The 288,358-nt window shown below is 41.6% G+C and overlaps 2 protein-coding genes across 5 annotated transcripts; one reads left to right on the top strand and one right to left on the bottom strand.

Annotated features, from left to right (window-relative positions):
* The first annotated feature begins 3,763 nt into the window (after positions 1–3,763).
* On the top strand, positions 3,764–14,203 carry ky (kyphoscoliosis peptidase). Its single transcript, XM_087979807.1, has 4 exons — positions 3,764–3,865; positions 10,032–10,146; positions 11,463–11,580; positions 14,077–14,203. The coding sequence occupies exons 1-4, from the start codon at positions 3,764–3,766 to the stop codon at positions 14,201–14,203; spliced, it is 462 nt and encodes a 153-aa protein (XP_087835933.1).
* A 31,868-nt stretch (positions 14,204–46,071) lies between these two features.
* On the bottom strand, positions 46,072–263,513 carry dnaaf9 (dynein axonemal assembly factor 9). 4 transcript variants are annotated; one of them, XM_087991656.1, is made up of 38 exons: positions 262,543–263,513; positions 248,468–248,544; positions 233,849–233,968; positions 227,624–227,748; positions 226,262–226,358; positions 224,982–225,088; positions 218,734–218,811; positions 218,318–218,419; positions 217,712–217,915; positions 216,962–217,017; positions 204,985–205,120; positions 195,630–195,711; positions 195,502–195,538; positions 188,207–188,291; positions 183,549–183,625; positions 176,992–177,036; positions 174,343–174,388; positions 170,316–170,427; positions 163,016–163,086; positions 152,856–152,906; positions 144,403–144,490; positions 134,598–134,701; positions 119,172–119,318; positions 115,271–115,359; positions 111,306–111,407; positions 111,095–111,212; positions 104,490–104,578; positions 91,952–92,110; positions 82,052–82,177; positions 70,434–70,471; positions 65,052–65,187; positions 63,186–63,272; positions 62,899–63,005; positions 61,922–61,996; positions 57,002–57,204; positions 56,387–56,452; positions 55,019–55,112; positions 46,072–51,873 (listed from the first exon to the last, which is right to left on the bottom strand). In XM_087991656.1, exons 1-38 carry the CDS (start codon positions 262,635–262,637, stop codon positions 51,767–51,769), a joined length of 3,738 nt encoding a protein of 1,245 aa, XP_087847782.1. In that variant the 5' UTR covers positions 262,638–263,513; the 3' UTR covers positions 46,072–51,766. The 4 variants fall into 4 exon arrangements, with proteins under 4 accessions (XP_087847782.1, XP_087847777.1, XP_043552263.2 ...); XM_087991651.1 differs by having other exon boundaries at positions 248,468–248,547; positions 262,543–263,511; XM_043696328.2 differs by having other exon boundaries at positions 217,799–217,915; positions 248,468–248,547; positions 262,543–263,509.
* Positions 263,514–288,358: the final 24,845 nt, after the last annotated feature.

The raw sequence follows: 288,358 nt of genomic DNA, 5'->3' as shown, positions 1-288,358 counted from the left end.
CCTCCCTCTCCCCCTTCCTCTTGTAGATGAGGGTGATGATGCCTTTCCTCATGGATTCAATCATGGTTCCTGCCAGAAGCATACTGACATACACCTCCAGCAGGTCCTGGCCAATCAAGTCGCACAGAGCAGAATAGAGCTCAACTGGTAAGCCGTCACTTCCGGGAGTTTTATTCTTTTCGAAGGACTCGAGGGCCTTGGTCAGCTCGTCCATAGATAGCAGCTGGTTCAGCCTCTCCCGTCAGAAGCTAGGAATACTGTGCCAAGCAACTCACCTCCTGACTCCCCAAAGCCTGTCCACGATCTACAAGTGTTATGAAGTTGAACGCATGTATTGTACCTTTAAGAGAGAGTGAATGCTGTTCTGAACTGAGAAATTACAAGTACCTATGGTTACTGCTTTGACCACAATTCAAATTTAATCAATAAGTGTAAATTATGCCCCAGGATACCAAAACCCAATCGAGCTTGAATTTATTGTTTTGCCAACCTCGAACCATTGAGACGATCCGATGTTAGGGATATAAAAATGCAGCCATTTTGGAAATTGGAGACAGAGCAACTACCATTGAAAGGGAGCTAAGAAATTAGGAAACACTCTCTATCAAAGGTACCTTTTCATATGAAACATCTTTGGGGTGGCACAGTGGTTAGCACTGCTGCCTCACAGCGCCAGAGACCCGGGTTCAATTCCTGCCTCAGGCAACTCTCTGTGTGGAGTTTACACATTCTCCCTGTGTCTGCGTGGGTTTCCTCTGGGTGCTCCGGTTTCCTCCCACAGTCCAAAAAAAATGTGCAGGTTAGGTGAATTGGCTATGCTAAATTGCCCGTAGTGTTAGGTGCAGGGGTAAATGTAGGGGAATGGGTCTGGGTGGGTGCGCTTCGGCGGGTCGGTGTGGACTTGTTGGGCTGAAGGGCCTGTTTCCACACTGTAAGTAATCTAATCTAATCTTCACAGTAAAAAGAAAGAAGACAGCCCAGGGAAATCTCAGCCAGAAGAAGACAGACCCCAGAGATGACAGCTGCTCTGTGGTTTTGAAATTAAGTTGATGTAATTTTAATAAGTGTCTTATTGGAACAGCATATTGTTATAGAATTGGAGGCAGGTAATACACAGTTAAGAGAAAGTATGGCTTAGAGTGTGAATAGTTGTTGTTTAATGTTCACTTTTAGAGTTAAAGAATAAATTGATGTTATTTTCTTTAAATAGTGGAATTTGGGAGTTCTCTGATACCGATACTTTAACAGATTATGAGACAAGGTGAGCTTTTCAGGGTGCTTGGTTTAATTAACAGAGGGATTCACTGCTGTATAGTAACAATAATGCACAAGTCAGGAGTAGATGGAATATTCCCCACTTGCCTGGATGAGTGCAGCCTAATAACACACAAGAAGCTTGACACCATCCAGAACAAAGCAGCCCACTCGGTTGGCATCACATTCACTCCCTCCACCACTGACACTATCTACATGATGCACTGCAGAAATTCACCAAAGATCCTCAGACAGTACCTTCCAAACCCACGACCACCTCCAACTGGAAGGACAAAAGTATCAGATACACGGAAACACCACCACCTTCAAATATCCTTCCAAGACACTCATCATCCCAAATTGGAAACGTATCACCATTCCTTCACTGTTGCTGGATCAAAATCCTGGAATTCCCTCCCGAAGGTCATGTGGACTACAATGTGTTATGAAGGTGTAGAGATATGCTGTACCTTTAAGAGAGACTGGAAGCTGGCACGGACTTAGAGAGGCAAAGAGAGTTCTGAACAACGTAACAATGTAACACTTGGTCGAAACAAATAGCAGCAGATGTGTTGCCATGATACAAAAACAAATTCAAATTTGGCCCATTTAAAATGTGCCCAAGATACCAAAATCCAATCAAATCTGAATTTAGTATTTTGGTAATATTAAAACCAATGAAATGATCTGATGTTTTGGGGTATAAAACCAGACATTTTGAACAGTTAGGGGGAGAACTGCCAACAAGTATAAACTGCCAGCTCTCCGTAAGGTACCTGTATATATGAAGTTTGCGCAGCAGAACATCGAAAAGACGAAGGAGGAAAGTCTGCAGAGGAAGATACAAAGAGAAGATTCGGCATTTGACTGGTTTTGAAAGTTGTTTCTTTTTGCAAATCTTAGATCAGGATTTTTTATCAGACAAGTATTATAGAGTGGGAGGTAAAGATAGGTTTAAGAGAAATGAGTTGTAAATAGTTGTTGGTTTTAATATTCTCTGCTGACTTATTGAATAAAGTTGTTACATTTTACTTTAAATAGTGACCTCTCGAATTTTAATTGATTACAGCATGGGGTGAATATATTCTGTGTGGCTGGTTTAATTTAGCAGAAGGGTTTGCCCTGTGTCATAACAAAATGGTTCTAAACATCAGTGCACTCCAACCTTTTCAAGGGCAACTATGGACAGGTAATAAGTGTTGGTCTGGACAGCCACTCCCACAAGTGAATTTTGAAAAACAGGGAGTAAATCATTTTTGGACTGAAATGCAAAACTATTTCTTCACTCATAAGGAGATTGAATCTGTGGAATTCTCTACCACTGAAAAATGTGTAGGCCGAGTCACTGAAAGAAAGAAATGGATTAATCTTTAGATTTTAAAGGCATCAAGGGGTATGAAGAGAAATTGGGTACATGGCATTGAGATAGAAGATCAACCATGATCATATTAGAATCATAAAATCCCTAACGTACCGATAGAGGCCATTTGGCCCATTGAGTGTGCACCAACCCTCCAAAAAAACATTCCACCTTGACCCACACCCCATAACCCCACATTTTCCATGGCTAACCCACCTATCCTGGATATCCCTAAGGGGCAATCTAGCATGGCCAGTCAATCTAACCTGCACATCTTTGGACTGTGGGAAGACATAGGAGCACCCGGAGGAAACCCTTGCAGACACGGGACAATGTGCAAATAGACGGTTGGCCCAAGGGTGGAATAAAACCCTGTGCTGTGAGGCAACAGTGCCGCCCATTGAATGATAGAACAAGCTTGAAGGGCCAAAAGGCCTTCTCCAGCTCTTCGTTTCTATGTTTCCCTGCTTGTGTTTTAATAAGAATTTAGATTTCTTCCACTTTACAGAGTTCTTCCCATTTCTTTCCACAGGTTTTATGTGGGAGCAGAGGGCTCATACCGTGAGATGGTTTCTGCAAGAAGTGATCACCTGGTGTTATTTGGAGAGCTTTCTGACTACACCAGGAATAAGCATACAGACGTCACCAGGGAGAAAGGGGCATCCAGAAAAAATAAGGACAGCCTGTATTAGGCCCATTCAAACCCTTGATCAGAAACCAGAAAAAAATACAGGGCGGCAGGAATGACAAAGATTTCCATGAGGGGTCTTCTGATGATTCCTCAGTAAGATCAGAGATCAACAATGGCAAATGTCAGATTATCGTGCAGCACGGGAGCTCCTGGACCATTGGCAGTATGATTAGAAATTGTGGAAGTGCTCGAACTATCCAGAACTATCTAAGCAATTGAATTCGTTCAGAGAAATGTTTCAACTTTGGGAACTTAAACAAACCGAAACAGCAAAAAAGACCTCTGATTCTAAAGTATTCCGAAATGGCAACTTGGCTGGCAGGGTGCAACCCATTTGATTGGTCAGGAGGTCACTTAGAGAGGTCTCCTCAAATCATGTCACATGGAGGGAATTCCATTCACAAGTTGGTGGTTCCGACATTAATGAGGTTGAGATCAGTAAAGAGAAGCTGATCTGTATGAAGGCTGTGACTGCTCAGAGAAGACATAAAAAAGATCTCTATTCAGACCCAAGAGTTTTCATGCAAATAGATAAACACGTCCTATTCGTGAGTCAACAGGTGGGTCAAATCCATGCTTGAGTTTTGTTGTATGCAATTAATGACTTCTTTTTTTTTGTGTTCACTCATTGGATGTGGCCCTTGAGAAGATGGTGGTGAGCTGCCTTTTTAAACTGCTTCAGTCGAGACATTGTAAGTAGACCGACAATGCCCTTAGGGAGGGAATTCTGGATTTTGACCCAGTGACAGTGAATGAACAGCGATAGATTTCCAAGTCAGGATGGTGAGTGGCTTGGTGGGGAACTTGCAAGTTCTGGTGTTCCCATGTATCTGCTACTCTTGTCCTTCTGGGTGGAAGTGGTCATGGATTTGAAAGGTGCTATCTAAGAATTTTTGGTAAACTTCTGCCATGCTTCTTGTGGGTGGTATATATTGCTGCTACTGAGTTTATGTGGTGGAGGGAGTGGATGCTCATGGGTGCGGTACCAATCAAGTGGGCTGCTTTGTTCTGGATAGTGCCAAGTTTCTTGTATCTTGTTGGAACTGCACCAATCCAGGTAAGTGGACAGTATTCCATCACACCCCTGACCTGTGCCTTGGCAGGTGGACAGGCTCTGAAGAGTCTGTCCACTGAAGAGTCTGAAGGTAAGTTACTTGCTGCAGTATTCCTAGCCTCTGACCTGCTCTTGTAGCCACTGTGTTATATGGTGAGTCCATTGAGTTTCTGGTCAATGGTAATCCCCAGGATGTTGATAGTGGGGGATTCAATGATGGTAACACCATTGAATGCCAAGGAACGGTGAGATTGTCTTTTATTGGAGATAGTCATTTTCTGGCATTTGTGTAATGCGAATGTGACTTGCCACCTGTCAGTCCAAATCTGGATATTGTCCAGATCTTATTGTATTAGAACATGGACTGCTTCAGTAACTGAGGAGTCACAAATGGTGCTGAACACTGCTGTCGTTAGCAAACATCCCCATTTCTGATCTTATGATGGAGGGAAGGTCACTGATGAAGCAGCTGAAGACAGTTGGCCTTTGTGCACTACACTGAGGAATAACTGCAGAGATGTCCTGGAGCTGAAATGACTGACCTCCAACAACCACTACACAGGGAGATGGTGGCATGCTGGTAACTGCCTCATTAATCCAAAAGTCCAGGCTAATGCTCTGGGGTCCTATGATCAAAACTCACCACGGGCATTTGGTGAAATTTAAACTAATTTAATCATCCTGGATTGAAACTCTCAGTCTCAGTAGCAATATCCATGAAACTGCTGAAAAGACTCATCTATTTCATTAATGTCATCCAGTGAAAGAATAATAATCATGTAGAAATCTAAAGCAAAATAATTCAACCAGCTGTTACAAGAATAAGTGTTATGTGGAGAGAACAACAATTTTCTTCTTCACTCATAGAATATGGGCATCCCTGGTTGTGCCAACATTTAGTGCCCATTCCTATTTGGAATGGTGTTGAGCTGCTTCCTTGAACTGCCACAATCTATTTGGTGTAGATAAACCCGCAATGCTCTTAAGGAGGGAATTCCTGAAGTTTGACACAGTGACACTGAAGGAAAGACAAAAGATGTCCAAGTCAGAATGTTGCTTTGAGGGGAACATGCAGGGTTGTAGTTTTCCCATGTATTTGTTATCCTTCTCCTTATAGATGGAAATGTTTGTGGATTTGGAAAGTACTAACTAAGGAAACTTGATGAATTTCTACAGGGCATCTTATAGAAAGTACACATTGGTGCTACTGAGTATGAGGGAGGAAGTTGATTTTTGTGGATGTGGTGCCAATCAAGTCGGTTGCTTTGTCCTGGATGGCGTCAAGCTTCTTGAGTGTTGTTGGAACTGCACCCATTCAGGCAATTGGGGAGTATTCCATCACACTCCTGACTTGTGTCTTGTAGATGGTGGACAGACCATGGGATGTTATCGGTGAATTACTCACTGCAGGATTCCTCGCCTCTGACTTGCTCTTGTAGCTCTAATATTGGAGCCAGGTTAAGATTAGATTAGATTAGATTCCCTACAGTGTGGAAACAGGCTCTTCAGCCCAACCAGTCTACACCGACCTCTGAAGAGTAACCTACCCAGACCCATTTCCCTCTGACTAATGCACCTCACACCATGGGCAATGTAGCATGACCAATTCACCTAACCTGCACATCTTTGGACTATTGGAGGAAACCAGAGCACCCAGAGGAAACCCACGCAGATACGGGTAGAACATGCAAACTCCACACAGACAGTCACCAGAGGCTGGATTTGAACCTGGGACGCTGGTGATGTGAGGCAGCAGTGCTAACCACTGAGCCACCATGCTGCCCCATTTTAGATAAATAATCTCTGGTCAATGGCTATCCCAGAAAATTGATGGTGGAGGATTCAGCGATGGTTGTGCTATTGAATGTCAAGATCAATGGTTAAATTCTCTTTCACTGGAACTGTGATTTATAACATTGTGCTTTCACCCCTGAGATCAAAGCGATTCCTAACAGAGATTCACAACCCTTGTACATGAAATGGATTTAGATCATCTCAAACCCATGTTGCAAAACTATTTACAAAATTCCATGATTAATGCACAAACTTACTAAAAATCCCCACAAGAAAGACATTCATGTAAAATCAAAATGTCACATCCATGCAGTGATGTTGGATAGTAAAAACATCATTTAAACCGCAGACGCTGAGAATTTTCATTTTGTGCAACACAGCAGATGGCAGACACTAATAAATATTAAAACATTGCCTGCCTCCAATGTCAGGTCAAATATAAGGTCAGAAATATAAAATTCTGTTTTGAGTGAGGGGAGAAGTAATAATTGGAACTAGCATCAAGCCCTTAAATCTTATCCCAGAGCACCTCTCACCTGCACTCTCCCATATCACTTCAATCCTTCAATTAGAAATCCCAACTTTGGCCCATTGGAAAGTGTAGATGGGAAAGGACACAGAATTCGGAGGGAAGGTAATGGGCCTAATTTACATTTTGGCAACTTTCTCATGATAAATATCTTTGTAAGAGAAGGATAATGAGGAATAATGCGGAAGGAATTGAGAAAAGGATGGCCAGGAAATTTAGATTAGATTCCCTACAGTGTGGAAACTGGCCCTTTGGCCCAACATGTCCACACCGACACTCCGAAGAGTAGCCCACCCATTTCTCTCTGACAAATACACCCAACACTATAGGCAATTTAGCATGGCCACTTCACTTGATCCGCACATCTTTGGACTATGGGAGGAAACCCATGCAGACACAGGGAGAATGTGCAAACTCCATACGGACAGTTGCCTGAGACTGGAATCAAACCCTGATCCCTGGCACTATGAGGCAGCAGTGTTGACCACTGAACCACTGTGCCACCAATCATGGTTAATGGATGATTCTGAAGATAGAAAACCAGAGAAAAGAGATTGATCCAGATAGTTCCAAAGAGCAGGAGGGAGTAATAGAAGAAATTCTTGTTAGAAAAATTGCAGTGCTCTGGTCAGACTATAGGTGAGGTAGGGAATGAGAGGTCATTAAAATACAACAGAAACAAGTCAGTGAGGTTTGAGGATTCACTTTCAGAGTTTAATGTTTGAGGCACAATCTATATTAATACTGCTGTAAAAATAAGGTGTGACTTCAATCTCCCCAATGATCTGCAATGATTGACTCCTAGAGCAGGTATGATCTATATTAGCATTGAACACGACAATCCAAAGATATGCAGGTTAGGTGAATCAGCCAAGCTCAATTGCTATTGTATCCAGGGATGTGCAGAGTAGATGGATTAGCCATGGGAGATGCAGGACTACAGGGATAGGGTGGGTCAGGGTGTGATGCTCTTCGGAAGGTTGGTGTGGACTTGATGGGCTGAATGGCTGCTCCACACTGCAGGGATTCTATGATTCTATATTTCTCAAGTGGCCTGATTCAGAATCTAGGCCAGAAGTGTAATGTTGCTTGGAATGGTAAGAAAAAAAACTGATGGTGCTACCCATTTCTCAGAAAATCTGTCCCAACATTTCCCAATCGCAACAGTAAATGATTGCAGACAATTATGGGTTGAAGTAATACCCACCTTATGTTTATCAACATTTAATTTAAGACATTCTCTGGAAGACTCTTTGAATTTCAGATGTTCCATTGCATTCAATGTCTGAAATAGAGCTTGCCAACTTGCAGCAAAACCTGGGTAACACTCAGGTTTGGGCTGATCAGCAGCAAATAACATTTGTGCCATATAAAGACCAGGTAATGGCCATCTCCAACAAGAGGCAATCTCATGACCTTTCCTTGACAGTCAATGGTATCACCATCACTGAAACCTGCAATATCAACATCCCAAGGGTTATCATTGACCAGAAACTCAACTGGACTCATCATAAAAATATTGTGGCTACCAGAGCAAGTCAAAGGATGTAACCCTGCAGCAAGTAGCTCACTTCCTGAGTCCCTAAAGCCTGCTCACCATCCATAGGATAGGTTATGATGCAATATTCTCCACTTGCCTGCATATGTACTACAGAGGAGCCCATTTGATTGGCATTCCCCTCATCACCTTCAATATTCACTTCTTCTACCACTGGCACAAAGTGGCAGCAGTGTGTACCATCTGTTGAATGCGTTGTAACAACTCATCGAGTCTCCATTAACAGCACATTTCAAATCTCTGCCACATAGACAAACAAAATCAGCAGATACCCAAGAACACTACCACCTGCAGGCTTGTCCTCAAGTCACACCATCCTAAGCTAAATTGTTTCACATATATGTATCGATATGGACTGCAGTGGCTCAAGACCCTGGTTCATGGCCAAGAACCTAAGGACAATTATGGGGATGGGTGGTAAATGCCGATCTTCCAATGATGCTAATATCCCAAGATTAATTAACAAACTGCTAGCATTGTTAAACCATGCATTACTGTTTACATTTTGGTTTTGTTTTTATTGTTAATCAACCTTGCACTTAAGTTAGATTATTAGCTTTAGCCTGAACACTATGGTCCAAAAGAATAGATTTCCCATCCTCACAAGGGGAGACATAGCATACTCAAAACATCAAGGTGAAAATATAATTGTTCTTTTTCATGCTATTCCCTTCACAGTGTTATGGACAGGACCAAACCCTGTCAAAATATATTAAGCAGATAGCTAAGAACTGAACTCTTCCTTATTTTAAAGGCAAGAGCAAGGCGTTGCATTCCCGATGCAATTGGATTGGTCAAACTACCAAGTTTGAAGTAAAACACCTTTCTTCATACACTATAGTTAAATAAAACAAAAAAAATCTTGACTCTATTGGAACTGAATAGAATAAAATATTATTTAACTGCTAAACAGTAACTGTTCCAATATAATAACATCCCATAAACAGAATCTTGGCAAAGGCAAATTCACATTATATCCCCAGTCCAGGAGAAAAAAAAATCAAGAGAAAATTCTGAGAGAGAGAGAGTGTAGCAGCGAGAGAAGTACTGCAGCTTCTAAATCCAGCTTCAATACCCCAGCCGCTGCTATTGAGAAACTAAAAGCAAAAGTCCTGGTTCTGTGGTCCTGAATGGCTTGATGTCACCCATTCAGGATGCTTCTATTGTTCCAACTTTTAAAAAAACAAACAAGGCCTGCTATGCTGTTTACTTTATTGACTTTGGAATAGACTGCTGTGCACCTCTGTCTGAATCATTCTTCATTAAATAAAGGACAAAATATATCTCTTAAAGCCATAGTATTGTCACAACAGTTATAATAGAACATTGAACCAATCACAAGGAACGGTTGAAGCAAATACTATGGATGCATTTAAGCATCAGCTGGAGAAGCAAAAAGTAAGAATGGAATAGAGGGTACAGTGGGATTTAGCTGAGGAAAGTTGGGTGGAGGCTCAAGAGGAACACAAACACCAAAATGGACCAGTTGGGCCGAATGGCCAGTTTTTTTTATGTGACATACTCTTATGTGCATTTTTGATCTCTCATAATATATGTCTATCAATGGAATTCCATTTAACTATGAACACCACTTTACCAAGACAATAAGAGTCCTAATTCTATCAGTAGATTCAAGGTGATCCTTTGTCCAATTTGATTTCCTCTTTTCCAAATACTAACCTTACTTTACATCCAATACAGCATCCCAGTGTTACATCATTCAATCTGGAGCTGTGGCTTTCATTGATAGCTCATAATTATTCACATCAGCCTTTGATCTCCCTCCATTAGATTAAGTCATACGGTGAGTTGTCAGTGCAGAAGATAATCCACCAAATCTTGGACAAAGCTCAGACTGAGTCGGAGAAAATTCAAGCCATTTGGATCTGGCTGTGCAACAACATAAGTTTGTTTGACACTTATTACATCTTATATTTAATAATGCTGTGCTGATGAGCCCAGTGACAGAGTTACAGAATTACAGAATTGCTACAAACCCAAAGGAACATTCTGACTTCATGCCATTTTCCTGCCTTTTCCCAGAATCCTGTGCATTGTTCCAATTGAGATAATGACACAGTGTCCTCTTACTGGCCTCAACTGAACCTGCCTCGCGACCCTTCCAGACAGTGCATTCCAAACCTAACTGCTTGCTGTGTGAAAAAGCTTTTTGTAACCTTGTATTCACTTCCCTTGCAAATTACTTTAAATCAGTGCACTCTTATTCATGATTGTTGCACAATTAAGGTTAAATTAAGTTACATTTAACTTAACAATATGAAATTTAAGCTAATTGACACTAATGTAAACCAGCTGCCTCTCATTCTACATTAGCCAATTCCTTGCTCTTGCATGTTCCATAGAACACGTGGATCTTTCACAGGTGAGATAGGCACATCTCCATCACATAATCAATGGAGATGGAACAGAAGTGACAAAACAGACTCGAGGTGAAGATCAGCCTCGGTCTAATTGGATAGCTGTGATGTGGAGGTGCTGGTGTTGGACTGGAGTGGACAAAGTCATAAGTCACATGACAGTAGGTTATAGTCGAACAGGTTTATTTGAAATCTCAAGGTTTTGGAGCGCTGCTCCTTCATCAGGTGAAGTGTCTTGTGGCTAGTTGGATAGCAAAATAGATTTAAGGGCTGAATGGCTACTTCATATTCCGATCATTCCTACGTTTCAAGGGTGTAAATCAATATTTTGATATTGCAAGCTACAGCGGGCTTGGGACAAGTTTTGCAGTGAGGTTTCCACTAACAAATCATAATTTTCTAGACTTATTCAGCAGTGAGACAGGGATTAGAAGATGTAAATGAAATTAGAAAGTAAGCTAGTTTGTATCGAAGGGCTCGACTGCCTGGTACTCACCAGTGATAAGGGTTGGGCATGCAAGGGAGAAAACTTATCCCCAGTTTAGAACAACAGATCAGTAGGAGAATAGTGCAAGAAAGTGGATGTGAGGAACGTCAAATCAGCTATGATCCTATTGAATGGCGGAGTAGGATTGAGGGGTCGAATAACCTACTCCTGTTCCTATTTATTATGGTTTTATGGTCAGACAGGAGCTGGGAGGCAGCAAAAATGGGATTCCTCTGTGATAATTACTGCAAACATTTGGAATAGGCCTCCAGATATAACCCCTGTTAGCCCCCTCAGTGAGATTATCATGGGTGAAGTTTTTTTTTAACCAATTCTGCATGTCCTTTTCTCTCTAAGAATATGACATCAACGGCTACCTGGGTTTATCAGAGAAGATGTATACTCCTCAACAGGCCCTTCAGTCAGGGAAGGGCGTCTGCTCTGACTACTCCAGCCTGTGCCAAGAAATGTGTCAGTATGTCACCGAAAATGAACTTTTTGTTTGGGCATGAAGGCAGGAGGTTTTGCCATAGTTTCTATTCAATAAGCGGTACAGTTGATTTTGTTGGAGGAAACATCAAATAGGCACATGTTGCTTGGTACAAATGAATGCTGTGTGCTTGGCGTCACTCTCAGAGGTGTTAGGGTTCGACCTCATTATTAATCCAATCTTATTTTTCCAATACAGACTTGAGAAATGATGAAATGAGTCATGTGACCTTTTGAAGCTATACTTGCTTGAGGCATGGAAATAGCAATAGAGAGGTGCTAATGCCTATTGTCAAAGGGAATTCATTGGTGCTTTAGACAAAGGATTTCACAGGTTCAAAATTAATAAGCCTCAAGCGAACTTGGAACAAAATAGCACTTTCCTATTGAGCAGCACTTCCATGGAGTAAGTGTAATTGATGACGTGTCAAACAATCCTTTCTAAAAAAAAACAAAAGGCTGGATGGAAGGGAGACTGAAACCCAGAGGGAAACAGGGGAATGGAGGCGGATGCATAGCACCTTTCAAAAATGGAACTGGAGACATAATGGAAAAGCAATTTTTGAGAAGATTTGTAGCTCAGGTTGGTGATAAGTATGTAAGTTAGCTTGTTGAGCTTGAAGGTTGGTTTCAGACATTTACTGACATCATTTACAAGATACCATACAAGAACTGTAAAAAAAAAAAAATACTATATCGGACAAACTAGCAGGAAACTTGCCACCAGGACTCCTGAACACCGGTTGGCCATCAAAAGACTCATTAGTTTCCAAAAGCCCTTCATCAGGCCTGTATTCCTGATGAAGGGCTTTTGCTCGAAACATCGATTTTCCTGCTTCTCGGATGGTGCCTGAACTGCTTTGCTTTTCCAGCACAACTCTAATCTAGACTCTGGTTTCCAGCATCTGCAGTCATTGTTTTTACCTCACTAGTTTCCATACATGCAGACAAAGAAGGACACCACTTTAACTGGGACAACACACACATTCTAGGACAGGTGAATTCTTAGAGGCATGACATTCTAACCAGAACTCCATTAATAAACACATTGATTTAGACCCTATCTACCTTCCCTTCAAATAAAAGAACCGGAAATGACATCACCAACCTTAAGAAACCAAGATCAATAAATAGAGAGGTGGGACATACCACCAGTGCTTCATCGGAGGCTCACTGATGATGTTACCTAGTATGGTGATGAAACATCTGAAAACAAATCTGCAAACTCAGCGAGCTAATTTACATACATAATGGAAAAGATCCTCTTCGGAATTGGGGGAAGAGTAAGGAGCTGATTGTGGGCACTTCATCACCTGTCCTGGCCGTTTTCTCCTGAAATGAGACAAAGGGATGGCAAAGTGGTTGGTCCAGGTGTTGGTTCTAAGAAGGGCTTATGCCCGAAACGTCGATTCTCCTGTTCCCTGGATGCTGCCTGACCTGCTGCGCTTTTCCAGCAACACATTTCCAGGGCAAGTTGATGGGCCAAATGAAGGAGTAGGCAATGCAGAGGGCATGTAAGGTTAGTGGTGTCAGGGGGCTGTTGAGTTGGTTGAGAGCAGGAAAGGGAAGAGGATAGAGTATTGGGCCATGAGTCTTAGTAGTGGAAGTCAAGTCAGTGTCGAGGTAGGGGAGAGAAAATACCTTCATATACCTGAAGTAGCAGATATCATCATTAAGATGTTAGCAGTACCACTGGGAATGTTGGCGTACCATGGAGACATAGTGAATTGGTTGACAAGCTCAGACCCAGCGTGGCAGGGTCTACTGCCATGGGTCAGGAGCACAGTTCTCCTCTGAAGTGCCCAGTCCATCAGGACTACCCAATGCCCGTCATGAAGTGAGGCACCGATTTTCCTTTCTCTTCATCCAGGACAAATGGCATGAACCAGGACTGACCTGGGGAACAACTTCCCTTGAAATATGGCAACATCACCAAGAATCCCGGCCCACCCTGGCAGTGCTGAGTGTTTCCAGCTACAGCGAGTGGGAGAACAGAACAAACAGGGCACCATGAAGGCAGAGTGCATTATTGCTGGGACAAGCTTGGGAAGATATTGTGAGTCAAGTAATCAGGCTTTTGAGGAAGAAAGAGAGAGACCTTCATGAAACCTGCCGAAATTGATGAGATTGCTGACCTCTGGCAAATGCATTGGAGCAAAAATTTAAAAATCTCAAACATTTCCAAAAAGAAAGAGCTTTTTTATTATTCATTTGTGAAATCTGGGCATCACTGGCTAGCCAGCATTTAGTTGTCCTTGAGAAGGTGGTGCTGAGCTGCCTTCTTCAACCTCTGCAGTCCACCTGCTGTGGGTTGACCCACAAAGCCCTCAGGGAGGGATTTCCAGGATTTGGATGCTTGCATCTGGGCAGATGTTGTTGGAGTGGTTATGCCACTGGACCAGTAAGCCTGTGGCACGGCTAAAACTCTGGTGATGTGGGTTCCAATTCCCCACAGATAATTTTCAATTCCATTTTTTTGCAGAGAGGCCGAGATAACGTGCATTGAAGTTTCAGGACATGGAAAGGGAATTGGATACAATCTTGGACACAGTTACCAACACAAGAAGTCAAGCCATGTGTGGAATGCTGCGCAGTTGGACAAGCAATGATACCTCCTGGATGCTTGCTGGGCCGCAGGCATAGTGGACATAGAGAAAGGAGTCTTCATTCAGAGGTAGGAGACAGTGAGGTCTGCACATGCTGGAGATTAGAGTTGAGAGTGTATTGCTGGTAAAGTACAGCAGGTCAAGCAGCATCCAAGGAGCAGGAAAATCGACGTTTCAGGCCGGAGCCCTTATTAGCCCTTCATCAGCCCTTCACCATTCCTGATGAAGGGCTCCAGCCCAAAACGTCAATTTTCCTGCTCCTCGGATGCTGCCTGACCTGCTGTGCTTTTCCAGCACCACACTCTCAATTCAGAGGTAGGAACTGGCACTGGTCAGAGACCAAAGCAATGAATTGCATTTTGATGCAAGTTTATTGAGCTTGTCGTGAGCAGTTAGCTATGACTAAAAACCTTACAATTCATTGATTCTGTCATTATCACTGGGCATGTTTGAGATTTGGGATAATTTGGTTTCTTCATCAAAGAAAGTAAAGTGGATGCTCGACTCTAACATTAGTATTGGAGAGTGGGTGTAAAACATGGAGAAGAGGGTGAGCTGGAGTGAGGGACAGGGCAAAAGATATGAAGCGAGTCACCGAAGTCGAAACATCGACTCTGCTTTCTTCCCACTGATGTTGCCAGACCTGCTGAGTTTATCCAACAATTTCTGTCCAACATCCGCAACTCTTTGTTTTATTATAAAGAGAGCAGATTATTTTCACAATGAAATTGAGCTTTCAATCCCATGAGCCTTTTTCATCATTCATGTAGATCCCTTGATATCTGTTACCCAACAAAATCATGTTGCCTTTTGTCTTTAAAGCTCTAATACAGCCTTCTTGGAGGTGGGTTCCAAATTTCCATTACCCTTTGGTAGAAGAATGTCTCATGTTTTTATTCATGATCTTCCAATTCATTTTGGATTCATTTTGCCAAGGGACTAGTTTGTCTATCCATCCTGTTGAATCCCTTAATCACATCAGTACCTGAATTAGATTCTGCTCAACCACAAAGACTCAATGGCATTTAAACCAGGTTTATGTGATTTTAAACATTAGCTCACTTCACCACCAATGTACAGTGACAACAGTATGTACCATCTATAAGATGCACGACAGCAACTCACCAAGGACCTCACCTTTCAAACCCTTGACCTCCCCACCTAGACATTTATGGCTTGGAAAGGCTATTGGGATTTGTGGTCTCCCCAAAAGCATGTTGCCCACATCCAGTGCGAGAGGTCACTGGTTTAGAAAGTGATGTTGAAGTGGCTTGGGTGATTTGCTGCGGTGCGTCAAAGGTACAACGCTGCTGCTAACATGTGGCAGTGGTGAAGGAATGAATGCTAAGGTGGCAAATGTTTCAATGGTGGATAGAGTGCTGAACAATCAGACTCCTTCATCCCAGCTTACACTTCAGGAGTGCAATTGGAGCATCCAGACGAGCACTCCAAGACACTCCTAACTTGCTCTTTGCAGATGGTAATCAGGCATTTGGAGACAAGCGGTTGAGTATTTGCTGCAAGATTCCTAGTCTCTGGCCTGCTGTTGTAGCCACAGCATTCATATAGCCAGTTCAATTGCATTTCTGGTCAATTATGTTGATAGTGGGGGGCTTCGGTGATGGTAATACCATTGATTATCAGGAGATGGCATTTGTGAGGCATGAATGCCACTTGCCCCTTATGCTGCAAAGCCTGAATGATGCCTAGTTCGTGCTCTAGAACATAAACTGTTTCAGTACCTGAGAAATCATGAATGGTGCTGAACATTGATAATCATCAGTGAAAAAGCTTACTTCTGATCCTATGAGAAAAGGAAGGTCATTGATGAAACAACTCCTTTGTGCATGGGAAATCATACCTCACAAAGTTGATTAAGCTTTTTGAGAGTGTAACCAAAAGGATTGATGAGGACAGAGAGGTAAATGTTGTCTACATGGATTTTAGTAAACCCTTTGACAAGGTTCTGCATGGTAGATTAATTGATGCAGTTAGGTTACCTGGGATTCAGGGAGAGCTTGCCAATTGGATACAAAATTGGCTTGATGGCAGGAGACAGAGGGTGATGGCGGACGGTTGTTTTTCGGACTGGAGGGCTCTGACCAGCAGTGTTCCACAGGGATTGATATTGGATTCACTGTTGTTTGTCATTTATGTAAATGATTAGGATGAAAATTTAGGAGGTATAGTTAGTAAGTTTGTGAATGACACTAGAATTGGTGGTATAGTCAGCAGTGAAGAAGATTATCTAAGATTACAATGGGATCTTGATCAATTGGGCCAATGGATTGAGGATTTGGCAGATGGAGTATAATTTCGATAAATAGAAAGTATTGCATTTTGATTAAAAAAAGACAGTAATTATACAGTTTATGGTAGACCCCTGGGTAGTATTATCAAACAGAGAAACCTCGAGGTCAGGTACATAGTTATTTGAAAGTTGCATAACAGGTAGACAGTGGTTAAGAAGGCATTTGGTATTCTTGCCTTCATTGTTCAGAGCATTGAGTATAGGACTTGGGACATCATGTTGAGGATGTTCATGAGGCCACTCTTGGAGTACCGTGTACAGTTCTGGTCACCCTGCTATAGGAAGGATATTATTAAATTGGAGAGGGTTCAGAAAAGATTCATCAGGATGTTGCCAGGAATCGAGGGCTTGAGTTATAAGGAGAGGCTGGATAGAACATAAAACAAAGAACATAGAACATAGAACAATACAGTGCAGAACAGGCCCTTCAGCCCTCGCTGTTGCGCCGACCTGTGAACTATTCTCAGCTCCTCCCCTTCATATCCCAAAATCATCCATGTGCTTTTCTAAGGATTGTTTAAATCTCCCTAATGTGGCTGAGTTGACTACATTGGCAGGTAAGGCATTCCATGCCCTTACCACTCTCTGCGTAAAACACCCTCCTCTGACATCTGTCTTAAATCTATCACCCCTCAATTTGTAGTTGTGCCCCCTTGTACAAGCTGACGTCATCATCCTACCCTGTCTAATCCTCAGATCATCTTGTATGTCTCTATCAAATCCCCTCTTAAGCCTTCTTCTTTCCAATGACAACAGACCCAAGTCTCTCAGCCTTTCTTCATAAAACCTTCCCTCCAGACCAGGCAACATCCTGGTAAATCTCCTCTGCACCTTTTCCAATGCTTCCATATCCTTCCTGAAATATGGAGACCAGAACTGTACACAATATTCCAAGTGTGGCCGCACCAGTGTTTTGTATAGTTGCAGCATGATATTGCGGCTCCGGAACTCAATCCCTCTACGAATGAAACCTAACACACCGTATGCCTTCTTAACAACACGATCCACCTGGGTGGTAACTTTCAGGGATCTATGTACATGGACTCCAACATCCCTCTGCACATCCACACTACCAAGAATCTTTCCATTGACCCTGTACTCTGCCTTCCTGTTATTCTTCCCAAAGTGAATCATGTCACATTTAGCTGCATCGATCTCCATTTGCCACCTCTCAGCCCAATTCTGCAGTTTATCCAAGTCCCCCTGCAACCTGTAACATTCTTCCAAACTGTCCACTACTCCACTGACTTTAGTGTCATCTGCAAATTTACTAATCCATCCTCCTATGCCTGCGTCTAAGTCATTTATAAAAATGACAAACAGCAGTGGTCCCAAATCAGATCCTTATGGCACAGCACTAGTAACCGGACTCCAGGCTGAATATTTTCCATCAACCACCACTCGCTGCCTTCTTTCAGAAAGCCAGTTTCTAATCCATACTGTTAAATCATCCTCAATTCCATGCCTCTGCATTTTCTCCAACAGCCTACCATGTGGAAACTTATCAAAGGCTTTACTGAAGTAGAGGGTGGGACTTTTTCACTGGAATGTAGGAGTTTGAGGGGTGACCATATAGAGGTCTATAAAGTCAAGAGGGGCATGGATAAGGTGAACAGCGAAAGTCTTTACCCTAGCTCAAAACTAGGTGGCATATTTTTAAGACGAAAGGGGAAAGATTTAAAGGACCCAAGGTGCAACTTTTTCACACAGAGGGTGGTACATGTATGGAATGAACTGCCAGAGGAAGTGGTAGATCTGGTACAATGACATCATTTCAAAGACATTTGAATAGGTACATGAATAGGAAATGTTTAGAGATATGGGCAAATGCAGGCAAGTGGAACGAGTTTAGTTTGGGAAACTTGGTCAGCATTGCCAAGACGGACCGAAGGGTCTGTTTCCACGCTGTATGACTCTATGGTTCTATCTATAACTGAACATGACTCTGAGAAAACTGAACAATGTCCTGGGAAAAAAAAATTATAAGCCTCCAACAACAACAAGCATCCTCCTGCTCCACTAGTTAAGAGAATTACAGCTGAGCTGCTTTTAACTTTAAATCTGTTGTCTTCTAGTCAGCATGATTGGAGGAGCTTGTCTTTATAAATTATTCTGTAGCAGTCTGGGTATATTTAAAAAGTAGCCCTTTATTGACATACTAACACTGCTTACAGTCATTGATCTGTATTTGCTCAGCATGCCTCCTCCATCAGAACATTTCTATGGCTAATCCAATTCAGTTTAAGGTCAGTGATAACTCCCAGGATGGTGATAATGAAGGCTTCAGCAACTGTAATATTATTGAATGTCAAAGTATGATGGTTCGATTTTCTATGTTGAAGATGGTCATTGCTTGGTATCTGTGTGTCACGAATTTTAGCTTGCCACTTTCTGGGACAAGTCTTGATATTGTTCAGGTTACTCTGCATTTGAATATTCGAGGATTTAAGAATGTTACTGAACACTGTGCAATCATCAGCAAACATTCCCAACTCTTGACCATTTGGAAATATAAATACACTTGCATATATTGGTTTCGCATTACCCACGCTGCTTTTTACATTCTGCTTGACTGTGTTCTGATTTTATCAAACTTTTGCTAATATTCTTTAAATACAGTCCAACATTTTCCCAATAACAGCCATTCGGATAACTGGTCTATGATTTCATTCTTTCTCTTTTTCTTGAATAGAGATGTTACATTTATGTTCTGAAGAAGGGTCACTGGATCCAAAATTTCAGTCTGTTTTCTCTCCACAGATGCTGCCAGACCTGCTGAGTTTCTCCAGCAATTTCTGTTTTTGTTTCAGATTTCGAACATTCGCGGTTCTTTGTTTTTGTGTTGCATTTCTAGTTTTCCAATCTTACCAGAATCCGGGGAATTTTGGAAGAATATAACCAATGCATCCGTTATCTCTGTAGCTGATACATGGAAATACCATCACCTGCAAGTTCCCCTCCAAGCCATTCACCATCCTGACTTGGAAGTATATTGCTGCTGCTTCACTATCACTGGTGTTAAAATACTGGAATTCCCTCCTTCAGGGTATTGTGGATCCACCTAAAGATCATGGTCTACCGCAGTTCAAGAAAACAGCTCACCACCCACCTTGACAAGGGCAACTGGGGACAGGCAATAAATGCTGGCCATCCAGCAGTGCCCATGAACTACAAATGAATTTTAAAAAGGTCACTTGCATCAAAATGTTTTTGAGCTGGCTATCAGGTCTAGGGGATACATCAGCCTTTGGTCACATTAGTTTTCCTAATATGCTTTCTCTAGTGATCAGAATTCCTGATGGTCCTCTCTCCATTTTGCCCCTTGACTACCTCAGAATGGTTTTTGTGTCCTCTACTTTGGAGACAAATATAACACGTTTTTTCAAAATCTCTGCCGCTTCCTTGTTTCCCATGATTAATTCTACAGTCCTGCTCTCTTAAAGATCATCATTCACGAGTTATTCTTTTACTTCTTATGTACTTGCAGAAGCTTTTACTATCTGTTTTATTATTTCTTGCTAGCATTTTTTCTCATGTTCCAGCTATTTTATCTTACACTAGGCATCCTTTTGCAGGTTTCTATAATATTCCCAATCTTGTTTCCTACCTAGTCATTCCAGCGTTGTATGTCTTTTCTTTCAGCTTGATATCACCCTTAACATCCTAAGGTAGTGACAGATAGTCCTTGTTGATTATTTCTTTCTCTCTGTAATATAATTTTGTTAACAGTGATAAAACTGATTAGTCACCTTGTGTGTGTCTCCTTTTTGGCAGATATGATGATCACTATTTCCTGGCTGACCCGGAACAATTTATAGATTCGCACTGGCCAGATGATCCAAAATGGCAGCTAATGGATTCCATGATCTCATTGGAAGAGTTTGAACAATGGGTTTTTAAAACATCTGCATTCTACAGGCTTGGCCTTCCAGTCATCTCCCCAAAGATTTTCCTACTTCAAACAGGTAATGATAGTCATAGAGTCATCGAGATGTACAGCACAGAAACAGACCCTTCGGTCCAACTAGCCCATGCTGACCAAATATCCCAACCTAATCTCGTCCCATTTGCCAGCACTTGGCCCATATCCCTCTAAACCCTTCCTATTCATGTACCCATCTAGATGCCTTTTAAGTGCTGCAATTGTACTAGCCTCCACACTTTCCTCTTGAAGCTCAGTAGAGCACTTAGCTTAACATTTTAGGATAAAGGTCTTTTTAAAAAAGTCAAATGAATTGACACTGACCTGGCCAAGGTTTAGTCTGATAATGTTAAGGGGTTATGGGAAGAAGGCAGGAGAATGGGGTTGAGAAATATATTACGCATGATCAAATGGTAGAGCAGTCTCGATGGGCCAAACAGCCTAATTCTGCTCCGACATCTTATGGATTACAAATATAATGGGAGTACATTGTGTGAAGTGGCTGGAATCTAGTTTGTGAAAACAGTCAGGAATAGTTGACTCCAGTTTTTTTTAATTCATTCATGGGATGAGGGCTTGCCCAGCATTTATTGGGCATCTTTATTATTCAAGGAACTGAATACAAGGGCTGAGAGGTTATGGAGAAGTTAGTTAGGCCAGAGCTGGAGTACAGTCTGCAGTCTGGTCCCCCACCCTAGAGGAAGGGTGTGATTGCACTCGAAGTAGCACACAGGAGACTTATCAAAATTGGTGGCATAGTGGACAGTGAAGAAAATTGTCTAAGATTATAAAGGGATTTTAATCAAATGGGCCTGTGGGCTAAGGAGCAGCAGATGGAGTTTCATTCAGATAAAATGGGCAGCACGGTGGCATAGTGGTTAGCACTGCTGCCTCACAGCGCCAGAGACCCGGGTTCAATTTCTGCCTCCACACTGTCTGTGTGGAGTTTGCACATTCTCCCTGTGTCTGCATAGGTTTCCTCCAGTTCTCTGGTTTCTTCCCACAGTCCAAAAAATGTGCAGGTTAGGTGAACTGGCCATGCTAAATTGTCCATAGTGTTAGGTGAGGGGGTAAATGTAGGGGAATGGGTCTGGGTGGGTTGCTCTTCGGAGGGTAGGTGTGGACTTGTTGGGCCGAAGGGCCTGTTTCCACACTGTAAGTAATAAAAAGCCCCCGTATTGACTATTTAATTAGCATCTATGTCCTTTCCCTAACTTGCTGCTCCAATCTGCACAATTTGCTATGCCTCCTAATGAAATCCTTTTTCAATCTGGACATGCAGTTGTCTATTCCTTAATCACGATTATTATTCAATGAAAAGCTAAGGCCCAAGTCTGCATATTTGGGGAATAATACTCACCATGTCCCACATATCAGAGAAAAAAACCTTTATCCCAACACATTGAATCATATAGTCATAGTAATGTACATCACCAAAGGAACCCTTCAGTCCACTGTTTCTGCATTGGCTGACAGGTAGTTTGAGTTCTGATAATGAGTCACTGGACTTGAAATATTAACTCTGCTTTCTCCCCACCCAGGCCTTCTGAATTTCACCAGCAATTTCTGTTTCTGTTTTGGTCACTCAGCACTATCCTATATTGCCGCTCATCTCTGAAAGCATTGCCTCATGAGGTTACTGTGCACTTTGATTTATAAATTGTTATAAAGGGCGGCATGGTGGCTCAGTGGTTAGCACTGCTGCCTCACAGCACCAGGGTCCCAGGTTCGATTCCAACCTTGGGTAACTGTCAGTGTGGAGTTTGCACATTCTCCCACGTCTGAGTGAGTTTCCTCTGGGTGCTCTGGTTTCCTCCCACAGTCCAAAGATGTGCAGGGCAGGTGAATTAGCCATGCTAAATTGCCCATAGTGTTAGGTGCATTACTCAGAGGGGAAATGGGTCTGGTGTTCGGAGGGTCTGTGTGGACTGGTTAGGCCAAAGGGCCAGTTTCCACACTGTAGGGAATCTAATCTAATCTAATCATAAATTGTCAAAGGGACACCGCTAGTCTTGAGTAAAGTGGTATATAAATTTCAGTGCCAGTGTGATGCCAGGTACAGAGACTATAAGTGTCAATGACCAGTGGATCAGATCATAAAGCATGTTCCTTCGAATTGTAACATGTACTGAGTGTACTCAACCAGTCTATGAGAGCAACGTTTAAAACAGTGTCCAATATTGTGTGATTGTTCAGTGGGCTCTGTGCTAAGAATTGTACTAACAAACAACTTAAGTAAGCCAGGGAGGAAGGGAATGAATTCATGTTGAGTTTTAGGTCTGATCTCATCCCTTCTCTAATGCATGTTACTCGTTCATTCAGTAAATGGTGAAGCTGCGGTGTGCTTGAGAAGTGCTCGACCTGTGGAATTCAGTTACAGTATAATCCAGCTCAGTGACAGCCGGCCAAGGTACATTGATGTGTCTTGTGGAATAATGAGAGTGACACCGACTGGGATGGATCTCCGAGTCATCCCATCATCACAGGGCAAGTATGACCTGAAGATCTTTGCAAAGCCACTGGACTCTGAGGAGAGCTATACCTGGGTCTGTTCCTATCAGATCGACTGCTCAGAGTCAAAGGTTCACGACAGGCTCCCAGACAATCCATTCTCTTACTGGGGGTTGCACTGTAGCTCCAAGTATATTGGCATCGGCAGTTGTAGCTGCTCAGAAGGTTTTATTAATGCATCTGATGGGCGGGCACTGTTGTCCTTCCAAACATCAAGACCACTATCAGCTATGTACAAGTTGGTTCACGGAGACTTCAATAGTGACAAGACTGAGAGGTGCATTGTGTCTCAGATAGAGGAAGGAAATTTGGTTTGCACCATTGCATTGCCCGCGAAAGGTTACTACAGGCTCTCCATGTTCATTAAGTCCTACAGCCAAGACATTTCTTATCAGAACATTTACAACTGTCTGATCTATTGCTCGAACCATGTCAATCAAAATGAGCTGTTTCCTGCAAACCTGAGCAACTATTGTGGGTCTGGCACAAGGACAAAAGAGATTGGATTTGTCCATTTCAACTGGCGCCGGGACATTAACCGCCTCAACCTGTCTACCTCCCTCCCCCACTCCAACCTCTCACCCTCACAACGCGCAGCCCTCCAATCCCTCTGCTCCAATCCCAACCTCACCATGAAGCCAGCGGATAAAGGGGGCTCAGTGGTAGTCTGGCACACTGACCTCTACATCGCTAAAGCCAAACGTCAACTCGAGGACACCTCTTTCTACTGCCCCCTCGACCATGACCCCACCCCCCATCACCAAACCATCATCTCCCAGACCATACAGAACCTCATCACCTCAGGAGATCTCCCAGCCACAGCTTCCAACCTCATAGTCCGGGAACCCCGCACTGCCCGGTTCTACCTCCTTCCCAAGATCCACAAGCCTGACCACCCTGGCCGACCCATTGTCTCAGCATGCTCCTGCCCCACTGAACTCATCTCTACCTACCTCAACACTGTCCTATCCCCCCTAGTCCAGGAACTTCCCACATACGTTCGAGACACCACCCACGCCCTCCACCTCTCCAAGACTTCCGTTTCCCCGGCCCCCAATGCCTCATCTTCACCATGGATATCCAATCCCTCTACACCTCCATCCGCCATGACCAGGGCCTCCAAGCCCTCCGTTTTTTCCTCTCCAGATGTCTCCAACAGTACCCTTCCACCGACACTCTCATTCGTTTGGCCGAACTGGTCCTCACCCTTAACAATTTCTCCTTTGAATCCTCCCACTTCCTCCAGACCAAAGGGGTAGCCATGGGCACACGTATGGGCTCCAACTATGCCTGTCTCTTTGTTGGCTACGTAGAGCAGTTGATCTTCCGTAATTACACCGGCACCACTCCCCACCTCTTCCTCCGCTACATTGATGACTGTTTTGGCGCAACCTCGTGCTCCCGCGATGAGGTTGGGCAATTCATCAACTTCACCAACACATTCCACCCTGACCTTAAATTTACCTGGACCATCTCTGACACCTCCCACCCCTTCCTGGACCTCTCCATCTCCATTAATGATGAACGACTTGACACTGACATTTTTTACAAACCCACCGACTCCCACAGCTACCTGGATTACACCTCTTCCCACCCCATCTCTTGCAAAAATGCCATCCCGTATTTCCAATTTCTCCGCCTCCGCTGGATATGCTCCCAGGAGGACCAGTTCCACCACAGAACACACCAGATGGCCTCCTTCTTAAGAGACCACAATTTCCCTTCCCACGTGGTTAAAGATGCCCTCCAACGCATCTCGTCTACATCCCGCACCTCCGCCCTCCAACTCCTCCAACCGTAACAAGGACAGAACACCCCTTGTGCTCACCTTCCACCCTACCAACCTTCGCATAAACCAAATCATCCGCCAACATTTCCGCCACCTCCAAACAGACCCCACCACCAGGGATATATTTCCCTCCCCACCCCTTTCCGCCTTCCGCAAAGACCGTTCCCTCCGTGACAACCTGGTCAGGTCCACACCCCCCTACAACCCACCCTCCCATCCTGGCACTTTTCCCTGCCACCGCAGGAACTGTAAAACCTGCGCCCACACCTCCTCCCTCACCTCTATCCAAGGCCCTAAAGGAGCCTTCCACATCCATCAAAGTTTTACTTGCACATCCACTAATATCATTTATTGTATCCGTTGTTCCCGATGCGGTCTCCTCTACATTGGGGAGACTGGGCGCCTCCTAGCAGAGCGCTTTAGGGAACATCTCCGGGACACCCGCACCAATCAACCAAACCTCCCCGTGACCCAACATTTCAACTCCTCCTCCCACTCTGCTGAGGACATGGAGGACCTGGGCCTCCTTCACCGCCGCTCCCTCACCATCAGACGCCTGGAGGAAGAACGCCTCATCTTCTGCCTCGGAACACTTCAACCCCAGGGCATCAATGTGGACTTCAACAGTTTCCTTATTTCCCCTTCCCCCACCTCATCCTAGTTCTAAACTTCCAGCTCAGCACTGTCCCCATGACTTGTCCGGACTTGTCCTACCTGCCTATCTCCTTTTCCACCTATCCACTCCACCCTCTCCTCCCTGAGAGTGTAGGATAAATATCCCTTCTGCAGTGACCTGACAAGGAGTGAGAAGACCCATTGGCATTCCAAGAGCTCAGAGAAGGAGATGGTCAGATAAGGACTCCAGCACTACAGTCCCAGTAAACTGACAATGAGTAGTAACTGTCAGCTGTTTACTGCAATACTTCACCTGGAAACCAGTTTTAACCTATTTCCCATCAGCGTAATTTCATGGCTATTCAAATCCAGAGAAATTACCCCTCTACATTTCCAATCTTTAATATCAACATTGTTCATTCTCGTCAGCACTTTCCTGTGAATTGTGATGTCAACTTAAATGAATTACTCAGATATTTAGACATCCTCAGCTTCTAAATAACTGGTAGATTTCTACCCAAACCCTCAGTCTAGAAATTGCATGAACTAAACCTCTCCACTGATGGGATTTCACTTTCTCTGAACTGTTCTTTTATCTCAAGAAATAAATTTTATTTTACTTTAACCGCAGTCAGATCTCCTTCAAACTGCCCAAAATCTTGTCATCTCCAAAGCTAAAATCAACCCTGCATTTTCTGAATTCCTTGAGATTTCTGGAAATAGCTTTTCTTTAGCTTAAGGGAACCACCCATAGCTTAAAGTGGGAGGCATGTGAGTTTCAGTTCATATTTTGACTGGATCTATCCTGTGAAGGCTCCTGGAATAGGATGGCTATATAGACTCACATGCGATAGAGGAGTCAACCATATGATTTCATGTTAATCCCAGAACAGAAGAGTGGGCATAAAATCCTCAAGTAGTTATTTAACGTTGAATGCCTTAAAGCTCAGATGTATGTTGGTTCCTGGGAGAAGTTACCTCATTTTCAGTCTGAAAGTTGATGTCACAATTGACATAAACGTACTGATATGCCTGATACAGGTTCTTTGGTGCTAATATTGTATAAAAGATGTTTTGGGTACTAAAGCAGGCATGCGTTTGATGTACTATCCAAAAGCTGTTTTGCTTCTTTTCAATTTATAAAAGAGTGATGGAGGGTCATTGAGGATTCTACTTTATCTTCATTTCCCTTTCCTTTGTTGATAAACTGATTGTTAAAGCAAAGTCTGCAGCATTCCGTACCTAAGTTTAGTGACAGACTGCTTGAGTAAAAATAAAACAAACCAAAATATGATCAAGCCCAATTCCTGTCGGGGATTTGACTTGTCCAATAATAAATCCAGCTGAGATTCTAACCGTATTGACATTTAAAGATTGCACACATGAGGAGAAAGCGCAAATCATCAGTAACTAGCAGTATTAAGCATTGAATCAGAACTGTAGGATTGATGCAGTGCAGGAGCAGGTAGTTCAATTCATTGTGTCTGTTCTAGCCTTCTGAAAGAGCATTATGACTCAATGCTAATGTTCTGCCTTATGCCCATAGCCTCTATTTAAATAATCATCTAATGTTCTCATGAATACCACAATTGATTTGTCTCCACCTAATTTCCAAGAGGTGTACTATATATAAAGGTATGAACATTCACACAGACATACAGAGCAGGAACAGCAGTCGGCCATTCAGCCCCTCATGCCCTGCTCAGCCATTCACTTCATGGCCAATCTGATTGTAATCTCAAATTCACATTTCTGTTTGCTCCTGATAATTTTTCAACCATGAACCTATCACAGAGCATTGCCTGCTGGATAGGCTGTGACTTTTGTCCCTGGAGTGTAGGAGGTTGGGGGATGACCTTGCAGGAGTTTGTAAACTCATCATGAGTTTAGGTAGAGTTAATGGCAGTTGTCTTTCCCCTAGGATTTCAAAACTGGGGTACATTTTTAAGATGGAGGAAAAAAGATTTTAAAAAGACATGACGGACAAATTGTTTACACAGAAGGTGGTGCCCATGCGGAATGAACTTCCGGAAGAAGTAGTGGATGTGGGTACAATGACATAATTTAAAAGAGATTTTGACAGGCGCTTGATTGGGAAAGGTTTGGAAGGTTATTGGCAGGCTGGTGGGAGTAGTTTATTTTGGGGTCAAGTTCACCATGGACTGATTGAACCGTAGGGTCTGTTTCTGTGCTGTACAACTCTGTGACTCTATGACGCTGCTTCCATCAACGTTCAGGGAAATAGTTCCAAAGATTCATGATCTCTTGAGAGAAACCAAAATTATCAAATCACTGTGGAAAATGTGTGATCCCCGATTCTTAAATAGTGAACCCTCGTACTAGATTCTCCCATAAGAAGAAACTCCCTCTCCATTAAGATCATTCAGGATTTTATGTTTTAATCAAGTCACCTCTCTCTTCTCAACTCCAGCAGATACAACCCTAGCCTGTCCAACCTTTCCTCACAAGGCACCCACACTTTCCAAGGACTAGCATATTAAACCTTCTCTGAAATACCTACACATATTTACATCCTTCATTAAATGACTGACCGACACGGTACACAATATTCCAGTTGTGCTTTGAGTAATAGGAGCGTAAAACTGCAAGATGAAGCTATTGTAAAGGTGGATAAATCCCCAGGACCTGATCAGATGTACCCTATAACTCTGTGGGAAGTGAGAGAAGTGATTCCTGGGCCTCTTGCTGAGATATTTGTATCATCGATAGTTACAGGTGAGGTGCCGGAAGAATGGAGGTTGGCAAACGTGGTGCCACTGTTTAAGAAGGGTGGCAAGGACAAGCCAGGGAACCATAAACAAATGAGCCTGACCTGGGTGGTGGGCAAGTTGTTGGAGGGAATCCTGAGGGACAGGATGTACATGTATTTGGAAAGGCAAGGACTGAACCGGGATGGTCAACATGGCTTTGCGTGTGGGAAATCATGTCTCACAAACTTGATTGAGTTTTTTTGAAGAAGTAACAAAGAAGATTGATGAGGGCAGAGCAGTAGATGTGATCTATATGGACTTCAGTAAGGCGTTCGACAAGGCTCCCCATGGGAGACTGATTAGCAAGGTTACATCTCATGGAATACAGGGAGAACTAGCCACTTGGATACAGAATTGGCTCAAAGGTAGAAGACAGAGGGTGGTGGTGGAGGGTTGATTTTCAGACTGGAGGCCTGTGACCAGTGGAGTGCCACAAGGATCGGTGCTGGGCCCTCTACTTTTTATCATTTACATAAATGATTTGGATGCGAGCACAAGAGGTACAGTTAGTAAGTTTGCAGATGATACCAAAATTGGAGGTGTAGTGGACAGCGAAGAGGGTTACCTCAGATTACAACAGGATCTGGACCAGATGGGCTAATAGGCTGAGAAGTGGCAAATGGAGTTTAATTCAGATAAATGCGAGGTGCTGCATTTTGGGAAAGGAAATCTTAGCAGGACTTATACACTTAATGGTAAGGTCCTAGGGACTGTTGTGAACAAAGAGACCTTGGAGTGCAGGTTCATAGCTCCTTGAAAGTGGAGTCGCATGTAGATAGGATAGTGAAGAAGGCATTTGGTATGCTTTCCTTTATTGGTCAGAGTATTGAGTACAGGAGTTGGGAGGTCATGTTGCGGCTGTACAGGACATTGGTTAGGCCACTATTGGAATATTGCATGCAATTCTGGTCTCCTTCCTATTGGAAATATGTTGTGAAACTTGAAAGGGTTCAGAAAAAATGTTACAAGGATGTTACAGGGAACTTACAGGGTTGGAGGATTTGAGCTACAGGGAGAGGCTGAACAGGCTGGGGCTGTTTTCCCAGGAGCGTCGGAGGCTGAGGGGTGACCTTATAGAGGTTTACAAAATTATGAGGGGATGGATAGGGTAAATAGACAAAGTATTTTCCCTGGGGTCGGGGAGTCCAGAACTAGAGGGCATAGGTTTAGGGTGAGAGGGAAAAGATATAAAAGAGATATAAGGGGCAACTTTTTCACACAGAGGGTGAAACGTGTATGAAATGAGCTACCAGAGGAAGTGTGGAGGCTGGTACAATTGCAACATTTAAGAGGCATTTGGATGGGTATATGTATAGGAAGGGTTTGGAGGGAATGGGCCGGGTGCTAGCAGGTGGGACTAGATTGCAATGGGATATCTGGTCGGCATGGACCGGTTGGACCGAAGGGTCTGTTTCCATGCTGTACATCTCTATGACTCTATGACTGTATTCCCTTTTCCTGCAACAATACAGTGCACTCCTTAACCAATACTGACAGCTCCCCTCATTTTACCCTTTACTTTCTTTCCTCAACAGGAATATGTAAAACCCAGTTCTGTCCTTCCTTGGGCCACGTCTCTGTTCTAGCCTCAAAGCCAATCTGTGCCTGTAACTCCCTCTGTCTTATCAAGTGTACACTGTGCATTCACATACATGCAGTGTAGTCCTAATTTAGATCTCACTTCCTTCTTTATTTTTAAAACTAGAACTCTTCCATTCTAACGCTTCATGTCTTTCCCAGTGTCTCATGCACCCCTGTATTACGCGATAATATAACCTTTCAGTTCCCACATTCCTACTGAGTTAGTTTAAACATCCACGATCACCATTGGCACTATCGATCATACCACCACAGGTCCCAGTTCTGTTCAGGTACAATGCATCAGATTATGGAGGTGTCACCTTCCCCAGTTCCAGTCCCAGTGTCCCATAAATCTAAAACCTACCCACCCATTCATCCTTATCCTCCAATATCTGTGAGAGTTTGCTTGTGGCACTGGGACTCATTCAGAGATTATTGCTTTTGAGATCCTGCTTGTTAAATTTCTACCAAGCTGCCAAACTGATGATTGCAGGACCACATCCTCCTTCCTACTTATGTCGTTAGCATCAATGTATGTCATGACCTTGGGCTGTTCTCGCTCCCTGAAGACTATCCTGTCATCGCTCTGTGATATTCTTGGCCCTAACATCAAGCAGGCAACACCCCATCTTGGAGTCATGTCTACAGCCCCAGGAAAAAAAGCCCATGTGTTCCCCTCACTTATGAATTGATATCACTACTGCTCTGTTTGTCATCTTCTTCCCTTCCTGTACAGCTGGGCCACCCGTTGTGCCAGGGACTTGGCTATGCCACACTTCTCTAAAGAACCATTGCTTCCACTAGTGCCCCATTCAGAAAAACAATTAATTAGTAGGACCTCAGTAGACTCTTGCTCTGTAAGTTTGGATCTCATCGATTTCCTGGCAATCACCAATTCTCTTCCCCAGATAAGACTACTTCTGTGACCACGTCATCCACACAATTTTGTCATAGTCCTGCCCACGTACTTGCCTGGGTCACATGAAGTACCCACAATTCCCCACATGCTGCAGGATGGACATTATACTTGGCTCAGCTGTTCTACTATACATTAATGTTATATTTGTACAATTTACTAAATAGGTCTTAAAAAAATCATTCAGGGAATGTGCACTTCTAACCTAGTTAGGTTCCTAGGTCAATGATTACTCCAGAACATCGATGCTCAGATTCCAGCAATGGTAAAGCCATTGACTATCAAGAGGAGATGGTTAGACTTCCTCTTGTTGGAGATTGTCATTCTTACCCATCTCTTGTATGTCATGAATGTTACTTGACACTTGTCAGCCCAAGCCTGAATATTGTCCAGCTGCTTGCATTTGAACATGAACTGTTTCAGTATCTGAGGAGTCACAAATGATGCTGAACACTGTGCAATCATTGACAAACATTCACATTTCTGAGTTTCTGATGGAGGGAAGGTCATCAATGAAGCAGCTGAGAATGGTTAGGCCTTGGACACTACTCTGAGGAACCACTGAACTAGATTTTGTCTTCTCCTTGACCAGTCTGCATTGAAGTTGAAACTTTATTGCTGGAACAGCACAGCAGGTCAGGCAGCATCCAGGGAACAGGAGATTCGACGTTTCGGGCACAAAACGTCAGGAATGAGAACACAATCTCTTAGACATTGACTTAAAGCCACACAATCAGAGAAGTTGAGAGAGAGAATACGCATTCAGGGTGATGAAGGTTGATGACTTATTTCTGCAGGTAGCCTATGACCTCTATCATCGAGAATGGCAGGAGTGGTAATGTCATCAGAATATTGGCACTTCCCAGTTATTAAACTTGGTCAAATATCTCGGTTCCTTCACTTTGTCCATGTTAAAGTTGTTCAGAACATTTTGGTTTTGATTTGAGCTTTATCGTAGCATGTACTCAGGTACTGAAGTACTGCAGTACAGTAAAAAGAGTGCAATGTTGCCACTCACAGCTCATCTTAAGTACAAAAATACCTGGATACGAAACCTTAGGTATGAATAGTCACATGGAAAAACAAGGATTACAGCTATTCTTAGTGTAAGTAGAAAAATAAAGGAAATAAACTTAAAAGTTAGCAGTACAGTACTTCCTAGTATTAAGTGGTAACATAAAGGAATAATAAAGGTAAAAGTTCAACAGTCTTTCATTAGCTCAATAACATAATTGACAGGCATTCAGGCAGTTATACAGGTCAGTCCATTGTCACCTCCTCAAGGCCACAATGTCGGTGGGAAAATATAGGTTTCCCAACATTAGCCTCCTTCAACAAAATGTTCCTGAAAAGAAATAAAAAGCAAAGCATCTAAATTACCATGGCACCTTGAACTCTCTGTTCTACAAAGATGTTAGGCACGACTTGACTTTACTGAAGCCACACTGACTTGGAGATACTGACTGTAGAGTCATTAAATGGCACTTAAATGGTTTCTTTCATAATGGATAGTAATAATTTTTGCAGCATTAAGGCCAGTGCAACAACTCTACAACTTCCAAGGCTCTGTGTTTGACCTTTATAAAAAGCTGCAACGACATTAGTTATTTTCCAGTCTTCTCATGTTTCCACTGTAGTTAATGAGCAGCAAAATGTTTTAACCATGTCCTGCTTATACTTCTCATTTCCTAAAGCGCTCTTGGATGCCTGCCATTCAGATTTGACAATTTATAATCATTTAAGGCTTGCAACTTGCTTTTGACATGGCCATTGCTGACTTGTATTTTTTCCTACATTAAAGGAAGTGTGAGTGGTAGTAAGATGGGCATTGTGCCAAGCAGTTAAATTGAACTGCAGGGAATTAGCAGCTGAGAAGTGCCCAGTTGAGATGACAAAAATCTCAAAGGGGCACTATAGTTCAAGCAGATTTAATGGGCTCATGTCATAGGTGAGCATTTACATTTAAGTTTACAGAATCATAGATTTATGACAGATACCAGGTGCAGATGGATAACATTCAGCCCATCAAATCTATGTCAGCAGTGACATTCTGCCAATTTATGGAAATGGTGATACTCTCTGAGATGGTCTTCCATAGGTTATACTATGGAACACCATTTGCTGAGATATATGTCTTTCAGGCTGAAGCGTGGTAATATTTTGGCAGCTCCCTTTTGAATCCCTTTTTTATTCATTGATTTGAACAAACTCCAATTATTTCTTCCATTATTCTCATTCCTATCATGTGGTTGCTGTTAGGGTCCTGTACACCACTCTCACAAGTAATTTCTTGTCTTTATTATTTTTCACTCTAGTCTAACCACTTCTATATCCAATCATTACTTGTCTGGTCTCCATTCTTTGATTTACCACATCTTCCTAAATTTGACGTCAACTTTCAAATTTAAAATCCCATCTTTACTCACACATCTCTCAGCACTCTGTTTAAAATTGGACTTAGTGCTAAGGTGCATTGAGATATTTCTACATGCTCTGAGTTAGCTCAGCCATAAATACAGAAATACTACTTTCAACTGGTTATCTTAATTTAATAACTTCAGTTGCTGTCAACTAAAGAGCTTATACACCGTCACTAAAGAAATTTAGAATGTAAACAGTAAATTAAAGTTGTGTCAAATGTGCAACACAAAAACAAAATATTTTTTGAAAAGCAATTAAGATTTCTCTCACTCACTCAACTCCCAGGATTCCACTCAAAGTCACATTCATGGGACGCAGACATCATTGGCTGGGCCAACACCTATTGGCAATCCCTAATTGTCCTGGAGAAGGCAGTAGTGAGTTGCCATTTCTATCCTAAAAGGGAAAGAAGTCTTTGTTTGACTCTTTGACACTGTTGAATAAAGCATTTCAGCTCATGAAGGGAGAGTTGGGAATGGGAGGATTCAGGAAAGGGCAAAATCAGCAGCAATAAGAAAAATATATAAGGTTGTAAAGAAGATAGTGATTTGAGTAAAAATCAGTTGAGTGGCTCTGGAATTGGTAGACAATTTAACAAAAGGAATTGGACATTCCGGGCAGAAATGCCTTCTTAGAGATTGGAATGAGGTCAAATGATCTCCAGCATCTGCAGTCCTCACTTTCTCCTTGGAACGAGATCAGCCAAGTGTTCTTCATAGAATATGAGTTCCCTGATTGGGGTTGATAACCTGGTCCAGTCAGGGAGCCCTGGCTGACAGATATAAACAGGAGTGTGAGAGATGCTGAGAGCTGGCTCTGAGAGAGCTGGATCACTGTCAGGTACTATGCATGTGTAAATAAAGGGTGACGAGATACCAGGCCTTTGTGGAGTTATTTGACCTTCTAGATAAAACAGGATAAAACTAAAGCTTTATTCGTCGGACATGGACATTGCAGGTTGGGCCAACATTATTACCCTTGAACGGAGGATAGACAAAGCCATTTCAGAAGTTAGTTAAGAGCAACCACATTGCTGTGAGTCTGAAGCCATATGAAAGCTGGACCAAGTAAGGATGGCAGATTCCTTTCCCCAAAGACCATTGGTGAACATGTGAGTATTTAATGATAACATGATCACTATTAGGCTAGCTTTTAATTCCATACTTTTGCATAATCAAATTTCATCAGCTGCCAGGCACAAGATTTGAACCCTAAAGCCCTGATAATTCGTATTGGATCTGAATTACTAAAGCAGCAACATTACTAGTATGCCACCACCATGCATTAATGGAAGCTAGAAAAAGGTTGGCATTTATGCAGATGATAGGGGAGAGGAACAAGCAATGAGTGGAGACAGAGCCCAAAAAGAGAGAAAAACGGTTGGACAGACAAAGGGGTGGGTAAGGGTCAGTCTGGGAGAATGGTAGCTGCTAATGAGGACAATGGGTTATGTGTGATAACAAGGCCTGGCGTGTGGGGATTGGGGTAACGACATGGGCGAAGGTGCCCCAAGCCCAGAAATTATTGAACTCGATATTGAGTCCAGAAGGCAGTAGGGTTCCCAAGTGAAAAATGAGGTGCTGTTCTTCCAGTTAATGCTGAGCTTTGCTGGAGCACTGCAGCAAGCCTGAGGCAGAGATGCTGGCCAGGGAACATGATTTTTCTCTTTCATTGGGCTCCAACTTCACCTTCCACCCCATCTTCAGAACAAATACTAACCTTTTCCTCGCTACCATCAGTTCTGAAGAAGGGTCACTGGACCCAAAACATTAATTCTGACTTCTGTCTCCACAGATGCATCCAGAACTGCTGAGCTTTTCCAGCAACTTCTGTTTTTGCTTCTGATTTACAGCGAGATTTACAATTCATTCAGTTTTTCTTCTGTTTAAGGTCACTCTTAATTGTCTCTGCACTCAGGATAATATGCACGGTTTGTCTGTTATAAAATCCTTCATTCCTGATAGTATTCCAGTAAATCTGCTTTGAAGTCTCTCCAGGACTTTACCATCCTTCCTTAAATAAGGTGTCCCAGATTGAACACAATACTCCAAATATGGTCTGACCAATGATTTGTAGAGATGTAGCATCACTTCCTTGTTTTTATACTCTATGCCTCTATTTATAAAACCCAGGATTCCTCCAAGCCTCTTAACAACAGTTTCAACTTGCCTGGCCACCTTCAAACCATCATGCACATGAACACTAATGTTGGTCACTCCCCTCAAAGTTTTACCATCAAGCCTACATCGCCTCTCTGTGTTTCTTCTACCAAAATGCATCACCTAAATATATCGTTCTATATTGAAAATCTTTTTGCCAGATGTTTGCCCATTTATCCAACTTGTCAATGTTCCTTTGACGTTGCTCAGTATCCTCCTCAGAATTCACTATTCTCTCTGGCTTTGTATCATCTTCAGAGATGATTGCCTGCAACACCCATCTCCAAATTTATGTAATTCAGAAAAAGCAGGAATACCAAAACCAATCCCTTGCGGATCACTGTTTTCAGCTTATCTCCAATCTGAGAAATGCCCATCTATACCTATCTTTCGGTTTCCTATCTTTTAGCCAACTTCTAATCCATGCTGCCAAGGAGCCCTCGATCCCAAACATTACTAATTTGCTAACCAACCTGCTGTGTGGCACTGTATCAAATGCTTTCTGAAAGTCCAAACATACAACATCCACAGCACTACCCTTTTCCACTGACTGTGTCACCTCATCAAAGAACTCAATTAAATTGGTCAGACATGACCTGTCCTTAACAAAACCACATGGACTGTCTAGGATTCATTTATGTTTCTTTGAGTATATCTTTATCTTATCTTATATCATAGTAGTGCACAAACTGATGGAGACTATGTCAATAGTGATAGGTCTGTAGATTCCTGGGTTATCCTTTGTCCCTTTCTTGATCACACTTGCAATCCTCTAGTCTCTTGGAACTAATGCACTGTTCAGAGAGACCTGGAAAATTTCTGTCAATGGCTTCACAACTTACTCCTTTAACTCGCTCAGCAATTTTGGATGCATCCCAACTGGGTCTGGCGACTTCTCTATCTGGAGTGCTGCCAGCTTTTTTATCACCTTGACTGGGTTTTCAGGTGGGTTAAGTTATGCTAAACTCGGTTCTCTTTTGTTCATGTTTCATTCAATAATCTGTAAATAAATCCTGTTTTGTTTAAATCCGAGTGGTTGGGTCACCCACATTTTCAACCGGGCTATTGTCACCATCTTCTAATCTGTAAAGACAGAAGCCAAGCACCTATTTTGCCCCTCTGCCATAGTCTTTGTTTCAGTGAATAGTTTACCCTGCTTGTTCCTTATGGGCCCCTCACTATCCTTCACTAATCTTTTACAATTAATATGTTTGAAGAATACTTAACTGTTTGTTCTAGTGCACCTTGTCACCCTTTCCACCTGCTTCCTCTTAGCCTTCTTTGTTCTAGTGTTCCTTTAACAAGGCTATGTTGTCCTTGGTTTTCCTCAAAAGGGATTGTAAAGGCAGAGGTTCTGATGTGTCTGGAAATATCTACTTAATAATGCTTTTAAGTGTTTTTTTAAAAACACGTGCAATGAAAAAGGAATGGCTAGTTCAGAGTTTGGTTTGCTTTGGTTACTGACTTCTCTCCTGTCTTTGATCTTACCTTTTCTGCCAATGAGGGTGTTTAAAGAGATGTTGCAAGTATTTGGAAAGCATCATTAAGTTGCGATAGTCGATTGAATTTTCAGATATATTACATTATGCTAAATTCAGTTCTCTTTTGTTTGTGCTTCATTCAATAGTCTGTGAATAAAGCCTGTTTTGTTTAGAACTGAGTGGTTTGACCAGCTGCATTACTCCTGGAGAATCCACTCTATACCTCCTTAGAACAACTGGAAAAGTTAGGGTCTGGGCTACCTTCTTGAAATGTTCTGAGGGGGTCTGGCCTAGTCCATAACACTAGTCTCAACTTCTCTCCTGCATTTGAGATACTCTTTCTTATTTCAGTTGTATTATTATTCCAGTTTGCATCATATGCCTCCCTTTTCTCATCAATATCCTTGGAATCCCTACAGTTTAGAAACAGATCATTCAGCCCAAGTCTACACGATCCTCCGAAGAGCATGCTACCTAGACTCATCCCTTACCTTTCCCTATAACTCTACATTTCCCATGGCTAATCCACGTAGCCTACACACCTTTGGACTGTGGAAGGAAACTGGAGCACTCGCAGACTTGGGGAAAACATGCAAACTCCGCACAGACACTTGCTTGAGAGTGGAATTGAACCTGGGTCACTGGAACTGTAAGGCAGCAGTGCTAGTCATCCAGAGTTCTCTAGCTTTGGGCACTACGTATTTATTTCTCATAGACATGCACTTTATTCAGCTCTCTTTCAGATGTAAATTGGGAGACTTTCAATGTTTTATTCACCAAAATGTGTTTCCAATCAATCTGATCTGGTTTAACTTTTTGATCCCTAAAACCTGCCCTTTTCCAGACTGGGATTTGAATTTTATCCTTTTATGATCAATATTTCCTAAATGGTTTCCCCCCCCCCCCCCCCCGATGTTCTCCACTTGACCTGTCTCATGTCTTAGGACCAGATCCAGCACAGCTCCCTTCCTGGTAGGACTGGAAACGTCGTGTTCCAGAAGGTTCTCCAGCCAGACATTGAAGGAATTTCTCTCCTTCCATACCTCAACCTTTAGCTGTTTCACAGTCTATCCTAGAAATCACCAACTCTCACAACCCTAGCTGTCCTGTGGATTTCCATAGTCTGCCACAAATATTCTCTTCTGCTTCCTTCTCAGTATTTGGAGATCTATAATGAATATCCAATAGGGTCACAGCTTCCTTCCTGTTACTCCCATCCAGCCACGTAGACTCTAATTCAGGAACTGCATCTCATTCAAGGCCTATGATACTGTCTTTGATCAAGACTGCTACACCTCTTCCCTTTCACCCACCTTTTTTCACTAAAAACCTTATTATCCAAGGATGTTAAGATTAGATTAGATTAGATTACAGTGTGGAAACAGGCCCTTCGGCCCAACAAGTCCACACCAACCCGCCAAAGCGAAACCCACCCCATACCCCTACATTTACCCCTTACCTAACACTACGGGCAATTTAGCATGGCCAATTCACCTGACCCTGCACATCTTTGGACTGTGGGAGGAAACCGGAGCACCCGGAGGAAACCGGGGAGAACGTGCAAACTCCACACAGTCAGTTGCCTGAGGCGGGAATTGAACCCGGGTCTCTGGCGCTGTGAGGCAGCAGTGCTAACCACTGTGCCACCGTGCCGCCCAAGTTAAGTATCCAGTCCTATTCTGGCTTGAGCCATGTTTCTGATAACACTACAATGTCATATCCCCCAGAGCAATTTCTGTTTCCAGTTCCCTCAATTTTGTTCACTGTACACTACAATGTACGTATGTACGTATATTGATTAGTTGAATTCTAACATCTTTAATTTGATTCTGAAAAACTAGTGTAAATACCTTACCAGAAGATGTATTTTGGCCAATTGGCTGTTCATGCTTCTTTTGGCATTTCAGATGACATTGATCGTTAATGTAAATGGTCAAGAACAGAAGGAGGCCATTTGGCCTCACAACTTCTGGCTCACTGACAATGTAGCGGAATGGTACAATTCTGGAGCTAACACTTTGCCATAGACTGCACCAAACGAGGGACTCTAAACTCTTCTTAAAGGGAACTAGATAGCGACATGAAAAAGAAACAGATTGTTGGATCAAGAATAGAAAATTTCTGAAAAGATTTAACCAGTCAGACAGCATCCATGGAGAAACAGAGTTAAGGCTTTATTAATTGACCTCTCTTCTGAATAAGATAAAATGAGTAAGTTCAGAACAATATTTTCATTCTCTTGAATGGAAGGTAATTGACACTACAGCCTCTTTTTTTCTCAGATACTGTCAGGATATTATACAATAACTGATCTCCGAATTCCATTTATTCCATTAGTTGATTTAATACATGGGACATTCATGGTTGGAAAGTGTGTTTAAACAAGTGACTTAAACGTGGATTTAAAATGGCTGTAGAGATCACCTGATCCACAAAAGATGGCTGAGCTTCATAAACTCAATGTAGATTAGACTAAAACAGTCTGAACTGATATTAACATTTTCTCAAAAGCAACTAAATTAATAAATCAGCCTCCATGCTGAGCACGAAAGCATTGCCATCACAATTTGATTTTACACTATTGTGAGAATCTTCACATGTTGGAGATAAAACTCCTTTAACAAGTAGCAATGCAGAAAGAATGATCTACACAGACATGGAATATGCAAACAGCTTCTCCCTCAAGGAGAGCTTCTGCCAGACCAGGAAGATTATAATTAAGACTGAACACATGCTGATAATGTTCTTTCTCTCCATCCTGAGAAGACCATGTCCAGATTAAAGCACTGAACAGAAAAGGGCATCAGAGAATTGATTAAACAGTAACTTCAATATTCGTTACTGCTGACTGGGCCCAAGAGACCAACTACCAAAATATGGCTTCAGGTTAAAACTTGATGTCTCAAACTCTTAAATGACCCTAAATGGTATATTATTTTATCTTCCTTTGTACGAGACACTAGTCCCAATTAATGTAGTATGCATGGGTGTGTGTGTGTGTGTGTGTGTGTGTGTGTGCGCGCACGCGCGCGTGTATTGGGTGGGATGGGATGACAGGGTAAATGTTCTGTATGCTTGACATTGCATTTCTTTTTCTTGTGCTTAGCAGAGATTTGGAACTTTTTTTTCTTTAAGAAAACCTTGCAATTGGCTCCTCTATTTTATACACAGCAGGTGAGGCAGCATCTGTGGAGCAGGAGAGTCGATGATTTGGCCATAAATTCTTTATCAGGTTTATGCCCAAAATGTCAAATCTCCTGCTCCTCAGCTGCTGCCTGACCTGCTGTGCTTTTCCAGCACCACACTTTTTGGCTCTGATCGCCAGCATCTGCAGGCCTCACTTTCCCTCTCTCCTCTATTGTATGGAAACATAGAAAATGTTTTAATTCTTTCATCAGACATGGCCGGACCAGCTTTTTATTGCCCGCTCCTAGTTGCCCTTGCGAACGTGGGGATGAGCTGCCTTCTTGAACTGCTACAGTCCATGTGCTGTAAGAAGACCCATAATGCCATGAGTGAGGGAATTTCAGGATTTTGACCCAGTGACAGCGAAGGAACGTCGATATACTTCTAAGTCAGGATGGTGAGTGGCTTGGACGGGAACTTGAAGATGGTGGTGTTACCTTGTCCTTGTCCTTTCAGATGGAAGTGATCATGGGTTTGGAAGTGCACCCCCCCACCCCCTTTATTTTCTTCCACCCACCCCCAGTCCGGAAGATGAGGTATATCCGAAATACTCCTGACGTTGCCTGGCTTGCTGTGTTCTTCCAGCCTCCTGCTTGTCGACCTCCAATTCCAGCGTCCGCAGTTTTTTTTTGTCTCTAACCAAGTTTGCTCGTAACTCACTGTGATCTCCAGCATTTTTTTGTTTTCAGAGCCATCCTTACCTGGTCTGGCCTATATGTGACTCCAGACCCACATTAACGCAATAGACTCTTAACTGCCCTCTGGGCAATTAGGGCCCAGTCACTGTAAATGAAGGGAAAAAAAAGGATGCAGAGAACAAAATGAGTTGAACTACATTCTCCTTTGCTGCTTCGTTATGCCATTAGACATTAGGAAGTTGAGAAAGTCAGCGACTGTCTAATATCAGTGCGCAGCTTTACATCTGCATATGGCTGGGATTCCAAGTGCAGCATCACCATACATCAGCATCCGTTAGAGTGGGACCCCAGCTGCATGGTGGGAATATGTCAAGCATCTCCACAAATGAAGACCAATTTACAAAGGAGTGAAATTGGCCTTATTTACAGATGTAATGTCAGATTGCTGGTCAGTAGCCTTTTCCATTGACTGGGTGGAATATTGTGTCGAACAGTTCCGGGGAAAACAACCAGGTTCGTAGCTCAATGCTTCATATGGGCACTCGGGCCGTTATCCCGTTGGACTCAAAAGTTTTGGATTGATCTTCGTTGCCTTTTCTGATACCTGCTGCAAGAGGTGTGCCTCACAACACACCTCACATTCATCAACCAAATATATGAACAAATCAATGGCACCCCCATGGGCTCACCCATCTCTGGACTCATAGCAGAAGCGGTAATGCAAAGGTCAGAGCAAACAGTCTTACCGCAAATTCAACCCAAACTCTGGGTCAGATATGTAGATGATACCTTTGTAATCATTAAAAACACAGAAATAGAGAACACACACCGGATCATCAACGCCACACTCACAGGAATCCGATTCACTAGACAGGAAGAAAAGGACAACCAACTCCCATTCCTAGACGTGATGGTACAGAGAATTCACCACAAAGGTATACAGGAAAGCCACACACACAGACCAAGTCCTAAACTATGAAAGCAACCACCCCAACATACACAAAAGAAGTTGTATCAAGACACTGTTCAAAAGGGCCACAACACACTGCAGTATACCAGAACTGCAAAAAGAGGAAGAAGAACACCTATACAATGCATTCGCCAAAAACGGATACCCCCGCAATTTCATCAACAAATGCCTAAGGGAAAGACAACGGAATGAGGACATGCCACAACCCAAAGGACTAGCTACACTACCATACATCAAAATTATTTCTGAACTGACAGCCAGACTACTGCGACCACTAGGACTCATAACAGCACACAAACCAACAGCCACTCTCAGACAACTCACCAGGACAAAGGACCCGATACCCAGCATGAGCAAAACCAATGTAGTGTACAAAATCCCATGCAAGGACTGCACAAAACACTACATAGGACAAACAGGAAGACAGCGAACGATCCGCATCCATGAACACCAACTAGCCACGAAACGACATGACCAGCTATCCTTAGTAGCCACACACTCAGATGACAAGCAACATGAGTTCGACTAGGACAACACTACTATTATAGGACAAGCCAAACAGAGAACAGCCAGGAAATTTCTGAAGGCATGGCACTCATCCACTGATTCAATCAACGAGCACATCGACCTGGACCCAATATACCGGCAACTGCAGCGGACAGCTGGAACTGACAACCGGATGCGGCAGATACAAATCACCATAAATGCCGGAGGAAACATCACAGAAGCGCTTCACAGGAGGCTCCCAAGCACTGAGGAGGTCACCTAGACAGGGGACGAAACGTCTGCAACACAAATTCCCAGCTCGGTGAATACAACCACAACAATACTTCATGCGCAGCCTCACCAGTGACTTATATGACTAACATAACTTCCTAACTCCTATACTCAATAAGTCACATGACATCAAATCACACCAGAGCAGGGGAAACTCTTGCTGATTATTGTCCAACTTCACCTTGTTCAGCTGATGAATAATTAGGAGAAAGTGAGGTCTGCAGATGCTGGAGATCAAAGTTGAAACTTTATTGCTGGAACAGCACAGCAGGTCAGGCAGCATCCAGGGAACAGGAGATTCGACGTTTCGGGCACAGGCCCTTCTTCAGGAATGAGCAGAGAGTGTTCAGCAGGAGAAGATAAAAGGTAGGGAGGAGGGACTTGGAGGAGGGGAGTTGGAAATGTGATAGGTGGAAAGAGGTCAAGGTGAGGGTGATAGGTCGGAGTAGGATGGAGGCGGAGAGGTCAAGAAGAAGACTGCAGGTCAGGAAGGCGGTGCCGGGCTGGAAGGATCCGGCTGAGACAAGGTGGGGGGAGGGGGGATGAAGAAACTGGTGAAGTCCAAGTTCATCCCCTGCGGTTGGAGGGTTCCCAGTCGGAAGATAAGACGCTCCTCCTCCGACCGTCGGGTTGTTGTGGTTTGGCGGTGGATGAGTCCAATGACCTGCATATCCTCGGTGGAGTGGGAGGGGGAGTTGAAATGCTGTGCCACAGGTTGGTTGGGTTGGTTCGTCCGGGTGGCCCAGAGGTGCTCTCTGAATCGCTCCGCAAGTAGGCGGCCTGTCTCCCCAATATAGAGGAGGCCACACCGGCTGCAGCGGATGCAGTAGATGATGTGGGTGGAGGTGCAGGTGAATCTGTGGCGGATATGGAAGTTTCCCTTGGGGCCTTGGAGAGAAGTGAGGGGGGAGGTGTGGGCGCAAGTGTTGCACCTCCTGCGGTTGCAAGGGAAGGTGCCGGGAGTGGTGGTTGGGTCGGTGGGGGGTGTGGATCTGACAAGGGAGTCGCGGAGGGAGTGGTCTCTACGGAAAGCTGATAGGGGAGGGGAGGGAAATATATACTTGGTGCTGGGGTCTGTTTGGAGGTGGCGGAAGTGACGGCGGATGATGCGCTGTACATGGAGATTGGTGGGGTGGTAGGTGAGGACCAGTGGGGTTCTGTCCTGGTGGCGGTTGGAGGGGCGGGGCTCAAGGGCGGAGGAGCGGGAAGTGGAGGAGATGCGGTGGAGGGCACCGTCGACCACGTCGGGGGGGAAATTGCGGTCCTTGAAGAAGGAGGCCATCTGTGTTGTACGTATTTTGAACTGGTCCTCCTGGGAGCAGATGCGGCGGAGACGAAGGAATTGGGAGAATGGGATGGCGTTTTTACAGGGGGCAGGATGGGAGGAGGTGTAGTCCAGGTAGCTGTGGGAGTCGGTAGGTTTGTAGTAGATGTCCGTGTTGATTCGGTCGCCTGAGATAGAAACAGAAAGGTCTAGGAAGGGGAGGGAGGAGTCCGAGACTGTCCAGGTGAATTTGAGGTCGGGGTGGAAGGTGTTAGTGTAGTGGATGAACTGTTCAACCTCCTCGTGGGAGCACGAGGTAGCGCCGATACAGTCATCAATGTAGCGAAGAAAAAGATGGGGGGTGGGGCCAGTGTAGTTGCGGAAGATGGATTGTTCCACATACCCTACGAAGAGGCAGGCATAGCTGGGGCCCATGCGGGTGCCCATGGCTACTCCTTTTGTTTGGAGAAAGTGGGAGGATTGGAAAGAAAAGTTGTTCAGGGTGAGGACCAGTTCGGTCAGTCGAAGGAGGGTGTCGGTGGAAGGGTACTGGGTGGTACGGCGGGAAAGGAAGAAGCGGAGTGCTTTGAGTCCTTCGTGATGGGGGATGGAGGTGTACAGGGACTGGATGTCCATGGTGAAGATGAGGCGTTGGGGACCGGGGAAGCGGAAATCCTGGAGGAGGTGGAGGGCGTGGGTGGTGTCACGAACGTAGGTGGGGAGTTCTTGGACTAATGGGGACAGGACCGTGTCGAGGTATGCCGAGATGAGTTCGGTTGGGCAGGAGCAGGCTGATGAATAATTACCCCTGCATGGTGGAGGTTAAGTGGAAGAAACAAGGGGGGGGGGGGGGGGGGGGGGGGGGGGGCGCAAAGTCTCAGAATGTACTCTGGGTGGGGGTTCCTATCTGCATCTTGAACCTTAAATCAGGTGTCCTCTTATCCTTGTACCATCAGCTAACCAAATCTTCCTAAATTTCCCTTGATCTAAGGAGGTGACAAGAACCGAGAACAGTACTCAAAGCCTAACCAGCTTTATATAGGTGGAGATGAACTTCTATTTATGAAGCCCAAAACTCATATTTTGCTAACCATACAATCAATATGTTCAAAGGTCAATGCACATACACCCTCAAATCCCTCTATAACCAGAATCACTTCTGAATTGCGTCATTGAGTCCATATTGCATTTCTTCATCCCTTCTGTCACATTGTGAAAGTGGTGAATAAAAGATGCAGAAGGTGTTACCAGAATGTACCATGTAGGTAAAGGCAAACAGCCTTTTTTTGAAATAATGGAAAAAGAAGGCTGATGACATTACCAAAGAGATCTTCAAGATGATGAAAGATTTTGATAGAATAGACAAAGTAGAGAAAGGTTAAATAATTTGGGCATTTATCCATTAATATTTAGGGCACTATAAAATCCTGAGAGGATCTGACAGGATGGATACAGAGGAAATGCTTCCTATTGTGGCAGAAAATATAACTAGGGCACACAGTTAAAGAATGTTTCCTTTTTAAGAGAATTTGTTTCTCAGAGGGTGACCAGTGCTTGGAATTCTCTTCCCTTTAAAGTGGAAACTGGATCATTGACAGCACTGAATAGATTTTGATTTAAGAGATCTGAAGTTCTTGGTTGCAGACAAGAATGTGGAGTTGAAACCGCAATCAGGTCATACTGAATGGTCGAGGCTGCTTGAAAGGCCAAATGGCTAACTCCACTTCTAGGTGAAAGTGAGGACTGCAGATGCTGGACATCAGAGTCAAGATTAGAGTGGTGCTGGAAAAGCATAGAAGGTCAGGCAGCATCTGAGGATCAGGAAAATCGACATTTTGGGCAGGAGCCCTTCATCAGGAATGAGGGAACCCACAAGACAACTCTAATCTTACCTCCACTTCTAAGTCCAATGTTCCTAAAATAGTAGAATAGCAGAAATAAAAGAGTCCAAAACCAGAGGTTATAAATTTAAGTGAATCACTATTGAATGCAAGAGAATTCAGGAGTAATGTTTTTACCCTGTGATAATAATACAGAAATTACAAAGCGCTTTTCAGCATAGATGAATTGAAGGGAAACCAGATAAACCGATGAGGGAGGAAAAGACAGGAGAATAATAGAATGAAGTAGATGGAACAAATGTTGCCCATTGTATGTTTTCCTGTCATACACAACAAATGCTGCGTTAATATTTACTGTTCATATCAGCAGTGATTTTTAATCATAAATTGCACACATTCTCATGTCCTTTCCCTCTAAAACTATTCCTACCAATCATATTACAGTAAATTGACCAGGCCCTTGTTTTCAAATTCAAATGCCACCTCCTTGTTTTATTTAAGTTTCTTCTTTTCAACTGAAAGTTTGCAATCTTGATGCTCTAGAAAAAGTATATACCAATGTGGTAAGATTAAGTAGGACATAAAAACTCTTGTGGACAGCAATGATCAATCAACCAATGTCTTTTCTATAAGGTTCAAAATCTTCCTTGCAATTTAAAAGAAAGGGATATTTTATTTCAGAATCCAGAACTAATGATGTTGAATTAAAGACAGCCACTTTCATTGGTGAAACATATAAACTTTATTGAAGTTTAAACGCAATTGCTGAAAATTACTTATGTAAAAATTGCAAAACATCACAACTACAGGTAAAAATGTGCCAACAAATACAAAAATAAACAGTAAAACTAATAATTATTCTATACACTTTGTTGGATTAATTATATCATTTGCAGTGTAATAAATACAAGATATGCAAAAAAGCTTCAGTCACTCGCAAAACCAGTTTAACTGAAGTTACAGTAGTTTTGTGCAAATACAATTCAAACGTTTTAATTTATAGATATTCTCCCCCTTCCAAAACACAAGCTAAAGTGGTTAAAGTTAGTATCAAAACGACAAATTTGGCACGCTTTCAAGCCAAACAAATAAATTCCTGAATTCACTCTTCATTAATCTGAAGAATTTTGCTTGAAAAAATTCAGCAAGTAATTGTCTAAAAATTTATGTTATAGCTTCAATTTATGAGGTAAATTATTTTGCTAATGACCTGATGTTTAAAATTACATCATACGTTGTAGCAAATCACAGTAAAGTCATTGTTATCAAACAAATAAAATTGTTCCCTTTTTCCAATACCAATTCGTTAACTGAACTCTATGTGCAAATACTATTAGAATTCCAAATGGGAACACAAACTAGAACTTAAATTAACCCTTGAGTCAAGTAGACCAGGGAATGTAAGCTAATTCAAGCTGCTGTGTTCCTTTTCAAAGAATGTACGATCCATAACTTCAGCGACCAGCACAAAACACTCTCCCAACAATAATGATGCAAGCATACTTTGTAAAGGCCAGCTAATAGTTTAACATCAAAACAACTGCCTAGCATTCAGATTTCAGTTTTGCAATACTCCTGTTAGTTTGATACCAAACCCCTTTCACCAACACCATTCTTAACAGGGCTCAAAAGATCAACATTAACAGAAGGCCTTTAGAAACCCAAAGCATCTTAATGTGACTGCCTTACCATTTACCTGAAGAATCACTTCAGTACAGTTACTTTTAAACTTGTAGGTCCTGATCCAGTTAAATGGCAGAAACACCAAATAATCACTTATAAACCACTGTAGAATTGTTACCCAAAAGATGTGTAGGCCAAAAATTTTAATTATTATTGTGCTTTGTAAAACCATTGTATTCCATCAAAGATTCTAAATCAACACAATTTATTTTCTATTAATTTTCCCTAAAACATCAAAAAACAAAGTCCTTCAAGTTCTTAAATAAACCTAAATGGGATTTTAAATAAGCCATCACTATGATTTGTACCAAGCACCTGCTGACATTTTGGCATGAAGGCAATCATACAAATAAATTCAAAATAAGGGTTTCGCATATTCTGAGTTGAACTTGCAAATGTAACTATACCATATACTGCTATTTGATCTGATGAAACATACACAACTTGTTGCTTTTCCCAAAAGCCAGAAGTTATATTCCAGATTCTTTTGTAACTAGTGAATTAATGAGTCACCAGTTGTATAGCTTACAATTAAATAACTTGTACTTCTAGCAGTGTATGAAATTATGACTGTATAATATTCTCTAACATTTTATTTTCATTTAATCCAGGGTAATAGAGCAGCAAAATACCTGTCAAAATCAGTACAGCCCAAACTAACATCAATAAGACTGACAGAATTTTTGAGGATCCAATGGCAGAGGATTAACTGGCGAAAGGGCTAAGGCCATCTGGATGCCACACTAGATCAATTTCACAGTGAATCGATTATTTTTGATGTGCAATACAAATACAATGGCTGGCCACATCTATATTAAGCATATTCCTGGCTCTATAATCACAGAAGTTACTGATGTTAAACTAACATTTTAATGTAGCCAAAACGAACTTCATCTTACTAATATTAAATTAGCTTAACTTAATCATAGATTATGATGGACGACATTTGCAAAGCCCTGTAATACGACAGGACAATTTTCTTTGTAGCTGAATATAAAGTAGCCACATGCTTCTATGATTGCAGGGCACAAGTTTAGCTTCTCTTTACAGCATGATATCTTTGAAAGAGACTTTATTACAGTGCAGTATAACAACTTAATTTAAAGTTAACCCCCAAATAAAGGATCAGCAGCTAGCTGTAGACCAGCTCACTGTGGAGTTTAAATACAGCTTCAGTTATAAAACATTACAAAGCTGATATAATGTTTAGGCACTGTTGTTTCTATCTCAGATTATAAACAACTTATTGTAAAACAGTTCATGTCGTCCATCACAAATCTATGTTGGGACACACAAACACTATTTATTTGCTGTCCTAGAGTCTTAACATTAGTTGTGAGGTTATACTGGTAAACAAACACTCAGACCTACCAAGTTATCACACAGCATAGCTGCTTAAAAACTACTTTGAGGGGAAGGCTCCAAAGCATTTCTATAGTTTTCTACTTTTCTATTACAGATATTATTTGCTTTGTCAGCTAAACGTGTCTAACTGCCATTTACTCATTAGATTTATAAAGTTGTCAAAAAGTGTCCCTTCAACTTAGTTTTCCATTTAAATTCAATTACACTGCTCCATCTATATCTAGTGATATAGGTAAATGTTTTCCTAATCACCAAACCATGACTACAGCAAAACATGAAAAGTACCTGAGGTGTTGACTGCAAGTATTGGCGATCAGTAATGCAACCATCTCATCAGCCAAAATTTAATACTGATCACATAAGTGGAATACAAATTTTGTAACTGAAATGAAATTTTCACCCACATTAGAATTTGACCACTATTGAGTGAACTATGTCACACTGCAACTTAAGACATGAAGGAAAATTTTCTAGCAATTTTGATCTAGTATATGAAAATCATGTTCTAGATTAAAGCGAGTCAATTACAAATTTAAGGTTATGAATTTTGGAATCAAGTTACTCGTTGCACACCTCAAATCACAACTTTGACATTTATGAAACACTCAAATTGCATATTCTTGGGTCAACAAGATATTTAAGGAGCATATTAGTTTGGTTATATCAACCCCCTGTTTTTTCATCAATGTGATAAAGTGATGCTTAAAAGTCTTCACACTGGAAGAAAATCAATGGTATTTGATGACTGGTGGCCCAGTCTGAGCATTTTACATACACACCACTGGTATGTAAAAGTAAATGGCAGCATGTCAACTTACCAAAAGCTGTTCCCCTTGAATGCATCTACTGGTTAATTTACCCTTCTGTACCATACATCATTTTTCATGCATAAAGGCGAGTTACATGCATAGCTAAGTGGTAGAAGAATCCAAGAACAACTTGCAAAAGCAGGTGCACACTGAATTCTGGAAACCCTACCTTTCCTTTTATATATCCAAATGGAGTATAAAGTTACTTATTCCTTGTGTGGCTAATTTTACAGAATAAAAGAAAACTTGGTACCCAAACAGATGAGTTTTCATCTTTACAATTCTTAGGCCTTGCATTATCTTAAAATGGAAGTACATTTAACTAAATACGCTGAGTAATATCTCAGCACTGTGTTTTCTACTTCACAGAGCTGGCACTGCTTTCTTAAAGAAAACCATTTATATTTATCATATTACTTTCTCATAATAAAAGACAGCTGTTTGACTTGGGATACAAAACCAAAGGTCTGTCTTCTTGTATAGTTATAATCAAAATGTAGAACAGTACAGTTGAGCCAAGTCCTTGATGAATAAAACATTGTTGTAGGAAAAAGTACACTAAACAATCTGGTTAACATTATTTAGCTGCTGAGTAGCTTTCGTACTCAAGTGTATTATCAGGTGTTTTGCACACCGGTGCTAGAAAGTTTGTTTAGTGAAGACCCAGGTCTTATTTTTAGGAATGCCCAAACTGTAGGAACCAAGGCAATACACAAACTGTCAAACTCACTTAGACAGGCCTTAAAGTTCAAAGTGCAGCAAAATAAAGTTGTTCTTCACAATGTTCCATAAGTAGTGAAAATTTAGAACCAGTAAACAAATTTACCTGAACACAGTATTCCACTACAGAGGCTATAAGTTTGATTCTCTATACTATCACCAATATTTGTTTACACAAAGAAATCAGAAGAGCAAATGCTTCAGTTTACTTGGCAAATACTGTTATTCCACCAATCCAAATGTTCAGTAACACATTTGCTCCAAAGTTTCTAATACAGATTTCTTTTTCCGTATACAGAAGATTCAAAAGCGTTACTTCCACTGCTTTGCAGGTTAACCTAGCATTACATAAATAAAGAAAATCACTTATTGAAAAGATACCACTAAGAAAATTACAGATGGCTCCTACTTTTCTAACTGCAGAAATCTCATTAGTTAAAGACAGTTTGGAGTAATGAACAAAGGAAAAGGCTGCATATTCAAAAGAATAAGTGGGTTCCTATCCAGCACTGAAAATCTGGCAATCATTCCCTGCAAAGATCAAATAATGTTCATCCATAGTTGATGATGGACTGAACATGCTGATGGGGTGGGAGAGGTAGGAGAAATTAAGGAAGCACATTCATGCATAAATACTATATCTTGGTGTGACCAACTTTTCAAATTCACACAAACTTAACAGTCTATGTCAATATACCTTCTTTATGGGTAATTATGTTAATGTACAAACATGTTATTTGTGGTGTAGGATTTACATTTAGTACGAGAAATTAATCTACACATACACCAGCAATTGTTACACATTCATCCAGTCAGACACCACAACTATGCACCCACATAACTTCGCTAATGCTGGTACAGATCAAATTTATAGTAAAGGGTCTTTAAACAAGATTGCATAGACGAATTCGATAGCATAACAAAATGAAGCAGCAAATCATTATTCTAATTGTGAAACAATTAAAAATATATAAACTTTAGGGCTTACATGCAGATTGAAATCTTGCTGCACAAAAGAAAATGATAAATCTAGACTGTCACTGGTTTGGTAGAATGAGCTGCTTATAAAACTAAAAATCTTCTTGCATGTTGATTTGTAACAAGTTCTATCATAATTTAACAAACACAAAGTGCTGGAGGAACTCAGCTAGTTTGTCAACAGCTATTGGCAGAGATAAAAAACCCAATATGACTTCTTCAGAACTCAAGAAGAGACATACCAAACTTGAAATATTAAACACGGTTTCTCTCTCCATAGATGTTGCCAGACTTGCTCAGTTTCTCCAGCAGTGTAGATTTCAAATTTCCAGCAGAATTTTGCTTTCATTCTGACAAGGTTATCCTCTGTAGTGAACTTGTGCAGGTATATTTGCTTAACATTTCAACAAGTCACAAATGTGTCCTTTCACAAATAGCAAATACACTTACTTCCAATACATCTGGAACAGGACGCAACTACTTCAGGATCTTAGAAGATTTATAAAGTGTCAAGCTTGGAGATTTTCCATGTTACAAATTGTCCAGTTAATAAACACGAGCTGGGAATTGCATTGAAGTAGACTCAGTAAACAAATAAAATATTTTGTGTAACTACTGTTCTAACGCCCATGATTAGGAATAACTATGTCAACAGTGAGAAATGATTACAATTCCATCTGAATTGAATATAGTTAACTATTAGTAAATTCTTACATGTTTGGTACTTGATTTTTATTTTGCAAGTTCTGCATTGTTACCAGTTCTAATCCATTTCAGGCATTTGTTCATTATCTGTAATCTGTTATCCCAATCTAATTCAAAGCATGTCAGATCATGGGACTTAGGTGGTCATCAGAATTATGGCTCAAACAGATCTACACACTCTTGTTTTTCAATTTCACGGTTGTATTTCTCAATCTCTTTGTTGACTTCTGATAGATATTCTTCTATGAACGTGTCCATTACTGATTTTAGAGATTTAAGGAAAGTCAATCATTTGTCATATGATCTTCCTACAATCGGCATTGCAATTAAAACTGTTTGTCCATGGATTTCAATTATTTCCAGCTATGAAAAGTTTAATTGCAATTCATCATTTACACCTGCTAATACAATAAAGACACAGAGTGAGCTAGAGACACATGGGTGATATGCAAGGGGAGGGTGGAAAGAAATGTGCACATGCAAGGAGGGAGGGGGCGAGCGAACGTGTGTGCAGGGGAGAGACTGAGAGCAAGCGAGTGAGGCACGTTTACATGGAACAAGCAAGGTGGGCATGTGTGGAAGGAGTGAGCAAGCAAGCTGGACTGGCAGTGGGAGACAAACTAGCACAGGGAGAGAGAGAATGACATGCATTTAATATTTTGACATATACCAGATATCTCAGTGCTCTACTGACTATAAATGTATTTCTTGAAGCATAGTCATTGTTATAATGTAGAAAATGCAGCAATGTATACTCAACAAACAACAATAAGATAATAAACATTTCATTTGTTTTGCAACGATAATCACTAGCCAGGACACTGTGGATAACTTCCACATTTTGCTTCAAAATTGTACTGCAAGACTTTTTTTTTTCAAAACACCCAACCAAGGTGGTTAAATGTTGCTGGCAATATGACAACTTCTCTAGTGCAGTGCTCATGCACCAGTACAACAGAAGGTCAGCTCTTGTGCAGGACCTGAATCTAGAAACGGGAAACTATGCTACCAGCTGAGCCATCACTGGCACCTTTGTAAGCCAAAAATACACTTACTCAAAAAACCTAAATTTTAAACAGTTGCCATTAACTAACTTAAAAACAATGAAGTGAACTCACAAAGACAAGAGAATCGAATACCCTATTTTAGTACAAGTTTATCTATTAGTTAAATGTCACTTTCCTGAATAGATTGACAAATAGTAATGTATTCCACTACCCAATTATTTAACAATTAATTTTACTGACAAGAAATAAGCAACGGTTATCTTCTGTATATACTTCTGTTCTATTAGACAGCTGATATGAAGGAAACAAAAAAAAATAGAATAGGTGTGTATTCTCAGAACACAGCTTCTCACTGCCAGTTCAGTTATTTTTCCATTTGGGGTCCACAGGAAGCCACTTTTATTATTGGTTGTTTATGATTCCGAAAGGAGTTTCTATCATTTTAGTCACTAAGCCACCTACTTCTGCCTCTGTGACATGAACTGAATCCACCTTGCTAATGAAACCCATATCCATGTCTGTATCACCCCTGAACTTGACTAGTCAAGCATACCACTGACCAGCTGTCCTCCAGTTACCTTTCAAACCTGGGTCATTTAAAACTCTGCTGCCCATGTTCTAATTCTTATTAAATCCCATTTACCTATCTCCTTTGTGCTCAATGGCTCCAAATACACTGAAAACGGAGTTGAAATAATCCCAGAAACGAGGAGATCCTAAATCATAAAGCTCCCCCCAAAATTTTAAATGATTAATTATTTACAAAAAAGTTAGAAGTCCCCATTTTGTAAAGTCAAACCAAAACGATACTTTTAAAAGTCTCTCACAGGATATAGACAATGCTGGGTGGGCCAGCATTTATTTCCCATCTAGCTGCACTTGAGAAGTCAGTGAACCGCTTTCTTGAATTGCTACAGTCCAGTTTCAGTAAATATGCTTATAACACCATTGAAGGGATGAAGGACGTGTCCCAGTTTGAGGGGAAATGAAGCCTAATCATATTATGGCTGGACTTTTAATCCAGAAACTCAGGTATTGCTCTGAGGTTCTAGTTCAAGTTATAGATCATGGAATTGTTCCATGGAAACAAATCCTTTGGTCCAATTTGTCCACGCCAACCAAATAGCTTAAATTATTCTCGTCCCATTTGGCCCATATCTCTCTAAACTCTCCCTATTTATATAGCCTTTCAGGTATCTTTTAAAATGATATAATTATACCAGCCTCCACCAGCTCATCTGGCAGTTCATTCCATACGTGCAACACCCTGTGTGAAAAGGTAGCCCCTTAGTTCCCTTTTAAATCTTTCCCCTCTCACCCTAAACCTATGCCCTCTAGATTTGGACTTCACTATCTTGGGAAAAAGACCTTGATTATTCACTCTGTTCATACCCCTCATGATTTTGTAAACCTCTATAATGTCACCCCTCAGCCTCCAACACACCAAGGAAAATAGCCCCAGCCTAATCAGCCTCTCCCAATAGCTCAAGCCCTTCAATCCCAGTCACATCTTTGTAACCCTTCATTGCACCCTTTCAAGTTTCGCAACATCGTTCCTGCAGCAGGGAGATCAGAATTGAACACAGTATTCCAAAAGTAGCTGAACCAATGTCGTGTAAAGCCGCAGCATGACATCCCAACTCCTATACTCAATGCACTGACTAATAGAGGCAAGTGTACCAAATGCTTTCTTCATTATCCTGTCAACCTGAGGCTCCACCTTCAAGAAACTATGAACCTGCACTCCATGGTCTCTATGTTCAGCAACACTCCCAGGATCCTATCTTTAAGTGTATAATTCCTGCCCTGATTTGCCCTTCTAAAATACAGCACCTCACATTTACCTAAATTAAACTTCACCTGCCACTCCTTGGCCCACTGGCTCATCTGATCAAAGTTCTATCATTGTCAAAGATAACCATCTTCATTGTCCAATACACCACCAATTTTGGTGTCATCTGCGAACTTACTAACCAGATCTCATATATTCACATTAAAGTCATTTGTACAAATGACAAAAAGCAACGGACCTAGCATCGAACCTTGTGGCACACCACTAGTCACAGGACTTCAGTCCAAAAAGCAACAGTCCACCACCATCCTCTCTCTCCTATCTTCAAGCCCCACTGCAGCAAGTGGCAGAATTTGAATTCAATAAAAATTTGCAACTAAAAATCTCATGACCACCTTGAAACCAGTTTGATTGTCATTAAAAAAAAAACTGGCTCACTACTATTCTTTAGGGAAGGAAATCTGCTGTCCTTGCCTCATCTGGCCTACGTGCAATTCCACAGCCAGACTACCTTCTTAACTATTCTCTAAAATGGCTTAAGCAAGCATTCTGCTATATCAACCCCAAGACAATTACTAATTTTAAAGCACAAACTTGAAAGGATACGAGGGTGATAGTCACTCTTTTCACCGAAGAAGTTAACAAACTGATTCCCATTGTAAAACCATCCAGGTGGAGGTAACTCCAAATGTCGTTTGATCTGTAGGGTTAAAGACCAAGAATGAAACGAAAGTACCCTTCACAAAATACGTTTGATATCGCTGACGTTAAATATTGTGATTTTCAATCTACACACACTCAACTCTTCATAGAGATGGTGAAAGAATTGTTGAAATTGAAACATTACAGACAGCCTTTAACATGGGGAATACATTTTCAAAGTCTGTGGAAAAGATTTGGTGACTTAGGAAAATAGTAATCATAGTAGCAGAAGTCCTGTGCAATTAGACTCCAAAGAAAGGGAGGAAAAATGGGAGTGGACTAAATTGGACTTTGTGGCACATAGTTTCTCTACTGAAGTGGTGACAACTTTTGCCTCACACACAAAGCTCCCCAGTTCAATACTGGGGTGTAACATAATGAAACTGTCAGGATAACCAAATGGTCTGAGGGCCAAGCTTAAGGAGTGTGATTCCTTGCTTAAGCCTGGAAAATTCTGACTCCTCTATAGAGGTATGGGCTCAAATCCCACCCCAACATTCATTTTTCTCTGCGTCTGTGGAGTGAAACCAGAGTCAACATTTTGGGTTCAGTGACCGTTCTTCAGAACTGCCAGACCTGCTGAGTTTCTCTAGCAATCTGTTTTTCTTTAAGATGTCCAGCATCTAGAGTGCCTGGTTTTCTATTGATTTCTTTCCTCTCCCAGCCATTTTGTCTGCAGATTTGTTCTGGCAGGGAATGGCCATCTTCCATGACTTAAACAGGCATTATCTTGAATGTTAACACTGCACTTCAGTGCTAAAATCTGGACATTTGTACTGTGGTGTCTGGGAAGCTGTCAAAGTGCCTGATGATTGACGCACTTCTGTCCTGGTAGCCAATTGTGATTTATGTTAATGCTGATGACTATTAGTGAAGTCTGACTGAGAGATGGAAACCTCAAGAGTGCAGGCTGCAGTTGCATTGTTGTCAATGATTATAGTCAAGGAGGTTTCATAAGTAAAAATCAAAAAGCCACACAGGCCTGGCCAAATGGCCTCTTTTTGAACTGGAAGATCCTACAAGATAAAGGGAAGTTTTAGTTAGTCACAGTATTCAACAGATCACAAATTTCAGTAATTCAGTAGTAAGTCATATTCACTCAACACCTTTCTCCCATACAAATCATCCAAGTATGGTCTGCCAGTTAGCTGCCTCAATTATTTCTTTCAAGTAAAGCAATATCATATTCAACTGGCTCTGGCTTCATTACATTCTAATTTTACTTCTGTACAATGAAACACAAGCTGTAAAATCAATTGATAGAGTACTTACATGGACATTTTTTATTTCTTGTTTGGTGAGGGTGTCAAGTGTCTTGAGAGGTTTCTTCTGGAGTTTCTAGAAAACAAGATTGACAATGGTAAAATATTCACAGCATTCCAGTTAAAAAATGATTTAATAAAACATTTTATCCAATATAGCACAGGTGCAAAATGGCATAAACCTGGGGCAGCTGAAAAATGCTGTAAGGATGTTTCTGCATACGGGTGAGACTGGAACAATGGCACTCAGTGCAAAAATAAGGGTGTTCCAGTGTTTAAAAAAAAAAAAAGAGATGTGGAGAAAGCTTTTCTTTCAGAGGTCATGAATCAATGCAACTCATTTTCCAAGAGATAGAGATTTTTTTTTTTTAGATAGATAGTAGATAGATTATTGACTAACGATAGAATTAAAAGGATATCAGGAGTAGGCAGGAATTTGAAGCTGAAGCCACAATCAGATCCACGATGATCAGACTGAATAGCAGAATGGGCTTGATTGGACAAGCACATTTGCTCTAAACTTAGATGTTCACAATACAGTAATAACTATTATAAGTAAGTGTTAAAAAGATACATTCACAAGAATTGGAGATATATTTATCAGGTTTTCATTCTAAAACTCTACCTGGCTTGCACACTGTCGCAACCAATCTTTCATAGTCTCTTCTTTCAGCATGCAACCGATGAATACAACAAAGCTGTCAAGCTTGCGCCCATTGGTCTTTCCATCACCTTGTAAAGGAGGTGGTGAAGGGCTATCTTGTAAGGAGACCATGCTGAACGTATTAATCTGGGTGTTGTGATAAATTTCAAATTTTTTCTCAGAATCTGTAAGGCAGAGTTAAAAAGGAAGATAATCATTCACAAATAATGATTCTAAAATATGACCAAAGCATTCTAAAAGCTTTCAAAAAGAATGTGACCTATATGTTACAGAAAATCATCATATAGAAAAAGTATCTGTCAACAGATTGATTATCTTTCTTCTGTATTTGTTGCATACTGCAACAATGCCGACAAGGCACTGGGCATCCAAATTACTTCCAGGCTTCAAGTTCAATGGCAAACTGCAAGGATATAATGAAAAACTGTTAAGAGGACTTACAGGAACGTCTCGGCATTCAATCGCTTGATGCTAATTTTTAAAAAAAAATTAGACCTGAATTGTCTGCATCCTCCAGTTTTGTCAAAATGGCACCCGAGTCAGGAATCCATTAGTCCCACCCAGATCTCAACATTTACCATTTTTACGGACAGACGGTGGGGTGTAACTTGCATATCCTTGGCTCATGGGGGCAATCCACAGGATAAAGTGCAGTTCTGGAGAAGTAGGGTACCCTTTTGACTATGGTCCCAAGACACTTCTAGGAAATATCAGGTGTCCTTTGGATTGTTTAAGAAATGTGCATAGACTGGATAAACTCATAAGAACTATCATGATCAATGGTATTTTAAAAGGAAGCACACAAGGCAATTAAATCACTTGCCCTTCACATATGTAAAATGCTGCAGTTATTCATAATAAAGTGAATTCTTTTCTCCCATTGAATCTTTATGGTGCGGAAACAGGCCAGTCAGCCCATCAATCCTGCATTGAACTTCCAAATAGCATTCCATCCAGACACAGCCCCTACCCTATCCCTGTAATGCAGCATTTACCACGGCTAATCCACCTAACCTGCAGATGCCTGGACACTGCAAATAACTTAGCATGGCTAATCCACCTACATGCTTCTTCAATCTCAATACCGGCATATGCCAGAGGGTTACCATTCCAGGATTAGTGCTGCATGACTGATGTCACAAGTTATCACTGTCACAGTTGCAGCCTCAGACCTCTTATCTGGATTATCTGCTACTCCAATGCATCATACCTCCCTCCTCCCTGGGTTAGCTATATGTGGAGCCAAGAACTACCCCATCTTCATGCTCTTAACTAGTACATATGGTAACCCATTCGAATTGAGAAAAATGCAAAAGCCTTCAGTTTCTCAAATGTGAAATACACACACTTCTTCCAAAACTTCACACTCTACTATCTTGAAGCCAGACAGATTACACAGGGAGAATAGCAAATCTTTTAAGGTCTGCAACTTATATTGTGGATGCTTTGGTGTTGGACTGGAGTGAACAAAGTCAGAAGTCACATGATACCATGTTATAGTCCAACAGATTTACAGAGGAACCTTCATCAACCGGCATTTAATTATCCAAATATCGGATTATCTAGCAAGACTGCAAGGTCCCAATGCTTGGTAAAACTATGTTATCGATTTTTTGATGATCAGAAATTCGATCAACCGAATGAAATATTCCCTGGCTGTGTTCTTTGGATAATCGAGGTTCCTCTATTTGAAATAAAACCTTAACACCAAAGACCATAAGACATAGGGCAGAAATTAGGCCATTTAACATATATCTAGACTGACATATGAATGGCCAGGGAACAGAGGGATACAGATCCTTGGAAGATAGGTGACAGTTTGTGTAGACAAAGAATGTGGATCGGCGCAGGCTTGGAAGGCTGAAGTGCCTGCCTCCTGTGCTGTAATTTTCTTTGCTCATTGAATCCTGAGGGACTCATGCATGAAGTTGTTGAATTTGTCTGTCTGCATTTTGTAGTTTTACCTGCTTACCCCTGTATGCCAATAATTAACCAACTCATTTAATTGGATGCTCCATTCCAATGGAAATAGGTTACTATCTCACCACCTTTTAACCTCATTCCCCTGTCTCAACCCTTACCAGGACACCCATATTCGATAAGATCATAAAGTTCTAACAGCAGAAATTTGTTTTCCTCTGTAAAATTTTATTGGTATTCCAACAAATGCAGTGACTGCCCCTACTGTGAAAAGAAAATTTGATTTAATAATAGTAAATGAGTGAAACTCCATTTGTTACTCATCCAAGTTCTCCTGAGTGTCTCTGTTCTCTTCAATTGTGGAGGAACCACATTTTCCAATGATTCATATTACTTGTCCCTGTAGTTCTCTGCATCTGCTGCTGACCTAATGTTTGATCAAAGCTCTCTACTACTTTAACCAGTTCTGAAAGGAGGAAATGTGATTGAGCTGGTGCCAAATTAGGAGATAGGTATATTTCTTAGGGCTAAATGATCAAAGGGAATGGGGAGTAAACAGAGAAAAATACTGAAGTGGATGAGCAGTCACAATCATACTAAAACGGCAGAGCAGGCTTGAAGAGCCAAGTGGCCTAATCCTGCTCCAATTTTCAATGTTTCTATGTTTAAAACATAATGCCACTATTCATAAGAATGCAGGGAACCATAACCTGATATTTTAGTAAGAAGAATCCTGGAAAAAAAAATCATTTGGTAATAGGGCACTTATATGTGCAAAATTGGGAGGCAGTGGTGTTGTGGTATTGCAGTAGCAATTAGACGCAGGCTAATGACTCGGGACATGAGTTTGAATCTCAAAGTGGCAGTGGTAAAAACTGAAGTCAATAAAACCTGGAACTAAAAAAAAAATCACATCTTAAATGGTACCATGACAGCATTTTCATTTGTTGTAAAATCCCATCTGGTTGACTAATGCTCTTCAGCAAAAGGAAGTCTACCGTCCTTGCCTCATCTGGCTTATGTGTAACTCCAAACTCAACTCCGACAGTCCAAACATGTGCAGGTTAGGTGAATTGGCCATGCTAAATTGCCTGTAGTGTTGGGTGAAGGGGTAAACGTAGGGGAATGGGTCTGGGTGGGTTGCTCTTCGGAGGGTCGGTGTGGACTCGTTGGGCCGAAGGGCCTGATTCCACTCTAAGTGAGCTAATATAAAAAAAACTCAACTGCACTCTGAAATGGCATAGAAAGCAAAACCATTCAAAGGCAGCAAGGGATGGGCAACAAATGTCAACAATGCCCATAAGGTATACAAGAATAGAGATAAATCAGAGTTAACGTCATGCAACGGAAATGATGTTTGATAATATCGCAAATAGGATAAATTCTGGGGAACCAGTAGATATAACATATTCACATTTTCAAAAACATTCATCCAATAGAACCTCTCAAAAGTGCCATAACATAAATTTAGGGCTTATTTAATTGAGGATAATATAAGCATGCATGGAGGACCAATTAATAACAAAACATTTTCAGATTGGAAAACTACAACTAAAAAGATCAACCTGCCTTAGCAAGTTAAAATGCTGACCAAAGTCTTAGATGAATGGTTGGAGCATATCACATATGTCTGCAATCCTGTTGTGAAATCATGTTACCCAAAATACCAATTTATAACAGAATAGCCATATTTACTTGAAGTTTTCAAACAAAAAACTAGCTATAGATATGTTGCATTCGCAAAACACAAGGTGTTTGGATAAGTACCACACTTCAGAGAAATGTCCATAACCTAGTATCTAACTACAATAAAATGTAGATTTGAACACAATCAGGAAGATAATTTGTCACAAGCAAACCTTGGCCTCCTCTGTTTTTGCATCAACATTTGACAGTCCAGTACAAATAGAGGATTCCTAAAAAATAATCTGAAATGCATGCTAGTATGATTCCTGAAAAGAAAGGTCAGCCAGCAATAGCTGATCCAGGCAGACACTCAGGTATTACTGCCTAATGTGTAAATTGATTTTGGCTACAGACCAAAATGAGGACAAAGTGCGAATTTTTATTTTTGAACTGCAAGTGTAATCAGTGAAAGTACTTTTAAGATAACACTCTTGCCCAGATTTTAGGTTTGTGTCAGTGTATGTATTTCCTTTGTCAAAAAGACAAGTCTTTCCTTCAGTTTTTTATGAATAAATTAGTTCCTTTTTATTCAAACCTGACCATATAAGTTACCAGCAATAATCACCTCCCCTTCAAATTCAAACTTTGTTGTGCTTAAGGGAGGAATGGGACAAGAAATAAAAACAGTTTTCCCATACCAACTTGGTCATAACACACTCCATAAGCTGCTTCCCATTAGTAAGGCAAAAATCAGGAATGTGAAGAAATACTCTCCATTTGCTTGAGAAGTATAGTTCCTCACTGAAGAGGCTGAACACCATTAACTGCTTCATCAGTACACTTTGCACCAACTTAGACTTTTACTCCCCCCACCACTGTTGCAGTGGCAGCATGCATACCAGATGCAAAACGCACTGCAGCTAATCAATCGCCTTCCTTCAATATCTAGAACAAGAGGGCATATTTTTAATTGTTGCTTTAATAACTCAATGAAATCAGGAAGGCTAGCAATGGATATTTTGAAGACCCTACAAATGTGTTTTCTGGAGCAATTGAACTTTCGGTGATCAAGGCATATGGATTTTAGTCAATAAGGGATGGAAGAAAGTTGAGTCAATTGAGTTACGTGACAGATCATGAATGATTTGACAAAATGCAGAACTGGTTTTAGAAGCTTGATATCCTGTTCCAAATAGCTCTGAAAGTGTATCATACATACACTTTTTCAACTTAGTAAATTATAGACATTTTTGCAGGTTTAGAAACAAGCAGAGAGTAATATATGTAAATTCATGTTCAACAATGAATTTTACAAATATCCCAAAGTGTAAATACCTGAAAATTTCAGTTGCGCTCGTACGTGATATATATTTCCATCAAAAGGAAATGACTTCAGCGCGATTTTCAAAGCTAGATAACAAACATAACAGGATGACTTAGGTTCATTCTATAGGGATATATTAGCTTTCACATAAAAAGTCAGAATTTAAATAAGAAAGCCCCTTCAGCTCATTAAATCTTATCCTTCCAAATACCAACAATTTTTCCCCCTAAAATACCTAAATTTGTGAAATGCATTCAGTCTCTGAGCTAACCTCCCTGGTTATTGCTAAATTGCCAGGTTGGTAAATAGCTTCATGAACAAGTGCATCAGGTATTCTGCAAAATGTAGTGCATACCTTAACTGAATAATAGAAAAAGATTGAAAGCACGTGGGAAATTTCAGTTGCAACATGTTTATGCAAGGGGAACTACACTGGATTAGAAAAGCTAAAAGGAATTAGGTGCATTACTTTAAAAAAAGGTCAACTTTGAATAAAGCTCAAGTAAGCAGATTTAGACCTGGAGATATCGGATTGGGGTAGTTTGGCTCTAATGCTCTTCAGTCTGTTGAAAGGTAGGTGAACATGGAATGGAAAGGGAAGGAGGAAAAAAAATCTCAACTTACAAGACGCCAGAGAAATATTAAAGAATCTTTTAAAAAGTTTACATTTCAAGAGTTCAGTTTCCTAATATTTTAGGTACAAGCATAGTAAACATGCCATTTATGAATTTATCATTTCCAATGCAACATCCAAGTCAATGCCAAAAATCTCAACAGCAGCTGTTTGTGCATGAAGTTAACCAGGGATATGCATCTTCCAGATATGAAATCAAAATATTACCTATTCAGGCCAGTGCTGTTTCTTATCCAAAGAGAATATATTGATAGTTTCATTCAACTGCAACATTTAGTCTCAAACTCTATCAGATTAGAACTGAGCAGTACTAGGAGAATGGCACTTACATTTTACTATAATACGTAAACTTACCTTTACACTTAGTTACAAATCGGGCCTTTTCAAGTGGACGGTTGAATTTGATACAGATCTGAGTCATTTGTGGGAAAACTGAACCTGATCTGAATTTGCCATTCCACCTGAAAAATAAAACAGAACAAAAATGCAATACATTTCTTCTGACTAAAATTAAGTAATTTTTTTGAAGTAAATTTTTATTCCATCAATTAAAATGCCTTTCTTGTCACTACCGTCTACAAAGGCTAGCACCTCAAGAACCATAATGCGTTGAACTGGACAGAATTTTATTTTATGCTTACCAGCTAGGAAACATCAAATAACGTGCTCTCAACATTGAAGGCTCTGAAAAACTAGTTTCAGACAAAATCATTTCAACATCAGCATTCCTATATTTTGGAAAAAAGAACAAGAAACAGTAAATCAAATATATTTCATGAGGAAGATTAGTTGCTTGAAAGATTTTTGAATTCATGCAGTACAGCACCCAGTTTTATACAGCTGGAGAAGTTAAAGGCAATCCTTACGACATATTATTCCATTCACTCCTTCAGATTCCTTAATATTGTACCCATTTCACTTACATATCAAGAAACCTAAAGCAGCTCATGACTACTCCTCAAACAGTATTTAGCAGAGGCAAGGAGGGTTTTGCTGGCTAGCTAGAGTCAATGTGAGTCTTCCATTACTACTTTTTGAGAAGGTCTGCTGCATCACTTGCCCTTTGGGCAGAAGACAGCCTTCCTTGGAATTGCAGACACTGGAAGATGTCACCGCTTCCAAAAAATGCTGGCCAATCAAGCCTCATGGCTTTCAGGGCGGCACGGTGGTACAGTGGTTAGCACTGCTGCCTCGCAGCGCCAGAGACCCGGGTTCAATTCCCGCCTCAGGCGACTGACTGTGTGGAGTTTGCACGTTCTCCCCGTGTCTGCGTGGGTTTCCTCCGGGTGCTCCGGTTTCCTCCCACAGTCCAAAGATGTGCAGGTCAGGTGAATTGGCCATGCTAAATTGCCCACAGTGTTAGGTAAGGAGTAAATGTAGGGGTATGGGTGGGTTACGCTTCGGCGGGTCGGTGTGGACTTGTTGGGCCGAAGGGCCTGTTTCCACACTGTAAAGTAATCTAATCAGAAATAGTACCTGCTTCATAGTGCACTACCTAGCTGAGGCTTAAGATGAGAGATGGCAGGAGGCATTTGTTTTGGATTGACAGGAAGGGGAGGGAAATTGATTGTAGCTGCAGAGCTCCCCTCCCACTTCAACTTCCCAATGCCAGGTTTCATCAGGCACCAAGTGCTTTTGAGCAAAGAACTCTCACCCTGAAAGCCATGAGGCAAACATGCCAGTATTGTCTCGTTATGTTCTCCATGTGACATACCTCATTCTGACACCATTGGCATTAGTTGCCATCTTAAGAGGCTGATTAGCAGTAGAAAAAGAATTCTGTGCTTGAACGTTCCTGCCAAGGATTTATCTGGGCAGAAGTAGGAAGGTAGTGGGGTCCTCACATTCATGCTTGTTTAAATGCCTCTCTGCCAATGAACTCACCAGGCTGACACTGAGTTCAGCCCACCCTGTGGAATAAACTAAACTTTTAAAAATTATTCATTCGTGGAATTTGGATGCACTAGCGAGGCCAGCAGAATCCCCAGTTGTTGGTGTAGGTGGATTATAGAGACCCACAATGCCATTAGGGAGGAAATTCCAGGATTGTGCCTCAGCAACACTAAAGGAATAGTAACACATTTCCATGTCAGGGTGGTAAATGGCTTGGAGGGGAGCATGAAGGTGAAGTCGGTGTTTTCATACATCTGCTGCCCTTGTCATTTTAGATTGTAGTGATCATGGGTGTGAAACATGCTGTTGAAGGAACTTTGGTAAATTCTTTGCAGTGTATCTTACAGACAGTACACTCTGCTGCTGCTGCTGCTATTGATGTCAGTGGTGGAGAGAATGTATGTGTGGGGGAATGGAAAGTAGATTCTGAATTAGTCATGGATAGGAATGTCAAACTGGCTTTTAATGTGGAAGTTGCAAGACCGTTTTGCTTGAAATTAACCTTAGATTATTTAATATATTTTTATACAATTCTCCACAAGGAATACTTATTATTATTCACTATATGTGTCCCTTAAATTAATGTAGAAACTCATTGAGCAACAATTGAGTACCTGGTCACTGCTCCCTTTTCTGCAAGAATGAATCCAACGTTGGGATTTGCTACACGAATTAACTTCTGTAGATGCATCAAGAGTGGATGTCTTTGCTCTGATGTCAAGCTTGTAAAAACAACATTACTGACCAAACCTACAGAAAAGCATAAGAAAAAATCAGATTAAATATTGAACTCATTTGTTTTGGAAAATTAATTAATTCGCAAATACGCACATCACTGACTTTGCCAGCATTTATCGTCCATCCCTATTTGCCCTGGAAAAGGTGCTGCCTACTTGAACCACTACAGTCCACGTGCTGTCGATAAAGCTACAATGCCTTCAAGGAGGGAGCACCAGGATTTTGATCCAGTGAAATTAAACGAATGGTGACATGTCAGGATGGGGAGTGGTTTGGTGGGAAACTTGCAGATGATGCAAGCAGTCAAGAAAGCAAAAAGTACGCTGACCTTCATAGTGACAGGATTTGAGTGCAGGAGCAGTGATGTTTTGCAGCAATTATACAGGGAATGTCAAGCCCATACCGGGAATATCGTGCACAGTTTTTGTCTCCTCATAAGAGGAAGGATGATATTGTAACAGACGGAGTGCAGTGAAGGTTTACCAGACTGAATCCTGGGATAGTTTCAGAGCAACATGTTGAAGAGCCAACTAGAAAACAGGTTATTTTAGATCTAATATTATGAAAAAGGGATAATAAATAATTGTGCTATAAAGAGGTACAGCTGAATGAACACAATATGATAGAATTTTACATTATGACTAAGTGAGATAGTTCATTGTTAAGCAAGGGTGTTAAATTTTAAATGAGAAGTTATGAAAACATGAGTGATTGGGAAAATACATCAATAGGCACGATTTTACATAATAGTTATTTAAAGACTGTCCATTTCTTAAGTGGCTTACAGCAACTGTAAGCAACATTCCTTCAAGGTACAATATCTAAATTAAGGTTAGCTAAGTGTGGCTGACAAAGGATGTTAAAAGCTGGAGAAGACGAACAGAAAAGCTTATTAAAATGGCCAGAAAGTCATAAATGCATGAGGATTGGGAACTTTTAGAATACAGCAAAGGAGGACCAAGAAATTGATAAAGGAAAGGAACACTAGCATATAAATGCAAAATAAAAATGGACTATAAATGCTTTTGCAGATATTTAACAAAGGGAACATTTAGCTCAAACAAAATTTGGATCATTGAAAACAAGAAGATAATTTATAATGTGGATAAATGGCGTAGACGCATGACGCATTGGTGATCATTGCCCAAACTTTTATTGATTCTGAAATGGTTCCTGCAGATTGGAAGTTTTCAAATGTCACCTATTTCAAAAAGGAGCAAGGGTAAACAAAACAGGGAACATGTTAGAAATAAGGAAAATGCTAGAAGCATGCTGAAAGGCATAATACATAGATTAAAAAAAACCCAAAAAATTGGATGCTAAGCACAAACAGAATTTGCTGGAGAAACTCAGCAGGGTTTACAGCATCTGAGGAGAGAAAACAGAGTCACTGGAGAGAAACATTTATTCTGCTTTGTCTTCACAGATGCTGCCAGACATGATCAATGGGCTCTTGGACATAGTCTGATTGGGCATAGCCAGGATTTGTGACCAGAAAGCTTGTTTGACAAATTTGAAGTTTTTTAAGGTTGTAACTAACTAAACTGATTAAAAGAGTATGCTGTACATTTGGATTATCAGATCGCTTTTGATAAGCTCCCCTGATAGTAGTTGGTTACAAAATTTAAAGCACATGCTTTAGATGGTAAACTACTAGTATGGATTAAGAATTGGTCAACAGACTGAAAACAAAGGGTAGGAATAAGTGGACCATTCCTGCATTGTCAGACTGATTAATAGGGCTCTGCAATGATCAGTATTTGAGGAAGAACATGGCAGAGGGAATTTAATGTGAAAATTTGAAAGATTATCCACTTTTAAAAAGAACAAATATTCAGACTACTTCTTAAATGGGGAAAGTTGCAAACTGTAAATGTACAAAGGGACTTGAGTATTCTTGCCAACAAGTCAATGAAGGCTAACATACAGATGTAGCAAGCTACTGGGAAGGCTAATGGAATGCCTGCCTTTGAGTACTGAAGCCTTGATTTGATTTGATTTTATAGGTACAGTACTCCAGGTATGGCCCAACCCCATTACACTTTATCTCACAAATAATATTGACGAAGTGCAACAAAGGTTCATCAGACTTGTTTCAAGGATTGTTCTACAAAGAAAAATTGGGAAAACAAAATCTGTATTCTCTGGAATTTTAAAGAAAGAGAGACGGTCTCATTGAAACCTACAAAATATTTCAAGCCATACAGGGTAAATGCACATAAGATGTCTCCCTGGTTAGGATATCTAGTTAAAGTAAGGCGGGGTGGGGGGAAAGGATGCTATTTAGGACTGAGACAAGAAATATTTTTACTTAAAATATTGTGAATCTTTGGAGGCTCAGTCTTTGGGTATACTTTATAGTAGACACTGATAAATGCATAATTATTAGTAGCATAAATTATGGGAATTATGGTAAAAGGCATTGAAGTGTTCAATTAGCAAGCTTAACAGACTGAATGCTGAATGGCTGACTTCTGTTCCTAAATTCCAGTCAAACACATTGGTGGCTTGGTTGTTAAATATTAAAGGAAGTCCAGGTTACTTGACTGGGAAGAAGGTGCAAGGCTCATTTTGCAAACTGAGGATTTAAATGTGAAAATTCACTAGCTGTGGTCAGTGAGAGGCATTCCCAAGATGACCCTCATCACAGACCCAGGTCAGTGATTAAATGTTATCCAGATAGAAAAGAATAAGAGAAGCATGCTTCTGGGAGCCAGGAATCACTCACGACTGGTTCGAAGAGAATAGAATGCGCTAATGAAGGAACAGTTGAGAAAAACCATACAGGAGGATTTGTCATTTGATTGGGGCTACACCGGCAGCAGTCCCCATCTTTTCCTTAGCTACACATGCACCATTCCCTATCTTTTTTTCTCTGCTACATTAATGCCTGCATCGGCACCACCTCATGCTCCCACAAGGAGGTTGAACAGTTCATTAACTTCACAAAACACGTTCCACCCAGACTTCAAGTTTACCTGGACCATCTCAGACAACACCCTCCCCTTCCTCGACCTCTCCATCTTCATTTCCGGTAAAGGACTCAACATGGACATCCACTACAAACCCACTGATTCCCACAGCTACCTGGATTACACCACTCCTCCCTCCCTGCCTCCTGTTAAAAAATGCTATCCCTTATTTTTAATTCCTCCACTTCTGTTGCATCTGCTCCCAGGAGGACCAATTCTATCACAGAACGGCCCAAATGGCCACCTTCTTCAAACAGCACAATTTCCCCTCCCACGTGGTCGATGTCCTCCAGTGAATCTCCTCCACTTCCCACACCTCTACCCTTGAACCCCCTTGCCCAATTGCAACAAGGACAGAACCGCACCATCCACCCCCTTCCTCATCTTCCACCCCACCAAACTCCAGATACATTGGATCATCCTTTGCCATTTCCACCACCTACAAACAGACCTCACCACCAGAGACATATTTCCCTCCACACCCCTATCTCTATTTTGGACAGCATTCCCTCTGCGACATCTTTGTTAGGTCCATGCCCAACACCAACCCACTGTCCCGTCCCGGCACCTTCCCCTGCCACCCCAAGTAGTGCAAAACCTGCCCCCACATCTCCCCCTTCACCTCTGTCCAAGGCCCCAAAAGATCCTTCCACACCCAACAGAAATTCACTTGTACTTCCACATCTACTGAATCTGTTGCACCCAATGTGGTCTCTTCTACATTGGGGAGACAGAATGCCAACTTGCGGATTATTACAGAGAACATCTCTGGGACACCCGTACTAACCAATGCTACTGCCCTGTGGCTGAACACTTTAATACGTCCCTCCTACTTTGCCAAGGACATGCAGGTCCAGGGCCTCCTCCAAACCATAACCACCCAACGCCTGGAGGAAAATGGCCTCATCTTCCGCCTTGGGACCTTCCAATCACATGGGATCAATGTGGATTTCACCAGTTCCCCCATTCCCCTCCCCACTCCCTCACCCCCTCACCTTATCCCAGTCTTTTGAATGGTCCTGCCTGCCCATCTGCATTCCCACCTGTCTGCTCCACACTCCTCTCTGACCTATCACCTTCACCTCTACCATCATCTACCTATTGCATTCCCAGCTACCTTCCCCAGAGACTCCCCAATTCCCATTTTTCCCATTTATCTCTAAGGCCCCTTGGCCCAGAAGCCTCATGCCTGAAATGTCGATGGCCTGCTCCTCGGATGTTGCCTGATCGGCTGTGCTTTTCCAGCACCGCACTCTTCAACTCTGATCTCCAGCATCTGCAGTCCCAAAGAACCTGATCTATCAAGCCGAATGTCAGTCTGGGATCCAACTTGTCCAATAATAACAACAGCTGGGATCATACTAAAGGATGCGCCTCAAAATCGAAACAATGTTTAGTTGCTTTTAGTTTATACATTACAATACAATTCTCAAGCTTCAAATTCATCGCAACCACTATTTCCTCTCGACTGTGCAGCTGTTTTGTGCGTCCATGCACACCAATCGGTTTGCAAACAAGCTTCTCCAGCCACTGCTGACCACTGACCTCAGAGGTCCATGCAGCATCCAGAGAAATTAGAGGAACATTAAGTCACGACATTCCTTTACCACTTACTATGGCCACTAGATGTATATATTCATTTTTAAAAGGTATAAGTCTCTGTTGGGATCATGTCATGATGAAAAACAATAACATTTAAATCTTGTCATATACCATAAATAGTTCAGAGTCAAATTCCTTCTTGTAATTTCTGTTGGAAACAGAACTCAGGCACCATGCAAGAACAGGATTGAGATTGACCACAGAACTTTCCATGATCAAAGCATACAATAAAATAGAAAAGGTCCCTCAGATTGACAGACAAATGAGTAAATCAGTATGCCAGGAAGAATACAAACTTTATCGAAGTGCTGTTAGCTAATATTGGTTAGAAAGAAAAATACAACTGGAAATGAACAGCAAAATTATATCAATGTAACAAAAAATCTTAAAGCTCAGATTGTTGATGTTAGAAGATATTACTGATGTGTTAAAATGAAAATTGGATTGGTGAGTGCCAAATATAATCATTATATGGACAAAATTAAAATATCATATGATGCAGGAGCAGAAGTTTGGCAATTGACCCATTCAATGAGATGTGATTATCCTCAACTCCAGTTTCCTGCCTTTTCAATCATAAAAAAATGCTACCTACATCAGTAGTGGTTGCAACAGAAGTTTGAAATAACAAGAGGGAAATTATTTTCAGCAATGTGCACAGCCTTAGTTATTAATCTCACGTACCTTGGGAGCACTGATCCAAAAGTTTTGGGAAAAATAACCTGAAAGAAGAATACTTGTGTTAATGTTTCATGAAATTGGTATTTGGACAAAACATGATGTGTCTCTCAGTGAAATGTCATACAAAAGAAATCTTTAAATTGCTAAAAAATATGAAGCTTTCTGTTGTCACTGCAACTTGCAAGTTTGAGGTTTTTATGTTCTGATCAAGTTCATATTCCATTCTTTGCTATTATTCACTTTACTGTATTATGAACAACCTTAATACTAGCATCACACAAATAAATAATTCATGTGGAAGCAGGGTAACTTTCAAAGTTTTGCTATTAATAATTACAAGCTTCTTTTTTATTTCAAAACAATAACTATACAAAATTCTTCAGTTAAACTTTAAACCAAGAATCTTTGCACTAGGGGAAAAAACAATTAAAGCAGTTTCTCAAAGTAGACTTGTTTCCAATTGCAACTTCAACTAATGCATGTGAAGCTTTTTCAAAGATTACTCACTGTGTGATTTGACAGCAACATTAAGAGAAATTAATACATCTTACCAAAAGATCCTGAACGAACTAAAATTAAGGAATACTGACAAGAAAACTAAATACACCTTCACTTGTGAAGTAAAAGAGCACATTAAACTGCAAAAATGAAGGCAATTAGTGTAGGCAAGGGACAGCAATCATAGAATCCCTATAGTGTGGAAGCAGGCCATTTGGCCCATGGAATCCTCATCAACCCTCCGAAGAGCATCCCACTGATCCTCCCCTCACATTCTTAACAACAAATAAAGAATAGATGTACTTTTATTGACTAACCTTGGGAAAGTTGACACTTTAGTTCTACTAATAAAATCTGATTAAATTACTATAGGCATTTTTGAATTACAGGGGTCCCCAGTTGGCGAATGTCTGACTTATGAATGTTCACACTTACGAATGACATCCTATATGCCTATTAATTTTAAAGGCCCAACGTGACCGTCCACTTACACTTATAAATGTACATTTTGTATTTCATTGTATCGTGTTCTGACTTGTATACAAATTTACTTAAAAACATGGTCAGGAACGGAATCCCGTTCGTGATCTGGGGTCCTCCTGTATAATAGTTTGACGCCCATGAAGAATTTCATTTCTATCACTAACATATTAAGAGACAAGTTGCCTCCCAGCACTAACAAATGGAAAAATGAAGCCAACTTATAAACTTAGAAGTAGCAGTTTGAATAGTATCTGAAGAACTAATATGTGGTAGGATTATTGAGACATTGACAAAACATTTTCAGAATATATCAATAACCATCAGCAACCTGTGACATCAACTTGCACGAGTATTTGAATCAAGTTATGAACTCTGTATTATGTTGGAAACTTTTAAAAGGGACTAAAGCAGGAGAAAGTGAGGACTGCAGATGCTGGAGACCAGAGTTGAAAAATGTGATGCTGGAAAAACACAGCAGGCCAGGCAGCATCCGAGGAGCAGGAGAATCGACGTTTCGGGCATAAGCCCTTCTTCAGGAATTTTCAGGATTCCTGAAAAAAGGCTTATGCCCGAAACGTCAATTCTCCTGCTCCTCGGATGCTGCCTGGCCAATTGACTAAAGCAGTTGCTATTATATGGTGTTTTTCATGACTATCAGATGTCTCAAAGCACTTTACAGATAGTGAACACTTCTGGATATATAGTCACTGCTATATTCCAGGGAATAATGTAGCTAAATTGGGCACAGCAAACTTTCTCAATGTTCTAATGAGGAACCATTTTATTTTTTTGGCCATGTTGATTAGAGGTCAATGGGATTGGCCACAACACCAGGGATACCTTTCCTGCTCTTTTTTGAATTAGTCCCTGCGACATTTCACAGCCCAGCATTTGTGACTCAAAAGTGAAGAATGCTACTAAAAGGAACTTCATACAGAACAATGGCAAAATGTATCACAGAGGCGATATCTGACAAAAGTCAACATTATGCAGTAGGATATGAATGAATTTTTAGAGAAGTAGTTGATTGATTGTTGTGACATGTACTGAAATACAGTGAAAAGAGGGGGGGGGGGGATGAGAGTGAGGGAGAGAGTGAGGGAGAGCAGGATAGAGATCATAATCAATATTAAAGAGGTTCATTCAAGAGCCTGATAAAAGCACGGAAAATGATGTTCTTAAATCTGTTCAGATGTGTACTCAAACTTTTATATTTTTTGTCCGATGGAAGAGAGTATAACTGGGTTGAGAAGAGTCTTTGATTATGTTGGTGGCTTTCTCAATGAAGCAGGAAGTATAGATGGAGTCAATGGATAAACGGCTGGTTTACATGATGGACTGGACTGTGTTTATGACACCCTGTAGTTTTGATCTTGGGAAGAGCAACTGCTGTATCATGCTGTGATGCATCCAGGTGGGATTGAAGAGGCATGGAGGTCTAGGCAGAACATTTTCAAGTAACATCCATAGAACTAAACGTAGGGCTTCAAATGGTGAGTCGAGAGTGGTGCTGGAAGAGCACAGCAGGTCAGGCAGCATCCAAGGAGCAGGAAAATCTATGTTTTGGGCAAAAGCCCTTCATCAGCCCTTTCCTGATGAAGGGCTTTTGCCCAAAACATAGATTTCCCTGCTCCTCAGATGCTGCCTGACCTGCTGACCACTCTCGACTCTAATTTCCAGTACCTGCAGTCCTCACTTTCGCCTTTCAAATGGAAGGCAAAGTGATTTTCAGATGCAGAAGAAACAAGATTTGAAGTACTGTAGTTAACATGAAATTGAGAACTGGATTGCAATAGACTTGGAAATGGACAAGACCATGAAGAGACTGAACATGAGAAGAATTTTGAACTGGGGGTACATGTTGAACTTGATTCACTGTTTTCTGATATCATTAAGGGGCAGCACTTGAATGAGGAAAAGAGGTAATCAAAGATGGATCCTTGAGGGACATCAGAGGTGTGGCAGGAAGGAAACTATTGCTCAAGATGCTCTAGTTATTGTAGACTAAATTTTTAAAATAATCTTCTTGGAAACGTTTTGGGATGTCGTTAAAAGTTCTTCTCAAAAAGGAGAGAATTTAAGACAGAATCAGTCACAAAACTGTTACGGCACAGAGGAGCTGACCAGACAGCAGGCAATACAAGACCTTATCCTGTGCAATTAAATAAGTATTAATGAATGATCTCAATGTGAAGGTATCCCTAGATAGGAGCAACCATAATATAATTGAATTTTACATTGACTTTAGAGGGAAAGTGCGATTTTATCTGCAGTTCAAAAATAAGAGAAATCACAAGGTCTTGAAATTACAGCTGCCAAATTAATTTGAAAGATACACAGCCCAGTCAGACTGTGCCAGCTCTTCAAATGGTCTGCTTTATCTCATGCCAATCTCCTGCCTTTTCTCCATACCCTTGTACATTATTTCTATACAAATAGTCATCCAACGCTGTCCTGAGTGGCAGTTTCCAGTCAACCTGGTCAATTACTGAAATGCAGAAATCTTCTGACAATTTGATACCAAAAAATTTGGCAATAGTTGAATACATCTCATCTTATTTATAATATCCAGTATAAAGAAAATAATTATATGTCAAGATAGTAGTTTCACCAAATGTCTTAACTGAAAGCAATTCAAACTTAAGGCCATAATCTTTAATGCCATTAAAAGGTCAATCTAGACTGAGGTGACTGCCTGGTTAAAGCAACTACAAGTTTTGTTCATATTCACAGCTACATAAGTTTCTACTGTACATGGTGTATATGTAGATTTTAAATATGTGAAGTGATTCTGATACTTTTGTTTCCTGTTGTAGAGTGAAACCTAGTCTCACAGATCAGTAAAACTAATATACATACAAAGTAAGGAAAAATGAATTTGGAAATACAATGCTATAGAAGGAAACAAGAACTGAACAACTGAAAACTGAAGATAAGGAAGGATGGAACAAGAGTTATAACAGTGTGAAATAATAACAATTTGAATATGATGCAGAACTAATTAGAAAACCAGGCTTGATGAATGGTTTACTAGAAACAAAAGATATTAGATGCTTTCACCATGTTCAGTGTTCCTTGAACCTCATACAAGGATGTAGCTTCCCACAATAATATCTCCCAAGTGTTTAAGAAGTTAATCTAAACTGCATCTGTGCTGTGGAGGGTATTTCTTATTGGCAGCCCAGTGACCTCTGCTAGGAAGTAAGTAAAGGAGAAAGAGCAGTCTATTCAGCCCATCAAGCATTTCCAAGTGATCATGAATGATTTCTATCAAAGTACCATATTCCCGCTGTCTACCCAGGAGTAAAGGAGAAAGAGCAGTCTATTCAGCCCATCAAGCATTTCCAAGTGATCATGAATGATCTTCTATCAAAGTACCATATTCCCGCTATCTACCCAGGCCCCTTTACACTTTTGGTCTATAGAAATCCATTTTAATCTACATATAGACTGGAAAAGTCAAACAGGCAAATGTAGCCTAGATGAGGAGTTCAAAGGATATTTTTTGGGATAGTTTCTGAGAACAGCATACTCTGGAAGTGACCAGATAGGAGGCAACACAAGATATGGTTGAGAGTGTGGTTTTGGAAAATCAAACAGTCGGTCAGGCAGCCTCCGAGGAGCAGGAGAATCAATCTTTCGGGCCTAAGCCCTTCATCAGATCAGGGCGAATTCTTAGGCCTGAAAAGTTGATTCTCCTGCTCCTCTGATGCTGCCTGACCTGCTGTACTTTTCCAGCACCACACTCTTGACTTTGATCTCCAGCATCTGCAGTCCTCACTTTTTCCTAATACAAGGCATGGTATTGTGCATTGAGATGGGATTAATAAATGATCTCAATGTGAAGACAGCCCTAGATAGCAGCAAGCATATGATCTGATTTTACACTCAGTTTGAAGGAGAGAAGAGCTCGACATTTCTTTTATAATTTTAAGAAAGAAATTGTGTTAGCATGAAATTATAGCTGGCTGAAGTGAATTGGCAAATTAGGTTGGAAGATCTAGAGACAACGGCAGAAATACAGAACAGATACATAGAGTCTTAGAGGTGTGCAACACAGAAATAGATCTTTCGATTCAACTCCTCCAGGCCGACCAGATATCGCTAACTTAATCTAGTCCCATTTGCTAGCATTTGGCCCATATCGCTCTAAAATCTTTCTATTCATAAATCCATCCAGATGGCTTTTAAACGTTGTAATTCCATTAGCTTCCACCACCTCCTCAGGCAGCTCATTCCATATATGCACCACACAGAAAAGGTTGCCCCTTCGGTCCCTTTTAAATCTTTCCCCCATCACCTTAAACCTCTTGTTTTCAAATCCCCTACCCTGGGGAAAAGACCTTGACTATTCACCCTATCCACATCCCTCAAATTTTACAAACCTCTGTAAGGTCACCCTTCAGCCTCTGACACTCCAGGGAAAACAGCACCAGCCTTTTCAGCCTCAAAACCTGCAACCCTGGCAACATCTTTGGTAATCTTTTCTGGACCCTTTCAAGGGTAACAACATTGTTCCAACAGCAGACAGACCAGAACTGAACACTATTCTGAAAGCAGCCGAACCGATGTCCTATACATCCACAACATGACATCCCAACTCCGATAATCAATGTAATGACCAATAAATTCCTCCTTCACTACCCTGTCTCTCTGCGACTCCACTTTCAAGGAATTACGAACCTGCATCCCAAGGTCTCTTTGTGAGGCATCATTCCTCGGAACCTTACCATTAAATGTATAAGTCCTGCATTAATTTGCTCTATCCTAATTTGCCCTACAAAAATGAACATTTCAACAAGAAAGAACTATTACAAAAGGATAAACTCACCATCCAAGAAGAAAAAAATAATTATGCAAAGAGAGGTGGCAGGTCAGAAGACTGAACAAAACAAAATAAGGCTAATAGTAAAGCACGACAGAAAGCTAGCCAGAAATATAAAAATATCAAATGTTTATGGTAACTATTAACAAAAAACATTAACAAAATTCAAGTGCTGGACATATAGGAAGTGAGACTGGAAAACAAGAAAACTGTAGAAGAATTCATCAGATAAATTGCATCAATCTTCACTGCTCAAGTTACAAGTAACATCCCAAAAAACAGCAAAAAATAAGGAAGTGGAAGATAAGGAAAAGCTCTATATTATAAAAGAGGAATGGTGATAGTACAGGAGAAAATAGAGGAAATTTACCAGAATGGTACCTGAGCTGGAGAGTTTCAGTTATGAAGAGAGATTGGACAGATTGAGGTAGTCTTCCTTCGGCCAGAAGAGATTGCAGAGGAAGTGACTGGGGTGTATAAAATTATGAGGGGCACGGAAAAGGAGATAGAATTAAATTTTTCCTCTTGATGAAGGGAACAATGACCGGGATGGGTAGGGGCATAGCTTTAAGGTAAGAAGCAGAAGATTTAGAGGGGATGAGAGGAAAAGCTATTCACCCAGAGGGTGCTGAAAATCTGGAACTCATTGCCTCTAAGCTTGGTAAAGGCAGAAACCCTCATAACATTTAAGTAGAATGTAATGTGCACTTGTGATGCCAAAGCACACAAGATTATGGGCCAAGGGCTAGAAACTGAGATTAGACTGTATACAAGCCTGTCAAAAACAACAATAGGCCAAAGGGCCTTTTACGTGCTGTAGATCTTCATGACTCTTTGACACAGAGAAATCAATCACCAGAGAAGCAGTATTGAGTAAGCCGTTAGAGTAATGAGTTAACAAGTGCCCACATTCTGATGAACTAAATACTAGGGTCTTAAAAAAAAAAGTGGCTAATAAAATAGTTGATGCACGAGTTTTAACTTTGCAAAACTCCATTGATTCAGGGATGATCCCATTGATTGGAAAATAGTAGATGTAACTCTAATCAAAAGGGGAAGACAGAAAGCAGGAAACACAAGACCAGCCAGATTACAATCTGTCACAGGGAAAATTTTAGATTAACAATGATCTATTAGTAGAATAGTTGGTAAATTCAAGGTAATCATGTAAAGGCAACATTGTTTTGTGAAAATGTAAGCTTACAGAATTCGGACAGGCCTGGATAGTGTGGACATGGAGAAGACATTTCCACTCGTAGGAGAGACTAGGACACGAGGGCACAGCCTCAAAGTGAAGGGAGGACCCTTTAGAACTGAGCCGAGGAGGAATTTCTTCAGCCAGCCGGTGGTGAATCTAAAAAACTCATTGCCACAGAAGACTGTGGAAGCCAAGTCATCGAAGACCAAGGTGAATAGGTATGTGATTAGTAAGGTTATGGGGAGAAGGTAGGAAAATGGAGTTGAGAAACAGATCAGTCATGATCGAATAGCAGATCAGACCTGAGGGGCCAAATGGCCCAATTCTGCTTCTAAATCTTATGGACTTCTGAAATCACTGGAGTTCTTTAATGAAGTAACATATGGTTTGGATAAAATGAAGTTGGCAATGTGCTGCACATCCAGGAAGTATTTGATAAGGTGCTACACAAAAGGTTTTTGTATTTTTTACAACTTATACAAAACAACTTAGGTGAAGAGATCGAAGGTTCAGCTGCCAAAGATGACACAAAGATAGAGATGTACATGGTAACAACCTTCGATCCAACTCTTCCATGCTGATCAGATATCCTAAATTAATCTAGTCCCATTTGTTAGCACTTGGCCCATATCCCTCTAAACCCTTGCTATTTCTATACCCATCCAGATGCCTTTTAAATGTTGTAATTATACCAGCCTCCACCACTTCCTCTGATAGCTCATTCCATACATGCACCACCCTCTGCACAAAAACATTGCCCCTTAAATCCCTTTTAAATCTCCCCTCCCCTCACCCTAACCCAGCAGTCTGGATTCCTCCACCACAGGGAAAAGATGCCTGAATTTTCATGCTCCCTGAAATGGTTCAGTACAAAATCTGATACAGACAGTAAAAGTGAGATCCTGCTTTTAGGACATTTGAACAATAAAATTAAAAAAAAAACACTATTCTTCCAAGTTGAACTATAGTGTATAGCATGTATGCAAGAATATAACTATTTATAAAATTAGTTCTGAAAAGCTGCAGTGCTTAAACTATGACAGCATTGGCAACCTGAAATTCCAGTCACATACAGCCATGTTTTACCACATAGTTTTGCATCATTGTTTAAACAAAAGGCATCATCATGCTCTGAGCCAGTTCAAGTTTTTTTTATAAATTCATGGGATGAGAATGTCACTGGTTGGGCCAACATTTATTGCCCAGAGGGCAGTTAAGAGTCAATCACATTGCTGTGGGTCTGGAGTCAGACATATGGCTAAGGATGTTTCCTTCCGCAAAGGACATTAGTGAACCAAATGGGTTATTCCCTGATAATCGACAATGGATTTGTGGCCATCTTAATTTCAGATTTTTATTGAATTCAAACACCAATGTCTGCCATAGCAGGATTTCAACCAGAGTCCTCAGAACATTACCTGGGTCTCTGGATTAACAGTCGAGTGATAATACAATTAGGCCATCACCTTCCCATGGTGTTCTCAGTACTACAAGTTAATCATAGTTACAAAAATGTCATGGGTTCAAATTTTATAGTTACGGATTCTACTGCAGCTGATCAAAATTATGTTGAATGCGTTATTAACATAGAGTTCGAGAGCTCTTTAGCTCAAACTGGTCCATGCTGACTAAAGTGTCTGTCCACGCTAATCCCATTTCCCTGCATTTGGCCCATATCCTTTCCATATTCGAATACTTTCCTATTCATGTATTTGCCCAAATGCCTTCTAAATGTTGTTAATGTACCTGGCTCAACCATTTCCTCTGCCAGCTCATTTCATATGCATACCATCCTGTGTAAAAAAAGTTGCCCTCAGGTTTCCCTTTATTCTTTCCCCTCTAACCATAACCTGATGCCCTCAAGTCCTCGATTCCCCATCCGTGGGAAAAAACTGAGTCTATTCACCCCATTCATTCATATGATCAAAAAAAAAGTCCTAGCTTGTCCAACCTCTCTATGTATCTCAGACCCTTGAGTCCTGGCAACATCCTTGTAAATTTCTTCTGCACTCTTTCCAGTTTAATAGGATCTTTCCTATAGCAAGGTGACCAAAACTGAACACAATACTCCAAGTGCTTGTTTGTTAAATCTCAGAAGTCAATAGCTAAGAGTTGCCTTAATTATTAATTTAAATTAATTTGTGTTTTGAAGAGGAGTTTACTGGCAGTCAGAATAAAAAAGGTCAAAAATTTTAAGTTAATTTAATGAACAAATCAAGTACATGTATTGAATTTATAAACAGTATATGCAAATAGTACATTCACAAGTCTCTCAGTTAGGATGCATTAAGTATTTGACATAGAAATACTGAATTTTCGTTGTAACTCATTAGCTTTATCACAGATAAAGGTTTTAAAAGGGCTTTTCAGGTAGGAATGGTTGCTGACCTCTGAATTACAGTTCAAACATAATCTTGTAGGAAAGCTTTTGTACTCTAATCCTACATATTTCTACAGCTTAAAATGCCAATGTCTGTTTATAACTTACACAATTGTTACAGTGCAGAAAGGGGCCACTTAGTGTGCCTGTACTGGTTCCACTGCTCCAAATTACCTAGTGGCAGTTTTCATGTATTTTCCCCATATCCATGCAGACCACTAATACCCAGATAATCATCCTATGCTCTTTTAAATCTGCCTCCACCAAATTTCCAAGCAATTCATGCTATATCCTATCTATTCACTGTGTAAAGTTTTTCCCGGTATCATCCTTGCTTCTTTTGCACGACTACATTTTGTTCTACATCACCCAAGGACATAATTTTTGGTAAAGAAAGAAACAAATGTGGGTGCTGGAAATCAGAAACAAAATAAGAAATTGCTGGAAAAACTCAGGTGGTCTGATAGCACCTGTGCACAGAAAGCCGAGTTAATGTTTCGGGTCCAGTGAGCCTTCTTCAGAACTGCTGAGTTTCTCCAGCAATTTTGTTTGTGACATAATTTTTGATTCTGTAGAACTCTATACCGCATTCTTTCAATTGAATTCCAGTCTCTGGGATAAGTTGCTCACTTGTGCCAGTCTTGGTGAGCTTCAAAAGAGAGCTGGACCAGTTTTTGGTTGGGAAAACAAAAGGAATCTCATTACCCATAAGCAAGTTATCAGTCAACATAAGCAACATAAACAAAGACAGTCTTCTGGATAAGTTGAGAACACATTTTTTGTTGATTTATTTGCCTTTTTGTCTTTATGTTGTTTCCTTGGTAATTTTGGCCACTCGCAGATGGTATTTTCCTCAGGATCAGGAATGTCTAATCATGGTGCTGTAGGCAACATAAAGATGGGGCATGATAAACCATCAACATTTGCCAATGATAGCAACTCAGGGATCAGTGTTGGAATATTTGTGTTTACAGGTCAAAACGACATGGATGACATTCAGATGAGATGGAGTAAGGGCAAAGTAAAGAAACAGTACAGCAGGTGAAAACAGAATGCTGTTGCAGACATGTTGTCAGGAACTCATTTCGATTTCAAATTCAACCCCCAGGAAGGGACCAGAGTGCATTTCTTTCACACAACTATTGAGGAAAAGACAGAATTAGTGACTGGAGAACTAGGTTCCTGTCAAATACTAAAAACAATATTTTCACTCATCCCTATATTTACAGTTATGGAGTCATAAAGACATACAGCAATAAAACAGACCCTTCGGTTCAACTTGTTCATGCTGAGCAGATACCTGAAATTAATCTAATCCCATTTGCCAGCATTTGGCACATATTATTCTAAACCTTTCCTATCATATACCCATCCAGATGAATTTTAAATGTTGTAATTGTACCAGCCTCCACCACCTCCTCTGGCAGCTCATTCCATATATGCACCACCCATTGTGTGAAAAAGTTGCCCCTTAGGTCCCTTGTAAATTTTTCCCCTCTCACCTTAAACCTATGAGCTCTGGACGCCTTTAAACTGGGAAAAGACCTTGACTATTCAATCTATTCATGCCACTCATTATTTTATAAACTTCTATCTAATGTGAAGAAATTTCTCATTCAATATCAAACAGACAATTGGACAATTTAAAGGCTATGAAAGGTTTGAGAGATGGACTTGTGAAGTAAACTTGAGTGTTATTTGCATCAATGGTGGAAACAGATTGTGCACTTTCAGATCATGTTGAAAAGGCATGTATAGGAAAAACAGGATAGATAAGGGACACATCAAAAGTAAATGTACGGGGTCAGGAAAAAATGTACTGATGATGAGTCTCTGGTGACATCTGAACAAGTACAAATGGAATGACAAAAGTAAATTTAGCGCAGATGTAGAGAACTATAAGTCCAAACAAAAATGCTGAAAGTACTCAGTAGTTATGGCATTAGCTGTCAAAAAAAAACTTTAAGCATCAGCTCAATAACAGATCTCTCAGCACACCATTTGCTTTAGACAGATTAACCTCCCATCTGAAAATTATCAGTAAAAATCTATTCGCCATCATGCTACAACTCAAGTAGAGTTAACATTTAAGTATAAAAGATTCGCATATGAAAATGTTTTTAGATCAATCTGTAATACATTTCAAGTGGACGGTTAACTATTTGCTAAAGGTGAGCAACAGGAAAAATGTCACAAGTTAAGAGATTTACAGTATTACACTAGCATTTTAATGGCACCTGTGTTCCATGGTTGAGCACTGTGGGTTAATACAGGTAGCAATGGTACCAATGACGAATGCAGACTGAACTTCAGAGTCGGGATGCATCTGGATAGCCTGCACAACATCAATAATGTCTGTGTACCTACAAAAATAAAAGGTGCACGTATGAATTGAAAGTTAGGTACAAGACCAGCAATAATTTCTAACTGTAGTGTGAGAAGTTGAAGGGTCTGAGAAAAGGTCAGAGCAGTCTCATATTTACCACCAGGAGTTGCTTAGTAGAGACTTTTATTTAGAAAAATTGTAAAATTTAACTGAGGCAAGGACCTTGTGGAGCAGTTGTAATATTCCTATTGGGCGAAAGTGAGGATTGCAGTTGCTGGAGATTAAGAATCAAGAATAGAGTGGTGCTGGAAATGCACAGCAGGTCAGGCAGCATTCAAGGAGCAGGAAAATTGATGTTTCGGGCAGGAGCCCTTCATCAGAAATGAGGCTGGAAGCCTGAGGGGTGGAGAGATAAATGGGAGGGGATGGGGCTGGGGAGAAGGTAGCTATGACTGCAGTAGGTGGATGGAGGAAGGGGCAAAGATGATAGGTCGGAGAGAAGGGTGGGCCGCCCGACCCTCCTATCACTTTTACCCCTTCCTCCATCCACTTACTGCACTCCCAGCTACCTTCTCCCCAGCCCCACCTCCTCCCATCTATCTGTCCACCCCTCAGGCTTCCAGCCTCCTCCCTGATGAAAGGCTCCTGCCTGACACGTTGATTTTCCTGCTCCTCGGATGCTGCCTGACCTGCTGTGCATTTCCAGCACCACTCTAATCTGTAAGATTTCTATTCCTGAGCCAGAAGGTTTAGGTTCAAGTCCTGGCCGTGTCACAACATTTCTGAACAAGTTGATTAAAAGTAATTACTATTTAATTGAAGTATTTTTCTCAAAAAAACATTTAATCACACTCACAAATAAACTAGAGGTATTCCAAACCTTTAAAAGCCTTTGGCATTTTCAAACATTTGAATAACAAATCAAATCAAATCAAGGGTTAAGCTTGATGGAAGAGTTCAAATTTATACATAAAGAAAACAAAAAAAAGTAATACTGGAATAGAGCATACAGCACAGAAATGCACCCTTGGGCCCAACTCATCGATACCAATCAGATATCCTCAACTGAACTAGTTTGACAGAAATCCCTCTAACCTTCCCTCTTCATTGTTTTTTAAATGTAACTGTAGTTGTATTCACCTCCAATACTTCCTCTGGCAGCTCACTCCACATGTGCAACACCCTCTGTGAAAAGGTTGCCCCTCAGGTCCCTTTTAAAGTCTTTCCCTTCTCATCTTAAATTTACATCCTCTAGTTTTGGACTTCCCCACATTGGGGGAAAGACCTTCGCTATTCACCTAATCTATGTCCCTCGATTTTATAGACCTCTGCAAGGTTATTACGCAGCTTCCTTATACTCCAGGGAAAATATTCCCAGCCTATCCAACCTCATCTTATAACTCAAACCTGACAACCAGAACTGTATGCAGTACTTCAAACGTGGCCTTACCAATGTCTCGTACAGTCATAACATGAATTCCAACTCCTAAAGTCCCCTGACCAATGAAGTCAAGCATGCCATGGGATGGTGGTTAGATAGTCTCTGATTGGTGATGGTCATAGCCTGACATTTGTGGGGTGTGAATATTACTTGCCATTTGTCAGCCTATGTCTGGATATTGTCCAAGCTTTATTGCATTTGAACATGGATTGCTTCAGATCCAAGGAGTTGCAAATGGTGCTGAACATTGTGCAATCAGCAAACATCCCCACTTCTGACTTTATGATGGAGGGAAAGTCATTGATGAAGCAGCTGTAGATGGTTGGGCCGAGGACACTACCCTGAGGGAACCCTGCAGAGATGTCCTGGAGCCGAGACGACTGACATCCAATATCACAACCATCTTACTGTGTGTCAGGTAGTCCAACTGCTCTTCTCTTAAGCCTTTCTCTAATAGGGCCATCTACATATTGATTGAGAAAGTTGTGTCAAATACACAAACTCCTCCCCATCAAGCCCTATTGGCAGTCCTAGTCTATGCTTGAAAACTTAAAATTCCCAAATATTATAACGCCATTATTCTTAAAGCTACCTGTGATTTCCTGACATATTTGGTACTCCATTTCCTGCTGACTACTTTTTTTTGTGGTGGGGTGGTGGTGCTGCAATTGACTCCCAAAGTAATAATCCGCTTCTTATTTTTCCATTTCCCTGGACAATCCCTCAGGAATAGCCTCTATGTACTGCTGTCAAGTTTTCTCTCATCAAAAACACTACTCCCCTTCTCTCATGCCTCACCTTCTACCCTTCGCATAGCTATACCCTGAACATTGAGCTGTCACTCTTGTCCCTCCCTCAAGGAACAGAAGAATTGACGTTTCTGCATAAGCCCTTCATCAGGAGCCCATTCATAAGCCCATACCTGATAAAGGGCTTATGCCCGAAACGTTGATTCTCCTGCTCCTTGGATGTTGCCTGACCTGTGGTAACTTTTCCAGCACCACACTCTCGATTCTGATCTCCAGCATCTGCAGTCCTCATTTTCTCCTTGTCCCTCCCTCGGCTATGTTTCTGTAGTAGCTATGATATTGCACTCCCACGTTCCAATGCATGACCAGAGGTCATCTGCCTTTCCTGTCAGGCCTCTTGCATTGAAATAAATAGTTTAATTCATCTGTCTTCCCTCTGCCATGCTCTTGCCTGCTTTGTCTACTGAACTTGTTCTCTTTAACTTCTGTACCAGACTCAATCTTCTCTGTTGTCTCACTGTTGATGTCATTTGTACCAGTGTATGCAGCCACCTCTGGCAGCTCATATTTCCTATTGAGAATTCTCTGCAATCACTGACATTATTTATCCTTGGAACCAGGTAAGCAATACACCATCCCGATTTCTTGCTCCTAGAAATGCACGTCTGTACCCCTGATTAGATTGCCTCCTATCACAACTGCTCACTTAGACTTTGCCATAGCCTGCATTACAGCAGAGCCAGTCGTGCTGCCAAAGATCTGGGTGCTGCTGGTATTTTCCAGAAAGACCATCCCCCTCAACAGTATCCAAGACAGTATACTTGTTTGGGAGGGGCATAGCCACAGGAGACTTCTCCACGATCTACCTCTCCTGGCAGTCAATCATCTACTTGTCTGTACCTGCAGTGTAACCATCTCCCTGAAGCTACTACCTAGGACACTCTTTGCTCCTTAGTACAGCCAGGCCCACTTTCTGCAGACAGTCACTAGGCTTTGCTTCCAGATCTCTCAAATTTGACAAGAAGAACATACCTCTCCATTAAGTGCCATCTCTGTCCCTTTAACAACAAGCAGACTAATGGGCAAAAGAAGTTTTGCCCTTACCTTGTTACTGCTTGCTCTCTTCAAGAAAGCCTGGCATTCATGTAGCCTCACTCTTAAATATAACCAGCAGCACCTTGACAACAAAGCAGCCCCTTGCAAAAACAGCCAGAACAAGAGACAACAATGCCTCCCTCCACACCCCTAGTCCGCTCAACTCCACCTCAGTACAACAGGATCTTGACTAGATGGGCCAATGGGCCAAGGTTTGCTCACCCTTGCTGGTCGCACTCTGCCAGGAGTACTTCAGGTCTATCTTTTATCACATAATGCCTGCAAGAATCAAATCTAATCAGATTACTGACAGCATATTAAGTCTGTGGGCTAGGTTTCTTTCTGGCCTGTCAGCTCGCCACCAACTTTCCTTCTGGGGACTTATTGGGGAGTTGAGGGAAGGCGTCCACTCCTACAGAATGCCAAACTCATGTTATATTTATCTCTTTTGCCATTTATGTTGCATCAATATCTTGTCAATTTCTCAGTCCTTCCACCAAATCACCCATGAGAACAGTTCCCCCAGATCTACTTTTTCCAAGATGAGCCAATTTTGAATACTCCTATAAATCTCCTTTCAATAAATCTGTATATCTAGCTTAGGTTTCTCCTCTCTGAAATCTTCAAATCTTTTCTGCACCCTCTCCAACACTTCCACAAAATTCCTTGTGTGTACATTCAGATATTTCAGTTGAGGCCCAGTGTTTTCACAGTTTATCATAATTGGCGTGGGTTTCCTCCGGGTGCTCCTGTTTCCTCCCACAATCCAAAGATGTGCAGATTAGGTGAATTGGCCATGCTAAATTGCCTATAGTGTTCAGGGATGTGGAGGTTAGGTGTATTAGTCAGGGGAAAATGGAGAGTAATAAGGTAGGAGAGTGGATCAGTGTGAACTTGTTGGGCCAGGTGGCCTGTTTCCACACTGTGGGGAGGTTCTATGATTGGCATATTAAGTGCTTTCTCAACTTCCCCTATCACTTTCAACTAAAGGTTCATTGACAAGATGTCCACCCATTCTATCAGCTTACGTCCTCTTCAATTGTTTCACTTTCTTTTTCACAGTTCACAATATTACTAAGTTTAGTGTTGTCTCCAAACTTTGAAAATGCAAATAAGTTGAGGTCATTCAAAAGGGATATGAGACAGCTTTGGCAAATAGGGTTAAGGAGAATCCAAAATGGATTCTACAAACACATTAAAGACAAAAGGGTAATTATGGAGAGAAAAGGCCCCTTAAAGAACAGCAATGCTGCCTACATGTGGAACCACAGAAGACATATTAAATGAGTATTTTACATGGAGAAGGACATGGAAGATGTAGAATGTGGTAAAATAAATAGCAACATCTTAAAAACTGTTCATATTACAGAAGCGGTGGTGCTGAACAGCTTAAGATGCATTGAGGTGGATAAATTCCCATGACCTGATTAGGAGTAACCTTGAACTCTGTGGAAACCTAGGTAAGTGATTGATGGGCCCCTTGCTGAGATATTTGTATCATTGATAGCCACAGGTGAGGTGTTGCAAGACTGGAGGTTGGCTGGAGTAGTCATGGGCACCCGCATGGGCCCCAGCTATGCCTGCCTCTTCGTAGGATATGTGGAACAATCCATCTTCCGCAGCTACACTGGCACCACCTCCCACCTTTTCCTCCGCTACATCGATGACTGTATCAGCGCTGCCTCGTGCTCCCAAGAGGAGGTTGAACAGTTCATCCACTTTACCAACACCTTCCACCCCAACCACAAATTCACCTGGACCGTCTCAGACTCCTCCCTCCCCTTCCTCGACCTTTCCATTTCTATCTCGGGTGACCGAATCGACACGGACATTTACTATAAACCGACCGACTCCCACAGCTACCTAGACTACACCTCCTCCCACCCTGCCCCCTGTAAAAACATCATCCCATATTCCCAATTTCTTCGTCTCCGCCGCATCTGCTCCCAGGAGGACCAGTTCCAAAACCGTACAACCCAGATGGCCTCCTTCTTCAAGGACCGCAATTTCCCACCAGACGTAGTCGACGATGCCCTCCACCGCATCTCTTCCACTTCCGCTCCTCCGCCCTTGAGCCCCGCCCCTCCAACCGCCACCAGGACAGAACCCCACTGGTCCTCACCTGCCACCCCACCAACCTCCATGTACAACGTATCATCCGCCGCCATTTCCGCCACCTCCAAACGGACCCCACCATCAGGGATATATTTCCCTCCCCTCCCCTATCAGCGTTCCGAAAAGACCCCTCCCTCCGTGACTCCCTCGTCAGGTCCACACCCCCCACCAACCCAACCTCCACTCCCGGCACCTTCCCCTACAACCGCAAGAATTGGAAAACCTGCGCCCACACCTCCCCCCTTACTTCCCTCCAAGGCCCCAAGGGACATTTCCATATCCGCCACAAATTCACCTGCACCTCCACACACATCATCTATTGCATCCGCTGCACCCGATGTGGCCTCCTCTATATTGGGGAGACAGGCCGCCTACTTGCGGAACGTTTCAGAGAACACCTCTGGGACACCCGGACCAACCAACCCAACTACCCCGTAGCCCATCACTTTAACTCCCCCTCCCACTCCACCAAGGACATGCAGGTCCTTGGACTCCTCCATCGCCAGACCATGGCAACACGACGGTTGGAGGAAGAGCGCCTCATCTTCTGCCTGGGAACACTCCAACCACAAAGGAAGAACTCGGATTTCTCCAGTTTCCTCATTTCCCCTCCCCCCACCTTGTCTCAGTCAAATCCCTCGAACTCAGCACCGCCTTCCTAACCTGCAATCATCTTCCTGACCTCTCCGCCCCCACCCCACTCCGGCCTATCACCCTCACCTTGACCTCCCTCCACCTATCGCATTTCCAAAGCCCCTCCCCCAAGTCCCTCCTCCCTACCTTTTATCTTAGCCTGCTGGACACACTTTCCTCATTCCTGAAGAAGGGCTTATGCCCGAAACGTCGATTCTCCTGTTACTTGGATGCTGCCTGACCTGCTGCGCTTTTCCAGCAACACATTTTCAGCTACGTGGTATTTTAACAACGTGGTAAGGAAAAGCAAGGGAACGATAGACTAGTGACAGTGATGTCAGTGCTGAGCAAGTTGTTGTTTGGAATCCTGAGGGACAGGATTTGCTTGTACTTGGAAAGGCAAAGACTGTGTCAGGATAGTCAAGATGCCTTTGTGCATGGGAAATAGTGTCTCACTAACTTAACTGTGCATTTGAAGAAGTAATGAAGAGGATCGATGAGGACAGAGTAGTGGACGGAATCTATATGGACTTCAGGAAGGTGTCCGACAAGCAGCTTCATGGGAGGACAGTAGTGAGCCACATGGATCAGTACTGGGTCCACTGCTTTTTGTCATTTATATAAATGATATGGTTATTATGTTTGCAGATGACACCAAAATTGAAGATGTAGTGACAGCGACGAACGTCACCTCAGAGTATAACGGGATCTTGATCAGGTGGGCGACTGGGCCAGGGAGTAGCAGGTAGATGGAATTTATTTGAGATGCTGCATTTTGGAAAGGCAAATCAGGGCAGAACTTATACACTTAATGGTAAGGTCCTGGGAAGTGTTGCTGAATAAAGAGTCCTTGGAGTGCAGGTTCATAATTCCTTGAAAGTGGAGTCACAGATAACAGGATAGTGAAGCCGGTTTTTGGTATGCTAGCCTTTATTTGTCAATGCACTAGGAGTTGGGACTTATAGGCCACTTTTGGAATACTGCGAGCCATTCTTGTCTCCCTGCTATAGGGAGAATATTGTAAAACTTGAAGGGGGTCAGAAAAGATTTAAGGATGTTGCCAGAGTTGGAGCTACTGAGTTTTTGGAGAGCCAGAATTGGCTGGGCCTATTTTCCCTGGAACATCGGAGGTTAAGGGGTGACCTTATAGAGGTGTATAAAATCGTAAGGGAATAGATAAGGTGAACAGACAAGGTATTTTACCCGGAGTGGGGGAGTCCAAAACTAGAGAACACAGGTTTAAGGTGAGAAGGGATAGACTTAAAAAGGGACCTAAGAGGCAACGTTTTCAATAGAGACTGGTGCATGTATGGAATGATCTGCCAGAGGAAGTGTTGGAGGCTGGTAAAATTACAATATTTAAAAAGGCATCTGGATGAGTACATGAATAGGAAGAATTTAGAGGGAGAAGGACCAAACGCTGGCAAATGGGACTAGAGTTATTTATGATATCTGGTCAGCATGGACGAGTTGGACCCAAGGGTCTGTTTCCATGCTGTACATCTGCGGATCTAAATAGATCAATCAAAGCAGAGGTTCGGGTCCTGAGGCCTGGGAACACTCAATGTATAACCTCCATCCAGTCAGATAAAAAAACATTTACTGCCTTTCTTCATATCCATGTACCCACGATCCATTTAATTTTGTGGGGTTTAACTGTACTGACAAGCCTGTTATGTGGCACTTCAAACATCTTTTGGAAGCCCATATTAATCAGACTTAACAATCACATTACACTCATGGAAATATCTAATCAAGTTAGTTGAGCATAACGGTGGCATGTCCCTCTCTGGCATCAAGATCGCTTTTGACTCTATCAATGGGAAAGTACTTGGAAGATCCCGTCAAAGGTCAGCTTCCAGAAAATTCACCAACATCCTCCATTTCCTCTATGATGCTATGTCAGCGATGGTCCTCACCGACAGTAAAACAGCAGAATCCTTTTAGGTCAAACAGGGATATGTCATTGCCCCAACTATTTTGTCCATCTTCATCAGCATCATTTTTCATCTTGTCAAGAACAAGCTTCACAGAGGTGTGGACTTTTGTCCACAGAATGGATGGAAAATTTCTCAACCTCAAATGTTTGGAAAACTAAGAAGAAAATGACATCGATCTCACCTATGAAACTTCAGTATGTGGATAATAACATTATCTCTACACTCTTGAAAGTGAATCTTCCAAGTCTTGGTTAATGCTTTTGGCAGAAGCATTCTGAAGAATTGGTCTCAAACTCAAGATGATTCAGATCCTTTATCAACCTTACCTAGCTCAATTTCTGGTCTATCCATTAAGCAAGGTCAACAGAGAAATCTTCTCACACGTGGAACATTTCCCTTACCTGGGAAGCTATTTCTCATCCAAAGCTGACATTGAATATAATATTGAATTTTTGCATCAATCTGTCAGTACCATCTTTGAATACCCAAGGATAAGACTCTTTGATAACTTGATACAGAGACCTTTGTGTATAAGGCAGTGATCTTTCTCTTCTACAAGGCTCTGAAATATGGACTACATATAGATACCACCTCAAGGCCCTTGAGAAGTACCCTCAAAATTGTCTGAGACAGACTGTCCGCATCAACTGGAAGAACAGGAGTACTAACATCAGCATCCTTGAAGCAGCCAATAGCATCAGCATCAAAGCCGTGATCATCCGAAACCAACTCCATTGGAAGGGTCCCATACTAGAGTTCTGACTGTCAAAGTAAATTATGTTCACCCAACTCAAGGAAGGAACTCAAACAAGAGGTCAAACAAAGCATTTAAAGACTCTCTAAAGGCTTACCACAAGAAACACAACATATATGTCAACACGTGGGAGATATTTGTTCAGAAGAAACCAACTTGGATTTCCTGTATGAAGCGACACAATACTTCAAGTCGTAGAGATGTACAACACAGAAACAGACCCTTCAGTCCAACTCATCCATGCCGACCAGATATCCAAACCTAATCTAGTCCCATTTGTCAGCACTTGGCTCACATCCCTCTAAATTCTTCCCATTCATATACCCATCCAGATGCCTCTTAAATGTTGCAATTGTACCAGCCTCCACCACTTCCTCTGGCAGCCCATTCCATACGTGCACCACCATCTGTGTGAAAAAGTTGCCCCTTCGGTCCCTTTTACATCTTTCCCCTCTTACCCTAAACCTAACCTCTAGTTCTGGATTCCCCCAACCAAGGTAAAAGACTTTGTCTATTTCTCCTAGCCATGCCCCTCATGATTTTATAAACCTCTATGAGGTCACCCCTCAGCCTTCGACACTCCAGGGAAAACAGCCCCAGCCTATTCAGCCTCTCCCTATAGCTCAAACTCTGGCAACATCCTTGTAAATCTTCTCGGAATCCCTTCAGGTTTCACAACATCCTTCCAATAGGAAGGAGACCAGAATTCCATGCAATATTCCAAAAGTGGCCTAACCAATGTCCTGTACAGCCGCAACATGACCTCCCAACTCCTGTACTCAATACTCTGACCAATAAAGGAAAGCTTATCAAATGCCTTCACCAGGACTACACCTGTTCCTATAACACGGAATAGACAAAAAGAAGAATGGAACAGGACTTTATTTTGTGGCTGGGAAAGGCAAGATAGAGATCAATGTCATTCACTAATCAGACAATCAAATGGAAAGCTTTTCTTTTATTACTTAATATGCTTGAGCCAGCAACTAGGTATGCTACATACCACATTCTAATGATTTCCACACTCTGACTTGGCGGGTGCAACTTTCATGTAAAGTACATTGTTACACTGAATTACACTCACCCTGGTGTCACAATCAGCAGCCTCATTTTCTTTCTAGAGTATACAGATTGATGAACGGTCCGATTCCGTTGTGCTTCAAGTACATTTGAAAGAAAGCGATGGATTTGCCCAACATTGAATAGCTCACAGTTATCTGGCATTTGACGGTAAACTGACCACCTTTAATGAAAGGAAACCGTAATTAGTCATAGGAAGATTTATTGAACCACTTCAGATTATTTGTTTTTGTCAGACAATTTTTGTATTCTTAAGCCATTTTGCTACTGAAACAGAACATTGAACATACTTAGTAGATCCAGCACTTGGGTTAACAATTTAGGTCAATGTCACTGTTTCCAGCCCACAGATACTGCCAAATTGCAGTATTTCCTTTATCTACAGTATTTTCCTTCTGTATGTGGCACATAACTTGTTCATTACTCATGCTTAATAATGATATTTTAGAACTGAATGATAAACATGTGCATTTCATCCTCACATCAAACTGCGAAACTATAATCCAAGAGCCCAGGCATCCATAAAGCTGAACGTATTGCTTAAAGACTGGAGTGGAACAGCTACTATTTAGTTTCAGGTCCTCTCTACAAATCTTGCTGCACAGTTCACCAGAACACTGGTTTTAGCATGGCTCCAGTGCCCCATAAATTGAAAACCATACAGATTAGATTAGATTACTTACAGTGTGGAAATAGGCCCTTCTGCCAAACAAGTCCACACCGACCCTCCGAAGAGCAACCCACCCAGACATTTACCCCTTCACTTAACATTACGGGCAACTTAGCATGGCAAATTCACCTAACCTACACGTTTTTGGACTGTGGGAGGAAACCAGAGCACCCAGAGGAAACCCACACGGGGAGAATGTGTAAACTCCACACAGACAGTCGCCCGAGGTGGGAATTGAACCCCGGTCTCTGGCGCTGTAAGGCAGCAGTGCTAACCACTGTGCCACAATGCCGCCCATAAAAATAGTAGGGGGAAGGCATCATGTGGGAAGAGATGTGGCCATTTAGGTGGCAAATGTGGAACAAAGAGGTGGAGCGTACAAACTGAAAAAAGCACAAGTGTACAAGTCCAGAGATTGCAAAGAACAAATCCTATAAAGCACTGATTTTTTTGAATATGGATGGAAAAAAAAAGCATGCGTAACCTTATGGCCATTACAAGTTGCAGGGGAACAAAATCTAGGAATCAAAGATCGAAGGCTATATGACATGCTGAAAATGCAAGAAACTAGGAAAAGGTGGTGAGGTAGTTCAGCCAGCTAAAAGCGTCATAGTACAGTTGTGAGGTAGGAATTTACCTTGACAGCACGAAATGTAAAATTGATTTGAGTAGAGACAAGAAATAAGACAAGGATGACTTCAGGGAGCGATTTATAGGCCTTTATAAGCAAAAGCATACAGGAAAACATAAATAGCGTGCGTAACAAAGGAAACACAATAATGAGAGATTTGAATCTACATAGAGATTGAACAAATCAAACTGGAAAAGGTGGCCTGGAATGAGTTCACAGAGTGTACGGAGTTGCATGCTCCGCAGCCAAGGTGGTGGCTATTTCCAACCAGATAATGAGCAGTGAAACAGGGTTAAAAAAAAAAACAACCTCTTCGGAAAAGTTACGTAACAGTAATCATAACAATGAAATTTGAGGGCAAGAGGTGTGCTATAAAAGCTGGTGTCTTAAGTTTTAATTAAGCTAACAGCATGAGTAGAAGTGTAAAATTATCTCAAGGGAAAGAATTGAGTTAGAATTGATGACAGCAGAGATGCTTTGGGAATATTTTAAGGAGATATTTAACAATTAGCAGCAAACACTTGTTCCAATGTGAAAGACTATTGAGAAGGATGCATCATTTATAGTTGAATACAATGTTAAAGATAATATCAAACTGAAACAATCTGAACTGTAACATTCACACCACACAAATTCCAGACAATGACCATCTCACCACTGCTCCTTGACATTCAGTGGTGTTATCATCACTGAATCCCTCCACTATCAACATCCTATTAACATCAAATACCACTGACCAGAAACTCAGATGGACTCACCACATTAACACTGTGGCTACAATCGCAGGTCAGATGCTCGGAATACTACAGCAAGTAATTCACCTTCTGAGTCCCTAAAGTCTGTCCACCATCTTCAAGGCACAAGTCAGGAGAGTGATGGATTACTTCCCACTTGCCTGGAATAGTGCGGCTCCAACAGCACAATCCAGGTCAAAGCATCCACAAGCATCCAATCTCACCACCACCAGTGTATTCTATTTACAAGATGCACAGCAGAAATTCACCAAAGATCTTTACATAACACCTTCCAAACCCATGACCACTTCCATCTAAAAAGAACAAATGCAACATATACCTGCGAACACCACCACCTTCAAGTTCACCTTCAAGCTACTCACCCTCCCTACTTGGAAATATATCACTGCTCGTTCCCTGTCGCTGGGTTAAAATCTTGGCATTCCCTCTCTAAAGGCATTGTGGGTCAACCTACAGCACATGAACTGCAGCAGTTCAAGAAAGCAACTTCACCACCACCTTGAGGACAACTAGAGATGGACAACAAATGCTGGCAAACATGAGATACAGTAGAGAGATCCCTACAGTGTGGAAACAGGCCATTTGGCCCAACATGTCCACACTGACCCTCCAAAGACCATCCCAGCCAGACCCATCCCCCTATAGTGCTAACCACTGAACTACGATGCCGCTTCAGTAATGCCCGTTTACCATAAATTAATTTTAAAAAGAGCATAAAATCTTCAAAGATACATCATAAGTTATTGTTTCTTAAAATCTAACCCAAATCATGACTAAACAAAAAAGAGAGAAAATGGAGTATGAGAAAATGTTATCTTGTAATAGAAAGACAGATTCCAAGAGTTTCGACAATTATTTACATAGACTAATGAAAATTAACATTGAGCCTTGATGGTGTGTGTAAAGAAATTGATGGAGACATTGAGCAGTTCTTTTGTGTCTGTCCTCTGTGTAGAAGACTTGGAACATTTCCCAATGGTATTTGAAAACCGAGTAAACAAGACAGAGGAACTCAAAACATTTACAAGCAACAAGGTGCTGAGAAAAATATCAGACCTAAATGTCCCAAATGGTCTGTATTCCTAGAGTCCTGAAAATAGCAGCTGTCAAGATAGAAGATACATTGTCTGGAATTGCTTAGGTTCTGCAAGGCCCCTGGCTGATCGAAAAATATGTAAAGAAGGGAGACAAACCAAAAAGCTTGATGTTAGCTTGTTAAATATTTATCACAGGAATATTGCTGGAATTTAGGAGGTTACAGCAGGATACTTTGAAAAAAAAATCAAACTCAGCAGATCTGGCAGCATCTGTGGAGAAAAACCAAGAGTTAATGTTTCAGGTCCAGTGATCCTTCTTTAGAGCCGAAGGAGGGTTAGTGGACTTGAAACGGTAACTCTATTTTTCTCCACAAATGCTGCCAGACCTGCTGAGGTCCTCCAGCAATTTTGTTTCAGATTTCCACCATCCGGAGTTCTTTTGAGTTTTTTTGACTTGAAAAATCATAATACAAATCAGGCAGAGACAACATGGCATTGGTGTAGGAAAGTGCATTCAACTAATTTTAGTCTCAAAATAAAGAGGCACCAATTTAAGACTAGGATAAGAAGGAATTTCTTCTCTCAGAGTTGAGTATCTTTGGAACTCCTTGTTCCAGAGAGCTGTGGAGGTATAGTCCTTGTGTAAATTTAAGGCTGAGATGGATAGATTCTTGATAAGTAGGAGGTATCAAGGGTCCAGGAAAAGTGGATGCAAGGAATGATCCTACTGAATGAAGATTCAGTCTCGATGGTCAAATGGCCAATTTGCTGCATCTATACAAAACGCTGGTGCGGCCACACTTGGAATATTGTGTGCAGTTCTGGTTGCCCATTACACGAAGGATGTGGAAGCATTGGAAAAAGGTGCAGAGGAGATTTACCAAGATGTTGCCTGATCTGGAGGGAAGGTCTTATGAGGAAAGGCTGAGACACTTGGGTCTGTTCTCATTGGAAAGGCAGTGGTTAAGCGGGGATTTGATCAAGACATAAAGATGATCAGAGGATTAGATACGGTAGGCAGTGAAATACTCTTGTACAAGCTGACGACGTCAGCTTGTACAAGAGGGCATAACTATAAATTGAGGGGTGATGGATTTTAGACAGATGTCAGAGGCAGGTTCTTTACGCAGAGAGGGGTAAGGGCGTGGAATGCCCTATTTGCTAATGCAGTCAACTCAGCCACATCAGGGAGATTTAAACAATCCTTGGATAAGCACGTGGATGATTTTTGGATAGTGTAGGGGGACAAGCTGAGAATAGTTCGCAGGTCGGCACAACAGCGAGGGCCAAAGGGCCTGTTCTGCGCTGTATTGCTCGATGACTCACTCCTGTTCCTATTGCTTACAGTCTAATTTATTGGACCTTTTCTGAAAAGAAACAAAGTGATTAAAAGGGAACTTATAGAAGTAACAAACGTGAACTTCCAAAAACAAGGTTCACAAAGGGCATATATTATAACATATTAGCGTGGCTAAAGGACTGGTCATTAAATGAGAAATTGGGAGTAAGGACAATAGGGTGTTTTCTTTAGATTGGTACGCTGAGAATTTCACTATGTTTCCTGCCAAAGCAGATAAGTGAAGCAGTATACTAGTTAACTCGAGCAACATTAGAAATCTGTAATACAATGGGATGTGCACATCCTAGTACATGAACCACAAAATGTTAAAATGCAGGTTTAGCGAGTGAATAGGAAACCAAATGGAATGTTGAAATTTATTGCAAAGGGAATGTACGACAAAAATATACATTTTACAGCAGCTGTACATGGTCTTGGTGAAACTGCATCTGCAGTACTATGTAGTTTTGGTGTCCTTTTTTGAAAAAAAAGCTATTACATCAGTAGCTCATAAAAGAGCCATTAGTCCCTTTCTGTTACCTAGCCAATCTTCTATCCATGCCATTACAGGGGTTGAGTATCTTTGCTTGCTGCTGACAGCTAGGAGGCCAGAGTCCTTGGGTATACTTAAGGTTGATAGAAAGATTACTGATTAACAATATGCAAACCAGAAAATTGAGTTGAAACCACAAGCAGATCATGGACACAGTGACAGAGAAGTCTCAAAGTATTGAATGATTTACTCATACTTCTAACTCACAAGTTGCTCTTTGTTTTTTTATCTACCGAAACAGCTGCACCCACGGAAAACATTGTTGGACTAACAGCTCTTGATCTGTTAATTACAAACATTTTATTTACACAAGATAAAAATGCGTCAATGCTGATAATTCTCACTACTGATAAATAAAAATGTGCTAGATGATTGACACTAGAAATTAAGAAATAAAGTGAAGAAACTTATGAATCAATGATTGAATAAATTACTTTTTAAAAAATATTCATTTTGTGGGATGTGGGCAACAGTGGCTGGGCCAGCATTTATTGCCCATCCCAGTTGCTCGAGAAGGTGGTGGTGAGCTCTCTTCTTGAAGTGCTGCAATCCACCTGTTGTGGGTTGGCCCACAATACCATTAGGGAGGGAATTCAGGATTTTGACCCAGCAACAGTAAAAGGACCTGCGATATATTTCCAAGTCAGGATGGAGAGACACTTGGAGGAGAAACCCAAGGGTGTTAGTGTTCCCATATATCTGCTGCTCATGTCCTTCCAGATGCTAAGTGGTCATGGGTTTGCAAAGTGCTGTCTGAAGATGTTTGGTGAATTTCTGCAGTGCATCTTGTATATAGTACACACTGCTGCTACCGCACATCGGTGGTGGAGGGAGTGGATGTGATGCCAATCAAGCAGCCTGCTTTGTCTTGGATGGTGTCAAGCTTCTTGAGTGTTGTTGGGACTGCACTCATCCAGGCAAGTGGGGAGTATTCTATCACACTCCTGACTCATGCCTTATAGATGGTGGACAGGCTTTGAATAGTTAGGAAGTGACTTATTCAGAACTTCTGACCTATTCTTGTAGCCACTGCATTTATGTCGTGAGTCCAGTTGAGTTTCTGGTCAATGATAACCTCCAGGATGCTGCGAGTGGGGCATTCAGTGATGGTAACACTGTTCAATATTGAGGGGTGGTGGCTAGATTATCTCTTAGTAGTGAAGGCCATAGCCTGGCATTTGTGTGGCGCAAATGTTACTTGCCACTTGTCAGCCCAAGCCTGGATATTGTCCAGATCCAATTACATTCAAACATGGACTGCTTCAATAACTGAGAATTTGCAAATGGTGCTGAACATTGTGCAATCATGGGCGAGCACCTTCTGACGTTATGATGCACGAAAGGTTATTGATGAAGTAGTTGATGATGAATGAGCCCAGCCCGTGAGGGCGGCACGGTGGCACTGTGGTTAGCACCGCTGCCTCACAGCGCTAGAGACCCGGGTTCAATTCCCGCCTCAGGCGACTGACTGTGCGGAGTTTGCACATTCTCCCAGTGTCTGCGTGGGTTTCCTCCAGGTGCTCCGGTTTCCTCCCACAGTCCAAAGATGTGCAGGTCAGGTGAATTGGCCATGCTAAATTGCCCGTAGTGTTAGGTAAGGGGTAGATGTAGGGGTATGGGTGGGTTGCGCTTCGGCGGGGCAGTGTGGACTTGTTGGGCCGAAGGGCCTGTTTCCACACTGTAAGTAATCTAATCTACATTATCCTGAGTCACTCCTAGAGAAATGCCTTGGAGCTGAAATGACTCACCAACAACCATAACCATATTCCTATATTGCAGGTATGACTTCAACCACCAGTATACCGCCTGATACGCACGGATTCCAGTTTTGCTTGAGCTTCTTGTTGCCACACTCAGTTGAATGTAGCCTTGATGTCAAGGGCTGTCACTCTCACCTCACCACTGGAATTCAGCTGTTTTGTCTATGTTTGAACCAAGGCTGTAATGAGGTCAGCTGAATGACCCTGTTGAAACCCAAACTGGACATCACTAAGCAGATGTTGCTTGGTAGCATTGTTGATGACACCTTCCATCACTTTACTGACGATCGAGAAGAGACTGATGGGGTGCTAAATGGCTAGGTTGGATTTGTCCTTTTTCTTATGTGCAGGATATACCTGGGCAATTTTCCACATTGTCAGGTAGATACCTGTGTTGTAACTGTACTGGAATATCTTGGCTTGGGGAGTGGAAAGTTTTGGACCACAAGTCTTCAGTATTATTGCCAAAATGTTCTCAAGGCCCATAGTCTTTGCGTATCCAGTGTCTCCAACTGTTTCTTGATATCACGGGGAAAGAATTTAACTGGCTGAACACTATTATCTAATGCTGAGGATCACTTCATATTAAAAAAAATACATTAGGAGAGAAAGTTATCCAGTCTTCATTGTCGATCATCTACTTCAATGTCATATTCCCACTTTTTCCTCGTACACTTGATACATTAAAATCTAAAGATTTATCTCATTTAGGAATATATTCAGTGACTTGGCTTCCACGGCCTTCTGTGGTAGAGAATTCACAGGTTCATTGCCCTTTTAAGTGAAGAAATGTTTCTGCATTGCAGTCCTCTCTGTAGAGGGTGCTACCGAGAAGCAACTGAGGAGTGTTCTGGAAGGAGTTGTCTCAGTCAATGACTGCCTAGGACCAAATAAAAGGCAAGCTATAGTGGAACAACAAATTAAAGGCAGTAGATCCCAAACTGGTGTCATGTGCTTCCTATGTGATGTGGGAATTTGGAGACCCTTCGATTTCCCTGACTCCTTCATATGCAGCTTCTGCCCGACTGTGGCTGGATTCACTTTGGAGCATTCATGAGGCTAAGGGAATCGTAGATAGCACGTTCAGTAAGCTGGTCACACCGCAAATAAAAATTGAGGAAGATTGGGAATAAGTGACCAACAGACGGAGGAACAGTAGGAAGTAAATGCAGGGGTCCTCTGCGGTCATTGTCCTCCAAAACAGATATACCATTTTGTATACTGCTGGGGGAGATAGCTCACCAGGGGAAGGTGGCTGTGGTTGGGTTCATGGCTGGCTCTGTTACACAAAGAATGGCAGAGCTGTCATGATCAAAGATTCAATCATAGCTGTTTCTGCAGCCGCAAATAAGAGTCCAGGATGATATGTTGCCTTCTTGGTGCAAGGATCAAGGATGCCTAGGAGCGGTTGCAGGACATTCTGAAGGGGGAAGATTGAGCAGCTAGTTGTCCTGGTGCACATAGGCACCAATGATATAGATAAAAAGATAGGAAGAGGTTCTACAAGCTGAATTTAGGGAATGAGGAGGTAAATTAAGAGGTATGACCTCAAAAGAAAGAAATCTTGGGATTGATACCAGTACCACGTGCTAGTCAGAGCAGGAATAGAAGGATAGCCAAGACGAATACATAGCTTGAGGGATGATTCAAGAGGGAGGAATTTAAATTCCTAGGACATTAGAACCGGCTCCAGGGGAGGTGGGACCAGTCCAAACTGGATGTGTGAAGCTGGGCAATGACTGGAACCAATGCCTATTGGATTGAGGGTGTGGGGGAAAACAAGGGTGGGGGAAAAGAGAGTTTGCATCTGCTACTGGGGAGGGTTTAAAAACTTTTACAGTAGGTGGGGTACAAACCAATGCAGGAAGTCAGAGGGAAGTGGGGATAGAAACAAAAGATAGTAAGTGAAAAAGTGAAAGTGGAAAGTAGAGAAACCAAAGACAAAAATCAAAAAGGGTCACACTACATCATAATTCTAAAGGGCAATAAATGTCAAAAAAAAAAAAAGAGCCTGAAGACTCTGAGTCAATGTGAGAAGTATTTGTAATAGTGTGGATGAATTAACTGCACAGACAGTTAGTAATGGATATGATGTAATTGGGATCATGGAAACCTGGCTCAGGTGACCAAGGATGAGAACTCAATGTCTAGGGTTATTCAATTTTCAGGAAAGACAGACAGAAAGGGAGGTGGGGTAGCCTTGGTGGTTAAGGAATGGTTTAACACAATTGTAAGGGAGGACATTAGCCTGGACAATGTGGAATCTGTATGGGTGGAGCTGCAGAACACCAAAGGGAAAAAAAGACGTAGGAGGGAGATGTGCACAGACCAAACAGTAGTTGCGAGGCTGGGAATGGTATCAAACAAGAAACTAAAGGCAAAAAAAAGATTCTGCCCACTGATTCGGTAAGGTTAATAGTTTGTTCAATAGTCTCTTTGGGAATTCAGAACAGTGGGAATGGACTTTAGGGCAGTTGCACGCTCCTCCTGCAGGATGTGGGAGGTAAGGGTCACCACTAGTGTCCCCACGGACTTCAACTGTGGGAAATGCACCGAGCTCCACCTCTTCATAAAATGCAATAAGGAACTGGAGCTGGATGACCTTTGGATCATTTAGGAGGCGGAGGGGGTAATAGAGAGGAGTTACAGAGGTGTACGCTCACCTCAGGTACTGGAAAAAGGTAGATGGGTTACGGAAAGGGAACAGGCAGACAATGCAGAGATCCGCAGTGGCCGTTCCCCTCAATAATGCATACCGTTTTGGATACTGTTGGGGGTTGACGTACCGGGGAAAGCCATAGTGGCCAGGTCTCTGGTGCTGAGCCTGACAGCAAAAGCTTCTATAGATATGTGAAGAGAAAAAGACAGAAGACGACAAATGTAGGCCCCTTATAGTTAGAATCCGGTGAATTCATAATGGACAACAAAGAGATGGCTGACCAGTTGAACAGGTACTTTGGATCTGTTTTCACTAAGAAGAATACAAATAACCTTTCAGAAATGCTAGGGAACAAAGGGTCAAGCATGAAGGAGGAACTGAAGGAAATCTTTAGTAACCAGGAGATGGCATTGGGAAAATTTATGGGATTAAAACCCGATAAATCCCCAGGGCATGATGTTCTGCAGCCCAGAGTACTTAAGGAAGTAGCCCTGGAAAATGCGGATGCAGTAGTGACCATTTTTCAGCATTCTATAGACTCCACCGGTTCCAATGGACTGGAGGGGACATCATGTAACCCCACATTTTAAAAAAGGAGGGAGAAAGAAAATGGGGAATTCTAGGCCAGTTAGTCTGACATCAGTAATGGGGAAAATGCTGGAGTCAATTGAAGTAAGTAATAACTGAGCATTTGGAAAGCATGACACAATCGATCCAAATTAACATGGATTCACTAAACGGAAACCATGCTTGACAAATCTTCTGGAACTTTTTGAGGATGTGACCAGTCGAGTGGACAGGGTGATTCATCGATGTTATTCACAATAAAGAGGAACCTCGATTATCCGGCATTCGATTAACTGAATTTTGGATTATCCAGACAAGATCGCAAGGTCCCGATTCTTGCTAACAATGTTATCTGGCATTCGATTAACCGAATGAAATACTGCCCAGATGTGTCCTTCAGATAATCTAGGTTTCTCTGTATGCATTAGAGAAGTTAAGAGTCAACAGTCAATTTAGACGAAGGAATTGAATGTAATATCTCCAAATTTGCAGACATCACTAAGCTGAGTGGCAATGCGGGCTGTGAGAAGGATACTAAGAGGCTGCAGGGGTGACTTGGATAGGCTGGCTGAATGGGCAAATACTTGGCAAATGAATATAATGTGGATAAACGTGAGACTATCCCGTTTGCTCACAAAAACAGGAAGACATATTAGAATATGAATTGTGGCAGTTTAGGAAAAAGGTGATGTGCAATGAAGCCTGGGTGTCATGGTGGAACAGTTGCAAATCGTTGACATACAGATGCAGCAGGCAGTGATGAAAGTGGATTTTCATTGCAAGAGGATTGGAGTACAGAAGTAAGGATGACTTGCTGCAGTTATAAGGGCTTTGGCGAGGCCATACCTTGAGTATTTTATGCAGTTTTGATCCCTTAGTCAGAGGATGGACATTCTTGCTATTGAAGTCGTCCTGTAAAGGTTCACTAGACTGATTCTTGGGAATGGTAGGACTAACATATGAAGAAAGCCTGGATCGACTGGTCTTATGCTCATTGGAATTTAGAAGATTGAAGATATTGTGGAAACATAAAATCCTGATGTGAGTGGGTATACCCAATGTTGGGGAATTCCAGAACAAGAGGTCTAACAATAAGGGGGAAGCCATTCCAGACTGAGATGAGGAAGAATTTCTTCACTCAGTTGTGAACCTGTGGAACTCTCTACCAGAGAATGCTGCTGGGGCCAGTTTGTTCGATATATTCAAGAGGGAGGTGGACATGGCCCTTGTGGCTTAAGTGATCAAGATATATGGAGAGAAAGGCAGAATGGGATATTGAAAATGCGTATCAGCCATGATCATATTGAATGGTGGTCCAGGCTTGAAGGGCCAAATGGCCTTCTTGTGCACCTATTTTCTATGTTTCTATATCCTATACGTTCTGTCCAGTTTCCTGAGATTGTCCCAGATTCTAGACTCCGTTACCAGGGAAAAATCCTTCCTACATAAAGTATAGTTCAGCTCTGTTGAATCTTATATATTTCAATCAATCCCCACTCATCAATATATGCATAATTGTACCAATCTCTTCTCATAGGTCAGTCCTGCCATCCCTGATATCAGCCCAGTTAACCTCTGCAGTACTCGCTCTACGGCGAGTGTATCCTTACTTAGGCATGGACACCAAACTGTACGAATATTCTAGAGGTGTTGTCTCAACAGTGTCTTGAATAACTGCATTAAGGAATACCTACTTCAGAAATAAATTCTCTTGCAATGAAGGCCAACACATCATGTGCTTCCTAACTGCTTGCTGCAATTGCCTTGCACTGGTGTACAAGGACATGCAGATCCCTTCGTAATCCACATTTCCCAATGTATTATTATTGGTAGAATACTTTGCCTTTTTGCTTCTCTGTTACGATAGGGTTCATGGCTTCTGGACAGTAAAAGTAAAGGGAAAAGTAAAGTCACCATGACCATAGGCTTGGTCTCTCAAAAGAGACACTGGTGATAGGTTAACCTGAGAGTCACCATGTCTCAGGTGAGGGGAGAGTTGAGAGGGAGAGTGAGGAAACTGAACTCATACGAATGGTGATACTTTGTATTGCATACCAGCTGTCCAGCCAACTGAGCTAAATCAAACCCCTCTATAGTGTAAGCCCAAGGAATGAGTGCAGAAGTACCATTGCTTGGCATGGAAGGCAGAGGTGGACATGAAGTGGTCAACAGCAGCATTTAGCTCAGAACATGCGGTAGGTGAGGGTCACAGTTTGGGAGGCAGGTCAAGTTGAGAGAGGTAAATGGATTTTTTTTCCCTTTTACTGATTTGCCAACAACTGAATGGTACCCAATAGCTCCTCTGCCTCAGAATTCTTTGTGGGATGGTGGACCTGACTTGAACATTCACCCCATCTTTCAAATCAAAAATTCCACTTTTGCAGGTACTTTCTCCCAGGTAAGAATGCGGACTCTAGTAAGAAAATCTAGCCCTTTCTGCAGGAAAGGTTTAGGAGTAGAAAACACTAATATATTACACTTAAAGAGAAGAACACTTCTTCATTTACTAAAATATAATCTTAATTGTAAGTTATAAAGAAAAATGACTGCCAAATTATTTAACTTACTGACCTTCCATGTTCTTGATTCAGATTGACAATATAGGTACAAAGTTCTTCTTTATAACTACCAGGAAGTCCCGCAATAATAGTGATCACCATCTTAAACAAATAAGAAAATAAATCATTTAATATAACAATATACAATAGTAGAGCACAGGAAGAGGCCCTTCAGTTGACCATGTCTACACCGACTTGCAGGTAGTGCCCATTTCAATCTGAAAAACTAAATTATACACAGTTCCAAATAAAAGTAAATACTTATATGAAAGGATTCTAGCAAATTATTTGATAATTTTTTTATTCCAGTAAGGTTGTTTGCTTCTATGAAAGTGAAATTATTTAACAAATATTGTGCAATTTAGTGGCCAGATACATTTTACAGATGTTTTACACAATTATTTTCAGGAATGGAGAGAAAAAGAAGAGGAAATCGCAGTTTTGGATAACCACAGTTAAGAATTATATTTGCTCTACAATGAACACTGGACCACCTGACACAGCATTGTGAAGAGGAATGATAACCGAAGAAACAAAAAAAATTACCATATGTTTCTGTATAAATTGAGATTCAGTTCATGCAGTCATAGAGGTATACAACACAGAAACATAACCTTCAGACCAACTCGCCCGTGCCAACCAGATATGCCAATGTGACTTCATCTCATTTGCTACCTTTTGGCCAATGTCCCTCTAAACCCTTCCAATTCATACACCGATGCAGATGCCTTTAAAATATTGTAACTGTACCCACCTCCATCACTCTGGCAGCTCGTTCCATACATGCACCACCTTCTGTGGAAAAAGTTACCTCTCAGAACCTTTTTAAATCTTTCCCCGGTCACCTTAAACATATGTCCTCTAGTTTTGGATTCCCCTATCCTAGGGAAAAGAGCTGAGATAATTCACCTTATTCATGCCCCTCATGATTTTATAAACCTCTCTAAGGTAACCCCCTCAGCCTCCAATACTCCAGTGTAAAAAGCCCCAGTCTATTCAGCCTCTCCCTATAGCTCAAACCCTCAAGTCCCAGTAACAGCCTTATAAATCTTTTCTGCACCCTCCCAAGTTTTAACATGTTTCCTATAAAGGGCAATCAGAATTGCACTTACAATACTAAAAAGTGGCTTCAGCAATACCCCGTTCTGCAGCAGCACGACATCCTTACTCCTATATTCAATGTTCTGACCAATAAGGGAAAGTGTGTCAAATGCCTTCACCATCATGTCTCGCTAGGACTCCACTTTCAAGGAACAATGCACCTGCACCACTAGGTCACTTTGTTTGGGAACACTCCCCAGAGCTCTGCTACTAACTGTACAAGTACTGCCCTGGTTTGCCTTTCCAAATGCAACAACTCACATTTATCTTAATTAAACTCCATCTGTCACCCCTCGGTCACTCCTCTGATCAAGCTCCTGTTGTGCTCTGAGATAATCTTGACTATCCACTATATTACCTATTTTGGCATCAACTGCAAACTTACTAATCATGCCTCCTGTATTCATATCCAAATCATTTATGTAAATGACAAAACACACCAATATTTATGGCACACTGGTGGTCACAGGCCTCCAGTCAAAAAAAATCCGAATTCCACCACCCTCTGTCTCCTCCCTTCAAGCCATTTTTGTATCCAACTGGTTAGCGCCCCCTGGACCCTATGTGATCGAATCTCACTCACCTGCATACCATGTGGAACCTTGTTGAACACTTTGCTGAAGTCCATATCGACAAAGTCAACCACCCTGCCTTTATCAATCTTCTTTATCACTTCTTCAAAAAGCTCAATCAAGTTAGTGAGACAGGACTTCCCATGCACAAAGTCATGATGACTATTCCTAATCAATCCTTGCCTTTCCAAAAGCATATAAATTCTGTCTCTCCAAATCTCATCCAATAACTTACCCACCATTGACTGACGGCTCACTGACATAGGTTACAGGAGGGGGCCATTAATTCAATAGTTACTTAAATTTGTAATGTCTTAAGAAACCTAACACCTAGTCCTGACTGCATCTGCGTCTTAGAGGTGGCTCAATGGTCAGGTGGATGTTTGTCTGAACTGACCCCCATTTGGATGGAATTTCACATTGGCTAAAGGTCCTGAAATCATCCTAGAGAGTCTCAGCTGATAATCTGAACAGTCTCAAGAAAATCTCCTCCATGCTATTCCATGTCAAATGGCAGGGTTTTCAGTCTGGGTTGCTGCTGGACACTGTCCACTTCCTTGTATACCATCTGTAAACATTCAGACGTCACATGACAGATACTCAAGTAGGAAATAGGGAGTCTTACAGATCACGTGCAGGCAGCTGGGCATAGCTCAGAATAGCATCATAGTCTGCTCAGACACTGTGGGCCAAACCACCTGTTCATGTGCTGTACTGTTCTACGTTCTAATGTGGCATTCTGTCCTGCCTTTAGGTGGGGGTCTATAAGGAAAATTCCAAAGAGTCCTGCCCTTTACCACAGGAATTTAGTGTGGAGGGTAGTGCACAGGCACATATTAGGTGACATGGAGCATGGACTTAAAAACCACCTGTATTCATTGTGGCTTTGAGAAGACAGAGACACACATAAGATTGTATCTCTACTTTGTTGCTTCTCTTTTATGAAAGTACAGAAATGTCATGCTCATGATTTGGAGGGTTGTGGTGAAGGGTGGACAAATCAGAAGTGCCCCATGTGGGCCTGGCCACAGTGGCCATTAACAGGTCCAAACAGCAGAAATGGTCATTGGACATTATCTATAGAAGAGCAAAATGGAGTAAAGTCCATGCCTAGGTCTCCCTGGAAAGGGAGCATGCAGTTCCCTGGCCTTCCAAAAGTGGATATCTCAGGCCAGAATGCATCAACAGCCCCACGAATATCTTTCTTTTTCGTTTTGAAAGTAACTTTGAAATTTTGTTTCTGATGCAGTGCCCCTTGAAGCTGCTGTCAACATGTTAAGTTTTTGATTTGATTATAATTTTCTGAAGAGTATATCAAATATTTATTGGCACAGGAAGTGCATTGAAGTGTTAGGAACTACGTATTCATAATATCTTCTTTTGTAAATAAATCTAAAACTAAATAAAGCTCGATGATTAGTCTCCTCCTCCACCAAGTGGCTAGAAATACACATGGGGCACCTCTGATTTGTCCACCCTTCACTACCACCCACCATATTCACTCAACTAATCAGTATTTTAACTCAGACTGTGTTTTCTTCATCAAAACAGGTTTTTAAATTACTTGAGTCAGGAGAGGCAGTGACCTAGTGGTAACGTCACTTGAAAAGTAATCCACAGCTAATGTTTTGGTGATAGGGGTTGGAATCCCATGTCTGGTGAAATCTGAATAAAAACCTGAAATAAAAACAAAACTAGACTAATAAAACTATGCAACTACGTCACAAAGAAAATCATTTAATTCATTGATGTCCTTCAGGGAAGGAATTCTACTAGGCTTAACTAGTCTAGCCTAACAACTCCAAAGCAACAGCAACACAGTGGCTGTTAATTGTCCTCCAGGCAATTGGTAATGGACAACAAACCTGGGTTAGCCATTGATACACATAACCGTGAAAAAAAACTTTAAAAGTCACTCAATTAGAAGACCGAATTTAATCAACTTGGCAAAATGGCCTAGCTCTCTCAGTTTTTGCAATAAGCTGGCAGTCACCTGCTCAACGATAATCTGCTCACTGATGTCTAGTTTGGATTCCAACAGGGACACTCAGCTTCTGATCTCATATCAGCTTTGGTTCAAACAAACAAAGAAAGAAGAGCTGAATTCCAGAGATGAAGTGAGTGTGACTGTCCTTGATATCAAGGCCACATTTGATTTGCGTGGCATCAAGGAGCCTGAGCAAAACTGGAATCAATGGAATCGAGGAAAAACACTCTGCTGGTTGGAGTCATACGTGGCACAAAGGAAGATGGTTGTGGTTGTTGGAGGCCACTCATTCTCAGCTCTGGAACAATTCTGCAGGTTAGTGTCCTTGGCCCAACCATCTTTAGCTGCTTGATCAATGAACTGCCCTGTCAGTATTCAGAATATCCACTGATCACAGCACCAATGGTGACTCTCCAGATACTGAAGCAGTCCATGCCTAAATGCACTAAGACCTGGACAATATCCAGGCTTGGGCTGAAAAGTGGCAAGTAACATTCATGCCACAAAAAAGCCAGGCAATGACCATCTGCAATAAGAGACAACCTAATCACCGCCCCTCGACATACAATTACGTTACCATCACTAATCCCCAAGTTAACAAGAACAGAAAATGCTGGATAAATTCAACAGATCTAGCAGCATCGGTGGAAAGAAAGCAGAGTTGATGTTTTGGGTCCATCATCAGAACAGCTTTCCAGTATCCACAGTTCTTGGTTTTATTTTAGTATTTTCCTCATTGGCAAATGTGGGGACGATAAGGAGAAGGCACATGGTCAGCAGCTTAGTGGGAAGTTTGTTAGTTGGCGACCCACAACTAGCGGGGTTCCACAGGGATCAGCGCTGGGACCACAACTATTTACAATATATGACTTGGAGGAAGGAAGTGTATGTATTTAGCCAAAATTGCAGACAACACTAAACTAGATGGAAAGGTTGTGAGACGGATATAACAGTTTACAAATAGGATATTAATAGACTAATTAAGTGGACAAGTTGACAAATGGAGTATAATTTGGGGAAAACATTTTCAAAGAGAGAACAAATTAACAATGTTAGTTATATGGAGAAAAGCTGGAGAAAGGTGCAACAAAGAGGGACTTGGGGGCTCTTGTACATGAAACACAAAGCTAGCATATAAGTACAACAGGTAATCAGGAAGGCAAATGGAATGTTGGTCCTTATTTCAATGGAGGACTTACTGCAAGTACACAAGGTGGTGTACTGTGAACAGGCTTGCTCCACTTATTTAAGAAAATATATTAATTATTGGAGGCAGTTCACAGCAGGTTCACCAGGCTGAATCCTAGTATGGAGGAACTGTCTTATGAGGAAAGTTAAAAACGTTGGGACTCTAGTCTGGAAGAAAGACAGACAATCTCATGATGGCTAGAATCTGGAGGCCCGAGCGAAGTGGAACAGGGCAGGACGGCCGGGGTCTAGAGGCCCAAGCGGAACGGGGATGGCCAGCGTGCCCTGAGCTGAGTGGGGACGGCCAGTAGATCAATGTGGTCAGTCAGCAGCTTGCAAATTCTGTCAGACCACATGTGCAAGCCTCCTACATTGATCTAGTGCACTGACCTTTCGAGAAAAACTGCAATGTTTATCTTTTTAACTTCAGTTCTTATTTTTGTAACTTATACTATGAAGGTAATGTAACTTTTTTTCTTTATTTCTCTATTTTGTATCTAACGTTAGTACCAAGGTACTTTGTACCCAAGATGGCGCCACGTGGGGGCGATACTGTAAACTTTTCACTGTACTCCTGTATTTGCATATACATGACAAAAAACCTCATTTTAATTCTAATCTCAGAATTAAGTGCACTAATTTAAGACTGATATGAGGAGGAATTTATTCAGAGATCCCACAGAGCACTGTGGAGGCAGAGTTCTTGTATATATTTAAGGTTAAATTTAGGTAAATTCTTGACTAGCAAGGGAATTAATAATTATGGGGAAAGGGCAGGAAAGTGGGTGGAAGAAATACTGAGTGGTAGAGCAGACCAGTGGAGCTGGATACCTACTCCTGTTCCTATTTTTTAGGGTTTAATAGTCCGATAGAACAATGTTTCAGATTCCAGTTCCTTGAATTAAAACATTAATTCTGGTTCTCCTTCCATAGATGCTGCCAGACATGAAGAAAGTTTCTAATGCTTTGGGTTTCTTTCTTTTTGGTTTTCAGCATCTGCAGTATTCTGCTTTTTGATTCTTCTGAACAATTCATAAAAATAAAAAAGTAGAACACTCATACCCATAAGGTATCATTTTAATCGTATTAGCACAGCACTTTCAAAAAAATTAAATGGGATCAATGCACTGTAAAATATTAATGCTGGATCAAAGTTATGTAGGTGTACACTGGGAAAGATTAAATGAACATAAAGGCAAGTTACACAGTCCAATTACTCCAAGTAGCAACTCTTTGGCCAGTCACTACTTATGCTGTTCTGATATAACTAGCTGGTCATTCAAACTCTATCTACATTTGCTGAGTTTGAACTACAGATTTGCAATTAATGGTACATAGGACATAAGACAGTACAGCGCAGGAACATGCACTTCAGCCCACCATATCTGCACTGACCATACCATTCTGAACTAATCCAATCTCTTTGCACACAATGCTTATCCGTCTATCCCCTGCTTGTTCTTATATCTGTCTAAATGCCTTTTAAATGTTGCTATCACATCTGGTCCTACCACTCCCCAGGCAGCATGTTCCAGGCACCAATCATCTCTTGTAGAAAACTTGCTCCACATATTTCCTTTAAACATTTCCCCTTGCACATAAACTTATGGCCCTAGTTTTTGACATTACCACTCTGGGAAAAGACACCAGCTACCCACCCTATCCATGCTTCTTAATTTTATATAGTTCTATCAAGTCGCCTTCAATAAAGAATAAATAAATTACATTTTAAGCATCGGTCTTTAAAAGGCCAACAACATGCTCTATTACCTTATTCTGGTCTTCACTGATTGTGGAGGATAACTTTGATTGTTGTAATAATATGGACAGATCAGATCTTCTTACTGGTTCATGACTCGCACTACTCACAGCAAAATGCTGTAAAAACCTGTAATCAAGGGAATTTTAAGACAGATCTAGTTTTGAATCTTCACCCATTGTTTTTCATTTAGTAATTTCATATATTAGTAGAAACACTTACATGCCAAGCTCTGGCAGGTTAGCACTGACTCTTTTTAAATGGTTGCATTGCTGATCTTTAGGTATGGCTTGGATCTCAAAAAGTTTCTCCAGCTTAGTGTGTCTGATAAGAGAGTAACGAGCAATATCAAAATAACATTTTCAATGATAAATTGTGATATTATTTCTCAAGAACATTCACTTCAATATTAGCGTAATTAGACAGTTAATTACAAGTAAATACATTTTATACTAGAGCAAAATACTGTAAATACAGCAAAACTAAAATGTAAACAAAATGTTAGAAATATTCAGCATTGTGTACTTTGTTTCTGTCTACATCAATGTAGATCAATGACTGCTCAGAACTGCAAATTCTTAGCAATTAACAGATTCTAAGAATATACAGAGGTAGGGGAGTCACAAAGTTAACAAAAAAGAGCCTATAATGGGCAAGAAGGCAGGACAAATAAAATGGCAAAGAGAATATGACATAATGCAAAAGTGTATGCAGGCATGATAGACTGAATTACCTCTTTCAGCATTGTAACAATCTTCAAAGTTTGTAATGGGATAAGGAAAAAAAAAGTGGTGGGTCTGGCAAAGGTATAAATGGCAATGTGGTGCATCCACTGCAAACCATAACCTCAAACATCGATCTCTCTAAGCCTTTAGAAGCATGATTGATAATGTTTCTAAAGTTAACAAGACACGATAGTTAATCAACATGAAAAAAAGGTCTTACAGAAACTTACATTTTTCAAGAACAGCTGGTCTGAAGTTGTAAAAGGCAGATCATATTTGAATAATCCATTTCAAATTTGTTACTTCATCAAAAGTTATGATGGTAAAAGAACATTAATTCTTGTGATCCTTGTGCATTTTAGCAAATGTTTGGCAAAGTATCATAAAGGACTAATTGACTGAATTCAGTCTCATGTCAAGGAGGATCAGTCAATTTGGTTTAAAAATTCCTTCATGTCAGAAATGATTTCTGGTCAACTGCTGTTTTTCAACTGGAGGATGTTATAGAAAGGCGTTTTCCAAGGAAGAGCAACAGGATCAGTACATATTACTTCATATTGGAATAGAGAATAAAATGTCATATTTTCCAATGTTTCCAAACTTGGAGATGTGGGCAAACAATAATGCATGGAATGCGCTGCCTGTGGGAGTGGCAGAGTCAGAATCATTGGTGGCCTTTAAGCGGCAATTGGATAGGTACATGGATAGGTGCTTAAGCTAGGACAAATGTTCGGCACAACTTCGTGGGCTGAAGGGCCTGTTCTGTGCTGTATTGTTCTATGTTCTATGTTCTAATGCTGATCAACTGCAGCTAAGTGGACCGATGAGTGGGAAATGAAATTTCATAGTGACGTGCAAGATGATGTAAAAGGATAGGGAAATATAAAATTGACTATGGCACAATGCAAAATATTGCACAGGGATATCAAAGAAAATATAGAGTACAAAAACATGAAAGATATCCTGAACTTTTATGAAGCTCTGGCAGCAAAGAAACAAGCCTTTAAGCACATCATGTCTATGCCAATCAACAAACATTAATCCCATTTGCTGACACTTGGTTCATAGCTTTGGCATCAAGTACACATCCAGCTGCTTCTTAAGTATTACAAGTGTACTTACCACCCCAACCTTCTCGGGCAGCATGTTCCATACCAACCTCTGGGTGAATTTTTTTTCCTCAGATATCCTCTAAACCACTTGCTCTTCACCTTAAACTCATGCCCCCTCGTCTTAGACATGTCTGCCACGGGGAAGAAATTCTCACTGTCAACCACTCCTCCACCCCCTCCTGCTCCTCGCTCACAAGAAAAACAAACCAGCCTATTCAGCCTCTCCTCAGACCAGAGGCTTTTCATTCCAGGCAACATCCTGGTCATTCTACTATGCACCCACTCCAGTGCAATCACATCCTTCTGATTGAATACTTTGTGCTCAATCTGTGGCCTCACCAATGATTTCCTCGCTCCTAAATTCTATGCCTAGCTAATGAAGGCAAGCATTCCATAGGCTTTCTTCACTAGCACTGTCCAACTGTGCAGAGACCTTGAGGGATCCATTAACTTGTATACCAAAATCTCATTGTTCCTGAGTACCCCACAGAGATCTACAATTCATTGTGCATCGTTCTTTTATTTCAGGTCACGGTGGTTCAGTAGTTAGCACTGCTACCTCAGTGCCAGGGACCCAGGTTCAATTCCAGCTTCGGGCGACTGTCTGTGTGGAGTTTGCACATTCTCCCAGTGTCAGCTTGGGTTTCCTCTGCGTGCTCCGGTTTCCTCCCACAGTCCAAAGATGAGCAGGTTAGGTGAATTGGCCATGCTAAATTGCCCCTAGTGTCCAGGGATGTGTAGGTTAGGTGCATTAGTCAAGGGTAAAGAGAGGATAGGGGAATGGGTCTGGGTGGATTACTCTTCAGAGGGTCAGTGTGGATCTGTTGGGCTGAAGGGCCTGTTTCCACACTGTAGGAATTCTAATACTAAACCTCACAAACTACATCACCTTGCACTTATCAGGATTAAATTCCATTTGCTATTGATGTGCCTAATCTACTAACTTGCTTAACAATAACAAAAATTGAAATATTTCTCAAATTGGTGCAAAAGAAACTTACTGGATTGGAATGCTCTGGCAACAAGGTTAGGCTGGAGAAACTGGTATTGCTCTCCTTAGGAGAAAAGGTGGTAGAAGGAAACGTTTCCAAAGGTGTACAATATTATCACAGGTTTAGATAAGTTACATCAAGAAAAGTTGCTCCTTGGAGTTGATTGTACAAGGTGTGGATTGAACAAATTTAAGCTTTTGGCTAACAGGGGTGGAGAATCTTTTTAAGCAGTAAGTGATAATGATCTGAATATGATTGCCACCGAGACAATTAATTATTTCAAATGAAAATAGGATAGACATTTTTGGCACTAACCACCAAACATTAGTGAGGAGGACTCAGCAGTGTTGACAGAGCTGTGTGTCATTGTCATTTCGAGTGCCTTAATCAGTGCCAGGTGATTCATCCGGTTTTACTACAGTGTGCGATTTCAGCATCACATTCAAAGGGTGAACAAATGGCTTAGGCCCTAATTATGAGGTTTTGATAAACTCAATCTGAAAGTACATGGAAATGTAGGAATTCCAACATTTATGCTGACAAGTAAAGGCAGATTTGTGGTGGACAAAATAGAGAATTCCCTGAACAATTAGTCAATGAGGACATTGAGCAAATTTCACAGTTCCATTTCAATGTGAATTCAAATGCCGGATTACTTTCAGAGAGACAAATGAAGAAATTCTGACTTACACCTGTAACTCTATGTCTTTTAAGTTTTGTACAATGAGGTAGCTGGGTTTCTGTATGGTGCATAAGGACTTAATAATTACTGCATTAATGAAATCTGCTTAATGACAATGTCTCTAATCAGGTAGGAAAAAGTGAGGACTGCAGATGCTGGAGATCAAAGTAGAGTGTGAGCTGCTAGAAAAACCACAGGTCAGGCAGCATCCGAGGAGCAGGAGAATTGACATTTCGGGCTTATATCCTTCATCAGGAAGGAGGCTTGTGGGTTGGAGCGGAGAGATAAATGGGAGGGGGAAGATAGCTGAGAAAGCGACTTGTGGATGAAGGTGACAGAGAAGGCGATAAGTCAAAGGAGGGAGCGATGGATGGGTCTGGCGGGCAGTGCTGAGTTGGACATTTGGACTGGGATAATGTGGGGGGGGGGAAATGTTGAAATCCACATTTATCCCATGTAGTTGCAGGGTCGCAAGGAGGAAATATCTCTAATCAGCCAACCAAAAAGATCAATCTGGTGAACTCTAGAAAGACAATAGCTCAGAGGACCTGAATCTGCCAAAAGCAACAGTAGAAGTGAGAGTTATAAAAGTAATGAAGTCTAAAAAAATAGTTTATGTACTTGCTTTTCCACTTCAATGCTTTAATATCTTTGGCTGGCGAAAGAAATTACTTACAGCTTTTTTTCCTCCTCAGATAATTGATTACTCTGACACATCTTCATTGTAATGCCAGATTCTCCCACCTGTTGCCATGGAGTCATGACCTACAGTGTAAAGTGAAGTTCAAATTTAAAATGATTTTTCAAAGAAAGAAACAGGCCTTTTGCAAAGCACATATACAATTCTGCTTTCCCGACCACTTTCAAATTGAGAATTTTCAAATTTCAACTTTAAAATTAAGAAAGGTCAAAGAGAATAAGTTGGTCACATCATAACACAATAATCACAATCTTTGAAAGTACCACAGGATTTGAATGGAAATAACACCACCATTTGGCCCTTGAATCTACATTACTGTCACCAATATTGTTGCAGTCAGTTTACAATAAATCATGCGGAGTACAAGAAAAAAAGCCTTTAAAAACTATCAAATAGAGGATTCTTCAGTTGATAGTAAACTGATAATATTCATCTAAAAAGTCAATATGTATACAAGTAATTCTGCAAACATGTTCTGCAACAATCATCCAGCCATCATTTTTCAATTCTCCTTCAATAGAAGAGCAATGCCAGGAGAAAAGCAAATTGAAAATGATATACTTTTTCTTGAACAAGGTTGTATCAGATCCAGCAACTGCTGGCCAGTCAGTTTAACCTAAATGATAGGAAATCTTTCGGCAATAGTTTGAGGTAACATTAACAGTCACTCAGGCAAACACAGTTAGTTCAAGATAATCACATTAGTCAAACATGAATTAGGTTATTTTTAAAATAAGGGAGAGGATAGAAGTGATCCAGTGTTGCAATAGCAGACAGCAAGGACCAGGGGGCTGCCAGGAAACTACGTTAATCCTTTAATAACTTACCACGTGAATAAGTGCAGCGCACGCTAAGCAGGAGCGGACTCTGGACTGCTGAGAAAGTGAGGTAATATATTTGGGCGGTGACTTTACCCGAAACATTACTTAGGTAATGTCTTTCAACCGCTGTCCTCCAACCAAAATAAAAAAGAGATTCTATGCGCTGATTCAGTAAGGTACTGGTTTTTCAATAGTCTCTTTTCGGAATTCAGAGCAGTGGGAATGGATGCTAAGGTACTTGCATGCTCTTCCTGTAGGATGTGGGAAGTAAGGGTCACCACTAGGCTTTCCACTGACTTCAGCTGCGGGAAGTGCACCCAACTCTAGCTCCTCGGACACTGCATCAGGGAACTGGAGTTGGAGCTGGATGAACTTCAGATCAGTAGGGAGGTGGACAGGTTAATAGGGAGGAGTTACAGGGAGGTAGTCTCACCTCAGGTACAAGAAAAAGTTAACGCGTTACAGTGAGGGGCAGAAAGGGAACAGGCAGACTGTGCAGGGATCCCGTGGCCATTCTCCTCAATAATGTGTAAACTTTTTTTGGGGGGGGGGGGGGGGGGGGGGCATACCATGGGAAAGCCAGATCGGCCAGGTCTCTGGCATGGAGCCTGGCTCTATGGCTCAGACAGTTGGGGGGGGGGGGGGGGGGGGGGGGGGGGGCGGCAAAGCAAGTAGAAAATTGCTTGTGGTAGAAGACTCAATAGGAGGAACAGGAGATTCAGTGGTCGTGAATGGGTCCCCCTGAAGGTATGTTGCCTCCCAGCTGCCAGGGTCTGGGATGTCACTGATCGAGCCTACAAGATTCTGAAGGGAGAGGGTGAGCAGCCATGAGTCATGGTGCACAATGGCACCGATGACATAACCAGGAAAAGGGATGACAATCGAAAAAGTGGTTTCAGGGAGTTAGGTTGTAAACTAAAAAGCAGAGTAGTAATCTCAGGATTACTACCGGTGTCACATGCTAGTGGGACTAGGAACAGGACAAGAGTGCAGCTAAACATATGGCTACAAGGCTGGTACAGGAGGGAGGGCTTCAGATACATCGATCATTAGGATACCTTCTCGGAAGGTGGGACCTGTACATGAAGGACAGGTTGCACTTAAACTGGAGGGGCACCAATGTCCTGGGCAAGAGATTTGTGAGAGCACTTCGGGAGTGTTTAAACTACCCTGCATCTACCTAATGCATTCACAGCTACTTTGACACCAGCCCACCCCCCCTCATTTAAATCTCAGCCCCCTTGGGCCACCCCCCACTCCTGAAGAAGAGTCAAAATATCGACTCTCCTGCTCCTTGGACCGACTGTGCTTTTCCAGCACCACACTCTTCGAGCTAGATATCAGTTAATATAAATCACAACAAAAATATGACACCAGAGGGTGACAGGAATTTTTTTAAAAACATTCCTGAATAGATTAATAGCACTTTTGCCAAGTGGAGAACTACTGAAATGCAAAACAATTACACAATGCTGACCAATGTAAGGGTCAACATGCTTCTGCAGAACGTAGCTCTGTGATGAACCACTGCAGGATTATCAGATGTACGTTGCAACACAGCTTCCAATAATGACATCAAAGGGCCTCAGTCCGTTTTACATTACTTTCCAGAGTGTTCCTGATGTCTCAGCAGGCTTCCCTAACAGTCAAAAACTCTCCTACAAGGCGTTTTTTTTCCCCAGTGCTTACAAACTCCTACACCAGCAGATTAAAATAGTATGCAGGAAAGAAACTCAATTCTCCTGAATTCCTCACTATGGGAACCCGAGCTCAGAAAGGGTGCAGGTCCAGTTACATTCAAGGCATCCATACCTGCCGCAAGGCTAAAAGAAAATGGTATGGATTTGAAAGTAGAGGGACACAATTATTCAGGCAAAATAAAATGACCTTCAGTTGTGCAAACTGATGCGCAGCACAGTTAGGAATTGAAGATCCAGCACAAAGTGTTCAAGAAAGTTAGGCAAGGAGAAAAGGAGCAGCAACATTGACTAAGCTCAGCATAATGCTAGAGAGCAAGGATATTCAAGGAGAGGTACTTGTTTCAATGGTAATATGGAATCACATGGACAAAGCTTGACGGTCCTCTTGACTGACACCCAATTCCTCACCTTCAACATTCATTCTTCACCACCATCTCAAACTGGTAGCAAGATATACTTTTTAAAATTTGCACTGCAGTGACTCAAAGTGATTCCAACAACACATTTTAAATCCAATCTCTAGCACTTAGAAGGACAATGAGAACAGATGCATGGGAACAACATAACCTGCAATCTCTACTCCAAGCCACAAAGCATTCTGAATTGGAACTACATCACCGTTCCTTCACTCTCTTTGGGCCAAGACTAAAACTCCCTTCCTAAGAGCAGCATAACTGTGTCAACACCACAAGGTCTGGAGGCAGCTTAACATTACCTTCTTCAGAACAATTAGAGATAGACAACAATTGCAGGCCTAGCCAACAACGCCCTCATTCCATGAGCAAATGAGAACAAACATTCAAAAAGCTCCATTAAAAAAAAAGAGAATTTCAAATTATAAAGGACCACAGACTATATCAGAGAAGCTCCACAGAATGTGGATTTTTCAATTTGCAGCAACTACACTAATGGAGAGGCAAGCTGAAAAATTTGCCCACATCCCATCTCAGTATTACTTGGAAGCCCTGCAAAAGGAAGCTGACAGGTGTATTTTTTTCTCTATCATCAGGAAACAACGAGTTCAACGTCTCCAATCAGGCAAAAGTGTAAGTAATCGATGAAGTCAGCAGGTATGTGACCCTTGAACTTGATGACAGTGCGCTAATAGACTATATGTCCTGAGGAAGGCAAGACAGGGGAATAGCCCAGTGTTTGCTGATGCTGGGCCCACACTGTGGTCTGTGCAGCATATTCTTGTAAAGAATGTACAGGATGTTGGCTATTTTTAAAATGAATTCTTGGGAGTACACTCGTTTGGAAATGGTATTAATTTCTACCCATGTTAAAAAAACAAGCATTATAGACAAACACATGATTACTAGAAATCATCCATAATTTTTGTCTTTATTTTCTTACCTGGCAATAAAAGGATCTATAGATTTTTGATCTTGGCATAAGTGCAAACATCAAGGAATTCGACGCAGTGTGTAAATGAATGGGCAGGTGTGGAAGCAGCGTCTTCTTGTATTCAATGATAAGTACAGCAACTACACCAGGGGAGTTCTAGAACATTAAAAGAAACATTAATTAAATGTTGCCTCTAAGACTCCGCTTCTAATCTAGGGCAGAATGATGATCCAGGAAGAAAAAAAGAAAATTGAGGAATTCGATATTTTTACAACTAACTTAATTTATTAAAAGAAAAAAGTTAAACATAATGACAATGTCTGGTGTATTCTGTCAAATGCTGTTATTTGTAACATCAGACACTTCTAATAAGTTAGGAAAGAATCTCAATGGTCACTGAAATGGAATCATAGAAAAACAGGAGTAGTAGTAGGCATTTCGATCCTGTTCCACCATTCATTATGACCATGGCTGATTTGCCTGAAACGTCGATTTTCCTGCTCTTCGAATGCTGCCCGACCTGCTGTGCTTTTCCAGCACCTCTCTAATCTAGACTCTTATCTCCAGTATTTGCAGTCCTCACTTTCGCCTATACAACTCAATAGTCTGTTCCCGCTTTTCCCCGATATCCTTTGATCCCTTTAGTTCAAAGTGCTAGACCCAACTTTTTGAAAAGATGAAATACTGTGGTCTCATCTGCAAATTCTCTGTATCTTCAAATTTCAGCTCATCTCAGTCCTAAATGGTCCACCCCATATCCTTCGACTGTGACCTCTGGATCTGGACTCCCCTGTCATTAGGAAAATCCTACCTGCATCTATCCTGGATAGCCCCTCATTCTTCTGAATTGTAGTGAATTTAACACTAACCAATTCAACCTCTGCTTGTAAGTCAGTTGTACCATCCACCAATCAATCAGTCTGGTAGACCTTCAGTGCATACCCTCAATAACAAAACATCCTTCCTCAGGTCTTTACGAAAGCAAAACTGTGCACAATATTCCAGGTGTAGCCAAAACAATGCCCGATATAATTGCAACAAAGCAGCCCTACTCCTGTACTCGAAGCCTCTTACTATGAAGGCGAACATAACCATTTGCCTTCTTTATCACCTGCTGAATCTGCATGCTTATTACCTTCAGTGACTGGTATATGAGGACAACCAGGTCTCATTGTACATACATTCTCAATTTATGGACAGATAGTAAACAGCTTTCCTGTTTATATACCAAAGTGGATACTATCATTTTTATCCATATTATATCTCATCTACCATGCATTTGCCCACTCAACTTGCCAAAATCACAGTGAAGCGTCTCTGCAGCCCCCTCACATCTCATTCTCCCACCCACCTTGAGGTTATTACATTTAGTTCTCTCATCCAAATCATTAAATATATAATAGAGACTGTGAATAGCTAAGGTCTTAGCACTGATCTCTGCAGTATCGGGTTCGTCACTGCCTGCATCTGGATCCATTTTATCCTTACTCTTTGTTTTCTATCGGTTTTATCCTTATTCTTTGTTTCCAAACAGTTCTCTCCATCTCAAAACACTACACTCGATTATATGCACTTCAAAATTAAAGGCTACTTTGCTGAACAGAACTTTATCAAAAGTCTTCTGAAAGTCCAAATCTTGTTTCAGACATCAAAGTCCAAATTTCCAACATCAAAGACATCTTGGAAATGATTGCCAGACTACTCAGACCATTTGGCATTATGGTAGCCCACAAATTCACCAACACACTAAAATAGCAGCTAATGAACTTGAAAGACCCTACACAGGCAACAAGCAAAACTAATGTCATTTACAAAATACCTTGCAAGAACTAAAACACTACATTGGAAAAACAGGCAGAAAACTAGGATATATGAACATCAACTAGCCACAAAATGACATGACCCACTCTCGCTTGTTCAAACATACGGACGAGGAAGGACACCACTGACTGGGACAACACATCCATCCTAGGACAAGCCAAACAGAGACCCACGAGAATTCCTAGAAGCATGGCATTCCAACCGGAGCTCTATCAACAAACACACCGAATTGGATCCCATTTACCACCCCGAGAAAAAGAAGAGGAAATTACATCACCTTAGGAAATGTCACCACAGGAAATGACAGCACCAGCACAAAGAAACTCAAACATATAAATAGAAAGCAGGCTACACCACCTGTGCTTCATTCGGAGGCTCACTGATGTTACCTAACATGGTCACGAAGCGTCTTAAAGAACTGTCCAGCTCAGCGAGCAAACCTACATCCACAATTAGCAATGCATCCACTATTACCTGGGCCACTCAAGTACTCAATTAGAACGGGAGAACAGTTATACAACTACAGAGAAAAGTACAAGGAATGGCATTATGTACATTTTTCTTGCAGAAAGTTGGCACAGACATTATGATGCAGCATAACAAACAGCCATTCAGCCAATTGTACATAGAAAAACAGAAACATGATAGGTGCAGGAGACGGCCATTCAGCCCTTCCAGCCTATTCCACCATTCATTGTGGTCATGGCTGATCATCCAACGCAACAGTCGAACCCTGCTTTCTCCCAATAACCTTTGATCCCATTTGTCCCAAATGCTGTATCTAGCCGTCACTTGAATATAGTCAATGTTTTGGCATCAACAACTTCTTGTGTTAATGACTTCAACAGGGTTACCACTCTGGGTGAAAAAATGTCTCATCTCCGTCCTAAATAGTCTATCTCGAATTCTCAGACTGTGACCCCTGGTTCTGTACACACCCACCATCAGTAACATCCTCCCTACATCTACCCTGTTTAGTCCTGTTAGAATTTTAAGTCTCTATGAGATCCCCCTTTATTCGTCTGAACTCCAGCAAACCAATCCTAAGCTGGTTGGTCGGTCAGTCAGTCAGTCAGTCAGTCAATATCTCCTCATACATTAGTCCTGCCATCCCCGAAAGCAGCCTAGTAAACCTTTACGACACTCCCAAGAGACCATGAACATCTTTCTTCAGAAAAGGAGACCAAAACTGCACACAATATTCATGGTGTGGCCTCACCAAGGCACTGCATAACTGCAATAACACATCCCTGCTCCTGTACTAAAAACCTCTTGCAATGAAGGCCAACATACCAACATCCCCTCCGACATGGTTGACGATGCTCTCCACCGCATCTCCACCACTTCCCGCACCTCCGCCCTTGAGCCCCGCCCCTCCAATCGCCACCAGGACAGAACCCCACTGGTCCTCACCTTCCACCCCACCAACCTCCGGATACATCGTATCATCCTCCGTCATTTCCGCCACCTCCAAACAGACCCCACCACATTTCCCTCCCCACCCTTATCAGCGTTCCGGAGAGACCACTCCCTCCGCGACTCCCTCATCAGATCCACACCCCCCACCAACCCAACCTCCACTCCCGGCACCTTCCCCTGCAAGAAGTGCAAAACTTGCACCCACACCTCCCCTCTCACCTCCCTCCAAGACCCTAACGGATCCTTCCATATCTGTCGCAAATTCACCTGCACCTCCACACACATCATTTACTGTATCCATTGCACCTGATGTGGTCTCCTCTACATTGGGGAGACAGGTCGCCTACTTGCGGAACGTTTCAGGGAACACCTCTGGGACACCCGCACCAACCAACCCAACCGCCCCGTGGCTGAACACTAACTCCCCCTCCCACTCCGCCAAGGACATGAAGGTCCTTGGCCTCCTCCATCGCCAGACCCTGACCACAAGACGCCTGGAGGAAGAGCGCCACATCTTCCGCCTAGGAACTCTCCAACCACACGGGATGAATGTAGATTTCTCCAGCTTCCTCATTTCCCCTCCCCCCACCTTATCTCAGTCCCAACCCCCGGATTCAGCACCGCCCTCTTGACCTGCAATCTTCTTCCCGACCTCTCCGCCCCCATCCCCTCTCCGGCCTATCAGCCTCACCCTTACCTCCTTCCACCTATCGTAGTCCCAGCACCCCTCCACCAAATTCCCTCCCCCCTACCCTTTATCTCAGCCCGCTTGGCACACCAGCCTCATTCCTGAGGAAGGGCTTATGCCCAAAACGTCGATTCTCCTGCTCCTCGGATGCTGCCTGGCCTGATGTGTTTTTCCAGCACCACATTTTTCAACTCTGGTCTCCAGCATCTGCAGTCCCCACTTTCTTCAACATCCCATTTGCCTTCTTTACCATCTGCTTACCTTCAGCAACTGGTGCACAAGGACAAGTCTCACTGCATACTCCCCTCTCCCAACGTACAGTCCTATGACAGCTCTTTGGAAGGGCTGCTCAATTTTGTTCCACTATCCTGTCCTTTGTCCAGAGCCTGCAACATTTTCCAATTTTAAGATTTCTCTTTTGAAAATCATGATTAAACCGGATGCTGCGATCATAAAATGATCACAACTTAGCATATTAGTAAAACCTACTGTGACCACGCACCATACAGAATCATAGAATCCCTACAGTGTGGAAACAGACCCTTCGGAACAAAGAAGTCCACACCGACCCTATAAGAGTAACCCACCCAGATCCATTTCCCTACTGTTACTTCTGAAACTATAAGCCATTTCTCCTTAATAATAGAGTGGAGAAGTTGATCAGAGATAAGGGACAAAGTCACAGAGAAATTTATTCAAGAGGATGAGAATTTTAAAGGAAGAAACCATCAATTTGATCTCCAACAGAGAAATAACTACTGGGAGAAAGGGTTTTAGTTTTACCACTGAAGCCACAGAAAAGAATAGAAACTGACATTTGGGTGCACTACGGGGGGAAAAAAAAAAATCAAATCTCAACATCTTTAACTAATCATGATATTTAAACAGAAATAAATAAGCTTTAAACACCTAGTACAACTGGTAATAAAGTTTTTGCAAATCAAAAACTCCAAGAAAACAAAATACTGACAAATATTAGTTTTTTTATTCAAAAAGATCTGGTTAGGACATTATGGGAATCTAGGGAAGAAATAGCAGTAGACACAATTTACATGAATTTTAGCAAGGTCTTTGTCAAGATTCTGCACGGTAGACTGGTTAGTAAGGTTAGATCACAATGGATCCAGGAAGACCTAGATTGATGGTAGGAGACAGAAGGCTATGGTGGAGGGTTGCTGTTCAAACTGGAGACCTGTGACCAGCAATGTGCTGCAAGGACTGTAACTGGATGCACGGTTGTGCATGATTTTGTATAAATGATCTGGATGAGAATATAAGAAACATGGTGAGTAAATTTGTGGATGACACCAGAATTGGTGGTACAGTAAACAGTGAAGATGATTATCCAAGAGTACAAGGGAATCTTGATCAACTGGGCCAATGGGCTAAGGAATGGTGACAGTACTTAATTTAGATAAATGAGAGGTGTTGCATCTTGGTAAGACAAACCAGGGCAGGGAGTTACACAGTCAATAGTAGGGCCCTGGTGAGTATTGGTCAAACAGAGCAACCTTGGGGTGCAGGTATATAATTCCTTGAAGATTTAGAATAATGTTACTGAGACTGGAGTTATAAAGGAGAGGCTGGATAATCTGGGACTACTTTCCCTGGAGTGTAAGGAGGCTGAGGAATAACCTTGCAGAGGTTTATAAAATTATGAGCAGCTTAGATAAAGTGAATGGTCAAGGTCTTTTCCCCCAGAGTTGGGAATCCAAAACGAGAGGGAACAGGTTTAGGGGAGAGCAGAATAATTTAGAAGGGACCGGAGGAGAAACATTTTCCACACAGAAGGTGGTGCATAAATGGAACAAGCTGACAGAGGCAGTGATAGAGGTGAGTACAATGACAACATTCAAAAGACAACTAGACATGTGCACGCATAGAAAAGGTTTAAAAGGGATATATGCCAAACACAGGCAAATGGGACTAGTTCAGTTTAGGAGACCTGTTTGGCGTAGGAGAGTTGGGCCAAGTGGTCTATGACTTGATTTAGCAGCTAAATATTTAACAAAGATTTTGCTGATAGAAGTGAGGAAATAATATTTTAAAATGTTGTAATGTTAAAACAATAAATGGGACTCTTTCTCTCTGGACATTAATGTAATGTTTGAGAGTTAAACTGCACTGACTGAACATTCTGGAAATGGGTGGGGACAACATTCATGCAAGAATGCGAATGACTCCCACTCCAATTAGACAATCATTTGCTACTATTCCCCTTACTATTATTAAATTTAACTATCATTAATTCTCTTCCATTCAGAAACGTTTTCTAGCCATCCCCTGAAGCTAGGTATGTCACACCTACATTGTTTTGGGAACAGCTGAGTCAATAAATTGTCTGCCTAATGATTCCCCAGGATTAGGGCATTTACATTATCTCAGACAATGATCTCATCCTACCATTGTTCCTGGGTTAGCATGTGACTGTGAGAGTGTGGCTGGGGGCTGTCTTGAGTGGCATGTGACTGTGGGGGAGTGGCCAGAGTATCTGTGAGCATGACCAACTGACCTGTATAAAGGGGACGTGTTTTCTTTGTTCAGTGCCTCAACTTTGTGGGCGGCACGGTGGCACAGTAGTTAGCACAGAGACCTGGGTTCAATTCCCACCTCAGGCGACTGACTGTGTTGAGTTTGCACATTCTCCCCATGTCTGCGTGGGTTTCCTCCGGGTGCTCCGGTTTCCTCCCACAGTCCAAAAAAAAATGTGCAGGTTAGGTGAATTGGCCATGCTAAATTGCCTGTAGTGTTAGGTGAAGGGGTAAATGTAGGGGGTTGCGCTTCAGTGGGTCAGTGTGGACTTGTTGGGCTGAAGGGCCTGTTTCCACACTGTAAGTGATCTCATCTAATCTAAAAACTTTGCGTGCCTGCGAAAATGGTCAAAGGAGGTCACCTAATTTGTACAAGTTTTAATAAACTTTAACTGTTGGCAGAGGTTGGTGTGTGAATTGCATCTCGTGTATGAAACCTCAGGAAAAGAACCTAACAAGGTGTACATTTGTTTAGCAAGTTCAACAAACACAGGATGTCCCAAAGTTGACACCCAAAGCCAACCACTCAGAGGTGCAGCTGCTTGTCTGAAATGGAGCAGCTTGTCCACAAGATCTCAAAACAGCAATTTGGGATGTTAATTACCAAATATAAATTGGTGTGGACACTCCTGCACTTCTTTGAAGTTGTGCATGGTTTATTGAAGCCTCGACTGAATATCTCCACAGAAAGACTGTCATTTGCATATGGGCATCAACCAATATGTCATCTTTACCCAAGGGATTCAAATAAAAACTTCAATGTATATATTAAAATAATTAAATTTGGGTATACTCTATTTTTAAAAATTCCATAAATGCACCTATTCAGCTCATCCAAAAATAAGCAGACATCTTTCGATCTAAGAATTCAACATTCATAATTAACCAAAAGAAGAAACAGTTACACAAGCTGAATTTAAAGGGATGCCAAGCAAAGTTCTCAGGAGGAGGAATAAATGTGGACATTTGGAGAAAAATAATGAGAAAGTTCAGTTGCAAGCATGCTTCCCATCTACAGAGCCACATAATCAGATGCTTGGAATTTGACTGTACAGATCTAAATGGTAAAAATGCGTGTTACAGCTTAACATTGTTTTTAATCATTTACTTTCCTCATTTTCCTTCAAATGATCATCCTTATGTCCAGAATTCAAAAGTGAGAAAATTGACATATTTGTAAAATACCATGAATGAACTGCAAATAATGAAATCTAAAACAGAAACTAGAAAGTCTGCAAATAGTTAAGCCACCATTTCAGTAAACAGAAATAAAATTGTGATGGTTCCAATTTATACCTTTTTTGTTCTAACTCCAGATCTCGATCAATAAGTCCTCCAAACAGTTGGTTCCCACTATAGCCAAGAGAAGTTAGCGTACGCCACAAGCAAAGGAGCTAAGTAATTCCATTTCAAATTTATTCACTTCCAAAGAATCAAGATTATCAACATCTGCGAAGTAGCATTTGTCTTCTGTCCAATTTCACTACAGTTCATTTGCTCCTGCCTTACTTCTAAATAATTTTCTGATTTAAAACTTGATTAAAAGTAAATGATCGGGTAAGGAACTTATCCCATAAAGCAAATAATAAACAATTCATAACAACGAATACTCATTACAATGGCATTGGAAGGTGAGAAAAAAAATAGAAAGGCTGGACTTCTTTTACTGGAGCACAGGAGGTTGAAGAGTGACCTCATGGAAATTTATAAAATCATGAGGGGCATAGATAAGGTGAATGACTGGGGACCTTTCCCTACGGTGGGGGAATTAAAAAAATAAAGGGGCATATTTGTAAGGTGAGAGGGGAAAGATTTAAAAAAGGACACGTGGGGAAACCTTTTTTTTTTACATACAATTTGGTTCATGTGTGGAATGAACTGCGAGAGGAAGTGGTGGATGCGGATGTACTACAACATTTCAAAGACATTTGGAGACATTCACGCATAGGAACAGTTTGGAAGGATGTGGACCAGGCGCAGGTAGGTGGGACTGGTTTGGTTTGGGAACATGGTTGACTTGAATAGGTTGGACCGAACTATCTGTTTCCATGCTGTGAGATTATGACTCTAATACTTAGAGTACAATTACAAAGATAAATGATTAGAATAAAACTCCTTCTGCCCTCTTAAGTGAATATAAGCATTAAGGATCTCATGGCATTGTCCAATGAAAGGAATGAAAGATTCTCTGGATAAGGCTGGGAAGTGAAGTTGAAAATCAACGTATTAGTCACAATCTCACTGAACTACAGAGCAGACTCGGGGAGCCTGAATAGTCTACTTCTGTTCCTACATTTTTGGCCTTCTACATACTACATCAATCATATTAAGCTCCTTACAACTTTTTGTTCATAATATGAACATCAGAACAACAAGCAGTAGAAGACCATCTGGCATCTCCAACCTGCCCTACCATTCAGTAACTCACAGATCTGACTACAATTTCAACTCCACATTTCTACCTATTCCTGATAATGATTCAATTTCTTGCTTAAGAATCCAGTCAACTCTACCTTAAATATATTCAAGGATTCAAGGACAAACTATTTTTAAACAGGGATCCCTAGTTTTTGATTCCCCTAAAAGGAAGAAACACCCTTTCCACACCTAACTTGTCAAGACACTCAGGGTCTTGGATGTTCAAATCTATGATGTGAGCGAACAATTTAGATCTAGGTTTTGATAACATTTATATTAAGAATTTGGATTTTGAACTACTGGTATGTTAGTTGTAGTTTGTGTATAAGGATACAATGATTAACTTGCAAGTATTTCTATAGCTAAGATCTTTTAATTGCATGGCAGGACAGGGTGATAAGAGCTTTCTCAATGCCTCCTTATAGGTTTTGTGATTCTATCCACAGCAATTAGATCACGGCAGCAGCTCAAAATCCCTCTCTCAAGCAACTCGGAATGGGCAAAAAATCTTGACTCAAACTAGCAATACCCACATCCCATGACTGAAGGTTTCAGAAGACCAAAGAATGATCATCTTGAAAGTTCTAAAGAGACTTGACAGGGTAGATGCAATCTACAACTACAGGGCACAGTTTCAAAATAGGGGGTCACTCATTTATGTTGATAATGAGGAGGAATTCATCACCTGACAGTTGTAAATCTTTGGAAATCTCTTCCTTAGACAGCATGAGAGGCTGGGTTAGACAAGGTATTTAAGGCATACAGAGAAGAGACAGAAAAGTGGAATTAAGTTCACAATTAAATCAACTATAATCTTATTGTATGCAAGCTTGAGGGACCGAACGCCCGATCTGCAGTACTATTTTTTTAATGGCAGTGATAAGTCATTAGAAATCCCAGGCTAATATTCTAGAAACAACAACTTAAATCCCACCATGACAGGTGCAAGCTGTGAATTAAATAATCATCTAGAATAAAAAGCAGGACTTATACACTTAATTGTAAAGCCCTGGGGAGTGTTGCTGAACAAAGAGACCTTGGAGTTCAGGTTCATAGTTTCTTGAGAGTGAAGTCGTAGGTAAACAGGATAGTGAAGGCAGCATTTGGTCTGCTTTCCTTTACTGGACAGAGCACTGAGTATAGGAGTTAGGAGATAATGTCATGGCTGAAGAGGACATTAGTTAGGCCACTTTTGGAATACTGTGTGCAATTCTGGTCTCCCTCCTATCGGAACGATGTTGTGAAACTTGAAAGGGTTCAGAAAAGATTTACAAGGATGTTGGTCAAGATTAGCATGGAGAAAGTGAGGACTGCAGATGCTGGAGATCAGAGCTGAAAATGTGTTGCTGGAAAGGCACAGCAGGTCAGGCAGCATCCAAGGAGCAGGAGAATCGACGTTTCGGGCATGAGCCCTTCTTCAGGAATGAGGAAAGTGTGCCAAGCGGGCCAAGATAAAAGGTAGGGAGGAGGGACTTGGGGGAAGGGCGTTGGAAATGCGATAGGTGGAAGAAGGTTAAGGTGAGGGTGATAGGCCAGAGTGGGGGTGGAGGCGGAGAGATCAGGAAGAAGATTGCAGGTTAGGAAGGTGGTGCTGAGTTCGAGGGTTGGGACTAAGACAAGGTGGGGGGAGGGGAAATGAGGAAACTGGAGAAGTCTGAGTTCATCCCTTGTGGTTGGAGGGTTCCTAGGCAGAAGATGAGGCGCTCTTCCTCCAGCTGTCGTGTTGCTATGGCCTGGCGATGGAGTCGTCCAAGGACCTGCATGTCCTTGGTGGTGTGGGAGGGGGAGTTGAAGTGTTGAGCCACGGGGTGGTTGGTCCGAGTGTCCCAGAGGTATTATCTGAAACGTTCCGCAAGTAGGCGGCCTGTCTCCCCAATATAGAGGAGGCCACATCGGGTGCAACAGATGCAGTAAATGTTGTGTGTGGAGGTGCAGGTGAATTTGTGTGGTGATTAGAGTGGTGCTTGAAAAACACGACAGGTCAGGCAGCATCCGAGGAGTAGGAAAATCGACGTTTTGAAAGGCAAAAGCCTTTCATCAGGATTGAGGCTGGCAGCCTTAGGGGTGGAGAGATAAATGGAAGGGGAGTGGGGCTGGGGAGAAGGCAGCTGAGAGTGCAATAAGTAGATGGAGGTGGGGGTGAAGGTGATTGGTTGGAGAGGAGGGTGGAGCGGATAGGTGGGAAGGAAGATTGACAAGTGAGACAGGTCATGAGGACGGTGCTGAGCTGGAAGGTTGGAACTGGAGTAAAGTGTGGGGGAGAGGTGGGGGGGGCGGGGAAGGGAAATGAGAAAAAAAAACTGGTGAAGTACACATTGATGCCCTGGGGTTGAAGGGTCCTGAGGCAAAAGATTTGGGGGGGGGTAGACTTAGAGTATATTGTCATCGAGATGTACAGCACAGATAATTCCAGAGGGAACGGTCTTTGTGGAAAGCAGATAGGGGTGGGAACGGAAATACATCCCTCGTAGTGGGGTCTGTTTGTAGATGGCGGAAATGTCGACGGACGATGCAGTTTATTCAGAGGTTGGTGGGGTGGAAGGTGAGGGCCGGGGGGGGCTCTGTTCTTGTTGCAGTTGGAGGGGTGGGGTTCGAGGGTGGAGGTGCAGGACATAGATGAGATATGTTGGAGGGCATCCTCAACCACGTGTGAGGGGAGGTTGTGGTCTTTAAAAGAGAGAGGCCATCTGGTGTGTTCTGTGGTGGAACTGGTCCTCCTGGGAGCAGATGCTGCAGAGGCGGAGGAATTGGGAATACAACTCAGCATTTTTGCAGGAGGTATATGCAAGGATGTTGCCAGGTTGGAGGATTTGAACGACAGGCAGAGGCTGAATAGGCTGGGGCTGTTTTTCCTAGATTGCTGGAGGCTAAGGGGTGACCTTATAGAGGTTTATAAAATCATGAGGGGCATGGGTAGGATAAACAGACACGGTCTTTTCCCTGGGATGGGGAGTCCAGAACAAGAGGGCACAGGTTTAGGTGAGAGGGGATACAGTTAAAACAGACCTTCATGCAGGTGGTGCATGTATAGAATGAGCTGCCAAAGGAAGTGATGGAGGCTGGTACAATTACAACATTTTAAAGGCATCCGAATGGGTATATGAATAGGAAGGGTTTAGAGGGATATGGGCCAAGTGCTGGCAAACGAGACCAGATTCGTTTAGTATATCCGGTCGGCATGGACGAGTTGGACCGAAGGGTGTGTTGCTGTGTTGTACATCCGTATGACTCTGTGGAAGAAAAAGCTTTTTCCACACAACAAGTAATCAAGGTCTAGAATAATCTGCTTTGAAGTGTGTGTAGAATAGATTCATTCCAAGACGTTAGTGGATGAATATTTAAATTGAAACAGTGTGTAGAGTTACAGAAAAATGACTGGAGATTGGCAAAGATAAAATGCTCAGAGTTAGCACAGACACAACGGGCTGAATAGCATCTCTGTCTATACCCAAACAACTCTGAAACTTCTTCCAGTTCGTTTTTCACAAGGCACTTAGATCCAATCATGATTAGTCTAGAACCATCAGAGTAGAAATATTTTCCTCCCTAAAGCTGAACAACTGCATTTTAACAATGATCCTCGTCTTTTCTGGTTATTTTTCCTTGTGCTACAATTAGTCAAGCTAAAATTTCAATTTATGACCTCTCAATTCTTATCCTTGTGCATTAACTACCACAATGGTAGATTAACTTTTTTTTTTCTATCCACACTTTGGATGTTTCTAATAGTCATAGGAAATCCAATAAAGAGTCGCATAAATAACTGGAAAAAAAAAGAGAAAACCATGCATGTTGGAGGACAGGTAAGTAGTTCAGGCTTTCTAAACATAATTTTTTTTTAAGGTTCTGGAGAAAGGGCATCAAGCAGAAATGTTGGCCTAGATTTTCATTTTCAAACCAGGAAGGTAGACATTATCTGGCATTTTCCCACCCATTGAGAAAGCTGGGATTGCACAACTTGGGCTGTGGACAGTGCTTGATGCTAAGTAGCGATGGTGTGGGTTCAGTTGCACAGAAAATTAGGGAAAAAATAAATTAAAGACCGGGGAGGACTCAGCAGAGATTAAAATTTTCCAGAACAATAGGACAGCGTATGAAAGTGTCACGAGTCTAACATCTGGGGACAATAATGAGGAGGAGGAGGAGGAGGATAGTCGATGCAGAACTGAGTACTGTACTTATGCTGCCTCATTTAAGAAAAAAGATAAATGAGCTTGTCGAGCAGACTGAAATTGGCAAGTACGATATTGTGGGTATCACAGATACAGCTGCAACTCAGGGCTGGGAACTAAATGTCCAAGAATATATCACCAGGACAGGCAGATGGGCAGGGTTGCCTTGTTAGAAAGGAATGAAATTAAATCAATAGCAAGAAGGGATATGGAGTCGGAACTCCTAGGTGGGGACGGCTATAGACGCCAAGTCATTGAGTGCATTTAAGACAAAGATAGATAGATTCTCGCTTGGCAAAAGGATCAATAGTTGAGGGAAAAGGGAGGAGAATGGGGTTAATCAGTTCCAATGGAGCGGATCAATTGGCTACATGGTGTAATTCTGCTCTATGTTCTTATTATGCTCCACCTGAGTCCTCTCCCATCCCGATTTCATTTCACTCCTCAGTCTCGCCTGCTTTCCACTTGTGTGCTTATCAAGCTTCCACTTCAATGCATCCATGCTATTTGCCTCAACTACTCCATTATTGTGGCAGTGTTTTCTACATCCTTACTTATGGGTAAATAACTTCCTCCGTTCCCCTCACTTAGATTTATTTGCAAGTACCTATTAGAATAGTACAGCACAGGAACAGGCCATTTGGCCCACAACATCTGTGCCAACCATGATGCCAATCTAAACTCATCCCTTCTGCCTGAACACGGTCCATACCTGTTCAGATATCTGTCTAAATGCCTTATAAACTTTGCTAACATCCCTGCTTCTACCACCTTCCTTGGTAGTGCATTCCAGGCACCCATTCCCTCTTAAAAAAAAACCTCCTTTAAACTTTTCCCCTCTGGCCTTAAGTCTATGCTCCCTAATATTTGATATTTCCAAATTGGGAAAAATTCTCAATTTTATATACTTATGTCAGTTCGTTCTTCAGTCTTCAATGCTTTCACGAAAGCTTATATTTAGGACTTAAATTTTTGGAATTAACTCTCCAATTAATGGAAACATTATGAGTGATATTTTATTACGATGTCATCTCAAAACTGCTGGCAATCACTTGTCAAAGGCACGCAGGCCGAGTACAGAAGTACCATTGATATTCCAATACCATTATAGTTCCAAGACTGTTCCTGGTGGACAGTGTTATAGTCTTAATATCTCTGAACCAGGAATGTAGAAGCTTATGAAAAGATGAGGGCTGATATGAGTTTAAGTCCCACCATGGCAGACTTGGTGGGACTTAAACTCATATCACCACCATTGGTGATCAAATGACCAATGATTTTTAAAATCCCATTTACATCGTCTGGCCAATGGGACAACAATTTGGTTGATTCTTAATTACTTGAGAGTAATCAGGATGGGCAACAAATTACAGCCTTGCAAGTGATGCCATATTCCATTAAGAATATTAAAAACAGAAGATATAGATCCTAAGACACAGAAGCACTGTTCTGAAGAAGGGTCACTAGACGTGAAACATTGACTTCTCTCCACAGATGCTACTCGAACCTGGAGAGTTTTTCCAGTAATTTATTTTCCTGTCTGTCTTGTGTTTGTCAACCAACCCTCTAACCATGCTAATCTACTATTCCCAACATGATGGGCTCTTGTCTTATCAAGGAGCCTCACTCATGGTACCTTAAATACTGACTGAAAACCAAATTCATTATATTCACTGCTTCCCCTCCATTTATCCTGCTTGTTACCTCTTCAAAGAAAAATTCTAATATATTTGTAAGGCACAATTCCAGAGGGAAGTTGTGCTGACTCTGCTCGAATAGATTGTGTTTCTAAATGCTTTATTATTACATCTTTTACAATTAACAATTTCCCAAGAACACATGGTAAGTTAACCAGTGCATAGTTGTTTACTTTTTTGTCCCTTTCTTTTCTGAATAAGGATGTTACATTGCCATGTTACAAAGTGTGTCACAAAAGCCTTTTATAATGGTACTGACATTATGAGCAATGTACATAAAGGAGTTCTTTGTAATATAGACATTTTCTGAAGCTACCAAAAAGGTGGATTAACAATACAAAATATAACTGAACTTCAAACTCTTAATTGAAGCAAAAAAAAGAAAAATAAAATCAAACTCGGGACTGCAAGTAGTTAATCTTTCATTCTGATTAAAACTCCAAGGAACCTTTATTACAGAAAATTATTTTGCAACAATGCTATCAGAAGTAGTTCTTCCTTACAGCTTTTTCCTTGAAAACTGAATTAGCCACATGACTATCTTGCACATTTCCCCTGGATGTAAGTGTGCATAGACATGTGCATATGTACATTGCACTTCAGATGCAATATTCAATCAGTCCAAAAGGTTCATGCAGCATGTGACTGCAAGGCATTTTTTCTTTAAAATGGCTGATAACGGTACTCACGCCATCATAATACTTCAATGCAGCCATGTGGCTCTTCGGAATGGTCATGCTGCCAGAGCGAGGATGAATAAATAAGATGCCTTCTGACAAAATAAACAGTTTACCTTGAAACAAAAGATATACAATTGGTTAAAAGTAGAGTAATTTGTCTCCACTTCTTGTTAAAATTATGAATCATTCAGAAATACATTTCCATGGATCTTAGGAGCCTTTGGTATTTAAGAGTTCACAGTATTTTTATTAAGCCACAGAAAAGAATATTAGGACTGATGGTTTCCTAAAATATATTAAAGAATTCGAGAGAGGTAGATGTGCATGCAAATTAGATAGGAAATTGCAGATCTTAAGATCTGAAGTAAGTACCAACTATGGGGTCATGAAAATTGGAAGATGCTCAAAATCCAGTATTTGCAGAGATCATAGATCTCAGAAAATTGCACGGCTAGAGGAGATACTTGAGGAGACAGTGTCAGAATGATCAAGTTACTGGATCAGTAATCCACAGACCCAGGTAATGCTGGAAGACATAGATTCAAAACTACCATGACAGTTCTTAGTATTTAAATTCAAATCAATAAACCTGGATTGAACACTGGTGTAATGATGATCAACAATAAAAACAGAACTAACTAGGAAAATGTCAGCTTATCTGCAGAAGATAGGGTGTAGAGTTGGGGGAAGGGGTAAGGAGTATGTGGGGATAGAGCCCAAAGAGAGAGAGAAGAATAGCCAGACAGACAAATGACTTGATAACAATCTGGCTAGGAGAGTAAATAGCTGTTAGTGAAGACTGTTAGTGGCTAACAATAACTAACTCTTGATTTGGAGATGCTGGTGTTGGACTAGGGTGTACCAAGTTAAAAATCTCACAACACCAGGTTATAGTCCAACAGGTTTATTTGGAAGCACTAGCTTTGAGAGCACTGCTCCTTCATCAGGTGGTTGTGGAGTATAAGATTGTAAGACACAGAATTTATAACCTATAAATAGGGTCCTTACCTAACATTCTAACAGCATCCATATCCAGAACATCACAGCCACTTTTTCCACCACCTCTAGCAAGATGCCACCACCAGACACACACTTCCCTCCCTTGTCTGCCTCCTGCAGGGACCATTCCCTCCGATACACCCTGGTCAACGCCTCCTTCACTCCCAACACCAACCTACAACACCATGACACCTTCCCCTGCAATTGCTGAAGTTGTAACACCTGCTCATTTACCTCTTTTATCCTCAGTATCCAAGACCCCAAACATACCTTCCAAGTGAAGCAGCACTTTACCTACACTTTACGCAATCTGGTTCACTGCATTTGCTGCTCACAACGTGGTCTCTTCTACATTGGGGAAGTGAAGTGTAGACTGGGCTACTGCTTTGCAGAATACTATGTTCTGCCCTCAAAAATAACCCTTAACTTCCGGTTGTCTGCCACTTAAATGCACCACCCTGTTCCCTGGCCAACATTTCTGTTTCAGGGGAAACCTATTGCTGTTGCAGGATGGAAAAGTGGGGGATGAAGGCAAAGTGTGGGAGATGGGTTTGATCCTGATGACTACAGTGCTCGGGAATCCTTGGTTGAGGGCATTTTGGAGGCTCCCTTGTTGAACCTGGCCTCATTGAAACGTGTGCTGGAGACGAGAGAAACTGGGAGAATGGAGTTTTTAATAAAAAAACAGGAAGCAGGGTGCGAAGACGTATAGTCCAGGCAGCTTGTGGGAGTCAGTAGATTTATTGTGGATATTAGTGGCCAGTTTAATCAATATCGCAGAGAAAAAGTTGTTGTTTGGGGGGGGGGGGGGGGGGGGGGCGTGTAGGGATGAAATAAGACTGGAACAAGGAATGGTCCACATACCACATGAAGAAACAGGTATCACTCGGACCCACGCATGTACCCATGGCCAACCCTCTTACCAAAGGAAAAATCGTTCAGCGTGAGGACGAGCTTGGCCAAGTGGACGGGTGTGGTGGTTGGTGGGAACAGATCCAGGAAGAGCAAAGCAGAGCCCTGGAGATAATTAAAATCTCCAGCACAGACACAAGTAGGACACAGCGTATGGAAAAGGTTAGCAATCAAACTTCAAGCACACTGGACAAACAAACAAAGAAGAGGAGAGATGTTTAATACAGGACTGAAGGTATTATATCCGAATGCACACAGTATAAGGAATAAGGTAAATGAGCTTGTGGTGCAGATCGAACTTGTCAGATAAGACGTGGTGCGCATCACGGAGATGATGCTGCAAGGGGATGTGATCGAAAAGATAGGCAGACGGGAAGAGGGAGTGGCAATGCCTTATTAGGAAGAAATGAAATTAAATCAATAGTAACAAATGAAGTAGGGTCAGATGGTGTAGAATCTGTGTGGGTAGAATTGAGGAACTGCAAAGTGAAGACAAAAACCACAGCTGAGTTATGTACAAGTCTCCAAACATTAGTCAGGAGCTGGAGTGCAAGACACATCAGGAGATAGAAAAGGTGAGTAGCAAAGGCAAAGTTACAGCAGTGATGGGGGATTTCAATATTCAGGTGAACTTGGAAAATCAGGCTGACACTGGACAGCAAGAAAAGGAATTTGTGGAATGTCTACAAAATGGTTTTTTGAAGCAGTTTGTGGTGGAGCCCACTAGGGAACAGGCAATTCTGGATTTAGTATTGTGCAATGAGAGAGATTTGATAAGGGAGCTCAAGGTGAAGGAACCCTTAGGAGGCAGCGTTCATAAGATGATTGAATTTACCCTGCAATCTGAGAAGGAGAAGATAGAATCAGATATAACAGTAGTACAGCTAAATAAAGCCAACTACAGAGGCATGAGGGAGGAGCTGGACAGAACTGACTGGGAGAGGAGGTAAAAACAATGACTGCAGATGCTGGAAACCAGATTCTGGATTAGTGGTGCTGGAAGAGCACAGCAGTTCAGGTAGCATCCAAGGAGCTCCGAAAGCGACGTTTCGGGCAAAAGCCCTTCATCAGGAATAAAGCCAGTGAGCCTGGAGCGTGGAGAGATAAGCTAGAGGAGGGTGGGGGTGGGGAGAAAGTAGCATAGAGTACAATGGGTGATTGGGGAGGGGATGAAGGTGATAGGTCATGGAGGAGAGGGTGGAGTGGATAGGTGGAAAAGGAGATAGGCAGGTAGGACAAGTCCGGACAAGTCATGGGGACAGTGCTGAGCTGGAAGTTTAGAACGAGGGTGAGGTGGGGGAAGGGGAAATGAGGAAACTGTTGAAATCCACATTGATGCCCTGGGGTTGAAGTGTTCCAAGGCGAAGATGAGGCGTTCTTCCTCCAGGCATCTGGTGGTGAGGGAGCGGCGGTGAAGGAGGCCCAGGACCTCCATGTCCTCGGCAGAGTGGGAGGGGGAGTTGAAATGTTGGGCCACGGGGCGGTGTGGTTGATTTGTGCGAGTGTCCCGGAGATGTTCCCTAAAGCGCTCTGCTAGGAGGCGCCCAGTCTCCCCAATGTAGAGGAGAGCGCATCGGGAGCAACAGATACAATAAATGATATTAGTGGATGTGCAAGTAAAACTTTGATGGATGTGGAAGGCTCCTTTAGGGCCTTGGATAGAGGTGAGGGAGGAGGTGTGGGCACAGGTTTTACAGTTCCTGCGGTGGCAGGGGAAAGTGCCAGGATGGAAGGGTGGGTTGTAGGGGGGCGTGGACCTGACCAGGTAGTCATGGAGGGAACGGTCTTTGCGGAAGGCAGAAAGGGGTGGGGAGGGAAATATATCCCTGGAGGTGGGGTCTGTTTGGAGGTGGCGGAAATGTCGGCGGATGATTTGGTTTATGCGAAGTTGGTAGGGTGGAAAGTGAGCACCAGGGTGTTCTGTCCTTGTTACGGTTGGAGGGGTGGGGTCTGAGGGCAGAGGTGCAGGATGTAGACGAGATGCGTTGGAGAGCATCTTTAACCACATGGGAAGGGAAATTGCAGTCTCTAAAGAAGGAGGCCATCTGGTGTGTTCTGTGGTGGAACTGGTCCTCCTGGGAGCAGATCCGGTGGAGGCGGAGGAATTGGGAATACGGCATTTTTGCAAGAGATGGGGTGGGAAGAGGTGTAATCCAGGTAGCTGTGGGAGTCGGTGGGTTTGTAAAAAATGTCAGTGTCAAGTCGGTCGTCATTAATGGAGATGGAGAGGTCCAGGAAGGGGAGGGAGGTGTCTGAGATGGTCCAGGTAAATTTAAGGTCAGGGTGGAATGTGTTGGTGAAGTTGATGAATTGCTCAACCTCCTTGCGGGAGCACAAGGTGGCGCCAATGCAGTCATCAATGTAGCGGAGGAAGAGGTCGGGAGTGGTGCCGGTGTAATTACGGAAGATCAACTGCTCTACGTAGCCAACAAAGAGACAGGCATAGCTGAGGCCCATACCTGGGAGAGGAGCCCAGCAGGAAAGACAGTGGAAGACTAATGGCAGGAGTCTCTGAGTAATTCCGGAGATACAACAGAGATTCATTCCGAGGGAGAAGAAGCATGGTATAAGGTGGATGGGGCAATCATGGCTGACTGGGGAAGTCTGAAAAAGCATAAAATCAAAAGTGAAAGCATATAACATAGCAAAGGGCAGTGGGATGAGGCAAAGGCTAACATTGGGCCACTGGAAAATGGCTCAGGAACTGAATCATTACTTTGTGTTAGTCTTCATGGTGGAAGACATGAGTAATATCCCAAAACATCAAGAGAGTGAGGGGGCAGAGCACAGTATAGTGGCCATCACCAAGGAGAAGGTGCTAGACAAACTGAATGGCCTGAAGGTGGATACATCACCTGGACCAGATGGACTACACCCCATTGTTCTAAGGGAGATAAGCTGAAGAGATAGTGAAGGAGTTAGTGGTGATCTTTCTGGAATCACTAGAATCAGAGAGGGTCCTACAGGACTGGAAAACCACTAATGGGACATCTGTTTTAAAAAGGAGTAAGGCTGAAGATGGAAAAATTACAGACCAATTAGCCTAACCTCAGTCGTGGATAAGATCCTGGGATCCATTGTGAAGGTTCAGATTTCTGAATACTTGGAAGTGTGGTAAATTTGGGTCATGCCTGACAAATCTGTTCGAATTCTTTGAGGAAGTAACTAGCAGGTTAGACCAATGAGAGCCAATGGAAGTTATCTATCTGGACTTCAAGAAGGCCTTTGACAAGGTGCCACACAGGAGGCTACTGAGTAGGATAAGGGCCCATGGTGTTATAGGCAAGGTGCAAGCATGGATAGAAGCTTAGCTATCTAGCAGAAAGCCGAGAGTAGGGATAAAAGGGTTCTTTCTCAGGATGGTAGCCGGTGACAAAGGGTGTTCCGCAAGGCTCAGTGGGTCCACACTTTTCACTTTGTACATCGACAATCTGGATGAATGAACTGAAGGCATTCTGGCCAAGTTTGCAAACGATACAAAGACAGGTAGAGGGACAGGTAGCATTAAGGAGGCGGGGAGACTGCAGAAGGATTTGGACAGGTTAGAAAAGTGGGCAAAGAAGTGGCAGATGGAGTACAATGTGGGAAAGTGTGAGGTCTTTCACTTTGGCAGGAAGAAGAGAGGCATGGACTATTTTCTAAATGGGGAGAAAAATCGAGACTTGGGAGTTCTGGTTCAGGATTCTCTCAAGGTAAACTTTCAGGTTGAGTCAGTAGTTGAGAAAGTGAGGGCTGCAGATGCTGGAGATCAGAGCTGAAAATGTGTTGCTGGAAAAGCACAGCAGGTCAGGCAGCATCCAAGGAACAGGAGAATCGACGTTTCGGACAGGGCTTATGCCCGAAACGTCAATTCTCCTGTTCCTTGGATGCTGCCTGACCTGCTGCGCTTTTCCAGCAACACATTTTCAGCTCTGAGTCAGTAGTTGGGAAGGTAAATGTAATGATGGTATTTACTTTCAGAGGACTTGAATATAAAAGCAGGAATGCACTTCTGAGGTCCTGGAAGGCTCTCACATGGAGTATTGTGTGGTATTTTTGGCCCATTTTAGGATGGATGTACCAATCCTGGAGTGTATTTGGAGGTGGTTCACGAGAATGATCCCAGGAACGAAAAGCTTAACATATGAGGAACGCTTGATGACTCTGGGTCTACACTTGATGTTTAAAATGATGGGGTTTAACCAGGTCTCCATAGAGCTGCAGCATAACCTCACGGTTCTTAAAGTCAATTCTCCTGCTAATGGAAGCCAACACACCATATGGATGGCATGGTGGCTCAGTGAATAGCACTGTTGCCTCAGTGTCAGGGAACCGGGTTCGATTCTAGCCTCTGGAAACGGTCTATGTGGAGTTTGCACATTCACCCCATATTTGCGTGGGTTTCCTCCCACAATCCAAAGACGTACAAGTTAGCTGAATTGACCTTGCTAGGTTGCCCATGGTGTTCAGGGACATATGGAGAGTCACAGGGTAGGGGAATGGATTTGGGTGGGTTACCCTTCAGACAGTTGGGCCAAATGGCCTGTTTCCACACTGTAAGGTTTCTATGAGTCTAACACCATACACCTTCATAACAACCCTATCAATTTGGGTGACAACTTTGAGGGATCTATGGACATGGACCCCAAGATCCCTCTGTTCCTCCACACTGCCAAAAATCCGGCCTTTAACCCTGTATTCTGCATTCAAATTCTACTTTCCAAAATGAATCACTTCACACTTTTCCAGGTTAAACTCCAGCCCAACTCTGCATCCTGTCAATGTCCCATTGCAACCTACAACAGCCCTCCACACTATCCACAATGCCACCAACCTTCATTCATCATCAAACTTACTAACCCACCTTTCCACTTCCTCATCCAAGTCACTTATCAAAATCACAAAGAACAGAGGTCCCAGGTCAGATCCTTACAGAACATTACTAGTCACTGAGCTCCAAGCTGAATACTTTCCATCTACTACTATCTTCTGCCTCCTATGGACGAGTCAATCCTGCATCCAACCAGCCAGCCAAATTTCCCTGTATCCCATGCCTCCTTACTTTCTGAATGAGCCCATCATGGGGAATGTTTGCTAAAATCCACTGCTCTACCTTCAATGTGTTTTGTCACATCCTCAAAGACTACAATAAAGCTTGGAGACATGACCTGCCCCTCAAAGTCATGCTGACTATCTATAATCAAACTATGGTTTTTCCAAGTAATTGTAAATCCTGTCTCTCAGAATCCTCTCAAATAATTTGCCCACCATGGACGCAAGACTGACTGGTCTGTAATTCGCAGGATTTTCCCCTATCCCCTTGAACAGGAGAATAAATTCTGCCACCCTCAAATCAGCTGGCACCACTCCAGTGGACAATGAGGACTCAAATATCATCGCCAAAGACACAGCAATCTCTTCCCTCACTTTTTGTAGTAACCTTGGATATATCCCATCTGGGCCAGGGGACTTGTATAATCCTCATGTGTTTCAAACATTTCAGCACATCCTCCTCCTTAACCAACATCTATTTGGCCCTACCCTCACTCTGACCATCCTCTTATTCCTCACTTAAGTGTAGAATGCCTTCGGGTTCTCCTTAATCCAACTCACGAAGGCTTTATCATGCCCCCTTCTAGCTCTCCTAAGTCCATTCTTCAGTTCCTTCCTGGCTACCTTGTAACCCTCGAGAGCCCAGTCTAATCTTTGCCTCCTCAACCTTAGCTAATCTTGTTTCTTCTCTTGACTGGATGTTCTACATCCCTTGTCACCGAAGGTTCGTTCACCCTACCATCCCTTCCTTACCTCAGTGGGACAAACCTATCCAGCATCTTCAGCAGCCTCCACATTTCTATCCTGCATTTTCCCAAGAACATCTATTCCCAATTCAGGTGCCCCAGTTGCTGCCTAATAGCATTGTCATTCCCCTCCCCCAATTAAATACTTTCCCATACCATCTGCTCCTATCCTTCTCCATGACTGTCGTGAAGGTCAGAGTTGTGATCACTATCACCAAAATGCTCTGATATTTGGCCTAGTTTGTTACCAAGCACCAAATCCAATATGACCCCCCCACCCCTAGTCAGCCTGTCTACATATTGAGTAAAGGAATCCTTCCTGGACAAAACCTGACAAAAACTGCTCTATCCAAACTATTGAACTAAGGATGTTCCAATCAACATTAGGGAGGTTAAAGACACCCATGACAACAACCCTGTTTTTTCTGCACCTTTCCAAACTCTGCCTCCAATCTGCTCCTCTGCGTTTCTGTTGCTATTGGGGTATCTGTAGAAAACTCCCAATAAAGTTACTGCTCCTTTCCTATTTCTGACTTCCACCCATACTCACTCTGTAGACAAACCTTCCTTGACAACCTCCCATTTTGCAGCTGTGATACAGCTCCTGGTTAGCAATGACCACCCCCACCCCCACCCCCATCCCCCCAACTCCACCCCCATTCCTTTTGAAACATCTAAACCCTGGAACATCCAACAACCATTCCTGCCCCTGTGATATCCAAGTCTCCATAAAGGGAAGATCTTTTAGAATGGAGGTAAGCAGAAACCTCTTTAGCCAAAGAGCAGTTAATCTGTGGAATTCATTGTCACAGAAGGCTGTGGAGGCCAGGTCATCGAGTATATTTAAGATGGAGATAGTTAGGTTCTTGAGTATCGGGGGATCAAGGGTTACAGAAGAAAGTGGGAGAATGGGGTTGAGAAACATATCAGTCTTGATTGAATGGCGCTGCAGACTCATTGGCTGAATGGCCTAACTTTTGTTTCTGTATCTTATGGTCTCATCCTTGTGGGGGATAGATGCATGAAGGGATTGCATGCTCATGGTAAAAAGGAGGCGGCTGAAGCCTGCAAATTGGAAAGTCCAAAACTGACATGCATTGTTAGAAGAATAGAGGACTGAAGTGGACAGGGACTAGACCGGAGAGAAATGACTCAAGTCAAGCTCGGAACAGATGAGTTCTGTGGGACAGGAGCAGGCAAACACAATAGGTCTGCCAGAGTAGTCCTGTTAGTGAATTTTCAGAATGAGGTAAGAAGCAAGTTGTGCAGAGCTGGGGGACTATCAGCTTGAAGGCTGTTGGATGGGGTGAAGCGGGGGAGGGGTTCACCAGATGAAATGAGGTCAGTAACCACAGTGTCATGATGATGACTACAGAGCCACCACCAAATGTCAAACTTGTTCCTTTGGTTCACTAATATACAGAAAAGTATAAAAACTTTCATCCTTGCCTGGTATGGCCTACATATGACTCCAAGCTCACAGTAATATGGCTGACTCTTAACTTCCCTCTGAAGTGGTGTGATAAACTAGTCAGTTAAGGGCAATTAAGGATGGGCAATGAATAGCTGGCTGTTTAGTAGCCCTTGCAAAGAGCCATAAGCAGCTTGGATATTAGAGAATTTTAAATGTAAAGCAAAGCTAGAACAGAAACCTGTTTAGGTCACCAAACAACGATAGGTGGATAAACAGATTTGATCCAGGTTAGGATGCACATACATTCACTGTTCACAAATAATGCCAATTTCATTATGCATAATCTCCAGTATCAGCAACTAGGACAGACAGCCATCAAGACGAGGCAACAAACAACCTTTCAATTCTCTATTCCAAGGACACTTTCAATGTTAAGATTTACGGATATGGCTTGCCACTTAAACCTCTTGCTATTGAAAAGAGAAGAAAGTCAGAACTTCATTGAGGTTTTATAGTCATCGAGTCATACGGGGACAAGGGTTCGATTCCAGCCTTGGGTGACTATTTGTGCGGAGTTTACACTTGTGGGTTTTAGCCAGGTGCTCCAGTTTCCTCCCACAGTCCAAAGATGTGCAGGTTAGATGGAGTGGCCATTGTATGATTCTATTCAATGAGTCAAATACAATATGATCCAATAGATGAATTAAGTTACCTTCTTCTGGTCTGGATGCTGAACTACCAGAACAAAGGTAGACAGAATCTCCACTTGCAAGAATATTTCCCAAAAAACTTTCTTCAGCCTGAAAAAAAAACAGAATTTTACAATACTCTCTTAAACCCTTTGTTTCATCTCAAAACTACAGGTCAGACCTACAGTATTATTGACAAAGTAACTCCATTCAAATGCACTACAAAGATGATAAGTTACATAACATATGTAGGTTTAAACAGGCACATACAGCAAGGGCAGCATATGCACTCACACAAATTTGCAAACATGTTCCTTAAAATCAAGATTCTAAATGGACATTTCCTGCCTTAAAAAAAAAGCAACGTATGGGTTGAAACACTACTATATGCATGCAGTGCTGTGTATTCTTCGCTGAAGTAACTTGCACAATTAAATGTAAAAGAAACTGGTTTTAAATAGCACAATGGAAGAAAAATAAAAAATCATTAAACAAATATGATTTGATACAATAGACAATAAATTTAGATATTTCAGGGCCTTGGATGAAATGGTATACATTTCTTAAAATCTTCTTTAATGACTAAAATAGCCTTTATAATAAAACATTTATTGTATTTCCATATTTTGAAACTTCATTTCTAAAGTATTTGTACTCAACTAAATTAATCATGCACCATCTTGTGGCACATGCTAGTTGGTGCAGTTGCAACTGAAATCGAGATATACCTGCACAGACCAACTTCTACCACTAGGTGGAGGCCAGAACGTCAATGCAAGATCACAGCCAGACGCAAAAGACCTGCAGACTCCCAAGTGTTGGCAAAATATAGTGGAAACCTGAAAGAACACGAGACTTTCTGTGGGCTGAAGGGGACAGAGACAGACAGGACAGATTCCAGAAAACGAACAGAGCAACTTATGATGGAGAGACGATCCTGATGAAGCAGCTCAAGATAGTTAGGCCTCGAACCTCAGCCTGAGGAACTCCTGCAGAGATATCTTGGAGCTGAGTTGACTGACTTTCAAAACTACAACCATCTTCCGAAATGCCAAGCTGCCCTATGAATCCCACTGATTCTAGTTTTGCTTAGACTCCTCAGTCAAATGCAGCCTTGATGTCAAGGATAGTTGCTCTCACCTAACCTGTGGAAAGAGAACATAGAACAATACAACGCAGAACAGGCCCTTCAGCCCTCGATGTTGTGCCGACCTGTGAACTAATCTCAGCTCGCCCCCCTACACTATCCCAAAATCATCCATGTGCTTATCCAAGGATTGTTCAAATCTCCCTAATGTGGCTGAGTTGACTACATTAGTAGACAGGGCACTCCACGCCCTGACCACTCTGTGTAAAGAGCCTGCCTCTGACATCTGTCTTAAATCTATCACCCCTCAATTTGTAGTTATGCCCTCTCATACATGCTGACGTCATCATCTTAGGAAAAAGACTTTCACTGTTTACTCTGTCTAATCCTCTGATCATCTTGTATGTCTCTATCAAATCCCCTCTTCATCCAATGACAACAGACCCAAGTCTCTCAGCCTTTCCTCATAAGACCTTCCCTCTAGACCAGGCAACATCCTGGTAAATCTCCTCTGCATCTTTTCCAATGCTTTCACATCCTTCCTGAAATATGGGGACTAGAACTGTACACAATATTCCAAGTGTGGCCGCACCGGCGTTTTGTATAGTTGCAGCATGATATTGCGGCTCTGGAACTCAATCCCTCTGCCAATGAAACCCAACATTCCGTATGCCTTCTTAACAGCACTATCCAACTTGGTGGCAACTTTCAGGGATCTATGTACATGGACTCCAAGATCCCTCTGCACATCCACACTACCAAGAATTTTCCCATTGACTCATTCTTCCCAAAGTGCATCACCTCACATTTAGCTGCATTGAACTCCATTTGCCACCTCTCAGTCCAATTCTGCAGTTTATCCAAGTCCCCCTGCAACCTGTAACATTCTTCCACTGTCCACTTGTCTGAAAATTTACTAATCCATCCACCTATGCCTGCATCTAAGTCATTTATGAAAATGACAAACAGCAGTGGTCACATAACAAATCCTTATGGCACAAAACTAGTAACCGGACTCCAGGCTGAATATTTTCCATCAACCACTCGGTGCCTTCTTTCAGAAAGCCAGTTTCTAATCCACACTGTTAAATCACCCTCAATTCCATGCCTCTGCATTTTCTCCAACAGCCTACCATGTGGAACCTTATCTAAGGCTTTACTGCCCTACCATCATCTACATGCTTGGTAACCTTCTCAAAAAACTCAATGAGGTTGATGAAACCATGTTGACTATCTGAAATCAAATTGTTGCTTGATGGATGATTATAAATCTTATCTCTTATAATCCTTTCCAAAACCTTTCCTACAACAGAAGTAAGGCTCACTGGTCTATAATTACCTGACTCATCCCTATTGCCCTCTTGAACAAGGGCACAACATTTGCAATCCTCCAGTCCTCTGGTACCAAACCTATAGACAATGACAACTCAAATATCAAAGCCAAAGGCTCTGCTGTCACCTCCCGAGCTTCCCAGAGAATCCTCGGATAAATCTCATAAGTCCCCTGGGCCGGGTCTACTTTCACTCCTTCTAGAATTGAGAACACCTGTTCATAACTAATCTTGATCCTTTCTAGTCTAATATCTCGTACCTTATTCTTCTCCTCTATAACATTCTCCTTTTCCTGAGTGAACACCAATGAGAAATGTTCGTTTAGCATCTCTCCGATCTCCAAAGGGTCCACACTCAACTTCCCACTTCTGTCTTTGACTGGCCCTATTCCTAACCTAATCATCCTTTTATTCCTCACATACCAAGAGAAAGCTTTAGGGTTCTCCTTTATTTTATTTGCTAAATACTGCTCGTGTCCTCTCTTTGCTCTTCTCAACTCTCTTGTTAAATCCTTCCTAGCTGATCTGTAACTCTCCATCACCTCAACTGAACCATCTTGCCTCACCAATACATAAGGCTCTTTCTTCTTTGTAACAAGAGAGGCAATTTCTGTTGTAAACCTCGGTTCCTTTACCTTATCACTTCCTCCCTGCCTGACAGGGACATACCTATCAAGGACATGCAGTATCTGTTCCTTAAACCAGCTCCACATTTCCATTGTCTGCATCCCCTGCATTTTGCTACTCCATTCTATGCATCCTAATTCTTGCCTAATCTGATTATAATTGTCCTTGCCCCATCGATAACTCTTGATCTGCGGCATGCACCTATCCCTTTCCATCGCTAAACTAAACGTAACTGAATTATGGTCACTCTCTCCAAAGTGGTCACCTACAACTAAATCAAATACCTGGTCGGGTTCATTACCAAGCACCAGATCCAGTGTGGCCTCCCCGCTTGTCGGCCCTTCGACATACTGTGTCAGGAAACCCTTCTGTACACACTGGACAAAAAAAAATTAGTTCTTTTGTCCAGGTTTGAACCAAGGCTGTAATGGGGTCAGGAGCTCAGTAGACCTGGCGGAATCCAAACTAATTGTTGCTGAGCAAATGCTGCTTGATAGCACTGTTGATGACACCTTCCATCACTTTTCTGATGATAAAGAATAGACTGAGGGGGTATTAGTTGGCCAGATTGGATTTATCCTTACGTTTGCATACAGGACATACCTAAGAAATTATCCACACCAGTATTGCAACCTTACCGGAACAGCTTGACTAGGGTCTGCTAGGGAACAAGAGTATGATTGGCAGAATATTGCAGTGTCCTGTGCCTCCAACTGTTTCTTGATATCACGTGCAGTGAATTGAATTTGCTGAAAACTGGCACCCGGTGATGCTGGGGTTTTCTGGAGGAGGCCAAGATGGATTATTCACAGGCACTTCTGACAAAAAGATAGTTGTGAATGCTTCTCGATGATTCACAAATGCAAATCTTTGCACTGATGTGCTAGTCTCTCCCATCGTTGAGGATGGAATATTTATACTGGAGTGGTTTAGTTGGCCATTTCCATTCACAACTGAATGTGGCAGGACTGCAGAGTTTAGATCTGATCCATTGGTTGTGGGATCACTTAGCGGTCTCTATCGCATTTTTATTTGGCAAGCATGTAGTCTGTTTTATAACTTCACCAGGTTGACAGCTCATTTTTAGGTATGCCTGGTGCTGCTCCTGGCACCAGGCATACCTGAAGCAAGACTGATCACCTGGCTGATGGTAATGGGTGAATGGGAGATACAGTGAGCCACAAGGTTGCAAATTGTATTGGAGTATGACTCTACTGTCGCTGATAACCCTCAATGCCTCATAAATGCCCAGTTCTTGAGTTGCTAGATCTGTTTGAAGTCTTTCCCATTTGATACAGTGATCGTGCCACACAACATTTAAATTTAATGTGGATCTCACTCTGTTACGGCTGCAGCAAAGATGCATATTGTATTCTTCACTCTTGTTCTATTACCCTAATGCACTTTGTATGCTAAGATGCACCTATACTGCACACAGAACCAAAAAAAGCTTTGCAGTGTATCGAGGTACATGTGACAATAATAAGTCAAATCAAACACAACGGAGGTTATTCTCAATGTGAAGGCAGACTTCATCTCCAAAAGTGGTCACTTTCACAGACAGATGCATCTACAACAGACAGGTAAGGATGAGGTCAAGTATGTTTATCCCTCGTTGGATCCCTCACCATCTGTCGTAGAACCAGTCTTAAAGCTACGTCCTTCAGGATGACACCAGCTCGATCAGTAGTGTTGCTACTGAGTCACTCTTGATAGTGGACAAGGAAATCCTTCTACTGAGAATACATTGTGCTTTTGCCACCCTTAATACTTCATCCAAGTGTTGTTCCACATTGAAGAGTACAGAATATTGATTCATCAGTTAGGACGACAGTAATTGGTTTCCTTATCCATGTTTGACCTAATGCCATGGAAATTCATGGTGTCCAGAGTCAATGTTGAGGACTCACAGGAGAACTCTCTCCCAACTATATAACACTTTCAAAAGCCGATTGGGGGTAGATGTTCGCAGGGAAAGGAACGGCTAGAAAGGGAAGCCTGAAGTAATGACATAACGAGAACCCAGAGGAAGCATATTCCTGTTAGGGTGAAAGGAAAGGCTGGTAGGTATAGGGAATGCTGGATGACTAAAGAAATTGAGGGTTTGGTTAAGAAAAGGAAGGAAGCATATGTCAGATATAGACAGGATAGATCGAGTGAATCCTTAGAAGAGTATAAAGGAAGTAGGAGTATACTTAAGAGGGAAATCAGGAGGGCAAAAAGGGGACACGAGATAGCTTTGGCAAATAGAATTAAGGAGAATCCAAAGGGTTTTTACAAATACATTAAGGACAAAAGGGTAACTTAGGGAGAGAATAGGGCCCCTCAAAGATCAGCAAGGTGGCCTATGTGTGGAACCGCAGAAAATGGGGGAGATATTAAACAAGTATGTTACATCAGTATTTACTGTGAAAAAGGACATGGAAGATATAGAATGTAAGGAAATGGATGGTGACACCTTGCAAAATGTCCATATTACAGAGAAGGAAGCGGTGGATGTCTCAAAACGCATAAAAATGGATAAATCCCCAGGACCTGATCAGGTGTACCCAAGAACTCTGTGGGAAGCTAGAGAAATAATTGCTTTGCCTCTTGCTGAGATATTTGTATCATCGATAGTCACAGGTGAGGTGCTGGAAGACTGGAGGTTGGCTAACATGGTGCCACAGTTTAAGAAGAGTGGTAAGGACAAGCCAGGGAACTATAAACCAGTGAACCTGACGTCAGTGGTGGGCAAGTTGTTGGAGGGAATCCGGAGGGACAGGATGTACATGTACTTGGAAAGGCAAGGACTGAATAAGGATAGTCAACATAGCTTTGAGCATGGGAAATCATGTCTTACAAACTTCATTGAGTTTTTTGAGGAAGTAACAAAGAAGACTGAGGAGGGCAGAGCAGTAGATGTGATCTATATGGACTTCAGTAAGGTGTTCGACAAGGTTCCCCATAGGAGACTGGTTAGTCAGGTTAGATCTCACGGAATACAGGGAGAACTAGCCATTTGGATACAGAACTGGCTCAAAGGCAGAAGACAGAGGGTGGTGGTGGTGGAGGGTTGCTTTTCAGACTGGAGGCCTGTGACTAGTGGAGTGCCACAAAGATTGGTGTTGGGTCCTCTAATTTTTGTCATTTACATAAATGCTTTGGATGTAAGCATAAGAGGTACAGTTAGTAAGTTTGCAGATGACACCCAAATTGTAGGTGTGCTGGACAGCAAATAAGACTACCTCAGATTTCAACAGGATCTTGACCAGATGGGCCAAAGGGCTGAGAAGTGGCAGATGGAGTTTAATTCAGATAAATGAGAGGTGCTGAGGGGTGACCTTATAGCGGTTTACAAAATCATGAGGGGCATAAATAAGATAAATTGACAAAGTCTTTTCCCTGGGGTCAGGGAGTCCAGAACTAGAGGGCATAGGTTTAGGGTGAGAGGGGAAAGATATAAGAGAGACATAAGGGGCAACTTTTTCACACAGAGGGTGGAAGGTGTATGGAATAAGCTGCCAGAGGAAGTGGTGGAGGCTGGTACAATTGCAACATTTAAAAGGCATTTGGATGGGTATATGAATAGGAAGGGTTTGAAGGGATATGGGCCAAGTGCTGGCAGGTGGCCTTAGATGTGGATTGGGTTATCTGGTCGGCATGGACAGGTTGGACCAAAGGGTCTGTTTCCATGCTGTACATTTCTATGTTTATATGACACTGTGCTGCCACCTCTGCTGGGTCATATTCAGAGAAAGTGCTGCCTGAGACTTTGTCCATAGAGTATGATTTCATGAGTATGACTATAATCAGGCTGTTGGTTGACTAGTCTCTGACAACTCTCCCAATTTCAGCACTAGTCACTCAATGTTCTAAAGGAGACCCTTGCAGGGTTGACAGGGCTGTTTCTGCCTTTGTCATTTCCACTGCTTAGATTGAGGATGAGCAGTCCATCCAGTTTCATTTATTTTTGAAAGTTTGTAGCAATTGATACAACGGAATTGCTTGTAGGGCCATTTCAGACACCAATAAGAGTCACTACATTGCTGTAGGTCTGGAGTCACATGTAGGATAGACTGGATAAGGATGGTGGATTTCCTTCCCTGAGGGACATTAGTCTTTCAGATGGACTTTTCTAACAACTGACGTGGTTTTATGGTCATCATTAGACTCTGCCACGATGGGTTTCAAATCCACATTCCCAGAACATTACTGGAAATTCTGAATCAGTAGTCTCGTGATAATACCAGAAGGCCATTGCCTCCCCCAAACCACTTAAAAGATCTCCCTCTTCAAACACCACATGCCCCACCTCTGATAGGTATGCAAATCCATATTGGAATGTTTGAAGTGGAAGAATGTCCTCAAGGACAGTGCTTGAATGACCTCAGGGCATGATGTAAGAAGAGACGGTCTATGGAAAGATGGTCACTATTTACAATCTCAGATCATGGATATATTTGGAATTGTGTATTCCATGGCAAACATTTTCTTTAAGTGGTTAATACTGGTCTGGACAAGGAATTGATGTGGTAACTGATTTTGAGGGAATAGAATAGGGCAATTTATTAGTAATACATTTAATTAACATTACTATTTCACTGGACAAATGTCACTGGAAAGGATAGATTCTGGGGAAAGAAATTCTGTCGAACTTACGAATAACTAATCAGAAAATGAGAATAAACAAGATGAAACAATTGGCCCAATCAGGTAATTATAAAATAAATTACTTGGCATTCAAAACTGTCATATCTGGTAATGAAAACGTAAAAGATCACACACCTTTCAATCTAATTTGCACAATACTAACATGGACTTACATGACTCATGGTCAGACCACATGTGAAAGTCTCTGCGCTGAGCTATTACAATGTAAATGTTTATGTGACTGTAATGGTCTTTCCTTTTAACTATGTCTTATTTCTAACTTATGCTATAAATCACTAAAATAATGAACTACTTTTGTTTCTCATTTCTCTTTTTGTACCTTAGATTTAAACCTCGATAATTTTGTACCTGTGATGGCGCCAGAAGAGGCCACATTGTGTTACTCAAGTACAGGGAAAAGTTTTACAAGACAATAAAGGATATTTTAAAATATTATAACATTGGACAAACCAAATAAATTTATTCAGATATTTTCTGACACACATTGGCCACTGAAGCAAAGCACAGTTTCAAACTTATAAATTGTAAAATACTGAATGTGCACTGGTAAAGCCATGTAATATTTCAAAACCAATATGCAGATCTGGAACTATAACTACCCAATCAGATCATAATATCTCAAAATTTCCCTCTCTTATTCATGTTCTAATGTATAAATTTGAACTCCCAGAGCATTTCTCCCAACAACAAATTAAGCACTGACATGGGGCAAATTTATTATAAGTTATGAAGAACATAAATCTTAATTTTTTAAAAAAATTCCAGTTTGTGCACCTACCTTTATTGTTCGTTGTGCTTCTTCAGAAAGTTTCACCTCAGCATCTTCAACCTTATCAGAGAAAATAATGATGAAAATAAGAAAACCTCAAAACAAATATAACAATACCACTTCTAATATGTCTTTTTTTTTCTTCAACTAAAGATTCACCACACTGGTTGACAGATCACTTAAACATATCAGACTTATTACTCTCACCTCCACACCCCTGCAGATCATAATACCTCTCAAATGTTAATATTGAAGTTGAAGGTATGTACTGTACCTTTAAGAGAAAGTGAATGCTGTTCTGCACTGAGAGCTTACAAGCACCTGTGATATGACAAGATAGCAGTCTCAGAGTGTACTGGGAAATTGAAAATATGTAACATTTGGCTGTGAAATAGATCAACCAGCTCAATTATCTTATGACAACAATTCGAATTTAACCAGTTTAAATGATGCCCCAGGATACTAAATCCAATTGAGTTTGAATTTATTGTTTTGCCAACATTGAACAACTACCTGGCCTCAATCTAAGCACTGGAAACAACAAAGGCAGAAACAGCCAACATTGAACAAATGAGACGATCCAATGTTGGGGATGTAAAAAAGACAGGCATTTTAAAAAGCAGACAGAGCAACTGTCAACACAGATCCAAGAAATTAGGAAACACTATCAAAAGGTACCTGTTCATATCAAACATATTCGCAGTAAAAAGGAAGACAACGACCCAGGAAGATCTTCAGCCAGAAGAAGACAGTCAACGAAGATGACAGCCGTGATAGGTTTGAAATTAATTTGATGTAATATTAACAAGTGGAACAGTATATTGTTTTATTGGAACAGTATATTGGAGGCAGATAATAAGCAGTTAAGAGAAAGGGAGGCTTAGAATTGTGAATAGTTGTTGTTTAATGTTTACTTTTAAAGCTCAAGAATAAGTTGATTTTTTTTAAATAGTGGAATTTGGGAGTTCTCTGTCACTCATACTTTAACAGAGGTGAGCTTTTCTGGGTATTTGGTTGAATTAATAGAAGGGTTCACTGCCATGTCGTAACAGAGGTCTGTTAGTGATCATGACTCCCAGGAACTTGATACTCTCCACCATCTCGACCTCAGTACCATTGACGCAGACCGGGTGTGATCCCTACTCTGCTTCCTGAAGTCAATGTTCAGTTCCTTCATTTTGCTGATGTTGATGGAGCCATTGTTGTCTTTACACCCTGCCGCTCAGCGCTCAATCTTTTTCTGTGTCTGTCTCGATAATGTAGGTCAGATCTCAAACAATGTTGGTATCATCGCAAATTTAGCTGACGAATTTGGTCTCATTTTGAGTGCGAGCAGCAGCGGAGGCAAGAAGAAGCCGGAACACTGCAGTTAAGAAGGAGCGGGAGCAGCGGGGGAAGTGACGAGGACCAGAGGGGCAGCCGGGAAGGAAAGCAGTGAGTATAAATACTCACCCTTCGACGCAAACGGCCACTTTGAGTGCGAGCAGCAGCGGAGGCAAGACGAAGCCAGAACACTGCAGCTAAGGTAAGGCAGTTTTTAAAAAAAAAAAAATTACTTACCGGTAGCGGTGTTTTCCCTTTCCCAGAAGGACCGGGAGCAGCGGGGGAAGTGACGAGGACCAGAGGGGCAGCCGGGAAGGAAAGCAGCGAGTATAAAAGCGCGCAGGAGAGGAACCCGAGGCACTACTGAGGTAGTGCCTCCCACCGCCCTCTGCCTCTAACCCAATAATAAGGCCCGTTGTGGTAAGTAGGCAAGTGCTGCATTTTGCTTGTTCTATTCTTTCTACCTAGTTTTTTTTTTAAAAAAGGTTACTTTTAGAGGGATGGCAGTGAAGGCAGTGCAATGTTCCTCTTGCAACATGTTTGAAGTGAGGGATGCCATGGTCGTCCCTGCTGATTACACTTGCAGGAAGTGCACCCATCTCCAGCTCCTCCAAGACCGTGTAAGAGAACTGGAGCTGGAGTTGGATGAACTTAGGATCATTCGGGAGGCAGAGGGGGGTCATAGATCGGAGCTTTAGGGAAGTAGTAACTCCAAAGATTGCAGACATATGGGTGACAGTGAGGGGGACTGGGAGGAAGCAGCCAGTGCAGGGACCCCCTGCGGCTGTTCCCCTCAAGAACAAGTATACCGTTTTGGATACTTGTGGGGGGGGAGGGGGGGGGGACTTACCAGGGGTAAGTAATGGGGCTCAGGCCTCTGGCACGGAGCCTGTCCCCGTTGCTCAGAAGGGAAGGGTGGAGAAGAGCAGAGCAATAGTTATTGGGGACTCGATAGTTCAGGGCACAGATAGGCGGTTTTGTGGGGGTGAGAGAGACTCACGTTTGGTATGTTGCCTCCCAGGTGCAAGGGCACGTGACGTCTCTGATCGTGTTTTCCGGGTCCTTAAGGGGGAGGGGGAGCAGCCCGAAGTCGTGGTCCACATTGGCACCAACGACATAGGTAGGAAGAGGGCTGAGGATGTTAGACAGGCTTTCAGGGAGCTAGGTTGGAAGCTCAGAGTTAGAACAAACAGAGTTGCTGTCTCTGGTTTGTTACCCATGCCACGTGATAGAGAGTCAAAGAATAGGGAGAGAGAACAGTTAAATGCGTGGCTACAGGGATGGTGCAAGAGGGAGAGATTCTGGTATCTGGATAACTGGGGTTCTTTCTGGGGAAGGTGGGACCTCTATAAACAGGATGGTCTACACCTGAACCTGAGGGGCACCAGTATCCTTGGGGGGAGGTTTGCTAGTGCTCTTGGGGGGGGGTTTAAACTAACTCTGCAGGGGCATGGGAACCTAGACTGTAGCTTTAGGGTGCAGGACCTGGAGTGGAGGGAGGTTAGGAACATGGCATCAATCTCAAAGGAGGGTGCCTGTAAACAAAGTGGCTTGAAGTGTGTATACTTCAATGCAAGAAGTATACGAAATAAGGTAGGTGAACTTGCAGCGTGGGTTGGTACCTGGGACTTCGATGTTGTGGCTATTACGGAGACATGGCTAGAACAGGGACAGGATTGGCTGTTGCAGGTTCCAGGGTTTAAGTGTTTTAGTAAGGTCAGAGGTGGGGGTAAAAGAGGGGGAGGTGTGGCATTGCTTGTCAAAGATAGTATTACAGCGGAGGAAAGGACGATGGATGAAGACTTGCCATCTGAGGTAAGGAATAGGAAAGGTGAGGTCACCCTGTTAGGAGTTTTCTACAGGCCTCCTAATAGTCCGAGAGACGTAGAAGAAAGAATTGCGAGGATGATTCAGGAGAAGAGTGAAAGTAATAGAGAGTGTTGTTATGGGGGACTTTAACTTTCCTGATATTGACTGGGAAAGCTATAGCTCGAGTTCGTTAGATGGGGTCGGTGTTTGTCCAATGTGTGCAGGAGGGTTTCCTGACACAATATGTAGACAGTCCAACAAGAGGTGAGGCCATACTGGATTTGGTTCTGGGTAACAAACCAGGCCAGGTGTTAGAATTAGAGGTAGGTGAGCACTTTGGGGACAGTGACCACAATTCGGTGACTTTTACTCTAGTGATGGAGAGGGATAAGTGTGCACTGCAAGGCAAGAGTTATAGCTGGGGGCAGGGAAATTATGATGCGGTGAGGCACGACTTAGGATGCGTGGCTTGGAAAAGTGGACTTCAAGGGAAGGGCGCAATTGATATGTGGAGCTTGTTCAAGGAGCAACTATTGAGTGTCCTTGATAGGTATGTACCTGTCAGGCAGGGAGGAAAAGGTAGTGTGAGGGAGCCATGGTTTAATAAGGAATTGGAATCCCTTGTTAAAGGGAAGAGGGCGGCCTATGTAAAGATGAGGCGTGAAGGTTCAATTGGGGCGATTGAGAGTTATAAGGTAGCCAGGAAGGATCTGAAGAGAGAACTAAGAGCAGCAAGGAGGGGACATGAAAAGTCCTTAGTTGGTAGGATTAGGGAAAACCCAAAGGCTTTCTATGGGTATGTCAGGAATAAAAGAATGACTATGGTAGGAATAGGTCCAGTCAAGGATAGTAGTGGGAAGTTGCGTGTGGAGGCTGAGGAGATTGGGGAGACACTGAATAAATACTTTTCGTCAGTATTCACTCAGGAACAGGACATTGTTGCCGATGTGAATACTGAGTCACAATTAATTAGAATGGACGGCTTTAAGATATGTAGGGAAGAGGTGTTGGAAATTCTGGAAAGGGTGAAAATAGATAAGTCCCCTGGGCCTGATGGCATTTATCCTAGGATTCTCTGGGAAGCAAGAGAGGAGATCGCAGAGCCATTGGCCTTGATTTATATGTCCTCGTTGACTACAGGAATAGTGCCAGAAGACTGGAGGATAGCAAATGTGGTTCCCTTGTTCAAGAAGGGGAGTAGGGATAACCCTAGTAACTATAGGCCGGTGAGTCTCACTTCTGTTGTGGGCAAAGTCTTAGAGAGAATTGTAAGGGATAGGATTTATGAACATCTGGATAGGAATAATGTGATCAAGGATAGTCAGCATGGTTTTGTGAAGGGCAGGTCGTGCCTCACAAACCTTATTGAATTCTCTGAGAAGGTGACTAAGGAGGTAGACGAGGGTAAAGCGGTAGATGTGGTGTATATGGATTTTAGTAAGGCATTTGATAAGGTTCCCCATGGTAGGCTACTGCAAAAAATATGGAGGTATGGCATTGAGGGTGAGTTGGAGTTTTGGATTAGGAATTGGCTGGCTGGAAGAAGACAGAGGGTAGTAGTTGATGGTAAAGGTTCATCTTGGAGTGCAGTTACTAGCGGTGTTCCGCAAGGATCTGTTTTGGGACCATTGCGGTTTGTCATTTTTATAAATGACCTGGAGGAGGGGCTAGAAGGTTGGGTGAGCAAGTTTGCGGATGATACGAAAGTCGATGGAGTTGTTGACAGTGAGGAAGGATGTGTCAGGTTACAGCGGGATATAGATAAGCTGCAGAACTGGGCAGAAAGGTGGCAAATGGAGTTCAATGTAGCTAAGTGTGAGGTGATTCACTTTGGTAAGAGTAACAAAAAGATGGGGTACTGGGCTAATGGTCGGATACTTGGTAGTGTGGATGAGCAGAGGGATCTTGGTGTCCATGTACACAGATCTCTGAAAGTTGCCACCAGGTAAATAGTGCGGTGAAGAAGGCATATGACGTACTGGCTTTTATTGGTAGAGGAATTGAGTTCCGGAGTCCTGAGGTCATGTTGCTGTTGTATAAGACTCTGGTGCGGCCGCATCTGGAGTATTGTGTGCAGTTTTGGTCGCCATACTATAGGAAGGATGTGGAGGCACTGGAACGGGTGCAGAGGTGGTTTACCAGGATGTTGCCTGGTATGATAGGAAGATCGTATGAGGAAAGGCTGAGGCACTTGGGGCTGTTTTCATTGGAGAAAAGAAGGTTTAGGGGTGACTTGATAGAGATGTACAAGATGATTAGGGGCTTATATAGGGTTGACCATGAGAACCTTTTTCCACGTATGGAGTCAGCTATGACGAGGGGGCATAGCTTTAAATTAAGGGGTGGTAGGTATAGGACAGATGTTAGGGGTAGATTCTTTACTCAGCGAGTCGTGAGTTCATGGAATGCCCTGCCAGTAGCAGTGGTGGACTCTCCCTCTTTATGGGCATTTAAACGGGCATTGGATAGGCATATGGAGGATAGTGGGCTAGTGTAGGTTAGGTGGGCTTGGATCGGCGCAACATCGAGGGCCAAAGGGCCTGTACTGCGCTGTATTTTTCTATGTTCTACATTCACAATCCTGAGCGTATTCCAGATGAAGGGCTTATGCCCGAAACGTCGACTCTCCTGCTCCTCAATGCTGCCTGACCAGCTGTACTTTTCCAACACTCTTCAACTGATCTCCAGCATCTGCAGGCCTCACTTTCTCCATATTAGGAGTACAGTAGGGGGCTGAGTAAGCAGCCTTGTGCAGTGCCAGTGTTAACAACTACAGTGGAGGTGGTGTTGTCATCCAGTCTTACCGATTGCAGTTCTCTGGGTCAGGAAGTGGAGGACCCAATTACAGAGGGGGAGCCGAGACCTAGAAATTTAGAAATAAGTTTTTTGGAATTATGGCATTGAGGGCAGAGCTGTAGTCAATAAGTAGGAGAACGACATACATATCTTTGTTATCCAGATGTTCCAGGGAGGAGTGTAGAGCCAGAAAGATAGCATCTGCCATGGAATTGCAAAGGATCAAGGCAATCTGGTAGGGAGGAATTGATGTGAACCACAGCTAACCTCTCAAAGCACTTCATAATTATGGAGGTCAGTGCCACCAGGCAGCAGTGGTCACTGAGGCACACAATGATTTTTCTTTGCCACCAGGATAATGGCAGTCTTCTTGAAGCAGGTGGGGTCTTCAGATCATAGTAAGGAGATGTTAAAGATTCCTGTGAATACTCTGCCATGTGGTCTGCACATGATCTGGGTGCACAGCCAGGGACCGCATCCACACCAGTCACTTTCTGTTCACTCTCAAGAAGCCAGTCTAACATCGGAGATAGAATTGGACTGAAGGGTCTGTTGCTGTGCTATGATCACAATCGACAATGGTACACTGTCTGAATGTGGTCTTCCAAGTTTGTTGTTTTGTACAAGGCTGCTTCTATTAATTCTCACTTAGGACAAATGCTTTGTTTCTGCTATAACTTGTGTTTCCATTGAAATTTTTCTCAATTACTATCACCTAACATGTACTTGGTCTTCCCATTTATTCTTCCTCCACTTCCTGCATTCAAATAATATAAAAGCCTAATACTTCTGCCTTCTTTTAATTCAGAAGACTTGAATTTGACTCCAAATGTTAACTGCTTCTCATTCCATTGGTTCGACCAAGCCTGCTGTGTTTTGAACATTTCTTGATTATGTATTCAAATTGTATTGAGTTATAGTTAGAGAACTCCTGTTTTTGTATTGAAACGCAAGACAGTTTTAGCCAACTCTCAATTACCCACAGTGACAACTAAAGAATATACAATCAGCTAAATGAAGAACAGAAAGGAATATGATTGTCATAATTAGGTGCAGTTGAGGATGCTGGCTGTGTACTCAAGGGCATTTAAAAGGATGAGGAGGAAATCTCATTGAAACTTAGAAATCACTGAAAGACAGAGATAAGTGGTTGTGGAGAAGATGTTTCCACTTGTCGGGCTCACTAGAACCTAACAGCACAGCCTCAAGGTGAAGGGCTGACCCTTTAGGTCTGAGATGGGGAATGTCTTCAACCAGAGTGGTGAATCTGTGAGACCCATTGTCACAGAAGGCTGGAGAGACAAATGCATTGAGTGTATTTAAGACAGAAATAGCTGGTTTCTTGATTAGTAAGGGTCTGAGGGTTATGGGGAGGGGAATGGGGTTGAGAAACATAGCAGACATGATGGGGTAAATAGCATAACTCTGCTCCCATTATGTCTGATTGAATTAGACACAAAAAGTCATGACAATAGACTTTGTGGTTTGCCGTTATAAGTCTGGCTGAATGCAACTAAACTACATGAAAATGTAAATGAGACTCCGGGCATTACTAAAATCAAACCTGTTTTCCCTCCCCCAAGCAAATAAAAATGATATCAATCAACTGAACAGACTTAACTTTGTTATAAACTTCTCATCAATGAAATGCGATTTTATACTTTACATCTGACCTCAAAAAGTAACTATTTTAGAAATAACAGATGACAAATTATTTCTGTGTTCATTTTCATTCATGGAAGGCAGCTAAGAACACAAAGGGTCGGACAACTACACAGACAGAAAGATGGATGAATGACAAAGATCAAAAAGGCAAGTTTGAAGGAAAATACTTTCCAGACAATGGTTTAAAGAATCAAGTTAAAAAAATCATAACCACATGTTATCATCCAACAGGTTTATTTGGATCTACGCGCTTGCAAAGCGCTGCTCCTTCATCAGGTAACTGAAAGCTAGTATTTCCAAGTAAACCTGTTGGATTATAACCTGGTGGTGTTGTGTGATTTTTAACGTTGTGAAAGTGAGGATTACAGATGCTGGAGATTAGAGTCAAGAGTGTGGTGCTGAAAAAGCACAACAGGTCAGGCAACATTTAAGGAGCAGGACAGTCGACATTTCCAGCAAAAGCCCTTCATCAGGAATCCCAATCCTTGAATACTGCCAGCACTACACTCTCGACCCTGATTTTTTAACTTTGTCCACCCCAATCCAACACCAGCACCTCCACATTAAAGAATCAACGCAAAGAAATAAGAGGGAAAATACATAAAATATTTAATTGTTTGAAAGACTGGAATACACATTCTTAATTGACTACATTTCTGTCAACCAATTCAACACTGGAGTAAAGTAAATGAATCATTAAAGCCCTCAGAAAACACAATTGAATTATCTATTATTAATTACATAGGTCTACCTGCTTGTTAACAAGTATTTTGTCCAGTCGATTCAAATTTTAAAACTATGATCATGCAGATGGGGAGTGAAATTCAACAAGTTTCATCTTTGAAGGTGAGAAACCCTGGATGTCAAGGGAAAAAGTGTTTGACAAAGGGAGAAAAACACATTTTTATCCACATTGGCACTGTCCCTTTTAATCTTCCTATCATATTGAGGGTATTTCTGTTAGCTCTGGACTCAACAATCTCCCTTCCCACCTATCCGCTCCACCCTCCTGTCTGACTTCTACTCTTTACTACCTTCTCCCTAGCAACCCCCCCCCAATTTATCTCTCCACCCTGGAGGCTCCCTACCTCCATTCCTGATGAAGGGCTTTTGTCCGAAATGTTGATTTTCCTGTACCTTGGATGCTGCCTGATCTGCTGTGCTTTTCCAGCACCACTCTAATCTAAACTCTCGTTTCCAGCATCTGCAGTCCTCACTTTTGCCTCCTGACTCTCCAAAGTCAGTCCACCATCCACAAAGGCACAAGTCAACAGTGTAATGGAATAGGCTCCACTTGTCTGGATAAGTGCAGCTCCAACAATACTCAGCTCCATTAAAGTAGAGAAATTGTGGAGATAAATTGCATTATCTACAAAATGCAATGCAGCAATTTTCCTTCCGCAGCATCTCAAACCCTCAACTATGTCAATATAAGACAAGGCAGCATATGTAGAGGACCACCAAACGTAAGTTTCCCTCCACGCTACTCATCATCCTGAGGTGGAAATATACTGATATTCACTGCCACTGTGTCAGAGTGGAACTTATGCAGTTGTATAAGACTCTGGTGCAGCCACATCTGGAGTATTGTGTGCAGTTTTGGTCGCCATACCATAGGAAGGATGTGGAGGCACTGGAACGGGTGCAGAGGAGGTTTACCAGGATGTTGCCTGGTATGGTAGAAAGATCGTATGAGGAAAGGCTGAGGCACTTGGGGTTGTTTTCATTGGAGAAAAGAAGGTTTAGGGGTGACTTGATAGAGGTGTATAAGATGATTAGGGGTTTAGATAGGGTCGACAGTGAGAATCTTTTTCCTCGTATGGAGTCAGCTATTACAAGGGGGCATAGCTTTAAATTAAGGGGGGGTAGGTATAGGACAGATGTTAGGGGTAGGTTCTTTACTCAGCGAGTCGTGAGTTCATGGAATGCCCTGCCAGTAGCAGTGGTGGACTCTCCCTCATTATGGGCATTTAAGCGGGCATTGGATAGGCATATGGAGGATAGTGGGCTAGTGTAGGTTAGGTGGGCTTGGATCGGCGCAACATCGAGGGCCGAAGGGCCTGTACTGCGCTGTATTCTTCTATGTTCTATGTACTTTCTGAACAGCATTGAGAGTGTATAGATAGATAGTGAACAGACTGCAGTGGTTCAAGAAAGCAGCTCACCACCACCTTTTCAAAGGCAACCAGGGATGGACAATAAGTGGTGGTCTAGCCAACAACACAAATCCCACGAATAAGAAAGATTATCCTGACAGGGAACTACATCTCTGCTCTTTCAATGCTATTTAATCAAAATCCTGGGAGTCCCTGCTTGACAGCACTATGGATACATGTCCACCCAAAGAACCTCAGCAGATCAAGGTCAATTCATCAACTGGTCAAGAGCAATTTCGGAAGAATGATCAATAATTGAAAAGGTAGACTTATGAGAAGATGGCTATAATGGCCACTTTGTTGGAGAAACTGGAACAAGAGCAAGCCATTCAGCCAACTAAATGAGACTCATTAGTTTTGGATCGGTTTCAAACAATAACATTAATATGCTGCAATTTTTTTTTTCCCCAAGTTACTTACCATCCAGGACACATATCGAGGAACAGTCGCTGTGAGAATTACATAGCTACTATCTGTGGACATGGTGCCATCTGCAGTGCAAGAAGAGAACAACTCATTATTTTGTTTAAGTACTCACCGACTCACAGTACATTTAATGTCATGATATAGATCTGTGTCCCAGGGTGCTTCATAAGACAAAAGAAATGTGATTCCAAGGCACACAGGAGATGTTAGGATAGATAATCAAAAGCTTAGCCAAATGGGGAGGTTTTAGGAATAACTTAAAAGGACTCGGAGAGAGATAGCGAGACTACGTTAGAAGGATATTACAGAGTTTGGGGCCGAGGCAACTAAAGTCAGGCTACCATGGTGGAGCAATTAAAATTGGTATGCATAAGTAGTCAGAAAAGTACAGCATCGATAACTCAATAACTGTGGGGTTGGAGGAGATTAAAGATAGAGGAATGAGGCCATTAAAAAAAAAAGCATTTGAAAACAAGGATGGGAATTTGTAAATGAAGACATTGCTTGACCAGGAACAAATTTAGATCATAGCAAGTTTTGAGAAGATTTGTAGCTCAGGTTGAGGTTTTGGATGTATATGCAAATGTAGATTAGCAAACATAGAGGTGACAAGAAAATAGGACCTACTGAGTTAAGACACAGGGAACAGAGTTTTCAATTATCTCAAGTTTACCAAGGTTAGAAAATGGGAGACCAAGAGTGCATTTTAATAGTTGAGTCCAGAACTAACAGAAATACCCACAATATGATAGGAAGATTAAAGGAACAGTGCCAATATGGATAAAAATGTATTTCTGGGACAGAAGACGAATAGGGATGAATGGGAACTGGTGGACGCCAATATAATCTACTGCATCCACATCTGCACGAAGAGTCTACAGTTCAAGGATCTTTGACGCTGAGCCTGTGCTGGAGTCAGATTTGGTCACTGCAGTGCACACCAGGGAGCAGAAACTTAATCTGGGACCTGTTTCAGCACTTCAAGTTTTTATTTCAAAATTTCCAGCATCCACAACTTGCTTTTATTTTACAAAAGTTGGGAAAAAAAATCCTTAGAGCATAAGATGTTAAGAGGAGATTTGATAGAAGCATGCAACATCTGTTAACAAAAAAATGTAAATATTTCCTTTCGCAGAACAAGTCAAGGATGTCAAAATGCTATAATAGTACATGTTTTGAATAGATATCATACAGAGTATAGTTATCATACATAGTATAGTTATTCAATAACATCAAGGTCAGCACTTATCATAGAATCTCAATATTGAGTCTGACTGATATGTCATTTCACACTGGTCTTACAGTAAATAGTGTCCTCAACTATGTAAATATAAAGAGATCTATTCATGGCACCCTTCATGTGGTCATGTGCCGCACATCACACCAACCCACATCGAAAATAACTAATCTTATACTGGAAAAGGTACCTCAAAGCAAAGAATAATCCTCATAAGTTCGGTGAATGAATGACGCATTTACTCTTTTGGAGGAAGTGTTGAATACAGATGGAAAACTCTGTAATTTGGCTTCCATGTTACAACATGCAAATGACTGCAATGTAATTTCCCACTCATCACCAGATGTGCAAGCCACTCTTGACTTATTTCAACGTACAAGATACTTGACCTGTCATTCATTACATCAACCCAGATGTTCAATGTATCATTGCATACAATGATTATGTAAACATAGAACATAGAAGAATACAGCGCAGTACAGGCCCTTTGGCCCTCGATGTTGCGCCGATCCAAACCCACCTAACCTATACTAACCCACTATCCTCCATATACCTATCCAATGCCCGCTTAAATGCCCATAAAGAGGGAGAGTCCACCACTGCTGCTGGCAGGGCATTCCATGAACTTACGACTCGCTGAGTGAAGAACCTACCCCTAACTTCAGTCCTATATCTACCCCCCCTTAATTTAAAGCTATGCCCCCTTGTAATACCCGACTCCATACGCGGGAAAAGGTTCACACTGTCAACCCTATCTAACCCCCTAATCATCTTGTACACCTCAATCAAGTCACCCCTAAACCTTCTTTTCTCTAATGAAAACAGCCCCAAGTGTCTCAGTCTATCCTCATACGATCTTCCTTCCATACCAGGCAACATCCTGGTAAACCTCCTCTGCACCCGTTCCAGTGCCTCCACATCCTTCCTATAGTATGGCGACCAAAACTGCACACAATATTCCAGATGCGGCCGCACCAGAGTTTTATACAACTGCATCATGACCTCAGGACTCCGGAACTCAATTCCTCTACCAATAAAAGCCAGTACGCCATATGCCTTCCTCACCGCACTATTTACCTGGGTGGCAACTTTCAGAGATCTGTGTACATGGACACCAAGATCCCTCTGCTCATCCACACTACCAAGTATCCGACCATTAGCCCAGTACCCCATCTTTTTGTTATTCTTCCCAAAGTGAATCACCTCACATTTAGCTACATTGAATTCCATTTGCCACCTTTCTGCCCAGCTCTGCAGCTTCTCTATATCCTGCTGTAAGAAATCAAGAAATCAAGCTCCAGTACTTCCAGTGTGATTACCAAAGTGCAAACTTGATTCAACGACCAAATTGCTCAATTTTACCTAGTCGTTTAATTCCAGATAAAAGAATATGGACTCTAGGTTTATGGCATTACCAGCTACTTATGAAAATCAACCGTTTATAACTAATGGCAAGAAAGAAACCCAAACTTCGACTTATAACACTATAACTAAAACTCTCCTTTTTAAAATGGACACATGCCAATGGATACGTAGAGGCAAAAACAAAGATGTCAAGTGCAAGAAAAGTCAAACAGCAGGGAGAAAAAGAGTTTAACAACACCAATCCAAACCACAGAAGTTGAGGAGTTGTATTTCTTTCAGCTCCTTCCACTTTCTTTCAGTTCTTTACTGATAAGACAAGGTTGTCTTTCATTCACAAATTGGAAAATTTGCCCCTTTCAGTAGAAGGTGGCTTTTCTACTTATTTTCTTTCAACAGGCAATTTTCAGAGAGCACTTTTTAGGGAAAAGTATGTAAGAACAGCTACCAGAAGTTGTTGTTACTTTTGTTACTATTTATACATGAAGGACAAAGTGAGTTTTAGATGCTTTCTTTTCGCAGGCTGGATGTTTCTCCTGTGTAGTCCAAACACAAAACTGTACCCACTTAAGAAGGACCCAATCATTTGGATGTTACTATGCTGAGCCCTCCTGAGCCAACAACTGATCTTGCTCCAAAAGACTGTCTCTGGGCAAGAGTGCCCCACAAACACACCCATGGAGTCATGTGGTGAGCATTCTCCCCACCCTTGGAGAAAGCTAAGATTCTAGATGCAACTCTGAGCACCAGTAACTCTTATTAAAACTGCAATGTGTTCTTCCATTATTTTCTTGGCTTCAAACAATGTTTTTTTACAATTTTTAATCCACAGTCCAAAACAAAAGACCGTAAGACAGTGTAGAGGAGGCCTTTCATCCCATCAATTCTGCTCTACCCGTCAATGGGATCGCAATTTATCTGATAATCCAGAAGTCTACTTTCCTGCCTTATCCTTAAAATATTTGATTCCCTTACTGGGTAAAAATTTGTCATTCTCAGCCTTGAATACTTCACAACCCAGCCTTCTGCAGAGATGAATTGTACAAGTTACTACTTGGGGTTAAAAAAAAAGTACTAGTCATCTGTGTTAAATGGGTGACCCCTTACCTGTCATTATGCCGTCTGGCACTCAACACTCCCACAAGAAAAAATAACCTTTCAACAACCACCCAAAGAATCTTGTATGTTTCAATAAAGTGTACACTCATTCCTCTAAACTTCCCATACAATCCCAACCTACTCAATATCTTCTAATAACAAAATCCCTTCAAACCCCAAATCAAACCAGCAAACACTCACTGGACTGAAAACCAACAACGATGGACTGGACACTGCTTCAGATAGCCATAAAATATCGCCCCAGCCAGGTCCGACTTCCTCAACTCTTCAATTACCAGTGTTTCAAAAGAGATCAAAGAAGTCATTACAAAGCGACAGAGGCTCATCTTAAAAATACTGTCGCATCGAGATAATGACTAGGAGGTGCATGTTATCAATCGTTGAAATTGGCAACATCAGGCTGCAAAATGCTTTGAACACAAACTCCTGAATGAGGTGTACTGGTGGCAAAGGAGGAAAGAGAAGGTAGCAAATCCTGCGCTCAGGGTTCTCAGAGGATATCCTGCCTGAAGTAACTAAAAATATGTAGGTTGAGAATTAGCTTGTTAATTCTCAAAAATAACCTATGATCCTGAATAGAAATTATCATCAAATTGAGCCACTGCTGCCATGAAAAGTTACATTGCATGCTAGAAGAGAATGTGCAAGAACAATCAAACAGCTCGAATTAGTTACTGTTAAAAGCATTTTCCAATAAATTAAATTCACCACTTTCAGCTTTGCATGCATTAAAAAAAACTTGATTTGGACCAATAGACGTTTGCAGGTGAGTTTAAGGAAGATTGTAGTGAATTGTAATGGGGACTGACTCTGTGATGAATCAACCAAGTGGCTACATGGGATTACAAAGCTAAATAAAGATAAGCTGTTTGGCCCAAATGTGCTCCACTCAAGCTTTTTCCCATTTTCATTAATCCAAACATGATTATAACAAAATGCATTCATGCTGCAAGTCAGATCCCAGACTGCAAGCTGGTTTGGCAGACTTGAGTTTTATTTTTGCAATTTAGTTACATGGCGATCAGTCACTGAACAGATTCACATGTACCTGCAAATGAATTTCAAAGATTATTACACGGAAATTGAAAAACAAAAATGGTTTCACATGGAAATTGAAAAAAAAATGGTTTTACACAAGAGAAATATTTGAAGTAGTCTTCCTACAGTTATAAAAAATTAAAAATTCAATATTTTTCCAATCAACAATAATTTTACAGATACTCAAACCTCAGTGAAAGGTTACCCTATTTCCATTTAAAGTTCCATCTTCAGTTGGTTTCTTTCTGGAAAACCTTTGTGGAAAACCTCAATATTATTTTCTTTAATTAAAAGTCTCTTCATGAGACCGCTAAACTAACTACTGACATAGCTCATTAATTTCTTAACCCAGGCTCCGTAAACTCCTCTTCTACACTCAGGTTTCCTGGAGCTTCTCATGAATTCCTTCTCCTGTCCTGCTATTCTGGAAAAACAGTGATAAACTAACTACTGTTGATACAGGCCGTTTTTCTCCAAATAAAATCTGCACACACTGAAGTTCTGAATGATTCTCTCTCTACCTAAAGAAAAATTGTTTGTCTCCCTGTCCCATAGAACAGCTTGTTGCTTGATGACAGCACAAATTTCCTCCCCTTCTTCTGTTGTTGTTATGACTTTAATTTGTATTCTAATATTCTTGAGGATAAAAGGTCAAAATAAGTCTTTTTTAATTTCTGTACCCATCCAGACGTTTTTGTGATTGCTGCATTTCGGTCTCATGAACCTTTATGATCTACCACAGTTGCTACCCTCTTACCATTTAGAAAATGCTCAGATCCATCTTACCTCAGCCTCACAGTGAATGATCTTCCACTTCTCCAAATTGATTTCTATTTGTTACAGTTTTACTCACTCACGCCCCTTAGCGATTTTCTGTTCTCATCTAGCTTGCAGGCGTCAGCAAAAACTTAGTTAAACAGTCCTCAATACCTTTATCTAAGTTACTTATAAATAAATGATTACCAAGTTACATTCTGCTAATTTGATTACATTCCTATTATCACATTTTTTGCTACTGTTGAGCCAATTGACTCTCTAAGCCGACTGATTTCCTTCAATTCCATATACTCATCCATTTTCTAGGAGAAAACAGATTAAAGATTTACATATAAATAACATTAACAATTAAATTTGCATCTGGTAGAAGTTAGCTGCTCAAACAAAAATTAAACAAAATTCATTCAACGTTACTTATACTTTACAAAGTAATGCTAACTCTCCCTCATCAGTTCATATTTGTCCAAATGTTCAGTCACTATCCAGAAAAAAATGTAGTAACTTCCCAACACCTTCGTCAAATATTGACCTTCACTTCATGTTTATTGCCCTTACCTCCAAATAGTAGATTGACTGCAATTTCTCATTCTAAGAGAACAATTTGACTTGAAATTTAGCAATGTTCAACTTTATTAATTCTGCAACTTTTAAAAACAAACTTGTTTTGAATCTAATTAGCTCCTCTCCTAGATATATTTTCAAATTTTTGTTGCATCTCATCCTTTTTGACACACTATGAAGATTGATACAACCAGCTATTTAATAATCTGCCGTTTCCTGTTTTCTAATTTCAATTTTATCTGGCTAAGGTAATTAAGGAGTCTATCATGCTCATGGCCAACCTTGATTCTCATGCCTCTTTTGGCTTTGAAAAAGAACATGCCTAATTTATCCCTCCATTTGGTCAATTTTGACACTACTTTTTAATACTAGACATAATAAAAATCTGTTGATCTATCTCCTGAAAATTCCAGTTGACAACCATGTAAATTTTGAGGAGATTAGCTCAGATTTTCACTTGTGCCTGATTTCAGCCCTGAACTGCCTCTAATTTTTATTAGCCACTTTGTTCTAGATTTCCCTGTAAAGCTTATTGTACTCCAGCAAATTCTGAATTTGATTGTCCCTTTGTATTCTAAGTGGAATGAAATGTAAACTTTGTGCAATTTGGCCTCAGCGACCAATATCTATTTTCTAGGGAGTGGTATCCAAATTGAAGTGTAACAGCACTACAGATATTATCTAAGCATGATTCTGTACAGTTGAAACATAATTTCTACACTCTTGTATTTAAAAGTCTCCTCAATATAAAATCATAAATAAAAAACCTTGTGTAGAGTTATTATTTCTACTGGGAAATAATCTTTAGTACTTATTTTGAAGTAATACTGACCTCAAAATTACTTTCCCTAACAATAGCTGGACGTTCACCATTGGAAAAATATTCCAATTGTTATTTCTTGGATCCAAAGTGGAATACTTTTCACTGAATAAAAGTTTGTCCACTTAGTTCATTAGTCTACAAATCTTTATAACTTGCTGTTTCCAGTTATTCTTCACATTGTCTCTTCGTTAACATCATCTATGTCACTGAGGATCAAGAAACTCTGGTTCAAGTCCGAGACTTGAGTGACCAAGGAAGCATGGTAATCTCTCCAACTCTTCCCCACTATTACCCAAAACATGTGTAAAAGGTGAAAAACAATACTCCTTTAATCAAACAGTCTGTAAAATTAATTCATGTCTAATTATTCCACTTACCATTTTCTTTGAGAAACAACTTTGATTCCAAGAACGATTCAGAAAACACCACGGACCCTATGGTCCCTTTTCCTCCTGTTACATCTGGAATGTCATACACAGTCATGGTTGCCTGAAAGACAATTAGAAATGAAAATCAAGTCAGGACACCAAACTCAAAATAGGGTCACAAAATAACAGAAAAAAACCATTAAATCAGTCGACCTTGAAAATCCATTATTACTCCATGATCCATACTGGAATGTTTAGAAGAATATAAACAAAGTAAATAGGAAAATGATTAGGCCATTCAGCGCTCTAAACCGGCTCCATCATTCAATAGGATCATGGCTGAACATCTTACTATGTACCCAGTTCTTGCTTTCTTCCCATATCATTATGATAGTGTAAACTTCAGAACTTTACTAACTGTTAATGGACTGAAATAATCAACAAAGATGAACTATTACACACAAAGTAGTAGTAATAACTCTGTCTGGGCTAAGCTATTAGACAAGCTGTTACATAGGGATTAAAAGCAATTAACCACAGCTGGAAAAAAAAAAGGAATTGAAACCAGAGCTAGAGTTGGTACAGCAGAAAAATCCATACATTTTTGTGGGAAGGGTGTTCCACGGAGTTGGCATACTAGCAAAAGTTCAGGGCCGCCCTTGTCCAGACGTGTTTCTGTGGGGACCCTTGTTGCACAACAGTAGTTTCCCTACCGTTGGACTGAAAAGGCCAGGTTCAAGTCCCACCTACTTCAGGGGTGTATCATAACATTTAAGTTGACTCGAAAAATAGGTTATTAAAACATTTTAAAAAGAGGGAGTCGAAGCTACACGAGCAAAACTGTTTTTATACCGGTTTGTTATGGATGTAAGTTTGTTCACTGAGCTCGAAGGTTAGTTTTCAAACGTTTTGTCACCATACTAGGTAACATCAGTGAGTCTCCGGTGAAGCAGGGGTGTTCGTGACCTGCTTTCTATTTATGGGTTTAGGTTTCCTTGGGTTGGTGCCATTTCCTGTTTTCTCCCCCCCATTTCTTTTTCCCCCAGAGGGTGGTAAATGGGGTCAAAGTCAATGTGTTTGTTGATAAGAGTACCAGTTGGATAATTGGCTGCCTCTGCCACAAGAATAAGTGATTGCCCCGCTGCTGAATATAAGGAATTAATTACAACACAGGAAAGTTATGTTTTCAAACAACTAGTCAATGACAAATGTAACAAGGAACAAGGAAGCTACTTCTGATAAGAAGGCAAGCTGCAGACTTGCAATACTTTGGATGAAAGGAATGTAAAAAATCATCAATACCATTATATCATGGACTTGAATGATGAACATCTGTACAAATCCAACACCAGAACTTTGAACAATCATGGAAGGTTCAGTGGTTAGTACTACTACCTCTCAGCGTCAGGGACCTGTGTTCGTTTCACACAAGGCTGACTGCCTGTGTGCAGTTTGCACATTCTCTCAGTGTCTGCGCCATTTCTACTCTGTGCTCATGTTTTCTCTCACAATCCAAAGATGTGCAAGCTAGGTGGATTGGCCTTGCTAAAGTGACAACAGTATACAGGAATATAAAAGGTCAGGTACATTTGCTATGGGAGGTGCAAGGTTACAGATTTAGGGTAGGGGGAAATGGGTCTGGGTGGGATGTTCTTTGGGGGTCAGTGTGGACTTGGGCTGAATGGTCCATTTCCACAGACCATTCCATAGATTAATAAAAAACACTGTACAAGGACCTCTGCATACTCCGAGGCAGACTGTTAGTTGAAGGTGGTAATCTCCGAATTACTCTCAGCACCATATGCTAGTGACATCAGTCAGGGCACTGAGTACAGACGTTGGGAAGCTATGTTGCAATTGTACAGGACCTTGGTGAGGCTGCATTTGAGAGACTTGCGTTCAGTTTTGGTCAACTTTCTGTAGGGAGGATACTATTAAACTGGAAGAGTACATAAGAAATTTACAAGGATACTGCCAGGACTCAATAGTCTGAGTTTTCAGGAGAAGTTGGACAAGCTAGGACTTTTTTCTCATGCCTCAGTGTAGGAGACTGAGGGGGGGGGGACCTTATCGAGGTATAGAAGATCATGAGAGGCATGGATAGGGTGAATGCACTCAGTCTTCTTCCCAGGGTTGAGGAATCGAGGAATAGAGAGCATCAGTTCAAGGTTAGAGGGAAAGAATAAAACAGAACAGACGGGCAATTTCTTCTTTTAAAAAAAAAGAGGATGGTACACCAGTGGAAATGGTTGAGGCGGGAACAATAACGTTTAAAAAGACATTTGGACAAATATATAGATAGGAATTTCCCCCTCCAATTCTATTTTGATTTAATCCCTGCCCTCCCCTTCACTGTTTGATCATGCAACAATGCCCTCTGAGAAGGGCACGGCTTGTCACTGCCCCACCCTGGTGTTTCCTTTCTTCCTAATGGTAGAAATTGAATAAAGGCTTGTACACCTGTTGTCTTTCACTGTGTCTCATACCTGCATGCACAAAGAGAGAAAAAGGAAAAAAACATAACCAGGAGATTTAGAGTCTCCTCAGCTTAGGGCACTGACTGTGTGCTGCTGGTGCTAATAAAAAGAGAAAAATATATGGATAGGTAAGGATTGAAAGGATATGTGCCAAATGCAGGGAAATGGAATGAGTGTGGATGAACAGTTTGGTCAGCATGGACTAGTTTGGGAAGGGGGGGGGCTGTCTCCATTGTATAGGTCTCTACAACTCTGAGGTTAAGATGACTGGCAGAGGCATACAACTTTGGTTTAACCCTTAATGAGATGCTGGGACACCACTTGGTGTGTGGAATTAACGATGTAACCATGCAAAAGCACCTACAAAGGTCTACCCCAGGTTGCCATTTATCCACATGACATGCCAGTAATAGGGAAGACCAACAGACAGCACTTTGTCTAAGTTCACAAAGTCCTTAGGTGTTTCTCTGAGGCGGGCATATGCCTTAAGAGAAAAATGTGTGTTCCAGGAACCCAAGTACTTGAAGTATTTGGGCTGCAGAGGCGCCAAGACCAGATTACACTTGGAAGATAAAGTGAGGGCGATCAAAGGTGTCCCATCTTTCACATCTGTACTGGAGCTTAAGTCTTTCCTTGGATTTGTCCTTTTATTCTGAGAAGTTCCTACATAATCTGGCTTCCACACTGGCGCCCTTACATCTGCTATTGAAAAACAGCAAGTCTTATAGCCAAGGTGAAATGAAGCAGCAGCTTTCATCGTCTAAGGTACTGACACACGATGATCCAAAGCGACATCTGGTGCTTACATGCAATGCCTCCCCATAAAGTATTGGTTTGTGCTGGCTCACAGATGGCCCAAAGGAGGGGAATGCAGAATAGCTTATGCTTCCTGGGCTTTAGCTGATGCAGAGTGCAAATCCGCACAGATAGCGAAGGTAGGTTTGACGATCATCTTCAGTGTGAAAGAGAAAGTTCCACCAATACCTTTTATAGATGTGAATTTGTAATGGTAACAAACCACAAACCCCTGCTAGGGCTCCTAGAGGACAAACGATGCCACCCAGAGCTTCAGGTTAAATTCAGTAGTGGGCTCTCATATTAAGTGCAAACAATTGCAAGGTGGAATACAATCCAGGAGGCGAAGTAGCAAATGCGGATGCCTGAGCCACCACCCTCTGGTGGGTATACTGCCGGTGGTGCCACTACTGGAATATGTGTTCTGGTTTTAAACCTTCTGGATAGCTTTCTGGTCACCACTGCAATATCAGACTGTGGACTCCCAAGATCTGGTCCTAGCAAAAAAAAATAGCTGGTGATCTTGTGGGAAAGAAAAGGGCCATCACAATGAGGACTGAAACTTTTCTGCACCCAGCAAGACCATTTATAAATTTTATATTAAACAAACTTAAATGAACATGAATATTGTCAGGACAGAAATAGTCAAGTTTTCATGACTTTTACAGTTTTATTATTGTACCTCTACAGTGAAACAGTAACATCCAGTTACAAGTTTTAAACAGACAGTAAGTGAAGAGAAACTGTACACATTTGTAACTTACCGTTTTAATGAGGAATTTGCTTATGTGGTTATCCAATGAGATGATCCTATAAAGAAAGACAGAGTAAACATTTCTTAAACTATGAAAACTACAGTTATCATTTAGATTGGTGGTTACAGACTGAAAAGCCTGATTTATTCACTAAAGTTCACAGAAACCTTCAGTTTCTGACAACACTTCAATCACAGGGCAGCACAGTGGCTCAATGGTTAGCACTGCTGCCTCACAGCACCGGGGTCCCAAGTTCGATTCAATTCCACAGTCTTCAAAAAGGTTCTTCAATTAATTTTTAGTGTACCCTAATCCATAAAACAAGGTTTTTGATAAAGCTGCCCCAACAGGAGTTTGGTAGCAAATGTGAAAGAGGACTGAGGCACAATCTACTGGCATGGTTTAAGGATTAGCCAACTAAACAAAACAGCAGGAATAAACTGGTCATTCTGTATTCACAGACTGTGACGAGTGGAGTACTGCAAGGATCTGTACTTGGGCCAGAGCTGTTCACAACATATATCACTGATCTGGATGTGGAAACAAAATGAAATATTTTCAGATCTGCAGATGATGCAGAACTTATTCAAAATGTGCATTGTGAGGAAGATTTCAAACATTGTCAGGAAGATTTAGACAGACTTAGGGAGTGGACAAGAACATTGCAGGTGGAACATAAGGGAAAATTTGAAGTTATCCATTTCTGCAAGAGGAATACCTGTGCAGAATATTTCTTAAAATGGTGAGAAGTTGGAAGGTGAAGAGTGCAATGGAACTTGACATTACTGAACTTAATAAGTTACTGAACTCTAACAAATAGGTGTAGCAAGTTATTAGAAAGGCTAATAGAACGTTAGTTTTTATTCCAAGAGGGTTAGAGTACAAGAGGAGTGAAGTCTTGCTTCAATTTCAGGGTAGTGAAGAAGGCGTTTGGTATGCTTTCCTTTATCGGTCAAAGTATTGAGTACAGGAGTTGGGAGGTCATGTTGTGGCTGTACAGGACATTGGTTAGGCCACTGTTGGAATATTGCGTGCAATTCTGGTCTCCTTCCTATCGGAAAGATGTTGTAAAACTTGAAAGGGTTCAGAAAAGATTTACAAGGATGTTGCCGGGATGGAGGATTTGAGCTTATAAGGAGAGGCTGAATAGGCTGGGGCTGTTTTCCCTAGAGGATCAGAGGCGGATGGGTGACCTTATAGAGGTTTACAAAATCATGAGGGGCATGGATAGGGTAAATAGGCAAAGTCTTTTCCCGGGGGTCAGGGAGTCCAGAACTAGAGGGCATAGGTTTAGGGTAAGAGGGGAAAGATTTAAAAGAGACCTAAGGGGCAATGTTTTCATGCAGAGGGTGGCATGTGTATGGAATGAGCTACCAGAGGAAGTGGTGGAGGCTGGTACAATTGAAACATTTAAGAGGCTTTGGATGGGTATATGAATAGGAAGGGTTTGGAGGAATATGGGCCTGGTGCTGGCAAGTGGGACTAGATTGGGTTGGGATATTTGGTCGGCATAGATGAGTTGGACCGAAGGGTTTGTTTCCATGCTGTACATCTCTATGAGTCTATGAATTACACAGGACCTTGGTTAGACTGCACCTGGAATAGCGTGCGCAGTTTTGCTTTCCTCATCTCAGGCAAGACATTACTGTCACAGGTAGAGCAACAAATGTTCAGCAGACTTATTCATGGAATGGTGGGATTGCTCCATAAAGTGAGATTGGGCAAGCTGACACTCTGAAGAGTGAGAGGTGATCTCACTGAGACCTACAAGTAACTTAAAAGGTGGATGTAGGCAAGATGTTTCTCCTGGTTGGAAAGTGTAGAACTGGGGGCACAGTTTAATTACATGGGGGAATGACACTGAGGAGAGGAGAGCACCCCTCACCTCCACCTCTTCAGATGGTGGTGAATCTTCAGAATTATGTACTCCAAAGACTCTGGAACTCAGAGTATATCGCAGATGGAGGTTGATAAACTTTTGATTATCAATCGTGAAAATTGTTATGGAGATTGTGTGGATAAAAAGCATTAAAATGTTTGATCAGCTACCATCATATTAAATAGTGGAGCAAGTTCAAATGGGCTGAAGAGCTTCCTCCTGATTATATGATACTAAACCTGTCTCTTTTACATGAGTATAGAGAGATACTCTGGCAGAAAAGCACATCACCCAGACAACTGTAATGGAAACACATTGATGCACATTTGCAATTCTCCATCATGACATGTTATCCAGAAAGAAAGAAAAGCAAAACATGGTTTGACTAAAAATTACATTTTTCATCCTCTCTTGCTCTCCCACATATGAACCCCAATAAAGGAGTCCTGCCTCTTGACTTCTGTCACAATGTTTTCTTCAAGGGTGTTGACTGGCACAATAACTAACCCAAAAAGTAAAACCACCACACCAGAGCTTAGAAATGAACACATGCTCAAACTGAAGTTACACTGCATTCTTGGATCAACAGAGGTAATCTTCAACTTAGAATGGCCAACAATCAAACTAAGACTCTCCCACTACAGAACTTAGCTTAAAAAAAAATCAAATAAATCAAGGCAGCAGGTCCACCCAAAGTTTAATAACGGAAACTTTAGTTTCGCACATATAAATCTGTCAGTTTGGAAATACAACATTCAGAACAAAATGGTAATACTAACCTCCCTCGGCTATTCACAGCTTGAATAAGGAAAGACAAATTTGATCTGTAGACAAAATGAGAGGTTTTTTTTAATTCAAGATGCTGAATCAATTTAAAAGTATATACATTAACAATTTTGTAACATCAAATATACTGAGGAACACAAAGGAAATACTTAAGAAAATCAAGCAATCAAAAAACCATGAATGAGATGCATTATGGAATGGGAAGGAATGATGACTCCTATTGGTATTAAAATGACAAAAACTTTTGCAGCAATTTCTGATTTGCAATGCTTTCCTGAGCCTGCTTTAATTTGCGTGGGTTTTTTGTAGTTTGGAAAGGCTGAGCGCCACAACCTTGAATACACCTCTTCTGAGGTCTGATTGCCATTCTAAGCCACACAAAAAAAGTTTCTATTTCCTCCCTCTTTCGTTACTATTTGGATGCTGCTTGTGGAACCTCATTCATTGGAGAGTTCATGATCATTGGTCGAGGGAATGGAAGCATCTTGATAAATAAGCATTAAATATTTTGATTAAGTGTCATTATTATGCACTGAATTGTAATGTAGATGTGTTTAATTAGAGTCATACATCAGCTCTCAAAACTATATGGATCACTACATTGACCAGCGTTATCTCAACGTTATCTAAATGGAAAAGTCTACTTGTGCATTCAAAAGTGAAGAAAATATGCTTAGAATCTTTGGTGCATTGATCTGATGTAATCCAAAAACACAAGTTCTCCAAATTGTAATTATAAATCTTTCAACAGCCTTAGCATTGAATAGAAAGCACCCCTCTGTTCCTGAATGTGCATGTGGTAACTTAGGGGAAATAAAAAGTCACGTCTATTTTCGGTCTCAAAGAACTCCATTCGTTACATTTCTAAACCTAAGGTATTATCAATGCTTAGATGAGTTGTTTTAGACAAGATAGAGATAAAGGTAAAAGAGGTAGGTGAGTTGCATTACTAATCAGAAAGAAGGTTACATCTGCACTCAGAGGGGACATGTTGGAGCGCTCATCCACTGAGGCAATATGGTTAGAGCTCAAAAATTAAAAATGTGTAAGATCACTCTGATAGGAAAATACTATAACGACCGAGAGATTGAGGAACAAATACGTAGGCAGATTATGGAAAGGTTCAATACAAACAGTAATCACAGTAGGTGACTTTAACTTACCCAATGTTGACTAGGACTCCCTGACAGCAAGATGCTTCGACAGAACAGAATTCATTAAGTGCATCCAAGAGGGTTTCTTGAAACACATTAGGTGGACAGTCCACAAGAGGGGTCATACTGGACCTTGTATTGGCTAATGAGCCTGGCCAGATCACTGACCTTTCAGTAGGAGAGCATTTTGGAAACAGTGATTACAACGCCTTAGGGTAGCTATGAAAAAGGGTAAGTCAGGACCTTGTGGGAAGGTACTAAATTGGGGGAGGACAAATTATGTCAGTATTAGGCAAGAGCCAAGGATTGTTAATTGGGAGGATTGTTATCAGGCAAGTCCACATTTGACATGTTGGAACTGTTTAAAGACCTGCTGATGAGAGTTCAAAACTGGCATGCTCCAGTAAGGAGGAGGGACAGGACAGCAAAGTAAAGGACCCTTGGCTAACAAGGGAGGTTGTAAATTTAGTCAAAAGGGAAAAAGCAGCATACACAAGGCTTAGGAAGCTAAAATTGGACAGGGCAGTGAGAAATATAAGGAAAGAAGGAAAGTACTTAAGCAGAGAATTAGAAGGGCCATGAAATGACCTTGACAAATAGGGTTAAAGAGACTCTCAAGGCATTCTACACATATTAGAAGGATATCTAGGGAGAACTCAAGGATAAAGGAGGAAACTTGTACTTGGATGAGAGGGAGATCCTAAATGAGTACTTTGCATCAGTATTCACCCTGGAAAAGGATATGGAAGATAACGAGATTTGTGAGATGCAGACTTAATATGCCAGGGCATTTTGAGATCAAGAAAGTAGTGATGTTGGATCTCTTGAAGACATTAAAGTGGATAAATTACCAGGGCCAAATGATATCTAGTAGAAAGTGAGGAGAGCAGATGCTGGAGATCAGAGTCGAGTGTGGGGTGCTGGAAAAATACAGGTCAGGTAGCATCCGAGGAGCAGGAAAATCAATGTTTCCAGCAAGAGCCGTCCATCAGAAATGGACATTGCTGATGAAGGGCTCTTGCCCGAAACGTCAATTTAGAGAGGCAAGACAGTAGATTGCTGGGGCCTTGACCAAGATCTTTGTATCCTTGCTCGCCATCACACAGATTCTGGAGGACTAGCGAGTAGCTAATATTGTTTTTCTATTCAAAAAGGGAAATAGGGATAATCCAGGAAAATATAGACAGTTGAATCTCACATCAGTGGTTGGGAAGCTAATGGAGAGAACTTGTAGGGACAGGATTTACACTCATTTGGAAAAGCATGGCCTAAATAAGGACAATAGCTTTGGACAGGGCAGGTCATGTCTTACTAACCTGATTGAATTTTTCAAGGAGATGACAAAGGTGATCGATAAGGGTAGAGCAGTGGATATTGTTTGCGTGGATTTTACTAAGGCTTTTCCCAAGGTTCCTCATGGTAGGCTCATCCTGAAGATTAAGATGCATGGGAGCCACAGTGACTTGGCCACCTGAATACAGAATTGGCTTGCCCATAGAACACAGAGGGTAGTAGTGGAAGGGTGTTTCTCAGGCTAGAGACCCATGACTACTGGTATTCTGCAGGGATCCGTAATGGACCTCTGCTGTTTGCGATATATATAAATGACTTGGATAAAAACGTAGATGGTTGAGTTAGTAAGATACAAAGATGTGTGAAGTTGTGGATAGTGTATTAAGTTGTTAAAGGATACAGCGAGATGTAGATCGGTGCCTGTAGAGGCCTGTGACCAGTGGAGTAGAACAAGGATCGGTGCTGGGTCCACTACTTTTTGTCATTTACATAAATGATTTAGATGGGAACACAAGAGGTAGTTAGTAAGTTTGCAAATGACACCAAAATTGGAGGTGTAGTGGACAGCGAAGAGGGTTACCTCAGATTACAACAGGATCTGTACCAGATGGGTCAATGGGCTGAGAAGTGACAGATGGAGTTTAATTCAGATAAATGCGAGGTGCTGCATTTTGGGAAAGCAAATCTTAGCAGGATTTATACACTTAATGGTAAGGTGCTAGGGAGTGTTGCTAAGCAAAGAGACCTTGGAGTGCAGGTTCATAGTTCCTTGAAAGTGGAGTCGCAGGTAGATAGGATAGTGAAGGCAGCATTTGGTATGCTTTCCTATATTGGTCAGAGTATTGAGTACAGGAGTTGGGAGGTCATGTTGCGACTGTACAGGATATTGGTTAGGCCACTGTTGGAATATTGCGTGCAGTTCTGGTCTCCTTTCTATCGGAAAGATATTGTGAAACTTGAAAGTGTTCAGAGAAGATTTACAAGGATGTTGCCACGGTTGGAGGATTTGAGCAATAGGGAGAGGTTGAATAGGCTACAGCTATTTTCCCTGGAGCGTCGGACACTGAGGGGTGGGGGGGCACTCCAGAACTAGAGGGGATAGGTTTAGGGTGAGGGGGGAAAGATACAAGAGAGAGGCCCAAGAGGCATTTTTTTTTACTCAGAGGGTGGTAAGTGTATGGAATGAACTGCCACAGGAAGTGGTGGAGGCTAGTGCAATTGCAACGTTTAAAAGGCATCTGGATGGGTATGGAGGGTTTGGAGGGATATGGGCCAGGTGCACACATGGTAGGAGTCTGGAACGCACCATCAGGGTGCTAGTGGAGGGAAATACAATAAGGGTATTTAAGGGACTTTTAGATAAGCAGATGAATATCCAAGGAATGGAGGTTTATGGAACAAGGGCAGGAAGATGATATTAGTTTCATTTGGCGTCCTGTTCAGTATAACATCATAAGCTGAAGTGCCCAGTCCTGTGCTTCACTGTTCTATGTTCTACGAGCTTCAGAATCGCTTACGTCAGCATGGGACTAGACAGACAGACTAATATTATAAGAGAATTAAGGTAGTAAATAAGTATTTTTACAACAGATTGACTACTAAACAAGTCTTCAGTTTTTTTTGGAATGAAATACCACTTTAGTTCATAAATCCAGTGTGAAATAAGTTTGAAAGATATCTGAACTGAATTGTCAGAAGTCATTCTTTAATATTAATATCAAAAAACGTCTGCTGAGGTCTCCACCACACTGCTTATTGGGTAAATAATGAATGAATGAGGGTCACAGAGGGGAGTGAGGAGAGTACAACTACACAAATCCAGCATGCAGAACGTGAGAGAATAGAAGGGACATATGGGGGGGGGAAGGAGACCCAGGGGGGCTTAAATGACAGGAGACGATGTCCTAGAAGTGACTAAGTAGTGAGGCGAAAGAGGATGAGACAGCATGAGGTACTCTTCCAAAATGCAATTCCAAGAAATTGGATAGAATGGCCTGCTTCTGTGCCGACTCAATACAGCAGGTTTGTGTTTGCTCTTTGTCAGGTTTCTCTGATTTGCCTACATCTTGTTATCCACTGTTGTTTCAAATATTTACAATGAGTTGTGAAAATATCTGCAAGTTCCTTGAATGTGGAGACGCAAGTAGACAAGGCAGTGAAGGCTGCCTTTGTTATGCTTGCCTTTATTGGTGACTGAATTGAGTATGAGTTCAGAGGTCATGTTGCAGTTATACAGGATATTAGGCTGCCCATTTATGGAATACCACTTTCAATTCTGGTCTCCCTGGAAAGATATTGCGAAACTTGAAAGTGTTGAGAAAAAATTTACAAGGATTGGCAGGATTGGAGAGTTTGAGCTATAAGGGAAAGGCTGAATAGACTGGAGTTATTTTCCTGAAGCACTGGAGGCTGAGGGGTGATCTTTATAGAGGTTTTTAAAATCAGGAGGGGCATGGACAGGGTGATAAGGTCTTTTCTGAGGGTAGCAAAGTCCAAGACTGGAGGACATAGGTTTAAAGGTGAGAGGGGAAAGATTTAAAAGTGACAATTTTTTTCATGCAGAGGGTTGTGCATGTATGCAATAAGCTTGCAGAGGTGGTGATGGAGGATGGTACAATTACAACATTTAAAAGGCATCTGGATGAATTTATAAATAGGAAGGGTTTGAAGTGTTATGGGCCAAATGCTGGCCAATGGGACTAGATCAGTGTAGAAAAGCAGAGTCAACATGGCCTCATGAAGGAGAAACCAAGTCTGACAAATTTACTAGAATTTTTTTGAAAAGATAACAAACAGGATATATAAAAGGCATGCAGTGGATGTCAGACATTTAGATTTTCAGAAGGTATTTAATAAGGTATTGCATGTTAGGCTACTTAAGAACCCAGGGTGCTAGAGATAGGAAATCCTCTATACATTTTTATATACTAAAGAAGATGGGTTGGGATAAGTGGGGGCGGAGAGTGGCATTTTCAGGATGGCAATCTGAAACTGGTGGTGTGTGCCACAGGGTCAGTATAAGGACAACAATTATTTGCAATATACATTAATAACTTAGATGAGGGAAGGGAATGTTCCATAGTCATGCTTGCGGATGACAAAAAAAAAGTAGGAAGGCATATGGTGTGGATGACACAGTCTACAAAGACAGGTTAAGCAAGGAGGTGAAAACTTGGCAAGTGGAATATAAAGTGTGAAAATATGAAGTTATGCACTTTGACTAAGAATAGAGGTGTTTAACATCATTTAAATGAAGAAAAAAGGCAGAAATCTCCAGAACAGAGGAATTTGGGAGTCCTCATTCATGAATGAAGAACACGGCACCCATGTTCAGTGGGGCAGATAGAATGTTAGCCCTTATTTCCATGGGAATGGACTATAAAAGAAAGGAGGTTTTTCTAAAACTATGCAAAGCACTAGTCAGACAACCGCTGGAACACCTTTAACCCCTTTACCTAAGGTAGGATATACTGGCTTTGGAGGCAATAAGAGGTTCACCAGGCTCATACCTGGTATGGAAGAGCTGCCATATGAGGAGAGGCTAAGTATTAGAATAAAGAATGAGGTGATATTATTGAAACGTATGAAATTCTTAACGGACTTGACAGGGTAGATGCAGAAAGGTTGCTTGTCCTTGTCGGAAACTCTTGGAACAAAGGACACAATCTCAGGATATGGTGTCACACATTAAAGACAGATGAGGAGGAATTACCCTTCTCAGAGGTTTGTGAACCTGTCGACTTTTTAAAAATCACACAGGGGCTGGGTCATTAAGTACTTCAAGGCTGAGATACTCAGATTTTCAACCAATAAGAGAATCAAGGGTAATTCAGGAAAAGCAGAGGTGAGGCTCTCATTCAATGGCAGAGAACACTTAAATGGGCTGAACAGTCTACTTTAATTCATCGCAGTTTAGGAGCAGAAGTACCTTGTTGTTGTGGAGACATTTCTATGACTACAAAAACAGAGTGAAAAAGAAATATTGATTATACTCATGCTTATCAGGTACTAACCACTGTGTGCCTCTTCAGGCTTACGGTTCTTTCATCTTTGCAAAGTTAAACGTTTAAGTCGCAGCCAAAGACAAAAGTAGTTATCCATACCTTAGGACAGTTTTGTACTGCGTAAGACTATAATAGTCTAATGTTGAAAGGAAAACCTCTTCTGCAACTTCTTTGGCCTATGAATGTACAAAAAGCATCAATTATTACTACAGTCTTCTGTCTCATAAGACTCATTTGCACCAACATGGTCTGTGCTAAACACAGTTGACTATAAAATATAGGAGGAGACTAAGGCCACTCAGCCTGTCGAGTTTGCACCACCATTTGAACATATCTGATATATTTCTCAACCTACAGTCTCCCTGTAAAACTTGATCCGCCTACTAATCCATGAGACCATTAGACATCGGAGCAGAATTAAGCCATTTGGACCACAGATTCTGCACTGCTATTCGATCACGGCCGATATTTCTCAAAACTATTCACATGCCTTCTCCGGTAACCCTTGATCCTCAACAATCAAGAGCATCTCTATCTCTCCCAGTCTTAAATACATTCAATGACCTGGGCTCCACAGCATTCTGTGGCAATGCATTCTACAGATTCATCATCTTCTGACTCAAGAAATTCCTCACCTCTGTTCTGAAGGAGGTAGCTCTGTCCTTCACTCTGAGGCTATGCCCTCAGGTCCTAGTCTCTCCTACTAGTCAAGAGCACATAATACATCTTCTCCATACCCTCTCTATCCAGGCCTCTCTGTATTCTGTAAGTTTCAAACATGCACCCCCATCCCATCCTTCTAAGTTCACTAGAGTACATACCTGGAGTCTTCAACAGCTCCTCATACGACGAGCCCTTCATCCCTGAACAATTTTTAAAGCCAGGACATCCTTCCTAAATACACAGCCAGAACTGCTCGCAATACTTGAAATGAAGTCTGAGCAGAGCTTTGTGCAGCTGTAGCAGTACATTTCTGTTCTTCAATTCTAGTTTCTGTGCTTCAGATTTTGAAAGCTTTTCCCGGTTTATTCTTCCTACCAAAATACTCACACCTTCCCACATTGTACTCCATCTGCCGCTTATTTATCCACTCTCCTAGCCTGTCAAAGGACTTCTGCAACCTCCCCACTCCTACTACCTAACCTTCCTGCAAACATGGCAATAATGCCCTCGTTCCTTCATCCAGATTGTGAATGTACAATGTGGTCCCAACACTGACCCCTGATGTGCTGCTGGTGTCTTCTACTGTGTAATCTGACACAAAGTACCTATTCAGTTTCCTCACTACCTTTGTTCCCTATTACTACTTCTCCAGCCTCATTTTCCAGTGGTCCAATGTCCACTCTTGCCTCTCTTACCTTTTAGATATCTCAAAAATAAAATCTTCAATAAAATTAGTAGCTATTTTATTCTCATACAGCATCTTCTCCCCCATTATTGTTTAAGTTGTCCTCTGCTGGTTTTTAAAAGGCTTCCCAGCCCCTCAGTCTTCCCACTAATCTTCATGCTTTTTCTTTTGCTTTTATGTGGTCCCCGAATTCCCTCATCAGCAATGGTTTCCTTCCCATCCCCTACGTGAGTTTCATCTACCGTGGGATGAATTTCTAACATGTCTCTCAAATTACATCCAGAAATTCCTGCCATGTTGCTCCACCATCTCACCATCTTTCCTACTAAGCTCCCCTTCTATTCAAATCTAGCCAGCTCTTTGCTCGTGTCTTGGTAGTTATTTTTACTCAATTATAATATCATGACATCCAATTCCAGCTTCTCCCTCAAACGATAGGACGAAATCGAACATATTACGGTTACTATCCCTTCACCTTAATCTCCCTAATCAAGTCTGCTTCATTATACATCACCAAATCCAGAATTGCCTATTTCCTAATGGACTTGACCCGAACCTGCTCCAAAAGCTCATCTCATAGACATTCCATAAATTCCTTTTCTTGAGATCCACTACCAACCTGATTTTCCCAGCTCCTCAACTCCAACAACTCTACACATTGCAACTCTATATCACTTCTTGTTATCGATTTCTTTTCTCACTAACAAGGCAATGCCTCCCTCTCTGCCCGTCCTTTGTATTTCCTTGGATATTTAGTTCCTTGGGCTGTTCCCCTTGTAGCCACGTCTCTATAATACCCACATCATACCCGCCAATTTCAAGCTGCACTACAAACTCAATTACCTTGTTTCATATACTGTGTACATTTAATTACAATACCATCAGTCCTGAATTGACTGCTCAACCCTTCTCATTGCCGTCCTGTTTTCTGATATGCCTGAAGTTCATTTCCTATCCCTTTCCACACACTCTATCCTATCACTTGTTCTGGAAAGCTTAATCATCTGCTGAGCCCTCCCCATTTGAACTTTCTCTATCATTTTTCATACAAATTATGAACTTGTTTAAAATAGACTCAATGACTTGGCCTTCTGCAGCAACGAGCTCCATACATTCACCACCAACTGGCTGAAGAAACTTTTCATCTCTATTCTTCAGGACCATCCCTTCACTCTGAGGCTGCGTCAGAGTTCTAGTCTTTCCTACCAGTAGCAACATCTTCGCCACTTCATTCTATCCAGGTGTCTTGAGATGAGGCACCATCTTTGTCTCTCAATTACATAAGCAGGAGATACTAATGCCACAAACGCAGTTCCCTAGCCACTCATTTCATTTCCCTTTCTCATCACTAAGATCACTTACATCTTCAAAAAAGCATTCTTGCCCATTCCTCATTCAACCCATCTTTTGTTATCTCCAGACTGCTGAAATATTGTCTCCAATATTTTTTTCCTTCTCCTTTACTCTCACCTCCATTCCAGCTGTGAAATCGGACTTCATCTCAAACACTGCTGCAATATCCCATATTCTTTCAGCAGTCTGTTTAATCAACAATCCTGAGCTTTCTAAGCTGTATTGGCTTAGGTCCAGCAGGATTTCAAATTTAACTTCTTATCCTCCTTTTCACATCTCTTCACAGCCATGTCTACCCCCTATCTAACTTCCTCCGAAACTACGATTTTTCAGATGTTTTGGCCATAAATTCTGAAATACCCTTGCAAATTTCTTTTCCCTTCCAAACTAATCATCATTTAAAACTGACTTTGTCCTGTCCACAGTTCCTTTTGTTAGGTTCAGTGGCAAATTTTGTTTAAGGACACACCTATAAAAGCACTCCCCTGATACTTTGCTATCTTAAAAAAGTTCTAAATGAATTCAAGCTTTTTCCCTGATCAATAAATGTGTCAGTCAACATCACTAAGCACATTTTATGGCCATGATGCTTATTCCTATATGCAGAACCTTGTACGCACAATGCTCCCATTACAATAGAACAGTGACTAGTTGACAAATAGTTGATTGTCCCAAAAAGCTTTGTAGCCATCCTAAGGTGAAGAAATGTTCTATATAATGGAATTCTTTCTTCTTTACAACAGTTGCCTATATTATTTCTTAAGTAGATGGAATTAGTGGTTCCCATTATTTGGGAAGTTAAGAATGAGGGGCCATAGTTACAAGATTAAATATGTAGGGCTTAAAGCAGAACACAAATGAAACTGTATAAACTTAAAATTAAGTAACTTCCAAGTTTAAAAGTTAAATAAAAACGATCAATGATCAAGGTGCATGCAATCAGGAGACTACAGTGAAGTACTGGGGGCAGTTTTGGTCCCCTTAAGGTAAGGTATTATTTCATTGGAGGCAGTTCAGAAAAGGCTCATTGGGAAGATTCCGAGCATGGAGTGACTATTTTATGAGCAAAGGCTAAATCAGGTTGGGACTCATTTAGAAAGCACAGTGGCTCAGTGGTTAGCACTGTTGCCTCACAGCACCAGGGATCCAGGTTCAAATCCACTAATGGGTAGTTTGTACATTCTCCCAATGTCTGCACGGGTTCTGTCTGGGTGCTGCGGTTTCATTCCAAAGTCTAAAAACGCGTAGGTTAAGTGAATCGGCAGTGGTAAAAGCAGGATTACAGAGATAGGTTAGAGGGGTAGGTCTGAGTGGGATGCTCTTCTGAAGGGTTGGTGAGGACTCAATGGGCTGAATGGCCAGTTCCCACACTGTTGAGATTAAATGATTCTATGACTCCATTCATTCGGACTTTAGAAAAATGAGAGAGATGATCTCATGAGGATTTTTAAGGGGCTTGCCAGGGTAAATGCTGAGTGGATGCATCTCCTCTTGGAATCTAGGACCCGAGAGCATAGTCTCAGAAGTACAGGCCAATTTAAGACTGAGATGAGGAGGAATTTGTTTTCTCAGAGGGTTGTGTGTCTTTGGGACTCCTTACCAGAGAGCTGTGCAGGCAGAGATAGATTCTTGATCAGTAGGGGAATCAAGGATTACAGGGAAAGGGCAGGAAGGTGGACATGAGTAATGTTGAATCAGCCATGATCCTGTCAAATGGTGAAGCATGATCGTGGGCGCAGAATGACCAACTCCTGTTACTATTTGTCAGGATCTTCTTCTGGTATTATCAAAGACTGATTTTGCAAACATTTTCACATATTTTACAGCACTGTGCTGAAACTTCCAAAATACAAATGAGCAAGAATATCCCCCATGCATTCCAAGCTGTCAGATATCTAACAACCATATTATTTCTCTTTCATCTACTTGGCAGATGTTGCAAAGATTCCAAGGAATTATGAGATCATCTCTCATTTGCCTTGCCATGATTGCTATAGCCGGCAACCCCAAAATAAAAGTCAACCAGTTTATATTCAATCTTACAAAGTACACTTACAATTTTTAAGCTGGAAGTTTCCACATAGCATCGGATGCTAGCCAGCACTGCTTCTACTACAGCAACATAAATTTGTGGCAGCACCCTATGAAATAAAGATCAAAGATTTACACACTCATTCACAATGCAGCCCAGCACAGAGTTTGCCAACATTTTATCCAAATGTCACATGTAGCTAATTGAGAATACATGTAGTTAATGGATTTCTGACTAAAATTAGAAATGAATAATAGGCATCTGGCATTGGTCACGCAATATTCACAATTACATGAAATATTCACGTTACTATCTACTCTTTTGTCTGTGTTTTTGACAAAGTGGTAAGAGCAAAAGCAGAATGAGTGTTATGGATTGCTAGGAATACCTTTTTATTTGGTTACTGAACTGTGGGAGATGCTAAGTAAATGGTTACTCCTTCCCTTTAGCAATACAAAAAGGGACTGTTCCTTCTGCCACACCTTGGGCTACACCTCAGTCATCTCTAAAACCACAACCCTTCTCATACAAGCAAAAGAAATACAGAACTTGCCCTTTTACCCAGGGTCCAAACGTTCCTCCCAATTACCATAAGACCATAACACATAGGAGCGGAAGTAAGGCCATTCGGCCCATCGAGTCCACTCCGCCATTCAATCATGGCTGATGGCCATTTCAACTCCACTTAACCGCATTCTCCCCGTAGCCCTTAAATTCTTGATGTCACAAGGCATTATCAATCTCTGCCTTGAAGACATTCAGCGTCCCGGCCTCCACTGCACTCTGTGGCAATGAATTCCACAGGCCCACCACTCTCTGGCTGAAGAAATGTCTCCGCATTTCTGTTCTGAATTTACCCCTTCTAATTCTAAGGCTGTGTCCACGGGTCCTAGTCTCCTCGCCTAATGGAAACAATTTTCTAGCGTCCACCCTTTCCAAGCCATGTATTATCTTGTTAGTTTCTATTAGATCTCCCCTTAATCTTCTAAACTCCAATGAATACAATCCCAGGATCCTCAGCCGTTCCTCGTATGTTAGACCTACCATTCCAGGGATCATCCGTGTGAATCTCCGCTGGACACGCTCCAGTGCCAGTATGTCCTTCCTGAGGTGTGGGGACCAAAACTGGACACAGTACTCCAAATGGGGCCTAACCAGAGCTTTATAAAGTCTCAGTAGCACAACGGTGCTTTTATATTCCAACCCTCTTGAGGTAAATGACAGCATTGCATTCACTTTCTTAATCATGGACTCAACCTGCATGTTTACCTTTAGAGAATCCTCAACTAGCACTCCCAGATCCCTCTGTACTTTGGCTTTACGAATTTTCTCACCGTTTAGAAAGTAGTCCATGCTTGTATTCTTTTTTCCAAAGTGCAAGACCTCGCATTTGCTCACATTGAATTCCATCAGCCATTTTCTGGACCATTCTCCCAAACGGTCTAGATCCTTCTGCAGCCTCCCCACTTCCTCAATATTCCCTGCCTGTCCACCTAACTTTGTATCATCGGCAAACTTCGCTAGAATGCCCCCAGTCCCTTCATCCAGATCATTAATATACAATGTGAACAGCTGCGGTCCCAGCACTGAACCCTGTGGGACACCGCTTGTCACCGGCTGCCATTCAGAAAAAGAACCTTTTATCCCAACTCTCTGCCTTCTGTCAGACAGCCAATCCTCAATCCATACCAGTAGCTCACCTCGAACACCATGGGTCCTTACCTTGCTCAGCAGCCTCCAATGTGGCACCTTATCAAAGGCCTTTTGGAAGTCTAGGTAGACCACATCCACTGGGTTTCCCCGGTCTAACCTACTTGTCACCTCTTCAAAGAACTCCAACAGGTTTGTCAGGCACGACCTCCCCTTACTAAATCCATGTTGACTTGATCTAATCCGACCCTGCTCTTCCTAGAATTTAGAAACCTCATCCTTAATGATGGATTCTAGAATTTTACCAACAACCGAGGTTAGGCTAATTGGCCTATAATTTTCCATCTTTTGCCTTGATCCTTTCTTGAACAAGGGGGTTACAACAGCGATCTTCCAATCATCCGGGACTTTCCCTGACTCCAGTGACTTTTGAAAGATCTCAACCAACGCCTCCACTATTTCCTCAGCCACCTCCCTCAGAACTCTAGGATGTAGCCCATCGGGGCCAGGAGATTTATCAATTTTAAGACCTTTTAGCTTTTCGAGCACTCTCTTTTGTAATGGCAACCATACTCAACTCAGCCCCCTGACTCCCTCTAATTGTTGGGATATTATTCATGTCTTCTACTGTGAAGACTGACGCAAAGTACTTATTAAGTTCTCCTGCTATTTCCTTATCTCCCATCACTAGGCTTCCAGCATCAGTTTAAAGTGGCCCAATGTCTACTTTTGCCTGTCGTTTGTTTCTTATGTATTGAAAGAAACTTTTACTATCATTTCTAATATTACTGGCGAGCCTACCTTCATATTTGATCCTCTCCTTCCTTATTTCTCTCTTTGTTATCCTTTGTTTGTTTTTGAAGCCTTCCCAATCTTCTGATTTCCCAGTGCTCTTGGCCACTTTATAGGATCGCTCTTTTTCTTTGATAGATTTCCTGACTTCCTTTCTCAGCCATGGCTGTCTAATCCCTCCCTGGATAATCTTTCTTTTCTTGGGGATGAACCTCTGAACAGTGTCCTCAATTATACCCACAAACTCCTGCCATTTTTGCTCTACTGTCTTCCCCGCTAGGCTCTGCTTCCAGTCCATTTTCATCAGTTCCTCTCTCATGCCCTCATAATTACCTTTATTTAACTGCAACACCATTACATCCGATTTTGCCTTCTCTCTTTCAAACTGCAGACTGAACTCTACCATATTATGATCGCTGCTTCTTAAGTGTTCCCTTACTTTAAGATTTTTTACCAGAGCAATTTACATGCTCTTCTTCAATTTTGTTCACCATATTTATTATCCATGGTGCAGCCTGCTGTACTAAATACAGACTAAATGCTAGTTGAGTGACTACTTTGTGAAGCAACTTCACTCAGCCTGTATGTACGAGTTTCTGGTCTCCTGTCTTTTTAATTCTCATCCACACTTATGACCTCTGTCCTTGTCCTCCATGCTTTGAAAGTTTATAAAATCATGAGGAGCATAGATAAAATGTGAATAGTCAAGGTCTTTTCCTTAGGGTAGCCAAATCTAAAACTAGATGGCACAGATTTAAGATGAGTGGAGTCAGATTTAAAAGGGACCTGTGGGGCAAGTTTCTCACACAGAGAATGGAACAAGCTGCCACAGGATGTGGTCAAGGCAAATACAATTCTAACATTTAAAAGACATTTGGACAGGTACATAGATAGGAAAGGTTTAGAGGCAAATGGGCCAAGCGCAGGCATATAGGACTCATGCAGTTTAGGAAACCTTGACAGCATGGATTAGTTGGGCTGAAGGGCTTGTTTCTGTGCTGTATGACTATAACTCTATGCTCAACGTCAGTTCAAGGATTAGTAGTCCTTCTTTCAATTAGGTACTTCACACCCCTCTGAACTAGAGCAAATTCAAATAACAATTCTGTTGCATCCATTTAAAGACACCAAACCATACACTGCCAGTGTGAAAACTGAATTTCTGCTGTTAAACTGAAAATGTTGAAATCAGATCAACTGTCTTTCAAGATACCTCACAGAATTTCTTTTTAACAAAGTGGCCAATCTGATGTCACCCATTCCACATTGCTGTAAACTAATAATTGTGTAACACTACTATGCAGCTGTTCCTGTCTACAATAGGAGGGTTAACAGCCATATTATTATTGCACCTGAAAGAGCAATTCTATGCTGAGTAACTTATCTCCTGACTGCACAAAGCCCTCCCACTATCCAAAGACACAAGTCAGGAGTTTAATAGAAGATGCTCCACTTGCATGAATGATGGGCATAAGTTCAAATATCATCCACTATCTGCACGGTGCACAAACTGATAATTCTTAAAGCTAAACTTTTTGGCTTTCAAGTAAATGAACGAAAAAAAAACTGACAAGTAGTACAAATAAATTGACAATGCCATAAAATAATTTATTTCTTGACAAAATTTGAAAGCATATTTGGGTACTAAATAAGTGAATAAAAGATGAGCAAGTACTTCATATATTTAATGCCAGAAGGTCATCTTTTAAGTCATACATTCAAAGCTGTTCGCAGTCTGAAAATGGGAAAATTACCAATAATAGCTCCATGTGCAGCATAAGTGATGAGAATTATTTAATTCAATTTTATCAATTTTTATTCTTCTTCCACATGTCATGTCATGGGGTACAGCTAGCACTTACTGCCCAATCCTAAATGGTGGTAGTACTGGTGGTAGTGGCCAACCACCTTCATGAACCACTGCAGATTGGACTGTGCAGGTATAGCTACAACACTGTTAGAAAGGGAATTCCAAAATTTGGCCTCCGTGTCAATGAAGGAACATGGTTGGGCCCATGCACCTGCTGCCTTTGTCCTTCCGGATGGTGGATATTATGGATTTAGAAAAAGTATCAATAGTGCCTTGTTGAGTTGCTGCAATACAGCTTGTTTTAGTGCACATTGCCAAGACTATACAACATTGATGCAGTGAATACGGTCGGGGAAAGCCTGGGTGCCAAGCGGTGGGCTGCTTTCTGTCAAGCTTTTGAGTGTTGCGGGAAATCAGCGTAAGGCTAATTACAATAGGATTGGGCCAGCTGTTTGAAGGAAAATTCGTATCTGACAACGTGGGAGTCTTTTGAAATCTATTTGACTGAAGTTCAAGGGCTTCATGTTCTAGTGAGGATGAAACCGAAGGCAAGATTCAGGAACGGTGGATGATGATAGATTTTCTAAGTTTTGTTAAAAAGAAAAAGGAAGCATTTGTAAGGTTTAGGAAACCGAGATACCGAATACTTCACATCACTTTTCACCAAGGAGAAAGATATTGATGTTGCTAAGTTTAGAGGGGGATTTGTTGAAATTGAGGAACATTGCTATTAAGAAAGTGGTGGTGTTGAGCATCTTCAAAAACACCAAGTCAGATAAGGCCCTGAGCCTGATATGATCTAGCCCAGGATACTGAAGGCAGTAAGGGAAGGAATTGCTCAAGCATTGAAAGAGATCTTCCTATTCTCTTTAGCCATAGTTGAAGTTCCAGAAGATCCAAGAATAGTTAAAATCATTACTTTGTTCAAGAAGGGCAACAGGGATAATCCAGGAAGTTACTTGCACTTGGGGAACATAAGAACGTAAGAACTAAGAGCAGGAGCAGGACATCTGGTCCTTAGAGCCTACTCCGCCATTCAGTAAGATCATGGTTGATCTTTTTGTGGACTCAGCTGGACTGACAAGAAAAGACTTACTCGGGAGAGTCAGCTTATCTTCAGCAGAGGTTTTGTCTCACAAAGTTAGTAGAGTTCCTTGAGGAAATGACAAAGGTGACTGAAAAGGGTAAGGTAGTGGATGTTGTCCACATGGATTAGAGTGAAGTATTTGACAAGGTTCCTCATGGTACGCTGGTGCAGAAGATCAAATCACATGGTAAGCTGGCAAGACAGATACAAAATTGGCTTGGCCATAGAAGGCATATTATGCAGGGGTGTTTCTCCAACTGAGGTCTGTGTATAGTGGAGTCCCATCATTGCTGGGATTACTGTTGTTTGTAATAGATTTGAATGAAAAGGACAGCGGTTTGAATATAAGTTTGCAGATAACACGAAAATTGTGGATAGTGATGAAGAACATCAAAGGATGCAGTAGGATATTGATCAAGTGGAAAGTTGGGTATTAACATGGCAGATAAATGTTAATCTGAACAGATGAGGTCAAATGCGAGAAATTAGTATACTGTAAATGGCCAGACCCTTAGGAGTGCTCATGTACAAAGAGAGCTTGGGGTTCAAGTCCATAACTCCCTAAAAGTGACAACATAAGTAGATAAGATGGTAAAGAAGGGATACAGCATGCTTGCATTCATTGGTCAGAGCACTGAGTATAAATTGGCAAATCATTTTGCAACTTATGAAGACTTTGCTCAGGCCACATTTGGAGTACTCTATGCAGTTTTAGTCACTACACTGTAAGAAGGGAGGTGGAGGCTTTGGAGAGGATGCAGAAGACATTTACCAGAATGTTGCCTGGATTGAAGTGCATCAGCTAATCAGGAGAGGTCGGACAAACTTGGATTATTTTCACAACAACGTCAGATGCTGAGGGATGACTTGACAGAAGTAAATAAAATTATGAGAGGTGGGGAATCAGAATCTCTTTCCCAGAGTGGAAATGTCAAATGCTAAGGGGTTTAGGTTGAAGGTGAGATGGGCAAGTTTAAAGGAGATAATGCAAGGAAAGGTAATATATTTAAAAAAAAACACACAAAATCAATCAAAGGGTGGCAGGTACCTAAAACACACTTCCAGGGGAGGTGGTAGAAGCAGATACAATAGCAAAGTTTAAGCAGCATTTAGACAGACACATGAACAAGCAAGAACAGTGGGATATGGACCATATGCAGGTAGATTAGAATAGCACATGGTCAGCACAGACATTACGGGCCAAAGGGCCTGTTCCTGTGCTCTGTTCTTCTATATTATAGGAGCTGCACTAATCCAGGCAACTGGAGAGTATTTCGTCATCACTCGGATTTGTGCCTCGGAGATAACAGACAGGTTTTAGGGCACCAAGAAGCGAGTTCCTCATCACAACTCCCAGCCTCTGACCTGCTCTTGTCGCTACAGTTATTGCAAAAAATCTTCATTATACACTGATTCACTACCCACAGATCCGCATCCTCATTACGCCAGCCCGAGGTCCCATCTTTAAATTCCGCAGTCTCACATCTTGTTTGCTTTTAGTAAACATTGTGTGGTCCTTCATGGTACATGACTGTGGTATCCATGCTTACTGTCTGTGCCCTATCTCTCACAGATACGGAGGACTTAGTGTTTATGGCTGTCCAGTTCAGCTCCAGATCTGTGGCCGCCCCATGAAGTTAAATCATTTGACAAATAATTGACGTTAAAGAACAAAGGCATACTTTCTCAGACAAATCTGTTTAAATTTGCCAAAAATATGAAATATCACTTGCACAAAAACTAATTGTACATGGGCACAGATCAAATGAACTCCGTAGAAAAGTAAAACAACTTGGCAGCTATTGCAAAGCTAGTTTCTTTCAAATCCTATTCCGAGCTATAAATTATTTTACAACAACAATTCTCAGATTTTCAACTTTATAAAAAACAATTTTGATAGCCACTGTAGCTAACACTGATCCTATACCATTATTCATGTCTTTATTCTTAAAGATGGCATAGAGAGTCAGTAAAACTTACAAGAGTTCATTATTTTTCTGTTGATTGTTGTCTTTGCCTGCAAGAATTGAATTAAAATAGGCATTCATTTAATTTCTGAAAATCATTACAAATATAGAAACACATGAAATATTTAAAGATCAGCTTACCCATATAAGGTACATGTGAATTTCCAAAAAAGAATGTCCTTGAGCATCCTAAAGGCCCTCTGGGAGATGTGCACTGCACAACCTAGAAGTTATTATTGTATTTGTATTATTTCATCTAAACCTGGCAAACAAGCAAATAACAATTCTCCACATTTTCAGACAAAAACAAAGTTTGATCTAAGTTCAGAATTAACAAATGAAGCACAACCATTTAAAAAAAGACAGCCATAAGGATTAGCTTGTAACTTTGTAGTATTTCCCAGAGCATGCTTTTTTGTCACAACTCCGAATATATCTTGTGCAGACAACTAAATTAAGAACCCAAATGAATGTGACTAAAAAAAAACTTCTGGCTATTATACTGAAACTTTCCAAAGAATCATTAACAATGTTTTCAACATTGAAGATAAAATATCAACTTATCTCTTGGCCATCTAATTCAGTCTACAGGAATTGTTTAACATTTAGTTGAGAAATGAGCGTGCAGTTAACTAACGTACACTTGTCTATATCGAACAGGTTCGAGAGTCTCGCTCCCTTTGCGGATGGGAATGGGGACTGCAGGGAAGATGAGGAAACTGACCCGGGCATCATGGTGCAGGAAGCTATTCAAGTGGGGAGGAAAGAAGAGAAGTGTAGTTGTAATTGGGGATCGTAAAGTTAGGGGCATGATCCTGGACACAGAACAGTATCTAAGACTCCCAAAGGTTATGTTGTCTACCTGGTGCTTGGGCTTGGGCTCTTTCATTTGGGCTGCAGAGAAACGGATTGGGAGGATAAAAATCCAGTTATTGTGGTCCACTTAGATACTAATTACATAGATAAAACTAGGGCAGAGGTTCTGCTAACAGATTATGACCAACTAGGAGCGAAATTAAAAAGCAGAACCAAAAAAAGGTAATCATCTCTGGACCTGAGCCACGAGCTAACTGAGACAAGGTCAATAAAATTAAGCAGGTAAATGTAATGGTAAAGGTCCTAGGGAGTGTTGCTGAACGAAGAGACCTTGGAGTGCAGATTCATAGCTCCTTGAACGTGGAGTCGCAAGTAGATAGGATAGCGAAGAAGGCGTTTGGTATGCTTTCTTTTATTGGTCAGAGTATGGAGTACAGGAGTTGGGAAGTCAGGTTGCGGCTGTACAGGACATTTGGTTAGGCCACTGTTGGAATATTGCGTGCAATTCTGGGCCCGTTCCTATCGGAAAGATGTTGTGAAACTTAAAACAGTTCAGAAAAGATTTACAAGGATGTTGCCAGGGTTTGAGCTATGGGGAGAGGCTGAACAGGCTGGGACTGTTTTCCCTGGAGCATCGGAGGCTAAGGGGTAACCTTATAGAGGTTTACAAAACTATGAGGGGCATGGATAGGGTAAATAGGCAAAGTCTTTTCACTGGGGTTGGGGAGTCCAGAACTAGAGGGTTTAGGGTGAGTGGGGAAAAATATAGGGAGAGACCTAAGGGGCACTTTTTCACACAGAGGGTGGTACAGGTATGGAATGAGCTGCCAGAAGGAAGTGGTGGAGGCTGGTGCAATTGCAACATTTAAAAGGCATCTGGATGGGTATATGAATAGGAAGGGTTTGGAGGGATATGGGCAGGGTGCTGGCTAGTGGGATTAGATTGGGTTGGGATATCTGGTCGGCATGGACGTGTTGGACCAAAGGATCTGTTTCCATGCAGTACATTTCTATGACTCAATGAAATGTGTGGTTTAAAGATTGGTGTGAACGGCTTTGATTTCATGGGACATTGGCACCAGTATGGCAGAAATGGGGATCTGTTCGGATGGGACGGTCTTCACCTGAATTGTGATGGGACCAGAATCCTAGCGTCATGTAACTGGGGCTGTAGACAGAGCTTTAAACTAAATGGGGTGGAGTGGGGTTCAGTTTTGGGGTAACTGGAAAATCCCAATTAAAAGGAGGTAAGCGTACAGGTTAGCGATTTGGTGGATGGTTACCAGACAATAAAGGTGAGGGACAGAACACAAATGTCTTTATGCACCAAGGAATTATAAAAGAGTAAGGAAACTTATCAGTAGAACAAATTTTAAAAGTTTGTATCTAAATGCACAAAGCATTTGAAAAAAAATTAATGAGTTAATGGTACAAATAGAAACAAAGGGTATGATTTGGTAGCGATTACTGGGACATGGTCACAAGTAGACTAAGTCTGGAATTTGAACACCCAAAAGGTACTCAGCAGTTCAGAAAGATAGACAAAGAAAAAGGAGGTGGTATAGCTTTGCTGGTAAAATAAGAGATCAGTGTTGTAATGAGAAATAAGTACAGGAGATCAAGATGTCGAATCAGTCCGAGTAGAAATAATCTACAGGCTCCCAAACAAAAGCTCCACAGTGGGGCACAGTATAAACCAGGAAATATTAGAGGCTTGCAAGAAAGATATGGCAATATCATGGGTGATATTTAACGTGCACATAGATTGGAAGGATCAAATTAGCAAGGGTAGCCGACAGGCAGAGCTCAATGAATGTATTAGAGATTGTTTCTTGGAGCAGTATGTTGTGAGAACAGGCTACACTGGATTTGGTATTGTGTAATGAGGAGAGATCAATTGATGACATCATAGTTAAGAATCCTTTCAGGAGTCATGATCAAAGTATGATAGAATTCAAAATTCAGTTTGTGGGTAAGAAAGTAGAGTCTTGCACCACTGTTCTGGAACTGATCACAGGAAATTACATAGGCATAAGGACAGATGGCCTGAGTAGATTGGGCAGAAAGCCTAAAAGGCAAGATGGATTAGCAGTGACAGTTGTTTAAGGAGATCCTCAACTCTTCACAACTAAAACATATCCTAGTGAGGAAGAAAGATTGGTGAGGTGGTCAAAAAAATAAATCCATGGCCAAACAAGGCGGTTAAGTACAATATAAAGTAACAAATTTGGGTACACCATATTGCAAAGGCCAGTGGCAGACTGGAAGATTGGCAAACTTTCAAATATAAAGAAAGGGATAATAAAAAATTAAATTAAAAGAGCTAAGGTAAATTGTAAAGGAAAACTAGCAATACCTTATATACAAATATAAAAGGGAATAGAGTTGTTAAAGGTAAGTGGTGGCCCCTTCGAAGATGAAGCCGCAGTATTAATACTGGGGAACACAGATGGCAGAGATGTTACATCAATTCTTTGTTTTAGTTTTCATGATGGAAGACAGTAGTAATGTTCCTACTGGAACAGGCAAGTCAGAGGCAGTTGAAAGGGTAGAACTTAGAACAATCAATAACGATAAGGAAAAGGTACTCAGCAAACTATTAGCACTGACAGCGGACAAGTCCTCTGGTCTAATGGCCTACATCCTAGGGTATTAAAGGAAGTGGCAGCGGAAATAGTGGATCCACTGGTTACAATATTGCAACATTCCCTGGACATGGAAAATTGCAAATGTAATGCCCTTATTCAAAAAGAGAGGCAATATATGGGAATTTACACACCAGTTAGTTTGACATCTGTTGTTGGGAAAGGGTGAGAATCAATTAGCAAGGAAGCAATATCAAGATATTTGCAAAGTCAAAACGTTATCCATCAGAGTCAGCATGAAGGACAAATCATGTTTGATTAATTTGCTAGTTCTTCAAAGATGTAACGAGCAAAGTGGATAATGGCAATCCTGTAAAGCAATATATCTGTATTTGTGGAAGGCATTTGATAAGGTGCTGCACAAAAGGTTAATTCATGACATTGGATTGTATTGGATTATATGTAATTTATTAGCTTGGATAGGTGACTGGCTGATGGACAAAAGAAAAGAGTAACTAATGGGTGCCACAGGGTTCAGTCCTTGAGCCCAACTATTTACAATCTACATTAATGACTTGGATACAAGGGTAGAAGGCTCTATAGCCAAATTTGCAGATGGCACAGAAATAGGCGGGATAGTACAAAGTAATGAGGAAATAAGAACCTTATGAATGAATATAAATAGGTTAAGAGAGTGGGCCAATATGTGGCAGATGGAGTTTAACACGGGTCAGCGTAACATCATGCACTTTGATGGAAAGATGGAAAGGCAAACCATTCTCTGAATTAAAAATCACAACACCAGGTTATAGTTCAACAAGTTTAATTGGAAGCACTAGCTTTCAGAGCACTGCTCTTCATCAGGTGATTGTGGAAAACACAATTGTAAGACACAGAATTTACAGCAAAAGTTTACAGTGTGATGTAATTGAAATTATACATTGAAAAATACCTTGATTGTTTGTGGAGTCTCTCATCTGTTGGATGACCCTGATGGTTTGACTTCTTTCATATGTAAATCACAAAACTTTTTATTTTAAAAAAGAAAGTTACATTCTCAGGTTAACTGTAACAATTGGCAACAGCCAGATAAGATGTTAAGATGTTGAAGGATAGCTACCCTGTGTTCCCGGTCTGTGCCATAATGTTTAGACTAATTCTAATTAACAGAGTCTTACATGGGTTCATGCAGTTTTTGAGCAAAGTACAATGTAACTCTGCAAGTACAAATTCACCCCACAAACGTGCATGTGTCCTCCTGTGTCTGGGGTGGGGGGTTGTGAGTGTATGTGTGTGCACCAGAGTGTAAAGTGTCCAGGTCTGAGAGAGGATGCATGTGAGAGTGTGGGAGTGTGTGTCTGTAGGAGTGAGAGAGTGTTTGAGAGAGTGTCTGTGTATACGTGTGCCTGTGTGTATGTGTGTATAGGAGTGCATGTGAGTGTGTAGTGCAATGGTGGTCACCTGTAGTGTGACATGAACCCAAGGTCCCGGTTGAGGCCCTCCCTATGGGTACGGAACTCAGCTATCAGTCTCTGCTCGGCCACTTTTCGCTGCTGCCTGTCCCGAAGTCCGCCTTGGAGGATGGTCACCCTAAGGTCTGAGGTCGAATGCCCTGGACCACTGAAGTGTTCCCCAGCTGGAAGGGAACACTCCTGCCTGTTGATTGCTGTGCAGTGCTCATTCATTCGTTGCCGTGGCCTTTGCTCAGTTTCCCCAATGTACCATGCCTCAGGGCATCCTTGCCTGCAACGTATAAGATAGACAGTGTTGGCTGAGTCACATGAGTACCTGCCACATACATGGTGGGAGGAGATGTCCCCACGTGTATTGGTGGTGTCCATATCCACACACTGACACGTCTTGCAGCGTATACCATGACAGGATTGTATGGGAGTTGTCCTGTAAGCCGGGCAATTTGCTACAAACAATGATCTGTTGGAGGTTTGGTAGTTATTTAAAAGGTGAGCAGTGGAGGTGTGGGGAAGGTCTTGGCAAAGTGCTCATCCTCATTGATAACGTGCTGCAGGTCACGAAGAACATGGCGTAGTTTTTTGGCTCCTGGGAAGTTCTGGACAACGAAGGGTACCCTGTCGGTTACAGCAGGTGCCTGTCTCCTGAGGAGGTCATCACAGTTCCTTGCTGTGGCATGTCTGAACTGGCAGTTGATGAATTGAGCATCATATCCCGTTCTTATGATGGAACCCAGAGTCCTTCCAGGTGCCCGTCACGTTCCTCCTCATCTGAACAGATCCGGAGTACGTATAGGGCTTGTCCATAAGGGATGGCTGATTTAAAATGTGTTTTGGGTGAAAGCTTTGATAAAACTTCGCAGTGATATCAACAAGCTTCGTCCCACCAACAAACTCACTATGGACTACTCTCTACTATCTGTCTCATTCATGGACACATGCATCTCCAACAAGGATGGACACCTCAGCACCACACACTACTGCAAACCCACAGACAACCTCTCAATGCTACACTTCTCCAGCTTCCACCCAAAACATGAAAACAGCCATCCCTTATGGACAAGCTCTACGCGTACTTGGATACAAAAGCTTTGGACTGGGCTGGTGTATTCAGTGCTCTGAATTTGCCCAGATTGTCATTCCATCTGTCTTCATTTGGAGCCAGAGCGAGACCGAGATTAGTCATTTGGAGACGGTGCCTGGGGTCCTATCGATGTCCAGGACTGTTCTTGGCAGCATTTCAGCAAGCCAAAGTCACTTTTAATCATTGTAAACAAAAGACACCATCATTGCACCTGTGTTGGGAACACTTCTTTGATGTAATGTTTTTACGAGACTTGAGATCTTCTTCTGGTAATCCAAAATTCGGATAATTGATATTCAGATAATCGAGGTTCCTCTGTACTCGTCTTTAGAAGAGACGATTGCAATGCATACTGACATAATCTAAAGTCTGATGTTTTGTTTGCAGTTATTACGGCTAGCCCTTCATCCTTTCGTTTGAATATGTAAAATATATTTGTTGGTTTCCAAGATGATTAGAAAGCAGTGTGACACTGCCTGTATCTTCCATCGCCCAATTTTGAACAACTCCGCTATTTGGAAGATGTCCAAAGCCAGCTACCAGTTTTTTTTAATACTTCCATATCGCAAATAAATGGGCTTTCCTAACAATTTGATTCTATTTATTGTATCTGTGCTATCAAAAACTCTGATGTAAGCTACTGTTGAAGCCAGCCAAACGTAAGGACTGCAGATGCTAGAAACCAGAGTTTAGATCAGAGTGGTGCTGGAAAAGCACAGCAGGTCAGGCAGCATCTGAGGAGCAGGAAAAAAAACAAAAAAAAAAGGACTTTTTGAGCAAAAGCCCTTCATCAGGAATAGAAGCAGAAAGCTCCAGGGTGGAGAGATAAATGGGAGGAGTGGGGAGGGGGGAGCTGCGGAGAAGGTAGCAAAGAGTACAATAGGTGAATGGGGTGGGGATGGAGGTGATAGGTCAGAGGGGAGGGTGGAGCGAATAGGTGGGAAGCCATTTGATCAACACTAAAGAAAGATGTGAAGTGGTATTCCGGAGAACCAAAAATGAACTGACAAAAAACAAGATTAAGGTTGTTGTCTGGACTTATGGAAGAGATCGTCATCAATAAGCCTGTCAAAGTTTAAATCTTGCCACCAGTCTTGACAGTGTTCTTTTTAAATTAACCAACATCAGTCTTAGATACAAAATAAATCTGATGAGATTTAAGAAAGTTCATAAGAAAAAGCCAGGGAAATATAGGCCAGTGAGGCTGACATCAGTGGTGGGCAAGTTAGAGTCATAGAAACAGATCCTTTGGTCCAACCCATCCATGCCAACCAGATATCCCAACGCAATCTAGTCCGACCTGCCAGCACCCGGCCCATATCCCTCCAAACCCTTCCTATTCATATACCCATCCAAATTGCCTTTTAAAATGTTGAAATTGTACCAGCCTGCACCACTTCCTTTGGTAGCTCATTCAATACACATACCACCCTCTGCATGAAAAAGTTGCCCCTTAGGTCTCTTTTATATCTTTCCCTTCTCACCCTAAACCTATGCCCTCTAGTTCTGCACTCCCTGACTCCAGGGAAAAGACTTTGTCTATTTATCCTATCCATGCCCCTCAATTTTGTAAACTTCTATAAAGGTCATTCCTCAACCTCCGATGTTCCAGGAAAAACAGCCCTAGCCTATTCAGCATCTCCTTATAGCTCAAATCCTCCAACCCTGGCAACATCCATAGTAAATCTTTTCTGGACCCTTTCAAGTTTCACAACATCCTTCCGATAGAAAGGAGACCAGAACAGCACACAATATTCTAACAGTGGTCTAACCAATGTCCTGCACAGCCACACTGTTACCTCTCACCTCCTGTACTCAATACTCTGACTAATAAAGGAAAGCATACCAAACGCCTTCTTCACGATTCTATCTACCTGCGACTCCACTTTCAAGGAGCTATGAACCTGCACTCCAAGGTCTCTTCATTCAGCAACACTCCCTAGTGTATAAGTATACCATTATGTGTATAAGTCCTGCTAAAGATTTGCTTGTTGGAGGGAATCCTGAGGGACAGGATTTACATGTATTTAAAAAGGCAAGGACTGATTAGCAATAGTCAGCATTGCTTTATGCATGAGAAATCTTGTCTTAAGAACTTGATTGAGTTTTTTGAAGAAGTAACGAAGAGGATTGATGAGGACAGAGCAGTGGACATGATCGAAATAGACTTCAAGAAGGCATTCGACAAGATTTCTCATCATAAACTGGTTAGCAAAATTAGATCTCATGGAATACAGGGAGAACTGGCTTGAAGATAGAAGACAGAGGATGGTGGTGAAGGGTTGCTTTTCAGACTGGGAGCCTCTGACCGGTGGTGTGCCACAAGGATCAGTGCTGGGTGCACTTTTTTAAAAATTATATGGATATGAACACAGAAGGGATAGTTAGTAAGTCTGCAGATGACACCAAAATTGGAGGTGTAGTGGATAGCGAAGGTGGTTACCTCAGAGTGCAATGGGATCTTGATCAGATGGGCTAATAGGCTGAGGAGTGGCAGATGGAGTTTAATTTAGATAAATGTGACATGCTGCCTTTTGGAAAGGCAAATCAGAGCCGGACTTATACATTTAATGTTATGGTCCTGTGGAGTGTTGCTGAACAAAGACCTTGGAGTGCAGGTTCATAGCTCCTTGAAATGTAGAGTTGCAGGTTGATAGGATAGTGAAGGCGGCACTTGGTATGCTTTCCTATATTGGTATTGAGTATAGAGTATCGCTGTTGGGAGGTCATGTTGCAGCTGTACAGGAAATTGGTTAGGCCACTTTTGGAATGTTGCGTGCAATTCTGGTGTATTTCCTATTGGAAGGATTTTGTGAAATTTGAAAGGGTTCAAAAAAAGATTTTCAAGGATGGGGGAGAGGCTGAATAGGCTGGGTCTGTTCACCCTCGAGCATCAGAGGTTGAAGGGTGACCTTATAGAGGTTTATAAAATCACAAGAGGCATGGATAGGATTAATATGGGGTTGGGTGAGTCCAGAACTCGAGGGTTTAAGCTGAGGGTGAGAGGAGAAAGATTTAAAAGGGATCTAAGTGGCAACACTTTCACGTAGACGGTGGTGCGGGTATGGAATGAGTTGCCAGAGGAAATGGTGAAGGCTGGTACAATTACAACAGCATTTAAAAGGAATCTGAATGTGTATCTGGATAGGAAGGATTTAGAAGGATATGGGCGAAATGCTGGCATATGGGACGAGTTTAGATTAGGATATCTGGTCAGAATGGATGAGTTGTACCGACAGGTCTGTTTCCGTGCTATATATCTCTATGACTATGAGACGCATTATGCAAAGCTACTTGGATGCAACCCAATTTGAAGATGTCCTCTGCCAATAAATTCATGAACACAGTTTTGAAATTCATTTTGTCATCTTAAACTTCCGCTTTCAAGAACAATGAAAAATCCAAACTAACAGACCTGAGGAATAATTTTTTTTTGTATCCATGACAGAAATACAAAGTATTTTAGTGGGAAATTTGCAACAACTTCAAAAATACAAGCATAATCAAATGTATAAAAATAGGAGATGGGAAAAATGAATTACCATATGTCTGGCAGTGCCTCCTCTGTTGTTTGTGTTTCGAACAAGGTGACCCTCAGATGGAAAAGTAAAGCTGTATGAGTTTAAGTTTTCTTTTGTTGAATGACAACCAAAAAGAACAAAAGGTTGCCGGTCAGTGCTGCATAAGAAGCAAAAAAGAAAAAAAGTTATTTTGGAAATTTTTGCCCAATTTCACGAAAAAAGCAAAAGGCTTATATATTATTGCAAACACCTCAATGCACTTTCCAAGCAAAGTATCTTTCTGAAATGTAGTCACTATTCTAACATACAAAACAGGGAAGAAAGTATATGCACAGCAAGCTTCCACAAAGAGCAACGACCAGATAATCCTTTATGATGCTGACTGAGGAATACATTTTGCCCAGGCAAGCAGAAATCACTCTGCCGCTCTTCTTTATCCAACCAACAGGCTGATGGAGCACTGGGTACCGCATTCACCTCCTTCTGAAGAAAAAGATATAAACGAATTGGAAGCAGTTCAGAGAAGGTTTACTTGACGAATGTGACAGTTCTCACATGAGGAAAGATTGGGCAGAGCTAGGCTTCTATCTGCTACATTTTAGTGAGGAAAGAGGTAACGTGACACAAACATACAAGATCCCAAGTGGGCATGACAGGATAAAAGTGGAAAGGACGTCTCCTCTTTTGAGAGAACATACAAGGAGTCATTGTCTAAAAATAAGGAGCTGCCCATTTAAGACACAGATGAGGTTCTTTTCTGCACAAAATGTCCCGAGTCTTTGGAGGAACTGAGTTTAAAATATTTTTAAAACAGAAGTAGTAAGATTCTTGGTAAGCATGGGGAGGAACTATTATAACAGTCAGAGAGAATATGGAGTAGAGGATACAATTAAATCAGCTATGATCTATTTAAATTAGAACAGGTTCAAAGTGGCCATGTCGCCTACTATTTATTTGTACATAAGGGTATCTATTGAGGACCTGATCAAGTGGGGTCCAACACTGTCCAGATGAGCACTATTAAACAGCATCGTTTCTGTCTGATAGACCCAATGCTGTGTTTCCACTGATTTTTCAACCAGTAGAAGGCACCTCTGCTGCACAAACTATTCTTACATTCTCAAACTCAACAAAATAAAGCTTTTAATAAATAATGAAATGTATCCTGGTCATGAGCACAGCTCTGAATATCTTGGACTTTCAGCTGAAATGGGGAATTTAGTGATACTTTATACTTAGCGAGTGAAGTCAATCAACATTTCTAAATCCCCTTAAAATAAATCTCTTTCCAAATACTGTGAAGGTGTAAGCAGAAACCGGCCCTAAATTTTGATTCAGAAATCAGTTTCCATGGTCACATAAAATTGAATTCAATTTTGTACGTACAGATAGGTACAATGGAAAAGATTTGGAGAAAATAAAATTTGTTCTAATTTTCAATCCTACAGAATTCATTTAGATATATTTATTCATTGGAAAGATTGACAGTTTTAAATAGCTATATCAAAAATTACTTCGAAACGTTCCCTGTATTTCGTAATTTAGTCTAAAACAAATAACCCCCTCAACCCTTTTCTCATTCTTACACTTTTGAAAATTGTGGAAGAATTGGGCAAGAACTTTTAACATCAGCATTCGAAAGGAGTACTGAATGTTTTGAAAAACAAATAACCTCACATTAAAGCTAACAGTGTAATAACATCATTTGAATAAGCAGTGTTTGAAGCGCTGACAGACAAGGGGCTCTCTGAACAAATATAGCTGGGTGGCAACAAGAATTTGATTAATCTAAGGGACTAGTAACCAGCTATTGATGATGAACGCCTTATGCTCGGTTTAACTACCTCGGCCTGATAGAGAGAAGTGTTTTGATCTTCACCAGAGTAGATGCCATTTCTCTGTTCTCGGCAGTCAAAATCAATTTTAAACCTGAAGAAAATCAGTTCATATTTCCTTCTGCACTTATAATCTATGACTTTTAACTAATAAGATCTTTTATAAGCAAACCAGCCACCTTGTGTTCATTGCAAACCAGTGAAAGCATCTGGAGAAAAGCAACTCAAAAGCACATTCTGACAAGCATGGGGATTAGAAGGATTGTTTGACGAAATTTAGATTTTAGACTGTACAAGGGATAAATGATACCTACATATTGAAAGCAACTTAGAGATTAATGTCAACAGGATTTCTCCATGCACCTGTGTAATCAGAAGACAATGTTAATGAAAACATTCTAAGATGTCTCTGGAGAAGTGACAGAATAGAACAGACCTTGAGAAAGAAAGAAGACAGCATCACCTAGGGCAGGATGCAGAAGAGATTCACTGGGATGTTGACTAGGATGGAGCGTCTCAGCCGTGAATAGAAGCTGGATAGGCTCTGCTTATTTTCTTTACAAACAGAAGGCTGAGGGAGGACCTGTTTGAGATGTCTAAGATCATGACAGGGACAGAGTTGTTAGGAAGCAGCTCTTCAGCTTAGCACTTGAAATAGTACAACATTTAAAGCTATGAACCAAGTGATGGAAAGTGGGATTAGTGGAAATAGGTTGGCACAGACTGAATGGATGGAACGGTCTCATCCATGCACTGTGAAGATTGATTGTTCACTCCCTGGCTGGGTGAAAGACACACTAAGCAACAACACAAAAGGGACAAAACTATCATAAAACGTATACTATCTCCAGCAGTAGATTGTTTAAAAACAAAGACAACAGGATCATCTCAACTACTCATGAATATGAACTTCTGACAGCCTCTACCCAGAGCCTATTATTCCCTGCCTGCATCTGTCTGGGAAAATTTATAAAGGGATTAGAGTTTTATTTTACAGTATTATACATTGATGGTTTAAAACAGTTTACTTATAGTCTAATTACATAAAATAAGTAGCAAGTACAGAAACATGGTCTTTGCTATTAACCCGGGCCTGAAAATCATGAAATTTGGGGAACTTTGTGTTCTTACTTCAAAAGCTTTAATTTTTGTGCTAACTCTAGATATAGCGGAACATGATTTCTAATGTGCTACCCAGTAAGTCGTGACACTGCATGTGTCCAAAATATACATTCTTCATGTTCCAAAACTAAACCCTTTAGAGAGAGAGAGAGAGAGAGAGAGAGAGAGAGAGAGAGAGAGAGAGAGAGAGAGAGAGAGAGAGAGAGAGAGATTACTTGACTTGAAATTGAAAGACTTCAGTTTGCTTCTGACTATTCAGGACTGATCCCAATTGAGCAAAAGCTATGATTACTTTCCTACTTTCTATTCTTTTTCATCTTACTTTATCACAACATTATTTCTATCTTTGCAAATATACTGTTCCTTTCAGGACACTTGGCTACTCAAAACTAGAAACTGACTAATAACTAAGAACTAATTATTAAAATTACCATCCACATGCAAACTTTCATTTTAAAAGTTACAAAAACCACTCAGGTAGTTCATCTAACACTAATAGAAAATTTAATTGTGATGAAAACATTAATTCAAGAGCTAATTTACTTACAATACAGAATCAAGACAATTTGCAAGAATACCAAGAAAGGGAGAAAAAAAAAATTTGTACTGGAGGAAAAGACAGTGCTGATTGGTCTGAGAAATTATCCACTCAGTCAATGTGCCTGGTTTGAAAACTAAAAACAAAGCCTGGTATATAGATTTCAATCATAAACATGACATTCGCCATGGCAATGTCTCTACCAGAGTCCACCTGCAAACCAATCAGCACTCTCCTCTCATGTAGTACAAAAAGGTTGTTATTGTCTTTATTGGTCTTCATGCAAATTGTCGTAACGAGCCTAAAACAAAAAGTTTTGACAAAACGTCAGCAATACTCAGCTTCAGTACTACCAAGTAGTTATTTAACATTATTTCAGCTGAAATAATGTGGAATAACTTTCCTTCCACCTAGAAGTGTTTCCTCAATTCCCTTATCCAAGGAAAGGCATATTGGTATTGAAAGTAGTCCAGAACAGGTTCACTGGGTGATCCTGGATATCTATTAGTTTTCTAATAAGAAGTTGAGCAAGTTGGCGCTGTATTCATTTCAGTTTAGACAAATGAACGACAAACTTATTGAAACATACGAGATCCTTTGGGGACTTTTCCAGGATAGCTGTGGAGATGTTATTTCTCGTTGTAGGAGAGTTTAGGAGCCGATGGATTAATCTTAGAGAAAGGGATCACCCCTTTTAAGACAGAGATGAACAGGAATTTCTTCTATCAGAGAGCAGTAAATCTATGGGATTCTTTCCTACAGAAGGTTGTAGAGACTGGATCATTAAGTATATTAGATTTACAAGAACAATATCTGGACCTCAGGGTTAAGTTATCAGGGGAGATTAAATAGATTATGCCGTTTTCTCCAAAATTTAAAAGGTTAAAGGATAATCTGATCAAAGGCTTCAAGATAATATCAGGAAAACACAGGGTAGAGAAAGATAACTTATTTTGACTGATTGGAGATTCTAGAATGAGGGAACAAAGTCTAGAAATCAGGGCAAGGCCATTCAGGAGAGATGCTAGAACACAGCACAGGAACAGGCACTTCAAACCACCAAGACTACGCCAACAGATAACACCTTTCTAAGCCAAAACCTTTTGCCTCTGTGGTCTGTTTTCTTCCTTTTCCTGCCTATTCATATATCTGTCAAGATGTATTTTAAATGTTTGATCGTGTAATTGGCTCCACCACCTCTTCTGGAAGGGCATTTGAAGTATATATGCTCTCAGTGTAAAAAAAACTTGCCTCTCAAATGTTTAAACTTACCCCTTTTTACCTTTAACCTATGAGCGACAAAGTTTTTTCCCTGGGGTCGGGGAGTCCAGAACTAGAGGGCATAGGTTTAGGGTGAGAGGGGAAAGATATAAAAGAGACCTAAGGGGTAACTTTTTTATGCAGAGGGTGGGACGTGTATGGAATGAGCTGCCAGAGGATGTGGTGGAGGCTGGTACAATTGCAACATTTAAGAGGTATTTGGATGGGTATATGAATAGGAAGGGTTTGGAGGGATATGGGCCAGGTGCTGGCAGGTGGGACTCGATTGGGTGGGATATCTGGTCGGCATGGATGGGTTGGATTGAAGGGTCTGTTTCCATGCTGTACGTCTCTATGACTCTAACTGACATTTCCACCCTGGGAAAAAAAGACTCTGACCATCCAATCTATCAACAACTCTCAATTTTATAAACTTGTATCAAGTCAACCCATATCCTTCGACATTCAAGTGAAAACAAACCAGATTTGACCAATCTCTCCTCATAGCTAATACCCTCGAAACAAAGCAAGATCCTGGTAATCTATTTCCGTACCCTCTCCAGGGCTTCTACATCCTTCTAGTAGTGTGATCAGAACGGTACACATTATTCCAAATATGGCCTAACCAAACATGACTTGCCAACCTTTATACCTTATGTCCCTCCCAATGGAGACAAGTGTGCCATATGCCTTCATAGAATCCCTACAGTGCGTAAGCAGGCGATTCAGCTCATGGAGTCCACACCAACCCTCCAAAGCACATCCCACCCAGACACAACCCTGTACTTCACATGACGAAACCACCTACCTACACTATCCTGGACAATATGGGCAATTTAGCCAGGCCAACCCACCTAACGTGCACATCTTTGGACTCTGGCAGGAAACTAGAGTACCCACACAGACACGGGGAGAATGTGCAAACTCCATACAGACAGAGTCGCTCAAGACTAGAATCAAACCTGGGTCCCTGACACTGAGGAAGCAGTGCTAGCAACTGAGCCACCGTGCCACCCTAGGGCCAAAACATATCCCTCAAGACCTTGCCTATTCATGTACCTGTCCAAATCTCTTCTAAACGCACTTCCTCTAACAGTTCATTCCACGCACAAACCACTTGAAAAAAAAGTTGTCCCGTCATATCCTTTTTAAAACTTTCTCATCTCACCTGAAAAATATGTCCCCTATTTTTGAACTCCCCCATCTTAGGGAAAATAACTTGATCTTATCTCTTTCAACAAAGTCTGTATTAGCTATAACATCATAGTTAGATGCAAAATTCCAAGTTAAGTTCTTTGGCCTTACATGTCGGAATCCTTGCATTAAAGCAAATCTATTTCAGACTGCCAGTCCCTCTGTTTGCTAACTCCCTGGTGTCTATTCTTCCTCTCAGCCTTATGACCTTGTTCTCAGACTCCTCATCAGCCATTTTATGTACTGATGTTGTCCCTGTCCCCTTGTTACACCAGTTTAAATCCTCTCAAGTGGCACTATAAAACCCTAGGAAGCACTTTTACACACAAAGGGTGGTAGAGGTTTAGAAAACATTTCCATAAAGAGCAGTTGTTAACTTTATCCAAGAAAGATAATGCCTTTGCTTCAGAGAGAAAAAAAATTAAGGGATCTAGGCCAAAGATAGGTACATATAGTTAGGTCACTCAAGAAAAATACCTCCAGCAGGAAATGCCAGCTCGTCATTTAATCATTAAAAGGAATGATATCAGCAAGTGGAGTAATTGAGGAAAAGGTAAAGATCAAGTCTAGTCTAATCGAAAGGCTAATGAACACAGTGGGACTGGCAGTGTGAAGTGTATTAATTTTAATGTAAGGGGTATAACAGGGAAAGCAGATGAGCTTAGAGCCTGGATTAGTTCATGGAATTACGATGTGGTACCTATTACAGAAACTTGGTTGAGCGACAAGCAGGACTGACGCTCAACATTCCAGGGTTTCAAATGTTTCAGGCCTGATAGAGAAGGATTTAAGAGGATGGAAAGTTTTGTATTACCGATAAAGGAGAATGTCACGGCTGCACAAAGACAAGACATCTGGGAGGGCTCATCCAGCAAGGCTACATTGGTAGCATTTAGGAATAAGCAAGATGCAATCACTAACAGGGTTACACTACAGGCCTCCAAATTGCCTGTGGAGGTTACAGGAACATATCATGGGAAGATGTAAAAACCACAGGGTTGTTGTAGTGGTGATTTTAACATCCCCAACATGGACTTGGACTCATAATTCTACAGGCTCAGATGGGGCTGAATTTGTTAGGTGTACCCAGGAGGCAATAGCTGTACTACACTCTTAGTTCAGAAACTCAGCAAATGCTCCAAGGACCCAGTATGGAATCCCGCCATGCCACATGAAGAAATTTGAATTCAACACAAATCTGGAATTAAGAATCTACTGAAGACCGTGAAACCATTATCAATTGTTGGAAAAAACCATCTAGCTCATTAATTTCCTTACCAGACCTTACTGGGTCTTGCTGATATGACTCCAGAATCATAGCAGTGAAGTTGACTCTTAACTGCCCTCTGAAATGGCTGACCAAGCCACTCAGTGCTATCAATTACTACAACATCTCAAGAAAGAAATTAAACCGGAAGGCCCAGCCAGCATCAACTTTGGCACTGGAAACGACAATGGTAGAAACCGGCCTCATGATACTGCAAAGTCCTTCTTACTAACATCTGGCAGGCTAGTACCAAAATTGGGAGAGCTGTCTCACAGATTAGTCAAGCAACAACATGATATAGTCATATTCCTGGAATCATACCTGACACCACCATTACCATCTTTGCATATATCCTGTCCCACTGGTAATGGTACACAGTAAGGAGGGAGTTGTCCTTGGAGTCCTCAACATTGACTCTGGACTCCATGACATCTCATGGGTTCAGGCTCATCATTGACAAGGAAACCACCTCCTCATTACCATATACCATCCTCCCTTGACTCATGAACCAGTACTCCACGTTGAACAACCCTTGGAGGAAGCACCAAGGATGGCAAGGGTGCAAAATGTACTCTCTGTGTGGAGGATTTCAATGTCCACCACCAAGAGTGGTTCTGCGGCACATTACTGATCGAGCTGGTCAGGTCCTAAAAGACATACTTGCTAGACTAGGTCTCCGACAGGTGGTGAGGGAACCAACAAGAGAGAAAAACATGTGAATTCATGTAAGACTCTGTTAACTCACTTTTGAGATTAGAATCAATCTAAACATTATGGCGGAGGAGAAAGTGAGGTCTGCAGATGCTGGAGATCAGAGCTGGAAATGTGTTGCTGGAAAAGCGCAGCAGGTCAGGCAGCATCCAGGGAACAGGAGAATCGACGTTTCGGGCATAAGCCCTTCTTCAGGAATGGGGAACGTTTGTCCAGCAGGCTAAGATAAAAGGTAGGGAGGAGGGACTTGGGAGAGGGGCGTCGGAAATTTCCGACACCCCTCTCCCAAGTCCCTCCTCCCTACCTTTTATCTTAGCCTGCTGGACAAACGTTCCCCATTCCTGAAGAAGGGCTTATGCCCGAAACGTCGATTCTCCTGTTCCCTGGATGCTGCCTGACCTGCTAAACATTATGGCACAGACAGAGAACACAGGGGGCTAATACCTTCAACATTTTATCTGGCTTACACCAATTGTTACAATTAACCTGAGAATGTAACTTTTAAAAAAAAAAGGTTTTGTGATTTACATATGAAAGAAGTGAAACTATCATGGTATTTGAACAGATGAGAGACTCAACAAACAATCAAGGTATTTTTCAACGTATAATTTCAGTTACATCACACTGTAAACTTTTGCTATAAATTCTGTGTACTCCACAACTACCTGGTGAAAGAACGGTGCTCCAAAAGCTAGTGCTTCCAATTAAACCTGTTGGACTACAACCTGGTGTTGTGTGATTTTTAAACTTTGTACACCCAAGTCCAACACTGGCATCTCCAAATCATACTTGACCTCATCCTCACCAATCTGCTTGCTGCAGGTCCACAAGTCGCATCTTCAGATTGAGAATACCCTATGTCGTGTTGTGTGGCACTATCACGGTGTTAAATGGGACAGACTCTAAACCAATCTAGCAACTCAAGACTGGACATCCATGAAGCGCTGTGGCTCATCAACAGCAGGAGAATTGGACTCCAGCAGAATTCATAATCTCATGGCGCAGCATATCACCCATTCAAACACTACCATCAAGTCTTAGAATCAACCTTGGTTCAACGGAGAGTGCAAGAGGCCATGCCAAGAGCAGCATCAGGCATATCTGAAAATGAAGTTTCGACCTGGTGAAGCTCCCAAACAGGACTACTTGCATGCTTGGAAGCGTAAGCAATCCCTCAATCAAAAGAAGATTCTTAGGAACAGGACTTACTCACATTTGGAGAAGAATGGATTTATTAACATAGTTTGTGCAGGGAAGGTCTTGTGTTACAGATTTGATTGAGTTTTCTAAGGATGTGACAAAAATGATTGATGAGGGTAGGGCAGTGAATGTTATCCACATGGACATGACTGAACATTTGACAAGATCTCTTCTGTTATGCTGGTCCAGAAGATCAAGTCATTGGGAATCCACAGTAAATTGCTAAGTTAGATCCAAAATTGACTCGATCATACAAAACACAGATTAGTTGTGGAGACTGGAGGTTTGTGGCCAGAGGATCAGTACTATGATCTGTTGTTTGTAATATATGGATGGATGATTTGAGTGAAAATGTAGGTGTCAAATCAACAAGTTTGCAGATGACACAAAAGTGTTGAATTTGTGAATCATGAAGAAGGTTGTCAAAGAATACAGCAGGATATAGACCATTTAGAATGTTGGACGGAGAAATGGCAAGTGAAGTTGGATATGTGAAATGATGCATTTTGTAGGTTAAATGCAAGAGGAAAGTATACAGTAAATGGCAGGACCCTTAGGAGCACTGACATACAAAGGGATCTTGGCATGCAAGTCCATAGATTCCTGAAAGTAGCAACATGATAAAGACGACGGTTGGCAAGCTTGCCACCAATCGATCAGGACAATCAATACAAAAGTTGGCAGGTCTTGTTGCAGCTGTCTAAAACTCCGTTAGGCCACATTTACAGTACTGAGAGAAATTTGGTCATCATGGCATGGGTTCAAGTCCCACCTACTCCAGAAGTATACAATAACATCGCTGAACAGATTGGTTAGAAAAATTAGAAAAAATGCGAAAGATTTACCAGAATGTTGCCTGGACTGAAGTGGGTTGGGTAAACTTGGGATTGTTTTTGCTGGACATCAGAGGCTGAGGGGCAACCTGATAAAAGTATATAAAATTGAGAGGGATGGACAGGGTGAATGGTTGGAGTTTCTCCCCCCAGTATGGAAATGTCAAATACTAATCAGACATAGGGTTAAAAGTGAGAGGGGGAAAGTTTGAAGGAGATGTGCAAAACTAGACTGCTTTTTTTTTTTTAAAAGAGTGGTCGGTGCCTAGAACATGCTGCCAGGGAAGATGGCAGAACCAGATACATAGTCATGGAGTCCTACAACATGAAGGCAGGCCCTTTGGCCTAAACTGGTCCATGCTGATCAAAATGTCCATCCATGTTAACTCCATTTCCCTGCACTTGGCCCATATCCTTCTAGTCCTTTCCTATCCATGTATTTGTCCACATGTTGTTAATGTACCCACCTCAACCACTTCCAGTAACAGCTCATTCCACATGCTTATCACCTTCTGTGTTTAAAAAAAAAGTTGCTCCTCAGGTTCCCTTTTATTCTTTCCTCTCTAACCTTAAACTGATGCCCTCTATTCCTCGATTCCCCAACCCTGGGAAAAAGACTAAGGGCATTGACCCTATCCATGCCTCTCATGATCTTATACACTTAAAGATTCCCCCTTAGTCTCCTAACCTCTAAAGAAAAAAGTCCTAGCTTGTCCAACCTCTCTATGTAACTCAGACCCTTGAGTCCTGGCAACATCCTTGTAAATTTCTTCTGCACTCTTTCCAGTTCAATAACATCCTTCCGATAAAAAGGTGATCAAAACGGAACACAATATACCAAGTGTGGCCTCACCAATGTACTGTATAACTGCAACATGATTTCCCAACTTCTATTCTCAATGCTCTGACTGATAAAGCCCAGTGTGCTGAAAGCCTTCTTCACTGCCTACCTATGAATCATTTTCAGAGAACCGTGAACCTGAACTCCAGGATCCCTCTTTTACACTACACACCTTAAGGCCCTACCATTCACCATGAAACTCCTACCTTGATTTGACTTTGCAAAATGCAAGACCTCATATATATCTATATTAAACTCCATTTGCTATTTCTCAACCCACTTTCCCAGCTGATTGAAGCCCTGCTGCAATTTCTGATAGCCTTCCTCACTGTCTATACTTCCTACTTTAATGCCATCAACAAACTTACTAATCATGCCTTGTACATTCTTACCCAAATCTTGATATAGATAACAAACAATAATGGGCCCAGCACTGACTCCTGAGGCACCCCACGAGAAACAGGCCTCCAGTCTGACAAGCATTCCTCCACTATTACCCTCTGCTTCCTACCATCAAACCAATGGTGTATCCAATTTGCCAGCTCGACCTGGATTTCATGCAATCTAATCTTCTGGAATAGCCTTCCATATGGAAGCTTATCAAAGGCAGTAATGAAATCCATATAAAGTACGACTACTGCCCTGCCCCTTGTCAACTTTCCTGATTACTTCAAAGAACTCTAACAAATTTGTGAGGCATAATCTCCCACTCACAAAACCTGTCTTTCCAAAATGCATGTACATCTTATCTCTCAGAATCTCAAGTAACAATAGCAATATTGAAGAGGTGTGTTGTGCAGACACATGAACTGGCAGGAATTTGGACCACACGCAGTCAGATGGGATTAATTTAGAATGGCACTGTTGTAGACCGATGGGTCTGCACTGCTCTATGATAAGTCAATCACTATTTTCATTCCTGTTGGTGTAATACTGTTTTAGCCTGTTAACTGGAGGAACTTTGGAGTTCAAGATATTCAAAATTACTTTAAAAACAAGTTAACAAGATTACTTTTGCTCCATTCAATTTTTTTTTTTAAATTGACAGCTTCAGCACTTAAAGACAAAGAGCCAATTTGACAAAATAAAAGGCTACCTCCTCAGAGCCGCAATTAAACAATTTTAAAAAAAAAAAGAGTAAAATTTAGTCACTATGGAAAATACCAAAATAAAAATTTAGCATACATACGCAATTACCTTTTCTCTGTAATTTGACTGGTGATCAACCCATGGCTAAAGTAAGTTCGAAATGGCTGAAAAAGAAAATAAAATGTTGTACATGGATGGAAATAAAATATCTGTGGGAAAAGAGAGAGTACTAAGGTAATCAATGCCAAACTGCCTCAAAGTAATCAATATGGTTCACAGCTTCTGTCTAAATTAAGAGCCATATGATTTTTTAACCATCTGATTATAGACAAGTGACACATCTCTGAAGTATACAAATTCTATTAAATGAAAATATTTGCATAAAATTATTTGCCCTCCAACACACTTGCAGGAAGACGAAGAATGATTATGGTTTGTCTCCCTTCAAAAATAAATTCCTGTTTGATATGTGCATGAACTAGGACCTGCCAGCGGGCATGTGAAGTGCCATTTTGGTTTGAGACTTTGCAGTTCCAACATTCATCGTTAAAATGAGGCAATGTCCTCGTAAACTGAGGCAAGCATCCCACAGGCCAGTTTGGCTACCACTTGCTGCTGTTGCCATCTTGTATCTTCCTCTGGGAGGTGGATGGCCCAATTTTATCCCATTTCCCCACTCCCCAGCATAAAACGCTCAGCTGGGTAAGTTTTTTAACTCAACACTACCACCTCTAGTGAATAAAATTGAAGTAGTACCTTATTTGAATTGTTGTTAAAAATAGAAAGCTTATAGCAATTCAAATTTTCAACCCATAAAGCATGAGCTGATACTCAACTACAATAGTTTCCATCACTTACATCTGCTTCTACAATGGAAGTAGTGGAACAACCTGCAGCATCCCCTGCAGGGTTTAAAAGAGACAGGTTTAATTTCATACCCCTTACCATCATGCCTCCAGTTAGTTGATCCATGGAAGAGCATTGGTGTTGAAAGCCATGGAGTAGCTTGCAGCCCATTTGTCTGCTCTTCCATCTAAAAGTAGTATATGTGGAGGCAAGTGGCTGTGAAAGGGGCAGGGTAAATAAATTCAGGAAAGAAAATAGGAGAACAGTTTAATGCAAAACAATATTTGGAACCAAAACCAAGTAAACCAACCTTTAAAAGGACAGTGAGAACTCTAAGCCTTGGGGATTTGACCCAAAACATTGCACCACCTGTTTCAGAACAACATTTACCTTCCACTCTGCTCCAAAACCACAACCAGAGTTGTAAGAAGAGCTTTTAGTCAGACAGTCCACAGAATTAGAAATTCAGCTTTGTGAATCGAAGCTCAATCTAAAATTCTTCTTTCTAATCAATTTAGATATTTTAGAACACAATATTTTCGCTCATCATTTTAAACTGAAGAACTGCAATAAATGCTCATGGGATAAGGTATACTGCAATAATTATGTATTCCCCACCTCTCCAGCCTGTGCCTCGGAAAGATCCAGTATTGAGGAAGAGGACTCAATGTCAAAGTTGGAAAAGAAGCTTGCCCATTGTCTGTCAAATGCTGTCAAATCCTGAAAAATTCAAAATGGACAAAAGTACATACAGCAAACAAATTGTTAAGCTCCTCAAATTTACAGTTTTCCATAAGCAATGTTTTCAGTTTTCACTTATAATATCACACAAACAAATATTTCTACTATATATATAAATTCCTCAGGTCTCACCCAATTAAAAAGTTATATTCCAAAATACGACTTATCTAATTTAAGAAATGCAACTTTAACCTGCATTACTCTTAGAATGCAACCAATGCATTCCTCATTGCAAAGCAGCTCTAACCAACATTTAGAAACTAAAGATAACATATTAGTATTTATTGAATTACCTCAGAAATCAAGACTTCCAGAGAGACTGGATCCAATTTGTTATAAGTCTGCCACAGCTCCTCGCTAGCGTCAAATAACTAAAATTAAAAGAAAATTATAGGCAATTTATAAAAGACTATTATCAAGTTGAGAAGATTTCAAGCTCAGGTTGAGGCTCTGGATGTAGGTTTGCTCACTGAGCTGGAAGGTTTGTTTTCAGACATTTCATCACCAGAGAAGGACTTATTAGAAGACCCAAAGAGACACACACCAAAACCACCAACTTCATCAGCAAGGACAGTGTCGTCAAGCTAGTGGACCTATGTCTTACTACCCAATTCACCTTCAACAACAAACCTACAGACAAACCAACGGAACACCCATGGGATTTCCGATATCAGGGTTCTTAGAGGCAGTAATGCAGAGAATCAAACAAACAGCTCTGCTAACCATCTAACTCAAACTCTGGGTCCACTGTGTGGATGACACCTTTGTCATCACTAAACAAAACAAATTAGAGGAAACCTTCAAGACCAATCAATAATATCCTTACTGGTATAAAATTCACTAAACAAACAGTGGAGGAAAACAACAAACTACCATTCCTAGTCTTCACAGTAGGGTAAACAGTGAATGGAGAGCTTCAAACCAGTGTCTATAGGAAAACAACATGTACAGACCAAATATTGAACTACAGAAGCAATCATCCCAGCATCCACAAATGAAGTTGCATCAGAACATTATTTCAATGTGGCACCACACACTGCAACACAGAGGAACTATGCAGAGCAGAGGAAAATCACTATACAGTGTATTTAAAAAGAACGGGTGCCCAATGAACAGTCTGCCAATTTTTGAGCAACAAACCCAAACAAGCAGACAAACCATGTCCAGAATCCTTAGCCACTCTCCCCTACATCGAAGACATTTCGGAATTTACTGTCAGACTACTCAGACCCCTTGGCATCAAGGTAGCCCACAAACCCACCAACACACTAAAACAGCAGCTAATGAACTTGAAAGACCCCATACAGACAACAAGCAAAACTAATGTCATTCACAAAATACTTTTCAAGAACTGTAACAAACACTACATTGGACAAACATGCAGAAAACTAGCCACCAGGATACATGAAAACCAACATGACCCTCTCTCACTAATATCCTTACATACAGATGAGGAAGAACACCACTTCGACTGTGACAACACATCCATCCTAGGACAAGCCAAACAGAGACATGCACGAGAATTCCTAGAAGCATGGGATTCCAACTGGAACGCTCAACAAACACATCGACTTGGACGCCATTTACCATCCGCAGGAAATGATGCCACCACAGGAAATGACATCACCAACCCAAGGAAAGCCAAACATTTCAACAGAAAGCGGACTACACCACCAGTGCGTCATTCGGAGGCTCACTTAAGAAGTTATTTAATATGGTGATGAAATGTCTGGAAACGAACCTTCCAGGTCAGCAAGCAAAAGTACATCCAGGATCTATTATTAATAACACTTTTCTTCAAGTTACATAGAAATTTAGTTCAAGGTTTGCATAAAGACATGTAGCTGTGGTGCTGGCTGCCATAGTTTTGGGTATACTTGCCCAGCTGGGAAGTTGATTTGCAGAAGTTTCATCCCTATCTAGGTAACATCTCTATGCTTTGAAGCCTCCTGTGAAGCGCTGCTGTACTGTCTCTTCTGGAATTTATTTGGTTTCATTCCTGCTGCTTCCGGTTGCAGATTCCCATTGTTTATTACCGTAGTCAGTTTACTTGGTCGAGGTCAGTGTGTTTATTAATGGAATCAATGAATGAGTGCCATGCCTCTAGATATTCTCTGCCTGTCCTCTGTTTAGCTTGTCTTATTATTGTTGTGTTGTCCCAGTCAAATTTGCAGTCCTTTTCATCGGTGCGTGGCTACTAGGACAGGTGGTCGTGGTATTTAGTGGCTACTTTGTGTTAATGGATACAGATTGCCAGTCGTCGACCTGTTTGCACTATATAGTGTTCCATGCAGTCTTTGCAAGGAATCTTGTAAACTATGTTAGTCTTGCACATGATGAGTGTAGGTTATTCTGGCGAGTTGTCGGCTGAGCGTGGCTTGCGGTTTAAAGGCTGTCATCAGAGTGGTCGGAGAATTTTGCCGTTAGTTACGAGGCTTTTTTTTTTAAAATACAAAAGGTAGCGTAATTCGTGTGTTAGGTGATGGCATGTCCTTGTTATGTTGTTTGTCTGCTCAGCATCCGCAGTTGAAGTTATCTGTCCATGGCAAAGACTTTATGGAGGTGTTCTTCTTCTCTTCACAGGTAGGGAGTGCTGCAGTGTTCTGTAGCCCTTTTGAACAGCTCTTCTGTAGCTCCTAATGCAATTTCCTTGTTTAATTCGGTGGTTGCTGTTGTGGTTCAGGATCCGGTCCGAGCGTGGGGCTTTTCTGCACACTTTTGCAGTGCATTCACCATCGTATGTTCTTTCTACCATCACATCCAGGAATGCGAGTTGGCTGTTGGTTTCCTCCTCTCTCATAAATTTGATCCCTGTGAGCATGGTGCTGATAATCCAGTGTGTGTTCTCAATCACTAATTTCTTAAATAGTACAAAAGCATCATCCATGTATCTGATCCAAAGCTTGGGTTAGATTTGAGAGTGAGCGGTTTGTTCCAGTCTTTGCATCACTGCTTCTGCTATGAGCCCATCACATGTCCCACTGATTTGTTCATATGTCTGGCTGCTGAATATGAAGTGTACCGTCAAGCACAGATCTAGTAGTTTGAGTATGCAGTCCTCTTTGATAGGTTCCCTGTCGTGCTATCTGTTCTGTTTGTTCAGGAGGTTGGTTATTGTCTCATTGGCAAAGATTTTGTCAAGTGACATAAACAGCATCATTACATCGAATGAGACCATTGCTTTGTCCTTGTCTATGTTTATGTTCCCGACATTGTTTGGATCCGCTGAAAAGACGTTTAAGTTTTTGTTGCAGTTCTTTTGCCAGTTTATATCGTGGAGCCCCTGGAAGCGCCACAATAGGTCTAAGTGGTATGGCTGGCTTGCTTACCTTAGGTAATCCATAAAATCATGGGGTGTTGTTGCCTGCTGGCTTTATCTTCTATAGGTGTGTCTTGGTTATCAGTCCATTTTGTTATGTTCTGTGGTGTGTTGTTTATTTCATTAGTTTGACATGGCATGGGGTCACGCTCCCTCTGCTGGGAGAAGTTTGCAAGTAATTTCTCTTCTTTGAATGTACAGTATTCAGTTTCGTTCATGATTACTGTCATTCTGCCTTTATATACTGGTACTACGATTATGTTCTTGACCTTTTGAATGTTTTTCAAGCTTCTCTCTCGTGTTAAGGTTGTTAATTTGTCTTTTCTTTGAGAGGGTACAATGGTTTGTCTGACTGCTTGATGTGTCTCTTTGGTTAGTCCATTAGTTCTGACCAGATATTCTAGTGCATCTTGAAAGTCGTTTTTTCCTGCGTCCCTGTGGTTGTAGTTGAGTCCCTGACTCGTACTGGATTTTGTGTCTGTCAGCTGTCATTTGGAGAAGGTCCTTACCCAGGTGCCTGTCACGTTGTCTACTCTGCTGCTGGTTCGTTCAGTCATTTTGTCAAAAAGGACAAGAACATAATCATAGTACCAGCAGATAATGGCAGAATGACGATAATCATGAACAAAACTGAATATATTCAAACACAGAAACTACTTGTAGATACTGACACCTAACAACAGAGGGTGCATGACCCCATGCCACAGCTAACCAATAGAATAAACAACACTAACCTACAAAAAAGACTGATAACCAAGACAGACCTACAGAAGCTGAAGCCAGAAGGGAACACAACGATTTTATGGATTACCTTCAGTACAGCGCCATTCATACCTCTTGTTGAATTTTCAGGAACTCCATCACAAATTGGCAGAAGAACTTCAACAAAAACTTAAACATCTTATCAGTGGAGGGCTTATGCCCAAAACATCGATTCTCCTGTTCCTCAGATACTGCCTAACCTGGTGTGCTTTAATAATATTCGAGGGTGTGATGCTGTCAATGGATCCAAATACTCCATATTATGATCACAGGAATTCCTAGACAACATCAGGAACATAAACACAGACAAGGACAAAGCAATGGTCTCATTCAATGTAACGGTACTGTTTATGTCAATTCCACAGATTCACTACCCTCAGAATAAATTCTTCATCTCAATTTAAAAGTACGACCAGTTATTCCGAAATTATATCCCTGTTCCTTTACTCTCCTACAGAGGAAATAACCGTTCCATATCTACTCTGTCAAGTCCTCTAAGAATTTTGTGCATTTCTCTGAGGTTTCCTCTCATTCCAACAAGTACAGGCCCATTCCACTCAACGTCTCCTCACAAGACAGTCCCTCCATACATGGAATTAATCTATGAGTTCTCTCTGGACTGCACAAAACCGTTCAGAATTCCACATATGGCCTGACTAAAGCCTTGTATAGTTTTAAGATTTTTAAACTCTATTCCCTTGGAAATAAAGGCTATTTGCTTTCTCTATTACCCACTGAACTTGGATCTAGCTATTTGTGATTCATGCATCAGAACTCCCAAATCCCTCTATGCTAAACCTTTCTGCCATCTTTCCCCATTTAAATAACATTCAGCTCCTCTAAGCTACCTACCAATGCACATTCCCTGACATTTGCTGAAACAGAAAGAGGTGTATGTGTGTGTGTGTGGTGGGGGGGGGGGGGGGGGGGGCGGAGGTGAGGAGAGGGGGGAGGAAAAAAAAAATGAAAAAGAGTCAAGAAGGGTAGTGGTGGAAAAGCACAGCAGGTCAGGCAGCAGAGTGGATGTTTCAGGCATAAGTTCTGCATCAGGAAGGAGGCTTGTGGGTCAGGTCTGAGAGATAAATGGGAGAAGGTGGGGTGGGGGCGGGAGGTAGCTGGGAAAGTGATAGGTGGATGAAGAGGAGGGAGATGATGATAGGTCAGAGGGGGAACAATGGATGGGTCTCAAGAGCGGTGCCAAGTTGGAGGCTGGGGACTGGGATAATATGGAGGGAGGGGAAATGAGGAAACTGCTGAAATTCACATTTATCCCATATGGTTTTAGGGTCGGAAGGCGGAATAGGAGGTTTTCCTCCTCCAGACGTCGGGTGGTAACGGCTTGGCGGGGGAAGAGGCCCAGGACCTGCATGTCCTTGACAGAATGGGAGGGGGAGTTAAAGTGTTCAGTCATGGGGCGGTGGGATTGGTGGGTGCAGGTGTCCCAGAGATGTTCTCTGAAACAATCCACCAGAAGGCATCCTGTCTCCCCGATATAGAGGAGTTCATACCAGGTGCAAGGGATGCAGTCGATGACATTGGCAGAGTTAAAGGTAAATTTCTGACGGATGTGGAAGGATGCCTTGGGGCCTTGGACGGAGGTGAGGGGAGTGGTGTGGGCACAGGTTTTGCACTTCCTGCAGTGGCAGGGAAAGGTGCTAGAGTGGGGTGTGGGCTGGTGGAGGGGGTTGTGGACCTAACAAGGGAGTCGCAGAGGGAATGGTCTTTCAGAACACTGATAGGGATGGGGAGGGAAATAAATGTCTGGTGGTGAGGTCCATTTGGTGGTGGTGGTGGAAGTGGCAGAGGATGATGCGATGTATGCGGAGGTTGGTGGGGTGGAAAGTGAGGACAAGGGGAGTTCTGTCCTTGTTGCATTGGGAAGGGTGGGGTTCAAGGGAAATGGTGTGTGAAGTGGAGGAGATGCAGTGGAGGACATCGTCAACCACATGGGAAGGGAAGTTGCAATCGTGGAAGGTGGTGGAATTGGTCATCCTGGGAGCAGAGGCGGGGGAATTGGGAATAAGGGATGGCATTTTTACAGGAGGTAGGGTGGGAGAGAGGAGGTATTGTATAGGTAGCTGTGGGAATTGGTGGGTTTGTAGTATATGTCTGTGAGACAGTGATGGTGAGGTGCAGGTGAATTGGAGGTCAGGGTGGAAGATGTACACCAAGAATGAAGGAGCTCAAGATTAGCCTAACATATTAATCCCATTTAGAATCAATCCAATTATGGTTTCAAATGCCTCAAAAAATTTCAAACTAACTTCTCAGAATTGTGGGACATGTTCATCTATCACTGCCCATTGTTCGTAGTTAAGGTGTAACATTTCAAATCATTTGTCAAACTTTCATGAATTTTGACTGCTTATCTCTATTTGGAGAAGCTTCTCAAAAAATGCCGTTCAAATTAGCTAACTAATATAGACAATTTTGTATGATATCCACATAAAAATTAAATACCTCATGTTTCATTGTAAAAAACTCCCCTCCTCCAATTCCTTCCAGCGCAAATGCTTGTACAATGGGCCACTTCTCAACAATGAACATATCAAACTTCTGAACATGGCCTAAAAATAGTAATGGGTGCATAACGATTAGCACAAGGTGATCGTAAAAGAGAATTACAGATCCATTAAGTGAAGAAAATGCAATACAGATTGAAATATTAATTTAATTAGCATGCATACCAAATAATAGAAGAAAAAATGCTTTCAGATTTGCTAACACCCAAGCAGTAAAGATATAGTGACTTCTTTCATTAGTAGCATTAAAATATCTAACAACTACATGCAATTCAATATCTGTGACCAAATCTAAAACAGCAAATGAAAATAAACACCTGCCAGGTTTATGCACCTTTATATCAACCAAAGGTCACAGAATTCATTTCTAATTGTGTGATCCAGATAGCAACAGTTGCTCCAAGTAATTTAATGGTTATGAGATGCAAAAACAGATGTAGAGAGGATGCCTTCTCTTGTGGGCATTCTAGAACGAGCAGTCTTGGAGTAGCAGGTTTTCAACAGATAGGAGAACAAATTATTACTCTCAAAGGATCATGAATCTGTGGAATTCACTACTTCAGACTGCAGTAGATGCTGGAACATTGAATAAATTTCAAGAGGAGATAAACAGACTTTTAATTAGCAATGGGATGAAGGGTTTTGGGAAACTGGGCAGAAATGTTGAGGCAGAGATGAGATAAGCCACAATCAAATGGTGCAGCAGCCTCAATTGGGTGCATTGCCTATCATGGCTTCCAGTTCTATGTTCAACTTTAAATGCTCAAACAAACAATGAAGATGGTGGAACAATACATTAAAATATGAAGCAGTAACAAAGCAATCTGACTGCTTCATGAAAATACCAAAACCATAAATTTAAAGATTACCACTTGCATCAAAAGAAAGTGAAGCTCAAAACAAATTAAAAATCTGAACTGAGGTATAGCAAGCATTCATCAGAATTCATCCAGAATTCCAAGTGGGTCTGATTTATAACATTCACTTTACCAATAGCAGAGAGGGAATACCTACAAGCTAAATCCTGAAGAATACTAAAAACACTCCTAGCCTGAACATGTTTGCTCAAAGCATTTCACTTCGTGGGGATAGAAAAAAAAAGGACTTTACAGATCAAAAGTAATAGCATAGACTAAAGAGAAATGTTTGTATGGCTTGCTTAATTATTTCTAATTTTCAACTATGTTCATAATATTAGAAAATAAACTTGGTCTTTACCCTGAAAGCTATATGGAACTCTAATGCGGTAACAATCTCGCACCATATCCACAAAACTGGTAATTTTGAATTCCTCTGCTGCTTCTTCATCTTCATACTAAGGAAGTAAGTTTAAGCTCAATCAATTACAATGTATAAACTCTTGTACAATACAAAAACATTGTGGTTTACATGAACAAGTTGATGGAACTCAGACCAGTGACCATCCTAACTTAAACTAATATATGATTTTGTGGTTACTTCAATTTACCAGGAACTGAGTGATCTATGAGCATATTGATAAAAGCTGAACTATTGTGTTCCTTTGATGAAAAAAAATGTTCTACTGTTGCAGGAAAATCAAGTAACTAGCCCAAAAACAAAAACCCTAGCCAATAAAGAATGTTAAAAAAAGACAGAAAATTTAAATCTGAAGTGTTCAAAACAGCTGAGTAGATTTGGAATTTTTTTCTTTCATCTGAGCCATGTATTTTATCAGTGATTTCAGAAATATTATACTCAGAACTATTGAATAGAAATATCAGAGCTTAGCTCAATATTATCAATAGTTTCTCAAGGCAGATATATTTCTAAATCAACCTGTTCAGAGTTGCGATAACACATCTCTTGAGCAGGTGAAACTTGAACTCAGGCCTCCCAGCTCAGAGTAGGGACACGATCACTGTGCCACAGGAGGACAAATGTACTCTGACCTGGCTTCCGCAACCCAGACATATCTCCACGACTTAATTTTCTTCTAAAACCTTCTCGCTCCAATCTTTACATAGGTGGTACATTTGTTACTGTCCCCATTCAGCTGCTCTAGTCACATTCTTTCCCATTACCACTTACCAACAAGAAGGGCAAAAAACAGGGTGGTGCAATGCAGTAAGTTAAATGCGATGACCCAAATTAAGACAACAGCAAGGGAGAATGGTCGCCATCATGTGTAAGCAGCAAGCTTATAAATTTTGTATGATTCTTTGTACAGATATTCTGGACTTTGAAAAATACATAATTGGATTTTAATGTCACATCTGTCTTCTTCCAGTTAGATTTTCAGATCAATCACAAAAATTGCCAAATGAGAACATTTAATACAAATGAACCTTACATACTTGCTCAATTAAAATATTTTGGTATCTAACATGTTTACAACTTGAACAAAAACAGACATTGCTGGATAAGCTCAGCAGGTCTGGTAGCACCTGCGGAGAGAAAGTAAAGTTAATATTTCAGGCCCAGTGACCTCTAGTCAGAACTTTCTGGAACATTAACTCTGCTTTCTCAGCTCTGATGGCCCCAAACTTTATTTAGTAATTCGTTTTCTTTCAGATTTCCAGCACCCACAATACTTCACTTTGCTTTAGCTTTACAACTTACTTCTTTTTCTGTCAAACAGTGCAAGTGTAGGTTTCTCCAATATGCTACATAAGGCAGAAGATAGTTATAGTTCACAGGGTTGCAGTACAGATGAACACTCTCTGGCTTGATTAGCAGAATTACATCTGAAAGAGAAAGGACAGATTAACAACTTGTAATATTGTCAGCATTTCATTTAGGAACTCTCAAAATAGGCCATGATCAACTGACATTCACTTTTAGCAACAGTCAAAAGTGAAGAACCATTTTGCAATCCAAGGACTTGCAAGGACATGGGATTGAATGAACTTTAGATGTAGAAATACAAATAAAAGCTTGGCATGGTGTAGCGCTAGAAATCAATCTTGTTCTAATATTTCTCAAGGATAAAGTTTATTTCTGAAAAAAAAGACATTTTTCTATACCCTTTCGCCTTTCATTCATCCGGACAATTGACAAGAATACCAATTTGAATAAAGAAAACTAACATTTATACTAGATAAGAGAACAGTGCTGATTGGCTGGCAAGAAGATTATGAATTGCAGGTACTGGAAGCTACATATATTAATAAACAGGGCCCTCTTCTTTTCAGATAGAAAGAAAACATACATTACACTGTACCTATTTATGTAGTAATGGATATGTTCACCAAGCTCGGAAGTTGATTTGCAGATGTTTTGTCCCATGTCTAGGTGACATATTCAGTACTTTGGAGCCTCTTGTGAAGCATTGCTGTACGGTCTCTTCAGGATTTTATTTGGTTCCGTTCCTGTTGCTTCCGGTTGCCAATTCAAATAGTTCGTTGTCGTGGCCGGTATATGGGTTGAGGTCTGTACGTTTGTTGACGGACTCAATGGATGAGTCTTTTACTTCGACAAATTCTCTGGCTGTCTTCTGTTTAGCTCGTCCTACGATCCTTGTGACACCTCAGTCGAATGTGATCCTTGTCATTGGTGTATGGCTACTCAGACAGCTGGGCGTGGTGTTCGTGGATGCAGATTGCTAGTTGCCTGCCTGTTTGCCAGATATAGTGTTTCATGCAGACTTTGCATGGAACCTTGTAAACTGCATTTGTCTTGCACATGATAGGTATAGAGTCTTTATGTCTCGTGAGTTGTCATCTGAGCATGGCTGTCAGGAATCTGAGTGGTCAGAGAAATCTGGCTGTCAGTTCAGAGATTTTTTTTTACAGAAGGTAAACGTGTTAAGTGGTAGCATGCCCTCGTAGTGTTGTTTGTTTACCAAGCATCTACAGGGATATCTGTTTTTGGCAAAGACTTTGTAGTGGTCTTCTTCTCTTCGCAGATCAGGAGTGCTGCAGTGTGTTGTAGCCCGTTTGAGCAGGGTCCTAATGCAGATCATAAATTTGATCCCTGTGAGCACAGTGTTGATAATCCAGTGTATGTTCTCAATCTCTGTTCTCTTACTTATTACAAAAATATTGTCCCTGTATCTGATCCAGAGTCTGGGTCAGATTTGGAGGGCTGTTTGTTTTAGTCTTTGAATCACTGCTTCTGCTATGAGCCGAAATGGGTGAGCCACAAGTGTTCCATTGTTTTCTTCATATATCTGGTTGTTAAATGTGGAAAGTGTCGTCAAGCAAAGGTCTAGTAGTTGAGCGTGCAGTCCTTGTTGAACCTGTTTCTCAACAGCTCAATAAAGCAGCTAACAGCTGACTTCTGATGGCAATGCCCTGACTACAGTAAACCTACAGAGTTTAAAATGTAAACAACGAGGACCCACTTGTGACGCAGCCACAGAATCCCTACCCTGGGCCAGGAGGCCGGGTTCAAGTCCCACCTCCGTCCAAAGTGTATAATAGCATCACTGAACAGGTTGATGAGAAAACTAGATTAAATTTTAAAAAATGTAAGCAAAGGTTGGCAGTCTATTGTCAATCAGCATTAGTTAGTGCCATGGAGAATGCACGCTCTCTACCAATCAGAACCCCCTTACTATTCAATTAGCACTCTTCTCATGGAGTATAAATGTGAGAGCTAGGGGGCTCTTGTTGTGCAATAGTAATGTTCCTACCTCTAAGCAAGGAAGCCTGGGTTTAAGTCACACTTGTTCCAGAAGTCTGTAAAACATTTCTGAATAGGTTAATTAAAAACCTCTCCAGCATATATATTGTTTCTCCCCTGAAAATGATTTCTTGCTAAGTGTGCAAAATGAAAGCTTTGACAAAAGCTCTTCTCAACAATGCTCAGGTCCTATATTCCTGAACAAGTATTGATAATTATGTTATAATATGAAGCATCTATTGTAACTACAACATTAGTTATCAAATAGCGTAACAATGGATGTTGACATCACAGGATGCCAGGTAGCAGCAAGTGACCTTGTGATACAGAAACACTAGATCAGCAAACAGCCACAGGGGACATGTCATGTCAGCGCAGAGACAGTAACAATCGGAGTTACTGAATGGCTAGATACTCCAGTCGACAAACTAGGAGAATCTCAACAGGTCAGGCAACATCTGTAAAGAGAAATTGAGCTAACTTTTCAAGTCTGGTATGACTTCTTCAGAACTCCAGTTCTTCCAGATGCTCCTTGTTTGTTTCAGGATTTTCAATGTCTGCAGTATTTCATTTTACTCTTATCAAATTTGGATCAGGAGTTTTCTGATTAATTTCCACTGGAATAATCTTGATTAAACACAATGAGAACAAATATTTGAAAAATTTAAAAACACTCTGTTACAAACTAATTTTTTTGCATTCAGAGTTCAAAGAATCTAAGGTCACATTACAGCAGAGAAATTTGTCAAATCAACTAGAAAAACACAGTGACCAGATTTACACAAAGTAGAACCTTAACTTTACTGGCAGTAACAGGAGGAGAGAGAGAGAGATTTCCCAATATCACATTTAATTTTATGTTTCAATTTTCATTATTGAAGATAGAAAAGAATGGGAACTACAAAGGATAATGCAGCATCCCAGGCCTCAGCATCTTAGTTACTCTATGAATCTTCCTCATCACAAAATCACAAGGGATGCCTGTGAAGCATTCAGCTCCATTCACAATTTCTCAAATAAAGAAATCTGGGTCCACATGCAGCAAGACCCAGACAACATCCAACCTTGGCATCCTAAATAGAATTATTACTTCTAATACAGTCTCAGGAAATAGTTCTAACAAACAATTACCTCCCCATAACTTGAATCAGAACAATCATGCCAATTCCTTCATCATAATGACCAAAGGGATTTCCACAACCAGAAGTTCAACTGAACAAGCCACATATACTACAGCAGATCACAGGCTGAGTACCCTGACAACTAACTGTCCAAGACCTCTCCACTACTTACAAGGCACACATCAATTTGGTGATAAATACGGCCTACTTATCTTAGTGATTAGGGTCAGTCACAAGAACACAAGCGATACTACAGTGCCCAGGACAAAATAGTCCACTTTGTCAACTGCCCAGCTATAACCTCAAATATCCAATCTCTTACATTTGATGCATTATAGTTTTCGTATACAGTACTTGTAGGAATACTCTGCAATAACAAGAATCTCTCTCACACCTTACCATCTACAAGAGAGAAGGCACAGGAATACTAATTTTGGAGTTCAGTTTGGAAATAGATAATTCTTTCATCATAAAGGTTATAATTCTGTAGCCCCATGTCTAATAGAACAGTGAGAAAATTTTCAGTAACACAGGATGTCAGTGATTAAAGGTGGCAGCTCATCATACTTCCTTGAGGGCAACTGAAGACAGCCAATTCAGGCTGTCAGTGCCAATGACAACCAAATCTCAAGAATACACTTAAAAGAAACTTAGGCCTTCAATTTTCCCTTTCATCTGACACCCCAACTCCCATAACAATTTCCTACCTTAGTTTCTCCAACAATAATAACATAACATAGAAACATGGAAAACAGGTGCACAGTAGGCCTTTGGATCCTTCGAGCCTGTACCACCATTCAATATGATCATGGTTGATCATGCGATTTCAGTATCTCACTCTTGTTTTCTCTCCATACCGTGTCCCCATTAGCTGCAAGGGCCACGTCCAGCTCCTTCTCAAATATATTGAACGAACTGGGACACAATCGTACAAGCTCACAACTGAGTGAAAACATTCTTCCTTATCTCAATCTGAATGATTTACCCATTATTCTTAGACAGTGACCCTTAGTTCTGGGCTTCTCCAAAAACTAGAATATTCTTCCTGCATCTAGCCTGTCCAGTCCCATCAGGAATTTATGTTCCGATGAGGTTTTCCCCCCCCCCTTCTAAATTTCAGCAATATAGGTCCTGCTAATGGAGTCTTCCCTCATATCAGTCTAACAATTTGGCAATCAGCCTGGTGAACCTTTGCTTGACTCCCTCAATGGCAAGAATGTCCTTCCTCACACTGGAAGACCAAAACTGCACACAATATTCAACGCATGGCCTCACCATACTGCACCAAAACATCCCTAGTCTTATATTCAATTCCTATCGCTATGAAGGCCAGTATGCCATAAGCTATGCTCACCACCTGCTGCACCTCCATGTCAACTTTCAATGACCATTCTACTACGATACCCAGATCCGGTTGCACTTCACCTTTTCCTAAATTGCCACCATTCAGATTATAATCTGTTCACTCGTTTTTGCGACCAAAGTGGATAACCTCACATTATCCACATTATGTTGCATTTGCCAATTATTTGCCCTCAGTCAACCTGTTTAAATCACCCTACAGCCTGTTAGCATCCTCCTCACAAGCATACACTGCCACCTAGCTTTGTGTCGTCTGTTAATTTGGAGATATTGCATTCAATCCCTTTGTTCAAATCGTTAATGTATATTGTGAACAGCTAAGGTCCCAGCACTGAACCCTGCAGTACCCCAATAATCACAGCCTACCCATTCATCCCAACTCTGCTTCCTGTCAACCAACCAGTTCTTCATCCACATCAATACATTACCTCCAATATCATGAGCTTTAATGTTCCTTACTAATCTCATGTGGAACCTTGCCAGCAAAGTGTCTGAAAGTCCAAATACACATCTGCTGATTCATCCTTCTCACACTACTGGTCACATCCTCAAAAGAATTCCAGAAGATTTGTCAAGCATGATTTCCCTTCAGTGAATCCATGCTGACTTGAACATATTGTCACTACTTGCCAAATGCTCAGTTATTACATCCTTAATAAATAACGCCAGTATTTTTCCACAACACTGATATTAGGCTAACCAGCCTATAAAAAAGGAGGCAGAGAAAAAAAAAACAGGCAATTAAGTTTCATGTGCTTCATGCAATAAAAACCAACTCCAGCCCAGCACACATTCAAATATGTCATGGCTTACAGAATTTTAGATACCAACCTTCCAGGCCTAGAGTTTGGTGCTGATTCAGGGCAGTTTTCACTTCTGCCTCTCTACCAAACAGCACAAAGCCGAGATTAACACATTCCTGTCACTTGAAACACAGACACTAAACATCTTCAGATCCTAATGTCACCCTTCGATTTGGCTTCTTCCTTCAAATGGCTGCATGAAAACGCAACGGTCTACAACAGCATATGACCTTTCAGTTTTTTTCTTCTTTCCACTGCAGGCTCTTTTACCATCCAAGAGGGTGAGCCAGATACTAACCCCAACAATTCAACTGACAAAGCACAGAATTCAGAGTGCAAAGCCACCTTACTATTATCTGCCAAAATTGGTGCCACTTAATCCAAATCAGTGTGCAACACTGACATACCAGCAATCAACAATAAAATCTGTGAATGTAGTACTGCACAAAAGGCAGAGAGACAGAAACTGTGAGAGTTGCTAAGAAATTGATTTCCCCCGAGCACTACCAAATCGTCTTATATTTTTGTTAGATTAGATAAAAACTGTTCAGTTTTGGTATCAGGATTTAAATTTAACCCATCAAACCCATGCAGTTCCTGTCAGTTGCCTGTAATGATGCTAGAAGGGGTCTCAGGAGCCACAACACAATTCCAAAAACCCACTCCTCAACAGAAATCTTAAACAGAAGATGCTCAAGTTTTTTTATGTGGAAAACCTAGCACTTCTTCAGTTTTCATTCAGAACGAGTAACCAAATACCAATTCGGGTAAACAAAATGCAAAGTATCCCAAATTAAGGACATGTGGCTCCAACCATCTCATCCCAATCATAATATTCAGAAAAATACACATCAAAAATACAAAACAAGATGCCTCAAGTGTTCAGTTGTTCAGTCATTTGCTCTGTGAAATTAGGTTAAAGACTATGTAGTTACCATCAAGCACTTCTTCTGGCAAGTCAGTCACATCAGAATCAATGTTTGTCAGATTATATAGGTCAAAGAGTAGATAGTTTGCCAATTCTCTGCACCCCTCATTATATCGGCTATCAATACCTGCAAAAACAAAAAGTAGTAAGTTAGAAATGAGGTAAACATGTCAACAATTTCATGTCAGAAATGCAATGTAATATGGGGAGGACTGCTTTGATTAATATGTATTAGTAATATAGAATGGAATATAGAAGAACTAATTTTCAAATTTGCTAATCAGCGAGCATAGAACTATAGTAAACAATAGCGGCAAAACTAATTATGTGAATAAGCGAATGATCAAACAAACAGTCAAACACATACAATGTAATTTAACGCGAGAAGTGTGAAGTGATGAATTTTTTAAAGGATGAGTGAGGAGATGCAAATAAAGTTATTATCTGAAAGGAGGTGGCTTGCAAAAAAAGAAAATCACACACCCACATTCAAATCTTTAATGATGGAGGACCCCCAAAAAAAATAGAAATACTCAGCAGGTCAGCTGAGGTGTTAAGGGGTCAATTTGTTCCGCTGACCTTCAAGAAATTGGATGCCCTGGGGATAGGGTGGTACGTTTCTCTGTCGTGCAGATACAATAAAAAAATCTGCATTGTCATCTTCTATTCAGAATCAATAATACCATTGCAGTTAAAATTCTGACAACTCCTTGCAGTTAGAAAATATGATTTACACCAGATCTTGCCATTAAGGGATGAGGTACATTATCTCCAGAAGCAATATAATCAGGTCATTGCACGGTGTCTTGAGTGGTATGTGACTTGGGGGAGGGGAGGGAGTTTGTCTTGTGAGCATTACTGACTGGCGACGTGAGATTTTGTATAAAGGAAGAACTGGCTCCCTTGATCAGGGAGCTTCTCTTGACAGGCTTCGCAAGCATTGCTCAGAGAGTATTAAGTGATCCTCCAAAACTTGTACTTGCTTAATAAATTTTGGCTGTTCACAGAAGTTGGTGCATTGTAATTGCATCAAATGTATAAGAATCTCAAGAAAGAGAAACTAACACAGGCAGCATCTGTGAAGAGAAAATGAGAGCTTCAGCTGATTCTTCTGTCAGAACTCAATTAGAATTTCTTGTCACTTACTGCTCAAGCACAAAACATTGTGGCAGAAAGGATGACTGAAGTAAAGACTAATAAATTCTTCAAGGAAAGAAAAAATGCAAATCTGAAGCAGAGCAAGAAAAAAAAAACAAGGCAGTGAAATTAATTTTGGATTGTTCCAGCATGGACACGAGGGGTTAAATGTCTTAAAATTCTAATCCAAATTTCCATAGAAAAGGGGTTCTCTGGCATGGGCATAATACAAAGCAATATTACTGACACCCCATCTGACCTACGTGCCACACTACTCCCCTCACTCCTTCCCTTCCCTCTCACAATGACTATACAGATCCCCTTGTCCTCAGTTTCCAGCACATCACCCTCTATATGCAAAGGATCCACGAGACACCATTTCTGCCACCACCAGATACATGTGGGGTGGGATTCGAAACCATCGCCTTTCCACCCACTCCCAATCCAGATTAATACTCAAGGAGTGGAAAAAGGACAGGCTAGTGTGCTCACCAACCCTCAGATGTAGAGCATTAAGTGGCCAATTATTATGGCCTTGAGGCCCTCAATCCTTCAACACTGCCATAACATATTGAACAGTGCGGGGACCCTTTTCATCTAAGTTAGTGAAAACGCAGAATGGAGGGATTCTTTCTCTCGCTCTCTCTGAGAATGTGAGCGAGAGAGGAAATAAAAAAAGAGTCACAGAAGCCACATACTTTATGTCCTGCAAATCCAAATCAATAAAATTAGAACATAAAGCTAGTTTAATTAATTAGCAATCATGAATTTAACATTGATTATCAAAAAGCCATTTCATTGACAGATATCTATTTAGGGAAGGTTTAATTTGCCTTAAATGTAACTCTTAATTGCCTCTGAAATGGATAGTTTCTTGGGGAATTAAATACGCACTCTCTGTGCATGTCTATATCCTATGAAAGGATACGAAAGGGAAATTAATGCATAACAATGAATTCCCAACTGAATCAGAAAATTTCCCAAACAGACAAGAAACAAAATAAGGTAGCAACTGAGGCTACATGCAAGCCCAAGAAGCAGTTGTGACAGAAACAAATAGGAACCTCAAATTGGGCTCCAAGAAACCTGGCAAACTGCCAAAGATGAAGCCATAACCAAAGAAGCTTACAGGTCACATCAGCACAATGCAAACAGTCAGGTAAGAGATTCAAAAGAGCTTTTAATGTGGCCTCCAAAGTGATTAAAAAATGGAGATGATTTCAAAACAACAGGTATTTAGCTAGAGGAAGCAAAACCCAAAAAGAAATGAAAAAAATGGATAGTTACTGCAAATTAGGTACTGTACGTAACAAAATACAACTCAATCTTTAAGAAGAGAAACGTCCTTCCAAAAATAAGGATAGACTGGCATGCCAAACATGAAGTGCGCCAAGTGAGGAACAAAACAAACAAACAATACAAATGGGTGGTATGGGGGCTCAGTGGTTAGCACTGCTGCCTCACAGCACCAGGGACCCAGGTTCAATTCCAGCCTCAGGCCACTGTGTGGAGTTTGCATATTCTCCCCGTGTCTGTGCAGGTTTCCTCCGGGTGCTCCAGTTTTCTCCCACAGTCCAAAGATGTGCAGGTTAGGTCAATTGGCTGTGCTAAATTGTCTGTAGTGTTCAGGAATGTGTAGGTTACGTTCATTAGTCAGGGGTAAGTGTAGGAGAATAGGTAACTCTTTTGGAGGGTCAATGTGGAACCTGTTGGGCTGAAGGGCCTGTATCCACACTGTAGGAATTCTTATCAGTCTAATCAAATATTTACATTCATCACCTTTGGGAAGCACTGAAAACTGCACTTTCCTGTCTTTTCCCCCACAACCCTTAATTCCGTTACTAAGTAAAATTCTGTTCATCCCAGCTGTGAATGTAATTTATGACCCAGTCTCAACAGACAGCCCTCTATTCCTGATGAAGGGCTTTTGCCCGAAACGTCAATTTTCCTGCTCCTCGGACGCTGCCTGAACTGCTGTGTTTTTCCAGCACCACTCTAATCTAGAATCCAGCCTCAACAGACCTCTGATGGAAAGAATTTCACAGATTCATTATTCTCAGAAAACAAATGTCAGTTTCAAAAGGGTAATCGCTTACTTAGATTATGCCCTATGGCCCTAGACTCTCCCACAAGAAACAACCTTGCCACATCTACGCTATTAGGCCCCCTAAAAGTATTACACATTTAAAGGTCATCTTTCACTGTTCTAAACTCCAATGTAACAGGCAAATCAACCAAATACAGTTCCAATCTACACAATACTCATCAGAAAATCTATCCATACCCAGAAGCAAAACAGTGAACCTTCTCTGGACTCCCTCCAATGCCAGTCTATTTGCTTCAGGGGAATAAGTAGCTCAGAGTTTTGGGATTTCAAGTCAACTGGGTCAACTAGTGGAGTGTTTACCCTATGCTGCATGTGAAGTCACAGACATAGCAAATGTCCAAGACAAACATCTTCACAAAGTGTCATGGCTGCACAAGCTTGAGCTCTAAACTTAAGCAGCAGCTAGAATACAAGAGTGTTACATAGCTAACACACATAGAGGTCACACCACAGATGAGAACAGTACAAGTTTGGTGGCGGGGGGGAATCATGTATAACTACCAGATAAGTAGTGCAGGAGGCTCCTGAGCCTAATCATGCTTACCAATTGATATTCCATTTTGGAAACTAGAGAAGACAATGACCCCTCAGAAGAATGCAGCCACAGATAGGTCAATGGGCATTTCAGCTGCACAGGAGGGGGAAAAAGACGACGGAAGGGCAGTGATAGGGAATTCCAAAATCAGAAAAGCAGACAAGCTTCTCTGCAGCATGAAACATGACTCCAAGATAGTATGTTACTTCCTTCATGCCAGTGTTAAGGATTAGATTACTTACAGTGCGGAAGCAGGCCCTTCGGCCCAACAAATTCACACCGACCCTACGAAGGGCAACCTACCCAGACCCACTCCCCTACATTTACCCAGTCACCTAATACTACGGGCAATTTAGCATGGCCCATTCACCTAACCTGCACATCTGTGAACTGTGGGAGGAAACCGGAGCACCCGGAGGAAACCCATGCAGACATGGGGAGAATGTGCAAACTCCACACAGACAGTTGCCTGAGGCAGGAATTGAACCCGGGTCTCTGGCGCTGTGAGGCAGCAGCGTTAGCCACTGTGCCACCGTGCCGCCCAGGATAACAAGAAAAAAAAAAATGCAGGATATCCTTTGGGGCGGCAGGACCATCCAGAATTCATGAGCCATGCTGGACCAGTAACAAAGGTCATGAAAGCAGATTTTAGCGAGGAAATTCAAAAGCAGGTCATGAAGAGCAGCAACTGCAGGATTAATTGCAGAGCCACATGCGGAGTATAAGAACAGAAAGATTAAACAATTGAATACGTAGCTGGAGCAACCGCACCAGCACATTTCAGAGACCCTGGAACCTGGGACCTGTAGTAGCTGGACAGGTTACATTTTAGCACATTGGGATTCGTATCCTTGCAGGGAGGTTTGCAGGAACTATTGGCGTTGGTTTAACCTGGTCTATCAGGTACAAAAATAGAAACTGCTGGAAAAGCTCAGCAGGTCTGGCAGCATCTGTGAAGAGAAAGCAGAGTTAACGTTTCAGGTCGAGTTACCTCTCCTCAGAATGGATGATAGCTGAAAAAATGCTGGATTTCAGGGTTGGGGGGCGGGGGGGAAGAGAGAGAGAAATTATAAATGCGATGGTGCCAGAGGAAGGAGTAAACAATAGGTGGGGATAGGGCCCAATGAGTGCGAAGAACAGTTGGACAGACAAAGGAGTAGATAATGATCTGGTCAATAGCTATCAATAGGGTTTGTTAATGGCTAATAATGGGTGATGTGTAATAGCAGACTGTGTTATAACAAGGCCTGGCTTATGGGAATTGGGGTAAGGAGAGATGAGAGCTCAAGCCCAAATGTTATTAAACTCAACATGGAGTCCAGAAGGCTGCAGGATCATTAAGCGAAGGACCCTGTCAGGGAGATGATGGGAACTTAAGGGCAAACCCAAATTCAAAAAGGAAAAAGAGTTGATAAGAGGAAGTGAAAAAGATGTTAGGGAAAATAGACAACAGGAGAAACTAAGCAAGCATCAACCCTCATATGTGGAATGATGTCATAAAATCAAAGCAAAGGATACATGAAGGACTGTCTGACAGCAAAATACATGAACCAAAAAAGGCACAAATGGAAGTAAATGGTTGTGAAATATTTGCCATTACAGAAACATAACTGCAGAGCAAACCAGGACTGGGAACAGAAAGATCAATTATTTTCAATGGCTGGGAATTCTGGAAAACAGTCAATAAATAAGGACCAAACCAATCAGGAGAGGTATTAGAAATGCAAGCAAAGGGTGGTAGCTGTTTGGAACACTCTTCCACAAATGGCAGTGGATGCAGAATCAGCTGTTAATTTTAAATCTGAGCTAGATCCATTTCTGTTGAGTAAAGAATATTATTGGGTGTCATACAGTTAGAGATGTACAGCACGGAAACATAATCCTCTAAGCCCTTCCTATTCATATACCCAACCAGAAGTCTTTTAAATGTTGTAAGTGTACCAGCCTCTACACTTCCTCTGGCAGCTCATTCCATCCACAGGTTGCACCTGAGGTCCCTTTTATATCTTTCCCCTCTCACCCTGAACCTATACCCTCTAGTTCTGAATCCCCCCCCCAACCCCAGGGAAAAGATATTGTCTGGTTATCCTATCCATGTCTCCTTACTACAGAAAAGATTGCCTTGACATAGAGGAAGTACAACAAAAGGTTCCGAGGAAGTGTTCTTGGGCTGGTGGGACAAACTAATGAAGAGAGATTGGTCAAACTTGGCCTGTGCTCTCTGGAGTTTTGAAAAATGAGAGGGAAACCTACAAAGTACTCAAAAGGGATAGATGGAGTAAATCCAGTAAAGATATTTCCCTGTTGCAGAGTCCAGAACCACAAAGTACAAGTTAATATTAACAAAGATGCTATTTAAAATGAAGGTTGGGATTTTTCTTTTCCAAAGATCAGACTTCTCTGAGAATTCTCAAGGTTAGTAAGCTTGATTTGTCACATGTACATGAAAATTGTTATTTTACATGCTATATAAGCAAATCGTACCATACGAGGTGTTATGGCCCACACTCCCTCAAAATAAAGGTAACCTAGACCCTAACGTTTTCTTATTTCTAAGGTAAATGCAAGGCACTGTGTTCCAGATGTAATTTGATTGGTCAAATTACTCAATATTAAGCAACAGAAAATTTATTCAAATACGAGAGTCATAGAGAAATACAGCACGGAAACAGGCCATTCGGTCCAACCCGTCCACGCCGATCAGATATCCCAACCCGATCTAGTCCCACCTGCCAGCATCCGGCCCATATCCCTCCAAACCCTTCCTATTTATATATCCATCTAAATGCCTCTTAAAATGTTGCAATTGTATCAGCCTCCACCACTTCCACTGGCAGCTCATTCCATACACGTACCACTCTCTGCGTGAAAAAGTTGCTCCTTAGGTCTCTTTTATATCTTTCCCCTCTCACCCTAAACCTATGACCTCTATTCCTGGACTCCCCAACCCCAGGAAAAAGAAAGACTTTGTCTATTTACCCTATCTATGCCCCTCAATTTTGTAAACTTCTATAAGGTCACCCCTTAGCCTCCGGCGCTCCAGGGAAAACAGCCCCAGCCTGTTCTGCCTCACCCTATGACTCAAATCCTCCAACCCTGGCAACATCCTTGTAAATCTTTTCTGAACCCTTTCATGTTTAACAACATCTTTCCAATAGGAAGGAGACCAGAATTGCACACAATATTTCAACTGACCTAACCAACGTCCTGTACAGCCACAACATGACCTCCCAACTCCTGTACTCAATACTCTGACCAATAAAGGAAAGCATACAAAACACCTTCTTCACTATCCTATCAACCTGAGACTCCACTTTCAAGGAGCTATGAACCTGCACTCCAAGGTCTCTTTGTTCAGCAACACTCCCCAAGACCTTACCATTAAGTATATAAGTCCTGGTAAGATTTGCTTTCCCAAAATGCAGCACCTCGCATTTATCTAAATTAATCTCCATCTGCCACTTCTTAGTCCATTGGCCCATCTGGTCAAGATCCTGTTGTAATCGGAGGTAACTGTCTTCGCTGTCCACTACACCTCCAATTTTGGTGTCATCTGCAAACTTACTAACTGTACCCTCTTATGTTTGCATCCAAATCATTTATGTAAATGACAAAAAGTAGAGGGCCCAGCACCGATCCTTGTGGCACTCCACTGGTCGCTGGCCTCCAGTCTGAAAAACAACCCTCCACCACCACCTCTGTCTTCTACCTTTGAGCCAGTTCTGTATCCAAATGGCTACTTCTTCCTGTATTCAGTGACATCTAACCTTGCTAACCAGTATCCCATGGGGAACCTTGTTGAAGGCCTTACTGAAGTCCATATAGATCACATCTACCACTTGTTTTATATTTTAACTATAGTGCCAAAGAGGAACTTAGAATAACTATCAGAAAACTTAACGCAATAAAACATACAATAACTATTGTCATTAACTGCTCCACAGTAACAATTTACAAACACGCCCTTGACAAAAAAGCCAATTCAAAAAAACAGATGGGAGACCTGTATGATGAGACATTCCAGGAAGAAAGAACAAAACTTCTGAGAGAAAACTCAGTGATACCAGCCAGAAAAGATTTGCTGCTGAGACCCCATGTACAACTGTTGAGAGCTAACTAAAAATCCTGGATCGGAGAGAGCTTGATGACACCCACTCAGGCTGCTTCTATTAGAGTCAGTCAGAGAGATATACAGCACAGAAACAAACTCCATCAGTTCAAATGTTCTCAGAAAATATTTTCCTGATAACAGCTAGATACCAGGATTAGGACAAAAATGTTCTTTTGATCGTACCATGGCAGATTGTGCACTATACTCACTGAACTTGGACGATTAATGCATCAGGACCCCCAAAATCTGAGCTGAAGTGCACCCAATAGACTTTCGTGTCACCGAGTTCCACAGATTCATCACCCACTGACTCAAGAAATTCTCCCTCATCTCAGTTCTAAAGAGTCAGCCCTACACTCAGAGACTGTGCTCTCAGGTCCTAGTCTCTACGAGGAATGGAAACACCTTCCCCACATCTACTCTATCCAGCTCAATGAGATGCCCTCCCCCATGCTTCTAAACTCTATCGAGGACAGAATCAGAGTCCTGCAACGCTCCATATGACAAGCTCCTCATTCTCAGGATTATTTTCGTCATCCTCCTCTTCTAGATGCCCTCCAATGTTAGCACATCCTTCCTTCGATATTAGATCAAACACAGCTCATAATATTCCAAATGTGGTCTCACCTGAGCTTTATAGAGCCTCTGCAGCACATTGCATTTGCCTTTCTAACTATCAACTGAACCTGCATGTTAACCTTATGGAATCCTGGACTACAACTCCCAAGTCCCTTGATGCTTCAGATTTCTGAAGCCTTACCCAGTTTAGAAGAGTCTATTCATCCTCCCAAAGTACATAACATACCTGTCAACACTACCTGTCTCACCACCTAAGTGTCACCTGTAAACTTTGCAAAGTATCTTTATCTAGATCATTAATGTATGACGAGAATTAAGTAGCCTAATGTGTGGTACCTCAAATACATTCTGAATATTCCAAATATATTAGATTTTCACTGCTTCCACTTTATTTATCTTCTTGATATCTCCACAAAGAATTCAAATGAATTTGTCAGACATGATTTCAAGTGTGACGCCATGTTCACTGTGCTTGGTCATTTGATTTGTTTCTAAATGCTCTGCTTTTCCATCATTTTATAATATGCAAACATTTTCCCAATAATAGACATTTGGCTCACTGTGCAGCTATCTGTCTCCTTTCCTTTATTTAACTAGCAGTTTTCTAGGTCTTGGCCAGAATCTAAGGATTTCTGCAAGATTTTTGCCAGTACATCCACTATCACTGCAGCTACTTACTTTAATATTCTTGGATACTTTCATCAGATCCAGGGTACTCAGCAGTCTTTAGCCCAATCATTTTCACTAGCACATTTTCCAACTAATTGGTGGATGTGGGAATCACCAGCATTTACCACCTGCTTCTGGTTACCCTTTAGAAAATGGTAGTGATCTGCCTTCTTGAAACCTTGTCACCCAAGGGTTGTAGGTTGACCCACAATGTGGTTAGGGATAGAATTTCAGTATTGTGATCCTTACAGTGAAGTGTTAGATTTCCAAGTCAGGATGGTGAATGGTTTGCAGGTATTGGTGTTCCCATGTATCTGCTGCACTTCTAGGTGAAGAAAGTTTGGAAGGTGTTGGCTATTGACTTTTGATGAATGTATGCAGTATATCTTATAGATTGCACACAGTGAGTATTCCATCACACTCCTGACTTGTGTATCGTAGATGGTGGACAGACTTTGGGAGTCAGAATGTGTTACTTGCTACAGGATTCCTAGCCTCTGACCTGCTCTTGTAGCCAGTGTTTATATGATGAGTCCAGTTGAGTTCCTGGTCAATGGTAACCCATAAGAGGTCAGTAGTAGGGGACTCTGTGATGGTAACACCATTGAATATCAAGGGGTAGCGGTTAGCTCATCTATTATTGGAGATTGTTATTGCCTTACATTTATGCGGCACAAATTTTACTTGCTACTTGTCATAGAGATGTACAGCATGGAAACAAACCCTTCGGTCCAACCCGTCCATACTGACCAGATATCCCAACCCAATCTAGTCCCACCTCCCAGCGTCCAGCCCATATTACTCTAAACCCTTCCTATTCATATACCCATCCAAATGTCAGTCCAAGTCTGGACACTGTCTAGATACTGTTGCATTTGAAGATGGATTGCTTTAATATCAGAGGAGCCGCACATGATGCTGAACATCGGCGAACATCCCACTTCCAACCTGATGATAGAGGGAAGGTCATTGATGAAGCAGCTGAAGATTCTTGGGCCTAGGACACCACCCAGCCATGAACTCCTTCAGAGGTCTCCTGGAGCCGAGATGACTGACCTCCAAGAATCACAACCATCTTCCTGTGTGCCACATATGACTCGAACCAGCAGACAGTTTTCCCCCGATTCCCAGAGTCTAGTTTTGTTTTGGTTTCTTGATGCCACACTCACTTAATTGTGGCCTTTATGTTAATGGCTGTCATTCTCACCTCAGTCCATGTTTGAACTAAGGCTGTCAGGAGGTCAAGAGCTGAGTGGCCTTGGGCATCAGTAAATTGGTTATTGCTGGGCAGGTGCTGCTTCATCGGACTGTCAATGACACTTTCCATTAATTTTCTGGACTGAAAGTGATCTGAACATTAAGAGGATGATTAGATTTGTACTACTTTTTCTGAGAATGTACTCAAGTAATTTTCCACAATGTCAGTGTGGTAATTATACTGAGACAGCTTGGCAAGGAAGTGGCAAATTATGGAACACAAGTCTATTGACAGACTTCTCAGGGTCCATAGCCTTTGCAGTATCCAGTGCCTCCAGCAGTTTCTTGATATCACATGTAGTGAATCAAATTAACTAAAGACTAGCACCTGTGATGGTAGGGAGCACCAGAGGAGGCCAGGATGGATCATCTACTCGGAACTTCAACTGAATGCTCATGCAAATACTTAAACCTTATCATTTCCATTGATGTGTTTATTCTTCCATCTGTCCACCTTCATTCATAACTACATGTGGCAAGACTGCAGAGGTTAGATCTGATCCATTGGTTGAGGGATCGCTTTGCTGTTTTATCATTTGCTACTAATGCTGTTTAGCATGCAAGTAGTCCTGTTTGATCACTTCACCAGATTGATATCTGGTGCTGCTTCTGGCATGGTTTTCTGCAATCTCCATTGAACCAGGGTTAGTCTCTTGGCTTGATGGTAATAGTTGAGCGGGGTGGTAGGCTGCCCCATGAGGCCACAGACTATGCAGTACAATTCTGCTATTGTTGATGGCCCACAGCACTCTTGAATTGTTACATCTGTTTGAAATCTGTGCCATTTAGCACAATGATAGTGCTACACAACATGATGAAAACATTCTCAGTGTGTAGGTGGGACTTTGTCTCCACAAGGACTGGCTATTACAGATACTGCCATGGACAAATGCATTTGCAGTCAGTAGATTGGTTAGGACGTGCTCAAACATGCTTTTCCCTCACCAGATGCCCCAGTCAGAATCTAACAGTTCAATCAGTGGTGCTGCTATGATCCAATTTTGGCGATAGACACTGAAACCCTCCCCCCTACCCAAAGTACATTTTGTGCCCTTGCCACCCTCAGCACTTTCGCCAAGCATTGTTCAACTTGGAGGAATAATAACCACTAAGGAGGTTTTCTTGCCCATGTTAAACCTGAAGCCATGAGACTTCATGGGTCCAGACCCCATGTCAAGGAGTCCCAGGGCAACTCTCTCGCAAATGCAGATCACCATGCCGCTACTTCTGCTGGGTCGGTCCTGCGGATTGGACAGGACATGTCCAGAGGCGGTGATGGTGCTGTCTAGGATACAGTCACGGAATCATACTTTATAGACAATGTCAGGTTGCTGCTCAAATAGTCTGTGAGACAGCTCCCCCAGTTTTGGTACTAACCTCCATGATTAGTGAAGAGAATTTTGCAGAGTCAACCACATTGTTTAAATCATTGGCTTTTCCAGTGCCTAGGTTAATGCTAGGTGTCTTCACAAAGACTTTCTAGCAATTGATAGAACTGAGTGACTTATTGGACCATTTAAGAGGGAAATTGAGTCAAACACTTTGCTGTTGACCTGAAGTCACATGTAAGACAGACCAAGTGAAGATGGCAGATTTCCTTACCTGAAGGTATTAGTAAAGATAGTTTTCTTCTGTTAATCAACAATAGTTTCAGGGTCATCAGTAGATTCTCAATTCCACTTTTTTTCTTAAACTGAATTTAAATTCTATCATCTGCCAGGGTGGGATTGAATCCAAGGCCTTCCAATGCTGGTGGTGGGAAAAAATGTTTCCTCCTGTTGCCATGGGGGAGTGTGAGCGAGTGAGCGAGCGTGTGAGCGAGTGAGCGAGTGAGAGTGAAAGAGACATGGAGGAAGAGACAAACTTTAGCATCTGTGTGTTTTGGATGCATTTACTTTTGATGCCTGTAAATAAACACTAATGCTTGGATTTGTCCAATTGCTTTCCCGTAGGAGATATTCCCCACTGGAACAATAAAAATCTGCAGTGTGTTCAGACAGGGTGCAGCTATGGATAAATCAGATGTGTGGCCTGGTGGCTAAACTGGGTCACAACAAAGAGGCCTTTTTTCCACCCTGAATGGCAGCCAGTGACTAGTGGGGTACCAGAGGGATTGGGTTTAGGCCAGTCATTCACAACACATATTACTACATAAATGCAATATGTCCACATTTGCAGACAGCACAAAAGTTGGGTGGGTGGGTGAACTGTGAGGATGCAGCAAATATGCTTGAGAGAGATTTGGACAAATTGAGTATGTAGTCAAATGCATGGCAGATAGAGTCATAGAGATGTACAGCATGGAAACAGACCCTTCGGTCCAACCCATGCTGTACATCTCTATGACTCTATCTGCCATGCATTTGACTACATACTCAATTTGTCCAAATCTCTCTCAAGCATATTTGCTGCATCCTCACAGTTCACCCACCCAACTTTTGCGCAGATGTACTGTAATGTGAATAAATGCGAGGTGATCACTTTAGTAGCAAAAAGAAAGGCAGACTATTATAGAGATAGAACGGGAAAGGGAGTTGTAACAAGGCCTGGTTGATCTCGCATACCAGTTGCTCAAAGTAAGCATGCAGATAGTGAAGAAGCACGTTGGCCTTCGTAACAAGAGAATTCCAGCATAGGGCCAGAGATAGCTTACTGCTAGCTGGTGAAACCACAACTGGAGCGTTGTATGCAGTTTTAGCATCCTGATGTGAGAAAGGATGTTCTGGCTACGACAGGTACAGAACAAATATTTAGCAAACTGATAGTTGGTGTGGCAGGACTGATGTATGAAGGGAGACTGGATTGGTTAGAACAATATTTATTGAGTTTAAAAAGTTATGGGGAGGGGGAAGTTCTATCGAATCCTAGAAAATTCTAACAGAACTACTCAAGGTAATAGGGAGAAGCACTCAAAAGGAAAGAGACAAAAAAAAGAGGGGGACAGATTTAAATTGATTTTCAAAATAAGCAAGGGTGAAGTCAGAAAAATAATTTTTTCATTCAGGATGTAGTTCGGATACAGACTGCACTATTTTGAAGTGTAGAGGTGGCAGGTTCAATTGAGACATTCAAAGGAGCACAAGATGATTATTCGGGTACAAATAGCATACAGATGCACAGTAGATAAACCAGGGGATTGGCACGAGGTAATAAGGCTCATTTGATGAGCCAGTGCAGGCAAAATTGGCCAAAACAGTCTCCTCTTATGAACATAAAACCTGTGATTCTGTAGCTACAAAAGGGTGCTCCCAGTGACTGGGCAGTGCAGAACTAAGGAGTCTCAGTCTCAGAATTCTCTACGTGGTAGATCATCTAGGACTCGGATGAGGAAAATATTTTCACCCAGCATGGTGAGCCTGTGTAATTCCCAATCAGAGATTGCAGTTGAGGCCAAAAATATTGAATATTTTCAAGTAGTTAGATGTAGTTCTTATGGCTAAAAAGGATCAAGGGGTACAGAGAGAAAGCAGGAACAAAGTAATCAAATCAGCCATGATCACAATGAATGTGGGAGCAGGGTCAAAGGGCCTTGCTTCCATTTCCTTTGATTCTATATTTCACTGTCTAGGGTGAGAGAATGGAGTTGAATAAGCAAGCGGTTATCAACCATGTCAGCCATGAGCAGCATGGCTTTATGGCTGCTGTGTCATGATGTTGCCGGTCAGGGGCAATACTGGATTATCAGCCATTGTCTGGGGGCACAGCTGCCTTTCAAGGATGATGGGAGTGCAAGGGGTGCTGATCTTTCGTGTGCCAAATTGTTCTGAAATGGTCCATGGCAGGAATCAGACATGACGGATTCCACAGGAAGATAATGCAGTGAGTTTAAGATTCAGCAATAAATCTCAAGGCAGAAACCCCTCCAAAAAGATCTTGGGTACAACTCTGGTTTAGCGAGAAAAGGGAAGATGCACCTCAATATTTTTCTCAGCTTGATGTATCTGAGTTGACATCAAAGCTCATCCCAAATACTAGTTTCTAGTTCCCACGATCTTACCATTTTGATGAAAAGTGAAAGAGATTACACCTCTCATATTTTCATTTGAACTGAATGGTGGCCAAAGGCAAAACATTGGACTAATAAATCTCAAAAAGGTACTCTGAGTACCTAACTATTAAGTTACCTTCTTCATGCCAAGGGAAGCAAAAGTTTTAGTAAAATTGTTTACACAATAAGAGATAAATCATTGTGGTCAAAACTTCAATGCAAGAACATTCAGACCAAACATACCCAGAATGCAGAGAATTCCATCAGATTTTGATTTGCTGCTGTAACGTAGAATAGCTTGAACATGTCGAAGACGACTGCTGCTACAAAAAGAAAGAACAACACATAAAATATACTATTTATCTGTGTACAGCTGCCCATAATCAAAAGACTCTGCTAAGCAAGAGAGACAGTTTGATGCAGGGGATGAAATTTCGTGTAAGAGTCTTGAAAATGACCTATGTTCACAGTCAAATCATTTACATGAATGACAAATGTAGGGGACCCAGCACAGATTGTTGTGGCACTCCACTGGTCACAGGCCTCCAGTCTGAAAAGCAACCCTCCACCACCATCATGTATCTGCTACCTTCAAGCCAGTTCTGTATCCAAATGGCTAGTTCTCCCTGTATTCCATGAGATCTAACCCTTGCTAACCAGTTTCCCACAAGGAGCCTTGTCAAACACCTTACTGAGGTCCACATAGATCACGTCTACTGCTCTGCCCTCAATCCTCTTTGTTACTTTGTCAAAAAAACGAATCAAATTAATGAGACATGACCTCCCACACAAAAAAGCCATGCTGACTATCTTTGCCTATCCAAAGTCACAATGCTGTTTGCCCAAAAAAAAAACTTGCCACATATTGGTCCAGTCCTCAATAGCAGAATCAAATGAGTGAAGCTTCACAAATAAAAGGCACAATATAAGAAATGCTGACCGCTACTCAAAGAAATTTATTGAGACTTCAAGATCAGGCCTTACTCCCGTCGCCACTGAATCAACTCCACGGAGGACAGTATCCTGTCACAGGTTACCCTTAACTTCCACAAGAACAGTCTTCAAGTTCGGTGCTAGAGTGTCAATAGCTCTGACACTCCTCTTTTTATGTCAGCTTGGGCTCTCTGACTGGACGAGATTAACAGCCCCAATCAAGGAATTCATTTTCTATCATGTCCAACTGACTAACCTCAACAATCAACACAGAAGCAACCTTTCCATATCCACACAATCAAGTCCAAAGAATCCAAAACAGAATAAAATGTGTGCTGGAGACATATAGCATCTGTTGGGAGAAAAACAAAGTTTGAGACAAAGGGTCACTGGATGTGAAATATTAACTTGTTTTTTTTCCCCCTCAACAGATGTTGCCAGGTCTGTGTTTCTCCAACATTCACAGTTGTACATTTGTGTGTTTATTTCTCAAAGAAGTTTAAGTGTTTCAAAAATGGTAGCTCACTTCGTTACCTCTAGATTTAACTATTCCAACATACTGATTGATCTCCGTATGCTTCTCTCTGTAAAGCTGTGGTTATGTCAAAATTGACTGCCATTTTCTTAACTTGCAACAGCTTCCTTTCATCTATCACCCCAAAGTTTCTTCAAGCAAATTTCAAAATACTTTTACAGTATAGATTTTAAAGAACCAAGATTCCAAAATGTATGGAAATTTAAGGATGGAATAGCCTACATTTTGAATTTTGCTGGTCAGACATCTTAACATTCATTTTTTCTTCTAAACAAACATTATTAATAAATTGATAGAGGATGCTGCTCCTCTGATCAAATTATAATGTCTATCAAAATTCATGAAAAAGGGGATTATGGTTGGATGGAAGAATTTGCAGTCATCACTTGAAACCTGATTATACAAATCATAAAGGAAGTACGATACGTGAATTGAATTCAGAATACCTCAGAATACTCTCTTTCTCACCAGAGAATAATGCACAGCATTGTGTGAAACTGAATCATGGCTTCTATCCAGTTAATAATCCAATAACATTTCACTGAAATTACAGGCAACATGGAGGTCATCAGCAGATTATCACATTAACATTAAGTGGCTCACAATAGAATGGAAATAAATCTGAATATGCTACTTCAGCCCCAACCATGGCAACACAAACATTCCATTCTCTGAAACAAGGCAGTTATTATTTGACATATTTGGCTTTGCATGGCTTGCATACTCAACTCAAAACATAATTTAAGTTCCCAAATCTATTTCTTGTGACAAAAACTAACTTACATTGCATGCAAATCACAGATTTTATTTCAGAAAGCTTCAGGAATCAAACAGACAAGAAAATACTACAGAAAATCTGTGATCCAATCCAGCCTCCAAATGTTACAAAATGAAAATCTCTTGACTCAAGGAACTAAAATTTCATTCTTTGGCCTTGCCAAATTTTGTGTTCTCAATAAAACTTATTCTTTTCCCATAAGTAGAAGTTTAATTTCAATAGTGTTTTCTTAGAGAGAGTATTACTACAACACAGGAAACGATATTCAGCCCATCAAATAAATGTTATCTCATTGTGGAGCATTTCAGTCAGTCCCAACCTACAAGTCTATTTTCCTAAAGTATCCATGCTATTTTTTTTTTTAAAATGACTTAGGATCTCCATTTCAACTACTCTCAGATAGCAAGTTCTGCATCATCACCATGTGCAAAAGCTCTTCTTCACATATACCGGCTGAAATTTCCATCTTAAATAGGTGTCCTCAAGCTTGCACATCAGGTTTTTTAAAAAAATATTCATTCATGGTATGACAAGAGTGTTGCCAGTTGGGCCCAGCATTTGTCATTCATCCCTTTTTGCCCGGACAGGTCAGTGCCTAGTTAAGAGAAAATAATATTGCTGTGGGTCTGACATCAAATGGATCCCAGGCCAGATAACGATGGCAGATTTTCTTCCCCAAAAAGGATGAGTGTACTACATTTTACAACAATTGATAATGATTGTATGGTACATTGGCTTTTTGTTCCATATTTTTGTTGAGTTCAAGTTTGACCAGCTGGCATAGTGGTATTTAAACTCACATGGCCAGAACATTAAACTGGGACTCTGGATTATACTAGTTGGAATCACTTATCTTCTGTACCGAAGCTAAACCACTCATAATACTGCACATTCCTATCCAGATCTTCCTTGCTCCCAGAACAAAATCTTCTCCAATCTAAGCTTCCAAATAAATTCCTTTGGCCCTGCAACCACTCTTATTCAATGTCCTTTGCACATTCTTATAGATCCCTGTGTCTTTCATAAAGCCTTGTGATCAGAACTAGATGTAATACTCTAGTTGTGAGCAAACCAGAGCTTTATAAAATGTCCAGCATAATTTCCTTGCATTTCTACTCAAAATTTGTGTTTAATTAGTTCATGACCCATTGCATTGTTAACTGCTCTGTCAACACATGTCATTTGTATCGATACCCACAAGTAAGGTGCTAGAAGACTGGAGGTTGGCTTACATGGTGCCACTATTTAAGATAGGTGATAAGGAACAGTCAGGGAATTGTACACTGGTGAGCCTGACATCAGTGGTGGGCAAGTTGTTGAAGGGGATTCTGAGGGAAAGGATTTACTATACATGTATTTAGAAAAACAGGGACTGATTAGAGATAGTGAACATGGCTTTGTGAATGGAAAATTGTGTCTCACTAATTCGATCGAGCTTTTTGAAGAAGTGACAAAGAGGACTGATGAAGGCAGGATGGTTGACTTTGTCTACATAAGAGTTCAGTAAGACATTCAAGAAGATTCCACATGGTGGATTGGATAACAAGGCTAGATCACATGAAACACGGGGAGAATTAGCCATCTGGATACATAACTAGTTCAATGTTTGAACTCACTAATCAAAAATGACCATGTGACGTTAAAGAAATTGCCTTTGCAGAATTAAAATGAAAAACCTCTTTACTTTAAAATCCAAATTCCTATATATACACACACACACACACACACACATCTTTATCACAATTATTTAAAAAGGATGTAATCTAAATTATGCATTTGGTGGAAAGCTGGAAATAAACTAACTATACAGTCTACTTCTATGCATTTAGTAAGATGTGACGTACAGATCTTTTGAAGTACATGCAGAGTCTGGTATTCTAAAACATGCTCCAACCCCAAAATACTACCTTGCAAGAAAGCTGTTTGCTGTTAAGTTGCTTCTTACTATGTTTTATATTGAGAAGGGTGTGACAGCTTATGAGCACAGATTTTGTAGGTTAGCACTGCAGTCAGTTAAAAATAATTTTGAATGAGCAAATGTGGCCTTTAATTTTGTGTTGGCACCCCCCTTATTTCATTAATTTCCTTTTTCTAGGGCAGGTTTTTTCCAACTCGATACCATCAAGTTTGGATGTTGCTGGTTGGGTCATAATTTGCCCATCACTAATTGTCCTTGAACTGAATGGCTTGCATTCCATCGCAGGCCCCAACAAGTAAGGGTGGCAGATTTCCACCCTCAAAGGCATTAGTGAACGACATTGGTTTTTATGACAACTAACCGATGCAGGAAAATAATTCCAATCGCTCTTATCTATCATATACAGGATTGTTATGTGCATGAGAAAGTTTGTGACAATTAGTACTAAATACTGCTTAGAGTCAGAAAAAAAAATGTAATATTGATTTGGTAGTGTGATTGTGGAAATGATCAGAGGTGCATGTGCATAAATGTTTAAAGGTAGTCAGAGATGTACAGCGTGAAAACAGACTCTTGGAATCAACTGGTCCATTCTAACCAGATATCCTAAATTAATCTACTTCCTATTCATATAACCATCCAGATGCCTTTTTGACCTTCTAATTGTATCAGCCTCCACCACTTTCTCTGGCAGCTCATTCCATACATGCACCATCGATTGTATGAAGAAAAACTTGCTCCTTAGATCCAAAGAACAAAGAAAATTTACAGCCCAGGAACAGGCCCTTCGGCCCTCCAAGCCTGAGCCGATCCAAACCTTCTGTCTAAACCGGTCGCCCACCTCTGCTGGCAACATGTTCCAGACACCCACCACCGTGTCAAGCACTTGCCGCATGTATCCCTCTTAAAATTTACACCTCTCACCTTGAAAGCGTGACCTCTTGTTATTGAATCCTTCACCTCGGGAAAAAGCTTGTCTCTGTCCACATCCTTTCGGTAATGTGGCAACCAGAACTGTACACAGTATTCTAAATGCGGCCGAACCAATGTCGTGTACAATTTTAACATGACCTGCCAGCTCTTATACTCAATACCCCGTCCAATGAAGGCAAGCATACCAGATGCCTTCTTGACCACTCTATCCACCTGTGCAGCAACCTTCAGGGTACAATGGACCTGCACTCCCAGATCTCTCCGCCCATCAACTTTTCCAAAGGCTCTTCCGTTCATTGTATAATGCACTCTAGAATTAGTCTTCCCTAAATGCATCACGTCACAATTGTCTGGATCGAACTCCATCTGCCACTTCTCCGCCCAACTCTCCAGTCTATCTATATCCTCCTGTATTCTTTGACAGTCCCTTATGGTTTCTGCTACTCCACCAATCTTCGTGTCATCTGCAAACCTACTGATCATACCAACAGTGCCCTCTTCTAGATCATTTATGTATATCACAAACAACAGTGGCCCCAACACTGACCCCTGTGGAACACAACTGGTCACCTTTCTCCATTTCGAGAAACTACTGTCTCCTGTTGCTCAACCAGTTCTTTATCTACCCAGCTAGAACACCCTACACACCATGTGACTTCACTTTCTCTATTAGTTTACCACGGAGAACTTGATCAAACGCCTTACTAAAATCCATGTATATAACATCAACAGCCCTTCTTTAATCTATCAACTTGGTCACTTCCTCAAAGTACATAGAACATAACAGCGCAGTACAGGCCCTTCGGCCCTCAATGTTGCGCCGCCCTGTCATACTAATCTGAAGCCCATCCATCTACACTATTCCATTTACATCCATGTGCCTGTCCAATGAAGACTTAAATGAACTTAAACTTGGTGAATCTACCACCATTGCAGGCAATGTATTCCATACCCTTACTACTCTCTGAGTAAAGAAACTACCTCTGACATCTGTCTTATACCTATCGCCCCTCACTTTAAAGTTGTGTCCCCTCGTGTTTGCCTTCCCCATGCTTGGAAAAAGGCTCTCCCTGTCCACCCTATCTAACCCTCTGATTATCTTGTCTGTCTCTATTAAGTAACCTCTCAACCTTCTCTCTAGCGAGAACAGCCTCAAGGCCCTCAGCCTTTCCTCATAAGACATTCCCTCCATACCAGGCAACATCCTAGTAAATCTCCTCTGCACCCACTCCAAAGCTTCCACATCCTTCTTATAATGCGGTGACCAGAACTGCACACAATACTCCAAGTGTGGCCGCACCAGAGCTTTGTACAGCTGCAGCATAAGCTCCTGGTTCCGGAGCTCAATCCCTCTATTAATAAAGGCCAAAACACTGTATGCCTTCTCAACAACCCTGTCAATCTGGGTGGCAACTTTCAGGGATCTGTGTACATGGACACAGTGATCCTTCTGCACATCCTCACTCCCTAGAATCCTACCATTCGCCCAGTTCTCTGCATTCCAATTACTCCGTATCACCTCACACTTGTCCACTTTAAACTCCATTTGCCACCTCTCAGCCTAGCTCTGCATCCTAGACGAACATGTTCCATCAACTACAACCCTCTGTTTTCTTTCAGTAAGCCAATTACTTATCCAAACTGCTATGTCTCCCACAATCCCTAGTACTCTATTAAGTTGGTAAGGCATGATCTCCACTGCACAAAATCATGTTGCCTATCACTTTTAAATGTTTTTATCCTTTTAAATGTTTTTCCCTCTCACTTTAAACTATGCCCTCTAGTTTTGGACTCCCGAAATGTAGAGAAGACAGACCTTGGATATTCACCCTATCTATGCCCCTCGTGATTTTATAAACCTCTACGAATGTCACCAGTCAGTCTCTGGCACTCCAGGGAAAACAGCCCCAGCCTATTCAGCCTCCCCTGATAGGAAAGATGTTGTTAAACATGAAAGGCTATGGCAAGAAGACCAGAACTGACCAAACCAATATCCTGTACAACATGACACCCCAACTCCGGTACTCAATGACCAATGAAGCCAAGCATGCCAAATGCCTTCATCTCTCTCCAAAGGCAATCTGTCCTTACTAAAGTGTGGTGCCCAGATCTATTCTCGTACCCCAAATGGAGTCTAATCAGGGTTTTGTCTGGCTGCAGCATAACATACACATCGTTGTACTCCAGCCTTCTAGACCAACACTCAATCAGCTTTATTGATTTTCCTCTCTCCCTATTTCTGGCATTTTAATGATCAAAGCACCAGAGACCCCAACTCTTTCTGGAAACCCACTGTAACTTCATATCATTTAGAAAATACTTATTTATGATTTTATGATCCAAAATATGAATTAGTGAGATTGTCTACTTAACTATATCTGCCACAGGTTTGCCCATTCACCTAAGCTATCAATATCCCTTTGTAATTTTAGAAGGACAGAACCCAGACCTATAGCTCTAGCTCAGAGCTGGCAGTCACAGATTGGCAGCGAAGGTCCATTACTGAGACCTCTGAGCCTGTTATTGAGACCTAGGAGCCTGTTTCTGAAACTCCAGCCCATGTCAAGCAGTGACTGAAGGAGCAGCAGAGGAGGAACAAGAAGAAAGAAGAACTCTATTGCAGTAAAATCTTGCAATATATTCAGTATTTCAAGATGGTGAGAGAGCATAGCAACACTGTATAACAAACAAAAACACACTTCACTGCACTTTAAAAAAAAATACATGTGACAATAAATGCAAGTCTAAACCTAACACTATCATCAGCAAATTTGGATATATGACTTTCCATGCCATTATCCAAGATGTTAATAAGTAATCATAAACTATCTGGAAAGTTAAGTAATTAAATGTTGACAATGTTAAACTTTTACAGTAAACAAAAACAGATCAGGGGCCACAATCAGACTGAAAATGAAAACAACAGTTTCATGTCAGAAGGCAAGTTTACTTTGTGGCAGCCCAAACTGTCAAAACTGGAAAGCAGTCCTAAAACTTCCAAATTTAAGAAATTTAACAGTTAAGATAGAAATAATATTATACAAAAACCAAAAAGAACTGTGGATGCCCTAAGTCAGAAACAAAAACCGAAGTTGGTGGAAAAGCTCAGCAGATCTGGCAGCATCTGTGAAGAGAAATCAAAGTTGACATTGTGAGTCACTGGGCCTGAAACACCAACTTTGATTTCTCTTCACAAATGCTGCCAGAAGTGCTCAGCTTTTCTACCAACTTCGGTTTTTGTTGGAAATGATATTACATTGGGATTGTGTCTGTAAAAGATCTTACTGGGAAAAGGATTGCTGTTTATGCTAAGATTTTTCAAAGTCTCATGTATACACATGTAGCCTTTTTGTTGGTGTTACAAACTGGTGTTCGTTTGATTAAAGTACATAAACAATTTCATGTGAATATGTTCAGTAACTGACCAACACAGTAAACAATTGCAAAAAAAATCCACTAAACTAGGTTTCATACAACATATGAATGTCTAATATCACCATTAACTGGAACTACAACATATTGAAACAAGCCATTACAACCCTCTCAAAACCCGATGTTATGAAGATGTGGACGTACTGTACCTTTAAGAGCATTAAAAGCTAGCAGAACTACCTGACAGCACCACATGTTCTGAATAAGGTAACAACATAACACTTGGTCGAAAGCTAGATAAGCTGGGTTGCCTGGAAACAATAAAACAGATTTGAATTCGGCCAGTTTAAATTATGCCCCAAAAAATACCAAACTCCAATCAAGTTTGTCAATATACTAAATTCAATCTAAAAAGCTAATGACACAATCCGATGTTCTGCAGGTATATGAATGAGTAAAATTGAACAGTTGGGAGGAGAACTGCCAAGCCAATGACATCTGCAGAATGCCCGGGGAATAGCTTTCAAAAGGTACTTTAATCAATCTGTGATCTGTGAAGCATAATCCCTAAAAGAATAAGAAAGGAAGACACCGGAAGATCCAAATAGAAGATTCAATAGCTGGCTGGCTTTGAAAACTTGAATTTTTGTAAGTTTCAATTGGGGGTTTTATCAGACTATAGAAGGGCAAGTAAAAGATAGGTTAGAGGAAGGAATTGTAAATAGTTGTTAGTTAATTATTCTGCTATACCTTAAGAAATAAAGTTGTTACTTTTTACTTTAACTAGTTCTTGGCCTCTTGAATTTTCACAGATTACTGGACGGGATAAAACTTTTGTGTTGCTGGTTTAAATTAAGGAGGAGGGTTTAGCCAATGTCATAACATCCTAACCTACATTTAGACTCAAAACAGTTTAAATAGCCATTTTTGTTTTGATGACAGAGTTAAGAACTGCCAAGATTCGTACAGCCTGAAGATAAAGAAATTCACTATAGGAAAATAACAGCAAAGTCATTAAAATTGAATAACTGCAGGTAATCTGTAGCCTGCTCAAATATATTTTATAGATAATATTTTCCAGTTCCAATTACGTCATGAATTTTATATTCATTATGGCATGTGGGAGTCACGGTCAAAATCAGCACTTATTAACAAACTCTAATTGTCCTGGATAAAGTGGTCATAAACCTTTTTGTAAAAAATACAACTGAGTTTATTACGAGACTGCTTCAAACGCAGTTAAGAGTCAACAATATTGCCTTGGATTTGAAGTCACAAATCAGCTCAGCCTAAAGGTAACAGATTTATTTTCAAAGATGTTAGCACAAAATGGATTTATATGACAAGTTATTTTATCTAGCAAATGCAAATACCTAAAGCCAAGTAATCATTTTAAATTCAGCAAATAAGGTGATTAGTCCATCACAGTTTTCAGAAGGGACATCCTCAATAATAAGCAGTACAGTCTGTCTCTCCACAAGTGCATGACTGTTTTTACTGCAACCCCAATCGAGGAGGTTGGTTTGTTCTGAACCCGTTTCGCAAACAATACTCTCAGCATTGTAGTTCAAAGCTTATCGTTGGACAGATAGCATTGGTCACAAAGAACTTGTTGGTAAAATTCAATGCTTCTTATTCCTTATATCCAAAGAAATGTCCAAGGAAGGTTGCCGTCTGTGGATAGGCTGCAAGAGGATTATGGAGATCATCATGGATGGTAAATGAAGTTCACTGCAGACAGTTTCAACCAGCTGATAGGTTTTCCACCTGTTGGTATATGCTCAGGGACATGTCGTTTGCATGGAAGTGGGCTAGGTTCTGGTTATGATGCACATTGATGCATTCAACTAGGGTGTCAACAAAATGGCGACCGTGATGACCAATGTCATAAAAGGTACACAATGCTCTGACATAGAATATGATAGAAATGACCCCAATGTCTCGAATATTGTAGCAGCATATCCCATTTACATCCAGCAAGTATGTCAAATAAGTCCACTCTAGTTTGGATCTAAGCTGCCATTTTTTTCAGATGCCCCCAAAAGGACAAAGTCCCACTGGGTTAGGATCATGCTTTAGTCTCGAAGCATTCATACAGACATGCAATTCTTTTATTAGTCTGGCATGTGAATGTCAAAAATAAGTTTATAGGTAGATTGACAGATAATTCCTTGTGCTGGAGATGTCTGAACAATGTGATGTCTTTACTATGAAACAGTACCAAGTACAGAGAAGGGGGCTTGAGTGACACAGAGGAGATTGGAATGAACGAACGAACAAACTGGAGAGAAGTGGCTGTTGGCATGTATTTTGTATCATGATTTGGAGAGGCCGGTGTTGGACTGGGGTGTACAAAGTTGTGTGATTTTTAACTTTGTATTTTGTATGTTCAACACTGTTGTGGTTTACACTGACACCTTGGACAGTGCATTTGCCATGCGTCTCTTTCCCTGCTTAAGGTGGACTCTAAAATACCCAGTACAAATACATATTTCAACAACTGTCCCAAACAAAGCTGAAAGCACTCTGGATAGCTTTAGGAGCAGGTCAGTGAACCATAATGTATCATAGGCATCTGTGAGGTTCAGCAACACATTGCTCAAGTCCAGTTTTATGAAATGTTATTTTTCATATTGGTGGATCCAAACTCAATAACATGATCTGTCCCATATGCAAATCAGTTAAGTTGACATTCAAGTTGGGGTCTCCTTCTCGAGATATGCTCCACAGGATAAGATGCTCAAAAGTCTTACAGCATTCAAAAATTAGTATAATCAGTTCAAAGTTGGCTGAGGTGAGGTCTTTTCCCGATTTTGGAACAGCATGGACTTTTGACATAAGCTACCCGACAAGGATCGAGTTTGATGCATTGCTTTTTGAGTAGAACACGTCAGCCAGGCATGAGCAAAGGGTTCAAATTGTTTCAGGAATTCTGGTACAATGTTGTCCTTTCTCACTGCTTTCTCATATGTCAGACCTCCTTAACACTTTCTCCAGTTCCAGTTGCCAGTTTTTTTTTCCAGTTAATTACAGATAATGTGCTTTGCTTCATTGTCCAACAGTATCCTTGCTACATGGTATGGATGACTAAGAATTCAATTTCTGGTGACTGATGGGTGATATAGATTTTTGGGATGCTCCAAGACAGTACATCAGTGATGGACAGAGTCAATGGATTCCACAGCAATAGATTTAGCCCAAACTATGCAGTCCTGCAACTCCAGTTGTGCATGATGTGAACAATTAAATAATCATCTGGGAAGGTGGTTCCACAAATATCCCATGCTCAATAATGGAGAAACCCAACATATCAGGAGCTGCAAGAAATAAAAATAAAGAATCTACGACACTGACTGCTTCTCAACCTCACTGGGCACAGACTTCCAGTTGGGAAAACACCCCTCAAATCACCATCCACTGCACCTTGTCACTCAGCCAATTGCTGATCCAATTCAAATCAAAGATTTTGAAGCAGAACCTGAAACAAAGCTTGACACATTTGGGGTCAGGATCCAAAATGGGGAACACAAGCTGAAATTTCAGCATCACATCTCTTTTCTAAATTAATTAATTCAGCCAAGACTCATTTATGCCACTATGTTTGACAGGTTGAACAGCAGCAGTTGCTGGGATCTTGAAGTTGGATGTGAAAGCTCTTCTTCCTCTGATACTGCTAAAATCTGGAGTTTTCTACCTGCTGCTAGAATTGCATGTGAGAAAATCTATTTTACTGAATTTACTGAAAGGTTGTGTTTATGGGGATATTATATTGGAACAACTGATTATTATTTTGTTAAGCATTTCAATAGCATTACAGTTACACCTATTCTTTTCTTTTTATTTTGTTTGTGTTTTAACTGTATTGTATTTTGTTTTTATTGTATTTTGTTTTAATTGTACTGTGTTTTGTTTGAAGTTGAGTAATTTGACCAATCAAATTGTATCTGGAACACATCACCTTACACTTGCCTTTAAAAGAGAATGACGTTAGAATCTGGGCTGTCTCCTTAATATTTTTTGAGAGGTTTGGTCTGGTTGATAACAACATGAAAAAAAGACTTGAAAAATATCAAAAGAAGTTAGAAAAAAGAAAGAATAATAATCAATTTCTATTCTGACTTGTTTCATCCACACTTTCAAAAAAAAAGAAAAATGTTACTTAAAAATGTAATTAGCAAAATAAGTCTTGAACTCAGTGGGGTGTAGCTGGCTCAGCCCATCAGAATAAATATCTGCAAAGGTTTGTTAAAAACTGCACATGCTCCAACATGGCTTGCATCATTGCTTTCTATTCTCACATTGCACGATCCAAATGAAGAGAAATACGGGAGTTGGAGACAAGCATGAAGCTTTTTCATCCTTGTTCACGAAACCATCTGACACAAAAAAAGTTCACAAAGTAATTTCTTTCAATGCCCAAAGGCCCTGAATTTTCTTTGTGTACTCTCTAATTACACACAGTGCCTCAGGCCTCAAAGCTTAAATACAGAAAATATAACAGAAGGTTCATAGCCACATTTAAAGCAGACCACGACAAACATATAATTATCCAATGCATTTTAGAAATTTGAACTCATTTTAATTACTAAATGTTGCACATAAACAAAGCTCTTAGCTAACAATAAAAATAAATAATTTTAGAAAAAGATCTTGATGCACCAAGGTCGCCATTATATAATAATTCAGAAATCAGTTTCCTGCATTACCTGTCAAAATAAGAACCACGAAATATCAAACACCAATGCTTTGTTGGGTGCCATATATCACTTGTCAAGCTGTAGTGAGAAGATACAATATACGAAAATATGGGGTAATGCACTGTGGCCAGGATAGAGGAGTTAAATTTTATTTAAATGGCTAAAGACTGCCGGAAGTTGCAGCAAATTACAAAAATCCAGCATCCAGGTTCAGCAGTTAATAGGGAAGGCACATGGAAGGCTTGCCTTTTTTTCCCCAAAGGAATCTAATATAAATGTTGGGAAGCTTTGTCAATGTAGTAGTTAGACCACAGCTGGAGTACTATAAACAGTTTTGAGCCCCTTATCTAAGGAAAGATTTACTTGCAGTGGAGGCAATTTCACTTTGCAGAATCCCTGGTAAGGAAGAAAAGAAAGGCTCAGGAGAGAAGAATGACAGGCGACCTTATTGAAACCTACAAGTTTCCGAGGAGACTTGACAGGGTAGATGTGGAAAGTTTGTTTCACCTTGTGGGAGAGTCCAGGGCCAGAGGTCATAATCTCAGATTAATAGGTTGCCCACTCACATCAGAAGAGAGGGGTGGGTGGGAAATGATGGCAGGAGGGGCATGTATGAGAGAGAGTCACAGGTAGCCAGAGTCAGGGTTAGGAAGGAAAGGGGAAGATCGGGGTAGGATGGCCAGAGACGTGGGAAGGCGCAGGAGAGCCACAATGGGGCACAAAATAACGAGGGGGAGAAAAAAAAACGAGACAGATCACACATGATCTGGTACTGCGTCCCTTCAGAGCTGAAACGAAACGCTACGGTATAACGGGAAAAAAATCAGTTCCACACAAAAGAAAATGACATCCTAATGCAATCATGGGGTTGGATTTGACGGGGACAAAACCGGGGAGAGTATTTTTATTTTCCTCCCTATCAGAAGGAAAAAATGCAAAGAACAAGAGGAAACCGAATAGCATTCTAAAGGTTATTTACAGAAATTGCTATTTCTACAACAGAAATTGCCAGGCGCCCTGCGGGTTTAAGAGATGATCGGTGAGGCAGGAGTCCGGTGCCTGTTGACGGTCCCCCCCCCACCCCGCGCGCGGACACAAGCCCCGGGCGTTTGAATATTTGAATCGCGTTCCATTAACGGCCGCTCGCTCTACCTGACAAACGGGCTGAAAGTTTCCGACCGCACGTTCCTCCAGGCAGGCAGCGGCCGCGCCTTTCCCGCAGAAGCCTCTTGGAGAATCGATAGCATCGTAGCTCCTTTTCTGCTCTCGCTTATTTTTGAAACAAAAGGTGCTTTTCCTTCTTCTTCTTCTTCCTTCGTCTCCGTTGTTGTTGTTGTTGTTGTCACCGTCTCGCCGGTCGGTGGGCGGGGCGTGAAGCCGGGTCGAGATAATCGAGGAGTAATCACGCAACGGGAGCCATCACCGGCATTTCATCATGAATGGCAGCCGAGCAAATACCAACTGCGGGGACAGGAGAAAGATAGGGGAGGCTAGAGGCTGCCTTACAACGTACGCGACGCGGGTTCCCACCGTTCTACGGTTTCATTTGCCATCAGTGTGAGTTTTAAAATCTCGCTCTGTTTTTGAGCTAAAGTGGGTGATTTTGATACTGATTTTAATGTTTCGAGGCAGTGGCACAATTACTCCCCACCCCCACCGTTGATTTTGAACATGGTCGGTTCCTCCCCTTTGCCCCGCCCCCTCAACATCTGGAATGTATTTTTTTGACTGTGGGTAGTGGAGGAACCTGGAAAACCCAGGAGGGAGGGTGCATTAGAGACTTAAAAAATTGCCCTGTGGCTTTCTCTAAAGTGGATTTTTAAAAAACTGAGCACTTTTGTGGAATTGAACGTCCACCACAAAATAGTCACGACAGAGATTGGAGGACTGCATTGTCTTTTCTCGCACTGCTATATTAATTGCAACATACATTGCAATTTTTTTACCAGGTTACCAACTCAGCCAAATACAGATATCGATATGTGCAGATATATCCTGACACACCAATGGAGCACATGGGATTTGAACCCAGGCTTCCTAACATGGAGGCACACCACAGGAGCCCATATGCTCAATTACATACTGTACTTCATTGGCAGTTGTTTGTTTTGGATGTAGGTTTGCTTGCTGAGCTAGAAGGTTTGTTTTCAGCTGTTTTGTCACCATACTAGGTAATCTCTTCAGTGAGTCTCTGAGTAACCACTTAGTATGGTGACGAAACATCTGAAAACGAACCTTCCAGATCAGCGAACAAACCTACATCCAGAACCTCAACCTGAGCTACAAATCTTCTCAAAATCAAATAGTTCTTTGTTTGATTATGTACTTCATCTGTGTTCATTTCTGAATACAAAAGAAAATCCATTAACCAGGTGTTTTAGTAAACAAATTTATTATCAAAGCAAGACTTTTTCAACAACGATGCAGAGGTAACAAATTGTTGGAGAAACTCAATGTCTGGTAGCATCTGTGAAGAGAAGACAGAAGTAAGGTTGAGTCCAGAGACTCTTCAGAACACTTGTGAAGTTTCTCCAACGGTTTCTGTTTTTGTTTGTTTCAGAACTTGAGAATCTGTAATTCTTCTATTAAAGATGCAAAGGTGATTAACACATTTGTAGCATGAAAGTATAAATATTATCTTTCTAAACAAATTAAGAAAGTTTGTAGATGATACTAAAATTGGAGGTGAAGTAGGTAACCTCTGTACAACAGGATCTTGATCGGATGGGCCAAAGAATGGCAGATGAACTTTAATTTAGATAAATCTGAGGTCCTGCATTTTGAAAAGGCAAATCAGGGGAGGACTTATACACTTAGATTAGATTCCCTACAGTGTGGAAACAGGCCCTTTGACCAAACAAGTCCACACTAACCCTCTGAAGAGTAACCCACCCAGACCAGTTTACCTATGATTAATGCATCTAACACAATGTGTAATTTAATATGGCCAATTCACCTAGCCTGCACATCTTTGGACTGTGGGAGAAAACTGGAGCACCTGGAGGAAACCCACGCAGACACGGAAAACGTACAAACTCCACGCAGACAGTCACCCAAGGCTAGAATTATCCTGAGTCCCTGGTGCTGTGAGGCAGCAATGCTAACCAGTGAGCCATCATGCCACCCTTAATTGTAAGGTCGTGGAGAATGTTGCTGAACAAAGAGACCTTGGAGTGCAGGTTCATAGTTCCTTGAAAGTGGAGTTGAAGGTAGATAGGATAGTGAAGAAGGTATGCTTTACTTTATTAGAGCATTGAGTATGGAAGTTTGGACGCCATATTGCGGCTGTGCAGGACACTGGTTAGGCCACATTGGAATGACGCATGCAATTCTGGTCTCCCTCCTATCAGCAACTTGAAAGGATTCAGAAAAGATTTACAAGGATGGTGCCAGGGTTTGAGGTTTTGAGCCATAGGGAGAGGCTGAATAGGCTGGGGTTGTTTTCTCTGGAGCATCGGAGGCTGAGGGGTGATGTTATAGAGGTTTACAAAATCATGAGAGCCATAGATAGCTTAAATAGCAAAAGTCTTTTCCCTGGGGTGGGGAGTCCAGAAATAGAAGGTATAGGTTTAGCATGAGAGGGGAAAGATTTAAACGGGACCTGAAAGGCAACCTTTTCACACAGAATGTGGTGCATGCATGGAATGAGGAAGTGATGGAGGATGGAACAATTATAACATTTAAAAGGTATCTGGACGGGTATATGAATTGGACATGTTTATAGGGATATGGGCCAAGTGCTGGCAAATGGGATCAGATTATATAAGAAATCTGGTCAGCATGGATGAGTTGGACTAAAGGGTCTATTTCTGTACTGTACATCTCTAAAATCTATCTGCCAGTTAGAAAACTGGTAGGGGCAGCAGAGTGGCTCAGTGGTTAGCACTATAGTCTCACAACACCAGGGACCCCGGTTTGATTCCAGCCTCAGGCGACCATCTGTGTGGAGTTTGCACATTCTCCCCGTGTCTGCGTGGGTTTCCTCTGGGTGCTCCAGTTTCCTCCCACAGTCCAAAGATGTGCAGGTCAGGTGGATTGGCCATGCTAAATTGCCTATAGTGTCAGGTGCATTAATCAGAGGAGAATGGTCTGGGTGGGTTTCTCTTTGCAGGGTCGATGTGGACTGAGTGGACCAAATAGTGTGTTCCCACATTGTTGGGAATGTAATCTAAAAAAAGAACTTTCTGTGCAGGGATTAACTTTAAAATATTTTAACCAAGGATAAGATAGCTTTCATTCTCACATCTTTGTACACAGAGACGAGATTCACGCACTTATCACGAGAAATTTTTCAGAAGCAGCTCAATCAGGAGATATTCAGGGGCTGCCTTCCAGAAGCTTCTCATTTGAAAGAATTAAGTTTCCTCTGGTCTCATGCTGGACTGTCTAAAATGAAATGTAAAAACTATGGGAAAGAACGAGTTAGATAACTTCTGTTCTGCAAGTTATACCCCAACTGATCTTCCAAATAACTGAAAACTCCTTACAGCCATAAACCTGGGCATGTAACTTCTCTGTCAGCAATTCCAAGAAGCTCCAGCAGTTTACTTAGCTTAATGGTCTAGTCCAGCAGGTCAAGAAAAAAAGACCAGTGACCTTCCAGTAACCATTTTTAAAAAAAACAACCAAGCACAGTCTTTCAGTTTTCACAATCTTTTAAACAGGAGCCCTCAAGGAAATATGAATAATGAAAGTACCTTCTGAACAAAATGTAGATATATTTACAGAAATTAGCTTCTTGACAACATTGTTGAAATTTGTTTTAATCTTAATAATGTAAACATCTTAATAATTAAATGCACAGAGACCCCCATTCCCCTCCCCCCTTCGTTATCATATCTTGCCATTAAACATTTTGCATTGACAACAGAGTATGAGTAAAGTTGTAACAAAACCAACTAGATATGACAATCAAATCCCATATCTTTGGTCTCATTTTCTTCATCAGGCTTTCTAAAATTTATATTAGATCATACACAATCTGGTCATTGGAATAGTATTCAATATGGGCCCAAAGATTTACAATCTGTTTGGTCTGGTTAACTTTGCCAAGAACAACTCCACTGCTGGTTGGGAATCAGTCTGGCAGCATAAAATTGTGAAGGAGAAATTCCCTATCAGGAGTCAGCAATTCATTTTGCTTCAAAATCAGATAACTAAATTGTTTGCGTTTTCACATGTTTAAAGTTTTGAACCATGCTATTATGTTTTTAACTCCTGAGCCTGGACTTCCATCCTTGGATGGAGAGTCAGAATTGAGAAAATCCTTGGCTTTGTATGTCCACCTTGGGAGAAATTGGAGAAAAGTTTCTTCGATGTTGGGGGCAAGGGAACATGCAGGTTGTAGATGGGTCAGCCAATCTAGGATGGAGGTCACAGGCAGTCATGGAGGCTGCTGTGTTTTTTTTAAATTAGGCTCACCTTGGCGCAGTTGCACTTTGTCACAATTATAATGAAAAATATGAAGTCCTCTATTCCTCACTCCTCATGTCCCACACAATCCTTATGCTCCATCCAAGCTGCCTTACATCCCAAATACCCTTCCTACAAACTATGGCACTTCAGTGACCTTTGACCCCCAAATATCCAATCTGCACTCCACAGATCCAGTGAACCCTATTGTTACAATAATATGTGTAAATAAAGCATTAAAATAAACAGTCATAACTTTTGACTGTATTTTACGGAAAAAAATGACTTTACTTACAGACCACCAAAAGTGCCACTCAACAAGGCTCTTTTAGAGTATCAGTGGCAGAAACTTTAAGCACTTACTTTTGTGTAAATAAACAGTAGAAGAAATCAGAAAGCCAGAGCTGTCAATCAAAATGTTTTCAGCTGATTCAATATGCAAATAGAGTTCTGGTCTCAGCCAAAAATGTATAATGAGGGTCCATGGCCTGACACAAGTAGGGAACGGGGAGCAAGAGGAGAACATTCTGAAATTATCTTTCATTGGGGCACACATGCAGCCTATGGTGCACAAAAATTCTGAGGTGTTTTGATTGTTTGAAAAGCTGGCCAAACTGCATCAAAATTCCAGAGGACTAGGACATGCTTATACACAGTGGAGCCAACCAGATCTTGAGGGTACAGTCTGGGCTGTTAACCTGAAACAACCCACACCCCAGTGAAAATCAGAAAAATAGGGGGGGTGGGGGTGTAGGATCACCAATCTTCAAAATAGGATCACCAGTCCTTTTCAAAGAGCTCCCAAGTCATATGAAATTCCAAGCCATTACACTTCAAATTTTCTGCAATTTCTTTGTTTCTGCTATTTATTTTTCAGTCTCACATTATAGGGGACCAATGTTGTCTTTCACCAGTTTTATAATTTTAAGTACTTTCAGAAGCTTTCACTGCCAATTTTCTTATTTCTTGCTAGTTTTCTCAATTCAGGAATTATTTTAGTGATCCTTTGGTATTTTCTACGATCATCCTCATCTTCTGACCTACCACAAATCTTTTCAGCATAGTTTGTAATTGAACAATGCTTCTGTAATTAGCCAAGGTTGGTACATCCCATAGAGTATTTTCTTCTCAATGGAATATATTTCATACTTCTCAAGGGAATCTCTACATCACACTATTAGAGAAATGGCACTATTTAATGGGAGTTTAGCACCAATCATCAATGTGAAACACTGTAATTATCATGGAAATGAAGTTCCACAATTTCAGCTGTTCATTTTCTGGGCCATAGATGTTGATGAGCATTGTAAAAATATAAACCACTTCATTGAAAAATGTTATTAATCATGAGCCTTAACTTTATACAAATAGGCTAGGGCTGTTTTCCCTGGAGCATCAGAACTCACTGCAATAATTAATTTGGGAAGATATAATTGCTTTAAATTATAATAATCTCCCATAAACATTCATCTAATTTCTTGCCTTAACAAGATCTAATCTCTATTTTCCTGATTGGTTCAAAATTGTCAACATTATTTAAGCCAATTTACTAAATAAATCTGTATGTGAATGAGAAAGCAAGGTTAATCTCTCAGCTTGGACACTAACACAGCATTCAGTTGTTGGTAAAGTATTGGAAAAGGTTATAAGAGATAGGATTTATAATCATCTAGAAAATAATAATTTGATTAGGGATAGTCAGCATGGTTTTGTGAAGGGGAGGTCGTGCCTCACAAATTTTATTGAGTTCTTTGAGAAGGTGCTGAAAAATGTGTTGCTGGAAAAGCGCAGCAGGTCAGGCAGCATCCAAGGAGCAAGAGAATCGATGTTTCGGGCATAAGTCCTTCTTCAGATTCCTGAAGAAGGGCTTATGCCCGAAACGTCGATTCTCCTGCTGCACTTTTCCAGCAACACATTTTTCAGCTCTGATCTCCAGCACCTGCAGTCCTCACTTTTTCCTTCTTTGAGAAGGTGACCAAACAGGTAGATGAGAGTAAACTGGTTGATGTGGTGTATATGGATTTCAGCAAGGCGTTTGATAAGGTTCCCCACAGTAGACTATTGTACAAAATGCAGAGGAATGGGATTGTGGGAGATATAGCAGTTTGGATTAGTAATTGACTTGCTGAAAGAAGACAGAGGGTGGTGGTTGATGGGAAATGTTCATCCTGGAGTCCAGTTACCAGTGGTGTACCGCAAGGGTCGGTGTTGGGTCCACTGCTGTTCGTAATTTTTATAAACGACCTGGATGAGGGTGTAGAAGGGTGGGTTAGTAAATTTGCAGACGACACTAAGGTCGTTGGAGATGTGGATAGTGATGAAGGATGTTGTAGGTTACAGAGAGACATAGATAAACTGCAGAGCTGGGCTGAGAGGTGGCAAATGGAGTTTAATGTGGACAAGTGTGAGGTGATTCACTTTGGTCAGAGTAACCGGAATGCAAAGTACTGGGCTATTGGTAAGATTCTTGGTAGTGTAGATGAGCAGAGAGATCTCTGTATCCATGTAAACAGATCCTTGAAAGTTGCCACCCAGGTTGACAGGGTTGTTACGAAGGTATACAGTGTTTTTAGCTTTTATTAATAGAGGGATCGAGTTCCAGAACCATGAGGTTATGCTACAGCTGTACAAAACTCTGGTGCGGCCGCACTTGGAGTACTGTGTACAGTTCTGGTCACCACATTATAAGAAGGATGTGGAAGCTTTGGAAAGGGTGCAGAGGAGACTTACTAGGATGTTGCCTGGTATGGAAGGAATGTCTTATGAGGAAAGGCTGAGGGCCTTGAGGCTGTTCTCGTTAGAGAGAACAAGGTTGAGAGGTGACTTAATAGAGACATAGAAGCTAATCAGAGGGTTAGATATGGTGGACAGGGAGAGCCTTTTTCCAATTATGGTGGCGGCGAGCACAAGGGGGCATAGCTTTAAATTGAGGGGTGATAAATATAGGACAGATGTCAGAGGTAGTTTCTTTACTCAGAGAGTAGTAAGGGTATGGAATGCTTTGCTTGCAACGGTAGTAGATTTGCCAACTTTAAGTACATTTAAGTCGTCATTGGACAAGCATATGGACGTACATGGAATAGTGTAGGTTAGATGGGCTTCAGATTGATATAACAGGTTGGCGCAACATCGAGGGCCAAAGGGCCTGTACTGCACAGTAATGTTCTATGTTCATTCAGATTCACAGAAGTTAAGATTTGTTTTACCTCAAAGATTAAATTATAATGTTGCTGTACCTCTTTAGCACAGGACTTCCCTTCATTACAAAGTATTTGTTTCCAAATACTGTACACAAACTGATGACCAAAGTTGTTTTGAGATGCAACATCACTTCCCATGTAATAATTCTGATCAAAACAGAAAGCCATTTAGTAAGAAAGTCTTTATTGTGCAGGCATCCTTGAATGTAATTATTAAAAACAACTTTTCAAGCAGCTAAAGTACTGTATATTTACCAATGGTTACTTGGCTTATTGCTGTCTGTGCCCTCTAAAAACACATTCCCACCTAGCAAAGGACAGTTTAGAAAATTTGGGGTTGTTCTCCTTGGACATGAGGGGTCCAGACAGAGCAGATCGAGAAACTGTTCCTGTTGCAGGAAGGTTAAGAACAGGAAGACCCTGATTTGCAATGATTAGCAGATGCACCGAGGACACATTATTTTGTATAGTGTGTGGTTATGCTACACTGTAGAATGGGGGTGTGATAGAGACAGATACCTTTGGTGCTTTCAAAAAGAAGTTGGATAATCAATTAAAAATAATTTATAGGGCTTTGGGCAAGTAGAGCTATTCTTGCCAGGAGACAGAAATGGAACAAACAAACAAACAAACAAACAATTTCTTTTGTGTGTAGTCATAAAATGACAATGCTAACTCGGAACCAAATCACTGGGTGAAATCCTGGAACTCCCTCCAAAATAGCACCTTGCGAATGCCTAAACTTTAAAAAATGCTACAGCTCAACAAAGCAGCTCACGACCACCATCTCAAGAGGAATTAGAAGTATGCAATAAAAGCTGGCATAATCAGCAATGCCCACAGCCTGTGAAAAAAGAAACAGAATATGATTCCATGGGCAGAATTTTGGGTTTTTGAAATGCTGTAAATGGAAGTGGGCAACTTCTAAAAGTTGCACCATCGGACATCATGATGACTTTCCAGATATGGAACAGAGAGTTCGACAGGTGGAGTAATCGTGGTGGGTGGTAGTGCCAGGTAGCTATTTTGAAGTAATCAGTGAAGGATTATTCCAGCTGTGATTTTTCAGATTGCCCATAGGCAATGGAAAATAGTTTTGTGGCTTACTGGTGGCAGACCAGTGGTTGATGCAGCCATATTCTTTAGAGGGTGGAGGGAATGCTTAGAAATCCTCTAGCCTGGATTCAACAGTAGCTGCAACTGTACTGTGGAGCAGCTCTCACCACCTCTCTCTCTCTCTAAGGTAGTGACCTGGCTGCAGCAAATCCTTCTGCTTGAAATTTTAAAAAGTTCAAAATAGTGCTTCCTCTTTAGGACAGTCCCGTCCATTACTTAGCTGCATCAAAGCATCAAGTGCTATATTCAATTTGGAAAGCTCCCCATCTTCCAGCAGTGAGACCCAATCCTCTGGTTTGGGTCATTATTGGGAAAAATCACAAGGGGTTGATTGCTTCCACAAGGCCTGAAACTTGTGATCTCCATGTCTGAGATGTGATTCAGGATTCCGTAGGAAATATCTGCCTTTGGTTGTAATTGACAGATGATCTGTCAGCAAACATTGGAAAACTGGGGCTCTTTCCTCTGCAAAAACGACTAAGAAGAGATTGAGTTGTGGAGAAACTAAAATTATGGAAGTGTTTTTATGAGCTTGGAGATACAGATTCTGCTTGTGGTTGGGTCTAGAACAGACAGGCATAAATACAAGATAGGTACTAACATGTCAAGTAAAGAATTTAAGACAAATAGTTTTACACAGAGGGTGAAAGGCGTGTGGAATTCATTCCCACAAGGACTGGTTTTACCAGATATCATCGACATATTTGAGGTCTAGCTTAATGAATGCCTGAGGAAAAAGGAGTAGAGAAGTACTGTCATGAGGAAAATAAAAATTCTTGTTTTTAGTTCCCTTGTTAGTTTTGCCTTTTCTTATCTCTATCATTCCAAATTTCTCAATTCTGAATTATTTCTGAAATCCCCCTATTCTGACCACTTATGAAACCCCAGTATTTTTCACTCCACCCTCACTCTCATCTTTAGCCAAATGTTCACCCCAAACCTTCCACTTCTCTCTCCATAGCGAGGAAACTCCTCAAAATTGATTACTGTGATCGAGCTTTTGGTCAAATGTCTTGATATCTCCTCATATAGCTCAGTGTCAAAACTTATTTGCAGTTATATCTGTGAAGTGCATCGGAATGTCTTACTTTATTAAAGGCACTATAAAAATGCAAATTGTGAATGGTGCAGAGGCAACAGGTAATCAGAGTGTGAGACAACTGTATGAATTTAGTATCCGAGGAATAGGAGAAGAGGATCAGGTCATTTAGTCTTTTAATTTTGATCCACCAATTGTCAGAGTCTATGGCTGATCTGTGACCTAACTCCATAACCTTTCACATTTTTGGTTATAAAATACCTGTTAAGGTCAGATTAAAATTAAGAATGATTTTATCATTGATTGATATTTACAGGAGAGAGTTTGAAAATGTTATCTTTTTTTGTACATGGACATGTTTCAGAATTTGTGTAATCTTGACTTAGAATTTAACAATTGGAGTCCATATGTCACTGTGGTGAATCTATGCTGCATTGCTTTGAAGGTCAATATATCCCTCCCATGATCTAGTCACTAGAACTGTCACAGTACTCCAGGTGTGGACCAAAGAAGGCTGTGCAGAGCAAGACACCTGCCCACCAACCGAGGACACCTTCTCCTGCCTCCAACACACCCCATCCACTAGGACACCCTGTGCTGGCTGCTACCTGCCCTTGACCTCTTCATTTGAAACTACCTCCATGACATCGACCGCCTCAACTTGTCCAACCGCCTCACCCATTCCAATCTCTCGCCCTCACAACGTGCACCCCTCCACTCTCTCCGCTCCAACCCTAACCTCACCATCAAACCTGCAGACAAAGGTTTGTAGTATGGCGCTCTGACCTCTGCACTGCTGAAGCCAGGGACCAACTCGCAGACGCTTCCTCCTACTGGCCCTTTGATCACGAATTCACCTCCCATCACCAAACCATCATTTCCTAGACCATCCACAACCTCTTCGCCTCTGGGGATCTCTCATCCACAGCCTCCAATCTCATTGTCCATGAACCCCGCACTGCCCAATTCTACCTCCTTCCTAAGATTCACAAACCTTATTGCCCTGGTCGATCCATTGTCTCAGCCTGCACCTGTCCCACCGAACTCATCTCTTCCTACCTCGACATCGTCCTGTCCCCCACCTACGTTCGTGACATCACCCATGCCCTTCACCTCCTCCAAGATTTTCATTTCCCCAGCCCCCAACGCCTTATCTTCACCATGGACATCCAGTCCCTGTACACATTGATCCACCACAACGAAGGTCTCCAAGCCCTCTGTTTCGTCCTCTTATGCCATCCCAACACCTGACTAAACTGGTCCTCACTCTCAAGAACTTCTCTTTCCAATCCTCCCACTTCATCCAAACAAAAGGGGTAGCCATGGGCATCCGCATGGGACCCAGCTATGCCTATCTGTTTGTCAGATATGTGGAAAAGTCCATCTTCCGCAGTTACACCGGCACCACCTCCCACCTGTTCGTCCGCTACATCGATGACTGTATCAACACCGCCTCGTGCTCCCATGAGCAGGTTGAACTGTTCATCAACTTTACCAACACCTTCCACCCTAACCTCAAATTCACCTGGACCATCTGTACAACCTCCCGCCTCTTCCTGGACCTCTCCATCACTGTCTCTGGCAACTGACTAACCACAGACATATACCACAAGCCCACCAATTTGCACAGCTACTCCTCCCACCCTACATCCTGTAAAAATGCCATCCCTTATTCCCAATTCCTCTGCCTCCGCCACATCTGTTCTCAGAATGACCAATTCCACCTCAGAAAGTCCAAGATAGCCTCCTTCTTCCATGATTGCAACTTCCCTTCCCATGTGGTTGACGATGCCTTCCAATGCATCTCCTCCACTTCACACATCACCGCCACTGAACTCCACCCCTCCCCATGCAACATGGACAGAACCCCTCTGGTCCTCACCTTGCACCCCACCAACCTCGGCATACAACGCATCATCCTTCACCACTTCTGCCACCTCCAAACGGAACCCACTACCAGAGATATCTTTCCCTCCCTACCTCTATCAGCGTTCCAAAAAGACCATTCCATCTGCGACTCCCTCGTCAGGTCCACATCCCCCACCAGCCCATACCCCACTCCTGGCATCTTTCCCTGCCACCGCAGGAAGTGCAAAACCTGCGCCCACACCACTCCCCACACCTCTGTCCAAGGCCCCAAGGGATCATTCCACAACAGTCAGAAATTCACCTGTACCTCTACCAATGTCATATACTGCAACTGTTGCACCCAGTGTGATCTCCTCTACATTGGGGAGACAGGACGCCACCTTGTGGATCGTTTCAGAGAACATCTCTGGGACACCCACACCCACCAACCCCATTGTCCCGTAGCTGAATTCCTCCTCCAACACCATCAAGGTCCTGGGCCTCCTTCACCGCCAAACCATTACCACCAGACACCTGGAGAGGGAAGCCTCATATTCTGCCTTGGGACCCTGCAACCACACGGAATAAATGTGGATTTCATTTCCCCTCCCCCTACATTATTCCAGTCCTAAGCCTCCAACTCGCACTGCCCTCTGACCTATCGCCTTCTCCCTCACCTTCACTGACCTATCGCTTTCCGACCTACCTGCCCCCAATCCCACCCACCTCCCATTTATCTCTCAGCCCTGACCCACAAGCCTCATTTCTGATGAAGGGCTTATGCCCGAAACATCGATTCTCCTGCTCCTCGGATGCTGCCTGACCTGCTGTGCCTTCCACACTCTTGACTCTGATCTCCAGCATCTGCAGTCCTCACTTTCTCCTGTGCAGAGCGGATGCATTATTGTAGCCCTGTTGTATTCTTGTCCTCTTCTTTTGTAAACATCACCATTCGGTTAGCCTTGGCTTATTTTCTGACCTCTGACTATAAGAACTACTGGTAAAGATTTGCTGTGGTAGTCTGGTTGATTATTGTTGCCATGGGCAAAACCAATATTTGTCCTAATAATCCACCTAATACAAAATCATGAGGGACATAGATAGAGTAAATAGCCAAGATCTTTTTCTCAGGGTAGTGAAAACTAGGAGCACAGGTTTAAGGTCAGAGCGGAAAGATTTAAAAGGGACCTACGGGGCAACGTTTTCACACAGAGGGTGATGCATATATGGAATTAGTTGTCAGAGGAAATGTTGGAGGCTGGTACAATTACAACATTTAAAAGCAACCTGGATGGGTAAATGAATAGTAAGGGTTTAGCAGGATATGGCCAAATGCTGGCAGGACAAAGCAGCCTGGTTGATTGGCTTGACATCCACAAACATCCACTCCCTCCAAAGTCCACAATGTTCTAACAGCCAGAGTTGGGGTAGAGGGGAGAAACCTTTCCCTTCTGTAGAGGGGTCAATAACCATGGGTACAGTTTAAAGTCAAAAAGTGTGGCGCTGGAAAAGCACAGCAAGTTCAGCAAGAGAATCAATGTTTCGGGCAGAAGTCCGTCATCAGGAATGTACAGTTTTAACATGATGAGTATGAACTTTAGAGGGGATTTAAGGGTAAAAGTTCACCCAGAGAATTGTAGGTATCTGGAACTCACTGCCTGAAAGGGTGAAGGAAGGAACCCTCCAAACTTTAAAGAATTATTTTGATTACACTTGAAAGGCCAAAGCATACAAGGCAACAGGCTGGAAAAAGAGATTAAAATAGATGGAAGTTTGATGACTGATGTAGACACAAGGGACTGAAGGTCCTCTTTCAATGCTGTAAAATCGCAATGACTAGCAGAAAATTCTCCCCCTCATTCCATGGGCCCGTTTTGTTTGGGTTCACTGGACTTCTCTTGTCACACATCTTGCCATAGTCCATGCTGTTCAGACTCCTATAAGATTCTACCCATTGTCTTTGCAAAATATCCAAGGAGGAGCTTTGGTTTCAACAAACAGTTAAATATTCTTGAATGAAGAAAGCCAGTGATGAACATCTTAAGTGCGCTTCCTGATGCAATGTGAGAAATGCAGCAACCAATTTGTATTAAACAATATCCCAAGAATAGCTGTGAGATAACGATCAGAAACTATTTTAGTTGTTAGTGGGTGGTATATATTAATATGTAAACTCACTGGAGACAATTAAATACTCTTTTTTGATATAATGTAAGGGAATCTTTTGCATCTACCTCACAGACGGCACCTCAGCTCAACATTTCAGCTGGAAGACAATATCACTGACAGATTAGAAATGCTCATGTTTTGCACTGGATTATCAGCCCAGATACTGTGCTACATGACCTGACCTCATAACTTTGTGACTTGATGTGAAAGAGAGCTATCACTTAGTCATGGATATCATAGCTTGATTACAGAATGTAATTTATTTCAATCATAGGATATAGAAATCAGAAAATGTTCTTCCTCATTCAGTTGTAATGTGAGCCAGCTGACAATAATGAAATTATACACGTGATCATATTCCCCATATCTTATGACATACAACCATCTGGTACATTCAAGATGATTAAACTATAGAGGTCAAGCTTGTCTGGGCTGATAATCAATTTCATTCATTTTATTTAGAAACACAGAAAATTATGTATCCACATTGAATGTATTAATACTTCAAAAAATTATCCTTGTTGGAGGAACTGTACCACGACCTGGAATGATGATATTTAAGTTTTTTGGTGTAGTCACCGGACCTACTTCCTTTCACCTGTGTAGTATCGAAATGAGGCTGTGTGACTCATTTTATCAGGATTTGTATTTTTCACCCATGGTATCCAGGTTTTCCAGGGAAAGAGGTTAGAAGGGCTACCTATCAGGTAAGTTTTCTTAGCACTGCTGTTGGGCCAGGAGAAACAAGAGTGTTTCTTTATGATTAACCCTGTAAATTACTCCCACAGTCCAATCCACCATGGCTGTGATTTTCACTCATCTGCAATCAGCCTGTTCCACATCATGATCAAATTTCCCCCACCATCATTAACCCCACAACCAATTTCCACATCTCAAACAATATGTCACTCCTGAAATCAACATAGATGGGTTCAAGATAGTTTGGGTTTGAGATTTTCAATATTTGTATGAATTTCTCAACCCAATGATACACATTAATATTTGGAGATTTAGATTATTCCTTCAATCAATTACAGTTTGATTCTGAGTAGACTAATCAAAATGGACAGAGTGACCTTCTCTATGCAGATTTTTAATTTTATGAATAGACGAACAATGCAATCTCAGCACCACAAAACAAAAAAAAATTGGTTTTACATTATGTATGAAGTCATTTGTAAGATTAGTTTGGAACGTCCTGAAGATGTGCTGTACAGAATCAGTGACTAGCAGTTTTTTCAGTCTCCTTATTCATTAACAAACAGTATGCTGCTGTGCAAGCAAAATTTATTTTTAGATGGCAAGGAAGCAGTAGATGGAGCCTTAGATAATGTGGCTGTTTTTTCCGGCAGCGTTATTAGTGATTTATTTTTGGTATTTTAAGAGCTGTGGATCCAAATGATTGACTTGTGAATATTTCTTTCTGGTAAGATTCACAAATCAGATTCAGTTGTCAACACACTCATAATTAAATATTTTAATTCAAAGGATCCAAATTTACAGTTAAGCAAGAGTATAAGGTATATTTTGAAATTACAATTTTATTTCAATTTCTACTTACAATGTCTGCAATTTATGTCAGTGGGTTAGTTTAGTCATGTTGGGTTAATCAAGATTAACTTCACATTGATATCTAACCCATTAACCTTTTAGCTGAAGCACTCGCAACTAGTTCTGATGACCTGTGCCCCCATGTCCCCCCTGACCATCATCATTTATCTGTTCCTGGATCCCCCTTTGGTTGGGTGTAGTATGTAGTATCTCCCACGAATGGTGTTGCATTAGAAGAACTGTTAGCCTCTCATTGACCAATTGTCAATGGGAGGGACTTCCTTCCCCAGGGTCCTTGGTTCTGACCTGACCTGTTAACATAGTCATGATTTGGAGATGCTGGTGTTGGACTTGGGTGTCCAGAGATGTTCTCTGAAACAATTCGCAAATCTACTGCATCCGTTGCACCCATTGTGGCCTCCTCTACATTGGGGAGACAGCACGCCTTCTTGTGAATCGTTTCAGAGAACATCTCTGGGACACCTGCACCCACCAACACCACCGTCCCATGGCTGAACACTTTAACTCACCCTCCCATTAACTCACCCTCCCACTCCATCAAGAACATGCAGGTCCTAGGCCTCCTCCATCATCAAACCGTTACCACCTGACGCCTGGAGGAGGAACACGTCATATTTTGCCTTGGGAACCTGCAACCACAGGATAAATGTGGATTTCAACAGCTTCCTCATTTCCCCTCCCCCCACATTATCCCAGTCCCAAGCCTCCAACTCAGCACCACCCTCTGGACCTGACCATCACTCCCCCTCTGATTTATCACCCTCTCCCTCAATTTCATCCACCTATCGCTTTCCCAGCCACCTTTCCCCCAACCCCACCACCCTCTCATTCATCTCTCAGCCCCAACCCACAAGCCTCAATCCTGATAAAGAGCTTATGCCCGAAACGACAATTCTATCTACCCGCTACTCCATTTTCAGGGGACTATGAACCTGCACTCCAGGGTCTCTTTGTTCAGCATCACTCCCCAGGACCTTACCATTAGATGTATAAGTCCTGCCCTGATTTGCATTTCCAAAATGCAGCACCTCCCATTTATCTAAATTAAACTCCATCTGTCCCTTTACCAGTTCCCACCCCATCTCTAAACCCATCTCAATAGCCCAGGAAAACTCAGCCATTGTGTTTGTGTTGCCTTTATGAAAGAGCTACACATTAAGCCCCACTTCCCTGCTCTTTCCTAATGGCATAAATCTTACCTCTGCAAATATGTATTAAATTCCCTTATGAAATTTAACATTCATTCTGCTCCCATCATTTCAGTCAATGCATTCTAGATCACGAAGATTTGAGCAAAAAGAATATCCCCATATCCTTTTGCAAATTATCTTCTAACTGTGACTTCTGGTTACTGACCCACCTACCAGTGGAAGAAATTTCTTTCGTGCCTTATCAAAACATTTCATATTTTAGGGTGTAGGTTTGCTCGCTGAGTTGTAGGTTTGATATCCAGACGTTCCATTACCTGGCTAGGTAACATCATCAGTGGCGACCTCCAAGTGAAGTGAAGCTGTTGTCTCCTGCTTTCTATTTATATGTTTGTCCTGGATGGGGTTCTTGGGGTTTGTGGTGATGTCATTTCCTGTTCGTTTCCTGAGGGGTTGATAGATGGTATCTGGATCTATGTGTTTGTTTATGGCGTTGTGGGTTGGAGTGCCAGGCCTCTAGGAATTCTCTGGCATGTCTTTGCTTAGCCTGTCCCAGGACAGATGTGTTATCCCAGTCGAAATGGTGTTTTTTTTCATCTGTGTGTAGGGCTACGAGGGAGAGAGGGTAGTGTCTTTTTGTGGCTAGCTGGTGTTCGTGTATTCTGGTGGCTAACCTGCTTCCTGTTTGTCCTATGTAGTGTTTGTGACAGTCCTTGCATGGAATTTTGTAGATGACATTGGTTTTGTCCATGGGTTGTACTGGGTCTTTTAAGTTTGTTAGTTTTTGTTTGAGAGTGTTGGTGGGTTTGTGTGCTACTAGGATTCCGAGGGGTCTTAGTAGTCTGGCTGTCATTTCTGAAACTTCTTTGATGTATGGTAAGGTGTTAGGGTTTCTGGCTGTGTTTGGTCCATCGATCAACCCCTCAGGAATCGAACAAGAAATGACATCACCACGAACCCCAGGAACTTCATCCAGGGCAAACATATAAATAGAAAGCAGGAGACAACAGCTTCGCTTCACTTGGAGGTTGCCACTGATGATGTTACCTAGCCAGGTAATGAAACATCTGGATATCAAACCTATAGCTCAGCGAGCAAACCTACACCCTAAACCTCAACCTGAGTTACAAACCTTGCAAAAATTTCATATTTTGAATATGTTTATAAATGTTATAAAATATGATTTCATTTTCTTTTAGGATATATTTTTCCTGGACTCCTTTAAGTTATTTCCTTCTGAAAAAGAATGATTTGCTCCTCATTGTTTACCTTACTAAAATCATCCTTCTTACTCCTCTTGATCCCATAGATATGTTAGATGACAACTGTACTCACTACGAGATTTTTCAGTTTCAGTATTTGACATTACTCTCATAGGTGGACCCTAACTGCTCATGGTCTGGAGATAATCTTTACTGACCCTAATATCTCGATAAGCTCTAGACAATAAAAAAGAAAAGTCTTTTCTTTAACTACTTCAGCTGCTGAAATTGTTCCACTTATATTTTCCAATGTACACTCATCACAGTGTTCCATGCATCAAATTTATCACGTGAAAACGATAGTGACATGCTTCTGAATTCTGCTACATATGCTGCTGGCAAGGAAGGCAATGGCCTAGTGGTGTTATTGCTACCTTAATCCAGAAATTCAGCAAATGTTCTGGGGACCCAGGTTTGAATCCTGCCACGGCAGATGGTGGAATTTGAATTCAATAAAAAGAAACTGGAGTTAAGAATCTACTAGTCACCATGAACTATAGGAAAATCCCATCTGGTTCACTAATGTTCTCACCTGGTCTGGCCTGCATGTGATTCTAGACCCACAGCAACGTGATTACAAGCCATTCAGTTGTACCAATCGTTACAAAGTCTCAAAGAAATGAAACCTGACAGATCACTTGGCATTGTCCTAGGTACAGAAAAAGACGATGACTGAAACAGCCCCATCAACCATGCAAAGTCCTCCTCACTAACATCTGGGGACGAGTGCCAAAATTGGGAGAGCTGTCTCACAGACTAATCGACCAACATCACCTAGGAATCATATCCTCCAGATAATGTTCCACATACCACCATCACCATCACTGGATATGTCCTGTCTCACCGGCAGGACAGACCCAGCAGAGGTGACAACAAAGTGGTACCCAGTCAGGAGGGAGTTGCTCTGGGAATTCTCAACATTGACTCTGGACTCCATGAAGTCTCATGGCTTGAGGTCAATTATGAGCAAGGAAACCTCTTGCTGATTACCACGTACTGTCCTCCCTCAGCTGATGAATTGGTAAGCCTCCATGTTGAATGACACTGCGAGGAAGAACTGGAAATGGCAAGTGCACAAAATGTATGATATGTCAGGGATTCCAATGTCTACCACCAAGAGTGTCTAGGCAGCAGCACTACTGATCGAGCTGGTTGGGACAGAAAGAACATAGCTGCTAGAGTGGATCTCCAGCAGGTCGTGGAGGAACCATCAGAGGGAAAACATACTTGACCTCATCCTTACCAACTGTAGATGCATCTGTCCATGACAGTATCGGTAAGAGTGACCACAACAAAGTCCTCGTGGAGAGGAAGTCCCACCTTCCGGTTGAGATTAACATCCATCATTTTCTATTGATGTAGAATCCCCACAGTGTAGAAATAGGCCATTTATCTTTACAAATCCACACCACCCTTCAAAGATCACCCCAGGGGTGATCATCCAGACCCATCTTTCTACCCTATCCCTATAACCCTGCATTTCCCATGGCTAAAGCACCTAATCTGCATATCCCTGGACACTATGTGTAATTTAACATGGAAAATCCACCTAACCTGCATATCTTTGGACAGTGGAAGAAAACTGGAGCACCTTGCAAAACCCACACAGACTGGGGAAAAATGTGCAAACTGCACACAGACTGTCACCCGAGGATGGAATCGAACCCAGTTACCTGCATTGAGGTAGCAGTGCGAACCACTTAACCACTGTGTTGACTGCATTGTGTGGCACTATCACCGTGCTAAATGGGACAGACTTTGATCAGACCTAGCAGCTTAAGACTAGGTATCCATGAGGTGCTGTGGGCCATCAACAGCAACAGAATTGTACTCCAACATAATCTGTAACCTCAGTCTGCATAACACCTACTCAGCCATTACCATCAAGCCAGGGGGATCAATCCTGGTTCAATAGAGAGTGCAGCATGAGGTGACAACCTGGTGAAACTTCCAAACAGGACTACTTGCATGCCAAACAGCATAAGTAGCAAGTGAAAGACAGAGCTGTGATCCCACAACCAGTGGATCAGATTTCAGCTCTACAGTCCTGCCACATCCAGTCATGAATGATGGTGGACAGTTAAACAACTCACTGGAGGAGGAGTTTCCACAATATCCACATCCTTAATAATGGAAGAGCCCAGTACATCGGTGCAACAGATAAGGCTGAAGCAGTCACAGCAATCTTCAGACAGAAATGCTGAATATCCATATTGGCCTCCTCCATTGGTCTCCAATATTACAGATACCAGTCTTCAGCCAATTCAATTCACTCTACATGATATGAAGAAACGGTTGGATACACTGGAAAGGCTACAGACCTTGACAACATTCTGGCAATAGTAATGAAGGCTTGTACTCCAGAACTTGCCTTTCTTCTCGTCAAGTTGTTCCAGTACAGTTACAACACTGGCACCTACACAACAAATTGCTCAAATATGTCCTGTGCATAAAAAGCAGGACAAATCCAACCTGGCCAATTACCATCCTATCAGTCTACTCTCGATCATCAGTAGAGTGATGGGAGGTGTCATCAACAATGCTATCGAGCAGCACCCATTCCGCAATAACCTGTTCAGTGATGCTCAGTTTGGATTCCACCAGGGCCACTCAACTCCAGACCTCATTATAGCTTTGGTCCAAATATGGACAAAAGAGCTGAATTCCAATGAGAGTGACAACACTTGACATCAAGGCTACATTCAGCCGAGCATGACATCAAACTGCAATCAATAGATGTCAGGGGGGCAAACTCTCTCATAGTTGGACTCATATCTGACACTAAGGAAGTTGTTGGAGGTGAGTCATCTCAGCTCTAAGACATCTCTGCAGGAGTTCCTCAGGCTAGTATCCTCGGCCCAACCATCTTCAGTTGTTTCATCAATAACCTTTCCTCCATTGTAACATCAGAAGTGGGGGTGCTTGCTGATGCTAAGAAAATGTTTAATACTATTCATGACTCCTCAGATACTGAAGCAATCCGTGTTCAAATGCAACAAGATCTGGACAATATCAAGGTTTGTGTGGAAAGTGGCAAGTAGCATTCACGCCACACAAATACCAGGCTATGACAATCTAACCACCACCCCTTGGCATTCAACAGTATTACCATCACTTAATCCCCCACTATCAACATGCTGGGGGTCATAATTGACCAAAGACCCATCTGGACTCACCACATAAACACAGGGGCTACAAGAATAGGTCAGGAGCCAGGAATACAGCAGTGAGTAACTCACCTCCTGTCCACCATCTACAAGGCACAAGTCACGCGTGTGATAGAATGCTCTGCACTTGCCTGATGTGTGCAGCTCCAATAACACTCAAGAAGCTTGACACCATCCAGGACAAAGCAGCTCACTTCATTGGCACCACATTCACAAGCATCCACTCCTTCCACTGCCGACACTTGTTAGCAGCAGTGTGTACAATCTACAAGATTCACAGCAGAAATTCACCAAAGATCCTCAGACAGCACCTTCCAAACCCATGACTATTTGGGCTGAAAATGTGTTGCTGGAAAAGCGCAGCAGGTCAGGCAGCATCCAGGGAACAGGAGAATCGACGTTTCGGGCATAAGCCCTTCTTCAGGAATGAGGAAAGTGTGTCCAGCAGCCTGCTGGACACACTTTCCTCATTCCTGAAGAAGGGCTTATGCCCGAAACGTCGATTCTTCTGTTCCCTGGATGCTGCCTGACCTGCTGCGCTTTTCCAGCAACACATTTTCAGCTCTGATCTCCAGCATCTGCAGTCCTCACTTTCTTCCCATGACGATTTGGACAAGGGCAGCAAATACATGGTTAACACCACTACCTTCAAGTTCCCTCCAAGTCACTCACTATTCTGACTTAGAAATATACCGCTATTCCTTCACTGTTGCTGGGTCAAATTCCTGGAATTCCCTCCCTAATGGCATTGCGGGTCAACCCACAGCAGGTAGACTGCAAGGGTTCAAAAATGCAGCTCACCATCACCTTCTCAAAGGCAACTAGAGATGGGCAATAAATACTGGCCAGCCTGCAATGCCCATATCCCACAAATGAATGAAAAAACGTTCAGGTCTTTCTGCGCAGTTTTTAAAATTTACAAGTATTTAACATTTAGTTAAGTAAACATGAATACAGTGCGTGGGTAGCCACTAGCAAAGTGAAGACGTAAAAGAATTCAGGACTGCTGAGTAAGCCCACAGTGAAAGTACTCAGGTCATGTAAGGCTGACATTAACTGGGATCATGGGATTATTGGATATGGGAAACTAGTCAGTCTGATATGAGATTAGAGGATTATTTTAATCTCTACTGAATCTGTGATTCAGTAGAGGCTACACTAATTATTCTAAAAAGAAAAGTTGGGTAAGTACCTGATTACAAATGGAATTGAAGGTTCTGGCATGAACTGGAACAGAGAAAATTAAATGTTCAAACCCACTGCAACCATGTACATGTATTTGGCAGAATACAACCTGTCAGGGTTGATGATTGCAAACTAAAATACTGCAAGTAATCAAAATTTGCACAAAGGAAAACAGAAAATGTTTCAAACAGTCAGGAAGTTTTACAGCTTACATGCAGAGTGGAATTAAGCTAACATTTCAAGTCGAGGACCATTCTTCACAACAGGGGTCAATATTGTTTCTGCTTGGGATGAAACGTGGAATTTCACAAGAGTTTATTTTTCCTGAAGTATGTCACATGCTGTCTCACTGCCCTCAGAAAATTAAACAAGTTGTTTTAAAGATTTCATCAACATGCAAGATATGTATAATCCATTGGAAACAAAAAACACCAATGGGCCAGAGTAACAGCCATGGCTGACTGGTAACAATCTTGCCTCTGTGTTAGAATGTTGTGGTGTTGTGTGCCCCACTCCAGAGATCTCTACACATTGTTTAGACTGATACTTCATGGCAGTCTGAATTGTGGACATAATGTTAAAAATAAGGTGCTGTCGCATGTCGATGAAAAGATTCTGTGACATAACTTTGCAGTTCAAGTAGGTAACTCGCCATCATCTTCTCAGGGGAAATTCAGGATAGGCTCACCAGTGACATCCACATTCTGTTATTATGGTGGTGCCATATTTTGTGAACTTGAATTTGATGGATTGTCAATATCTCGACTTTTTTTTAACAAAATGTCAGTGAAAAGATATCTGATCTGGTTTCCTTGAACTTGGTTCATGGAAATTACCCAACTATTTTTATGACTAGGGGTTTTATGGCTGACCTGTTTGAACAGTTTGCAGTTTTTTGGATTTTCAGTTCAGAGAAGCCTACCACAAAAATGCAAAAGCTGCTCAGCTGTGTCTCCTGTTTCTGAAGCAAGTTTATCATGAATTCACTTAGAAACATGATTATCCTCTTGAAGAGTGATGGGAAAACATCTCTATGCCATGCTCTTGAGTAATCTGCATCTGCCAAGATCCCAGAGACAATTGCTTATGTTCAGTGACACCCATCTACACAAGGGACAATACCATTATTATAACCATCTGAAAATGTGTATTTTGGTTATTTACAGGGGCAAACATTTATATTTTCATAATGAAAGCGTGTGTGTTAATCAATAGTCCATCTTCATTGAATGGGTTTGTTTTATAATAAATTAACATTCTGTATTTATTAAATAAAGCTAGTTGATCTTTTCATTTTAAGTCTAATGTAAAGAAAGTATATGATTGCCCATATTGCGAAATGAGTAATACATTTAATTTTAGTTGTGACCCATGGAGTATTGGGGCCAGAGAAAGAAGTACATTGTTCTCATCTTGATCATAACACAACGACAAAATTTTTTAAAATGGGGAATTCTTCTTGATGTCTGTGGCAATACTTATCCCCTAAACAATATTATGAAATCAAGTTATCTGGTTATTATATTGCGATTTGAAAGATCTTGCTTTGTACAAATTGACTACCAGGTTGACAGCGAAACAGGATTAAACATGTCAAAAAGATCCTATGTCGACAGTAAAATGCAATGTGTTGTCCTGAGATCAAGAAATGTAGGAGGTAATTGCAAATTATGTAGAGGGATGAGTTAGTATGAACGTGTATATAATGATACATCAGTAATGTCCGTTGTCATGTCCTAGAGTCTGAGAAAAAAGAAGGAACAATCTGTAACAGAGAAAGAGAGAGATGTACTTACCTTGTAAAGATCATGCAAAAAACCTACCTCTTTCTTCAAACACCACCTGACCCATTTGGCAGGATGTGTAGATCCACTAAATCATAGTCCCTTCAAGATCCACAACTTGGGACTCAAAAAGTTAACTCTATTTCTCTTTCCACGGATGCTGCCAGGCCTGCTGAGTATCTCCAATATTCTCTATATTTGTTTTATACCTTGCTGCAAAAACTTTGTGTCACTAATTGTTGTTCAACTTATTTTTCTATTTTTTGCAATCTTGGCTATACGTTCACTTTCCTCCTCCAAGTCATTAACATATATTGTATTACACTGTGGTACTACACTATCTTCTTTAGTAATTCTCTATCCATGCTAATATACAAACTCCAATACCATGGGCCTTTGCCTTATTAAGTAGCCTAATATGTGGCACCTCATCAAAAGCCTTCTGAAAATTCAACTTTTTTAAAAATTATGTACCTTACTGACTCGTTGTATACCTGAACACAAACACCTTAAGTAATCTTACAAATCACTTAAAATTTCTTAAAATCAATTCTAGTAGTTCCATAAAGTATGTCCCATTATTTGTCAGGGCTTAATCTTTCAAATTAAATGCAAAATAAATTCCATCTCATCCACATGGTTGTGTCTGTATTGACCAACACATCTCAATTACAAGCTGCCGTTTGAACTAACTTTATTTACACCTCCTCAACACAAGCAGCTACAGAGAGCTACAGAAAGCTACAGAGAACTGTTTCCTTGACCAAGTGAAGAAGGAGCAGCGCTCCGAACGCTAGTGCTTCAAAATAAACCTGTTGGACTATAAACCTGGTGTTGTGTGATTTTTAACTTTTTCCACCCCAGTTCAATACTAGCACCTCCAAATCATGGCCTGTTGTCTTGAGTATTACTGAAAAAAACAGATGCGCTGCTGGAGCTTTACACTCTGCACTCATCAGGCCAGATATAACAATACTAAATTACAAAGGCAACAATTTTTAACTGTATGAAAAAAGGTTGCTGATTGGTTGGCAAGTTGACTCCTCCAAACAGACTCCACCACCAGGGATATATTTCCCTCCCCTCCCCTATCAGCGTTCCGAAAAGATCACTCCCTCCGTGACTCCCTTGTCAGGTCCACACCCCCCACCAACCCAACCTCCACTCCCGGCACCTTCCCCTGCAACCGCAAGAAATGCAAAACTTGCGCCCACACCTCCCCTCTTACTTCCCTCCAAGGCCCTAAGGGACACTTCCATATCCGTCACAAATTCACCTGCACCTCCACACACATCATCTATTGCATCCGCTGCACCCGATGTGGCCTCCTCTATATTGGGGAGACAGGCCGCCTACTTGCAGAAAGTTTCAGCGAACACCTCTGGGACACCCGGACCAACCAACCCAACCACCCCGTAGCCCAACACTTCAACTCCCCCTCCCACTCCACCAAGGACATGCAGGTCCTTGGACTCCTCCATCGCCAGACCATGGCAACACGACGGTTGGAGGAAGAGCGCCTCATCTTCTGCCTGGGAACCCTCCAACCACAAGGGATGAACTCAGATTTCTCCAGTTTCCTCATTTCCCCTCCCCCCACCTTGTCTCAGTCAAATCCCTCGAACTCAGCACCGCCTTCCTAACCTGCAATCTTCTTCCTGACCTCTCCGCCCCCCACCCCACTCCGGCCTATCACCCTCACCTTGACCTCCCTCCACCTATCGCAATTCCAACGCCCCTCCCCAAGTCCCTCCTCCCTACCTTTTATCTTAGCCTGCTGGACACACTTTCCTCATTCCTGAAGAAGGGCTTATGCCCGAAATGTCGATTCTCCTGTTCCTTAGATGCTGCCTGACCTGCTGCGCTTTTCCAGCAACACATTTTCAGCTCATTGGTACATTCTGCCAGGTATGAGAACCAGGCATTGCCTGTCACATCATTACTAATTTATTTGATGGGGAGGATTTATTTTGGCTCAATAGTGGTCTCATATTACCAACAATACCCATTTGTCTTAATACTGCATTGAAGATGCATGAAATAACTAACATCAGTTGGGCCTGCAC

The sequence above is a fragment of the Chiloscyllium plagiosum genome, unplaced genomic scaffold (genome assembly GCF_037043375.1).
Source record: "Chiloscyllium plagiosum isolate Xiang-an unplaced genomic scaffold, Cpla_swu_hap1 HiC_scaffold_1, whole genome shotgun sequence".
NCBI classification, from domain to species: Eukaryota; Metazoa; Chordata; class Chondrichthyes; order Orectolobiformes; family Hemiscylliidae; genus Chiloscyllium; species Chiloscyllium plagiosum.
The sequence above is the reverse complement of the archived record's forward strand: the minus strand, read 5'-3'. Positions and strand labels throughout refer to the sequence as shown.

Bases quoted from the DNA above. Each gene is read 5' to 3' on its own strand.
- ky (XM_087979807.1), top strand. From the start codon at position 3,764: ATGAAGGCTGTGACTGCTCAGAGAAGACATAAAAAAGATCTCTATTCA. The intron at 3,866-10,031 runs GTGGGTCAAATC...TCCCTCCATTAG, and splicing joins TCCTATTCGTGAGTCAACAG to ATTAAGTCATACGGTGAGTT. The intron at 11,581-14,076 runs GTATGTCACCGA...ATTTTTTTGCAG, and splicing joins CTGTGCCAAGAAATGTGTCA to AGAGGCCGAGATAACGTGCA.
- dnaaf9 (XM_087991651.1), bottom strand. From the start codon at position 262,637: ATGCTATCGATTCTCCAAGAGGCTTCTGCGGGAAAGGCGCGGCCGCTG. The intron at 233,969-248,467 runs GTATGTTTGGTC...TTGTTTTTGCAG, and splicing joins TGGAATTCTCTGCATTCTGG to GTATTGATAGCCGATATAAT. The intron at 111,213-111,305 runs GTAAGTGTTTCT...CCTTGATTACAG, and splicing joins AACCTGCCAGAGCTTGGCAT to GTTTTTACAGCATTTTGCTG.